This window comes from Lygodium microphyllum, chromosome 14, assembly GCF_053477565.2.
Source record: "Lygodium microphyllum isolate KBCC chromosome 14, Lygodium_microphyllum_v1.1.10, whole genome shotgun sequence".
Lineage (NCBI taxonomy): Eukaryota > Viridiplantae > Streptophyta > Polypodiopsida > Schizaeales > Lygodiaceae > Lygodium > Lygodium microphyllum.
The window spans coordinates 143,245,679-143,494,706 of record NC_141148.1 but is presented as its reverse complement, the minus strand read 5'-3'; the positions used below and the strand labels follow the sequence as shown (position 1 = coordinate 143,494,706).

At 43.3% G+C, this 249,028-nt stretch overlaps 1 protein-coding gene across 1 annotated transcript; it reads left to right on the top strand.

The window, feature by feature from the left end:
• The first annotated feature begins 6,530 nt into the window (after positions 1-6,530).
• Positions 6,531-219,267, top strand: LOC148026190 (alpha,alpha-trehalose-phosphate synthase [UDP-forming] 1-like). The gene is made up of 17 exons (XM_087693467.1): positions 6,531-7,650; positions 32,258-32,355; positions 52,277-52,665; positions 71,608-71,728; positions 96,197-96,298; positions 96,439-96,589; positions 137,184-137,272; positions 152,932-152,980; positions 184,110-184,210; positions 184,350-184,537; positions 189,669-189,786; positions 189,886-190,065; positions 191,560-191,682; positions 216,666-216,753; positions 216,845-216,975; positions 218,018-218,116; positions 218,452-219,267. The coding sequence occupies exons 1-17, from the start codon at positions 7,059-7,061 to the stop codon at positions 218,956-218,958; spliced, it is 3,126 nt and encodes a 1,041-aa protein (XP_087549593.1). The 5' UTR covers positions 6,531-7,058; the 3' UTR covers positions 218,959-219,267.
• Positions 219,268-249,028: the final 29,761 nt, after the last annotated feature.

The window sequence follows — 249,028 nt, the reverse complement described above, 5'->3', positions numbered from 1 at the left end:
ATGCTTTCACTTTTTTTCATTAGGAAGGGGTTGCTGATAACCCCTTTCCTAATGAAAACAAATATTGAAGCGAGTTGCATTATTTGTGAGTGAATGAGTGAGTGTGAGTGTGTATATGATGTGAAACCTTTCAAACCTTCTTACTCTTTACAATATTGATAACAATGTTTTGTCTTACTCAAAGGAGGAAAGAATGGAAAAGCATGAATCTGCAATGCTAAAGGACATGGAACTTACACATATAGGTAAATAACCATGACTCATGAATTTAATGTGTAGTAATATTCCAAAAAATGAATATATAGATAATAGCTAGATCTATTTGCAAAGGGCTATATTAGTATTCATGTGGAACCACACTTGCAGAATATTGTCTCTAAGAGTTTTGTGATGACAAAGATGGAGAGGCATACCATTCTCCGTGATCCGTTTGAAATAAGAAATGCTATACAAAGTGATTGGCCAAGTAAGGTGTCCTCCCGATTGGTGGAGGCATTAGAGTAGGTCAATGAGCATAATGATCAAGGTTGACAAAGAAACCATAAGCACTACATGTCATATGATATCATAATAGATGATGTAACTATGGACCAATGGATGTGAGATACAACAGGCGTCCCAATGAGAGGTTTGTATGACATCCATTGTTGTTAAACTAATGGATAGCTATTGTTTAGACTTTTAATAAATACCTTGGTACAAAAAACGTGTGATGCAGGTAGCATGCAATGTAGCAAGGCTTTTTTAAGTTCATTTTTGCAAACATACATGAAAGAAAGGGACACAATTAGATTGTAATGCAAGGTGTTTTACAATGGAGTTGGATTGATATTTGATGTTTACAATAAATATGTTAAATTGATTTTAGTGTAGCAATTCACTATCTTACAAATGTAATTCTGGATTTAGTGTACTTTTTTGTAGTAAGTTCATGCAATATAAAGTGAAATATACTAACCTATCAAAATATTTGCTTGTTGAAGGTTGAAGTGTTAAATAGTATAGTCCTAGAAGGAACAATAATACATGTAACGAGGCAATATGGAGTTACATTTTATAGAGATTGTGAAGCAATTCCAAGGGTTATTATAAACATATATATAACTTTAATCCATACATAGGCCTAATCAAATGAGGATGAGAGAGAGCAAGAGAAAAAGGGAGAGAAATGTGTATGTGTATGTACTTCGAAAGGTCTCTTTCACCTTGAAAATAGTGAAAAGACCACTCCCACTATCCAAGGCAAGAAACCATTGTATAAAAGCTTTATCCTAGAGACACTTTAGTGATACTACCTTGATCTTAATGGTTACTTTAATAGTGATGCATGGGACAATCATTGCGATTTGATATCAATGTTACAAGAGATCACTGTAGCTTTGCACAAAATTGATGAGAATTTATAGAACCACTAATTGCAAAAGAATAGAGTTGAGATAAGAGTGTATGAGAGACCAATTAGGTACAATTTTCTCCCCATGCATGGGTGAGTATTTTTTTTAATGCATGTATTTATTTGATTTTATTATCTTGGTGCTCAAAATACAAAAGACATCTCAAAATAGGCTTGTGTATTTCTCTTCCTTGCACGGTTCTTCTTTCGTGTGCATGTATCTATTTGATTCTATTATCTTGGTGCTCAATATACAAAAGACATCTCAAAATAGGCCCATACATTTCTCTTTGTCACCAATTCTTTTCCGATTCTTCTTAAAAATAAGAATCTAAACATATCAATCATAATCTATTCAAAATATACATTAATAAAATAATAATTTTAAGCTTTTTTAATTAGCCTTTGAATAATTACTAGTGCTTGTGCACATAATACTCGGACACCTAATAAATAAATGTCCCTTGTATACCCGAAGCACTCTTTGAAGCATAACATCTTCATTTAATAATCAACTGCACCAAGCAAAATCGCATTAGTCCTTGCCATTTAACTACCAAGCATGAGCAACTAGTGTCACACACAGGCTGACACGCAACAAGTTACAATCATGCAACAATTAAACAATGTTGAAAGTCCATAAAAATAAAATAAATTATCATCTTATTCTCTTGTAATTCTTCTTGTAACTTTAATAACATTTATCGAGGGCCTCTTCTTTTTCTTAGAAACTGAAGGCCTCCCCCCTCCCTCTCTCCCTCTCTCTCTCTCTCTCTCTCTCCCCAAAACAACCTTACTTCATTACTGAGCCTTCTCCCCCTCTCTCTATTTATAATGTAAGAAGAAAAATTTTGGAGAGAGAGAGAGAGAGAGAGAGAGAGAGAGAGAGAGAGAGAGAGAGAGAGAGAGAGAGAGACACACACACACACACACACACACACACACACACACACACACACACACACACACACACACACACACACACACACACACACACACACACACACACACACACACACAGGCATGCAGGGAGGGAAACAGAAAGAGGGAAGGAGAGGGATAGAGAGAGAGCGAGAGAGTGAGAAAGAGGAAAAAAGAGAGAAAAAAATAAAGAGAGAAGAAAAGGCTAAAAAATGAAAGAGAGAGAGAGAGAGAGAGAGAGAGAGAGACATTGTACAAAGGAGAAGAGAGAATAGAAAAAATTGGAGAGAGGAAGACTACCACACAACAACTTTGATATCCCCACAGAGTTTCTTTGTGGCAATTTCCTGCATGATAGCATAAAGTGGCCCAGCATTTTGTGTGTGTGAAGCGTGCAAGGAACACTTGTTAAGTGTTATGTTGCCAACAAAGGTTTCGTGTTATTGTTGCACACTTTTCATGCATTTTGTCTACTTTTTTCTCTTTTGTTAGTGTGTGCAATTGTAACGACGATGCACAATTGTTACCCAATTCCCTTTGGCACATGAAATATTTAAATTGCTCATAGGGAGTCGTGCCTAAGCTAGGCCATTGTGGAATTGCTCATGTGAGTGCTACTTATTTCGCTCATAGGGAGTAGTGCCCAAGCTAGGCCATTATGGAATTGCTCATATGAGCATTAGAGTTCTACTTCCTCACCTTTCTACCTATCAATCCTTCAGTGTTGTCTATAAGTAATCAAAATCAAACATAAAACTGGAGAAGTGTTGTCTATAAGTAATCAAAATCAAACATAAAGCTTGAGATGGATAACTTGCTAGAACGTTTACTTTAGGACTACGCTTCAAAGGCCAATCACTAAAAGGGTAAGCATTTTGAACAATGAGTCCCATTCATGACATTATGAAGGAATTTGCAGTCACTTAATTTTGATGCTCTTTTAAAGTTTGAACTTTTGCATGAAATCAATTGACTGAATCTATATTGTTATTGTAAAGAGGAGACCTGTTGTTACTTCTAAGTAGGCAAGGTGCACCTTTTCCCTTGCCATATATAACCTTTGAGGTTGGTGGTCACATTAGTAAGAATTGGAAGAAAATTGGTTGAACTTCATTGGCAAACAATTTACTTTGCAAAAGACATGCATTTTTCAATAGCAACAAGTTAACTTACAAAAGTCATAAGGGTTGGAGTTGGAGGAAAGCAATATTTCTTTTGGGTGGTTTTATATTGTGTAGATGCCCAACTCCTACCTAGAGTGTGGGCATGCAAATTTTGAAACTAAGCACAAACATGGACACAATGTATTTACACACCGAAAGCACACACATTGTAAAAAGTGGAAATTAATAAAGATCTAAGTTCATCCGAGTTTTTGATTGGCTGCACATGCAAAAAGTGCACCCTTGTCCATCACTCTCCAAAGGGGATAGGGGAGACACCTTGTTCAAAAGTGGGCAAGAAATTTACCTAATTTAGTAGGTCTACACCAAGTCATGTCCTTTCTAGTGTATAAAGGAGGTGGATGCCTAATCCCTAAATAAACACTTTGATTGGTTAACAACTTGCCAAGTGGATGTTTATCACTTGGTGTGGAACCATGTTTAGAGAGAGAAAGGGAGATCATCAATTTCACTCAACCCACATCTTTTAATTTGAAGTCTTAGTTCTCCTCTAAGAATAACTTGCTTAATGGAGTGAAAACTTTAAATTGTATTCAATAGCCAAAATCGGCAACCATTGGCAATAATGATTTGAGTAGAATCCTGTCGATGTTGAAACACTGACCAAAATGGAGGTTAATAGGGATGTAGTGCACCTAAGTAGCGCAGTTGTTTTTGATACAAAATGTTGCGGGTTCAAAACTTGCCATCCCTATTCTTTGTGTATTTACGACCGATCGCCAACACAATCATAAATGGGACAACTCAAATATAAAACAACTCAATAAAATAAGTGATTTAGTAATGTGACTACTCACAACTTCCAAGAGCATATTGTAACCGTCATCATTACATTTATAATAGCATTTCGATTAAGTGTAGTTGGTGTGTGCACTTTTTACAACTTTAATGATATTTTGCACAATTAATTTAGCTTTTTGTTGCATGCAAATAATGACATGTTCCCTTATAAAATTTGAATCGAGAACGACAACAACGTTTTCCAAGGTTGCACAAATTTTAAAAGTCCATTGATACCATATTCTTGTTCCATGAAATAATGTCAAGTTCCATTGTAAATTTGGAAATTAGGATGACAATTTGCCACTTTTGAAAACATTTAATATGGTGCAAGTATGGAAAGTATCGTCAATTTTTATTTTGGTGGATCCTTGGAATAAAATGCTTCATGTGATTATATTTTAGTTAAAAAGTTCCAAAGTGGCTCTTTGTCCATAAGTGCTAGGATCTCAAAAGTAGTAAAGTTAACTAAAAGAAAAAAGTGTACATTTAGCATGCAACAAATCATATTATGAGAAGGATTAGTCTTTCTTCGCATTTCAAACGCATGATTAGCATAGTCTTCACTACCATGTTTTGTTCTACCATTGTTCGTAAGTACATCATAGTGTGCATGTACCAATCTTGTAGACAGGTTGTAGGAGCGTTCTTGTGAACATGCTTGCAACCCACATAGCACGAAGTATGCTTAAGAGCATCAACATCACTAATATATGACTGGATATGGGTAAGCCAAGGCACACTTTTTTTGACTAGCGGACACGATTTCAATAACAACCTCACAAAATCCTTGGGTCAATGAGGCAACACACATATAATGAGAATGAGTTCGTCCATAAGTCCATTTGTCTTGCTAAAGATGTGGCATAGTCTCTGGTTGATCCTTCCATGAAAATAGCTAAGTGTTTGAGCCATTGCTAGCCATTGCCAATACCTTATCCATGAATAGCCAAGGATTGGATGGGCCCCTTGCACACACAAGTGCATCAATGCTTGTTTTTGACATGCCTTGAAGTCTAAAAATCTAACAGCTTTGTTGATTTTTGGTCAAATAGTCGAGGGGTTATCACATTTCTTGGAAATATTTTGAGTAGAAAAAGGTAAAAAACTTGCATGGCACAATTAAAAAAGTGGTCATGGTATGGGGCTCTTAATGATGTAAGCATCCATATCCATTTGAAGATCTTTATAGTCTTTGCAGAGGAAGCATTTCACATGCAAAAATGCCAAAAAAATGCGTGACTCTCATCAAAATATCAAGCCTGATTGACTAATAAGAACTTGGAGTTTCGACTAATGTAAGCATCCCATACATCCATTAAGAGAGCTTTGTGGTGGTAAAGTTTTTGGAAGTATTGGACATGCAAAAGGGTTAAAAAGCAAACATGCATGACGGTAGTCAAAGATTAGGTGTGCGTGCGAGACTCAGGTGATGCAAGCATCCACATCCAATAGGGAGATCTTTGTGATGGGGGACCGGGGTGCTGAGGTGGTCTATCAATGGGGGGAGTTGATATTCCCTCCTCATAAAAGCAAAGCACATACTCCACTTGGATGGGGAATATATCTTGGGAGAGGCCAGGGGGGAGGTAAAAGGTGGTGATGGTGTTTTGTTGTTGGTGTGGTGGGTTGCTTTTGCTAATTCCCTTTGGGAGTTGGGGGGAGAGCACTAGAAAGAAAGGCAATCCTTAAAAATTCTTTGAAGCTCTTTTGGGCATTAAACAAAGAAATAAGTAAAAATTCTCTAAAGTTCTTTTCGGCATTAAAAAAAGAAATAGGAAAGGTGATTCTTAAAAATGGTTTAAGGTTTTTTTAGCTATTATTAATATACATATATAAATTCCACATTCAAGAAAAAGGCAATTCTTAGGATGGAGAAAGAAAGGCATTTCTTAGAAATGATTTAAAGTTTTTAATAATCAATAACTTAATATTAATACGAGTATCTACTTTCGCATTAAAAAAAGTGAAAGGCAATTCTTAGAAATCGTTTAAAGTTTTTAATTGATATAAATATATAATTTCGCATTCAAGAAAAAGGCAATGGAGAAAGAAAGGCATTACTTAGAAATGATTTAAAGTTTTTAATAATTATAGCTTAATATTTATATATACGTAGCTACTTTTAAAAAAAGTGAAAGGCAATTCCTAGAAATTGTTTAAATTTTTTTTCGCATTAGAAACCTTCTTTTTCTCTAAATTCGTTGGTGAAGGTGATGCGTTCTTTTGCACCACGTACACCACCCTCCGTGCTTGTGTGTGTGCGCGCGCGTGTTTGCGATACTCCGTTCGCCATGGCCAGAACATAAAAGGAAAAGAGAGAGAGAGGACAAAGACAGACAGACAGAGAGGGAGAGAGAGAGAACAAAAAACCTCCCCATCTACCCCCTCACGCCCTCCTTGCGCTTCCCCTCCCCTTTTCGTCCTCTTCACAAAGTGTCCACAAGTGCCTTGCCACCTCCATTCTTTTGCCGTAGCTGCTCAGGATTTGCCTTTGCTCCCGATCGTCACCGCCGCCCCGCCGCCTCAGGAGAATGTTCCTCCTCCGACAGTGGCGGACCGCTCCCGCATCGCCTTTGAACCGCTTCAGTCATAGTTGATTCCAAGAGAATTTGCAGTTGATTAAGAGAAGAATTTTGAGGCTTGCCTTGGTCAAATTTTAGGTATCCTCGCCTTCTCAATCATAGCTATTGCAGCTGCCAGCATTCTAGCCTTCTGAAGTTTGGCCAGAGAGCTTCCCCTCGCCGGGCATTCCACCCAGGAGACGCGCAAAAGAGCGTATGCCTTATTCTCTGTCATTCAGAGGTCAAGAGCACACCAGTAGCAGCTCAAGTGGCAGCAGTCAAAGCGATAATAGGGCATGCACAGAAGAAGAGCCATCTCCCAATGCACCTCAACGCAGGTTTTCATTGTCTACTCCAGGAGAGCTGGGGAGTCTTCCCACACGGTTCACCCGCACTGCATCCCTTTCAGATGAAGAAATCATCTCCGATCATTTTGTGTCCTCTAACCACAGCAGGGCTCCCAAGGTCGCCTCCACCCGGGTAGAGAGGCTTCTCCAACAAAGACAGCTCAATAGGTCACGCAGTTTGTTGCAGCAGGACAGGGAGGCTGACTCTTGGACAGACGCATTTAGCAAAGCCAATGGTGAGCGAAGAGATGGCTGGCTTGGCAGAGATATTTTGATCACGGATAATGATGGACACACCAGCACACTAGTATCTGAAGGATTGGATGATGCCAGACACTTCAATGAGAGAAGCAGGCAACGCTTGCTGGTTGTTGCTAATCGGTTGCCTGTCTCAGCAACTAGGAAAGGGGATACATGGCAACTTGAAGTCAGCGCTGGTGGCTTAGTTAGTGCTTTGCTTGGTGAGGAATACTGTCTACTTTGACGATGCTTTAGATCACTGGGTACAACTAAACTGTTTGCTAAAGCTACGTGCTTGAATTGTGGAATCAATGCTGGGCATGGCTACTTGCATTGAGCTAATTTGGCTGCCGCTTTCATTTTGGCTGTAGTGCAACTCTGTATCAACAATGGCAACGAAGTTACATCATGTGAGGATTTGTTGCTAATCATTTGAAAATTAGCATGCCACTTTTGTGCAGGGTGCTTTCCTTTGGTTAGCAGAGCATTTGACAAATGATGAGCACTTCATGATGAGGGCTTCTAAAGGGTATTCTGGTCCTCTAGGCTCTGACCCTGCCAGGCATTTCCTAGCATCAGGATTTTGTCTGATTAGCTTAATAATCGTTCCAAGCTTTTCCCCCATGACTCGGCACTGGAAGTTCTATGAAATGAGCTTTCTAGTGTCAGAAGTTCAGACTGAACAATGATCACTTTTGTAGTTGCAGAGCATGGTGTATGGATGATTGATTATGAATATAAAGGTTTTCTCTGACTCCCATGATTCCTTGGTAAAGGAGAGACCTTTTACTTGTTTCTGATTCTTTCGAGCTGAACTGATGCCCTTCATTTGGCACCCAATAGATGAGCTTTGTTAACTTGCAAGATATTCTTATAGCAATAGATGGCAACAGATTGCTAGTTCACTGTGTCAAATTAGATTCTCCTAGTGTATGCAAACACCTAATATCTGCTATAAATCAATAGAAGCAACTGCCAACCAGCTCAATGAAGCGTGCTGCTGAAAACAGTTACACCAGCAGTTGGCATGAACTACAGCTCCAATTTGCAGATGAAGAGCACAGGTGATAATAAAATCTAGAATATTTTACCTGCTCCAAATGACCAGCAGCAACCCTAATTTTGGGCCTTGACTTGGAGTGTTCGGGTACCAAATTGGGTCTTCTTCAATTTCATGCAAGTCACTCTTGCTGTAGGTGACCAATTTGTCACAAACTTGCTGGGAATTTTCAATGTAACCGCAAAAACCCTTCATGCATGGCTGATATTCACCCTCACACATGTTTGCTGAGTTTTAGACCAAAATCAGCAAATCAATGCTGAGAATGCTCAAATTCAGAAAGAAGAGAGAGAAATCTCTGATTTTCAGCCCCTAAATCACCCTTTAAACAGCATGTCTTCTAGTTTTTAGAGTTTTGTTGGTCTGAAACACTAATATCTGCACTGACAACTGTCAAATGGCTTAGTTCAGCTTTTGCCTGCCCAGAGTATCCCTAAAGGCAATCGCCTATTGCCAAGTGTGAAGATATGCTAGGTGGTTTGCACTAAGAAAACACAGAATGTATGAACATGATTAAAACACAATAGCTTAGACAATCACATAAAACGCAAAAGCACAAACACAAATAGAGAAGAAAGAGAACTTTGAAGTGAGCGAATCAATGCTGTAAATGATAGAACGAGTGTACAAGATGCTCAAAGGCAGAGCAATGGATGTAATTGGAGTGTGATGCCCATTGGAGATGGATCCCAAGGTCTCTAACCACCAGTTGGAGTTGTAAGAGTTCTAAATGTGGACTGGTAGCAGGCTGGAAACCAAAACACAGCAGTTTGGAGGCTGAATTTGGCAAACGCAGCAGTGTAGCACCCAAAGGAGGCTGGAAATTGATCACTGAATTGTAGATAGCAGGGCGTCGGTTGGGAAGGGTAAGTCGTGCAGTGTCTCCGTGCATGTACTACCGAAAATGCTAGCTGGCTGATGCATACTATGATGTTGATCAATAGGGCGGCTGGTTGGAACAGCAAACACATCAACTCTGGGGCAGATTTTGCAGTCATCGGCAGCTGGATGTTGTTGCCAACACCAATGGATAGGCACCTAATGCTAGGGCTACAGTTGATGATGGCTAGATAGAAGATGGAGGCGGGCTACAGGTTGGAAACAGGGTGCCTACAGCAATAGAGAGTGTGTGGACTGATGTAACTTGCAAAGCAAGGATAGGCTAAATGGTGGGTAGCCTGCCTATTTATGGATCCAAAAAGATCCTCCCAAATCAAGGTTTTGCTTATGGGACATAAAAACTCTCACTCAACATTCCTTGTGGTATTTCGAGCTCTCCATTGATGGATGATTTGGAGGGTGGCTGGTTGGAATAACTAACGTAGCAACTTTGGGGCAGATTTTGCAGTCGCTAGTAGCTGGATATTATTGCCAACAGTAGTGGACAACGCTTGAGAAAGAGGGGCTGCAGTTGATGATGGTTGGACAGAAGACGGAGGCAAGTTACAAACTGGAAACAAGGTGCCAACAGCAGTATAGAGTGTGTGGACTGATGTAACTTGCAAAGTGAGGATAGGCTAAATGGTGGGTAGCTTGTCTATTTATAGATCCAAAAGGAATCTCCCAAATTAGGGTTTTGCTTATGGGACACAAAAACTCTCACTCAACATTCGTTGTGGTATTTTGAGCTCTTCGTTGATGGATGTGATCAGGGAGAGCCAATCGAGGTTTTGGCCTAGGCTCTAGACTAATGACTAGGTCCCAAAGGTTGTGCGATTCAAGCACTTGTTCCATAAAACTAGACTAAGTGGTGAAATTTGACCTGTTAAAATGAGTCGTATCTGTAAGGGCATTTTTGGCCGTAGCAACAAGAGTGGTAGTGCTAAATGAGGAATAGGGTGGGTAGGGTCGGAGAGTGGAGCACACTTGAGTGTTAATCTAAGAGTGTGTACCATGCATACAGGATGTATGCACAACGGATCCAAAAGTGGATATAGGCTAATTGGGCATGGGCATGGTAGTTGCATGTGGAGCCCAAGGAGGCGGGATGGAGACATTGTAGACAGAGGATGGAAATCCTTGCGTGGGAGTGATCCTTGAAGTGATTGATGGCGCACCATAGGTAGAAGATGGAAATCCTTGCGTTCGAGAGGCTGATGGATTGGGGGGTGTTGAGCTAAAACATACATTTCTTGTTGATTAGTCTCTTAAACAGTCCCAAAACACACTAAAAATGCTCTTTTAGAGTAAAACCCTAAAACGGAGAGCAGTTCGAGAGAGTTCAGTGGAAACCCTAAAACGGGGAGCGGTTCGAGAGAGTTTAGTGAAAACCCTAATTTTTGGGGCGCCCTTCCACATCTATAAATAGACAAGCTGCCCCCATTCAACGATCATCCTTATTTGCAGGTTACACCAGTCCATACACCCTCTGCTGCTGTTGGCGCCTAGTTTCCAGCCTATAGCCAGCCTCCATCTGCTGTCTAGCCATCATCGACTGTAGCCACATTATCTTCAGCCTGTCCATTGCTGTAGGCGATATCTCAGCTGCTGGCGACTGCTCCAAACTGTCCCAAGCTACTGTTCAGCCTGCTGTCCATCATCTCCAGGGTTAGCTAGCCTGCGTTTTCAGCATTGCAGGCCTTGACACTCTCAGACACTGTTTCAGCCTGCTGTTTACAGTAGACTGTGCACAAAAGTGACTACCAATACCATGCTAAAATGGAATAGAAGTGTTAGATATATCTACAGAAGTACGTTTGCTTTGAGAGCTTTCTTGATTTACATTTACGTATTGAAACTTGTCATGATCCGGATCTTGTATACCAAAAGGAAGAACAAAGGAGGGTTTTGATTTGAATGACTCGAAAGGATTACACGAATGTACCATTGGGCTTAGCTGTGATGATAAATATGGATTTCTAGTCATCATCAAATGCCATATGTTCTTGATTGAAGAGGTGGCTAGCCTCACCAACCAATTTGGATGTGGTAGAAGATGCTGCCTGATACTTTGCCTCAATCGAAGATAAGGCAACCATGGGTTGCTTCTTATTGCTCCAAGAAACAGCACCTGCACGTATTTCCAGCAGAAAGAGCCCCAGGCATCTCTGGTCTTTGAATTCCATCACCTTGGAGAGTGGTCCGAATCCTTCGCTGAATAGGCAGTGGAAGCGTCCCCGGATTTCGTAGTACACTGGGCATCTACAGATATAGTGTTCCTCTGTTTCTGGCTCGAGATGGCAGAGCTGATAGATTCGGTCTTCGGGGGAGAGAGAGAGAGAGAGAGAGAGAGAGAGAGAGAGAGAGAGAGAGAGAGAGAGAGAGAGAGAGAGAGAGAGAGAGAGAGAGAGAGAGAGAGAGAGAGAGAGAGAGAGAGAGAGAGAGAGAGAGAGAGAGAGAGAGAGAGAGAGAGAGAGGTCGGGGAGAGATGCGTCGCCTGTGCCCCGTCGCCATCGCCTGCAGCCCTGTCGCCTGTGCCCCGTCGTCGTCGTCTGCAGCCCGTCGCCGTCGCCTGCATCTGGAGGCCCGTTGGCTGCGTACCCCGCCTTGCCGTCGCCCGTCTGACCTGCGGGCTGTGCTCCTGGTCATCGCGCGTCTGCCCTGTGTGTCAGAGCTCCTACCGTCGCCGTCGGACCTGGGCCCTGTAGACTGTCGCTTGATCCCTGCTCCGCAGCGCTTCTGTTGCTGACTGTTCAGCCCTGCCGTCGCCTGCCAGCCCTCCTCCTCAGCGTTCTGGCCTTTGTCACTGCCCGTTGGCCCTGCGTTTCGCCCTCTTGAACCTGCTCCGTTAGGGTTGCGCCCTGACCCACGCGTTATCTACACTCCCTCAGGATAGGCCACGGCTGAGGCCGACAGGTCTGCGGGAATTGCTCAGAGAGAGAGAGCGAGAGAGAGAGAGAGTGAGAGAGCGCGAGCGAGAAGACAGCAGTATGGCTGGCCTGGATATGGATTTTCTCGACCGGACGGTGGCAGCCCTTGGCCCTGATTCCGATGCAGAGGAGCTGGAGGATATGGTGCCATGCACGGAGGAGCTGCCTCCGGGTTCTGAACTGCCGCCTGCCGGCAAACGCTCCAAGCATACTTCTGATGAGCCAATAGGTCCTCAGGAACGTTCCTATGCGCAAGTGGCCTCTGATCCTGTGGATTCGCAGGAAATTGACTGGGAGCATTTGCTGGACTTTGCCAATACTCTGCTTGGCGATTATGTCCAGCATAATAATGAATCTTTTTCTGATGCGGGAACGGATGATGTGCTGGAAGCCACGGTGGACCCCAAATCAGTCTTGCGATCCTTCTCGGTGTTTTATGACCGTGCAGTTATACTTTTCTTCACTGGCAGGATCCCGGTGCTTTCGCATATTCGCCAGTGGATGCACCATTTATTGCAAGGGGAGTGTGTTGAGGAGATCTTCCTTGGACCTCGCGGCTTTTATGAGGTGCTGTTGAAATCGGAAACGCATCGAGCTGAGCTCCTGTCCAAGTTGCCACTATTCTTTGATCGCCGCTTGGTCCATGTTGTACCATGGCGCCCCATGGGCGACTTCCAGCGTCTGCTTCAACGAGAATGCCCGGTGTGGGTGGAAGTGGAAAATTGTCCGACGGTCTATTGGCCCATGTTGAAGGATGCGATGGCGGTTGTGGGAACAGTGCTGGTTCCCCCAAGCCTCAGGGCGATGAACCGAAACCGTTTATGCATGTTATGGGACACAGCCAGGAAAAGGCCCGCGTGGCTTCGCCTCAATTGTTCAGGCATGTATCCTTTGCATTTTCGCTTGAAATGGGGCAACTTTGCGGGACACTGCTTTTCATGTGGTAAATTGGGGCATTTCATGGCCGAATGCCCTGAAAGGCAACCGTCTTCGGAGGATGCGCAGGTTGTACTGCCCAAAGATGACATGGTGCTTGATGCCTCGCCCCAGGAAGCCCTTCAGTTTCCTCATGTCATGGATAAAGGCAAACAACAGGTCTTGAGTTTGGATTCCCGTCGCATTGACTGGATTGAGGCACGTCCCAAAAAAGGTAAAAAGTTGGATGCAGGCCTGGCGGATCCTGGGCCTACTGCTTCCCAGGATTCCGTGCGCACGTATACGCGCAGGAAAGAAATGGTCACTCCACAGCAGGCTGCGCGTTCTACGGCCCCGTCTGCCCCCCGTAATCAGTCTCCAAGGAAAGTCTATACCGATGGCCCCAAAGGCCCACCTGCTAAGCTGGCGTTTGATACCAAAGGTAATGTGATTACACCCTGGGATCGGCGTTATCCCCGCCCCTCTCCCAAGGCAGTGGATTTCCCTTCTACCTCTAAAGCAGGTCGCCAGAATTCGTTTGCAGTATTGGCTGATTTTCTGGATGAGGGTGTCCTGGATGCTCTCGTGGAAAAGGTGAAATCGAGGCAACAGGCGCCTCGTTCTTGACTTCCTTTTTTGAAGATATGAAGATAGCCACGTGAAATGTGCGAGGCATTTGCTCTCGCCATAAGCAACATGCCATATGGACCGTCTTGCATGAGAACCAGTGGGATGTATTGTGTGCAGTTGAGCACAAAAGTCACGGTGAAGCAGGAAAAGTTGTGGATTGTCATGGATTCCGTCTGTTTTATGCAGGGACCCATGCTACGCAGTATTCGGGCGTGCTGATGATTGTCCATGAGAAATACCAGCCTGTCCTTGTTAAAAATGATGTGCAGGGCCGCTTTCTGGTAATCGAAGTCTTATTTGAAGGAGAGATTTTATGGTTGTTGGGCCTCTATGCTCCGAATGATCCCGCATCCCGACGGGATCTTTGGTCCACTTTGCAGGGCTCCTTGTCACTTGCCGAAGAGGGTTTTTGATGGGAGATTTCAATATGTGTGTTGACTCTTCTCAGTCCACTTCAGGGCATTTGGTAATGGATACGCCGGAAAGCCGGGTGTGGAATTCCTTTGCTTTGCACGTACTTAAGCAAGATCTTTGGTCGTGGCTTCACCCTTCTTTTTCAGGGTTTACTTTTCATTCCGCACAATATGCAACTACTTGGTCGCGGCTGGACAGAATGTATATCATGCAGGGGGATGATTTTCTTCCCGAGATGCTGGAAATGAAGGTCTTGCAGCAATATGCGTTGTCGGACCATTTCCCCCTCCAGCTTGAGATGCGGGCACAATCTATTGCACCTTTTATGCAGTTGCTGGATAGGCTCCCTTTACGTTTCAACTCCGCTTATTTGAAGCATTCAATTTTTCAGGGCTATATGCAGCAATTGATTGAGAGGTTCTTATTGGACTTCGCCTCGGAGGGCTTGCCTTCATTTGCACGGCTGCTCTCTAATGTGCAGCGGGTTGCTCGGCAGTATGGGATCCATCATGCCTCGCTTTGTCGCCGACGTCGACATGCAGCAGAGGACTTATTGGCTTTGGTCCGTTCCTTGCTCCTGGATTCCCCAGATGATGATTTTCTGCTATCACTGGAGAGGCGTTTGGCCCATCTTATTCAAGTGTTTCAGTTGAAATCTTATCAGCAGGCCAAGCTGCATAACTTGACTGACACATTGCAAGATAGTGCCTGCCAGTCTCATAAGTTCTTTCGCGCCTTGCATGCGTCTCCGGCTCGCGAAAATATGACCAGACTCCAGGATTCGGAAGGTCGCATGGTCACTGATCCGCAGACCATTGTCAATATGTGCAGAAATTATTTTATGGAACTTCTTGGTTCTTCTCCCTCGCCTTCTAGCCAGGTTACGCATGCCCGCTCGGTCTTCTATCATCTGGTCCGCCAGCAGGTTCCATTTGATATGCAAGCCACTTTGGAGGCGGATATTTGCGAGGAGGAGGTTATGGATGTTTTGTTGCACCTGCCTAAGGATAAAAGTCCTGGCTGGGATGGTCTCACTAATGGATTCTTTCAGAACTCGGCCACGCAGTTGGTGAAGCCATTGGTGGTCATGTTTTAGCAGGTTTGGGAAACAGGGGTCATGCCCTCCTCATGGAAAGAAGGCCTTATCAAACTGATTCCAAAGGTCCCCTCGCCGTCAAAGCTGCAACACTGGAGACCAATCTCTTTGATAGGCTCCATGTATAAAATCTACTCCAAAGTGTTGGCGAATCGGCTTCACAAGCACCTTCCAGCTATTGTGCATCCTCTCCAATATGGTTTCATTAAGGGCCGCAACATTCTACATAATATCTTAAATGTGCAAATGGCTATTGACTATGCGCGGCACTCCGGTCAGGAAGTGGTATTGATTCAATTGGACTTGGAAAAGGCGTTTGATTATGTGGACTGGTCTTTCCTTGCAGATCTCATGTCTGCTATGGGCTTTGGTACCCGGATGTCCCAATTGATCTACACCATTAGTGCTGCGGCTTCCTCCAGAGTTATGCTCAATGGTGGGGTTACAGAGCCATTTGTCCTTGCACGCTCAGTCAGACAGGGTTGTCCTTTGAGTCCTCTCTTCTTTGCCCTGGCGACTCACCCGGTCCTTTCAATGTTATCCTCCATGGCCGCTTCTGCTCAGCTGGCAGGGTTGTCTCTTCCTTTGGGCCAGCACTTCATTAGCCAATCTTTGGCTGATGACACCTTTATGATTTTGCAGGCGGACAGGGACAACGTTCGAAAGGCATTAGATGTTTGGACGCTCTTTGGTCAGGCCTCTGGGCTTCGCATCAATGCCTTGAAGTCAGCCATTCTCAGTTGCACGGAGCCTGATTTACAGTCATTAGGCTGGCAAGGCCAGGTGGTTTCCCGTGGCTCCATTGTCAGGCATCTTTGATACCCATTGGGGGTGGATGTACGGCCAAAGGACCTGCTGGAGTGGATTTCACAAAAACTGGCGGCGAAGTTTATGTATTGGAAGTCGCAAGCGTGGCCCTTCCATGTCCGCCTCAAAGTGGCTCAGTCAATTATGCTACCAATGCTAACGTATTTCCTGCCATTGTTGCCATGGACGCCTACTACTTTGAAGGCTCTCACTCATCCCATCCGTTTCATGCTATGGAAGAAGGATTCACTGCAGGCAGGCATTTCGTGGATTTCATGGTCACATACATGTACCCCTAAGCGCATGGGTGGTGGAGCTATTTTGGATGCAGAAACTCATATGCTAGCTCTCCGTTGGTCCCTTTTTCGTGCCATGTGTGTGGATCATCACCCGTGGACCATCATAGCCCATTATTTTCTTGAGGACAGCGGGCTCCGCCATGGTAACACATGGCTTCGGGCCTCCTGGTGGCATGTCCTTAATGCTGACTCTCGTTTTTCCAGTCCCTCTTCCTCTTTGTTACTGCACTTGGTCGGCTCTTGGAAAGTGGTGCTCCAAAAGGCCCGTTGGCACCCAGTAGGGAACCGCTTGCAGACTAACTCCTTTCAGCGGGAATTGCTGGCAGTATCGAGACTACTGTCATGGGAAGATAAACATCAGCTCAGACCGAGATTTAACCGCATGGCCCGTTTAGGTGTGACGTCGGTTGCGGATGCTACCCTTGCCACTAGCAATGTCCTCGTCTCGTTTCGGACTGCTAGGCGACTTTTCAAGATCCCGCGCGGATACCGTGATTTATGGGGAAAGCTTTCGTCGGAGCTTCAGGGTAGGCAATCCTTTCCTGCCTTGGCTGTGGATCGCCCTTGGCAGGACTGGGACCTTGCAGGCCGGTTGAGTCTGGAAAAGGCCTCTACTAATCAGGTGTATCATCTTCTCATTCAAGATCACCAATGGCTGGGTGAGAAAGCTAATACTGTTTGGGGACTGCGGAAATCGCTGTCATGGTGGCAGACAACGCTGATGGAGGGCTGGCTGAATAAGGCACCTTTCAAATGCAAGGTCTTTCTTTGGCGGGTAATGATTGGTGGTCTTCCTCTTGCCTCGGCCCTTGCCAAGCGTCGCATCTCGAATGGCAATTGTTTCTTCTGTACCACACCGGCGGAATCGGCCCGACATCGTTTTCTTTCTTGCTCGCTTGCCAAGAATATCTGGTCACTCTTGTCGCACATTTGGCGCGCTGTGGTGGGGTCCTCACTAACTCCTTTCGACTGGGTTTTTGTGCGCCCGAAGTATCCCACACCGCCACAGTTGCATATGAAGATCTTATTTCACTTTTTCAGACACTGGGGATGCTGGCACATTTGGACCACGCGCAATGCTTTTCTCTTTGATTCGGCCTCTAATGTACCGCGACATATTGCCAGGCTTAAAGGGCTCTTGCATTGGCAGCTAGAACTCATCCGACACTCCGACTTGCTCCCTCGGGAGGATTTGCATCCTTGGCATATGGCAATTGCCTCTGGGTCGTTGCCATGATTGGTGTAACCTTTTTAGTGCATTACTACGGGGATTTCCCACACGTTGGCCTAGGGTCCTCGTGTCTCTTGTAATCAGAAAGAGAGAGAGAAAGAGAGAGAGAACCTCTTCCCATGATGGCTTAGTGTCATCATGTATCTTGTAATCAAGTAATCTTGTATTTTTTTCGTAATTAATACAATTACCTTTTACGAAAAAGAGAGAGAGAGAGAGAGAGAGAGAGAGAGAGAGAGAGAGAGAGAGAGAGAGAGAGTTCAGTGAGGTAGTACTGGAATTCTGCGGGTACAGACAGACTGTGGCAGCAGGTCTGTCATTCTGAACGTGACTGCAGACTGAAGACACCTGTGACACAGGATGACAACAGACTATTGATCTGTACCTATTTGTAAATACGCACAGAGAGAGAGAGAGCGCCCTGCAAATAGCTTCAGATCTCTTGTTAAAGTGGTGATACAACATGGCTGGTCTGGACATGGCCTTTATTGACCAAACGGTAGCAGCCATTGGTCCGGATTCTGAAACAGAGGAACTAGAGGATATGGTTCCTTGCACAGAGGAGATGCCACCTGGTCCTGACTTCCAGCCTGTGGGCAAACGCACCAAGCATACTTCGGAAGATACAATGGATCATCAGGAACGTTCTTATGCTCAGGTTGCTTCTGATTCTGTGGATTCTCACGATGTTGACTGGGAGCATTTGTTGGAGTTTGCCAACACTCTGCTTGGTGATTATGTTCAACATAATCATGAAGCGTTTTCTGACTCTGAAACTGAAGATGTTCTGGAAGCCACTGTGGATCCTAAAAATGTTTTGCGCTCATTCTCAGTGTTTTATGAATGTGCTGTTATACTCTTCTTCACTGGTAGGATCCCAGTTCTTTCCTATATTTGCCAGTGGCTGCAAAGTCTACTACAATGGGAGTGCGTTGAAGAGATTTTTGTTGGGCCCTGAGGCTTTTATGAGGTGCTGTTGAAATCTGAGAAGCATCGTGCCGATCTGTTGACTAAACTGCCATTGTTCTTTGATTGCCGTTTGGTCCATGTTGTGCCATGGCGCCCAATGGCAGATTTTCGGTGCTTGCTTCAATGCGAATGCCCGGTGTGGGTTGAAGTGGAAAACTGTCCGGCTGTCTATTGGCCACTGTTAAAGGATGCCATGGCCGTTGTGGGCACTGTTTTGGTTCCCCTGAGCTTAAGGGCCATGAATCGTAACCGTTTGTGTATGTTATGGGACACTGCTCGGAAAAGGCCTGCTTGGTTACGTCTTAATTGCTTTGGCATGCATCCTTTGCATTGTCGTTTGAAATGGGGTAACTTTGTAGGGCATTGTTTTTCGTGTGGAAAATTGGGGCATTTTATGGCCGAATGTCCAGCGAAGCAACCGACTTCAGATGTTGAGCATGTTTTGCCTCCCATGGAAGATGTGGTGCTTGATGCTCCGTCGCAGGATGCGACCCAGCCACCTAAAGTTTTGGATAAAGGCAAACAACATGTTTCGGGCTTGGATTCCCGTGACAATGACTGGGTAGATGTACGTGCCAAAAAAGGTAAAAGGTTTGATGCTGGCATGGCGGATAATGTGCCTAATGCTTCACAAGATTCCTTGCGTACTTATATGCGCAGGAAAGACATGTTGTCTTCAGAGCACACTACTCATGCTATGGTTTCTTCTGCTCCTCGCAATCAGCCCACTAGGAAAGTATATACAGATGGTCCAAAGGGCCCACTTGCTAAGTTGGCTTTTGATGCTAGAGGTAAGGTGATTACCCCATGGGATCGTCGTTATCCCCCTTCCATCCCCAAGACAGTGGATACACCGTCGTTATCCCCCAAGACAGTGGATACACCGTCTACCTCTAAATCTGGCCGTCAGAACTCTTTTGCCGTGTTAGCTGATTTTTTGGATGAGGGAGTCCTTGACATTCTAGTAGAAAAGGTTAAATCGAGGCAAGCTTTGCCTCGTTCCTGATTTTCTTTTTTGAATACACATGAAGATAGCCATGTGGAATGTGCGAGGCATTTGTTTTCGCAATAAGCAACAGGCCATGTGGAGTTTATTGCATGAGAATCAGTGGGATGTCTTGTGTGCTGTTGAGCATAAGAGTCACGGTGAAGCAGGAAAAGTTGTGGATTGCCATGGGTTTCGCTTGTTTTATGCAGGGACACATGCCATGCATTATTCTGGTGTGCTTATGATTGTACATGAGAAATATCAGCCTGTTCTTATTAAAAATGATGTACATGGTCGTATTGTGGTGATTGAAGTTTTATTTGAAGGAGAGATCTTATGGTTACTTGGGCTCTATGCTCCAAATGACCTTTATTCCGCCAGGATCTTTGGAATACTTTGCAGACCTCCTTGTCACTTGGTAGACGGGGTTTTTTGATGGGGGATTTTAATATGTGTGTTGATCCTTCATAGTCCACATCAAAGCATTTGGTGATGGACGCTCCGGAAAGCCATGCGTGGAATGCGTTTGCTCTTGCCGTACTTGAGCAAGATCTTTGGTCATGGCTACACCCTTCTTCTACAGGGTTTACTTTTCATTCTGCGCAGTATACAACTACATGGTCGTGATTGGACCGCATGTACATCATGCAGGATGATGCTTTTCTTCCTGAGCTGCTGGAAATGAAAGTGTTGCAGCAATATGCCTTGTCGGACCATTTTCCTCTACAGCTTGAGATGCTTGTACAACCCATTGCATCTTTTAAGCAATTTCTGGATAGACTCCCTTTGCATTTCAACTCATCTTATTTGAAGCATTCAATCTTTCAGGGTTATATGCAGCAATTGATTGATAGATTTTTATTGGACTTCTCCTTTGAGGGCAATGCTTCTTTTGAACGATTGCTCTCTAATGTGCAGCGGGTTGTTCGGCAGTATGGGATCCATCATGCCTCTCTTTGTCGGCGGCGTCGACAAGCAGCGGAGAAATTACTGGCTTTGGTTCGTTCTCTACTGGTGGAGACTCCAGATGATGTATTTCTGCTGTCATTGGCTATGCGTTTGGCTGATCTTATTAAAGAGTTTCAGTTGAAATCTTATCAGCAGGCCAAATTGCAAAATTTGACTGAGAATTTGCAAGATAGTGCTTGTCAGACTCATAAGTTCTTTCGAGCTCTCCATGCATCTCTTGCTCGAGAGAATATGACTAGACTCCAGGATGCAGAAGGTCAAATGGTCATTGATCCTCAGACTATTGTGAATATGTGTAGGAATTATTTTCTAGACCTTCTTGGTTCTACTCCTTCGCCTTCTGACCAAATTACTCATGCCCGCTCAGTTTTCTATGATTTGGTCCGCAATCAGGTTCCAATTTCTTTGATGGGTTCTATGTTGAAACGTTGGCGACCAATTTCTTTGATGGGTTCTATGTATAAAATCTTTTCCAAAGTGATGGTGAATTGGCTCCATAAGCATCTTCTTGCCATTGTGCATCCTCTTCGATATGGTTTCATTAAGGGCCGAAACATTCTGCATAATGTCTTAAATGTGCAAATGGCTATTGACTGTGCAAGGCACTCTAATCAGGAGGTGGTATTGATTCAATTGGACTTCGAAAAGGCTTTTGATTATTTAGACTGGTCTTTCATTGCAGAACTTATGTCTACTATGGGCTTTGGTACTCGGATGTCTCGTTTGATCTACACCATTAGTGCTGCGGCTTCTTTGCGAGTTATGCTGAATGGTGGTGTTACCGAGCCATTTGTCCTTGCAGCTCTGTGAGACAGGGTTGCCCTTTGAGTCCTCTCTTTTTTGCCCTTGTGACTCATCTGGTTCTTTCGATGTTATCTCATATGGCAGCTTCTACTCAGTTGGCTAGATTCTCTCTTCCTTTTGGACAGCACTTCATTAGTCAATCCTTGGCTGATGACAGCTTTATGATTTTGTGTGCGGATAAGGATAATCTTTGCAAAGCATTAGATGTTTGGACTCTCTTTGGTCATGCTTCTGGTCTTCATATCAATGCTTTCAAATCAGCCATTCTCAGTTGCACGGAGTCAGATTTGCAGTCATTGGACTGGCAGGGAATGGTTGTTCCCCGTGGTTCCATTGTCAGGCATCTTGGGTACCCTTTGGGTATTGATGTTCGGCCAAAGCAACTGCTAGAGTGGATTTCACAGAAACTGGCAGCTAAGTTTCTGTATTGGAAGTCACAGGCTTGGCCCTTCCATGTTCGCCTCAAAGTGGCTCAGACAATTATGTTGCCAATGCTCACATATTTCTTGCCATTGCTCCCTTGGACTACTACTACATTGAATGCTCTTACTCAGTACATTCGTTTCATGTTATGGAAGGACTCCTTGCATGCAGGCATGCCTTTGGATTTCTTGGTCGCATGCATGTACCCCCAAACGCATGGGTGGTGGGGCTATTTTGGATGCCGAAACTCATATGCTGGCACTCCGTTGGTCTCTTTTTCGTGCCATGTGCTTGGATTATCACCCGTGGGTCTTTATAGCCCGTTATTTTCTTGAGGATCACGGGCTTGTGCATGGTAATACCCAAATTCAGAGCTCTTTGTGGCATGTTCTTAATGCAAACTCTTGGTTTTCTAGTCCTTCATCATCCCTGCTTGCTCATTTGGTATGTTCCTGGAAATTGGTTCTCCAGAAGGCTCAGTGGCATCGAGCGGAGGACCGCTTAGCTACTAACTCTTTTCAATTGGAATTGTTGGCAGCCTCGCGATTACTTTCTTGGGAAGGCAAACATGAGCTCAGACCAAAATTTAACTGCATGGCACGTTTGGGCTTGACTTGAGTTGCAAATGCCACCCTTGCTAGTCGCAATGTGTTGATATCGTTTCGTACAACCAGGAGGCTTTTCAGGATCCCTCGTGGATACTGTGATTTATGGGGATAGCTTTTGATGGTGCTCCAGAGTAGACAACCCTTTCCTGCCCTTGCTTCGGATCGTCCCTGGCAAGACTGGGACCTTGCAGGCCGGCTGAATTTGGAAAAGGCCTCAGCTAACCAGGTGTATCGTCTTCTGATTAAAGATCATCAAATTATGGTTACTAAAGCTAATACTGTATGGGGATAGCGTAAATCTCAGTCATGGTGGAAGGTAGCTGTGATGGAGGGCTGGTTGAACAAGACATCTTTCAAATGCAAGGTCTTTCTTTGGAGGGTGATGATTGGTGGTCTTCCTCTTGCTTCAGCCCTTTCCAAGCGTCGAATCTCCAACGGCAATTGTTTCTTTTGCACGACCAGTGTGGAATCGGCCCATCATTGATTTATTTCTTGCCCTCTCGCTAAGAAAATCTGGTCGCTCTTGTCAGCGGTTTGGCGAGTAGTGGTTGGTTTCTTGCTAAGCCCTTTTGATTGGGTTTTTGTGCGGCCCGAATACCCCACACCGGCACAGTCGCATATGAAGATCTTGTTTCACTTTCTTAGATACTGGGGCTGTTGGCACAATTGGACCATTTGGAATGCTTTTCTTTTTGATTCAACCTCTAATGTTCGGGGACATATTGCTAGGCTTAGAGGTCTCTTGCATTGGCAGATAGATCTCATTCGGCACTCTGACTTACTCCCTTGGGAGGACTTACTTCCCTGGCATATGGCAATTTCCTCTACGTCTTTGCCATGACTTTTGTAACTCTTTTGTCGTTTAGTACTTTATAAATATAACATCCATTACGGAAAAAAAAAGAGAGAGAGAGAGAGTAGAACAAGAAGATTTGCTGTAAGAAGTATACTGTATACAAAGGAATGCAGATCTGTACACAAGAGCAGTGTGTATGTCTGCGTATCTCCTTCTCGATGATGTCACCACACGCGCACACCTCGAGGACAGTAAGGCTTGATCACGATCTGATCTCCACGAACTACTGAGAGTGCTTGTCAATCTGTGAGTGTGTGCCAAAAGATTGGCTACATGTAGCCTAGAAAAGAACAATGTCCCGCGACAGGTCGGCTGCATTAAATGCAGCCGATTGCATAAAAAAATGCCAAAAACTGTCCGATTGCACAGTCCTCTGCCATGTGGCATTTGCGATAGGATCTCCCACCACACGTATGACTGCTGACCTAGCAGAAATGATGATGTGGCACCCTACTGCTGACGTGGCACTTAAATTGACCCTGAACTTCTTCGCACATTGCCTGAAAGAGGAAAATGCTCATGTCCAGGGGATGATCTCTAACAATAGAAAGCACTTTTCTCGAGCCACGCTCAAGAATTCGGAAAGAATCTATATCAAACTCAACCAACAGGCCAAGAGCACAAATCTTGTGCACAGAAAGCAAATGGTAAATCAAACTTGGCATATAAAGTACCTCAGAAGTATAAATACCACCTCGTCCATTTGGAATCAACTGCATATCACCCCTACCTTGTATGGAAATAGAAGAGCTATCTCCTATGACAATTTGCCCATGTGAAGGCTGCGAATGGGCAACACTTGCAGAAGAAAGGGTCATGCCTCGAGGGGCACCATTGTTAACAATCCATTCATGGGGGTGTGGGGCTGTCAACGAAGTATTAGAAGCCTTCGGGGTCGATGCCTAAACCACCTCCAAATGGAAGAAAGTAGGTGATGAGGGAGCGGCCATTGCTCTGGAATCCTTTGAAGCCTTCTCCTTCTTGGTGTCCTTCTTATCCTTTTCGGGGCAATCCTTCTTCCAATGACTTGTCTTGACACAGATGTCACAAGTAGATTCCTTCTCTTTGTCCTTCTTTGGATCGAAGAGCATAGGAACCAACTCCTCCCATGGAAGAGTTGATTCTTGCCCTGAAGCAATCTAGGCGGAGTAAAAAACACCAAACCTGGGCGGTAACTGTGAAAGAAGAGTTATCACCATGTCTTCGGATGTGATCACCTTCCTTGCATTTGAAGTTGCCATAGTTTGTTCACATGCTCATGCATAGAAGATGTCTTGTTAGGGTTCACGTCCTCATGTGCACCTCCAAAGACACCTGTTTTGTAATAGTCTTTTGGTTATACAATTGATTAAGCTCCAACCATCCAGCCATATGTCCCTAGCCACCATCGAGTGCTCAATATGGACAATCATGGCTATAGTACATGAAAAGAAGAGAAATGAGCAGATGTGAGCATTCAATTTGTCCCAATGTGCATGAGCCTTTGCCAAATCCGCACAATCATCTGCAGAAAGTTTGGACTCGTCTCTTGATGCAGGACGGTCAATGGCCTCCATAACAAGCTTTGCCAAATCATAGGACTCCAATATGGCAAGCATCATAGCATGCCAGACGCGGTAGTTCTTGCCATCAAGCTTCTAATTTGATGGAAGAGCCGGTTGGACGGACACCTTCCGATCCATAATCGCTTGACACTCCATGTCGGCCTTAGAAGACATCTTCACTTGCTATGCTTGCAAAAACACAAAAGCAACCTCCTTTGACTGTAGAATGCAGCCTGCTAAGGCTCTTTGCTACTCGTTCCATATTACCTTCACTCGCCAAAGGCGATGAAAAGGTAAAATCTGCAAGTGAAGACTCAAAACACAGCCTTTCTCCTTCTTGAATATCAAAAACAACAACTTTGCTCCTTTCTTGCACTTCCACTCTTGCCTCAGCCTTGTTCCAATGTGCAGCCCTCCTGCTCACCCTCCAATGTTGACAAGACAGCCTTGTGTTGCACTGAAAACTCCTCTTTAGGTTTTCCCACAATTAATCAATCTTTATGTTGCTCGGGTACCATGTTAGAGTGCAGCGGTGCGGAAGTGTATGACGGAGACTGAGAGATAGAGGGAACATGGAGACATTGTTGTCAGGTACAAAAGATATGATACGGTATGGTACGATAAAATATGGTACCCAATGATACCTTATGATTTTGCAAGGTACGGAACGATATTAGTACGAAAAAAAACATGATTAAAAAAGAGCCATAAATGATTAAATGTTAGAACATATATTTAAAGTGGAAATAGCCATTTCATTACAAAATAAGATGAATATATGAGGGTGACCGTCACGGTTGCATGCGCTGCGTAAAACATGCGATACAACTACAGTCTAGTACATACATGGTCCATGTATGATGGATCATAGTGGCATCATACATGTGGATACAAAAAAGAGAGAGAGCTATGAATCTATGATGAGGCATCACTAGTGACTATCATCATCATCAAAACCATCTCAATGCTCATTAAGAGAGTTTGAAGATGACTTCTCAGATGAGTCACTCTCATACTCATTCTCATTGATGAGATTACCATCATCATCAAATGATGGCTTCCTAGGTGCTGGTTGTGTAGGCAAGGGGGGGGGGGATGTCATCATGAGGCACGGGATGTGAGGTACTAGAGCCCTGCCTTACATATGTTTACAAGCCACTCGAACCACCCCTCCTTGATGTTGGAGGGCGCCGAATGACCATGCCCCTGCTACCACCTACTCGAACTCCTTGCCCACGAGCATGTTGACTGCGAGTGTCACAAGTATCCGTTGCTATAAGCTCTCTATAGAGCTTTGCAAAAATCATCTCCTTCTCCTTGTCCACCTCCTGATGTACACTCAGAAGAGTGTCGCCTGTCAACTTGAATGTATCAACATTCACCTACATAATGCACATAAGATTGTAAATGCTAAAGCCTAAAGTCTAAATTGTAAAGTATAAACTTCAAAGTTTAAAATAAATAAATAAAATTTATTATTAAGTGTTTAGATGCTTTGGACTGCCCATGCTCATCATAGCTCTCATCATGCGCAATGTGACAATAGACTAGTTGCTCTAACTGTCGTATGCTAAGGCAATTGCGAATCTTTGTGTGAATGAGAGAATAGGCACTCCAGTTTCTCTCACATGTACCCGAAGAGTAATCTTGGGCAAGGACCCTCATGGCTAAGGGCTAAAGAGTCTCTAATGTGTATCCAAATTTTTGCCACCAAAATAAAGGCTTCACAAGTGATTCTCTCCTCCTCAAGTGGAAGAAGCAAAAGCCACATGTCCTCTTTGATTCGCATAGCATCCTAGCTCCTTGACCACTGCATTGTGGTCATCCACAGGGACCACACGAATCAAATAAGTAAGCTGGTCTGAATGGAGCTCTCTATTATCCATGACCACTGGCGACTTGTAAGCCGGATGTCCCAATGCAACAAAACATGGATGGGCTTATGCATCCATGCCCATCTCTTTACTATCTCTAGAACATGTGCACGTTGTGTCTTTGTGACACCGTGCAAGCACGTGCCTCCATCAATGCTGCTCTAAAGAAGTGAATGAGAAGGCCCATGGTGGACCCCTTGCAATCAATTATATATAACACCCTATAAAAGGGAGTCACAACAATGACAACGTCATAGATATTTTGCTAAAACTGCTAATTAAAGCACAAGCGCTGCATGGCTTTGACCTCCTCTATCCCATGCTCATCCCACTCATTCCATAGAGTGGACACCACTGTCTGGCACAAGCGCACTCGAGGAACAACCACATGTAAGCAAACCGAGTCGAAGAAGACTTCTTCGACTCGAGTGTGCTATGCTTACAATACATTGCAAGCACCTTTACCTCTACTGTGAAGGAGGTGACAATTGATGTAGCTTTGCGGACCACCCTTTTCACCCACTTGAGCTTCCCAATGTCCTCCATGAGCAAGTCCAAACAATGACTTGCACATGGAGTCCACACAATTGTGGGAAACTCGGCCTCAAGCAAATGGCCTATGGGCTGACAATTTGATGCATTGTCGGTAATAACTTGCACCACATTTGAGGGGCCTATCTACAACCACAAATTACAAGTAAGAATACTTGGAGGTTAGAGAGAGAGCGAAGAAAGAAAGAAAGAAAGTTATATTAACGTCTATGAAAGGCCAAGTTGGCCTATGAGACCAAAACTTTACATACAAGATGTTTGGGAAACTTTCGAGGTCCCAGTAAAGCTACCATCTAATGCTATGATAAACTAATTGAGTAGGTACAGAATGGTATATAGGCTAGGTACAATTCATATGTGTTCCAAGTATGGTGTGGAACTGCTCATGGAGCTTGGTCATCCTATAATGTCTCGCATAGGTCTATCTAACATCGAGAGGTTGAATTGGCGGGGTAGGGCACTCCGATGGCGGCGTAGTATCCCTTGTATTCTCGACATGTGCCTCCTGTGGGGGCGGGGGCCGGTTGGGTGTGGGCGTCAAGCTTTGCTTCTTGCTGTGGCTATGGCTAGGGTGGTTCCCCGCGGTTGGGAGGTCAATGGGGTTGGTGGGGGACTCTCACACACACACAGAGAGAGAGAGAGAGAGAGAGAGAGAGAGAGAGGGAGAGGGGGGGGGGGCTTTCAAGTTTCAACTTTCAAGATTCAAGAATGAAGATGGGGATTGGGGGGAAAGAGAGAATTGAGATAGATATTTGGGAGTATAGGGAGATAGATAGTTATGCATTAATTATAATGAAAAAAAGTAAAATAAATTTAAAAGGCAATGTAATGATAGCTTGCTGAATGTGGCGGAAGATGAATATGCCTGTTGAACTCCTCCCCCTCTTACCGGTATCTATGGCTCGCAAAAAGTAAGTGGCGAGTGGATGTGAGACGGGTATGCTGATGGTGTCCCGTTTCTTATGATAATTCCATCCATTGGTGAGAATGGAGCAGTTATATTTTATCTATATGGCCCGAATAGGATCAAAGGCTCTATCAATTCTCTCCTCTTCATTAATCTTTTTCGTCCTCATGTCGTTGTATGTGACACCGGTCCATCTTTCACATGGATTCACATTGGCAATGACTTTTACCATCTTCTTCCATTGCTCTTGCTTCATATGGACCCACATTGGCAATGGCTTTTACCATCTTCTTCCATTGCTCTTGCTTTAGGACATTGAATGCAAGATTATACTCAATCACCGTACGTGCAATTTCAATGTTTGCAAGTCGTTGCCTTTCCGTTGCCTTTCTCTAAGAAAGGCAACCGATCCATGCACATGACTGTGAGCTTGAGAGAGAGAGAGAGAGAGGATTGTCTCTTCGGTGCTGCATGAGCCTCTACTCTTTGTCTTTTGCCAGAGCTTGATGCGGATGTGGAGCCTCTACCACTAATGGTAGAGGCATCTCCCACATCGGTTGAAGATATGCCAACATTTGATGCTTTCTCATTAGTAGGCATAGGAGTTCGTGTCGATACACCACTTCCTCCTCTTCTTGTGGATCCCTCTCTCATCTTGACGAGAATCTCATCTGTGATGTTTTGAGGGATTTTCTTGCATGGAGCAACTTGCCCCCCGTCTTGGAAAGATATTGGAGATGCCAGGTTGCGAACTTGAATTGATTTGTGATTCGTGAAGCTCTAGCCTCTCTCTCTCTCCTCTTTCCCACACCCTATCAAGGCTCAAGACTCAAGCCTCTCCCATCCCCTCTATCTCACTCTCGGTCTTTCAACTTTAAAGTTTACCCCAACCCTCTCCCTCTCTTTCAAGTTTCAACTTTCAAGTTTCAAGAGTCAAGACTCAAGCATCGCACTCTCCCTCTCTCTCTCATTCTGCCCTGGGCCTCTCCATCCATCATCAGTACCATGACTCGTGAGAAGCACGAGGCCTTCAATTTGCATACAATCCATGTGGAGAGAGAGACAAAGAAGTCCAACTCCCACCATTGGACGTGCAAGTATTGCAGGAATGGCAAATGGTTGCTGAATTGGTGTGGAAGCATGGAGGAGAGGAGCACCTTTTGTAGATGAGAGAAGGGTCAAAAGTCAAAGAGGGGTCAAGAGTCAAACATGGCTGCTAGCCCAGATGGAATCCAAGGGGGCTTGGGGAAGGAGTGCATAGCTGGGAAAGGGGGTGGGCTGAGGTATCCAAGGCTTTCTACCCCTCCAAAAGTGCCATGCAGGAGACATGCGCATGCAGAATGTGGGGAGACGTGATAGATGTGGTTGCAAAACAACCTCAATTTTTTCATATGGTACCATACAAATATCTGTATGGGATGATTAGTACTGTACGGCGCATGAGTGCAACCATGCATGGAGAGAAGAGAGAGAGAGAAAGAGAGAAGAACGCAAATCTGCAATATGAAGAATGCTGAATAAGGAATACAGGTATGTACATGGGTGCAGTTTGTATGTCTGCGTATCTCCATGATGATGTCACCTTGTTGTACACCTCAAAGTTTGCAGCAGTCAGCACGATCTTTGCCCGAATCGAGCCTGTAATCTAGGATTAGAAGTGTCTGAATTTGTGGGGGCTGGCTAGAGTATATAGCCCATAAAAAAATAATAAATCTGCACAGGTCGGTATTCGATTGTACAGGAAAACTGTCCAACTACACAATGCCACGTGTCATCCTGTCTGACTGCGGATGTGGCAGTCTGCTTGACTGCTGATGTGGCATCCTGCCCGGTTGCCTGTCACACGTGTGAAATTGTCCAAGGGTACATGGCTGCTAGCTGGATGGAATCCGAGGGGGGGTTGGGGAGTAGTGTACAGTTGGAAAATGGGGTGGGCTGAGGTATCCAAGGCTTCCTACCCCTCCAAAATTGCCACGTAGGAGACATGCACAGGTGGAACGCAGGGAGACGTGATAGACGTGGTTCCAAACAAGGCCAATTTTTTCGTATGGTATTGTATGAATATCTGCACGGTACGATCAATACTGTACGATGTACGAGTGCAACTGTGCACGGAGAGAAGAGAGAGAGAGAAAGAGAGAAGAACACAGATCTGCAATATGAAGAATGCTGAATAAGGAATACAGATATGTACATGGGTGCAGTTCATATGTTTGCACATCTACACGATGATGTCACCTTGCTGTACACCTCGAAGTCTGCAGCACTCAGCACGATCTTTGCCCGAATCGAGCCTATAATCTGGGATCAGGAGTGTTTGAAGGTGTGGGGGCTGGCTAGAATATATCGCCCATAAAAAAAGAATAAATCTGCACAGTTCAGCAGCCAATTCTGCAAGAAAACTGTCCAACTACACAGTTGCCACGTGTCATCCTGTTTGACTGCTGATGTGGCATTCTGCTTGACTGTTGACGTGGCTTCTTGTCCGATTGCTCGTCACACGTGTGAAATTGTCCAAGGGTACATGACTGCTACCTAGATGGAATCTGAGGGGGGCTAGGGGAGGAGTGCATAGCTGGAAAAGGGGGTGGGCTGAGGTATCCAAGGCTTCCTACCCCTCCAAAAGTGCCACGCAGGAGACATGCGCAGGCGGAATGCAGGGAGACGTGTTAGATATGGTGGCCAAACAAGGCCAATTTTTTTTGTATGGTACCGTACGAATATCCGTACGGTACGATCAGTACTGTATGACATATGAGTGCAACTGTGCATGAAGAGGAGAGAGAGAGAGAGAGAGAGAGAGAGAGAGAGAGAGAGAAAACGCAGATCTGCAATATGAAGAATGCTGAATAAGGAATACAGATATGTACATGGGTGCAGTTTGTATGTCTGCGTACCTCCACAATGATGTCACCTTGCTGTACACCTCGAAGCCTGCAGCAGTCAGCACGATCTTTGCCTGAATCCAGCCTGTAATTTGGGATTAGAAGTGTCTGAATGTGTGGGGGACTGGCTAGAATATTTAGCCCATAAAAAAAGAATAAATCTGCACAGGCCGGCTGCATTAAATGCAGCTGATTGTGCAGGAAAACTATCCAACTACAGTTGCCACATGTCATCCTGTCTGACTGCTGATGTGGCATTCTGCCTGACTGCTGATGTGGCATCCTGTCTGATTGTGATTGCCTGTCACACGTGTGAAATTGTCCTGTGTTGCCACATGGCACTCCGACAATAAATGCGATGATTGTACAGGCTGTACAAACTGCAGTACACAAACTCTGACAAACTGCTCATTAGTAACTCTTACCAGTTAAGTTTCAATAATGGTAGAGTCGGCTTCTATCGCTGCTCCCATGTCACACAGGACTACTATTAATCATAATATTTTTCATGATGTTAGTCGAAGCATATATTTGCTTCTGTCTGATGTTATTACTATACTATTTTTTATTGCACCTAATGTGAGGATCTCATTGAGACAACTAAGACTTTTCATTGAGCCACATTGTACCATGGTTCCTGTTGAGCCACACCTATTCCTGCTCTTGCTAAGCTACTTGAAATAAAGATGCATCTTATGAGCCACAATCATTGCTACTTTTGCTGAGCTACTTGCACATACAAAGTCTTCTATGATGCTATGGAGTTACTACCTGCTGATGAAAGGAGAATTTTCTACTGGCCGAATGATGAGGATGCTCTTTCTTCCACTCTTTAAGACACTCCTTTCTACACAGTCTACTGCTTTTACATTGCTGCTTCCGAGTTTCTACAGGGTCTAGGCCCTCTTCTAAAGTAGGAGCAGTGGTATTTTTCTCCTCTGAAATTGTGCATTAGTAGAAACTCATGTTTAATTTGTTTTTGGAGATCTTCTATTTCTTGCTCATCTGAACTAGCAAAATTGCCGGTTAGATAGAAAGATCTGTGTAACAATATGTGGTAGTCTACACAAAAATAGTCAAGTCTTCTATCCATTTTTGTGTGGCTTTGAAGGCTCTGGTGTACAATGTCAGAATTTGTGGCAAGAGTATTTTCGGGAGGGACAAGTGAACAGATGTTTTACTCTGCAGGAGTGAGGCAATTTGAGACGAGGTGGATTGGATGGGCAGGTGTAAATGTAACAGATGAAGCTGGTCAAGTTGGTCTCACCAAGGCATTGGAAGAACAGGTCTAGTATCATTCTGTGTTAGATTGTACTAATATAAAGCATGCCTGTTTTTCCATCATGTGGTTGTATCTGTTTTAACCATTGAATGTTGCCAATTTGGTAACTCCTCTGATGGTTGCAATCCTTTTGCCAAATTCATTCTCCCTCAGTGACATCCACAAACTATGCATATGTTCACTGTATTGACTGATAATCAAGCTTCAAGTTCGTTTCATACTGTGCAATAAAGAAGCTTTTCATCTATCAATTGTGCCTGGCACCTGCATAACTTTGCAATGTATCACAATAATTGGGATTATGTACCACCTTCTATGCTGCACCAACAAACATACGTACTTTGAAATTCACACATACCAGTAGCCACATCATCACATTCTTGAAACTGGTAACAAACTTGATCTTGTTGTTTCTGATACATGATTCTGGATTGCTGACAAATGTAGTTGCTGTAATTACAGGCATTGCTTCTACTTCATTTGTTTTCCAACCTTAGACACCTATGGCAACTATCTCAAAAGTGGTATATACCTGATACATAATTCAACAACCTCAGTGGTGTGTGAACTTGAAACGATCGAATCATTCACGTACAAGATAACAAAGCAATGCAAAATGATTTCTTGAATATAAATAGAGATTTTGCACACAATTGCCATTACAGATCCATCAGTGTGACAAGAATAATGAGTCAATGTGATGATACCATGTGTGGGGGGACACTTGCTCTCCCAACGTGCAGACAGTTTGTCTTGCTGCCTAAGGTCACCAACACCATCTGCAATATTGCATTTTGCTGCTTGTTCTTCTCCTCTCAGGTGGTGACACACTTGTGCTATTGTTGATGGGCCACCCCACTTACCAGCTTTCTTCTCCAGCAGTTGGCTTTAATCCAGCACTCTCTATGTTTACTGTTTGGAGGGTTGTACCTGCTGTCATATCTGCGTTTTCTCTCTATATTGGCTGCTCAGCAGTCATCCTGACAGTAGCTGCCATTCGGAGAGATTACTGTCAGAGTGCAGTGAATGCGGAAGCATATGACGGGACTGAAAGAAAGATATGAACACAGATAGAAGAGAGAGAGAGAGAAATGAAATGAAATGATATAATGACTATGAGACCATAAGTTACCATCATCTGTATGATGGTGCAATTACCTGAAAAGATCAGCTAATTAAATGTAATAGATAGTACAAGAAGACTAAGGGCTATAAGTAAGAAGAGAGAACTCTAGCTGAAAAATAAAGAGCTCTAGCTGATATGATCTCATGAGGATGTAGAGGGTTGACTTTAGCCAGGCAATAATCTCTTGTATCTACTTATGGAATTGCGCCGATGTCTATGTCGGGGTCTAGGATGTATAGATCGGCTAAGTTGGATGACTTGATCAATCAATACCCCTCGTGTATGCATGGATGACTGAAGTTGTGGCCGTGTTGAAACCTCCTGGGACTGGTCCTGTATTTGCTTATGGAATTGCGCTGATGCCTATGTCGGGGTCTAGGATGTCTAGATCGGTCAAGTTGGATGACTTGATCAATCAATACCCCTCGTGTATGTATGGATGACTGAAGCTGTGGCTATGTTGAAACCTCTTGGCTCTCTCTCGCGAAGAAATCTATAAGCTGCCTTTGAGTGGGGCCTTGATGTCTTGGAGCTGTTGTACTCGTGAGGAGCGAGTCCCGAAGCTATGTTTAGGAGAAAAAGACCAAGGCACCACTAGTTGGTGAAATCCATGACTCTAGATAGTGGTTCAAACCTATCTTTGAAGAGACAAGGGAAGTGGCCTTGGATCTCAAGTATGCTGGGCATTGGCAAATATAGTGCTCCTTTGACTATGTCTCCAATGGAGATATCTGGCATATGTGCTATTCTGGTGGTATGATCTATATCTGCGAGTCTCATCTCTAACTGGTTTGAAGACTATGCATATGACCAATAGCACATCTAATCTCGTAGGGATTATAAGAAAAAGCCAGGTACCTCTTTTTCTAACATTCCTTGTTTTCAGTCTACTTCACAAAATCAAAAATGAATTTGGTGTTCCTTTTTCTTCATTGCATGGTGCATCATCATCTTCACATTTTCATTTCTAATCATTAAATGATAAAAATGAACGAAATGCATTTACACCTCACACACCACATTTTCAAAACCTGTAGTGACCGGGAGGCACGAAGATCAAGACAGTTAGTGTTCGTTAGCAGCAGCGAGACAAAGAGTGAGAGAGAGCAGAGTAGAGAGTGTGCACAATTTGTGGGTACAATGACGAGTGTATCGCTTTAGGTTTTTTAGATAGATATATATATGAAAGTACAAGTGCTAAGGGTGTGTTCACACCTGAGTACATTAAAAGGCACGAGGGCCTTTATTCCCAACAACCTCCCACCTAAAAAGCAATGTGCCTTAGGAGGAGAAAAGAATTAGCTAAGTCTAGGTATGCACAAAGCTAAAATACATATATCTATCCAACTCCCATCGTTTGTCGCCAATGAGCAAACCGCTTTGTTGGAAGACCCTTCGTGATCATTTGTATGCACTTTGACAAGCTCAATGCTCTTGCTGTCAAGTACATCTCTAATAAAGTGGTACTTCACCTATATGTGCTTCGTCTTTGCATGAAAGATGGGATTCCATGCTAGTATGATAGCACTCTGACTATCACAATGGAGAACAGGTAGCTTTGTAATGCCAAGCTCTCCCACCAGACGTAAAAGCCATAAAGCCTCCTTGAATGCCTCAGTGGCAGCCACATACTCTGCCTCTGTAGTAGACAATGCAACACACTTTTGTAGCCTGGAGATCCAAGAGACTGCTCCTCCTGTGAAGGTAAACACATACCCAGAAGTGGACTTTCTGCAATCTGCATGACAGCATAGTCTGCATCCATAAAGCCACCGAAAGATGCCTTTTGCTTTCCAAAGTAGATACACAAATCCTTTGTGCCTTTGAGGTATCTCATAATATCTTTCACTACTTCCCAAAGCTTTTTACCAGGGTTTGCTATGTATTTGCTAACCACTCCAATTGCAAAGGCAATGTTAGGACGTGTAGCAACCATAGCATACATCAAACTGCCAACAGAAGCATATGGTATCTTGGCCATTTCAGCCTTCTCATCATCAGATGTAGGGCTGTCCTCTACACTCAGTTTCACATATGGAGGCAATGGAACCCCAATTGTTTTCCTCCCCTCCATATTGAAACACTGCAAAACCTTGGAGATATACTCCTGTTGAGATAGATAGAGTAATCCTTTTGACCTATCTCTGAGTATTCGCATGCCAAGAATGTGATTTGCATCACCAAGATCCTCCATGTCAAAGCTGCCATGAAGACTTTGCTTCAGTGAGTCCAAGGCATGAGTATCCCTGCCAGCAATCAACATGTCATCAACATACAAAAACAAGATAATCAGGCTGCTATCTGCTGCCTTCTTAGTGTACAAGCAGTGATCCACTTGACTTCTATGAAAACCTTGAGATTGCATAAATGTATCAAACTTATGATACCATTCTCTTGGTGCTTGTTTTAGCCCATACAAACTCTTTTTGAGTTTACATACCATCTTCTCTTTCCCTTCTTCCACAAACCCTTCAGGCTGTTGCATATATGTCTTCATGCAGATCACCATGTAAGAATGGAGTCTTTACATCCATTTGTATGAGCTTCATATCTTCAGCTACAACCAAGCCCAAAATGGTTCTCAATGTAGCCATCTTGACTATAGGAGAGAAGATCTCATCGAAGTCAACTCCATGTTGTTCTCGCTTGTACCCCTTTGCAACCAATCTTGCTTTGTACTTTGGCAAGGAATCAGAAGTGACCTTCATCTTGTAAACCCATTTACATGGAAGGGTTTTTGGCCCTTTAGGAAACAACACCAAGTCCCAAGTGCCATTTTTCTCAAGAGATTCCATCTCTGACAACATGGCTTTATATCATTTCTTGCTGTCTTGTCAGTCCATTGCTTCCTTGAAGCAAGATGGTTCACCATAGTCTGTCAACATGACATAATCAGCCACATTGTTTGCACCAGGAACAAATCTATCAGGTTGTCTAGTAGCCCTAGACGATCTCCTAACCCAATGATCATTGTTTGCTGGCTGTTCATGCAAATTTCCATTTTCAGTTTGTTGTCCTGGCATTTCAGCTTGCAAATCAGCATTAACAGCTTGTTGTCCTGGCTGTTCTTGCACATCTAGTGGCTCATCATTATGGGCAATAGCTGGCTGATCATTTCCAGCATTATTTTCTGCATTTGCAGGTTCATTTATAGTAGGTATTTGCTGTTGTACAGTGGGCACATTTTGCTGTCCAAAAGGTATTTCTTCTTGGAATACAACCCCACGGACCTCCTCAGCCTTCTCTTTCCGGAGGATAACATCATTGTTGCGTAGTACTACTTTCCTTTTCTTGGGATCCCATAATCTATATCCCATTTCACCCTCATCACCATATTCTAGGAAAATGCATTTACAAGACTTTGGCTCAAGTTTGCTAAGTTTTTCTTTACTAATGTGCACAAATGCTTCGCAACCAAACACCTTCAAGTGTGCATACGAAGGTGGCTTGCCCAACCATGTTTCTTGGGGAACTCCCCCTCCCAAAGACCTGTTTGGTGACCGATTAATCAAGTGTATGGTTGTCATAACAGCCTTTGCCCAAAAACCATGGGGTAATGCAGCATGAGACAGCATTGTACGCACCTTATTCTGTATGGTCCGATCTATACGCTCTGCAACTCCATTTTGGGGTGGATTATGAGGCAGTGAGCTCCCTCTTTATCCTTTTGCTGTTACAGAATGCTTGAAAGGCCTTTGACACATATTCCCCACCATTGTTAGAGCGAAGACACTTAAGTGTCTTATCAGTCTGATTCTTAACCAATGCCAAGAATTTTTTGAACTTGTCAACCACTTCATGCTTGCTACGAATAGGGTAAAGCCATACCTTCCGTGTAGCATCATCGACAAGGTGACAAAGTATTTCTTTTCGCCTAAAGATAACCCTGGCATTTGACATACATTGGAATGTACTAACTCTAGAGGAGAAGATTTCAGCGAAAGAGACTTTTTATGAGACGTCTGTGCATGTTTACCATAAACACAATGATCACAATGCTCAAAATTAGCATAACGAAGACAAGGCAAGTAACCCAAATGAGAAAGCACTTTTATTCCAGTTTGACTTATGTGTCCCAACCGACCATGCCACAAAGAAACACTTGGCTGCTCGGTCATGGCAACAACATGATCACTCACACTAGATACATGGAGAGGATACAAGGTATCACTTTTACAACCTCTAGCAATCACTCTAGATCCCTTATAAATCTTCAATTTTCCATCACCAAAGGTGGTATGAAATCCATCATAATCTAGCTGCTCTGTGCTAATCAAGTCTTCTTGAGCTGAGGCACATGCCATACATGCTGAAGTGTGAAGACAGGAACCATGCTGAAACTGCAATTGTACACTACGAATACCTGCAATGTCACATGCATAGTTGTCCCCAAGATGGACAACACCATGTCGACCCCCTGTATAGTCAGAGAACCACTCACAATGAGGGGTGACATGAAAGAAAGCACCTGAATCTACAATCCAAGTATGCATGTCATCATTTGTATCTACAAGTAAAGCATGTGTACTAAAGTGTGAAGAGATAAAGAGTACGTCATTTCCACTGTCACTGTCATGAGTGACTACATTCACTTCAATTTTGACACTACTCTTCTTAGGCTGACTCTCTTTCTTCTCTTCCTTGCTATCATTTGTCTTCTTGCCCTTTCCTTTCTGTTTCTTCCATTTTTAGCAGTCATGTTTAAAGTGACCCCTCTTGCCACAATGATGGCATTCAATATCTTTGCCACGTGATTTACTGCGTCCCTTGCTATCAGATTTGACTTTCCGCTGTGATCTGCCCCTAGTATGCAAAGCACTGGAAGACTTACTGGATGCATTGTTATGTCGATTCATTTCTTCCATGAGTAGAGCACTCTGTACATCAGCATACAAAAGGATCGCATTAGAATTTCTCATAGTAGTGCTGAATGTATCTCAACTCTTTGGCAGAGTGCACAACAATAGCTTTAAATTCTTCATCAATCAAGAACTTCAAGGCAACCAGCTGGTTGAAAATGGAGTTAAACTCAGTCAACTGAGTAGACATTGCTATATCCTCTTTCATACGCAAATCCATAAGCTTTTTCAGCCAATACACTTTGCTTGCGGTACTCTTTTGTGCATACAGTTCTTCCAGTCGAGTCCAAATAGCATAGACAGAATCCAAAACCTTCAATGTTAAACAACAAGGCTTTAGAAATCGATAGCTCGATGGTTGAGCGTGCAAGCTCATTTAACTCATCCCAGTCTTCATGTTCCATATCTGCGGGCTTTGCCCCTTTGGTCTTAATTGGCTTTGCCTGCTTCTTCTGCAACAGGATAATGTAGCACTGTTTTTGCCAGACTGCAAAGTTAAGTGCTCCTTCAAACTTCTTAATGTGCATGAGATTACTGCTGTTACTGCTGCCAGCCATGATTTTCAGCCCAAATGTGACAAAAAATTCAGCAAATGCAGGCCCAAACTGTCACACAAGTGACCAAGGTACAAACAAGTACCAACCAGCAATAATAGACCACGTAAAAGCAGAAGTTTCAGATCTGCAGATAAATTTTCAGAAGCACTAAACCTTGTGCTGCAGCACTCCACAATTGATTACAATTGTTTTAAGGGTAAATACATCACATTGCATGAGAAGTCCCAAATTTTAGCTGCAATTTCTGTTGTACATGCACCCACGGGCACAAAATTTGACACACATGGTGAAAAGCCCCAAAATTTTGTGTTGAAATCATCAATTATACATTTGCACTGTCTTTGACATGCATAGAAAAGACCAATTTTGCCAAAATAGAGCAATTTCAGCAAAACCTTGAAATTTTTCCAAGTGCTAGATGTCCAAATTGCATGGAAGTAAACCCGCATGTACATAAAATGACCAAATGGCGCATAAATTTTTCCCAAACAGCAAAAGCCCCAAATTGCACGGGGTCCAATGTGCATCAATGTCGAGAAACCATGAGACCATGAGAGATACCAATCTTTTCTATGAAAGTTTTGCAATATCTAACGAGGCACGACTCTACACACAGTGTGTCTACAAAAGTGCTAGTCTCAAAGCAACCATATGCAAATCAACATCCAATAAAAGGATGAAGCGGATAGGTTGAACCAATCCCAAAAGAGACTTCTTAGTCCAAGGAAGTAAGGAGAGAAAAAGCGAGACTGTTGGGAATAAAGGGCCATCGTGCCTTTTACATGTACACGGGTGTGAACACACCCTTAGCACATTTGTACTTTTATACATACATACATACATACATGTATGTATGTATGTAAAAACCTAAAGAGGTACACTCGTCATTGTACCCACAAGTCGTGCTCACTCTCCTCTCTACTCTGCACTCTCTCTCTTTGTTTCTTTGCTATGAGAAAGCATTGCATGTCTCGATCCTCGTGCGCCATAGGGCACAACAAACTGGTATCAAAGCGCAAGTGTTGAATGCTCCAGCAATCTTGCAGGAGTTAGACGGCAAAGTTGGAGATGCAGGTTGGGTTGCAGAGTTGGAGTTGCAGGTTGGGCTACAGGCATCAGAAGGTTGGACAAGCAGATAGTTGGCGAGTTGAACTGCAGGCGAGGACCAGGCCCACAAGACACGCAACCAAGTTGCAGGCGTGCGCGACAGGACTAACATAGGCATGTAGTCACGACAGACTGTTGGACAACTGTTCTGACGGTGGGACCAGCGTGTGGCGACTGCACGGCTACCAACGGGGGGATGACGGACGAGACAAGAGCCACGCGACGGGCTGGAGACGCCAGCACGACCCGGGCCGGCGGGTCAATGCACCCTCTCCCCGTCACATTTTTTTAAAATTCGAGTTTTTTTAAAAATCTCTTTTATCCCCTTTTCCCTCTGGCAAGGCTTCACGAGAGGAAGCACAGAGTGCAGATTTGTGCAATCTTGGCCCGGAAATTTGGGGCTTTTCCCGGATTTGGGGATTGCGATGCAAAGCAAGACCATTTGTCTTCCTAGTAAGTAGGTGAATTCACTGCAAGGAGAAGTGCTAGCTACCTCCAGGTTGTTGTATTGGCTTGATAAAGACTTGTAGTGAGATAAGTTTAATCGGATGGCTCATTTGGGATTGCAGACAATCCATGATGGTGTCATTCCTGGACAGCCCTGCCTTTATTCTTTCCGGGACATTCATAGCACTTTTGCCTGACTTGTGGCTATCGTGACAATTGGTTGTCCTTACAGGACAAGCTTCTCAGGTTCTCTCCTTTGCTTGCTTTACAACCATCATCTCCTTGGCGAGATTGGATGTTTGTGCTTCTTGATGATTTTGAGAAAAGGTCAGCTAATCATATCTATCATCAGATGGTTGAGGCCAAGAGATGGCTCACTGGAAAGGCTAATAAGAGATGGGTCACTGGAAAGGCTAATAAATTATGGCATATTCGGGACAGCAAAAAGAAGTTGCAGGACACATTCCTCCAAATTTGGAAGTCTAAGGTTCCTTATCAGGGTAAAGTGTTCATGTGGAGGTTGCTTATTGGGGGTCTTCCAACTGGGGATGTGTTGCATGCTTGCAAGATCTCCCATGGTCATTGTGTATTTTGCACTGCATGTGATGAGACATTGCTTAATCTCTTTGTCTCTTGCCTTGTTGCTCAACAGATTTGGAGTTTTGTTTCTGGTGGCATTCGGCGTACTCGGAATGCCTTTCTTTTTGATTTTGCCTCGGGCATCCATGGTCATGTGGCATGTGTTCGCGGTTTAGTGTTGTGGCAAATCTCCTCTATGGTTTTAGCTGATCTGGTTCTTCTTAACATTGTTGCTCCTTGGCTAGATATTGTTCGCTCCACTCTAGCTGTCATTTCTATGTGATATTTGTGTGTTAGGGTCTTGGTAGCCTTTCGCCTTGATTTGTGTCTGTTCTGTTTTTCTTAGCTGACTTGATGGGCTGATGTAAATATTGCTACTTAATTCAATTATCTTCACGGAGCGCTGAAGACTGCAGAAAATGAATGCTGAAAAATGAAGAATTATATGTACAAAGGTTGTGAGAGTATGATGAACTAGAGCTCTCTCAATCTACACACAAAGTTTGAATGACTGTGATCATTGGGCAGGCTGAATGAATAGCCTGAGAAAAATAATAAAATGATGCGAGGTTGGCCAGCTGCAAATTGGCTTACTGTTCATCAACAAACTGGTTTACTGCACGAAATAAACAATAAAATAATCTGCAGGCTGTGAAAATGCTGCCCAGCCATGCAATAACCTTCGTGACCTGCCTGATCTGTGCAGCCCGCTGGCCCTGTTCGAAACTGTCCAAAACATGTTGCCAACTGTTTGTGATCTGCTCTTGTACTGCATGAATCTTCCCTAAATTGCCTTGTCCTGATTGTGCCCCTCTTGGAGATGACCAAATCTCTAATACTCCCTCTCAAATCCTAGACGTGGCATAAGGCTTAGGGATCTAGATGCCGATGAAGAATGGCTTGAGGAAGAGCCTTAGTAAACAAGTCTGCCAAGTTATCCTCTATGACCTGTCTAACAATACTCCTTCGTTCGAGCATGGACTACAAGATTCTGTGCCAAAGCTAAGCAACTCTAATTGTGGCATAGAAGTGTAGTAGGACCTTCATGCAAGTGGCCAATCTGTTCTAACCACCTTTGAAGCCACACAGTCTCACATGTGGTAGAAGACACCGCTTGGTACTCAACCTCTGTAGAAGTTAGGGCAATTGTGGGCTACTTCTTGCTACCCCAAGAGACAGTATCTGTATCGAAAATGAAGCAAAAACATGTCCTTGACCTCTTGTGGTCAACATCTCCAGCCTAGTTTGAAGCGGTCTAGCCTTGAAGGACGAAGGTTGTATCTCTTGCACCTATTGGATAGAAAAGGCTAGATTAGGGATCCCCCTCAGAAACCACAATGTTGAGAATGCAGCTTGCCAATGAACCAGCCTGGGACCAGAATGCAGCCTGCCAATGAGCTAGCTTGGGGTCACTCTCATGAACCATGCAAGCAAACCAATGGGAAAGCACAAATCAATCTGAGTATTTAAGAGCTAGATCAAAGACCGAATCAACTACTTGTAAGGGGTAGCATTTGTCACTGGTGAATATATGTGGGCTGTAGTCGTCCAGTTTCGATCCAGGGAGTAGAGATAGACCGACACCCCTCTACCCAAAGGTGAACAAAAGCTCTTGTACATACTGGTGTTGAGAGAGAAAAATCCCGCTCTAAATTTGTCATATCTCATGACTTGAAAAGAAACAGAGAAATCCCATGTCCGTTGTCTCAAACTTCTCATGGAGTGCATCCTCTGTCTACTTGATCATTTGGGCATGGTCACTTGTCAGAATAAGATCGTCCACATATAACATGAACAAAACATGCCCTCTAGCTAAAGTGTGGATGTATAGATTGGGATTAGCAGTGGATCTCTAATACCCTTACTGTCTTGGAGGAGCGAGTCTGTCTTCTTGTTCCAAGCATGTGGAGCCGGTTTGAGGCAGTATAGAGCCTTTCTCAACTTGTAAACTTTGCCATGTGAGAGAGAGAAGCAAGAGGTTGCTCTACATAGATCTCCTCCTTCAAATCACGATTTGAGAAGGTAGGCTTAACATCAAGTTGATAGACCCTCCTATGACTGGCAAAAGCCCTAATGGTGGCCTACCAAGCGGTGGGGAAAAAGGTATCATGGAAATCCATTTTTGGCTGCTGTGTGAACCCTTTGGTAACCGGCCGTGTCTTATATTTGTTTAGAGTGCCATCATTGTGGTATTTGGTCTTGAAGACCCATTTGACTCCAATAACCTTCTTGTGAACGGGCCTTTGCACAGGACCCCAAGTGCCATTCCGCTCAATGGCCTCCAACCCCTGCTTCATAGCCTTTTGCCAATGTGTGGACTTTAAAACCTCCTTAACCAAAGTGGGCTCCCTATCTTGTATGGCATCACTCATTAAACAATAATCGATACAAATAAATTCGGTGGAATGTGTTAGGTTATTCCGAGATTGTTGTGGGCCATCCTGTGGCTGTCACTCTTGAGGAACTCCCTGAATCCCTGCAGCATAGTGTCTCACATGCCCATTGAGAAGGAGGTTGGTACTCCCCTTGGTCCTTTGCTTGTGCTAAAGGCTCTCCATCCACTGATGTTGACTCTGAAGATGAATTCGGTAGTGAAGTGATCTCATCTGTTGACAGTGGAACCTGAAGATATAGAAGTTGCACAGGTAGTGCCTCAAGGCTGGAGTGCCCCATTGTCAGTTGGATATCCAAGAACATGATGCCATGCAATCCCCTTTGCAGTTGGAAACTCCACGAACCACACATGTCGACTTGTGTAGGCATCTTGTGAAACAAGGTCATAAAGCTTGTATCCTTGTGAGACTGAGAGCCATATCCCACGAACACCTGTCTCTTTGAAGTTTGCTCAAACTTATCTCTTTGTTTCTTTGGAATGTGAACATAAACATCATGCCCGCACACCGTGAAGTAAGACACATTTGGTTTAGACGAAAATAAGCTGCAAGAGGTGTCATACTAATCACAGCCCTCCTCATTGGTCCACATAAGTCTGTCGAAACAAGCTTCAAGGGCTCCTTTGCCCTCTATGAAGCCTTGCTGGGAATCACATCTCTTTGCTGTTTGCCTCAAATCCAAGACAGGATGGACGGCTCACCCCAGCATTTGGAAATGCATGAACAAATTGACCACGAGCCGCCTTTGGAAGATAGTCGTAGTTGAGGTGGCCAAACCGAGCATGCCATAGCTCGATTTGTGTTTGAGAAGAAAGAAGAAGAGAAGCAAAGGTTGAAGAAGTCCGCAACTTGTAGACTCCATTTTCCTCATGTCCTGTGGAAAGAACTTGTCAAGATTTATCAAAAACTTGGAAGGAGTCCTTATCCAACTTGACAGTGAGACCAAATGCACAAATCTTGCTCATTGAAAGTAGATGATAGCCCAAGACCACCGGCACATAAATAACCTCCGATGTGTGGGCATCACCATATCCATTTGGAATCAGCTACATATCACCCTTGCCATTGGTAGGAACTGACAAACTATCTCCAATCAGAATTCGCCCATGCAAAGGTTGCATATGGATGATGCCATAAAGGGAAGAAGCTGTGTAGCTCAAGGATAGAGTGAAAGAAACTTGGAAAATGTGCATTTATTAGGTTGAAATACAACCTTCAATTAATGTGAAAGTCTTGCCAAGTAAGTTGTGGATTTAATGTCCAAAGAGATACAACAAGACTTATGTAATTTAAGCAGTCCCTTTAGGATTTAATGTATTAGCAAGAAGCAACTTGGGGATCAAACCAACATTTGGAGATTTTTCAGCCTTAAGGGCTCATTTGGAAGGATAGACTTGCTATTATTCTACTTTGTCTTCTCTCTCCTTTTAGGTCTTGCAACTTGGCTGCAATAGAAATTTCGAGTTTTAGCCACGGAGAATGTGTTCACAATATGTATGGATGGGAGGCAATATTCTCCTCGAATCATGGTGAAATGTATTCAACTTGCACACAAGACATGGCATAAGGTATATTCACTAACATAAAGGGGCTAAACATTAGACTCACTTCCTAGCCATAGAGCCAACTAGGCTCATGCCCAAGCTTCGGAGTTAATACCACTTTGGGTCACGATCATGTTTCAAGGACTAGTGTCGTGTACCAGTAGTCCACACCATTCTAGAGTATGGAGAAGTAAGTGTATGGGCCAAGAGTCTAAGAGTGGCGATCACACAATGATCTACACAATAGGGCTTTGAGTCCTATAAATAGGACTTGGCTGCTCTACCCCTAAAGTGTCCTTAGTGTGTTCACACAAAGTCACTTCATGACCACTATGACCAATGCTACTAAGGTCCATCTGGATATCCAAGGATGTAACACTTCCCCCTTATTAATGATTGCTGTCCTCAGCAGTATCCTCAAGAACAAAGTGGAAAAAACAACTCTTCAATGAACGTACTGACTCCCATTAGCCTTTGCGTTTGGGCGGTTCTTCTAGTTGACCAAATACTGAGGATAAATGGTCTGAAGGGATTGTTTAGTCTGATGGTAAAGAACCAATTTGGGTCCAATTGGAACATATCGAATAGTGTCTTTTGAGCTACATGTGGAACACATGGTGAACTTAGATCTTTGGAGGTAAATTAAGCTCGTAGGATATGTTACTTATCTTCTTAATAATTTGGCAAAGGCCACAATATCTTGAAGATTACTTATAGCACTTTCTTGTCGTTATTGAATTGGAGTCCTTTGTGACTTTAAGGTAAACACACATACCCTCTTGGAGCTCTCAAGGAATACAATGTTGATTAGCATGCAAGCTCGCATGATCTTGGACCAATTGGATGCTTTTCCTTGCAATTTTCAACATCTCCTATATATTGTGTAAAAAGTCAACCATGGATTGCATTTTCACCCCCTTGAGCTCGATGGCAATTGGTGGTTTTGTCTCATAACTGTACATAAGCATAAATGGGCTATGCCGAGTAGCCAAATGCTTAGTACCATTGTAAGCAAACTCAATCTGATGGAGATAATGCTCCCAATTAGATTGCCTACAGGAGATATATGCACGCAACATATCCTCTTGGTTTGTCCATTGTTCTCAGGATGCTTTGAGGATGACATGGCCAATCAAGTTGCCAATTTTTAGAAAACCATTTGCTAGAAATAGGATCCCAATCATTGACTATTTCATCGGGCAAACCATAAAGTCTATCAAGCTGTCAATAAAGAGATTAGCAAACTTGTGGCTTTTGATGGTTGTCTTTGTGGAAATGAATCTAGTTATCTTCATTAATCTGTCAAACATGATCTCGATTGCACCATGACTTGATTTGTATGGGTAATCTTACTAGAAAAACCCATAGAGATGCTACTTCATTTCTTATTGGGAATTTCTAAAGGATGTATTTGATATCATTTTGGCTTATTTATGTTGCTAAGCTTTATTAAGTTGACACTACAGGCACTCATGACTGTATGACTCAACTAGTCTTTATGTGTGGCTAATAAAAGTAGCTAGCCACCAAGGCCAAAGTTCGGTGTATGGCAATATCTCATGTGCTTAGCATGTCACGAGACTCATACAATTTTTTTTTGCGGATGTCCTCATTATCGGGCACACATACTTTGCCTTGCTTAAATAGTAATCCGTTATGATGGGAATACCTTTCCACCATTTTTCTTTTAGTAGTCAGCTTTAGAGTGTTCATATTGCCAAAGCTTCTTGGGCTACTAGGTCTATCTTTGACTAATTGCTAGATCCTACCAAAGCGAGGATTGTTTTGGCAATGCTCTTTGAGAGAGAGAAAGAAATTAGTCAATATTTTGAAGAAGGATAAGACATTAACTTTGGGGATTCGACTAAGAGTATTGGTAACCATATTAGTTGCACCCTTTTGGTAATGGATTTCAAAGTTAAAATCGTGCATAAGCTCCGCCCATCTCACCTTATGGCCATGGAAACGGGCTGATTGTAGAGGCACTTCAATAAATAGTGGTTAGTCCAAATAATGTATTGGGCACTATACAAATAATGACACCAAACTCTAAGCACATGGATGACAGGTAATAATTCCTTCTCTTGAGTGGTGTAATGCATTGGGGCATCCATGAGCTTACGACTTTCAAATACAACGGGTTGGCCATCTTGATAAAGGACAACACTTATAAAATAATCACTCGCATCCATATGAGACCCAAACAAGTCTCATTTGGATCAATAATTTGCAGCATTGGTGCAATAGTAACCAGTTGTTTCAATATTTGAAAATATTGATTGAGCTCATTGGGCCAAACAATTGGTAGACTAACGTGCTTTTTCTTGCTTCGGATACCTTTAAGCAAATGTGTTAAGGGTTTACCAATGTGAGCTTAGTTCTTAATAAATTTTATAAAGGAGCTAGTAAAAGTCGATAAAGATTTTACTTGTCTTATGATCCTCGGAATAAGCCAATCTAGTACTACTCAAACCTTTTCGGGGTCAATACAGATGCCATCAATTGAGATGATATGTTCAAGATATATAATCTCTGTGCGGAAAAACCCACACTTGGATAGTTATGTAAACAATTGCTGTCGTCTTAAGAGATGTAAGACAATGCACAAATGGCTTGTATACTCTTCTAGTGACTTACTATAAATAAGTATGTCATCGAGGAAGACGACTTATATTTTTGAGATATAGATGAAATAAATCATTCATCATCTACAGGAAAGCTTTAGAGCACTAGTTGATTCAAAATATAGGATAAAAAATTGATAGTGTCCGTGCCACATTTGAAACACCGTTTTTAGGATATCTTTTGAAGCTATTTGTATTTGATGGTATGGACGTAAGATAGATCTTGGTAAAATAGCATGCACTATAGAGTCGATGTATAAGATCATTTATCCAAGGTACGAACATTTGTTATTGACCATCACCTTATTGAGACCCTTAATCGTGCCACCCTTCTCTTGGTAAGAAGGATCGATGTGGCCTATGGAGACTTATGGTTCACTAAAGCCCTTAGGTAGATAATTGTGAAGTTGCCTAGCTATCTCATCCTCCTCTCTTAGGCTAAATTGATATTGATGCGGTTGTTGAGAGATGGGATGGATGTGAGGCAATGCTTCAATCCTATAATCTAATTTACTGCGAGACGGCGGATGTCCGTCAAGTAGTTCGAACGGAAAGATATTAGGCTATTCATGTAGAATGGGATCCATATATTCACTCATGTTTGAATTAATATCATCATTATTATTAAAAGAAGAAAAATTACATTGCACCACAGACGACAGAACCTTTTCAATAGAACAATCATAAGTAACAACATTTGGAGGAGGAAAACCTCTACTATATTGCAAAGCTGATATCATATGTACATTACATTTAGTGATCTTGGGGTATCAACAACCCTTGATGATATAAAAGAGACCATCAAACTCAAAAGAAAGTACATGAGTTCTTTAATTAATGTAGAAAAAGAAAAATCTATGATAAAATCATGGCATGATAATGATAACATCAATATGGTCAAAACTCATCAATTAGAAGTCCAGGGACTCATGGTACTGTTGTGTTGAAAGATTCAATTTTGGCACATCTGATTCCAATGATCCACAGTCAGGTCCTCCAAATCACGGATAAGATATTCTCGATCAATGGAAACCATGTGAAGCCAAAGCCTTTGCATCAATGGAAAAGAAAGAAAACTTTGAGTAGAAACATTGTCAAACAAAACTGTAATTGTTTGGCCATTGATATTTAAAAGGTCATTTAGGCCAAACATTGTTTTATTTATGGAACAACCATTAGGGCCACTTGCATTAACAAAGCAATCCTCTACTAAAAATTTAGAAGAACTACTTGGAGCTTCTACAATATTTACCAAAGCCTTTGAAGTGAATTTCACCTTCTTGTTCTGTGGACACTTTGTCTCTCCAAGAAAGTGCCCCTTTTGATGAGAATCTTTTGAGCAATCCTCATTGCGAGTCGCTTTGCGCTTACTACTCTTCTTCTTGTGTGACTCTGAAGGCAATTGATGAGTTGTTGCTAGGATAGAGGTTTTCTTCAGCTTGAAGGTAGAGGTAGCTCGATGGGATCCTCTTGTTGCCCCTACTTGCACCCAAAGTATGGTCAAAGTTTTTGGCATACCTATAGACGTTTTTTAGTAAATGCAAGGGGTTTAGGAGCACCTCGTTTTGGGAGTTCAACAGCAACTTGAGAAGATAGTGCATATAGAGTAATGCGTGTGGATCCTCCAAGGCCTTTGTTTTGTGGAGGTCTTTAAAATCTACAAATATATACCCAGGGTCTTTTTCCCCATGTCAAGCCCAAATAACTTGCGAAAATTTTCAATCCGATCATCAGTCACAAATTGTTTCCAAAAAATGGATTGAAAATCTACCCATGTCTCGTGACTTGGGGCCCCATCCACCAAGCATGTGCTTTCCTCTAGGACACAATATATATTTGTTTGATACATTGAGTATCCTTGAATTGATATATTTCAAAATAAGCTCTCCACACGGTTATTAGGTATGATATGGTATGGTATGATAAGATATGATACTCAATGGTACCTTAAGATTTTATAGGGTATAGTGCGATATTAGTACCAAAAAAAAAAAAAAACTTGAATTTTTTATATCCTACAAATGATAGAACACATGTTTAAAGTCAAAATAGCAAGCTAAAAAATACTTAACTAAAAGAAAAATTTAGATTAAAAAGTTTTATCTAACTTAAAGAGAGAGAGAGAGAGAACCTAGGCCCTATAGATGAGAGAGAGAGAGGGGGGAGAGGAGAGAAATTTAATCAAAAAGGGGAGGGGGAAAAGAAAAGGCGAGATTATAAGTGAGAGAGAGGGGAGGGGCTTTTAATTAAAAAAGGGAGGGGAAGAGAAAATGAGAGATTACACATGAGAAAGAGGGGAGGGGAGGGTTTTTTATTGAAAAAGGGAGGTTTAGAAAAGGGGGTCGGTTCAGAAAGCCCTCTAGAGGTTCGAGGCTTTCCGAATCTACAACGAAAATAGTATAGTAGTAAGATGGACATAATTAGAGATAGAACAAAGGGATTGCTCTATCGGCCTCAAAAATTTGTGTCAACAAAGTATTGTAGCATTTCAATATGGAGGGGAGAAAGATAATTAGTGCTCCATTGCCTTCATGTGTGAAACTTAGTTCAAATGATTGTCCCAATCTCGATGAAAAGAGGACTTAAATGGCCAAGGTTCCATATTTATCATGTGCAAGCAGTTTCATGTATGGTATGATTGCCGCTCGCTTGGACATTACTGTTGTAGTTGGAGTGGTAAGCATGCACATGTTAAATCCTAGCAAGAAGCAATGGGAAGCAATGAAAGGCAACTTGAGGTACTTGAATAGTATATGAAAATTACAAAATAAGATGAATACATGAGATTACAAACCAAAATTGGCATATGCTAGGCCTTGGGAATTGCATGTGCAACATTTGGTACTATATACAACAACATACATGGATAGATCATAAGTAGGAGTGGATACAATGATACATAAAAGAGAGAGGCCTAGAGTGAGGCATCACTCTCATCATCATCACCATCATTATCATCATCAGGACCATTTGAGTGCTCATTAAGAGAGTTTGAAGATGTGTCTTCAAAATTGGATGGTGAGATAGTCTCATAATCATTCTCACAGATGAGGTTACCATCATCATCAGATGATGGCTCCGTGGGCAATGGCTGTGTGTAGGCAAGGAAGGGATGTCATCATGAGGTACTGGATGAGAGCTACTAGAGCTCCACCTCACATATGTGTGCAAACCACTCGAACCACCCCTTGTCAATGTTAGAGAGCACCGAATGGCGATGGTCCTCCCGCTACCTACTCGAACTACTCACCTATGAGCACACTAACTACGAGTGTCATGAGTGTTAGTTGCCATGAGCTCTCTATAGAGCTCCCCAAAGATCAACTCCTCATCAACCTCTTGATGCACACTCGCAAGAGTGTTGCCTGTCAACTTGAAGGTATCATACACTTACACAATGCACATAAAAATTGTAAATACTAAATTGTGAAGTATAAAGTTGAAAGCAGCAAGATTAAAGTTGACTTATCATTTTAAATTTATGAATCATGATTTATGGTCAAGTGATAAGCTATATCCACTAACATAAAGGGGCTCACCTCCTAGCCACAGAAGCAAACGGACTCACCCCTAAGCTTGGGAGCTAGTAGCACTTTGTGCCATGACCACATCCTAAGGAGTGGTTTCCCATACCACTAGTCCACACCATCCCAATGTATGAATGTGTTGGCCTACGAGCCAAGAGTCCAAGAGTGGTGATCACACAACGATTTGCACAGTAGGGCCTTGAGACCTATAAATAGGACTTGGCTGCCTCAACCCAGAAGTGACCTTAGTGCGTTTGCACAAAGTCACTTCATGACCACTGTGGCCGATGTTACTATTGCCCAACTAGATATCCAAGGATGTAACACATGGGTCCATGTACAATGATTGTGAGGCTTTAAAATCAATTGATAATTTTGCATATGGGTGGTTGTAGTATGGGACTTCAGTGTAGTAAAGATAAACCCATGTGATGGTGGCCCTGATTCTTGTTTAATGATGTGGGTGTGGGTAAAGTCCAAGGGGGTTGAATGTCTTGGGCTTGACATAACTTAGCACCTTCGTCCAAGAACAGGCTTTGTATGGGTTTTCAACATTAGTGTGTGATTGGGTTGTTTAGCCATTGGAGCTTTGGTCTGAGAGAAATTGATGAGATCTCCTTGTTCTCTCTCTTGAAGCACAATTGGTCTAGTCACGAGTAGAAGCTGTGTATGTCTACATAGCTCGATGAGGAAGAGCCCTTGGTGGTCTATGGAGAGTGGTCCAAAGAAAGTTGAAAATGAGTTAATGTTCTTTAATCATCAGCCAGCAGTATTCAAGGCACAATGCTTGGAAACTTGTAGCTTTTGGCTTTCCCACACTCCACTTATGGCCCTTGAGATTTCCATAGACCCTTAGTTACACTTTCTTGCTTTCTTCTATCACATCTCATAATGACTTGCATTAATAGATCTGGAAATACGGCACTTTTAAGGTGCTTGTTTTATGGTGCTGGATGGGTGTTAAAAACACATTTCTTTATCCAACATTAAATTTTAGGTTTTTTAACACCCTTCTTGGTTTGTCTCTGGATGAGTCCATCTGATTTTTCTTTTTCTTCTGACATTCAATATCATCAGTCACATGCTCTTCAACAACATGATTCTGTCTTTGTAATGCAAATACTCTTGTGTAATTCCTGCAAATGTTGTTGGTGGTCAACAGCGGTGCGTCCCCGTGTTCCTTGATGAGGAGACCGTGCATCAGTATTACAATGGGTATTGCAACAATGTTCTCTGGCCCCTTTTTCATTACCTTGGGTTGCCGCAAGAAGACAGGCTATCTGCCACACGCAGTGTAGAAGATCAATTTGAGGCTTATAAGCGGGCCAATAGCAAGTTTGCAGATGTTGTGCACAGTATTTATAAGGATGGTGATGTTATTTGGTGCCACGACTACCATCTGATGTTTCTTCCAAAATGCCTGAAAGAACGTGACAATAATATGAAAGTAGGGTGGTTTCTTCATACACCATTTCCATCTTCAGAAATATATCGGACTTTGCCATCACGTTCGGAGCTTCTTAAAGCTGTGCTTTCAGCTGATCTGATAGGGTAAAATGTTGACTTCTTGTAGTTTTGTTTGGAAGATTGTATGGATTTCATTATTGATGGTCAAAGCAGTCGATGACAATGTCAAAATTGCCTTCTGTGTAGTGGAATTGTTTACCTTTTCTAGTCATTTTAGTATTCAACAGAGCACCATGATCACCTTAAAACAAGCAGAAGCTTCTATGTTTGGAAAAGAGCCTGTATTGAGACATTTATTGCAATGTAGTGCATATGGTTATGAGATGGACTCACGTACTCTATCAGTGTTTTAGATAGTTCAAAATCTTTAATTTGTTTGGGATGCATTGTTTTCTTTCGATGCTGCTGTATTCAATACTTGTGCATATTTATTTGCCATCAGCTTGTTAGATTGTTCAATCAGGAGATCACAATGAGGTTGTTTGTACTGATGATGATTCTACTAGATTGCATGCTATAAGATTCAACTAGATTACTGTAGACATCACTCATCATTGTCATCAACACAACTGTATTTTCGAATTCTGCAATAAACCTTGTCTACACAAAGCATCTTGCTTGTCTTTTAAGTTAGGATGGACATGCCTAGGCTCAACTTGGAGCAAACTTCATTGTCTATATTCAGCCTTCCTAGTTGTCTTTGTTGTTGGCAGCTGTTTGGTCATGGCATGTGTTTAGGCTCCCAGCTACTACTCTGTGGAGCCAGCCCACTATTTATGAGATATTAGGCATCATGTGCCAATCTGTTTGCAAGAACATGTACAGGAATCTATCAAACAATCTATGGAGATGATTACATGAGGAGGCTGTACAATTGACTAGTCCCATTGGCAAGCGGATAGGCTATAGTATGTGGCAAAGTGCAGGTGTTTCCCAAGAATGAACCTGAAACTCACTTTCTATTTACATTAGCAAAGAGAGTGGGTTTTTTGAAGAGACATCTCTCAAATCTGTGTCAGTCCAGTTCCCTCCAAGGTTTACTTCCCGAGTCGGAGTTGGGGTTGCTTGTGTGCAAGTTGATGGTTTGCAGTCTTACTCTCTGCTGATAAATTCCCTCATGGCAAAGGATCCCAAGGCAAAATACAAAGTAGAAAGCAGTCCTGTAAGGGACTTCCATACCCAAAATAATACAAGGGAAGTCTATTACAAGGCCTGAATGAATAATGAATTGGGAGGTCTATAGTGCAAGACTGTATGGGGCTAACAATGGAACAAAGTGTAAGACTCCCTGCATCTCTCCTCCTCCTCATAGTGACTGAACTGCCCCCTCTATCCTCTCCCATCTACTGTGAGGAGTGTGGACAATCTCTGTCCAAGTCCTGGAGTAAGTCTCTGGGCTAGATATGTCCAATATATCAATGATATGGCTGCCTCTGGTGATACATATGCATTAAGTAATAATGCTAGCTGGAGTAGGGGTTCCAGCTACTGCTTTGGTGCTATATCAATATCTATGTAACAATGAAGGTACCTCAGTGAAGTATCAGGAGGAACCCAAGTAAAATGCTCATATAGCCTCTAATCTTGTTGCTGAGTGCCATGAACCCAAAATCCATAGATTTGTGCCAATTCATAACAGCCTCTAAGGTCCTACAAAAAATCTCCATCACAGCTATGATAGCTATGAAGTTCGCATTCCCACCCAAGTAAACAGCTAGATCCCAAGTCTTATTGGCCTCTAATGCAGCCATCTTCTCATCCATTGCTGCATCCCAATGAGTATGACCAATAGCATCCTCAAAACAAGTGGGCTCAACATCCTCAACTAGTTTCACTATATAAGCATAATGGTGAGCTGCATAACCTTCAAAACCAAATCTTTTAACAGGGTATCTGACCCTGCTAGATCTGCGTACCACCGGATCACTCAATGGATCTTTGCATTGACGCGTGCTCTCTGCACTGGATTCCTGGAAGGTAAGATATTGTCCAGAATGCTATGCTCCAGAACAAAATGTGTCTGGGTAGGGTGAATGAGGACTTGTAAGAAGAGATAGACTGAGACTGATCGCTTTATCTAGGATCTTATATGCAGTCCAAGCAAAGTGATTGGTCTCCACTAAATATTATCCAGTCTATATTTGTTGCCCTTTAGAAAGAGATGAATCAATCTTTCAGACTTCTCAAGCATACTTCCTGAGGCCACAATATCCTGAAATGCTGCAAGGAGTCCTATGTTGATCAAGTCCCAGTAGCTCAAGAAGAAGGGCCTGTCTAATCCATCCTCCCCTATACAACATTTCCCTCAAGGAAGGCTTGTAGAGCCTCTGTGAGCTCCTCCTCTAGAAAAATGGCCATCAAATGGCCACTATATGCTTTGCGACTACTTGTCTGGTACTCGTCAGCAGGGCAGCCATTTTCTCTCTGACATGGCAGCAGCAGGTGCTCGTCAGCCTTTTGCCCCGCCCGCCCCACCCTGCCCTGCCCTGCCCCGACTTCTGCCCACTGCACAGCCCCCAGAATAATGCAGGGCCATCTGGGCGCTTGAAAACATGTATACCCAAACCTGTCCGAGCACACCCTGCCCGACCATGGCATTCTGGTGACTGCCCTTAAACAGGCAGAAACCGAATCTCAAGGATACAATGGGTTCCCCCAAGAAAAGCCGCGTATCCCCAACATCCAGCAGCCACACGAGGGGAGAACAGCGAGAAATACTTGATTATTTGGGGGCAGCATCAACAAGGTGACCGATTGTCACATGAAGAAAGGCCTAGAGGCGCTCCAAGATGTGCAAAATGCAGGATCAGGATATGGGAAATATTAAAGAGATGATGGCATCAATGTGTGACGAAGCCATGCAGCAAATCAGGGAGGAGATGGCTAAGAAGGTGCAAGAATGGAAGAACGAAATATACAATGAGATTACAGCGCATTTCACCCCTTGGAAGGCATATATTGAAGCCTCTCTCCAAGAGAGAAATATGGTGATTGAAGAACTCCGGCATGAGATCACAGAATATTGGAACCAGCTTGGCCTCTCTAAGGAGGAGGAAGGGGAAATCATTGAAACAATGCCCAACAATGGGCAAATTGAAATAGCTGAGCTGAAGACACACATGATGAAGGAGATTAATACATGGATGACCATAGTAAAACACGCATAAGCGGAAGTGGCTGAAAACTCCAAATGGACAGAAATGGCAAAGAAGATTCCAACAAAGAAGGAAGAGCTCATGAATGCAGCACTTGAAGAGGAGAAGAGAAGGAGAATTAGACCCTTGCACATCCGGGTGGTTGGGTGGAAAGAAAGGGAGACAGCCCTCTAGAAGATGCCAAGAGCATATGCAGAAAAATGGGAGTAGAGGACCCCTCCATTGTGGAAAATGCATGGCACATAGGGAAGGATCTAGAAAAGGGCTGGCCCCTTATCATCAAATTTTCTGATTTGGGGCCACAATGAACCTTCCTCTCCAAAAGGAAGGCTCTCAAAGGAGAAAAAGTATACCTTGAGGGTGACCTCACATCCGCCCAAGTAGCCCACCTCAGGGAGTGCATGCCATAGATTATGGAGATCTACAAAGTGGGCAACTGGGCAGTATACAGAGATGGGTGCATCACTATCATAGATAGGCATCAATGACAGGGGGTAGCCTATGAGAGACACTTGAAGTTCATAGTGTGGAACTGTAATGGAGCCATGAGGATGGATAGAGGGCTATTCTAGGAGACCTTCATTATGGACAGGGACATTATCCCATATACAGAGACATATTAGAGTCTGGGCATGTACTTGCCAGAGGTGAGAGGCTATAGATGGGAGACAACAGGCCACCCTAGAGCCCGATTACAAGGGGGGACTAGAGGGTCTAGAGAAGTAGCTGTGCTATATAGGGAGAAGCTACATCATATGGTATAGGTCATGTGGAGGGATGAGGAGGCTCGCTTCATGTGAATTCGGATACATATAGATCACCCCCGTGATATATACGTGATAGTGTGCTCCTTTGCTCCGACAAATTCTCCATATGCATTGTAGGGGGGAGAGTCACCATATCTACCATTATTCACTATTCTAGTATTGGAGATGTCCTGTTGGCTGGGGACTTCATAGCACAGAGATAGGTTACCTTCTTAGAGAGCGAGGAGGACATGTATAGAGAGAGAGTACCAGAGGAGATTGGGCTCAGTTGGACATCACACGACATAGTGGAGTGCACAGACTATGGTAACCACCTCCTGGCCTTGGGAGGTGCACATGGATCAGCCATCCTTAACAACTTGGATAGATGGCCTGGATTGGACGCTCTCACATGCTTTCCACATAAGCATGCATACAGATGTACAGGAGGAGCCCCCTTTGGAGGATTTATTATAGAGACGAGGAGTGAGTACGGTGGACTATCTTCTAGGGCCCTTATTCCTCATCTAGACATGATGTGATCCCTCTAGGCTCTACCTACAAGTTTAGGAGGGGCTACTAGTTGTAGGTTATAGTCATGGTGTTTTATGTTTAAGAGAGCTTCATGTTTGTAAACCTTAACCCTAAGGAGCCTAGGCGGTGTGGGTGGGGTCATTGAGCGTTGCACATGGTGGATAATGTGTGTGACATTAGAGGGATACAATGGTTTCAAAGAAAACTTTGAATTTGCAAGTCTATGACACTTTTAATGTGCTTGAGGACTTGTTCTTGATGTGGGTGTCTAGATTTGTGTGCACTTTTATAGTGGGGATTCATGGTCTCGAGCTTTGGACTTTAGGGCTGCAAGGAGACCTTAGCTACCGAGATACATACCACCAAACCCATAGTATGTGTAGATTTCTCATATCTAGAGCCTAGGCATGACAAGGCGGAGTAGATATGAATGCCCCATAGAAACATGAAACGGGGAAAGTAAACAGGGAGGGGGACGCCAAACTTAGGGAACGGGCATGTGGGAACAGGAACGACATTAAAACATTAAAATTAATTAAAAAATAATATTTCATTCATAATTCATGTGGAGTACTAAAGCCAAGGTATATAATCCACAATGACAAACTAATATTTCAATCAATTCATGTGGTGCTGTGGGCAGAGCCAAGACAGGCACGTGAGTGAGAGACTGGTAGCAGGCTACAGGCAACGGTGGTGGGAGACAGGTGGTGACTTGGCAGACAGTAAATTGGGGCAGTCAGTTGGTCACTTTGCAGGTAAGTTCTGTGCCACATGGCGTTTCCTGTCACATTCCTGACAGGGCTGCTGCGTTCCCTGTCAGGAACGTGACATGGAACATTCCAACTCAGCAAGGATGCGATTTAGAATGGATTTTGGTCCAAAACTGCATTTCGGCATCCTGGGGGGACTGTCTTGACCACTCCTTGTCACTATGGAATTCCCTCCTTGCCTCCTATGATATATTACATTTGTTGTATCCACGTATTGCTAGATCATCACTCACCATGAGCTTCCTAGATTGTGCCTTGGTTTTGTCCAATAGCCTCAGTTGCCCATGACATGACCCATCCACCATTCTCCTCTTTTATCTTGCTTTAATGGCAAGATCATCACCCAGAAACCTCAGGATGCTACCACCCACAAGTGCATGTATGGAAAGAGGCTAGAAGTATTCCACATTAAGGAATAGCCTTAAAAAATTGAAAGACAACTATACAAAAAAAATCATTAAAGTAGTTGGAGAATATTGTAAAATCTGGGATCAAGACATCAGTAACATGAAGTCAAGATTGCTTTGTTATGAGACAATGCACCAAATGAAGTTAGAAATGCACACATGGATGCAAGCGTGGATAGGGGTATGACGAGATGCGGGGTGCATTTCACCTCTTGAAAGGTGGACATTGATGCTGCCAACAAAACAACTTGACCTCGTCGAGAATGAGGAAGGGGAGATTTGTGTCAAGCCATTCATGTGGATTGATGATTGGACCAAGAGACCATACCCAAGAAAGAAAAATTAATGAGTTGAGAATAGACATCAAGAAAGAATTCAGCACATAAGAAACAATATCAAGGATTGAACAATTGAAGAAGGCTCCACCAAATAAAAATAAATTGGTAAACTTTGGACTATAAGAAGGTAAAAGAAGGAAAGTAGAGCTTTGCATGTGCGTGTGGTGGGATAGAAAGAGGAGGGAGATCCAATGGAAGGTGCAACAATAATTTACAAGAAGGATACATGCTTCATGGGCACATGGAGGGGTGGCAAACATACTTCAATGTAGTGGACACTCGTTCTCAAATTTGAAGATTTGTAGAACATGAAAGCTTCCATTGCCAAGAGGGGAGACCCTCAGAGGGAGAAAAGATCTATCCAAAGGATGACCTTGCAATAGCCCAAGTAGCATATCAGGAAGAATGTATGCCTTGGATTCTCCAGGCTAGGAAGGACAGTATGTGGGTAGCCTATAGAGATGTTTAAATTGTTATCATAGAAAGGTGCGCCAATGATAGCAACATGGCTGATAAAGATAGCAGCATGGAATACAATGGAGTAGTATGGGCAGATGTAGGGTCCTTTGAGGAGACATTCCAGGTTAGGTACATTTTGCTTTATAAAGAGACACACAGGTTCATAGGTAGGAGATCACTAGAACTGCCATACAAGGGGATTTAGAGGAGTTGCCATACTCTATAGAGAGGAGCTAGAGCATGTAGTTCAGGTGGTTAGACGAGAGGGGCATACTTTATATTCATATTGGTCTCAAAAGGGAGATGAGGGGCATCTATTTGACACATGTTACTTCACATGAACCACGTCATGACTCATATGTATGATGTGACACCATATGCATGTCTTTATGTGAATATTATGGGGGTCTCTAGCCTTGGTTCTTGATGGAACGAAGTAAGAAGCTGAGGGTGGTGGAAATCACTCAGCCTGAAAGTAGGTGGAGGAAACCTCCATAGCTTGTTGCAGTTGTCTCTAGGAGGGCTTGCCACCTTGTAAGGTCTTAGAGCCTCCTTTTTCTCACAAGGGCTTAGTGTGCATCGTATATGTCTTATTGCCTTGAGGACAGAAATTTGATAGTTGATGTAGAACGATCTTTTGCACCCAGAATGACTATGTGGCACAAGAAGTTTTCAGTAGTAGATGCATATATTGCTGTACTATGCTGTAGGAAACAAAAGGTGTATGACAAACAATCTTCGATGGAGTGACCCTTTTGCCTTGTTAAGTGCACCCAGTGGTTCATGCTTCTGCCTTTGGAGAATCCATGATGCCAATTTGTGAAATTTGTGATGGGAGGGTGGAAGGGTGAGGAAGAACTTGGAATCTGAGAATGTTGCTGCTTTTGCAACCTTTAGCCTTCTTCATGAAGGATGAGGATCTTTAGCTTTTGGAGCACCTCTCGTTTGACGTCATGTGTGACAGTTGCTACAAGCTAAGCTATTGCTCAAAGAGATAAAAAACAGAAGCTCAACCTTGGGAAAGATATTTGAATGAAAGGTTGCTGTAAGCTTCAGCACATGGCCAAGATTTCCCCCCTTAAGGACTTGGACCGAAGAGAGTTGTTATAAGCTTGACACATGGCCAATCTATGCATCAAAGAGATGTCAAAAGGAGAGGAGATATGAGCTTGAAGGAGGGGGTGCTGACTGTGGTTGAGCAGCATAGGTTGTAGTTGGTGCTAGTCTCAGTGGCAAGCATGAATGAGGGGATATTGAATCAATCTTTTGGAAGTGGGGAAGAAAGTATGCATTAGGAGGTTGAATTGTTGATGCCGATCAAGGCTTGAACATGACTGCATAGTATTGGCTGATTAGACAGCAGCACTTGTGGAATGTAATCCCCAAAAACTGTAGATGATAAAGATGATGATTTTTATCTCTTTGAATAGTGGCTGCTACCATGACAACTGGTCCTAGTTGTCCACATCCGATGGACGGATTGACTCGTCCAATCCATCCTGTCCAGTACGACACGTTCAATGGCATCCGATGGAAATTGTCTTGACTGTTTTAAAGTGCCTATTTGTGACTATTTGGGGTAAGTTGTAGGTGTTGCTTAGGCTTCCTCTCCCACAACCCACATGTACATATTTGATGATGAGTTCAAGGCTACTTTCTTGCTATGCACTTTGCTTGAAAGTTGGGATACTTTCAAGGTAGCTTTGAGTAACTCGAATGCTCAGTTGTTATATTCTGATGCGGAGAGTTTTTTTATTGATGGAAGAACTCAACAGGTAAAATAAATCAGCAAACAATTCTTCTAATGCATTGCACACTAGAGGCAGATTTTAGCAAAAGGGTAGTTCTGAAAATAGAGCACACAGCAAGTCTCGTGGCAAAAATGTGGAGTGCCATCATTGTGGCAAAAAAGAGCACTACAAACGGGACTGTTTTCAATTGAAGAAAGAGAAAGGCAAAATCAAAAACATTGAAGACAAGGCTGAGAAAAAGGACAGCTTAGCTTGCAAAGAAGAGCAGTGTGAAAATAGAAGAGGTCAATGTAGTCACTCATGAGAATGACAACGACAGTGATGTACTTTTTGCTTCTTCTTTGAGTGCACATGCATTGATTTCATATTCTGAGGATGACATGCACACTTGGATACTTGATTTAGATGCGTCCTTTCATGTCACACCACATCATGAGTGGTTTTCTAACTGCAATGGTTGTGCACGTGGTGTTGTCTACTCAGGGAATAACCATGCATGTAAAATTGCAAGCATTGGCAGTGTGAAACTAGAATTTCAGTATGGCTTCGTGTTTGTTTTGCATAATGTGAGACATGTACCTCAGCTCAAGAAGAGCTTGATAAGCACAGGGCAGGTTGATGATGAAGGCTATCATACCACCTTTGGGGATAGCAAATGGAAAATTTGTAAGGACTCTCGCATTGTTGCCAAGGGCTCCAAAAGTGATACTTTGTATCCTTTGCATATATCTAGTGTGTGTGACCATGTAGTCGCCATAATCGAGCAGCCAAGTCTTTCTTTGTGGCATAGTTGGTTAGGACACATGAGTCAAACTGGAATCAAAGTGCTTTCTTGCTTGGGTTGATCATTGTATTTATGGTAAACATGCTCAAACGTCACATACGAAATTTGTGTGTGTAAAGTCTTCACCCTTAGAGTTGGTACATTCATATGTATGTCAAATGCCAGGGTTATCTCTAGGGGAAAAGAAGTATTTCATTGTCTTTGTTGATGATGCCACACGCAAAGTATGGGTTTATTCAATCCGTTGCAAAGACGAGGCCTTGGATAAATTTAAAAAATGCCTGGCACTTGTTGAAAATCAGACCAGCAAGACATTAAAGTGTCTTCGCTCTAACAATGGTGGGGAATGTGTGTCCAAACCCTTTCACAACTTTTGTGACAACAAAGGCATTAAAAGGAAACTCACCGCTTCTCATAATCTACCCCAAAATGGTATTGCAGAGCGTATGAAGAGGACCATTCAAGACAAGGTCCGTACAATGTTGTCATATGCTACTTTACCTCATGGATTTTGGGCAGAGTCTGTTATGATAGTCATACACTTGATTAATCGATCACCAAACATGTCTTTTTGGGGGGGTGTGTGGGAGTCCCTCAAGAAGCGTGGTCGGGCAAGCCACCTTTGTGTGCTCACTTAAGAGTATTTAGCTACGAGGCTTTTGTGCACATTCGCAAGGAAGAATGCAACAAACTTGAGTCAAAGTCCTGTTATGTATTTTCCTAGGATATGGTAATGAAGGTGAGATGGGGTATCGATTATGGGATCCCGAGAAAAGAAAAGTAATACGTTGCAATGATGTTATCTTCCGGGAAGATTGCATGCACAAATAACTTGAAAAGACAGAGGAGGGCAGAAGGGTTGTATTCCGGGAGGATGTATGCATAGGATAGCAAAGAATGCCTGTTAGACAGCAGCAAATACTTGCTGTAAATGTTCCTGGAAATGCAAGGAATAATGCTGAAAATGATCAGTAGGATCTTGCCCATAATGTACCACAAATTTACTGAGAATAGATGCCTTTGGAACAACCGAGACCAATTGTACAGCATGCTGATCCTGAAGAATAGCAAGCTGTTAATGCAGATTTGCAAGCTGAACAGCCAACAAATCTTGACCATTGGGTTCATAGGTTGACCAGAGTGCAAAGACAACCAAATAGGTTCGTTCTTGGTGTTAACTATGTGGCTAATTATGTCATGTTGGTAGATTGTGGTGAGCTGTCATGCTTCTAGGAAGCAATGGATAGAAAAGACAGTAAGAAATGACATAAGGCAATGCTGTCAGAGATGGAATCTCTCATGAAAAATGGCACTTGGGATTTGTTGCATTTGCCTAAAGGGAAAAAAGTGCTACCATGCAAATGGGTTTACAAAATGAAAGGCACTTCTAGTTATGTCAAAGTACAAGGCACACTTGATTGCTAAAGGGTACAAGCATGAATGTGGAATTGATTTTGATGAAATCTTTTCTTCTGTAGTCAAAATGACTACTTTGTGAACCATCTTGGGCTTGGTTGTATCAAAAGATGTGGAGCTCATACAGATGGATGTAAAAACCACTTTCTTACATGGTGATCTGTATGAGGAGATCTATATGCAATAGCTTGATTTGCAAAGGGAAAAGAGCACATGGTATGTAAACTCAATAAGAGTTTGTATGGGTTGAAGCAGGCACCATGAGAATGGTATCATAAATTTGATACATTGTCACAACTCTATAGAAAGAGAATTTGTATCATTTTTCATTAATTTGTCTATATAATGATTTATTAAATTTATTTTCTTTGCACTAATTAGATATAAAGAAAAGTGCATTGGAGCTGGCCACTGATGAGTGGTCACAGGTTATGGTGGACCCACGCGGTGGGTTAGAGAAAAGATAGTTCACACTTCCACCTATATGGCCCGATTGGGCGCCTGTGACCAGAACTCACGCATATCAGGGTTAGACTCGCACACAGAAAGGATTGATGCCTTGAAGTGTGGGCTAGATCCACCAGAACAGACAGTTACAATCAACAAGATGGCATGATCATGAAATGCTTGTATAATGTGCATGTGTGGGCTGAAAGCTTGAAATGCACATTTCTTTGCATAGGAAAGTCACATGAAGATTCGTATACCATTTTTGCAATGTACACGGAAAAAGCTTTCATATGACACCCATATTGGGGGTCCCTAAATTTTAGGAGATCCCTAAATTTAGGAGGTCCCTAAATTTTAGGAGCCTCGAATTAGCCTAAAAATGCTAGTCCTAAAAAATAGGGATGTCATTCTAAAAATAGTAAGTTCTGTACTCTGACTGTGCTTACTAAATTTGGTTGTTTCTATTCTTGACAGTATTCAACCCAAAAAGGAAGGCCATAGAGAAGAGACAAGTGTCAAGATACTTGTCACACAAGTTTCCAAGTGTCCCACCACTTATCACATCTCATGACATGTGGCTGGACACTTGTCTTGTGCTACTCCACTTTCCCCTTTTGTACTAGCTCTTCCCTCTCCTATAAATAAGAGCTCGTTTTTCCTCATTCAGCATCATTTTTCTTTGCTATAAACTTATGTACAGCACCCACAGATAGCCAGAAACTGGCCCCATCCATCCCCATCATCATCCCCCACTTCTCCATTATCAAATTCCTCCATATTGCCTCTTCTATCACTGCTGTTTTACAGGATAGCAAGCCTGTAAATTCATTACAGCACCTCCTTTTCAAGCTCTTTCTTCCATTTTAGCAATAAGAAGCAAGCCCTATCCATGTACTACTGTTCAAGGATGGAGAAGGCTGATTTCTCCTTTTTCTTCTCTCATACTGTAAAGAAATCAGTTCTTATCATTGCATAATAGATAATGCATGTGTGTTTGTACATCTTTGCATGATCTTGTGAGAGTGAGAATTACTTCTTCTCACTCTTAGGTTGATTGTAACTGAGCTCTTCCCTAAGGGACTTGGGTTGAGCAGAAATACATTCCTTCGGGGGGGGGGGGGATTGCCCATCTTCAACCCTCAATCTTGTCTCCATTACTTTTACATTTTCATGGCTGTAATTTTGTGAGTAATTTTCATTTTCAGCTTTAAGTGTTCATTCTCTTTTATATTAAATCTCGAAAACAAGCGAATATCATAATTGTTAAGCATACTACGTTGTTCGGGGCGTTTACATACATTTATGCAATCTCTGGGATTTCATCGCTCTCAAGTTGACCATTGCTTATACACCAAGAAGGCAACAGATGGCAGCCTTATTCTCTTGGTTTTATGTGTGGATGACATGTTGATTGCAAGTAGGGATGTTCATGCCTTGGACTCCTTGAAGCATAGTTTACACAATGGCTTTGATACGAAGAATCTGGGTGAGACCAATCATATTCTTGGCATGCGTATATTCAGAGACAGATCGAAGGGTCTTCTTTATCTGTCACAACAGGAGTATGTCACTAAGGTTTTGCAGTGTTTCAATATGGAGGGGGAGAAAGCCATTGGTGTACCATTGCCTCCATATGTGAACTTAGTGTAGATGACAACCCTACATCTGACGATGGAAAGACTGAAATGGCGAATCTACCTTATGCTTCAGCTGTTGGTAGCTTGATGTATGCTTTGGTTGCTACACATCTTGACATTGCATTTGCGGTGGGAGTGGTTAGTAGATACATGGCATATCCTGGCAAAAAACATTGGGAAGTAGTGAAGGGTATCATGAGATACCTTAAGGGCACAAAGGATTTGTGTATTTGCTTTGGTAAGCAGAAGTCATTTGTTGTTGGCTTTACGGATGCAGACTATGCTGGTCATCTTGACTGCAAGAAGTCTACTTCAGGATATGTGTTCACGTTCACAGGTGGAGCAGTCTCTTGGATATCCAGGCTGCAAAAGTGTGTTGCATTGTCTACTACAGAGACAGAGCATGTGGCCGCCACTGAGGCATGCAAAGAAGTTTTATGGCTTTGACATTTGGCAAGAGAGCTTGGTATTACAGAGATTCCTATCCTCCTTTGTGACAGCCAAAGTGCTATAATGCTAGCACGGAATCTTGTCTTTTACGCAAAAACAAAGCATATACAAGTGAAATATCATTTTATCAGAGATGTACTTGACAACAAGAGCATTGAGCTTGAGCTTGTGAAGGTACATACAGATGATAATCCTGCAGACCTTCTCACGAAGGGTCTTCTAGCAGAGTGGTTTGCTCATTGTTGCCAGATGATGGAGGTTGGATAGTATATATGTATTTCAGCTTTGTACATACACAGACTTAGTTGATTCTTTTCTCTATCTTCAGGCATGTTGCCTTTAGGTGGGAGGTTGTTGAGAATAAAGGCTCATCGTGCCTTTGTTGGTGTTCGGGTGTGAATGCACCCTTACACTCTTGTACTTAGATATTATCTAAACCTAAAGTGGTACATCCGTTATTTTTGTATCAAATACTGATTGTGTCATGCACTCACTCTTCTTTTTGCACTCAGTTTGTATTGTACTCTGTCGTGATCCTAGCAAGTGCTTACACAGATGACTATTCGGATGTGTCTACATGGTTTGGATATTGACTGTCTTCCACCTATTGACTATGGCCTTGATTGCCCTAAACTTTCTCTTAGCTGACTAGAGCTGAATCATGTGATCAAAGCCGATATCTTGAGAATTGAGAGATCAAGGATGTGGACCCACCCACCGCTCCCTCTAGGATCAAGGATGAAGTTCTACATGAGTCACTTCTTGTCTCTTTGTGATGATGGTTTTACTATTCGGCTAGCATACATGGACACCTATCTCTTCCACAACATACGGGCTGCTATCAAACAGATTTTTGAACCATGCACACTATGGACACTGACACTAATGACTAATATGGCATTGACTCTCTAGATTAATAAGAAAGCTCAATGACGATGTACTCTAGAGTTTTTCACATTGTGTCTGTGTAGCCATACGACAACACGACCCCTACCTCCAATCGTGCCCTCACTGCCTCCCTCTTGTTGGCAGAAACATCGTAGAGAGTCTATAGTCTCCTCCTTGAGTCTCCGTTAATCATCTACGTCTAGCCACTCAGGCTTTGAGTTGCCACTCTTGAGTGCCTTGTATGCATCCAATCGTCTATGTGACATGTATGCATGCATATACTTCATCATCCACCCAGTGGAAAACCTCTCTACTGCGGTAGGTACCGAAAACTCAATATGCAAATGTACAATATACTATGACATACGAGGACGGTACAATTGCCTCTTTTGTGATGGTTTTGGAGCTCTTTGTCATGTCACTGAGTACGAGGACCAGAGATGCCTAGGTCTTTTGCTCTTGGAGCTACAGAGGTGCCACACATAGCACTGCTACAAGACAAGAGGCTAGCTCACCCAAAGGGACCCACATAGAGGGCAACAATAGACTTTTTCCATAGACCCGACCCTATTGACACTAGTAATACCAGGACACCTGATAAGAATACTCCCAGATTACTCATTCTTCTCCCAATTCGGAGTGCTGTTTGTTGCCTGTAAACTGCGATCGTCCGTCGTGTGATTTCGCCCATCCTTCATTTTGCATAAAATCCCCCAAAAATGGCTGAAAGCCCCTATGTGACCGAAAGCTTGGTGAAATGCAGGACAAACAGGCACCCTAAATCCCCGTATCAAGCAGAAAAGAAAACTACCTAGTAGCCTAGCAAAGACAAAGCCATCCCGCTAGACACCTTACATTCCACGCCGTGGAGTCACATTGGATAGAGCCATTTCAATTCCTCGCGCACGACGGCCCCGTCTACTATGACCATGTCTAAGGAAGCTGCACCATAGTGGGATTAGAGCCATTATCATGAGACACAAAAGACTAAACACTAGGCATATCAGTGGAGCAGCTAGGGACCGCATCTATCAGATTTCGTTTTCCTTTTTTTTAAATTTTCTTTTCTACCGATGGGACAACACTAGACAGAGTTCAACCCCTGGCATAGTCCCATCATATAGTTATTATCAGCATTGTTTCATAGGCCACTTAGTTGTTTTAATGTTATCTTTACCTTACTTATGAGATGACATTAGACATGGATATACTCTGGATTTGCCGCATAGGCCACATTGGCCTTATGTAGACGTTAATATATCTTTCTTTCTTTCTTTCTTTCTTTCTTCTTCTCTCTCTCATTGGTTCGATTGACACCCCCGCCACAGGGGACCACCCTAGACATAGCCATAGAGGTGTGCAGAGCCCGTCGCCCATACTCAGTTGGTGCATGCCCTCGCAGGAGGCATCATGTGCAGATACAGGGGATACTACACCACCAATGGGGGACCCTACCTTGTGGCTTTAGCCTCTATATATTAGATAGATCCATGAGAGACATCCTGGGACGAGTGCCTCTTGAGCAATTCCACGTTGTATCTAGCTTAGACATCATTTTGTACTCATCAGCTATTTATTGTTCCATGTTTCTTTTTTCCCCATTTAGTCAATCATAACATTAGAGGGCAACTTTCTTGGGACTTGGGAATTTCCTAGACTTCTCAAATGTAACATTTTGGTCTCATAGACCAATTTGGCCTTTTGTAGATGTTAATGTAACTTTCTTCTTCTTCCTCTCTCTCTCTTCCCCCCTTTTGGCAAACTAGTCTCTCCCTCTCTTTCCCTCTCTAATTTCAAATTGAAATCTCAAGCTCAACTTTCAAGCTCTCTATTCTCAAACTCTCTCCTCAAGTGCTCTACTCCCACTCCTTCAAGCTCTCCTTCGCCCCATCTTTGCCCAACCTCCAATCTCAAGCTCTCCATTCTCTCTATTCTCAAGCTCCTAATATGTATGCTCTTGGTATAAAGTCTCTAAATGTTTGAAGTGCATTATTTTAAGTCCCAACATTAAGTATATGCATTAAAATTATATATACAAATTTTTTTCCTCAAGACGTAGCATTGGATGTAGGTCCAAGATATATTAGTATTATTAGTATTGTACTAGTATTGGACGGTACTAATTGGACATAGCATTGGATGTAGGTCCAAGATTTAATAGTCCTATTAGTACTGTACTAGTATTGGACGGTACTAATCGGACACCATCGGATGTGACAACCCTGCAACTGCTGGACAGCCAATTTGGAGGAGTAAATGCAAAGTGTGCTGAAGAAATCTACCTATAAAGTGGCTGCAATCAGGCAACTGCTGGGTAGCCCTTTGGAGAGGAAAACACAGAAGCAGTAAGTATACACCTTTGAACTGTAAATGTGAGGTTGGTGACTGGGTGGATAGCCAAGGTGATATGGGGGATGCTGGGCAGCCAGTACAACAGCTGAATGTAGGACTGGAACAGATCTCAGACAACTGTGTGTGAATGGTGATGGTGCCAGCATCTGCATGCCCTCTTGCTCAGCAAAAAACATCAGTTCTGATGGTGGGATGGGTTGCAATCTGCATGGATGGTTGCCCACCAGCAAATGCAATGATTGGTGCAGTGAGGAATCATGTGGACAGCAGGGCGACCTTTTGGAGATCCAACGTGGTAGTGGCAGCAGAAGAGTTGAGGGTGCCAGCTGGTTGGGGATGAGAGAGATTGATTTGAATGAAGACAAATGAATTGGAGGGCTGTAGAATGCCCACAACATGCCATATTTATAGGGGATTTTGAAACGTTTGTCCTACCATGTGAAACAAGTGCCTAAATACAAGTAAAGCCTTTTTGAGGTGGTTAATGGAGACCAACATTATGAATTAATGCAAAGCAATTACACGTTTATCTAATAACTTTAATTGTTCTTATGCATAGGGAGTTCATAGTGAGCGCATGAATCTCATGAGGATCTCGAAACAACTTGCATAGAGGATGGGGAGCATATTTTGGAACTAGTCTCTAGGTAGTGCACACATCTTGGCTATTTATAACAGCCTCTTATATTCGCACCAATATGGCCTCTGCACATGCTATCCATTTGGAAATGATGCTAAGATGCTCTATTACTTGATGGGTATCCTCTCTTAGGCTATTTCTTGTAGCTTGGTACTCAATTTTTTTGTAAGCAAACACGATTTGAGGTATTCAAGAAAGGAGCTAGCAAGCTTGTGGCTTTTGAGGATTGTCATAATCAGAATGAAATAAGCCATCTTATTAATTAATCTACAATGGCCTAAATGGCATCATGATCTCAATTTGCTGGTGGTAATTCAGCCATAAAATCATGGATTACAAAGATTTTAACAGCCCTTCTTGTTCTAGCCATTTAGCTTTATGAAGTTGCGTGCATAAGTCTCTGTGAATGTGTTTACATGTGGTCAATAAAATTACTGGATGATCAAGGGCAAAGTCTAGTGTATTCCCGAGTGTGCATTCTATTACTTGGACTTAATCGCTTGCAGATATCATCATCAAGGCACATATTGCCTTGATTGAACAGTATATCACATATGATGGAAGGCTATGCCACTATCTTCCTCACCGTGGTCAGCTTTGTGTCATTTGAACTGTTTTACCTTTGTGGGTTACAATTTCCTCTTGGAGTAGCTCCCAAATTGTGCCAAAATGAGGATTTGATTGACAGAGCATGATTTCCATTACTGAGAGAGCATGGACCTTAGCTATTTGATTAAGAGCATCAGCCTTATTGATATGCAATAGGGCAACCATTTTGATTCTTGATATAAGGTGACACCTAGCATAATCAGTAACATTAACACCAACTGTGTGAAGCGCAAATATGATATTTCTTAAGGGCTGAAAAGCAATTGAATTTAAATATAAGTACATAGGCAATAAGTTTTCAACAGAGACTCTTGCAAAATTGAAGATTGGTGGTTGTAGAGTAGGCCATTCAAGCGCCAATGTCACCTTTGCAAGCTCCATGCTTATGCCATTAATAGAGATAATAATAGGTACATCTTGGTTATGCAAAAAACTCACATTATATTCCCTTGTTCTACTATATTCCAGCTCTTTAGTGGCATGGCTTATTCTGTTTGGATGGTGGATAGATGGCTGCTACCTCTAGCTTTGACTCCTAGGTTCGTTGACTTGGATGTCAATTCCTTGTCGATGTGTTTTGTCATGGAGGTTCTCGTGGCAGAAAGGGATGCCTACATCTTGTACTATATGTCTAGACATGTCTGGCTCCTGGATAGTTTGGTGCTATAGCAAGTGGTGGACGTCCTGATCTCCTCTTTGTTGACTTTGCAATCAATCTCAATCTTCTTCAGAGGTTATTGGATGTGATGATGTCTTTCCCCCTGGATATGTGGTGAGATGCCACCAGATTGGAGGATTATACTTATTTTTTTAGATGGTATGAGGTTTGTAATTTGTGGAGAAAGCGGGGATATGATGATAACTATAGGCTGTACAGCAGCCTCATGATCCTCCCTTTTGGATTTATTGCACTATTTTGCGTAACTGAATGTGTAAGAGCTCGTTTTCCAGTAGGAAGACTAGGATTCTAGGACACTTAAATGTTGCATGATGTGGTGTGTAGTGACCTGAATACCAGTTCTCAAGGTGCAGTTGACAACTTGTGTTTACTGATCACTGGCTCCTCCATTTGCATGCATCAAAGGCTGCTTCATTCTGAAAGTGGCATTTCATGGATGGGTTTGTTTAGCTTCCCATCTGAACCAACTTGCGTGAATGGTAGGTGTGACTCTATGGGTAATGCAATTGAGGAGGCAGTGCTTTATTGCACATGACTAAGCAGTTGCGAAAGTGTTGTAATTGGAAAGCTAGAATGTGTGATTTGCATTTATTTTCACATGCAGAATCCCTAGCATTGAGGTACTCTCCTTGTGAATCAAAGTTAATTAAAAAGGCAACAGTTTAACCCAAAAATGAGTGTGGTGCTTGTAGAATGCCTGCCTCTAGACCCAGTGGTATGGTTGTTTGTCATATGGGAGGCTTTTTCACTGTTTTCCTTCACATGATGATACTGCAAAACTACTCACACTGCTGGCTTGTCCCATCAGAAATGTATAGTAACAGACCTATATTAAACAATATTTTGTCTTTTGGTAATGAGTTTCTGATGTGCTGTCTTTTGTTGAGAACAAGCAATGTTTAAACTTTTCCTCTTTAATGTGTGCCTGCTGAAATTGTTCATCGGTGGGAGGATGCAGATTCCACACTTATGATTATGCCAGACACTTTGTGAGCGCCTGCACCCGTATTCTTGGCCTGGAGGGCACACCTTCAGGAGTCGAGGATCATCCTTTAGGAAAACTCACCCGAGTGGCAGCGGTATAGCACTTGTACCTGGCAGTATTTCTGGACTGATTTTGTGCTTCAGGTGGCAAAGAAAGGTTCTATATGATGGTTTTCTGGCTGAAATCTCATTTGGAAACTCAATTCACTTTTCATGCATTTTTCAGACAGTTCTGTGAGGTACTTTGGGTCAGCATTTCTACATGGAATATTATGCTGTTGACATGAACTGATGAAGCTATATTTTTCTATAAAAAATTGTGGAAGGAAGAAAAGTTTTTCATTTTGGAGAAAAGATAAGACAAAAGCTATTGCACAATAACTGTAATGGTGATCGCAGTGATGACTGTGTGACCTACCTGGAGCTTCACTCTGTACAGGTTGGAGAGCTGACATGTATCCAATCCAGTGAGAAATGTGCATGAAGAAGCACAAAGACAGTCAATCATTCAGGACTTGATACATGTTTTTTAACAACACCACAACATAGTGTGTTAATCCATTCATCAGTCTCTCCTCTTTGGTCATTTACTACTTGCAGGGTTGTCCATGTCTGATTGATGGGACAACTCATCTGATCTGTTTTGGTCTGTCCAACTCGTTGTATCCCATATTTGAGGCGTCCTTGTTCGACCATTGAGCAGGTCAAAAGTGACCATTAACGAGTTAAATGTGATTGACCTTTTTACTGTCTTGCGCCAGCCTCTTACATGCCTATCCAAGTGTCTCTCACAATACATCTATCTTCTCTATCACAATTACTGTTGAGAGGATATTAGACATGCATGTACTCTGGATTGTCTCATAGGCCACATTGGCCTTATGTAGACATTAATATATCTTTCTTTTTTCCTTTCTCTCTCTCTCTCTCTCTCACACACACACACATACACACAAGTTCACAATATACTTCTCCCTCTACACACGCGCACGCGCACACACACACACACACACACACACACACACTCTCTCTCTCTCTCTCTCTCTCTCTCTCTCTCTCTCTCTCAATACATCTATCTTCTCTATCACAATTACTGTTGAGAGGATATTAGACATGCATTACTCTGGATTGTCTCATAGGCCACATTGGCCTTATGTAGACATTAATATATCTTTCTTTTTTCCTTTCTCTCTCTCTCTCTCTCACACACACACACACATACACACGTGTTCACAATATACTTCTCCCTCTACACACACGCACACACACACACGCACGCACACACACAATATGGGACCTGCCCCGGCACCGGTACCCCAGACTCGCCTTGAAGTCATCCAAACAGCTAGCAACACAAGGGGACACTGAGTGCTGGTATGCCCGACCTGGCTACGGCTCCATGGCCTGCACATGGACCACCTCCCCCCACTACAATACAGCCTAGACTGCCCACACCTGGAGCTCAGCCGAGAGGAGGTAAATCGCATCACCAGAATGGATATCATCCAGACAGACACCGCCGGGACATGGGTGACCCCCACATCGGAACTAGGAACCAAGAAGGCTTTCTACCGAGAACACTTCCCGCATATCTCCCCGGACGGCTTCATCACCCGCCCAAGCTACATGGACACACACTTGTCTCACGGGGTCAGAAGTGCCATCGGACAGATCCGCACGTCCTCACACCAACTACGGGTCGAAACGGGCAGATACGGGGCCAACCCCCTCCCCCTAGAAGACCGAATCTGTCAGCTCTGCCATCTCGAGCCAGAGACAGAAGAACACTATATCTGTAGATGCCCAGTGTACTACGAAATCCGGGGACGCTTCCACTGCCTATTCAGCGAAGGATTCGGACCACTCTCCAAGGTGATGGAATTCAAAGACCAGAGATGCCTGGGGCTCTTTCTACTGGAAATACGACGCCACAGAGACCACCTCCTACGAACCACGGAGCAAAGACAAGGAGCCACCAACCAACGCACACTCAACGACTTCTACCAAATACCAGGTACCCCCCCCACCACCGAGGCCCCACCAGCCCAACCGGCCTCCCGGCCCCCGGGGACCACCTTAGAAATAGCCACAGCGAGAGGTAAAGCCCGGCGACCACGCCCTGCCGGCCCCCATCCCTGCAGAAGACACTGGTCGAAGATACAAGGGATACTACGCCGCCATCGGAGGGCCCTGCCCCGCCGCTTTAGCCTCTCCATGCTAGACCGACCCATGCGGGACATCTTAGGATGAACACCCCAAGAGCAGTTCCACACCGCACTGGGAGTACGTCTAGATTGTATCTAGTCCAGATATCATTTTGTACCTACTCAATTTAGTTCAACATAGCATAAATGTTAGCTTCACTGGGACTTTTGAAATCTCCCAGACATTTGTATGCAACATTTTGGTCTCATAGGCCAACTTGGCCTGTTGTAGACGTTAATATAACTTTCTTTCTTTCTTTCTTTCTTTCTCTCTCCCTTGGTAGTGAAGTGGTCCAAGGGCACTAGAAAGGCAAGTCAGGAGGTGATAGCTCTTGATTGTGATGCCTCGGACGTGGAGAAAAGCTCCTCTCCATCAGTCTGTCTCCGCATGCATGATGGCCTAGTCTATCCGATTAAGGAGGAGCCATTTGAGTCGTGTTCCAACACTGAATAAGATTCAAGCTATTCTTGCCCAAGCAACGAGTGGCCTGTCTGGTCCTCTCTCCTTCCTCAAAGAATGACACTGATAAGCGGAAGTAGAGATTGTATGGACACACTGTTGAGTGCTACCACTTTTTCACGTTTTCAGAGTGGCCCATGGGATGCTGTCGTATCATGCGAGGGGTGATACGGAGTCACGTACAATGACATGCATAGGAAGAAGCTCGATGGGGGAGAGAGAGAGAGAATTGATAAATCCCTTGAGCTTGTGTGTGCTGGTTGTTGGGTGCTCCATTTTGTCTCGTGGATGGAGCGACCACAAAAAAAGAGGGAGTATCAGCGGACAGCAGTGTGAGGGAAAGGAGAATCATTAGCTCCTTCATTTATCACCACATGAAGAATGCCAAACAGACCCTTGGGACAGTGGGACAACATCTAGTGACCTTTGTGTCACAAATTTGTGTGACGTCACTTTGACGTCTCTCACAATGTGATGGATTGGGATGGGAAAAATGATGGCATTACTTGTGACAATAGGCCTAGGATGTACAAGATGGGAGGGGATTCAACATGAATTTTCTGCTTCGCTGTTGTGTCCTTTTTATGCTCAGCCTCCTTTTTGGGGCTCATGCCTGCTCATTGTGATGCCCTACATTTTGGTGCTCCAGCCTGTAGCTCATTATCATCTTCAACTTGTCTGAGTAATCACCTCTCATTCGCTATTGCTTGCTTCCTTTTTCCCTCTATTCATGTGCAACCATGAAGCTACAATCCCTCCTCTCTCACACAGTGGCCAAGCTGCCTGCTGTGACTTTGCTGTTAATTGTTTAGCTTGCCCTTGGGCTATACTTTGTACTATGTTATTAGTATCATGTATATGTTTGTGTCAAGTGACACCTTCGTCATTTGGGATCTTGGCATTCAATGTAGTAGTTGAATGCATCATTGTCTGTTATTGTGATACTTTGACGACGAACATTCTGAATTTCAAGGTTTAAGGTTAAAAACTTGTGATTGTGGAAGTATATTATGTGGTTTTTATGCCTTGATGGCTCCCTGTTCCATGTGCCTTACTTTTGGTTGTCCCCATGAAGTCCCCATCCCTATCACTATTGCATCCCCCATCACTTGTGACTGTCTCTCTCCAAAAACTAGATAAGAGCGTGAGGATTTGCTGAACTCCATTGTGAACCAAGGATCATGTCCATTGATTTGGAAAATGAATTGTTCCAAGGTTGCTTGCTCTTCTTTAAGAACATCCTTACATCTCTTTCTCATTTTCTCTAATGGGTCTACAATATTAACGGTTTCACCTACCAATCAATGATCCGCAAGAGATAGAGGCGAGTTAAGGGAAATTGTGATCTCTCTCTTATGACTTTGACCAATTTGAATGTCAATGGCAAATAATTATGTAAGCTCATCGTTGACTAGCTACTAACAAAATAAGACTAGAAGTTGGTAGGATGTCCAAATTTTCAATTGCATGTATATATGGCTCTTCACTCGAATACAAATTCCTACTTGAACTTCTATATTGTGTGTTGCTAGAGGCTAGTAAGTCAAGCTTTATCTTGACAATAACTTTCAACGATAACGAGTGTTTTGGTCCTCTCCACTAATGTAGGTCTTGTCTCATGAGGATTTGACCTTGTCAAAACAACTATCTTTCAGCCTTGGTCCAAGCAGTGACTTTCATACATAGACTATGGGAACTCCCCCAAGATAGATACCCACGGCTAGCCCTGGCCTCTTCTAGACAACTAGCAGCAGATGGTGACAGACATTGTTGGTATGCTCAGCTGAGTACATGGATGAGTCAACATGGGTTGCAGATTGACAGACTACCCCCCTTTAACTATAGCTTGGATTGCCCTACACTTGACCTAAGCCGATCAGAGCTAAACCATGTGATCAGAGCTAAACCATGTGATCAGAGCAGACATACTGAAGTTAGATACGGAGAAGACCTGGATCCGCTGACCCCCCTCCCCCCATGGCATGAGGATGACACACTACCAGACCCACTTCCTTCAGGTATTTGAGGATGGTTTCATCACCCGACCCAATTACATGGACACACAGCTGCCTCATGGACTACGCATAGTTATTGGTTAGATCCGCACCTCATCCCACCACCTGAGGATTGAGATAGGTAGATGGGAGGGTATACAGACAAAGGAACGCATATGCCCACTATGCGATAGAGAGCCAGAGACAGAGGAACACTACATCTGCCGATGCACTATATATTATGATATACGAGGTAGATACCACTGTCTCTTTCGAGAGGGTTTTGGACCCCTGAGACGGATCATGTAGTTTGAGGATCAGAGATGCTTGGGATTCTTCCTCTTGGAGCTCCAGAGGCGCAAAGCAACAATTCTACGAAGTAGGAGGCCCCCACAGCTCGGCTCACATAGACAGAGAGCAGTCACTGACTTTTTCACTGATACACGACAGAGTATGGCAGATACCACTACTACTGCCACACAGCCTACAGGAGTACATCATCATTGGACCTCATCTTCTGTAGGTGTCTCCCCTTTGGATAGAGCAGTGGCACTTAGCCGGTCTAGGCGCCCATGTCCACCTGGACGAAGGCCTAGACATCCACACCACAGACAAATTAAAGCCATCATTGAGCGCCACAGGAGACAGATGCCGAGACGCCTCAGCGATGCAAAGATACACCTCCTTAGAGGACAAACATCTCATTGATGGAGAGTTTTCCTTTTTCTACTTTCACTTTTAGATCATTGACATGTTTCCCTTTTATAGGGCACTATTTCATTTTTTTCAGTCTTATAGGCATGTTTTTCATCTTTTCTCGTTCCAGATGAGAAACACACCATCATTGTATGTATTGCTTTGGTCTCATAGGCCACATTGGCCTTTTAGAGACGTTAATATACCCCCCCCCCCCCCCCCCCCCCCCCCCCCCCCCCCCCCCACGCGCGGAGCCGCTGTAGCATGCATTAAAACCACAAACACATGATGTAATTTGGAGGTTGCACAAGAGGCACACACTACCTAGCCTAATTTATTTTATCCTATGGTTTGTACTCATCGATAAAGGGAGAGTCACCCTACACTCACCTTACACTGTGTGAATGCACTTTAGCCACCAAACCTCATCTCTTTATGAAACCTTAATCCATCTTGTTGTATGCCTATAAAAGGGCACCCATCTTTCATCAATAAAGAGGTCATTTGCATTGTACTTTTATTCTGTCATTGTACTGTATTCTTTTCTTCTCATACTTTTATCTAATATAACCCCCCCCCCCCCCCAAAAAAAAAAAAAAAAAAGAAGAAATGCCATGGGACAGGATCTTTACCAACTACGCATACAACATAGGGATCTCACATCAACAGTCTCTCCCTACGAGGGTCCTACTACACAGAGATCATTTTTTGAGAACTATAGCAGATAGCTTCATTGTGAGATCTAGGTATTTGGATGTATACATGCCACATGAGATGCGGTTTACCATTGACATTCTCTGGGTAGAGCGGATTTGAGACTGTGTTGGGTGGAGATAGAGAGCGAGCACTATATGTGCAGATGTAGAGGCTACAATATGGTTTCTGGTAAATACCCCACTCTTTTCATGGATGACTTTTCTATCAGACCTGTCATGGAGTCACTAGATCAGTGTTGATTAGGCCAATTCTTGATTGAGATCTAGAGACTCCACATGTCACTATTATAGGATGGCACTTGTGGACATATAAAACGTGGAACACCATGAAACCAGCCTTCCTCTTTGGATAGGGTGGTAAAACTTGATCAAGCGCTTAATTACAACAAGTAATAAATGAGCATAAACTGGAATGTACAATTTACCTTAATGATCTTGGACATTGGACACCTCGTTGGATCCAAAACTGGTGTTCCTTTCGTTATTTCCTTAACTTTGATTGCTAATGGAATGAGTACAAGCTGAGATTTCACAATCTTCTTTGTTGTTCGGAAAGCTCCTTGCTATAATAAGAATCATCAAGCAATTCGGGCCATTTGCCCCTTGACTTTTCACCAAGGACTTGCACAATTGGAACCACAAATTGGCCAAATGCCACCCCAATTTACAATGAATGGGTTGGCATTTGAATTCCTTGACAGTTACACAAATTTCAGGTGCTGAATTCAGTGTACGATGCATTTGCCTATTGGCATGGGTCGCAAGGTAGCTGTCAAACCCTAATTTCCATAGAAATTTAGGGTTTACAGCAGAAATCCACTTGCGGTCCACCAAATATGGTTGACATTTGCTCCGAATGGCTAAGAAATGCTGAGATATTTTGAGAAATTACTGGAGAAGGTGAGAGAAAGCCAAGATGAGAGAAAAATCTGATTTCCTTTACGAGAAAACCCTAAAATCTGCGTGTTGCCTGCTCCAGCGTACATGTAATGCAGTCACCTACTATCAGCACCTCCGAAATGCTGTCACGTGATCAACAATGCCATTGTCCAGCCCTTGGAAGGTGTCTCCTTGCTGTCCCCTGCCTGCTTAGGCCCCTAGATGGCTATCTTGTGCAACAAATTGCTGTTCTCTGATTAGAAAATGAACCTCCAGCTCCCTTTCTCTCTCTTCCAAGCTATAAACTAACTGAATGGCTGAGACCTAGCCCCCAAAAGCGTTTTCTCAATTTGCATGGGTAGTTTTGCCAAGTGGCAACCTTCCAAATCCATTTTCAATGTTATCGAGCCATTTAATTAGTTTTCAGAATTAAACAATTGTAAAATTAATTTGAGTCCTTTTGACCTTGCCCATAATTAAATTGCCCATCCATAATCAAATTGGCTAGGCCATTTGCAACTTGAAGTGGTGCCTAACCTTTGTTGACGCTTAGATTGACATTAATTAACTAATGCTAGTAAGTAGTGTCACCACTTACACTTATTGGCCAAATAATTGCCGTAGGGTTAAAACTGCTACCAATTGATCCCCAAAGCCTAGCTAGTATAACTTATCACAACTGTTGCCTTGGACACCCACTGCATCCTTGGGGTCCTCGGCTTGTTACCATGAAATTTTACATCCTTGTGTGGCAGACCTTCTTTTGATAGACCTCCCCCTTGAAATCCGTGCAATTGTGCTTGATTGCAGTGCATTGTGCCAAAAGAAAAGCATACTGCTCTGGAATTTCCATAAGGCATCAAAGTCACAACATTGGACACTGCTGTCAGACCATGCTCTATGTCCCAAATCTTGTTGATAATTTCCAGCCAGCATAAACATGATACAAATTTGAAATATAGTCCAAAATTGTTGCTAGAAATCCATTGGATGCATCCATAACTCACGTTTCTCAACTAATCAATCGTGCTCGATTGCACTGCATTGTGCCAAAAGAAAAGCATACTGCATTGGAATTTCCATAAGGCATTAGAATCACAACATTGGACACTGTTATCAGACCATGCTATATGCCCCAAATCTTGCTGACAATTTCCAGCCAGCATAAACATGATACAAATCTAAAATATAGTCTAGAACTGTTGCTAGAAACCCATTGGATGCATCCATAACTCATGTTTCTCAACTATTGTGACTTGAGAACCATAGAAAAGCATCAATTCAGCATAAATCATAATGGCATTTACTAACATGTTGTTGTCCATGAAACCAGCCTTCCTCTTTGGATAGGATGGTAAAACCTGATCAAGCACCTAATTACAACAATTAATAACTGAGCATGTGAAATGCATAATTTACCTTAATAATCTTGGACATTGGACACTATTGGTCCCAAAATTGGTGCCCCTTTTGGTATTTCCTTAACTTTGATTGCCAATGGAATGAGTACAAGCTGAGATTCCACATTCTCCTTTGCTGTTGCAAAAGCTTCTTTCCGTAATAACAATCAACAAGCAATTTGGGCCATTTTCCCCTTGACTTTTCACCTAGGACTTGCACAATTGGAATCACAAACTAGCCAAATGTTGCCCCAATTTACAATGTATAGGCTAGCATCCAAATTCCCTGACAATTATTCAAATTTTAGGTATTTAATTCAGTATATGATGCCTTCTCATTGGGTTGATCACTAACAACATCAGGCAGCAATCCCACTAATATTTTGGGCTTCTTTCTTTTAGGATTCCCTTGATTATCTGGTTTTCCAGCTTGCTGCCTATTGGGACAGTCCCTTGCAATGTGGCCCTCTTTTTCACAAATAAATCATTTATTTGCAGCCATCAATTCCCTACGTTGCACCAATGTTTTCTAGCCGTTTCTTTGCTGTTTTGGCCTCTTTGCAGGCTAATTTTCAGATTTATCCCTTTTCTCACCCTTACACAACTTTTTATTCAGCTTCTACCCACTCTTTAGGAAGCTCGAATCCTTCCCATGCAACAAAGTATTTGTTGTAGCAGCAGTCTCTATGAGTTAGGACATGCTAGACACGGTGGATTTAATGCAAAAATCCCTAATTCCTTTGGGTAGCCCACAAACATATTTTTTCACTTGCTCATGACGGGGCAATAAGAATTAATAGGTAGCAATGCATCCCAAAACTACTAATTATATTTCTTCAAATTCTTACATTTCTTAGCATCCACCTTATTCCAAGCAATCATGATGTCCACCTCAAAGGTAATTGTTAACCAATTCGATGCAAACATTTGCTTGAATTATACCCACGTTGATGGTGCTCTACCTTGCATTAGAAGAGTGGACCATGATTGCCATGCATTCCCCATAAAAAAAAGTGGCCGCCTTTTGAATCTTTGAGGACTTGGTGAAGTTTCCCCTTGAATAGGCTGCATTAAACGGCTGAATGAAAGTCAAAGCTTTCAGTCTATCTTGTGCACCATTGAAAGACTCAAACTTCACTACTTTTTCACCCTCATCATAGTCTTTTGTTGCCCCTTTGGGTGGTCAAGTTGTCATACACTGGGTGCTGCAAAAAGGATGCATTTGCTGAATTTACATCAAAACCAACACCAAATGGAGCATTTGCATGACAAACACTCATTCCTTCAGTCCCATAAGCATTTGGGGATGTAGATACATTAACAAACATGCTACTTTGTGCTACTATGTATCAAGCCAATGTTGCTATACATAGGGCTTTGCATAGTTCCAGCCATACCCGAATACTTTGGGCCTTGCACACACACCATGTATTGCCTATTGCATACCATAGGGATTTCTGCCATGCATTCCTATATGTGGTCCCTGTCCAATCATAGTATGAAAAATTGTGCTACCACTAAAGTATCCTGGCTGCGACATCGTAGCATGCATGCACGGCTGTCCTAAGTCCATTGGATTGGCACTTCCATAATGGCCTTGCATTTGTATTCCTTGCCTCGTAGATATCAACCGTTTTGCTTCATTAGCATGTTCGGGAGCTTCAAGTGAAGGCTTTGGCTTTACCTTTGGTGCACCTTGGTGTCCTGAAGATGTAGAGGATGACATCTTTTTCTTGTCTTTGCCATCCTTCTTTGGAGTATTCAAAAATTGGCTAACCTGAGGATCCTTTGCCAATTCAATAAAGAGATTTGTTGCTGTCCTCATTTGATTCTTGAATTGGACATCAAGTTTCTCTTCACTTTGCCGGCCATCAACCTCATTATGCATTAACAACAACATTTTCAGCTTGATGTCCATGGTCTGAGCCTTGTCCAAGATTAGGCATTACATTTCTTTCTTTCCCATGTGAGTGTACATACTAAGAGGCATCATCATTGCTTGATTGTATCTCACTGTATGAAGACATATTGCTATAATTTCTCAGTTGAGAGCAAAAATCAGCACTGGCAGAAAGCTTTGGCTTGCAATCAGGTGCCTTGGGTCCACCAAATCAAGAGATTGAGTAGTACCCTGGCAATGGAATTATGAAACCAGCCTTCGCCTTTCGATAGGGTGGTAAAACTTGATCAAGCACTTAATTACAACAATTAATAACTAAGCAAAAACTGAAATGCACAATTTACCTTAATAATCTTGGACAGTGGATACCCTGTTGGCGCCAAAACTAGTGCCCCTTTCGGTATTTCCTTAACTTTGATTGCTAATGGAATGAGTACAACTGAGATTCCACAATCTTCTCTATTGTTCCAAAAGCCCCTTGTTGTAATAACAATCAGCAAGCAATTCGGGCCATTTGCCCCTTCACTTTTCATCGAGGACTTGCACAATTGGAACCACGAACTGGCGAAATGCTGCCCCAATTTACAGAATGAGTTGGCATTTGAATTCCTTGACAATGATAAAAATTTCAGGTGCTGAATCCAGTGTAGGATGCCCTCTTAGTGGGCTGATCAGCAACCCTATTTCACATGTTTTGGGCTTCTTTTCCTAAGGATCTCCTTGATTTTTTGGTTTTCCTACTTGCTACCTATTGGGACAGTCCCTTGCAATGCGACCCTCTTGTTCACAAATAAATAATTTATTTCTAAGTAGCTATCAAACCCTAATTTATGCAGAATTTTAGGGTTTATAGTAGAAATCCTTTTGCTTTCACCAAATATGGCCGAAATTTGCTCCAAACGGCTAAGAAATACTAAGATCTTATGAGAAATTAGCGGAGAAGGTGAGAGAAAGCCAAGATGAGAGAGAAATCTGAATTTCTTTGCGAGAAAACCCTAAAATCTGCTTGCTGCCTGCTCCAACCTGCATTTAATGCAGTCACCTACTGCCATGCAGCTCTAAAATGCTGTCACCTGGTCATCAATGCTGTTGCCACCATTTGGAAGGTGTCCCCTTGCTGACATGTGCCTATTGAGGCCCCTAGAGGGCTGTCTTCTACATCAAATTGCTGTTCTCTAATCCAAAAATGACTAGTAGCTCCCTCTCTCTCTCTCTCTCAAGTTGTAGACTAATTGGATAGCTGAGCCCAAGCCCCCAAAAACGTTTTCTCAGTTTACATGGGCATGTTTGCCAAGTGGCAACCTCCTGAACCCATTTTTCAACATTATCTAGCCATTGAATTAATTTTAAGAATTAAATAATCATAAAAATTAATTTTAGAATTTCTAACCTTGCCGAAAATTAAATGTGCCTATCCATAATTAAGTTGGCTAGGCCATTTGCAACTTGTTGTGGTCCCCAACCTCTATTGACCCTGAGACTAGCATTTATTAATTAATTAATGCTAGTCCCTAGTGTTATCGTTGACACTTATTGGCCAAATAATTGTCCTAGGTTAAAATTGACACCAACGGACCCCCAAAGCCCGAGTGGCATAACTTATCATAACTTTTGCCTTTGATAGCCACTGCATCCTCGGGGTTCTTGGCCTGTTACCATGATATAACTACCATGTGCATCACATGTGTTGAAGAACCTTGCACATTTGATTAATAACTTAATCAAATGTTATCGGCAAGATTAAAGTATCTTAAAAATTCATGTCCCTGTGACACACGATGTCTTCTTAAATATCCCAAATACTACTCTGTAGAATACATCTCATACATCTATGGTGGTTCTCTACAGACTAGTTTAGATACATTGGACTTGAGTAGATCGTTGGAGGAATGCACAAGGAAATTAGCAGAGACCATACATGGATCAACCATGTATGCATTCCTACATGCCTTGCCTTGATGGACACCCACACGCTCTACTACTCCCCAAAATAGTTGGTATGATGATGAGTGTAGAGTTGTTTGAGCTTGCTTATGGAGAGAAGTAGAGCTAGCTACTCGGATGTATCATCAAGCAAGGACGTTCGTCACATGCCTTGTGCAGAAGAAGAAATGAGACTACTTAGCGAAAGCAGAAGCAGAGATATATTAGCTATTTTTTGAGACGAGATAGCAATAGTGCATGGAAAATGTTTCATGAAAGATAGTGCCCCATATAGATTACATCACTAGATGCTTGGCTTGACAATGGGAGTAAGTTTTATGTCTTGCTAGGAGAGCCTCGAATGCAGCCTCCACAGGCCTATAGGCCAACACAATGGTCTTTCTTCACCTGGAAAATGGTTAGGGATACAATTTATAGATTACAAAATGGTAGGGTACTGGATTTGTATGGGCTAGTGGCAGAACTTTTCTCACATGCTTGCGAGACACTAGCACCTAAACTAGCATATATGTCCAATAGAGCAGTATGTGAAGGCTTTCCTATGAGTTGGTCAAATAATACTATAATTCTAGTATTTAAAAGTGGTGATCAGAGTAGCATATGTGTCTAATAGAGAGCAGTATGTGGAGGCTTTCCTATGAGCTGGTCAAACAATACTATAATTCTAGTCTTTAAGAGTGGCGATCCTCTGATCCCTAGCAAGTGTAAGACTGTCACGATTAACCAAACTTTGGGCCAAGATGAATGGATCTATACTGGAGCATGAACTTAGTGAGTGGGCTGAGGTGCAAGGAAAGAGAGTACAAGGATAGTCAGGTTTCAGATGCGGATATACCACTCTGGACCATATCTTCACACTCAGAGCCATTATTTAGAAGGGTCGAGCTTGAGACAAGAAGATCTATTGCTGCTTTATAGACTTCCGCAAAGCTTTTGATATAGTGTCTCGTACACGTATCGTGTAGAGATTGCGGGATATTGGAGTACTAGAGGGTATACGATGGGGTATCTATGCATTATATGAGACAATGATGGGTCATGTATGGGCACTTGAGGGCTATCAAAGAGGGTTAACAATACCATAGGAGTGAAACAAGGATGCTCGCTTTCACCCACATTGTTTGGTTTTTACGTAGATGAAGTGTCTGATTACATCGACCGAGGAGGAGGAGATAGAGCCAGCCTAGCAGGGGTGCTAATATCGATATTATTGTATGTAGATGGTATTGTTCTCACTTCAGATTTATGAGAGGGACTATAGTGCCATCTAGATGCTTTTCACATCTTTTGTAGAGACAGAGACCTCACTGTGAACTTGGGGAAGACCAAAATCATGGTCTTCAATACTTTAGCAGCATGGGTGAGTAGATCTATGTACCGGTTCACATTTTGGGGAAACATAGTGGAGCATATGAGGGAATATGTCTGTCTTGGAGTCACCTTCTTTTGCCCATGATTTTCATTGAGGGGGGGCATCAAAGGCACGTGTGGCACCAGGCTATGTAGCATTAGGGGCACTCGAGAGTCAATGTGCTCACATAAAATTTTAGGAGTCTCGGACCAAGCTATGGTTGTTTGATACCCTAGTTGCACCTACACTACTATATGGAGTAGAGATATGGGACTGCAGCTTGTACCATAGGCGTGTTAGCCCACTCACTAATCAGACTGGAGTAGAGAGATTATTATGATGGTTGGGATAGCATGGAAAGGCCATTGATCATGATGATAGCATGTATGATTAGGAGTAAGCCCTCCACCCCCATCCCATTGTCAGAGCAGAGCTAGGGGCAACACCTATAGTTACGGAGCACTCTTCAGGGCAGTGAGCTTTTGGCACATATTATGGGAGCTTCCACGTCATGGATACTCTAGATTGGCACAAAGTTCATCTAGACAAGTAGCAGCAGGAGACCAAAGGAATTGGTGGTTTTCACAGATAACTTTTTGGAGGAGCCTACATGTTTTGGATATTGACCGCCTTCTAGCTTATGAATACAACCTTGACTGCCCTACACCTTCTCTCAATCGACTAGAGCTGAATTAGGTGACCACCTTCTGAATACAACCTTGATTTTCCTACGCTTTTTCTCTGCTGACTAGAGCTGAATCAGGTGATCAGAGCTGATATCTTGAGGATTGAGAGAGCGAGGACATGGACCCATGCACCACCGCCCCTAGGATCGAGGATGTTTTACAAGAGTCACTTCTTGTGTCTCTTTGACGATGGTTTAACTATTTAGCCAACATACATGAGCACCCATCTCTCCCATAGCATACGGGCTGCTATTGGGTGGATTTGCACCTCCTCTCATAGGCTAGAGATGGAGACAAGAAGATGGACAGTTTTCCCAACAGAAGATAGGACTTGCGAACTTTGTGGCCGAGAGCCTGAGGCGAAGGAGCACTACATATGTAAACTATGATATACGAGGATGGTACCATTGCCCGTGATGGGTTTGGACCTCTTCGTCGCGTCATGGAGTACGAAGACTAGAGATGCCTGAGTCTTTTCCTCCTAGAGCTCTAGAGGTGTTGCACAGCACTAGTGCGAGGCAGGAGGCTAGCTCACCTAGTGGGATCCACACATAGAGCAATGACACTTTTCCACAATGCTGTCTTAGGCACATCTTTTAGTCTAATGTGTATTTGATGATACTCACTTTTCAAATCTAAACGGGTGAATATGGCTCCCCTCTGCAATCTATCTATAACATCATCGATCCGAGGAATCGGAAAGCGATTCTTTTTTGTGATCTTGTTCAGAGCACGATAATCAATACACATATTCCATCAACCATCCTTTTTCTGTACCAAAAATCATTGGAGAATAAAAAGGTGGGCTGAATCAGCCCTTTTTCTAATAGCTCATTCACTTGACTTATAATCTCCTCCTATTGGGCTGCAATGAATTTATAGGGTGGCTTATTATGTGGGCTACTTCTAGGGATAAGATCTATGCCATGATCTTCTGGCCTTTCAGGTGGTAGTTGCCTTGGAAGTGACCGAGAGAAGCAATCAACATATATTTTCAGAAATGACATGTGATCCTTCTTTAACTTAGATAGTGGCAGCTGTAGATACAACAAGGACAGGTTCACCTTTCAACTTTACATCAAGTGTGAGTGCCTTTTTCTTATGCTTAATAGTGATCTTTTTGGCATGAGAATCAATCACTGCATGCATATGGTGACACCATGGCATACCGAACAATACATCACAACCCTCAAGTGGAGCAATGAAGAACTCTTCGCTGTCCACATATCCCTATATATGCAACTGAAGCTTTCCAATGAGTGGTGTGACAGGCTTTGCATGGCCTTTATATGCCATTTTAACTTTCCCCATGGGTCCCATCTCATTCTCTCTGATACCTAGATGGGTTACCATGTCAACCGAGATGAAGTTCACTCGTGCACCATTGTCAAAGAAAATCAATCCCTAATTTTGCTTCATGCTCCACACAATTGAGTAGCATTATTATTGGGCTGATCATTAACAACATCCAACACCAATCCCATTGATGTTTTGGGCTTCTTCTCTTTAGAATCTCCTTGATTTTCGGATTTTCCAGCTTGCTGCTTACTAGGACAATCCCTTACAATGTGAGCCTCTTGTTGTAAATAAAACATTTATTTGCAGCCCTTTCTTTGTTGTTTTGGTCTCTTTACAAGCTGATTTTCAGATTAGCCTCTTTTCTCAGCCTTAAACAACTTTTTATTTGGCTTCTCCCTACTCTCTAGGAAGCCCGAATTCTTCCTACGCAACAAAGCATTGACTGTAGTAGCAGTCTACGAGTTGAGATATGCTAGACATGGTGGATTTAATGCAAAAATCCCTGATTCCTTTGGGCAACCCACAAATATATTTTTCCACTTGCTCATGAAAGGGTATGGGGCGATAGAAGTAATAGGCAACAATGCATCCCAAAACTTCTACTTGTCGACCAATTCGATGTAAACATTTGCTTAAATTGTACCCACATTGATGATGCTCTACCTTACATCAAAAGAGTGGACCACCATTGCAATGCATTCCCTTTCAGGAAAGTAGCTGCCTTTTGAATCTTTGAGGCCTCGATGAAGTTCCACCTTGAATTGACTGCATTAGATTGTTGAATGAAAGCCAAAGATTACAACCTATCTTGTGCACCATTGAAGGACCGAAACTTCACAGCTTTTCCATCCTCATCATAGTCTTTTGCTGCCCCTTTGGATATCAAGTTGTTATACACTCGTTGTTGCAAAAAGGATGCATTTGCTGAATTTACATCAAAGCCAACATCAATAAGAGCATTTCCATCACTAGCACTCATTCCTTGAGCCGCATAAGCATCCGAGGGTGCAAATGAATTACCAAACATGTTACTTTGTGCCCCAGGCATCAAGCCAATGCTGCCATACATAGATTTTTGCACATTTTCAGCCATACCCGAATACATTGGGGCTTGCACACCATGCTTTGGCCGCTGCATACCATAGGGATTTGTGTATACATTCTTGTATACATTCCCTGTCCAAACATAGCATGAAAAATTGTGCTTCCACCAAAGTATCCTGGTGGCTGCTCTATCATAGCATGCTTTCTCGACTGTCCAAAATCCATTGGATTGGCACTTCCATGATGGCGCCTTGCATTTGTATTCCTTGCCTTGTAGGTACCAGCTGTTTTGCTTCATTAGTATGTTTGGGAGCTTCAAATGAAAGCTTTGGCATTACCTTTGGTACACCTTGTTGTCCTGAAGGTTTAGAAGATGTCTTTTTCTTCTTGCCCTTGTTGTCCTTCTTTGGAGCATTCAAAAATTAGGTAAATTGAGGATCCTTTGCAATTCAGCAAAGAGATTTGTTGCTGTCCTCATCCGATTTTTGAACTCGTCATCAAATTCCTCTTCACTTTGCTACTCATCAGTCTCCTTATGCCCTGAAGGCCATACATCTCGCCCAGCAACAACATTTTCAGTTTGCTGTTCATGATCTGAGTCTTGTCCAAGATCAGACATTGCATTTCCTTCATTCCCATGCGAATGTTCATACTGAGAGGCATCAGCATTGCTTGATTGCATCTTACTGTATGAAGGCATAGTGCTGTAATTTCTCAATTGAGTGTAAAATTCAGCACTAGCATAAAGCTTTGGCTTGCAATCAGGTGCCTTGGTCCCACCAAATCAAGGGATTGAGTGGTGTCCTGGCAACGAAACCATGAAACCAGCTTTCCTTCTTGGAAAGGGCGGTCATTCTTGATTAAGCACTTAACTACAGCAATAAGCAAATGAATATAACTTGAAATGCACAAATTACCTTAATAATCTCGGACATTGGATACCCTATTGGCCCCAAAATGGGTGCCCCTTTCAATAGTTTTTTAAACTTGATTGCTAAAGGAATGAGTACAGGTCGAGATTCACAATCTCCTTTGTTATTCCGAAAGCCTTTTTGCTAAAGCAACAATCAGCAATGAATTTGAGCTAATTGCTCCTTGATTTTTCACCTAGGATTTGCACAAATGGAACCAGTAACTGGTCAAATGCTGCCCCAAATTACAATGAACGGGTTGGCATCTTAATTCCCCAACAATTACACAAATTTTAGGTGCAACAGTGCCTTCACCAATTGGCACGTGTTCAGAGGTGGCTGTCAAAACCTAATTTCTGCAGAAATTTTGGGTTCATAGTAGAGATCTCTCTGTTATCCACCAAATTTGGCTAAGACATGCTGAGATCTCTTGAGAATGGGTTTAGAAGGTGAAAGAAAGCCAAGATGAGAGAGAAATCTGATTTTCTTTATGAGAAAATCTGAAATTCTGCCTAGTGCTTGCTCCAACCTACATTTAATGCAATGACCTAGTGCCAGATATCTCCAAAATGCTGTTACTTGATCGGCAATGTTGTTGCTAGTCCCTAGAAGGTGATTTCTTGCTGTCCTCTGCTTGCTAAGGTTCCCAAATGGTTTTCTTCTACAACAAATTGTTGTTCGACATCTCCAAAATGCTGTCACTTGATCAATAATGCTGTTGGCAGCCCCTGGAAGGTGACTCCTTGCTGTCCTTTCCTTGCTAAGGCCTCTAGATGGTTGCCTTCTACAACAAATTGGTGTTCTTTGATAAGAAAATCGACCAGCTCACCTGGAGGGACACACAAAGAGCAGTGACAGACTTCTTCTACAGAGCCGACCCTACTAACACTACCAGCCTAGTAGAGACAGGGCCACCCCGCCAGACACCTTACAGGCCACAACGTGGAGCCACATTGGATAGAGCCATTTCCCTTTGTTGAACACGACGACCCCGTTTACCAGGACCATGTTCGAGGAGGCCACACCACGGTCGGATTAGAGCCATTATCACGAGACACCGAAGACCCACTACTAGGTATATCAGTGAAGCAGCTAGGGACCGTATCATAGCTGAGATCATGTGCAGATCTTGAGATTAGCTACAGCCCATAGTCTCCACCACACTTTTGTACATGGTTCTATCAGATCTGGTTCTCCTTTCCTTTCCTTTTCTTTTCTATCGATGAAACAACACTATACATTGTTCAACCCTAGTATAGTCCCATCGTATAGTTATTTTCAGTATTGTTTCATAGGCCACCCGCTTATTTGTAATGTTATCTTTACCTTACCCATGAGATGCCATTAGACATGGATATACTCCGGATTTTGTCTCATAGGCCACATTGGCCTTATGTAGACGTTAATATATATTTCTTTATTTCTTTCATTCTCTCCCCCCCCCCAACAAAAAAAAAAGCTGTAAAGTAAGTGAATGGCTGAGACCTAGTCTCCCAAAAACGTTTTCTCAGTTTGCATGGGCATTTTTGCCAAGTGGTAGCCTTCTAAACCCATTTTTCAACATTATCCAATCATTTAATGAATTTTCAAAATTAAATAATCTTGAAAATTAAATTTTGCCCTTCTGACCCTGCCCAAAGTAAAATGTGCCCATCCATAATAAAATTGGCTAGGCCATTTGCAACCTAGATTGGTCCCCAATGATTATTGACCCTTACATGAGCATTAATTAATTGCTTAATGCTAGTCCTTGGTGTCATGACCAACACGGGGCCAAATAATTGTCCCGTTAAAATTGACACCAACTGACCCCCAAAACCCGGCTAACATAACTTATTACAACTTTTTCCTTTGACACCTGGTGCATCCTTGGGGTCCTTGGCTTGTTACCATGAAATAACTGCCATGTGCATCATATGTGCTAAATAAGCTTACACATTTAATTAACAACTTAATCAAATGTTATCAGCAAAGTTAAAGCATCTCAAAATATCACGTCCTCTTGACAGAGACACTCTTCAGAGTAGTGATTTTTTGCACAAATTATGGAAACTCTCACACCACGGATAGTTGAGATTGAAACTTAAGTTGATCTAGAGAGCTAGCACGAGAGGTTGAGAAGGATTGTTGGTTTTTACAAATTCTATTTGGATGAGCCTATGTGATTTGGACGTTAACTATCTCCCATCGTTTGACTATAGTCTTGATTGCCCTACACTTTCTGTGAACTGATTACAGCCAACCAAGTGATCAAAGTTGATATCATGAGGATTGAGATGAGGACATGGATCCACCCACCACTCCCTCTAAGATCGAGGACGGAGTTCTACCGGTGTTACTTCTTGCACCTCTTTGATGATGGATTCGCTATTCGACCCATGGACACCCATCTCTCCTACGAAATGTGGATTGTTATCAGATATATTCACGCATCCTCTCATAGGCTACAGATAGAGACATGTGGATGGTGGAGGATAGGATTTGCGAGCTTTGTGATCGAGAACCTGAGATGGAGGAGCACTACATATGTAGATATACAGTGTACTATGACATATCGAGATGGTACCATTGTCTGTTTAGTGATGGCTTTGGACCTCTTGGTTGTGTTATAGAGTAGCAAGGGGAAAGATGCCTAAGTCTCTTCCTCGTCGAGCTCTAAAGGCACCACACAACATTATTGTGAGACAAGAGGCCAACTCACCCAGAGGGATCCACATAGATTCAGCATCGTTTCATAGGAGACTTATTTTATTGTTATCTTTACTTTACTGATGAGGTGACATTAGACGTGGAGATTTTCTTGATATTGTCTCATAGGCCACATTGACTAGCTAAAGACATGAGGCATCCATCAAGTACAACAATTTGAATGATAGAAAGTATTTCTAGTAAAGGAAATGATTACATGATTTGAAGAAAAACAACAGCAAGAATGTGTTGCGAAATAAATTCGAATAGGGGGCTTGGATGAGGGATGGGATAAGGTCAAGGTCCTGGAAAATGAAGAGATACAGAAAGACATTTTTGTTTTAAAACATAATATCATACAAAGATAGGTGTGTACTGCGTGGCCATCACCTTCATTGACATTGGATACCCATCAATCATGATCAAAGGAAAGCATTTGGTTTTATGACACACAGCAATGTGGGAAGAGATTGAGGCAATGAAAAAAAGTAGATCTCTGCAAGGAACTAAGATATGGATGGCAGACAAGTCTCAAAAATAGGAAATAAGAACTGGCTTAAGTACAGGAAGCCCAATAACAAGGGAAGTAGGCAGTCTACGGATGAGGTAAAGCCATAATTGCAGAGTTCTGGACACCTAAAGCAGAAAGTAAATGATCATCTGAGAATGTCTACATGGATCATGTAATTTGATGTATTGTACTACCCCTATCATGTGATGATACGATAATCTTGGAGTTTATTTTTTTAGTCTTTAGATTGATTATGCAGCTTGGCACCTGAAGTGGAATGTAAAAATAATGATTGATGTATCTAATCTTGTCCTTTAGGCCAGTTATGGCCTCCACAGGACATTAATATAACTTTCATTCATTCTTTCTTTCTTGGAAGGAAGAATTCCTCCTCACATGCTGAGTGTTGGTGACTATTGATGCTATCATCTAGGAATCTGTGGTGCAAACCCACCCACCCAGCGGCAATATATGCAATAATTGAAGAGTTGAATGCATGGAGGAGCAAGTAGAAAGCAATTGCATGATGATATATGTCAATTGCAGGTATTACAGGTGCATGTGCTAGATGTTGGAGAGCAGCTAGCTTATGCACACCTGCCTTGGGCTCATAGGGAACCACATGCATGGAGTTGGGGGCAGCTGTGTTGCTTTCTGGACAATAGTTCTTATGTCTTTGATCACTTTCCATGTTGTTGGAAGGCTTGTGTAGTATATTTGTTGGACAACTTATCCTCCATTCACAGTTGGGATTTGATGGCCCTTGGAGGGAAATTGACTGTTAGAAACGATGAGCATAAGTAGTCGATGTTAGTGGATGTCTTCTGAGGCTGCATCTGTAAAGGTTGTGTCTCTTTGGATGATATTGTTAAATACATTGTAATTGATGATAATGGCTGTGCCATCATGGAGTGATGACTAGACTCCCCTTGATCCATTTCTGAAAGAAAGCTACTGGCATCAAAATGTTTTGCGGGCTGGTGGGCCTATGGTGAGGGCCACCTCAGATTGTTTGGGAGTGCCGAACTTGAAGCTCCCCTTCTTAATGGGTTTCAGTCTTGTAGCCTTCACTGAGGTGCTTGTAAGAGCTGCATGGATGGTGTCCTTAGATGCATGAAAAGGGGTCAACTCCCGCCAATTGGGAGGCAAGAGATGATGCATGAAGGGTTGCCACTCTGTCCCTGATGAGCAGCTGCATGTTGGCAATGGGTCGGGTATGCTGGAAAGAATTGATTGAAGAAGTGGGGTAGGAATGGGGGCTGCACTGCAGTCCTGTGGATGTGGTGGAGGAGGGGCTGCTCCCTGGAATCATATTTGCTCCATTATTTTGCTCAGCTACTATCTGTTGGGCTGCACCGGTGACTAAATCCACACAACCATTAGCCTTTTGGAGTATAAATTCTCTCTGTTGAGATTTGGATGAGAGTCTCAGAAGTACAAGTGTGTGATTAGTCTATAACCTTATTTGATCTCTTTGTCAGATATACTAGACTGTTGGTCTTCTGCAGTTCACTCTTTTGAGTCCAGTTGAGAATGATATGGCTACTGATTGACAAGTCACTATCATTTCTTTTTGCCTGCCTTGAATAACTCTTTTCTGTGGGAGATGGGGAAAGACATAGGGAAGTTCGGTGACCATGAGGAGGAGATCTGCTTTGCTCACGACCACTTGGCACTTTCTTCCATTGTCAGTGCCATGTAGTCTGGCACTGTAGACCTCCCTACTAATAAAATTTATTCCGGCCATGTAATAGACTTGCTTCTGTTGCATATAGTTTCTGGTATGGAAGTCCCATACAGGGCTGCTTTGTACTTGTATTTTGCCTTCGGATACTTTGTCCTGAGGGAGCTAGTTAATCCAAAATTTTCTCCTCTGATAAAATATTGAATTTGAGAGTTCTCCTCTAGAATTCTTAAGCTCTTGGATAGCCCCAGATTCAACATAGGACTAGGGGTCCCATTCCTGGGACGGGGTACTAAAATAGGTAGATTTGTGAAATTTTCATGTTTTTTTAATAAGTAAACAGTTAACCACTACAGAAAATTACATTGAAAGGGTCACTTTAAAGACCATAATACACGGTCTAAGACATTGAATAGTGGACTATTGTGGGTCGACGGCTGATATAAAGAGGGTGTGTGCGAGTAGATCACAGCAAACACATTGTGTCCATTAACTGCAGAAAAATGTTGGGAAAAAATGGGTGAAGAGTAAAAATGCAGGTGCAGAAGATAGGGGTAAAACAATTGTTCTGAAGAAAGAGTCTAAACGTTAAGAACTTTTTCTTGGTTTACCCGTGCCTTGCCAGCCTGTTTCCTACAAGGGGAATGAGATAGGAATATCCCTAACAGGGAGCGCTTGTCAGAAACGGTAGCAGGAATGTTCCAGTCATTAGGGACGCATGGTGCTGTTTGTTGTAAAGTGGCTTTCCCCCATTCCTAGGCTCTTTCCTGCCTGTTTGATGTTGATATGGCCATAACCAAGAAAGTTGCCTACTACTAGACTCTTATGAGCAAAATAGTTGAAGACAGAGTGCAGTCTTCCTGGGCTTAAAGCTCTGGTCGAGTCTCCTTCTAACAACCCCATTTGAAAGGGTTGATAAATGCTGTGGGTATTGATGGTAAGTTGCTCCTGGGAATGTTGTGATCTTGCTCATTGGGATCCTCTTCCCCAATTTGGTTATTTACTGGAAGAAATAGATATGTAGAGCCCTGTCTTGAAGGGGTCTCTCCCAAATCCACTTACCTGGAAACAAATGAAGTCTCTACAAAGGTAGTCAACAAATTTCATAGACCTAGTCCATGCCCAATAGTGCATAGCTTTCTTCCCTGAGTATACAGTCCTTGTTCATGCACTCAAATGCATCATCCTGAAGTTCTCCAACAGAAGCTGTTCATGATGACAACCAAGAGAAGAGCCTTTGCAAGGGCTGCAGTCTTCTCCCAACAGCTGCCAAGTTGCTTGTGCGGGCATGAAGGTTTTCAGCCAACCTGTTCCTACTTATTTGGGCATTGCACACCTACTTAAATATCTTAGAGTGAATGAGCTGGTTAGGCGAGACTTAAAGTTTTCTGCCAAACTTTTTTATTTTGGGCCATATCAGGGCAGTGCACACGTATAACCATGTTATATGTGCACCTGCTTTTTCCATGTACAGGGGTTCTGCATCACATATATGTGTCACACTACTATGAATGCACTGGATGTATTGATCCAGACCTTGCGTGGACATAATTGTGTGTCTCAATGTTTTCCTAGTTGATATATTTAACAGCAGTCTTGACAATTGAGCTATATGAGGATCACATGGGAGGCAAGAGTCACAAGGATCTTCCATACTTGGGCCACTTTTTGTATACTTCTTGCGATGAAGGTGACCATGCACACAAGAAGATGATGGTATTAATACGAGAGTCATTGGCTTGGAAAGCTTAGGTTAACTGCATGGCTATGTAACACTGCCGGAAACAGAGATTGCAAACCAAAATAGTACATTTCACTTCGTAGTGCATCAGAGGAACAATCTGAAGAGGAGCAGAGGAAGAGGCCCAAATACTGTGGTGAGCTTTGTTTTTTGTTGCCTTTTTTTGAGTTCCAGACGGCTTTACTGACGAGTAGGTCCACTGGGGCATCACAGTTTGTACTGTCTCCACTGGGGCATCACAGTTTGTACTGTCTAATTTGTATGCAGTCAGGTAGTTGTTTGATGTTTACATTTCACTGAGGAGATATGTATGAATAGCTCTATGATGCATATGAGATACTCTGGTTGCTATAATTTGTTGTTTGAATATTTTTGCCTTTATGAGAAACTCCGCTAGATACTTAGAAAACTAAAACTGAGCTTACATGCTACACCTTTGCCTATCTATTACACAGTTTCCCATTGGTATCGATCCTGAAAGGTTTATTAAAGCTCTTGAAACACCAGAGGTGAAGGTCTACATTCAGGAGTTACAAGACAAATTTGCTGGGCGCAAGGTATTTGTAGTATGATTTAGCTGGAGTAATTACTCTCTAGGAGTTTTCTGATGTGAGCATAAATCTTTGTCCAGATTTGTCCAACTTATCAGCTGTGTCATCTAAATCAAGATTTATTTTTACAAGTGTGTTGCTTGCAGGTCATGCTTGGTGTTGACAGGCTGGATATGATCAAAGGTATTCCTCAAAAGCTTCTTGCTTTTGAAAAGTTCCTTGATGAAAATGCTGAATGGAGAGACAAAGTGCAGCTAGTGCAAATAGCAGTACCCACAAGAACGGATGTTCATGATTGTAAGATATTTATCCTGATGAAATTTATCATACTTGTACCTGATAATGCCATTCATGAATGCAAACCAGTGTGCAAAGATAGCTTTTGTGTTCTTATCCTTGATTTGTTTATTCTTATCTGTAATACGATTATCTGGAAGCCATGGGTGATAGATCTGAAATGTCATCACTGTAATTGAATCACTTCAAGGTTTGCTTGCAATTCCTAGAACTTCTTCTAGCTTCCACTTGAGTATCCTTCATGAAGGAATCAGTAAGAAGGGCTGAAGATCGCTCTATACGATGGACATGCTGCATGGGGACATCTTCACAATCAAAAGGTATTTGCCTTATATTGCTGGCAGAGCATGATGCAACTTTTGGGAATCTCCCTTGTATAGTATATCTTAATCTGGAGAGACAGCTTTTGGATTGTGACTGCAAATAGAAGTGAAAGTCGAGATCATGGCTTAGAAATCAATGGCAAACTCAATTGACATGGATAGACTCGCCTGTGAATTGAATGTACTGCACAGCTGCAATATTGGGAAGGCCCCAGAACTCCACTTTTTGGCCGTTTCAACATTTCCATTTCTTTTTCTTTTCCCAATTTTGTCTTTCTCGTCTCTCTAGTCATTGGAAACTCCTGGAAATTCCAAAATTTTGCCATTTCCCTTTCCGTCCCTGTTCCCATTTCTGTTTCTGTTTCACTTTTGTTGCTGTATTCCCATAACAATGCTGCACAGACACTTGAAACACATTCCTAATCATACAGGAACAGCTGCTGCCATGTTGCCTCTGATCTACTTGATTAGGCATGCAGCTCTTATAGCGACATGATTGTGCAGGACACTTGTTTTGCTTTATTGTTCTGAGAGGCCTTAGAGGCAATTTCCACCCTGAATTTCAGAGCTTTTGGTAGTTGACCTGGTGGAATTTGTTAATGTGGGACACCACATAGGCACCAACATTGCCCTAAAGACTTATGTAGATCTGAAAGGGTAAATCTAGGCTTGATTATGATCTATTGTATGAAGAAGTCTACTACTGAATACTCAGCACAAAAGGGCAACACTACTATGAACTATATTGACCTACAGATACAAATTATTATATGTCTTGTTTGGATGGGTTGTATGGACTTTTTTGAAGCATATATGTATGTATGCTATCTTGAAGACCTATAATGCACAGATTTGAGGAGTTTTTATGGGCTGAATAAGCTCCTAAAGAGGGTATTTTAAATGCATATGGGTTGTTCTTTAACAAGACTCTTCAAAGGTTATTTCTTAATGAATAAAAGCCTTGTTTGCATTCTGATCAAGAAAACTGGTTAGAACTAGGTGCCCTTAGCACATTACCTTTTCTAGGGTTCATGGGCTCCTGCGCCCTCATTTGTGGGCATTCTCTTTATTGTTTATTTGGTTATTGGCCAAGCTTCTTTATGGTAGGAAAATTCCCTTATTTCTGTCCATAACAGGAGGGAATGTGGCTACAATCATTGATTCATGTATTCACAGATTCTTGGTGTGGAGAGAGGGAGCTTGTGGGGTGTGTGTGGTGCTCTTGATTATCATAGTGGTTTCCTATTCCTGGTTACATCTTGTGCATTCTCTCTTGCATTGATCTTGTCTCTTTCTTTATTCCACTGCTTGTTTTGCTCTTCTAACATGGTATCACATGTTTAGGTTTGTGGAAGGAGAGATGCACGATAGTGGGGTCAATGTATGTATGTGTACGTGTGTGTGCGCGCGTGTGTGTAGCTTGGGCTCATTGATTGTTGTTTGCTGGTGACAGTGGCAATGTCTGCATTTTGACTGTAGTAGTCAACCTGCGTGTCTACTATTGCCGTCTTGATCATCCCTGTGTTGGCCAGTCAGTGCTGCTGCCATCTTGTCTCTCTTGCCCTGATTGCACTTTCCTACATATAAGCTGATCTGTTGACCCTAGACGTGGTGCAGTGGCTCATTGACGACTGGCTGACAATGGGTTGACCGTCAAGCACCTGTGCACTTGGCTTATGCATGTGGTGTGTGATTGACGTGTGTGTTTCAAGGGGACTTGTGGGCTGCTTGTCGAGGTGCTGAATGTCTAATGGCCATGCTGACTTGCTGCGCTTTGATTTATTGCCAAATTGTGCTGGCAGTGATGAGACCTGTTCGTTGGCCAGGCTATGCTGGACGATGACTTGTCAAGTTGCTCTCATGATCCACACAGATGACCTGATGTTGATTTACATTTCCAATGCACCTACTCATTGTGTTTTGGATGCTGTGGGCTCCTTTGACATTTACATTATTTACTCAGGGATATGGAATCCTTTGCCTTTCACTTAGTGGCTGTTCATGTGCATTCTTTAACAATTGCTCTGCGTGTTTGTTCCTTGTGACTTGCTTCTTTTTTTAGGCTAATCACACTCCCTTTGCTACTCTCTCGCAATCAAGGTAATGTGCAACCAATTTCCATCTTCATTTCCCTTCATTATGATTGTACAAGTACCCTTGTGATCAAGAGATTCATTGTTCTAACATATTTCATGGAGCTTTGGTTGAGCACTATGGTGCTCACCTTTTCTTTTCAAACAGGGTGTTAGATTGCTAGCCTTTGGAAAGTCTTTGCTTCCATCAAGATGTGGTGGAGTAGCAATCATGCATGTAAAGGTGAAAAGTAGGAATGGCGTGATATAGTGTCACATTTGAAGAGGAAGATAGGGAAGACATATTGCTGCTCCCTGTGGTTGATATCATGCTTGTGCTTGGTGGTGCATGGGATTGTGTGCTGCAAGTCACATAATCTTGGTTTACTTGGGGCCTACCGATGGCTTTGTATGAACGGTTCTTTTTGGCTTTGGTGATGCTACACACCCTCACATGCTTCTAGTTAGATGCTCTTTCGTTCTTGGCAGTTTGCATGTCTCATTGTATTCACATGCTTTGGTGATCCAAACCTCGGATTGGTATGTTTAGAGCCAAGTTCTTTATGGGACCTGTGACGTGATAGGTTCATGTGGTCTTGCATGAGGGGACCCAAAGGCATGCATATGCTCTAGTGGAGGAATCTTGGTGTCACGAAAAGCTCTTCATGGAGCTAGTGTGGTGATAGGAAGTGCAAGGTGGCTAGCTTGACTACTTTGCTTTTATAGAGGGATTATGGTGTTTGGACTACTTTTGCAAGTTGTTGGAGTATCCATGGTGCATCCTCAATGTTCCTGTTCTTTGCTTGTTCACCTATGCTTTGAGAGAGGGTATTAAAAGTGGCCATATCACAAGTTCTTAGGCTCCCATGGCCTTATTTTTGGGGGACCTCTTTATTGTTTATTTGGTTACTGTCCAACCTATCTTATGGTAGGAAAAATCCCTTATTTTTCTCTATAAAAGGAGAGAGTGTGGCCACAATCATTGACTCATGTACTCACAGATTCTTGGTGTGGAGAGAGGCGCTTGTGGAGTGTGTGATCTGGTGCTCAACCATTGTACTCTTGATTATCATAATCGATTCTTGTTCCTATTTACATTGTGTGCATTGTCTCTTTAATTGATCATGTCTCTTTCTTTATTCCATTGCTTGCTTTGCTCTTCTCACAAATCTCCAACTTCTTTCTTCTCTTTTTTTTCATCGCCTGGAAGGGACTTGTGTCCGGGCAGCATTTCTCTGCGTCAGCAAGTGTCTGGGACACATTTCAGACACAGATTTTGTGAAAATTTGGGTCAAAATTTTGGGGCTTTTGTTGTCAGCTCAGAGATTGGAAAATGTGCACGAGTGAGTTTAAAATAGACCGATTTTTGCATTTTGGGATAAGAAATTTTGGGGCTTTTGCATTTTTAGTGTTGCTAAGCCTTGTTTGCACCTTGGACAGTGTGTACTTCAGAAAATTTTTGACAGAGTGTGATTAAATTTGCTAATTACAGGAAAGTGCTTGCTGTAGTCTCTGGAAATTATGTGATTTCCAGGTTGGTCCAGCTTGAAATATCACTCTTTTGCTCCTTGATCAATGACATTTATCATGGCAAATCAAGGAGGCGATGTATTTACATGTGTGTCCAAGGCATAGTACGGGGGAGTTTCAGAAACGGGGGAAACAAAAACGTGAAAAATCAGAGTTTCAGAGTTTCGGCCAAATTTTGGAAACGGAGAAATGACGTTTCGGATTGTGCACTAAAATAAATATAGTATTATGTGGGTATATAAATATATCAATGCCTACAACAACATGTATCCAAATTTCATACAAAACTTTGAGTTTTCATGTCGTATGATTGAAATCATGATTCATTACACATGTCACGACTCATGAGTGAAAATTGAGGAGTCAAGACTCAATGGTTGAAACTTAAGACAGCTCAACACAATTAAGACTCAATTTCCAAAACTTAAGGCAACAAAATGAATTGTAATTTATGACTCATGAATCATCTAGACTGACATCAAGAACAATGGAACAAGAATTAAGATGCATAATAAGTGAAATCAAGATACAATGATACATGTAACTATGTGATGTGAATAATCTGTCAAAACTTCAAACTATGTTATGTCAGAGGTTTTGGAAATCAAGGTTTTGCAAGGCTATGTTCTCTCCGATCAATCCTGTTCATTGCTTTCGATCCTTTTTTAATAAGCTACCTTTGTGTTTCAACCACTCTTTCCTCTAGCATGAGATATATATTGGTTGTATGCAATCATTACTATATCAAATGTCATTGGATCTTCCATCTCAAGGGGTAACTTCTCTTGATCGGCTGATATGCAATGTGTAGAGGGTTGCTAGATACTATGGAATATATCATGCTACCCTTCGCAAGCAAAGATTGCAAGCTGCCGAGCGACTCCTAGCTTTGGCACACTCTGTTTTGTCCACTTGAGCAATTCCAAAGGTGAGATAGTTATACATCCTGAAGCAATTGTGTGAATGTGCAGGACGTATTTCATGGACTTGCTTTGGAATGCAATCCTTGGTTTGTCATCCAATCAGTGCGGCTCACTTATTGTTTTGTGACCTGGTTAAATCATGTCTCACCGGATATTGTTGATAGTTTGGAGATGGACATAACACAAGATGGGGTGATGGAAGTTCTATTGCATTTGCCTAAATACAAAAGCTCGAGGTGGGATGGTATCAGTAACAAGTTCTTTGAGAGCTACGCAACTCAATTGGTTGCACCTTAGACAGCCTTATGCTAGCATGTTTGGATGACCAAAAACATGCTGCACTCTTGGAAGGAGGGTCTCATTAAACTGATCTCCAAAGTGCAATCTCCCATATTCTTGAAGCATTGGCGACCAATTTCCTTAATGGGCCTTGTGTACAAGATTTTTACCAAAGTCTTGGCTAATAGATTGCATGAATACCTTCTGGACCTTATTCATGCTGTGCAGTATGGATTCATCAAAGGGAGGAATATTTTGCACATCTTGAATGTCCAAATGGGGATAGCATGGTGATGATTCAGTGGGACCTGTAAAAAGCATTTGACTCTTGGAATGGTCTTTCTTGGGTTAGCTTATGCAATGTATGGGATTTGGTCAGTGGGCTTATTAACACTGTTAGTCTAAATTTGTCTTCAAGAGTTGTGCTCAATGGAGGCATCACTGAACCCTTTTCCCTCCACCTATTAGCTAGGCAAGGTTGCCCATTGAGTCCTTCACTTTTTGCCTCGGCCACTCATCCCATTTTGACGATGTCTAGCGTGGCGGTTGATGCTAAGGTGGTTGTACTCTCTCTGTTCACAAGAGTAGTTGGTTGGCCAAGCGTTGGTGGATGACACCTTCACGTTTCTCAAGGTTGGTCTTGATAATATGCGAAGAGCGATGGTTATATAGGACTTATTTTCCCTTTCTCGGTTAATGCATCTAAATTGGCCCTTATAAATTGCATTGAGAGTGATCTTTAGGCCTTGGGATGGTAAGGGGAGGTTGTGCTTAAAGGCTCCGTTTTCAAGCACATGGGCTATCCTTTACGTGTGCAGGTTTCACCTAAAGTGCTAATGGATTGGATATCCTCGAGCATCATGGATAAGTTTGTGTTTTGGAAATCAAAAGCTTGGCCTTTTCATATAAGATTGAAAATAGCTTAGACAATCATGGTACCAATGGTTTCATATTACCTCCCCTTGCTCGCTTGGCCGAAGTCTAATTTATGGAAAATTAATCGACCCATCCGGTTCTTGCTTTGGAAAAAGGACTCTACACGGATGAGTGTATCCTTGATCTCTTGGCACCATGTTTGCACTCCTAAAAGAATGGGTGGTGGGGCTGTTTTGGATTTGGAGACACATATGATTGCTCTCTGTTGGCCATTGTTCTAGGTTTTGTGGGAGGGTATGCAGCCCTAGTCTTTGATTGCAAGGTTCTTCCCATAGTTGTCAGGTACAAAGGGTACGATACGGTACGGTATGATAAAGTACCGTACTAAATTGTACCTTATGATTTTATAAGGTACGGTATGATATTAGTATGAAAAAAAATTTAGATGATTTTTTAAATAACAAAAACCATAAATCATTAAATGATAGATCATAGAATACATGTTTAAAGTGGAAATAGCCATTTCATTACAGAATAAGATGAATTCATGAGGGTGACCATCGCGGTCGCATGGGCTGCGCAAAGCATGCGATACAACTACAGTCTAGTATATCTGATACAAAAAAAAGAGAGACCTATGAATCTATGATGAGGTATCACTATCATCATCATCATCATCATCATCATCATCAGAACCATCTGAGTGCTCATCAAGAGAGTTTGAAGATGAGTCCTCGGTATCCGATGATGAGACACACTCATACTCATCCTCATTGATGAGGTTACCATCATCATTAAATGATGGATCCCTAGGTGGCGACTGTGTAGGCAAGGGGGGGGATGTCATCATGAGGCACAGGATGTGAGCTACTAGAGCCCTGCCTTACATATGTTTGTAAGCCACTCGAACCACCCCTCCTCGATGATGGAGGGCGTTGAATGACCATGCCCTTGCTACCACCTACTCGAACTTCTTGCCCACGAGCACGCTGATTGCGAGTGCCACGAGTATCTATTGCTATAAGCTCTCTATAGAGCTCTGCAAAAATCATCTCTTTCTCGTCCACCTCCTTATGTATACTCAGAAGAGTGTTGCCCGTCAACTTGAATGTATCAACATTCACCTACACAATGTAGTGATGCACGTAAGATTGATCATTGTAAATGCTAAAGTCTAAATTGTAAAGTTTAAACTTCAAAGTTCAAAGTTTAAAACAAGAAATTTTAAATGCTATGGTTAAGTGTTTAAACTTTATCTGCTTCAGACTACCTATGCTCATGGTAGCCCTCATCATGCGTAAGTTAGTGCGGCAATAGACCAGTCACTCTAATTGTCGTGTGCTAAGCCGATTGCGAATTTTGTGTGAATGAGAGAATTTGTCTCACATGCACCCGAAGAGCAATCCAGGGCAAGGACCCTCATGGCTAAGGGCAGAAGGGTCTCCAATGCGTATCCAAAGTTTTGCCACTAAAATAAAGGCTTCACAAGTGACTCTCTCCTCCAACAAGTGGGAGAAGCAAAAGCCACATGCCTTTTTTGATCTGCATAGCATCCTAGTTCGTCCAGCACTGCATTGTGGTCAAGCAAGCTGATCCGTGACCGCCGGTAACTTGTAGGCCAGATGTACCAATGCGGCAAAACCATGGATGGGCTTTGCATCCACGCCCATCTCCTCTCTCCCATCTCTAAAAGATGTGCATGGTGAGTCTCTGTGATCACTGTACAAGCACATGTCTCCACCAATGCCACTCTAAAGAAGTGAACGAGAAGGCCCATGGTGGACCCCTCGCAATTACTTATACGTAACACCCTATAAAAGGGAGTCACGACAATGACAATGGCATGGACTTTTTGCCAAAATTGCTCATTAAGGCACAAGCGCTGCATGGCTTTGGCCTCTTTTGCCTCGTGCTTATCCCACCCATTCCATAGAGTGGACACCACTGTCTAGCGCAAGGCTGGACCACACCTCATAAAGGTGCTCCAGCAATAACCACATGTAAGCAAAGCGAGTTGAAGAAGGCTTCTTCAACTCAAGTGTGCTATGCTTACGATACATCGCAAGCACCTTTACCTTACCGTGAAGAATGTGACAATTGATATAGCTTTGTGGACCACCCTTTTTACCCCACTTGAGCTTCCCAATGTCCTCCATGAGCAAGTCCAAACAATGACTTGCACATGGAGTCCACACAATCATAGGGAACTCGGTAGCAAGCAAACGGCCCGTGCGCTGACAATTCGATGCATTGTCGGTAACAACTTGCACCACATTTGAGGGGCCCACCTACAACCACAGTTTACAAATTACAAGTAAGTATACTTATACTAACAATACTTGGAAGTTGAAGGTTAGAGAGAGAAAGAGTCTAGAGAGAGTTGAAACTTGAGCCTTTCAAGTTTCAACTTTCAAGATTCAAGAATGAAGAGAGATGGGGGTTGGGGGTGTTGCGGCCCGAGGGGAAAGAGAGAATCGAGATAGATCATAGATACTAGAGAGAAATTAATTATTAGAATAGGGAGATAGATAGTTATGCATAAAGTATGATATTATCATACTGAAAGAAAGTGAAACAAATTTAAAAGGCAAATTGCAATATTTATCTCAATGATAGCATGTCGAATGTGGCGGTAGATGAATTCGCCTCTCATTTTCCTCCCCCTCTTGCCGGTATCTAAGGCTCGCAAAAAGTAAGTGCCGAGTGGACATGAGACGAGTGTGTTGATGATGCTTCGTTTCTTACGATCACTTTATCCGTCGGTGAGAATGGAGCAACCATATTTTATCCATGCGGCCCAAATAGGATCAAGGGCTCTATCAATCCTCTCCTCTTCATCAATCTTTTTCGTCCTCATGTCATTGTATGTAACACCGGTCCATCCTTCACATGGACCCACATTGGCAATGGGTTTTACCATCTTCTTCCATTGCTCCAAAAGATCTATTAACATCTCTAGAAGGTCAGAATGGCCTATGAGACCATAACTAATACAAATGGTATCATCATCTCTCATGAGTGAGAGAGAGAGAGAGAGAGAGAGAGAGAGAGAGAGAGAGAGAGAGAGAGAGAGAGAGAGAGAGAGAGAGAGAGAGAGAGTTGTTGGATTGGATGTCATCCCGTATTCATGATCGGTTCATGTACTGGAAATATCAAGGCTGGCCTCTTCATGTGAGACTTAACGTTGCTCAATGCATCATGATCAGCATGATTTCGTTCTTGCCTTTGCTTCCTTGGACCAAGGAGTCTCTTCTAGAATTGGTTTAACCTATCTGTTTATGTTATGGAAAAATAAAGGGAATCGTTTGGGCTAGGTGTGGATTTCGTGGCACCATATTACTACTCTTAAAAGGATGGGGGGAGCTGCTTTGTTAGATTTTAACTTGCATATGGCAGCATTGAGGCTAGCTCTTTTGCACGCATTATGTATAGAGAGTCATCCCTGGTCAAATATTGCAAAATTTTTTATAGAAAAGACTGGAATCTCTCAGGGCGGCACGGTTATTCATGCTTCTTGGTGGCATGTGCTTATTTCCACAAGATCTGTAAAGGTCTCCTAATCTTTTCTCCTTTCTCATTTGATTGCATCTTGGCAGGCAATGTTACGTTTTGCAGTTTGGTGGCCCCCTGATTTCCGTAAGGAGGAGAACTCAATGCAAGGTGAAGTGCTAGCTACTTCCAGGTTGTTGGATTGGCTTGATAAAGATTTGCACAGAGATAAGTTTAATCGAATGGCTCATTTGGGGTTGCAAACAGTCCTTGATGGTGTCATTTGTGGACAGGCCCGTCTTTATTGTTTTCGGCGTATCCGTCAGCACTTCCGGGTACCGCGAGGCTATCACGACATTTTGTTGTCTATACATGACAGGCTTTTTAGGCTCTCTACTTCGCCAGCATTACAACCATTGTCTCCTTGGCATGATTGGAAGTATGTGATTCTCGATGATTTTGAGAAAAGGTCAGCTAACCAGATTTATCGTCAAATGGTGGAGGCCAAGAATTTGGTCATGGGAAAGGCTAATAAATTATGGCATATGCGGGATAGCAAAAAGAAGTCGCATGAAAGATCCATCCAGCTCTGGAAGTCTAAGGTTCTGTATCAGGGTAAAGTGTTCATGTGGAGGCTGCTTATTGGGGGTCTTCCAACTGGCGATGTGCTGTGCGCCCGCAAGATCTCTATTGGTCATTGTGTATTCTGCACTACATGTGATGAAATAGTGCTTCATCTCTTTGTCTCTTGCCCTGTTGCTAGACAAAATTGGAGTTTTGTTTCCCGTGTGTGGTCCTCAGAAAATCAGCACCGGATATCAGTTCGTTCGTGGATTATGGGAAAGATGACTTCTACGTCCTCTTTGCACTCAGATTATTCCTGTCTTTTCCATTTCCTTAGATGGACAGCCTTGTGGCATATTTGGCGTACTCGCAATGCCTTCATTTTTGATTCGCATACTTCGGAAGAGACAATGGATCATCAGGAACGTTCTTATGCTCAGGCTGCTTCTGATTCTGTGGATTCTCAAGATGTTGGCTGGGAGCATTTGTTAGAGTTTGCCAACACTCTGCTTGGCGATTATGTTCAACATAATCATGAAGCGTTTTCTGACTCTGGAACTGAAGATGTTCTGGAAGCCACTGTGGACCCGAAAAATGTCTTGCGCTCATTCTCAGTGTTTTATGAACGTGCTGTTATACTCTTCTTCACTGGTAGGATCCCATTGCTTTCCCATATTCTCCAATGGCTGCAAGGTCTACTACAAGGGGAGTGTGTTGAAGAGTTTTTTTTTCTTGGGCCCCGAGGCTTTTATGAGGTGCTGTTGAAATCTGAGAAGAATCGTGCTGATCTGCTGTCTAAACTGCCATTGTTCTTTGATCGCCGTTTGGTTCATGTTGTGCCATGGCGCCCAATGGCTGATTTTCAGGGCCTACTTCAACGTGAATGCCCGGTGTGGGTTGAAGTGGAAAACTGTTCGGCTGTCTATTGGCCACTGTTAAAGGATGCCATGGCGGTTGTGGGCATTGTTCTGGTCCCCCTGAGCCTAAGGGCCATGAATCGTAACCGTTTGTGTATGTTATGGGACACTGCTCAGAAAAGGCTTGCTTGGGGACGTCTCAATTGCTCTGGCATGCACTCATTGCACTTTCGTTTGAAATGGGGTGACTTTGCAGCGCATTGTTTCTCGTGTGGAAAATTGGGGCATTTTATGGCTGAATGCCCAGTAAAGCAACCGACTTTAGATGCAGAGCATGTTTTGCTGCCCATGGAAAATATGGTGCTTGATGCTCCGTCGCAGGATGCAACCCAGCCACCCAGAGTTTTGGATAAAGGTAAACAACATGTTTCGGGTTTGGATTCCCGTGGCAATGATTGGGTCGATGTATGTGCAAAAAAAAAAGAAAAGGTTTGATGCTGGCATGGCGGATACTGTGCCTAATGCTTCACAAGATTCCTTGCGTACTTATATGCGCAGGAAAGAAATGTTGTCTTCAGAGCACACTGCTCATGCTATGGTTTCTTCTGCTCCTCGGAATCAGCCTACTAGGAAAGTACATGCGGATGGTCGAAAGGGCCCACCTGCTAAGTTAGCTTTTGATGCTAGAGGTAATGTGATTACCCCATGGGATCGTCGTTATCCCCATTCCATCCCCAAGATAGTGGATATACCGTCTATCTCTAAATCTGGCCGTCAGAACTCTTTTGCCGTGTTAGCTGATTTTTTGGATGAGGGAGTCCTTGATATTCTAGCAGAAAAGGTTAAATTGAGGTAAGCTTTGCCTCGTTCGTGATTTTCTTTTTTGAATACACATGAAGATAGCCACATGGAATGTGCGAGGCATTTGTTCTCGCAATAAGCAACATGCCATGTGGACTGTATTGCATGAGAATCAGTGGGATGTCTTGTGTGCTGTTGAGCACAAGAGTCACGGTGAAGCAGGAAAAGTTGTGGATTGCCATGGGTTTCGCTTGTTTTATGGAGGGACACATGCCAGGCACTATTTTGATGTGCTTATGATTGTACATGAGAAATATCAGCCTGTTCTTATAAAAAATGATGTACATGGTCGTTTTGTGGTGATTGAAGTTTAATTTGAAGGAGAGATCTTATGGTTACTTGGCCTCTATGCTCCAAATGGCCCTTTATCCCGCCGGGATCTTTGGAATACTGTGTAGACCTCTTTGTCACTTGGCAGATGGGGTTTTTTGATGGGGGATTTTAATATGTGTGTTGCTTCTTCACAGTCCACATCAGAGCATTCGGTGATGGACGCTCCGGAAAGCCGTGTGTGGAATGCGTTTGCTCTTGCCGTACTTAAGCAAGATCTGTGGTCATGGCTACACCCTTCTTCTACGGGCTTTACTTTCCATTCTGCGCAGTGTACAACTACATGGTCGCGGTTGGAAATGAAAGTGCTGCAGCAATGTGCCTTGTCGGACCATTTTCCTCTACAGCTTGAGATGCTTGCACAACCCATTGCACCTTTTATGCAATTTCTGGATAGACTCCCTTTGCGTTTAATTTCGTCTTATTTGAAGCATTCAATCTTTCGGGGCTACATGCAGCAATTGATTGATAGATTTTTATTGGACTTCTCGTCTGAGGGCAATGCTTCTTTTGGAAGATTGCTCTCTAATGTGCAGCGGGTTGTTCGGCAGTATGGGATCCATCATGCCTCCCTTTGTCGGCGGCGTCGACAAGCAACGGAGGAATTATTGGCTTTGGTTCGCTCTCTTCTGGTGGAGACTCCAGATGATGTATTTCTGTTGCCATTGGCTATGCGTTTGGCTGATCTTATTAAAGAGTTTCAGTTGAAATTTTATCAGCAGGCCAAATTGCAAAATTTGACTAAGAATTTGCAAGACAATGCTTGTCAGACTCATAAGTTCTTTCGAGCTCTCCATGCATCTCCTGCTCGAGAGAATATGACTAGACTCTAGGATGCAGAAGGTCAAATGGTCATTAATCCTCAGACTTTTGTGAATATGTGTAGGAATTATTTTCTAGACCTTCTTGGTTCTACTCCTTCACCTTTGGACCAAATTACTGATGCCAGCTCAGTTTTCTATGATTTGGTCCGCAATCAGGTTCCACATGAGATGCAAACTACTTTGGAGATAGATTTTCGTGAGGCGGAGGTTATGGATGTTTTGTTACACTTGCCCAAGGATAAAAGTCCTGGTTGGGATGGTCTCACCAATGAATTCTTTGAGGGTTTGGGAAACGAGGTTTATACCTTCCTCATGGAAAGGACTTATCAAACTGCTTCCAAAAGTTCCGTCGCCATCTATGCTGAAACATTGGCGACCAATTTCTTTGATGGGTTCGATGTATAAAATCTTTTCCAAAGTGATGGCGAATCGGCAATGTGCAAATGGCTATTGACTATGCAAGGCACTCTAATCAGGAGGTGATATTGATTCAATTGGACTTGGAAAAGGCTTTTGATTATGGAAACTGGTCTTTCATTGTAGAACTTATGTCTACTATGGGCTTTGGTACTCGGATGTCTCGTTTGATCTACACCATTAGTGTTGAGGCTTCTTCGCGAGTTATGCTGAATGGTGGTGTTACCGAGCCATTCGTCCTTGCAGGCTCTGTGAGACAGGGTTGCCCTTTGAGTCCTCTGTTTTTTGCTCTTGCGACTCATCCGGTTCTTTCGATGTTATCTCATATGGCAGCTTCTACTCAGTTGGCGGGATTGTCTCTTCCTTTCGGACAGCACTTCATTAGTCAATCCTTGGCTGATGATAGCTTTATGATTTTGAGTGCGGACAAGGATAATCTTCACAAAGCATTGGATGTTTGGACTCTTTTTGGTCATGCTTCTGGCCTTTGTATCAATCCTTTGAAATCAGCCATTCTCAGTTGCACGGAGTGAGATTTACAGTCACTCGACTGGCAGGGAATGGTTGTTCCCCGTGGTTCCATTGTCAGGCACCTTGGGTACCTGTTGGGTGTTGATGTTCGGCCGAAGCAACTACTTCAGTGGATTTCACAGAAACTCACAGCTAAGTTTCTGTATTGGAAGTCGCAGGCTTGGCCCTTCCATGTTCGCCTCAAAGTGGCTCAGACAATTATGTTGCCAATGCTCACATATTTCTTGCCACTGCTTCCTTGGACTACTACTACATTGAATGCTTTGACTCAGTACATTCGTTTCATGTTATGGAAGAAGGACTCCTTGCATGCAGGCATTTCATGGATTTCTTGGTCGCATGCATGTATCCCCAAACGCATGGGTGGTGGGGCTATTTTGGAGGCCGAAACTCATATGCTTGCACTCCGTTGGTCTCTTTTTCGTGCCATGTGCTTGGATCATCACCGTGGGTCTTTATAGCTCGTTATTTTCTTGAGGATCACGGACTTGTGCATGGTAATACCTAAATTCGGAGCTCCTAGTGGCATGTTCTTAATGCAGATTCGCGGTTTTCTAGTCCTTCATCATCCCTGCTTGCTCATTTGGTATCTTCCTGGAAATTGGTTCTCCAGAAGGCTCAGTGGCATCCAGCGGAGAACCGCTCAGCTACTAACTCTTTCCAACTGGAATTGTTGGTAGCCTCGCGATTACTTTCTTGGGAAGGTAAACATGAGCTCAGATCAAAATTTAACCGCATGGCACGTTTGGGCTTGACTTCAGTTTGCAGATGCCACCCTTGCCAGCCGCAATGTGTTGATATCGTTTCGTACAGCCAGGAGGCTTTTCAGGATCCCTCGTGGATACCGTGATTTATGGGTTCAGTTTTTGATGGTGCTCCAAAGTGGACAACCCTTTCCTGCCCTTGCTTTGGATTGTCCTTGGCAGGACTGGGACCTTGCAGGCCGGCTGAATTTGGAAAAGGCCTCAGCTAACCAGGTGTATCATCTTCTGATTAAAGATCATCAATGGCTGCTTACTAAAGCTAATACTGTATGGGGTTTGCGTAAACCTCAGTCATTGTGGAAGGTAACTGTGATGTAGGGCTGGTTGAATAAGACACCTTTCAAATGCAAGGTCTTTCTTTGGAGGGTGATGATTGGTGGTCTTCCACTTGCTTCAGCCCTTTCCAAGCGTTGAATCTCCAACGACAATTGTTTCTTTTGCACCACCAAGGTGGAATCGGCCCGTCATCGATTTATTTCTTGCCCTCTTGCTAAGAAAATCAGGTCACTCTTGTCGGTAGTTTGGCGAGCAGTGGTTGGCTTCTCGTTAAGCCCTTTTGACTGGGTTTTTGCGCGGCCCAAGTACCCCACACCAGCTCAGTTGCATATGAGGATCTTGTTTCACTTTCTTAGATACTGGGGCTGTTGGCACAATTGGACCATTCGGAATGGTTTTCTTTTTGATTCAGCCTATAATGTTCAGGGACATATTGCTAGGCTTAAAGGCCTTTTGCATTGGCAGATAGATCTCATTCGGCACTCTGACTTACTCCCTCGGGAGGAATTACTTCTTTGGCATACGGCAATTTCTTCTGCGTCTTTGCCATGACTTTTTGTAACCCTTTTCTCATTTACTACTTTAGAGAGAGAGAGAGATTTTACACATGATGGCTTAGAGCCATCGTGTATCTTGTAATCATGTAAACTTGTACCTTTTTTTCGTAATTAATACAATTACCTTTTACGGAGAGAGAGAGAGAGAGAGAGAGAGAGAGAGAGAGAGAGAGAGAGAGATTCCATGTTGGTGCTATGACTTGGTGGGAGGACTATGCAGTAGACTCACCTGAGCTTCAGAACTTGGCTATCAGGATTCTTAGATAAGTTTGCTCATCATCAGCACTAGAGAGGCTTTGGAGCACCTTGAAAGAGAGAGAGAGAGAGAGAGAGAGAGAGAGAGAGAGAGAGAGAGAGAGAGTTGAGAGAGAGAGAGAGAGAGAGAGAGAGGCGGCTGGTCGGGCGAGCGATGAACGCGATGGAGATGCTGTCGCCTGCGCGTCTAGCCCTAACGCGGCCTGTCTGACTTTCGTGTTGCCTTCTTCCCTGTCGCGAGGAGCTCCGTTGACCCCCAGATTGCACAGGGACTGGTGACGCCCGCCAGCCATTCAGCAAGGGAACACATGGGCGACAGCCTGGCGCCCCCCACCTGAGCCGTTTCACGATTGCCTTGCCCTGGGTTCCGCGCTTTTTGAACGACCAGCAGGATACCGAGCCAGAGGCGCCACTCTTTCTTCAGACCGGCACGTTCGTCAGCAAACCACTGTCAGGAAAATCAGGGCAGACCCGTGCAGAACAGGGGAGCAGACACGAGCCACAGTGATGACTGCTCCTGCACAGTAGCTTTCAGACAGGGATTGGCATCTGCTAGGCTGCTGTGCACAGGCTGGAAAGAGAGAGACAGAGAGGGAGAGAGAGGGAGAGAGAGAGAGAGAGGCCTGTACCCCTGGGGGTCTGCGACCTGTGAGCCACCCCTTCGCTTTTCAGCTGCCTGCCGCCTGTTCCTGCAGCGATTGGCAGAGAGAGAGAGAGAGAGTTCTTGGCAGAGAGAGAGAGAGAGAGAGAGAGAGAGGGACAGGCAGATAGACATTTTACAAGGACAGATCTGTGCCGAGGAGGCAGCAGATTATTGAAGAGCAGAGACTGTAGACAGTGCATCCTGCTGCTGCAGTGAGGGAGCGAGCGAAAGAGAGAAGACAGCGGTATGGCTGGCCTGGATATGGATTTTCTCGACCGGACCGTGGCAGCCCTTGGCCCTGATTCCGATACCGAGGAGCTGGAGGATATGGTGCCATGCACGGAGGAGCCGCCTCCGGGTTCTGAACTGCCGCCGGCAGGCAAACGCTCTAAGCACACTTCAGACGAGCCAATGGGTCCTCAGGACCGTTCCTATGCGCAGGTTGCCTCCGAACCTGTGGATTCGCAGGAAATAGACTGGGAGCATTTGCTGGACTTTGCCAATACTCTGCTTGGCGATTATGTCCAGCATAATAATGAAACTTTCTCTGCTGCGGCTGCGGATGATGTGCTGGAAGCGACAGTGGACCCAAAATCAGTCTTGCGGTCCTTCTCGGTGTTCTATGACCGTGCAGTTATACTTTTTTTCACCGGCAGGATCCCAGTGCTCTCACATATTCGCCAGTGGATGCACCACTTATTGCAAGGGGAGTATGTTGAGGAGATCTTCCTTGGCCCTCGCGGCTTTTATGAGGTGCTGTTGAAATCCGAATCGCATCGAGCTGAGCTACTGTCCAAGTTGCCACTATTCTTTGACCGCCGCTTGGTCCATGTGGTACCATGGCGCCCTATGGCTGACTTCCAGCGTCTGCTTCAACGCGAATGCCCGGTGTGGGTGGAAGTGGAAAATTGTCCAGCGGTATATTGGCCATTGTTGAAAGATGCGATGGCGGTTGTGGGCACAGTGCTGGTTCCCCCCAGCCTCAGGGCTATGAACCGAAACCGTCTATGCATGCTATGGGATACGGCCAGGAAAAGGCCTGCGTGGCTTCGCCTCAATTGCGCTGGCATGCATCCTTTGCATTTTCGCCTGAAATGGGGCAATTTTGCCGGACACTGCTTTTCATGTGGTAAATTAGGGCATTTTGTAGCTGAATGCCCGGAACGGCAACTGTCTTCTGAGGAGACGCAGGTTGTGCAGCCCAAGGATGACATGGTGCTCGATGCCCAGACACAGGAGACCCTTCAGCCCCCTACTGTCATGGAAAAAGGTAAACAACAGGTCCGAGCTTTGGATTCTCCTAGCTCTGATTGGATTGAGGCACGACAAAAAAAAGGTAAAAAGTTGGACGCGGGCCTGGCAGATCCTGGGCCTCATGTTTCCCCGGATTCCGTGCGCACGTACACGCGCAGGAAAGACATGGTCACCCCACAGCAGGTTGTGCGTACCATGGCCCCGTCAGCCCCCCGCAATCTGTCTTCAAGGAAAGTCTATTCCGAAGGCCCCAAGGGCCCACCTGCTAAGCTGGCGTTTGATGCGAAAGGCAATGTGATTACTCCTTGGGATAGGCGTTATCCCCGCCCTGCTCCCAAGGTAGTGGATTTCCCTTCTACCTCTAAAGCAGGTCGCCCGAATTCATTTGCAGTATTGGCTGATTTTCTGGATGAGGGTGTCCTGGATGCCCTCGCGGAAAAGATGCAATCGAGGCAACAGGCGCCTCGTTCCTGACTTCCTTTGTTTGAAAATATATGAAGATTGCCACGTGGAACGTGCGAGGCATTTGCTCTCGCCATAAGCAGCATACCATGTGGTCTGTCTTGCATGAAAATCAGTGGGATGTATTATGTGCAGTGGAGCACAAAAGTCATGGTGAGGCAGGAAAGGTTGTGGATTGTCGTGGATTTCGTCTGTTTTATGCAGGGACACATGCTAAGCATTATTCGGGCGTGTTGATGATTGTTCATGAGAAATACCAGCCTGTTCTTGTTAAAAATGATGTGCACTGCCGCTTTCTGGTAATCGAAGTCCTATTTGAAGGTGAGATTTTATGGCTGCTGGGGCTTTATGCTCCCAATGATCCCACATCCCGACGGGATCTATGGTTGACTTTGCAGGGCTCCATGGCACTTGGCCGCAGAGGGTTTTTGATGGGAGATTTCAATATGTGTGTTGACTCTTCGCAGTCCACCTCAGGGCATTCGGTAATGGATACGCCAGAAAGCCGGGTGTGGAACTCCTTTGCTTTGCACATACTTAAGCAAGATCTTTGGTCGTGGCTTCACCCTTCTGTTTCAGGTTTTACTTTTCATTCTGCGCAATATGCAACCACTTGGTCGCGATTGGACAGAATGTATATCATGCAGGGGGATGATTTTCTTCCCGAGATGCTAGAGATGAAGGTCTTGCAGCAATATGCGTTGTCGGATCATTTTCCCCTCCAGCTTGAGATGCGCGCACAATCTGTTGCACCTTTTATGCAGTTCCTGGATAAGCTCCCTTTACGCTTCAACTCCTCTTATTTGAAGCATCCAATTTTTCAGGATTATATGCAGCAACTGATTGAGAGGTTCTTACTGGACTTCGCCTCTGAGGGCTTGGCTTCGTTTGCACGCCTGCTCTTTAATGTGCAGCGGGTTGCTCGGCAGTATGGGATTCACACTGCCTCTCTTTGTCGCCGCCGTCGACTTGCAGCAGAGGACTTATTGGCCTTGGTCCGCTCCTTGCTCCTGGATTCCCCAGATGATGATTTTCTGCTGTCACTGGAGCGGCGTTTGGCCCATCTTATTCAAGTCTTTAGCTTGAAATCTTATCAGCAGGCCAAGCTGCATAACTTGACTGACACATTGCAAGATAATGCCTGCCAGTCTCATAAGTTCTTTCGCGCCTTGCATGCTTCTCCGGCTCGCGAAAATATGACTCGACTTCAGGACTCGGAAGGTCGCATGGTCACTGATCCGCAGACCATTATCAATATGTGCAGAAATTATTTTATGGATCTTTTTGGTTCTTCATCCTTGCCGTCTAGCCAGGTTACGCATGCCCGCTCGGTCTTCTATCAGCTGGTCCACCAGCAGGTTCCGCTTGATATGCAAGCCTCTTTGGAGGCAGATATTTGCGAAGAGGAGGTTATGGATGTGTTGTTGCACCTGCCTAAGGATAAAAGTCCTGGTTGGGATGGTCTCACTAATGAATTTTTTGAGCACTCAGCCACGCAGTTGGTAAAGCCTTTGGTGGTCATGTTCCAGCAGGTTTGGGAAACAGGGGTCATGCCTTCTTCATGGAAAGAAGGCCTCATCAAACTGATCCCCAAGGTCCCTTCGCCGTCAAAGCTGCAACACTGGAGACCAATTTCGTTGATGGGCGTGATGTATAAAATCTTTTCCAAAGTGCTGGCAAATCGGCTTCACAAGCACCTTCCAGCTCTTGTGCACCCCCTCCAATATGGTTTCATTAAGGGACGCAACATTTTGCACAATATCTTGAATGTGCAAATGGCTATTGATTATGCGAGGCACTCCAATCAGCAAGTGGTCTTGATTCAACTGGACCTGGAAAAGGCGTTTGACTGTGTGGACTGGTCTTTCCTTGCAAAGCTTATGTCTGCTATGGGCTTTGGGATCCGCATGTCCCGATTGATCTACACCATTAGTACTGAGGCTTCTTCAAGAGTTATGCTTAATGGTGGGGTCACAGAGCCATTTCTCCTTGCACGCTCGCTCAGACAAGGCTGCCCTTTGAGTCCTCTCTTCTTTGCCTTGGCGACTCACCCGGTCCTTTCAATGTTATCCTCCATGGCGGCTTCTGCCCAGCTGGCAGGGTTATCTCTTCCTTTGGGGCAGCACTTCATTAGCCAATCCTTGGCTGATGACTCCTTTATGATTTTGCAGGCGGACAGGGATAACATTCGCAAGGCATTAGATGTTTGGACGCTCTTTGGTCAAGCTTCTGGTCTTCGCATCAATGCCTTCAAGTCAGCCATTCTCAGTTGCACGGAGCCTGATTTAGAGTCATTAGGCTGGCAGGGCCAGGTGGTTTCTCGTGGCGCGATTGTCAGGCATCTTGGATACCCATTGGGGGTGGATGTACGGCCACAGGCCCTGCTGGAGTGGATTTCACACAAACTGGCCGCCAAGTTTATGTATTGGAAGTCGCAAGCCTGGCCGTTCCATGTCCGCCTCAAAGTGGCTCAGACAATTATGCTACCAATGCTGACGTATTTCCTGCCATTACTGCCATGGACGCCCAGTACTTTGAAGGCTCTTACTCATCCCATTCGTTTCATGCTATGGAAGAAAGATTCACTGCAGGCAGGCATTTCCTGGATTTCATGGTCACATGCATGTACCCCTAAGCGCATGGGTGGTGGAGCTATTTTGGATGCAGAAACTCATATGCTGGCTCTTCGTTGGTCTCTGTTTCGTGCCATGTGTGTGGATCATCACCCGTGGACCATCATAGCCCGTTATTTTCTTGAGGACAGCGGCCTCCGCCAGGGTAACACACGGCTTCGAGCCTCATGGTGGCATGTCCTTAATGCTGACGCTCGTTTCTCCAGTCCCTCTTCCTCTTTGTTAGTGCATTTGGTCGGCTCTTGGAAAGTGGTGCTCCAAAAGGCCCGTTGGCATCCTGTAGGGGACCGCGTGCAGACAAATTCTTTTCAGCTGGAATTGTTGGCGGTATCCACATTACTTTCATGGGAAGATAAACATCAGCTCAGACCAAGATTTAACCGCATGGCCCGTTTGGGTGTGACTTCGATTGCGGATGCTACCCTTGCCACTCGCAATGTCCTTGCATCATTTCGGACTGCTAGGAGACTTTTCAGGATCCCGCGCGGATACCGTGATTTATGGGGGAAGCTTTCCTCGGAACTTCAGGGTAGGCAACCCTTTCCTGCCCTAGCTATGGATCGCCCTTGGCAGGACTGGGACCTTGCAGGCCGGTTGAGTCTCGAAAAGGCCTCTACTAATCAGGTGTATCATCTTCTCATTAAAGATCACCAATGGTTGGGCGTGAAAGTTAATGCTGTTTGGGGCCTGCGGAAATCACTGTCATGGTGGCAGGCAACGCTGATGGAGGGATGGCAGAACAAGACACCTTTCAAATGCAAGGTCTTTCTGTGGCGGGTAATGATTGGTGGTCTTCCTCTTGCTTCGGCCCTTTCCAAGCATCGAATCTCGAATGGCACTTGCTTCTTCTGCACCACTTCGGCGGAATCGGCCCGACATCGTTTTCTTTCTTGCCCGCTCGCCAAGAATATCTGGTCACTCTTGTCACGAATCTGGCACGCGGTGGTGGGGTCTTCACTAACTCCCTTCGATTGGGTTTTTGTGCGCCCGAAGTATCCCACACCACCACCGTTACATATGAAGATCTTATTCCATTTTTTCAGATACTGGGGATGCTGGCACATTTGGACCACCCGAAATTCTTTTCTCTTTGATTCGGCCTCTAATGTACCGCGACATATTGCAAGGCTTAAAGGGCTCTTGCATTGGCAGCTAGATCTCATCAGGCACTCTGACTTGCTCCCTCGGGAGGATTTGTATTCCTGGCATTTGGCAATTGCCTCTGGGTCCTTGCCATGATTGGTGTAACTTTTTAGTACCCTAGTCCGGGGATTTCCCACACGTTGGCCTATGGCCCTCGTGCCTCTTGTACTCGTGTAATCATGTAATGTTGTACTTTCTTCGTAATTAATACAATTACCTTTTATGAAAAAAAAGAGAGAGAGAGAGAGAGAGAGAGAGAGAGAGAGAGAGAGAGAGAGAGAGAGAGAGAGAGAGAGAGAGAGAGAGAGAGAGAGAGAGAGAGAGAGAGAGAGAGAGTCGCGATGCTGCCGTCGGTGCGTCCCGTCCTGTCGTCGCCTAGACCTGCGCGCCGCCTGAAGACCTGCCTGATGACTGCCGCCTGACGCCTGACTGCCTGCGCGACGACTGACCACTGCTTGCCTCGCGACGGCTTGACGACCTGCCCGCGCGCCTGAAGACCCACCTGCCGACGACACCCGCACTTCACAGGTCTGCATCGTCCCTGCCTCTTTTCCTGCCGTCGCATCCGTCCTCTGCCGTGGCCATCAGGTCCAAACCCGCTCGCCCTCTGCTGTGCGACTGTGGCCCACTGCAAGGAGTTCTGCTTGACGTCTCCCCTCGGACGTTGCACACTCACCTGGATCTGTGCCCTCAGCTGCTCGCCTGCCTTCACACGCCCTATTCGTCAGGGGTTCACCGGCGCGCGTCTGTCCTGTTCTGCACAGGTGCCCCGTTGCAGTCCTGTTGCTGCAGCCAGGTGGTTCCCTGATTGTGCCGGTCTGCGGGACTTGCGGAGCGAGCAAGAGAGAGAGACAGAGAGCGAGAGAGAGAGAGAGAGAGAGAGGAAGGGACAGGCAGATAGACATTTTACAAGGACAGATCTGTGCCGAGGAGGCAGCAGATTATTGAAGAGCAGAGACTGTAGACAGTGTATCCTGCTGCTGCAGTGAGGGAGCGAGCGAAAGAGAGAAGACAGCGGTATGGCTGGCCTGGATATGGATTTTCTCGACCGGACGGTGGCAGCCCTTGGCCTTGATTCCGATACCGAGGAGCCGGAGGATATGGTGCCATGCACGGAGGAGCCCTTCTTGGCGATTATGTCCAGCATAATAATGAAACTTTCTCTACTGCGGCTGCGGATGATGTGCTGGAAGCGACAGTGGACCCAAAATCAGTCTTGCGGTCCTTCTCGGTGTTCTATGACCGTGCAGTTATACTTTTTTTCACCGGCAGGATCCCAGTGCTCTCACATATTCGCCAGTGGATGCACCACTTATTGCAAGGGGAGTATGTTGAGGAGATCTTCCTTGGCCCTCGCGGCTTTTATGAGGTGCTGTTGAAATCCGAATCGCATCGAGCTGAGCTACTGTCCAAGTTGCCACTATTCTTTGACCGCCGCTTGGTCCATGTGGTACCATGGCGCCCTATGGCTGACTTCCAGCGTCTGCTTCAACGCGAATGCCCGGTGTGGGTGGAAGTGGAAAATTGTCCAGCGGTATATTGGCCATTGTTGAAAGACGCGATGGCGGTTGTGGGCACAGTGCTGGTTCCCCCTAGCCTCAGGGCTATGAACCGAAACCGTCTATGCATGTTATGGGATACGGCCAGGAAAAGGCCTGCGTGGCTTCGCCTCAATTGCGCTGGCATGCATCCTTTGCATTTTCGCCTGAAATGGGGCAATTTTGCCGGACACTGCTTTTCATGTGGTAAATTAGGGCATTTTGTAGCTGAATGCCCGGAACGGCAACTGTCTCCTGAGGAGGCGCAGGTTGTGCAGCCCAAGGATGACATGGTGCTCGATGCCCAGACACAGGAGACCCTTCAGCCCCCTACTGTCATGGAAAAAGGTAAACAACAGGTCCGAGCTTTGGATTCTCCTAGCTCTGATTGGATTGAGGCACGACAAAAAAAAGGTAAAAAGTTGGACGCAGGCCTGGCAGATCCTGGGCCTCATGTTTCCCCGGATTCCGTGCGCACGTACACGCGCAGGAAAGACATGGTCACCCCACAGCAGGTTGTGCGTACCATGGCCCCGTCAGCCCCCCGCAATCCGTCTTCAAGGAAAGTCTATTCCGAGGGCCCCAAGGGCCCACCTGCTAAGCTGGCATTTGATGCGAAAGGCAATGTGATTACTCCTTGGGATAGGCGTTATCCCCGCCCTGCTCCCAAGGTAGTGGATTTCCCTTCTACCTCTAAAGCAGGTCGCCCGAATTCATTTGCAGTATTGGCTGATTTTCTGGATGAGGGTGTCCTGGATGCCCTCGCGGAAAAGATGCAATCGAGGCAACAGGCGCCTCGTTCCTGACTTCCTTTGTTTGAAAATATATGAAGATTGCCACGTGGAACGTGCGAGGCATTTGCTCTCGCCATAAGCAGCATACCATGTGGTCTGTCTTGCATGAAAATCAGTGGGATGTATTATGTGCAGTGGAGCACAAAAGTCATGGTGAGGCAGGAAAGGTTGTGGATTGTCGTGGATTTCGTCTGTTTTATGCAGGGACACATGCTAAGCATTATTCGGGCGTGCTGATGATTGTTCATGAGAAATACCAGCCTGTTCTTGTTAAAAATGATGTGCACGGCCGCTTTCTGGTAATCGAAGTCCTATTTGAAGGTGAGATTTTATGGCTGCTGGGACTTTATGCTCCCAATGATCCCACATCCCGACGGGATCTATGGTTGACTTTGCAGGGCTCCATGGCACTTGGCCGCAGAGGGTTTTTGATGGGAGATTTCAATATGTGTGTTGACTCTTCGCAGTCCACCTCAGGGCATTCGGTAATGGATACGCCAGAAAGCCGGGTGTGGAACTCCTTTGCTTTGCACATACTTAAGCAAGATCTTTGGTCGTGGCTTCACCCTTCTGTTTCAGGTTTTACTTTTCATTCTGCGCAATATGCAACCACTTGGTCGCGATTGGACATAATGTATATCGTGCAGGGGGATGATTTTCTTCCCGAGATGCTGGAGATGAAGGTCTTGCAGCAATATGCGTTGTCGGATCATTTTCCCCTCCAGCTTGAGATGCGGGCACAATCTGTTGCACCTTTTATGCAGTTCCTGGATAAGCTCCCTTTACGCTTCAACTCCTCTTATTTGAAGCATCCAATTTTTCAGGATTATATGCAGCAACTGATTGAGAGGTTCTTATTGGACTTCGCCTCTAAGGGCTTGGCTTCGTTTGTACGCCTGCTCTCTAATGTGCAGCGGGTTGCTCGGCAGTATGGGATTCACACTGCCTCTCTTTGTTGCCGCCGTCGACTTGCAGCAGAGGACTTATTGGCCTTGGTCCGTTCCTTGCTCCTGGATTCCCCAGATGATGATTTTCTGCTGTCACTGGAGCGGCGTTTGGCCCATCTTATTCAAGTCTTTAGCTTGAAATCTTATCAGCAGGCCAAGCTGCATAACTTGACTGACACATTGCAAGATAATGCCTGCCAGTCTCATAAGTTCTTTCGCGCCTTGCATGCTTCTCCGGCTCGCGAAAATATGACTCGACTTCAGGACTCGGAAGGTCGCATGGTCACTGATCCGCAGACCATTATCAATATGTGCAGAAATTATTTTATGGATCTTTTTGGTTCTTCATCCTTGCCGTCTAGCCAGGTTACGCATGCCCGCTCGGTCTTCTATCAGCTGGTCCACCAGCAGGTTCCGCTTGATATGCAAGCCTCTTTGGAGGCGGATATTTGCGAAGAGGAGGTTATGGATGTGTTGTTGCACCTGTCTAAGGATAAAAGTCCTGGTTGGGATGGTCTCACTAATGAATTTTTTGAGCACTCAGCCACGCAGTTGGTAAAGCCTTTGGTGGTCATGTTCCAGCAGGTTTGGGAAACAGGGGTCATGCCTTCTTCATGGAAAGAAGGCCTCATCAAACTGATCCCCAAGGTCCCTTCGCCGTCAAAGCTGCACCACTGGAGACCAATTTCGTTGATGGGCGTGATGTATAAAATCTTTTCCAAAGTGCTGGCAAATCGGCTTCACAAGCACCTTCCAGCTCTTGTGCACCCCCTCCAATATGGTTTCATTAAGGGACGCAACATTTTGCACAATATCTTGAATGTGCAAATGGCTATTGATTATGCGAGGCACTCCAATCAGCAAGTGGTCTTGATTCAACTGGACCTGGAAAGGCGTTTGACTGTGTGGACTGGTCTTTCCTTGCAGAGCTTATGTCTGCTATGGGCTTTGGGATCCGCATGTCCCGATTGATCTACACCATTAGTACTGAGGCTTCTTCAAGAGTTATGCTTAATGGTGGGGTCACAGAGCCATTTCTCCTTGCACGCTCGCTCAGACAAGGCTGCCCTTTGAGTCCTCTCTTCTTTGCCTTGGCGACTCACCCGGTCCTTTCAATGTTATCCTCCATGGCGGCTTCTGCCCAGCTGGCAGGGTTATCTCTTCCTTTGGGGCAGCACTTCATTAGCCAATCCTTGGCTGATGACTCCTTTATGATTTTGCAGGCGGACAGGGATAACATTCGCAAGGCATTAGATGTTTGGACGCTCTTTGGTCAAGCTTCTGGTCTTCGCATCAATGCCTTCAAGTCAGCCATTCTCAGTTGCACGGAGCCTGATTTAGAGTCATTAGGCTGGCAGGGCCAGGTGGTTTCTCGTGGCGCGATTGTCAGGCATCTTGGATACCCATTGGGGGTGGATGTACGGCCAAAGGCCCTGCTGGAGTGGATTTCACACAAACTGGCCGTGAAGTTTATGTATTGGAAGTCGCAAGCCTGGCCGTTCCATGTCCGCCTCAAAGTGGCTCAGACAATTATGCTACCAATGCTCACGTATTTCCTGCCATTACTGCCATGGACGCCCAGTACTTTGAAGGCTCTTACTCATCCCATTCGTTTCATGCTATGGAAGAAAGATTCACTGCAGGCAGGCATTTCCTGGATTTCATGGTCACATGCATGTACCCCTAAGCGCATGGGTGGTGGAGCTATTTTGGATGCAGAAACTCATATGCTGGCTCTTCGTTGGTCTCTGTTTCGTGCCATGTGTGTGGATCATCACCCGTGGACCATCATAGCCCGTTATTTTCTTGAGGACAGCGGCCTCCGCCAGGGTAACACACGGCTTCGAGCCTCATGGTGGCATGTCCTTAATGCTGACGCTCGTTTCTCCAGTCCCTCTTCCTCTTTGTTAGTGCATTTGGTCGGCTCTTGGAAAGTGGTGCTCCAAAAGGCCCGTTGGCATCCTGTAGGGGACCGCGTGCAGACAAATTCTTTTCAGCTGGAATTGTTGGCGGTATCCACATTACTTTCATGGGAAGATAAACATCAGCTCAGACCAAGATTTAACCGCATGGCCCGTTTGGGTGTGACTTCGATTGCGGATGCTACCCTTGCCACTCGCAATGTCCTTGCATCATTTCGGACTGCTAGGAGACTTTTCAGGATCCCGCGCGGATACCGTGATTTATGGGGGAAGCTTTCCTCGGAACTTCAGGGTAGGCAACCCTTTCCTGCCCTGGCTATGGATCGCCCTTGGCAGGACTGGGACCTTGCAGGCCGGTTGAGTCTGGAAAAGGCCTCTACTAATCAGGTGTATCATCTTCTCATTAAAGATCACCAATGGTTGGGCGTGAAAGTTAATGCTGTTTGGGGCCTGCGGAAATCACTGTCTTGGTGGCAGGCAACGCTGATGGAGGGATGGCAGAACAAGACACCTTTCAAATGCAAGGTCTTTCTGTGGCGGGTAATGATTGGTGGTCTTCCTCTTGCCTCGGCCCTTTCTAAGCGTCGAATCTCGAATGGCACTTGCTTCTTCTGCACCACTTCGGCGGAATCGGCCCGACATCGTTTTCTTTCTTGCCCGCTCGCCAAGAATATCTGGTCACTCTTGTCACGAATCTGGCACGCGGTCGTGGGGTCTTCACTGACTCCCTTCGATTGGGTTTTTGTGCGCCCGAAGTATCCCACACCACCACCGTTACATATGAAGATCTTATTCCATTTTTTCAGATACTGGGGATGCTGGCACATTTGGACCACCCGAAATGCTTTTCTCTTTGATTCGGCTTCTAATGTACCGCGACATATTGCAAGGCTTAAAGGGCTCTTGCATTGGCAGCTAGATCTCATCAGGCACTCTGACTTGCTCCCTCGGGAGGATTTGTATTCCTGGCATTTGGCAATTGCCTCTGGGTCCTTGCCATGATTGGTGTAACTTTTTAGTACCCTAGTCCGGGGATTTCCCACACGTTGGCCTATGGCCCTCGTGCCTCTTGTACTCGTGTAATCATGTAATCTTGTACTTTCTTCGTAATTAATACAATTACCTTTTACGGAAAAAAAAAAAGAGAGAGGAGAGAGAGAGAGAGAGAGAGAGAGAGAGAGAGAGAGAGGAGCCACCGTCGGACGGAGCAGGCAGGACTCTTCGCGCGCTACTCGTAGGAGACTCCCGTCGCATTCCAGGTCGCAGCTCGCCTGTCCCGCCACGACGTTCAGGGACTGGACACGAGGCCCCTTCTCCCCGCCTGCTCTGAACGACAGAGACCCCTGCCGTCGCCCTGAACTGCTGATCTGCGTCAGCGCCGCTGCTGGTCGCTGGTGCTGCGCCAGCGAGCAGCGCCCCTCCAAGCTGCCCCTCCACGCCTGGCCTACGCCTGTCTCTCTGCCCCCTTCCACGCTGTCCCCGCGACGCCTGGTCTGTGCCTGACCCTTTCGCGCCTCGCCTGCCCTTTCAACGTTTGCCCGGTGCAGAGCCCTCTGTTTGTGGTCGGCTGCACTGCGCCAGCGTGGAAGCCTGTTGCAGCCGCGTTGAAGTCTCACTGTCCTGTTGCTGCAGCCGGGTGGTTCCCTGTTTTTGCAGGCCTGCGGGACTTGCATAGCGAGAGAAAGAGAGAAAGTAAGGGAACGAGTGAAAGCGAGAAGCCAGCAGTATGGCTGGCCTGGATATGGATTTTCTCGACCAGACGGTGGCAGCCCTTGGCCCTGATTCCGATGCAGAGGAGTCCGAGGACATGGTGCCATGCACGGAGGAGCCGCCTCCGGGTTCTGAACTGCCGCCTGCAGGCAAACGCTCCAAGCATACTTCAGACGAGCCAATGGGTCCTCAGGACCGTTCCTATGCGCAGGTTGCCTCTGAACCTCAAGATTCGCAGGAAATTGACTGGGAACATTTGCTGGAATTTGCCAATACTCTGCTTGGCGATTATGTCCAGCATGTCAGATGGGAGAGGATCGAGGTGCAGCTGAAGTGCAGTAGACAGTGTGAGAGTGAGAGACAGAGTTGAGCACGACACCCAATGCAATAGTACTGAATAGAGTGTCAGCTGAAAGTACAAATGATAACCCTTATACCTTAGGGTTATAAGGGGCTGTTCACACCCGAACACAGTAAGTGCCCGTAAGTGTGCACCACAAGCACATACAAAATAGTACACATAATCTGGGGGAAAAAACCTCTCCTACCGAGAGTAAAAAGTGCCCCAGTGTCCTAGTGATCACCCGCACACTCCCATATGAGCGTAGGCGTAAGTAAGGCGTGTGAGATACCCAACAAACCCCCCTGGAGTGAAGAGTGATCAAGTGTACAAGGATCATCCGCCACCAAAGGGCGTCAAATTCAAAGCATCGCGAAATGCTTCAAATTTGTCTCGTGGAAGAGCTTTGGTGAAGATGTCTGCCACATTGCTGGTGGTAGGACAGTAGACAAGGCTGATATCACCTGCATGTAGCCTCTCTCTGACAAAGTGGTAGTGAATCTCTATGTGTTTCGTGCGAGCATGAAACACAGGGTTCCGTGCCACTGCAATGGCACTCTGACTGTCAGTATATAAAGGAGTAGGCTCCGTAACAGATACATCCAAATCAGCAAGTAAGCGTCTAAGCCATACGCACTCAACTGCAGTAGTGAAGGCTGCCTTGTACTCAGCTTCACATGACGACGTGGCAACAGTGGATTGTTTCTTGCTAAGCCAAGAAATGCATGACGAGCCAAGAAAGAAACAATTGCCACTAGTGGAGTGACGAGTATCAAAATCACCAGCCCAATCAGAGTCACTGTAAGCATGTAACTGCAGTGGTCCCCCCTTGGCATAAAGCAATCCAAGAGCTCTAGTACCCTGCAAGTAACGAAACACACGCTTCACAGCTTGCCAATGCGACATACGAGGCTGATGCATGTACCTGCTCAAAACTGAAACGGCAAACTGTATGTCTAGCCGAGTGTGGCATAGATAGATGAGACATCCCACTGCTGGAGCATAAGTATGGATATCAAACAAATCACTGTCATCATGTAATGACAGTTTGAGCCCAGGTTCCATGGGTGTACAAACTGGCTTGCAATCCTGTAAGCCAAACTTCTCAAGAAGTTGCCCAATGTACCTTGACTGACATAATCCAATGCCTCTAGCATCATGTACAAACTGGATGCCCAAGTAATAGTGCAAAATACCCAAGTCAGACATGTCAAAAGTTTGCTGTAAATTATTTTTGAATGCTGAAATCTGATCAGCATGTGTTCCAGTGAGCAAAAGGTCATCTACATATAGACACAAAATCAGCATGGATCCCCCTTCTTTATGTACATAAAGGGTAGACTCAGATGGGCTGTTTACAAACCCCTGACTAAGCAAGAAAGCATCTATCTTTGCGTACCAAGCTCGTGGAGCTTGTTTCAAACCATATAGAGCTTTTTTCAGCTTGCATACTAAATTTTCTGAGCCTTCAACTGCAAAACCAATGGGTTGCTGTACATACACTTCTTCCTGAAGTTCCCCATGTAAGAATGCAGTCTTTATATCCAGCTGATGCACTTTCCAACCAAAATGTGCAGCCAAGGCAATCATAGACCGAATGGTCGTCATACGGGAGGTAGGAGCAAAGGTCTCCTCATAGTCAATGCCCTTTTTCTGTGCGTAGCCTTTAGCTACCAGCCGTGCCTTGTACTTATCTATGGATCCATCTGCATTCCTTTTCAATTTGTAGACCCATTTCGTACCAATGGCACGCTTGCCAACTGGCAAAGACACCAAATCCCAAGTATGATTCTTATGAATAGAATCCAATTCAGCTTGCATGGCTGCCATCCAATGCACACTATGTCGTGCATCCTCAAAACATTCAGGCTCCTCATTATCATGAGTACATGCTGCCATAACCAACTCCATGGAATGTGCTGAATCATGCAGTCGATTTTGCCTTCGAGTACGACCAGCCAAGGGTGTTTCCAAATGACTATCTCTCATAGTCTGCGTGTACCATCTAGGCACCTGTCTTGCTTCCTGACTGTGTACAAGTTCCTGCTGAATTTCAGTTTCAGCAATGTGCTGATTTACTGCATGTTCCATAGGAGCAGCTGGCTGAACATTAGGTTCATTTGCTGAAGTACCAGCTGAATCACCAAATGTGATGGGCAGCAGCCCTTCAAAGACATCACGGGCAGCCTGATATGTATCAAAACCAGCCAAGGATAATTCTGATTTTTCATCAAATACAACATCCCTGCTGACAAAAACCTTCTTGGTCACGGGATCATAGAGTCTGTAGCCTTTGCTTTCGCTGCTATATCCCATAAAGATGCATTTTACAGCCTTGTTGTCCAACTTCTTTCGAAGTACCTGTGGAATATGGGCATATGCAAGACACCCAAAAGTACGGAAGTGGCCAACAGAAGGTTTGCGGCTGTGCCAAGCCTCAAAAGGTGTGACGGTTTTCAAGGCCTTGGTAGGGCATCTGTTCAAAATGTGGCAAGCGCACATGACGGCTTCCATCCAAAAACTATGAGGCAAACTCTTTGCCTTCAGCATACATCTGGCCATCTCCATGAGTGACCGATTTTTCCTCTCTGCTACCCCATTCTGCTGTGGAGTATATGCAGTAGTGTACTGATGGATAATGCCCTTCTGCTGCAAATAAGAATTCAGCATAGAGGACATGTATTCCCCCCCTCGGTCCGAACGGAGAGTCTTAATCTTGCAACCAGACTGAGTTTCCACAAGTGCACTGAAAGCCAAAAATGCATCATACACTTCTGACTTCTTTTTTAAGCAGTAGACCCAGCACAAACGTGTAAAGTCATCAATAAATGTTACAAAATAGTAACAACCACCCAATGACTGTGTCTGCATGGGCCCACAAACATCCGAATGCACAAGCTGCAATCTGGCTGTTGCTCTAAAAGCAACATCACGGGGAAAAGAGAAACGATGCATTTTCCCCAAAATGCAACCCTCGCATAAATGCTCAGGAGGTCTCTCCAAGAGAGGTAATCCATCCAACATCTGAGTACGCTGTAATAGCATCAAGCTGCCATAGTTTACATGCCCCAAACGAGCATGCCATAACTCTGCCTCTAACATAGCAGGAGTAAGAGTGGATGTCAAATATGCAGACTGATCTACCAAAAGAGCATCCAACTCATATAACCCATGACACAGAGAACCTGTCAAGACCAATGTCATGTGTTCCTTGTCACGGACCATGCAACGGTCATCATCAAAGGTGACCTGCAAACCACAACGTGCCATAGAAGAAATGGAAAGCAGATTCTTCTTAATGCCAGGCACATACAAAGCATCCTGTAGGCGGAGAATAGAGCCATCAATGGCTGTAAGCTGAATCTCCCCAATACCACGAACAGGGTATGATGCATTATTAGCACACTGAACAGACTTCCCAACGGGAGGTGCACCAAGAGAAGCAAACAAATCTCTACGAGATGTGATATGCCGTGAAGCACCACTGTCAAAGAACCAAGTGTCAGCATCTTCTGTAGAGCTAAATGCTCTATCAGCCCAAGAGACATCATAACTGCAAGTGTAAAAACAATAGTCCCTGTCTGCAACAAAGGACGCGGACTCACTAGCAGTGGAAGGAGCTGCAGAAACAGACATCCCTGACTCCTTCTTCTTCTCTTTGGCGATGCGCTTCCTGCACTCAGTGATGTAGTGGCCAGGCTTCTTGCAGTAATGGCATTTTCCTTTCTTGGCTTGCGTGCCCCCCTGTTTCTGACTTGTCTGTGAAGTGTTACTATTACCAGAACTCTGCGAAGCATTTTTCCCTTGGCTGTTTTTACCCTTCTGCCTTGACATAAAAGCCTGCTCAGAGGCTATACCATCCACACCACTGTTCCGTCTAGTTTGTTCCTCCTCTAGAAGCAAACTGACAAGCTGAATGAAAGTGATGGGCTCTTTCGAAATCCTCATAGTGAGGTTCAAGGCAGTATGAAAAGCCAAGTAAGAGGGAGGCAGTGAATTCAATGTTGTAGAAATCAGCTGCGCATCTGAGTAGTACTCATCCACATTCATGAGTTGCTCCCGCAAGTCCTGAATTTTGTTGAGATGATCCTGCATAGAATCACCCTCATTCATCTTTAGAGTCTCTAGCTCTTTCTTCAAGAAAGAGATGCGAGTCTCATTCTTTCCTGCAAACATCTGCTCCAATATCAACCAAGCTTCTTGTGAAGAAGCTGCTGAACGAATATGAGGAATGATAGAACGCTGAACTGCCAATGCAATCAGCGACATAGCCTGTGCATCCCGTGTATCCCAAGTTTTCTGAGCTGCAGTTCTTGGGGGAAGTGGCTGAGCGGGGTGAGGTGGAGGGGGCTGAGGTTGCCCTCTTGCACGTCCTCCTGGAGGAGGAGTAGCGGGAGCCACAACTCCCGGTCGTGCTTCCTCTCCACTGACATAATCCCACAAATTTTTGGCCACTAATACATTCTTCATCATGAAAGACCAAAGGGAATAATTGTTCCCATCCAATCGGTCTTCCTTGGACACATAGGTGAATACATCTCCTCCCTGATTTGCCATTATTTCCCAAAAGGTAATAGAGCAATGTCAATGCAGTACGGGCTGGAAATCTGCAAATTTCCAGAAATTGCAGCAAACACAAGTCTGCAATTAATGTGCAAAGGATACTCTGTCAAAAAAAACTGTCACTGATGCACGCTTCCCAAGGTGCAATTAGTGCTCAGCAGCACTAAAACATCAAAAGCCCCAAAATTTTCTGCCCAAAATTTCTGTCACAAATGTCTGTTACAAAAGCCCCAAAATGTGCATTCAATGTGTCACAGACAGACACAGCACGTTTCCCAATGCTGAACCTGAACCTGTTGCACGAACTCCTGTGTAAAAGAAAAGTGCAGAATGTTACCTCTGCGTGTTGACGACGGGCACGATTCCCGAGGTAATGACTGCTGGGTACAGTCGGACTGACGCACAGGTACAGGCGTGCAGGTCCAGTGACACGCGCAGGCAGGACTGGGCGCGCGCTGGGCTGAGGAGGCGGCACCCAGGACTGGCTGGTGGAGACAGGTGGCGCGCTGGCAGCTGGAGCTGACGGCACAGGCTAGCTCAGCGCAGGGAGGCTGCGCAGGCAGACTGACAGGCGAAGGGGCACTCTGGGCAGACACAGGGCAGAGGACTCGCTGGGCAGGGGTGGCAGCACGCAGGTACAGGAGGCGCGCGCTGGGCAGAGGTGGCAGCACGCAGGTACAGGTGGCGCTCTGATTGTTGGAGCTGCACGCTGGGCAGAGGAGTCGTCTGGTGCTGCGCGCTGACGGACTGACAGGCGCAGGCAGGACTGGGCAGGAACAGGCGGCTGGGGCAGAATTGGCGGTGGCTGCAGACTGCAGACTGAAGACTGCTCTGAGCTGAGCTCTGATACCAAATGTCAGATGGGAGAGGATCGAGGTGCAGCTGAAGTGCAGTAGACAGTGTGAGAGTGAGAGACAGAGTTGAGCACGACACCCAATGCAATAGTACTGAATAGAGTGTCAGCTGAAAGTACAAATGATAACCCTTATACCTTAGGGTTATAAGGGGCTGTTCACACCCGAACACAGTAAGTGCCCGTAAGTGTGCACCACAAGCACATACAAAATAGTACACATAATCTGGGGGAAAAAACCTCTCCTACCGAGAGTAAAAAGTGCCCCAGTGTCCTAGTGATCACCCGCACACTCCCATATGAGCGTAGGCGTAAGTAAGGCGTGTGAGATACCCAACACAGCATAATAATGAAACTTTCTCTGCTGCGGCTGCGGATGATGTGCTGGACGCCACGGTGGACCCAAAATCAGTCTTGCGGTCCTTCTCGGTGTTTTATGACCGGGCAGTTATACTTTTTTTCACCGGCAGGATCCCAGTGCTCTCACATATTCGCCAGTGGATGCACCATTTATTGCAAGGGGAGTGTGTTGAGGAGATCTTCCTTGGACCTCGAGGTTTTTATGAGGTGCTGTTGAAATCGGAATCGCATCGAGCTGAGCTCCTGTCTAGATTGCCACTGTTCTTTGATCGCCGCCTGGTCCATGTGGTACCATGGCGCCCTATGGCTGACTTCCAGCGTCTGCTTCAACGAGAATGCCCGGTGTGGGTGGAAGTGGAAAATTGTCCAGCGGTATATTGGCCATTGTTGAAGGATGCGATGGCGGTTGTGGGCACAGTGCTGGTTCCCCCAAGCCTCAGGGCTATGAACCGAAACCGTTTATGCATGTTATGGGATACGGCCAGGAAAAGGCCTGCGTGGCTTCGCCTCAATTGTTCCGGCATGCATCCTTTGCATTTTCGCCTGAAATGGGGCAATTTTGCCGGCCACTGCTTTTCCTGTGGTAAATTAGGGCATTTTATGGCCGAATGCCCGGACCGGCAACCGTCCCCTGAGGCGCCGCAGGTGGTGCAGCCCAAGGATGACATGGTACTTGATGCCCCGATGCAGGCGACCCTTCAGCCACCAACTGCCATAGATAAAGGCCAACAACAGGTCCGGGGTTTGGATTCCCCTACCACTGACTGGATTGAGGCACGACAAAAAAAAGGTAAAAAGTTGGACGCAGGCCTGGCAGATCCTGGGCCTAATGCTTCCCCGGATTCTGTGCGCACGTACACGTGCAGGAAAGACTTGGTCACCTCGCAGCAGGCTGCGCGTACTATGGCCCCGTCTGCCCCCCGTTATCCGGCTTCAAGGAAAGTCTATTCAGAGGGCCCCAAAGGCCCACCTGCCAAGCTAGCGTTTGATGCAAAAGGTAATGTGATTACCCCTTGGGATAGGCGTTATCCCCGCCCTACTCCCAAGGCAGTGGATTTCCCTTCTACCTCTAAAGCAGGTCGCCCGAATTCGTTTGCAGTATTGGCCGATTTTCTGGATGAGGGTGTTCTGGATGCTCTCGCGGAAAAGGTGCAATCGAGGCAACAGGCGCCTCGTTCCTGACTTCCTTCTTTGAAAATATATGAAGATTGCCACGTGGAATGTGCGAGGCATTTGCTCTCGCCATAAGCAACATACCATGTGGTCTGTCTTGCATGAGAACCAGTGGGATGTGTTGTGTGCAGTGGAGCACAAAAGTCACGGTGAGGCAGGAAAAGTTGTAGATTGTCATGGATTCCGTCTGTTTTATGCAGGGACACATGCTAAGCACTATTCGGGCGTGCTGATGATTGTCCATGAGAAATACCAGCCTGTTCTTGTTAAAAATGATGTGCAGGGCCGCTTTCTGGTAATTGAAGTTTTATTTGAAGGGGAAATTTTATGGCTGTTGGGACTCTATGCTCCGAATGATTCCGCATCCCGACGGGATCTATGGTCGACTTTGCAGGGCTCCATGTCACTTGGCCGCAGGGGGTTTTTGATGGGAGATTTCAATATGTGTCTTGACCCTTCTCAGTCCACCTCAGGACATTCGGTAATGGATACGCCGGAAAGCCGGGTGTGGAACTCCTTTGCTTTGCACGTCCTTAAGCAAGATCTTTGGTCGTGGCTTCACCCTTCTGTTTCAGGTTTTACTTTTCATTCCGCACAATATGCAACCACTTGGTCGCGGTTGGACAGAATGTATATCATGCAGGGGGATGATTTTCTTCCCGAAATGCTGGAGATGAAGGTCTTGCAGCAATATGCGTTGTCGGATCATTTCCCCCTCCAGCTGGAGATGCGGGCACAATCTATTGCACCTTTTATGCAGTTGCTGGAAAAGCTCCCTTTACGCTTCAACTCCTCTTATTTAAAGCATCCAATTTTTCAGGGTTATATGCAGCAATTGATTGACAGGTTCTTATTGGACTTCGCCTCCGAGGGCTTGGCTTCGTATGCACGCCTGCTCTCTAATGTGCAGCGGGTGGCTCGGCAGTATGGGATTCATAATGCCTCTCTTTGTCGTCGCCGTCGACATGCAGCAGAGGACTTATTGGCCTTGGTCCGTTCCCTGCTCCTGGACTCCCCAGATGATGATTTTCTGCTATCACTGGAGCGGCGTTTGGCCCATCTTATTCAAGTATTTAGCTTGAAATCTTATCAGCAGGCCAAGCTGCATAACTTGACTGACACATTGCAAGATAGTGCCTGTCAGAGTCATAAGTTTTTTCGCGCCTTGCATGCTTCTCCGGCCCGCGAAAATATGACTCGACTCCAGGATTCGGAAGGTCGCATGGTCACTAATCCGCAGACCATCATCAATATGTGCAGAAATTATTTTATGGATCTTTTTGGTTCTTCTCCCTTGCCCTCTCGCCAGGTTACGCAAGCCCGCTCGGTCTTCTATCATCTGGTCCAGCAGCAGGTTCCATTTGATATGCAAGCCACTCTCGAGGCAGATATTTGCGAAGAGGAGGTTATGGATGTTTTGTTGCACCTGCCTAAGGATAAAAGTCCTGGTTGGGATGGTCTCACTAATGAATTTTTTGAGCACTCGGCCACGCAGTTGGTAAAGCCATTGGTGGTCATGTTTCAGCAGGTCTGGGAAACAGGGGTCATGCCTTCTGCATGGAAAGAAGGCCTTATCAAACTGATTCCCAAGGTGCCTTCGCCGTCAAAGCTGCAACACTGGAGACCGATTTCGTTGATGGGCACAATGTATAAAATCTTTTCCAAAGTGCTGGCAAATCGGCTTCATAAGCACCTTCCAGCTATTGTGCACCCTCTCCAATATGGTTTCATTAAAGGCCGCAACATTTTGCATAATATCTTAAATGTGCAAATGGCTATTGACTATGCGCGTCACTCAAATCAGCAAGTGGTCTTGATTCAATTGGACCTGGAAAAGGCGTTTGATTGTGTGGACTGGTCTTTCCTTGCGGATCTTATGTCTGCTATGGGCTTTGGTATCCGGATGTCCAGATTGATCTACACCATTAGTACTGAGGCTTCTTCAAGAGTTATGCTTAATGGTGGAGTTACAGAGCCATTTGTCCTTGCACGCTCGGTTCGACAAGGTTGCCCTTTGAGTCCTCTCTTCTTTGCCTTGGCGACTCATCCGATCCTTTCAATGTTATCCTCCATGGCGGCTTCTGCCCAGCTGGCAGGGTTATCTCTTCCTTTGGGGCAGCATTTCATTAGCCAATCGTTGGCTGATGACTCCTTTATGATTTTACAGGCGGACAGGGATAACATTCGCAAGGCATTAGAGGTTTGGACGCTCTTTGGTCAAGCCTCTGGTCTTCGCATCAATGCCTTTAAGTCAGCCATGCTCAGTTGCACGGAGCCTGATTTACAGTCATTAGGCTGGCAGGGTCAGGTGGTTTCCCGTGGCTCCATTGTCAGGCATCTTGGATACCCATTGGGGGTGGATGTGCGGCCAAAGGACCTGTTGCAGTGGATTTCACAAAAACTGGCTGCGAAATTTATGTATTGGAAATCGCAAGCCTGGCCCTTCCATGTCCGCCTCAACGTGGCTCAGACAATTATGCTACCAATGCTGACGTATTTCCTGCCATTACTGCCATGGACGCCCACTACTTTGAAGGCTCTCACTCATCCCATTCGTTTCATGCTATGGAAGAAGGATTCCCTGAAGGCAGGCATTTCCTGGATTTCGTGGTCACATGCATGTACCCCTAAGCGCTTGGGTGGTGGAGCTCTTTTGGATGCGGAAACTCATATGCTGGCTCTTCGTTGGTCTCTTTTTCGTGCCATGTGTGTGGATCACCACCCGTGGACCATCATAGCCCGTTATCTTCTTGAGGACAGCGGGCTCCGTCAGGGTAACACACGGCTTCGGGCCTCGTGGTGGCATGTCATTAATGCTGACTCTCGACTTTCCAGTCCCTCTTCCTCTTTGCTACTGCATTTGGTCGGCTCTTGGAAAGTGGTGCTCCAAAAGGCCCGCTGGCATCCGGTAGGGGACCGCTTGCAGGCTAATTCTTTTCAGATGGAATTGTTGGCAATATCCAGATTGCTTTCATGGGAAGATAAACAACAGCTCAGACCAAGATTTAACCGTATGGCCCGTTTGGGTGTGACTTCGATTGCGGATGCCACCCTTGCTACTCGCAATGTCCTAGCATTGTTTCGGACTGCTAGGAGACTTTTCCGGATCCCGCGCGGATACCGTGATTTATGGGGGAAGCTTTCGTCGGAACTTCAGGATAGGCAACCCTTTCCTGCCCTAGCTATGGATCGCCCTTGGCAGGACTGGGACCTTGCAGGCCGGTTGAGTCTGGAAAAGGCCGCCACTAATCAAGTGTATCATCTTCTCATTCAAGATCACCAATGGCTGGGTGTGAAAGCTAATACTGTTTGGGGCTTGTGGAAATCACTGTCCTGGTGGCAGGCAACGCTGATGGAGGGATGGCAGAATAAGACACCTTTCAAATGCAAGGTCTTTCTGTGGCGGGTACTGATTGGTGGCCTTCCTCTTGCCTCGGCCCTTTCCAAGCGTCGAATCTCCAACGGCAATTGTTTCTTCTGCACCACTATGCCGGAATCGGCCCGACATCGTTTTCTTTCTTGCCCGCTCGCCAAGAATATCTGGTCACTCTTGTCGCAAATCTGGCGCGCAGTGGTGGGGTCCTCACTGACTCCTTTCGATTGGGTTTTTGTGCGCCCAAAGTATCCCACACCGCCACCGTTACATATGAAGATCTTATTTCATTTTTTCAGATACTGGGGATGCTGGCACATTTGGACCACCCGAAATGCTTTTCTCTTTGATTCGGCCTCTAATGTACCGCGACATATTGCAAGGCTTAAAGGGCTCTTGCATTGGCAGCTAGATCTCATCAGGCACTCTGACTTGCTCCCTCGGGAGGATTTGCATTCCTGGCATTTGGCAATTGCCTCTGGGTCCTTGCCGTGATTGGTGTAACCTTTTTAGTATATTAGTCCGGGGATTTCCCACACGTTGGCCTAGGGCCCTCGTGTAATCATGTAATCATGTAATCTTGTACTTTTTTCGTAATTAATACAATTACCTTTTACGAAAAAGAGAGAGAGAGAGAGAGAGAGAGTTCAACCTAAATGTAAAAAGAAAGATGAACAACAAAAGTAATATGCGCGTTTACTAATGACGGAACTGTATTAGAGGTGATAAGTTTATATAGTGATTAAGGCTTACATACCTTGATCTATATAGGACTAAGGTTGAAGTTAACATTGTGATCATATGATTAATGTGGAGGTGGAGTGTGTTCATACACACTTCACATTGACACAATAAAGTGTGTTTACATGCACTAGCACTCAAGGAGAAGCCAAGGCATTTGAGGTTGGCATGATGGAGATTTAGGCCTCAAGAACATCAGCTGCTGAGACCAATCATTTATTGTTTGTATTGTCATTTTACAACTGGAATTTCGAACTCTTTAATGTGAATAAAAACCGAGAAACTTTGTTCAGCTAATATAAAAGATTCTCCCTTGTTTGAGAGTAATAAAATTATAACTTGTTTTGGCACCAAGATTATTACACAGGATCCAACATTCCCCCATTTTTCTGTTATGTTGTTTTGACATCATGTTAGATCAACGGCTTACAAGTCAAGTACATGAGATTGTTGGAAGAATTAATGGTCGTTTTGGGACCTTAACAACAGTTCCCATCCATCATCTTGTGAGTCTCTAAATGCCTTTGATCCACTGCTCTTTGCTTCAACATATTTTCTTGTGAGTGTTCAGTAGTGGTTTTCCAATTCAATTCTAGCTGTTAGACAATAATTCAGATGAGTAGCTGTTTTATGTATAAATGCCATATTTATGCAGAGCTTATTTTTGTTGGAGATAAAGCCTGAAGGAAGAACTTTTAGTCCATTAAGAAGAGTGCATTGGGATATACTGCTTGTCCTCCAATCTTGATGATCTTAAAGTGTAGTGACCACAGGCTTTACCTGTTGATATGTAGTCCTCTTCTTATGTCATTTCTGGTGTTCTGTCAACCTTCTCCACATTGAAGTAGTTTTAGTGCTATCTTAAAAATGATGGATGATGCCCCCGGATTAATCTCAATTTCTATGTATTGGCTTATTTGTAGTTAAGTGTTCGGACCTGCCAATCTTGTGTACCTGTATAATTCGCTGAACTGAAGTATAATGGTTGGAGAATCAAAGAGGTTAATTGGGAACCTCTATAGTTGGTACTGACGCAACTGGATGGATCCAGACGGAGCTAAATGGAGCATCATTGATTGGAGGTGGTGTTGAGGACAGCTGCAGATGATATGGCAATTTGACAGCTTTCCACTTTGCTTCGTCTGAGGAGCCTGTTGTACCAGCCAGCCAGATGAGCTAAGCACTGGCCCTATTTAAGGGGGTGCTTCTCTTGAGGACTAACTGGACATTCACGTGTTTCATCTATTTCCAAACCTCATCTCTGTGTACTCAGCCTGTCGACTACTGCCTTGTACTTGTTTCATTAGGCACATGGTTTCTAGGGCTACTCTCTCATTTTTTATGATTGTGCACTACTAATAATCATCGCTATGCATGTGAGTTTTCCTGCGATTGCAGGTTGAGCTGGAGCACTTTGATGATTAAATGGCTTATGAATGAGTTTCTTTATCCCATGTGTTCTGAGTAGTTGGTAATTCTTCTTCGGAAGAACGTCTCCACTCCAAGCACACTTGACTTTAATCTCAAGGCCCGTTGGACCTCCTAAAAGGGCTCCTCCTGGGAAACTCTACTTCAGCCCTCTCTAGTAGTTGCAAAGTGTGGGCAGACTCAAACGGTCTTAGAGTTGCAGCATTGTTGTGCTGTTCTCACTTCTCTTGGCTTGAGCTGTCTGAGAAGCTCTAGTTGGTTGCTGTTGCTGCCTCTCTTGGCCGTCAACATGTTTGGATAGGCTTCAGTGCCACAACTGTCCCAAAAATGCAGCTCCTTTTCATGGGGCAACTCTCTTTGGCTGATCAATCTTGAGAGCGTCTGTTTGGCTGCTTCGACTTCAAATGCAGTACCTCTTTGGATGGAGAATCTCTCTAGAGGATACGCATCATTGGCAGTTCTGGAGAGTCTCACCAGACGTAGCTATATGAGCTATATACCAGGCAATGGCTATTTGATACCATGGTCACTCCACTTCTGATGTACTCAGCAGCCATCTAGGCCCCCAGCCTAGCCATATCAGTCCACAGATAGAGAGGCCCCAGATTATGTCGCTGTCACGTATGACACACAGCAAACCCTCAGTGCCACATGAGATTTTTAGTGCAGAGTTTGCTGCACCACCCATGGAGGTAGAGTCTCTCTTTAGATCACTTTTATATATGGCCCATGAGGGGTGTAAGAGCTCACGGTACTTCCAAGTGTAGCAACTACTTGCCAAATATGATATCGACATGACGAGCCTCCCCCCTTCCAATACAAACTCGATTCATCTCTTGTCTAGGTGCCATGTACAGAGGGGAACATGATCATTAGGCATACAGGCTGGGTGGCATCCCCAACCCCTCTTCCCACGAAGATGCGGTACTATAGAGATCTTTTCACAAGCTTCACCAACGATGGTATCATCATCAGATCCAACCTTGTACATCGATTGTTACACATGAGTTTCATCACACTAGCTGAATATAGAGACACGGAGAGCCGCATGAGTCCCTAGGAAGGACAGGATATGCAGACAGTGCCATGAGGAGGTAGAGATGGAAGAGCATTTCTTATGCAAATGTAGTGCATATGCCCAGACATGAGAGATGTTACACATTGTTCAAAGGGCCAATAGATTGTACGGGTGATGATGATCACACTAGATGAAAGACATTTGGGCCTCTATGTACTAGAGATCCAGATAGTTAGAGCATCCCTACTAGTGATAGGTACAGGGGATAGAGTACGACAGAGAGCCATGACGGAGTTTTATGAGGGGGACAGCATTGGTTTGGGGACATACAATCATAGGGTCTATGAGACCGAGAGGGGTGTCCCTATAGAGGACACAGGAGATTAGATTGCATGACGACCCAACAACTTTAGCCAAAGGTATCCCTACTCACATCAAAGAGAGGTCACTCGGATTCGACAACAACATTAGATGTACTTGGCCCACCGCGCCGTGTGCTATCACATCTTACATCCTTCCATCCTCACTGAATGGAGTTAAATCTGCATGGCATTGCTGTACCTCACAAAAACTAGTCATGTGGATTTTAAAAACACATTTATCCATTCAAACACAATGCCTTTTGTAACTAGAAATATTCAAATTCTTTAGAATCTGTCAAAGTAGAAAATCCATTGAGGTAAAACTTTCTACTGATTGGACTTCTACTTGTGCAAAAGTATTAAATAGGACTTTTCACTTTTCACTCTCTTGATACTCTCACGGGGATGTGAAATTTTGAGATGGTTTAATCTTGTTAATAAGATTTGATTGAGTTACTACTCCTATGTGCAAGGTTATTTACCACATGTGATGTACATGGGAGTTATTTTGTGGTAATAGGCCAAGGACTCCAAGGATGCAACGGGTGTGAAAGGCAAAAGTTGTGACAAGTTATGCTAGTTGGGCTTTGGTGGTTAGTTGATGTTAGTTTTGACCCTAGGACAATTCTTTGGCCAATAAGCTTTGGTGGTAACACTAGGGACTAGCATTAACTAATAAATTAATTCCAGTCTTAGGATTAACAAAGGTTGGGGACCACTCGAGGTTGCAAATGGCCTAGCCAATTGAATTATGGATGGTCACATTTAATTTTGGGTAGGGTTAGAAGGGCTGAAATTAATTTTTAAAATTATTTAAATTTGAAAATTAATTAAAGACTGGATAATGCTGAAAATTGGTTTTAGAAGGTTGGTATTGGGCAAAAATACCCATGCAAACTAGGAAAACGTTTTTGGGGCTTGGTCTCAACCATTCAGATCAGTTTTCAACTAGAGGAGGAGAGAGAGAGAAGGCTGTTGGTCCATTTTCTTGAGCAGAAAACAACATATTACAGCATGTGGCAGCCGTTTGGAGCTATCAACAGGTAGGCTATGGGAGGAGAAGGCCCATCAAGGGCTATGACATCATTAGGTGGCTGGCGATAACATTCTGCTGCTCCTAGGTTGCAGGCATGAACTTTTCTTGCTAGTTGAAATATGCAGCAGGCAGATTGGAGGGTTTCTCCATGAGAAATGTTTGAATTTCTCTCTTTGGCATTCTCTCACCTCTTTCAATCAATTCTTAGAAGATCTTATCTTATCTCATCCATTTGGAGCAGATCTAGATTTGGTGGACAGCAAAGGGAATTCTGCTGTAAACCCTAAATTTCTCCAGAAATTAGGGTTTAGCAGTCACTTTAGGACCCGTGTGGACTTGGGGTAGCATGTGGCCAATTGGAGTCCAATAAGAGCAAGTCCTTGGTGAAATTCAAGGAGCAATTGGGCCATTTGGTATACTGATTGCATCTACAACTTATACCCAACTTATAACCAACCCATTAGCTAATAAAGTTCAAGAAATACCGAAAGGGGCACAGGTCTTGTTTCCAATAAGATGTATATTGTATAAGAATTATTTACGGATTTCTCTAATTGTAAGTGCTTGATCAAGAATTATCACCCTATTTGAGGAGGAAGGTTGGTTTCAAATACCATGGGGATATTCTCTTTTACATGGATGTCTCATAGATCGTATTGGTCTTTAGTAGACGTTAATATATCTTTCTTTTTAGCTGCTCCAAATTGGTTTGTCCAAATAATTATGAACTTGCCTACATATACTTGTGTGGAATGGGAGAAGAATACTGACGATTAAGATCAGAGCATAGCTAGAAACTACTCCTTAGTGGCATAGGTAGGTATCTGAGATCCATTTTTGTCAGACTTTTAGAGGATGTAGGAAGCTAGATTTCGACGTTGGAAGATTTTTCTTTTCCTATGGCTAGTGGCTTATAGGAGCAAAGTAGTTGGCCTAGGACTTAGATATGGTAGGATCCTAGTGGCATGTGAGATGTAATGAGGCAAAAGAGATAGAGAGGCATTGCTTGTGGGATTTCCCCCAAGCTCAGGAGATCTAGAGGAGAGCCATTTGGCTAGTCTTTTGTGGCATAACAAAGACTATGATTGTGACTTGGAGGGCCATAGATTGCATTGCAAATAGAGGCCCAACTTTTGTATATAAGGACTTTTAGGGGAGCTACTTCTTTTTCATTGTTGGTGAGCATCTAAGAAGGATCCCCATTCTAGGCTTCTCACAGACACAATGGACATAGGGGCATTGTCAAAGATGGGATTTAATCGCTAGTATTATCTCTTAGTACATCTGGAGTACACTATGTAGCTATGCTATAATTGTCTAGCTTATCTTCATGTATTATAGAGACTCTCGACATACTCTTTGAGGGAGATGGGAGAAGTTGTAGGGTGGTTCGAAGAGGATGATGAAGAGAGATGCCTTCTTGCGGACCTAGGATTCGGTCACCTCGTTTCACTAAGCCCCCTTATGGTCTAGCATTTTAAGCCACTACATTGGTTATTTACACAACCATTGTATCTACGATGTACTTAGCTACTCTTTATAGGGATCTTTATACTTCGTGTTGTAGTTGGATGGATTTTTCTCCAACGTATTTTCAGTAGAATATTTTGTCTTTTCTTAAGAAAGTATTGTAAGAAATTGCATTGAATAGAGGCCAAACAAATTGTCACCATTAACAAGCGACATTACTCACATAAGTCTTAGTCGCCTTAATTGTAAATCAGAGTCACATTAGTCATACTAGTTAGTCATCTATGTCACTATCATTATACTATTTATTAACAATGTAGTTCTCAATCACTTTTAATGTAAGTTAAGAGTGCCATTAGTCATGCAAGTTAGTAATTAACCTATTTTGCCATCATTACGTCATTGTGATAAATTGTTTAGCTCCTGTACATTTGAATTGAGCTTGATTTCTTGTAGCTTGTGAGACTTGAAACTCGTTAAAAAACTTTACTAGCTAGAGGCATTAGTTGATTGTATAAAGATGTTCATTAGTTTGTGCTATAAATTGATATCTTCACCCAAAAAAAAAAAAAAAAAAACAGGAAGAACTTTGTCATTCTCTGCATCATGTTGGCAATAGTAGTCAAGCATCACAATTTGACAACATTGCTTGGCATTGGTCCTCAAACTGTGACTGGATGCTTGAAACCACCTTGAGAAAACTTGAGGTGCAGTAGATAGACAAACCTTTGCACAAAATACAATTGATTAGAGGTAAAGTTTCGAGAAGGTATTTGGTGAAGTTCTAGAACTATTCACCAATGAATGCTAAATGGATGGAAGAGAGTTGACTTGGTAGATGACTCTCAATGGTTATAGCTTTATCTCGATCCTTTTCAGTTGGAGCCGACTTTAGATCGTGGGCCTAGTCAAATTAGACCAACAGGGGTCCAAAGTATTGCATGATGCTCAAGGGGAAGGTCGCACTTCCACTCCTCGAGTAGTGGACATGCTTAGTTTATAGTGAATCTCACATGTATTCAGTATGCATCCAACACATTACTAATGTTGGTAGTATGTCTACCATGGGATCACTATTCAGTGTACTAGTCACTACAGTTAGTATACATATGGAAATAGTTTTGTTGTGGCTTTGCGTTAGAGTATGATCATTAGAGGTGGGTTAACACTTGCTGATTTCTAATAGATGATCATTAGTTTTTCAATGGTATTCAGCTGGTTTTTATGGACATGAGTGTCTATGGATACCATTGATAGTTCAGCCATGGTTTATGCTCTACTATGGTTGTTTGGCCATAACATTTGTGACATGTTAGCAATGGATGCATCTCACGAGGTTTTGGTTGCAATTTTAGATTCTTTTGGTCTATTATATTTGGATCATGTTGAAAGGGAATTTTGAGTAAGTGTTTGGCAATAGCGTGGTTAAGCAATAATAGTCAATGTTGTTTTATTATGATGCCTCTTGGAAATTCCAGTGCAATGTACTTTGCTTTTGGTACATTATAGTGCAATCAAGGGCATTTGCAATGATTTCAAAGGGGAGGTTTGTCTCAGGAGGACGTGAATTTTTAATGCTTTTCTTAGCACTTGCTTTAGTTGTTAATCAAATGTGCAAAGGTGAGGTTCACATGTTGTGCAAGTCAGTTGAAAAGGCTGTTGGAGGTTGGTGGAACCTCATTTCATCATTTCGAGAGGTAAAGGGAGCAAGAGAGAGGCCAAGGTGCCATGTGTGCCTGTTTTGGAAGCTGTTCCAATTATTGGAGAATGCACAGGAGGCAGCCGACAGTTAATCAAGGACTCCTAGAGGCTGGTGACAGCAAGATTGATCATCTCAGAGGTTGGCAACTCCATTTTCTGCTCTAGTGTGGGTTCGCTCGTAGAAGTCTAGCAAGGAGAATGGCTAGGGGAACGTGAAGGGGAACACAAAGGGGACGTCAAGGTTGGCATGGTTGGGTTGTAAAGTCCCTTTGTCTTTGTGTAAATAGCCTTACGGGTGTGAACACACCCTTATTGTACCTTGTACCCTAACATATAAATACATTCTTTTATTCTTTGTGTACTATCACGAACTAGGACACCTATCTCTGCATTCACTCCCTCTAACTCTCAACTTTGCTCTTCATCTCACTCCTTGATCTTGCACTCCATTGTGCACTCTCCCCTTCAAACTGGTATCAGAGCTAGGTTAAAGCGCTCGTGCTTCCTAGGAGTGTTAGTTCATAGGCCTGATAGCAGTCTACAAACATTACTCAACATGCGAGGCAGACCAGGACAGAGTGCAATGGACGGAGTTGAGAAGCAAGGTGACGAGGCACAGGTCGCGTGCATTCGACCAACAGGACGCGTGCATTAGTTGCACTAGCGGGCGCCAATGAGCGTGCAATCAAACCAATGGGCTGACAGATGGGCGCAATTTGCATGACTGACGGGCTGTCAAACGAGCGCAACGCGCGTGACGGGCCGAAGGATAGGTGTGAGTCGGGATGTGACTGGCAGGTCAACGGACCTCGTCATGTCATTTTTTCTTAAGGTCACAAATTCGTTTTTCTTCAAAAAATTCTCCTTGATTTTCCCCTTGGCTTGATGGGGGTTCGTGCGCATAAGCATAGAGTTCAGATTTGTGCATATTTATGTCTAGAAATTTGGGGCTTTTCAGATTGAGTGCTGCTCATGCAAAATTGAGGCATCTGTGTCAAAAATTGCAGACATTGTGCGCGCTTGAATGGGGGATTTCGCCAAATTTATTGAATTTTACTCATTTGAGTGAAATTTCTCAACATTGGACCCATAAAATTTGGGGCTTTTGCTGTATTGGTGAAATTTTGTTTAGCTGAGCCAGATTGGCTGACGTTGGTGCACAATTGGACCCGAGAAATTTGGGGCTTTTGCAAAATTTTGTGAAATTTTGCTAATTTTGCCTGTTTCATGCTTTCAGGAACATGTATTAATGCAATCGAGGCAGATTGGTCAGTGAATTTTTGGGGGTTTTGCTGAAATCTGTGGATTTTGGCAAAGTTGATGCGTGAAATGCATTTTGGGAATATTGCTGAAGCAATCTTGTTGCCATAAGAAGAGTGGTTTGAGCATTTTTATCTCCCGCTTGTGCGTTTTTGGAGAAATTGCAGAGATTTCTTGGTGTTTTGTGTATCAGAAGTTGATACAGGCACATGTGTATGCAGTACACATGTTGGACCGTTCCCATTGAGTCCATGTATTGCTGTTTAGTCGATGTATTGCTGTTTATTCATGTTGCAGCAGTCTTAGTGATCATTTGCAGATTTGGGATTGTTGTAGATGTATTTTTTGGTGATATTGCTGAAGTGGGAGCTACCTTGCAATGATGTATGCATTTAATGTATGCTGAAATTGTAGTCATACTGCTGAAAGTCATTCGTTCTATTGCTATACATGTACTTGGGCTGAATCTTGCTATTATCTGCTGAAAAATTGGGCTGAAATCAGCTGAATACTCAGTTCAGTTTTTGCTGTCATAAATTGCAGCATTGAATTTCTGGTTTATTGCTGAAAAATGGCTGCCAATGCTTCGAGCGGCAGTGACACTAAATCCCTCTTTGAAATCAAGAGGTTTGATGGCATTGGCTTTGACTTGTGGAAGGATAGGATGCAAGGCATTTTGTTTCTGAAGGACTGTGAAGACGCTCTCTTAGAGACTAAGCCTGCAGCTATGACAGATGTGGATTGGGCTAGACTTACTAAAAAGGCCATTGCATAAATTAAGATGGCATTGTCTGATGATGTACTTACAAACATCAAGCGTCTTGATAGAGGTTATGCTATGACTATTACTCAAGTGAATTAGGTTCCAACATAGATTAGCTTGGACTCATAAACAAAATCTTGAGTAGAGAGAGACAAGATTAAAAGTACAAAGTACAATAGCATTTCATATTGAAATGATTGTCAAGTACATTCTTTTATAGTTGCAGCAATGATTTCTCTATTGAGAATCTTGTAATTTTTGCAACAACTCATCTCTATTTTTTGTTAGCAAGTGATTCTCCAATTTAAGAACATCCTTCTTTGCAATAAGATTAAATGTACAGCCCAAAATTCCATTATAACTATCACCAATAAACCGCATTAGTGAAGAGCTATCATAAAACCACGGAGGTTTCAGCCATCTTTGGATTACATTTTGTTGACTGATGAGGGTGAGCCTCCAACATTTAAAGAGGCATAGTCATGTGAAAACAGGAGAAAGTGGAAGCTTGCTATGCAGGAAGAGATGAAGTCTCTATATGCAAATAACACATGGGAGCTTGTACCTTTGCCCAAGGATAGGAAAGCTAATCTTAATAAATGGGTTTACAAAGTGAAATGTATTGATGGGAAGCCCAAGTACAAGGCACGGTTGGTTGCCAAGGGCTATACATAGAAGGAAGGCATAGACTTCCAGGAGGTCTTTTCACCAGTGGTGAAGATGACTACGCTCTGCGTTTTGTTTGCTCTCACTGCATCCTTGGATTTAGAGTTGGATCAAATGAATGTAAAGACTGCTTTTCTTCATGGTGACTTGGATGAAGAGATGTACATGAAGCAGCCTGAAGGATTTATTATTCCAGGAAAAGAGCATCTGGTTTGTAACCTAAAATGCAGCTTATATGGGCTGAAACAAGCCCCTAGACAATGGTACAAAAAATTTGATACCTTTATGCTCAACCATGGATTTAAATGCAGTCATGCAGATCACTGCTTATACACTAAAAAGGCTGATGATGGAAGCCTTATTGTGCTGGTTTTATATGTGGATGACATGAGGTAGTTAGATTTGCCACAAACCATGCTCAGTGGTTGATTCCTTCCTTTGATTCTACTGGTTATCTACAGACTATGGGACACTTCCTTGTGTCAGATTTATGGGTCCCAGAGAAGAGACCATACCTGTGACAACCAACAATCTAGATGACTCGGGTTCGATTTGGCGTCAAAGAAATGAGGAGTTTGAGAGGGCTCTTGGGAGAGAATGGCAAGATCTTAGGGGCAAGAAGTTCTTGGTTTGGGATGGAAACCATAGTCTAAAAACATTGTGGAGACACATCAAAGAAAGTAAGTAATCATTTATACTTTGTCCATTATACATGTAGGCATTGAATATATGTATCCTATTCTTATGTTATCTTTTTTTCAATTATAGAGTACTCCGATAATGCTCAATATTGCAGGACAGCATAAGAGTACTTTGAATGCTTTTAAAAGGTAGTTGAATTCAGCCTTCTCCATGAAAGATTTGGGGGCAGCTGAACACATTTTGGGCATGCGCATTAAAAGAGACAGAGGGCAACATTTATTGTTTCTCTCATAGGACAAGTACATCAACAAAGTACTTGACATGTTTAATATGGCTGATGCTAAGCCTCTTGATGTGCCTTTACTACCACATACAAAGCTTAGCAAAGCTGATTGCCCTAAGGATGATGCAGCTACTAGTGCCATGAAGGGTTTGAAAAATCAAAGCTCCAATTTCCAAGTCAATACTCTAAAGTTCTAAAAGGCTAGCCGCTAAGTGCTCTAATTCATGGAAGATGGCTCCACTATGCTTGAATGCTCATCTTGCTGAACAACATCCTCACCATCACCATCACCATCATCATCATCATCATCATTGTCATCTTTTTCCCAATGTATAAAAGAATCAGCCTTTGCAACTAATGTACGAGCTAGCAAGCGAAGATTGAAGCTCACATAAACTAGGTCATTCGTCTTCATTGTACCAAGACGATTTCTCTTCTTTGAGTGAATGTGATTGAATGAACTCCGTAGTTGCTCTAAATAAGAAGAGCTAATTGTTTGGCTAAGACTACGAATAGCCAAACTCTGCAACTCTGGAGCTTTTGCCCCGTAGTCCTCCCACCATAAAGTAGCCCCAATATTTGTCCTGTCCTCTAGTGGATCCTCTGTATCAAACATCCCTAATGTTTGCCGATACACAGAGAGCCGATTTTTAATTTTGCGTTGCATTTCACGGTTAGGATAAAGCCTTGCAAGCAATGTGTTCCAAGCCTTAACCACCTCAAGGTCTCTTTCTTGCATCTTTCCTAGAAACTCAGGATCAAGCACATATGTTGCAGCATGCATAGGAGAGTCATACTCATTTCATCTGCTGATACATAACTCCTTGATCTGCTCATACATGTCTGCATTTGGTTCCAAACTCTCCAACCTCTCAATCATGCGATCCATACCTTCATAGATCTTCCCAATGCATGGATCCATTAGATCTTCCCAATGCATGGATCCATGCCATCTGCAAGCCTCAACATGTGCATAATAGGATCAACCATTTGGTTGGTGCGATTCACTTCATCCCAAAAATCTCTATCAGAGACATATGCATTACATAACACAGCAGTAGCAGTGGTAACTCTAGTCCAATTTTTATACTCATCACTAGCAAATAGCTTCCTAATTGCACCTTGCAATAGTGCAATCGACCAACCATAAGAAAGTTATATGCAAATCGTGTATCTGAGTATTTGAGAAGTTCTTTGTCACTTCTTTTGCGAAACTCAGCATGCAAGCACTGATGATTACATATAAATGTGATAATCTTGTTGCCTTTCGCAACAAGAGATGCAATCCATGACAAGTCCCCAATATCCTTCAACAAGTTATTCAAGCAATGCGCCATGCATGGACTAAAGGTGATATGTGGATACATTGCCATTAAAATGTTTCCTGCTGCCCTGTTTGTAGGTTCACCATCTGCCACAAACTGCACTACATTTTCTGCCCCAACAGCCTGCATTGCCTTGCACCACTTGGATGCCAATACATCTGCACTCTTTCCAATCTTTGAAGCATCATGACTACCAATGAAGTATTCATCTCCATGAGAATATGCGACAACACCATGTATGGACCTATGGCGTGTGTCACTCCATCCATCTGCTATCAATGTCACTCCATTTCTTGCCCATTGATTGCGAATATTTGTTGTTGCAATCTCTATGGCTGCTTTCTCCTTTTGAAGCAATGTAGTCCTGATAGTTTCTGATGAAGGGGGCTTGTATGTGGGTCCATACTCTGCAATCTTTGTCACCATATTTAAAAAATAAGGTGACATGGCTGATTTGAATGCAATATGGTCATGGTAAAAAAAGCGTGCCATTGCTGCATCTGTTTTCTCTTTTTTCTTTGGTTTCCATGAAGTGTGCAATGAACTTTGTCTAACACCACGACCTGCTGCCACTGATGGCCCACGAGAAGGCTGCGTAGCCACTAATCCTGGTAGTCTTCTGCATGAAGTACCATGCCCTGCTGGCCTTGGAGTCCATGTTGTTGGATCCACAGCTATATTTGGCATCCTCCTGGCATGTGAATTCCCCATAGAAGTGGCTATGCGGTCAAGTAACTCCTGCCTTTTCTCAATTGATACATTAGTGCAAAAACGCACCTCTTTCCCCTCCTCATGTAGAAGATGGGCTCTCACTTTATCAGCCCCACTAGTGCGAGCATAAGTGCAAAGTTTGCATTTCCAAGGGCGAGCCCCTCCACCTCTCAATGGCACCCTTGCATCTACCTCATCCCACCATGACCAAGTAGTGCTTCGACTTCGTCCAGTTGTTGACGAAGTACCTGCCGAGGATGATGAAGATCCCATAGATGTCAATGCTGCCATCTATATAAAAGTGACAAATAATTAGTAAAGTTCAATGAAATTGTAGAAATTTGCACCAAAAGTTCAACATGCATGTGTTAAATGTTTGCTAAAAATGCCTGAAATTTGGTGTTACTTCAGCCTGCATTCCTTTTACTGAAAATGCCACAAATTTGGGGCATTCCAGCCTGCTTTCCCTTGCTGAAAATGCCCCAAAATTTGGCGTATTTTCAGTTCCCAAATTTGCGGCAATGACTGATTCAAAATGTCACAAATTTGGGGCATTCTAGCCTGCATTCCCTTGCTGAAAATGCCCCAAAATTTGGCGCATTTTCAGCTCCCAAATTTGGGGAAATGATTGATTCAAAATGCCCCAAATTTGGGGGCTCTTTTAGATCTTGGGATGATGGATCCCAATGCCCCAAATTTGGGGACATTGCAGCCAAATTTGGGCCCCAATCCTTGAGAAAGCCCCAAATTTTGGGGCAACTGCCGACAACTGATCCAAAATGCCCCAGATTTGGGGGAGATAATGGTCCTACTGAACAAAAATCAGTACTGAGTAGAGAAAGTTGAAACACTTTGGTTGGTGCTTGATTCGAGATTCCTCACCTGATCGCGGGTGGGAGTTGGGGGCCAGGCAAGAGGGAGAGATAAGCGGGAGCAAGCAATCGAGGCAGGCGGGAGAGGGGGGAGAGGCGGGGCAGGTAGGAGCAGCAGGCGGGACAGGCGGGGCAGGCGGGAGCTGGTGGGACAGGTGGGAGCTGGCACGACAAGCGGGAGCTGGTGGGATACGTAGGCGAGCTAGGCGGGATACACAGGCAAAGTAGACAAAGCAGGCGCGATAGGCGCAATAGGTGGGAGAGAAGAGGCGAAGTCGTCAGGCAGCAAATCGCCTAAATGGGCGCCAGCAACAAATGATTTTTTTAAAAATTAATTTCCATTGCTGGAACGGCCGTTCCAAACAGGGAACGGCCTTGGAATGGACAGGGAACGGCCCGGAACGGGACATGGAACGGGCTGGTACATTTCACCAGCGTTTCCTGGCCTCGGACCTCCCGGAACGCGTTAATCCGTTCCTATGCGCCAGAACGACCGTTCCCTGTTTCTATGATGCATAGCCATTGGCCAACCTGGGGTATCCTCTAACCAACTCGAGATCGAGACTAGGAGAGCAGCCTACCCACATCCTTGGAGTTGATCAGATATTAGATGATGCCAGGAGGAGGTAGAGAGCGAGGAGCACGACATCTACAAATGCAGAGCCTATAGCACAGTCCGAGCCAGATATCCACACTATTTGAAGGAGACACTTCTCTCAGACTAATTACTGAGTCCCCACACCAATGCCACTTGAGCCCGTTCCTACTTGACATTTAGAGGTTGGCACATCATTATTACAGGTTGGCACTACACAGAGAAGGGGGCATCGATGATGGCTTAGACTAATTATGGAGTCCTGACACTAGTGCCACTTGAGCCAGTTCTGCACATCATTATTGCAGGCTGGCACTACACAGAGAGGGGGGTGTCAATCATGGCTTCCGGATTTCTTCTAGACAATGACCACCCATACGACACCCACATAGAGAGGGGTGATAGTCCAGAGAGCTAAGGAGATCAAAGTAGCATGCCGCCCCCAAGAATACAGGGGTACCAGACATAGATACTACATTAGAGAGCAATGAGGGAGATTTTCCAATGACATGAGCAGCAGCTGATAGAGTGGAGGATCATTCAGCCACACAGCTAGACATGTACTATCTCATCCTCCCATTGTACCCCTATACAAGCACTATTTGGTCTTGTACTCTGCCTTGGCTTCTTTTACAGTACATCACTTTCAACACGTCACATTTTGATGTCTAGTGATGATCAACATTGCACATGATTTTGTCTCATAGGCCAATTTTGGCCTCAAAAGATGTTAATATATCTTTCTTTCTTAATCTCTCTCACACACACACACAACTTGTGCCACTTTCAGCTATCTTGATGATTCTTGATTCTTTCATCTAGTTTGAACTTAGATTATCATTTACTTTTGGTCTTATGTTCCATTTTGATGTAACCAATGTATCATCTATGGAGTATACTATCATGTTTTGCAAATCATACATGTTTCTTGTATAAATGAATAAATTTACACTTATATATATTATGTCCCCTCACGTTCCCATTGCCCCTAGGGTCCCGTTCTCATTCCCCCAAGACCTCTTGTTCCCATTTTTGTTCCCGTTCCCTTGCTACTATGATGCATAGTCATTCCATCAACCTTTCTCAGTCATTTACAACAAATCTCAGCCAGAGAAAAGGTGGACAGCAGAGCATTTGCTGCTGTAAACTCTAATTCACAGCAGAAATTAGGATTTACTGGCCACCTCGAGTCCCAAGTTAGAAATTGGAAGTCTCAGTAGGAATTGCCAAAGATTTCAAGAAGCCAACTATCCCAATTGGATTTGGGATTAGATTTGACCAGCCAAGGGTCAATTGAAGCCTAATCCTTGATTGAATCAAGGGGCAAATTTATAAGAAGGCTTGCGGCCGTTGCTGCTCCACTTCGTTGTGGTGTTTTGTATGTTGAGTTATTTTTTCTCTTAATCAAATTAACAACTGAAGCTAAAAAATAATGATATATATCCATGTCCTACTGGTAGTGCCTTGGATGCTACACAACTGCTGTGTTTCTTTTGGCACATCAGTACACATTCAGGTCCAAGTCAATCTCAAAATATGCTTCATCTCCATCCCTTTCAACACATCTGAGTTAAGGCATTGTTCTTGCCCACAATTAATTACTTCACAGATTGAGAAGCAGATTACTGTGGTGGGCTACATTCTGAAAATTCCTTTTGTTAGTTTGGTTTTCCTCCTTACTATATCAGTGCTAATGTTTTTGTCTAATTATATGCATTCTTGGTGGGAGTTAGTCAGCTAATCCACATATTTCTGTTTGCATTGTGGCAATCTTGTTTGCCTTGATTGCCAGATTATTGGCTGCTGTGTCCTAAATGGAGAGCTGAACTTGTAGTATTGTACTTGCTTGAATAGTGCTTGAACATTGAGGAACTTATTCAGAGTCTTTCTGATAATTCAATCTCATTGTTTTTCCTAGAATAGAAAAATGCATTGATGAGTATTTTGCTGCCAACACATATAAATAACCATCTGTACTGACATCAGATTGAGTTAAATCTCACACGTTTTTTTTGTGCTATTTGGAATTGCAGGATCGCTCTCTGGACTTTCATAGACTTTGTGCACTTTATGCCATAACAGGTAATCACATTTCTATCTGTGTTTTAACATAATGACATAAGAATTGCAAGAAGTCAACTCCTGCACTAAGCTTTGTCCTTTTATATGGGGATTTTATGGTCAAATCCTATAATGTTATGCAACATATGATTTAGCTTGTGTTTTGTTATGCCTTCTTTGTCTCTGAGAAGAAAGCTGTACATTAAAGTCTTCCTTAGCAAAAAAGGGAAGCACAAAAATACACAAGATACTCCAATCAAATATAACTCTAGCGAAAGTTGAAAGGGCAGTCCATATTGTGGGTAGAAGCACAAGTGCTCGGTGAATGACAGTACCAGTTCATGACTATTGAGAAATGTGGTGTCCTTGTGTACAATGTATGAGATTTGGGTGCTTGTATCCCATAATCAACAAATGCTTACATTGCCCTCTTTCAGACAGCAAGTGTTCAAAGAAAGTGTGGATTGGTTGTGGGAGGCTGACTGTTCAGACTCTGTCATGGTTTGGAGAGACATCTATAAGGGCATGGACCTGAAAGTTTTATAGCAAGCAATAGGATCATGCAGAAGAGGGATAGAGGCTAGTAGGCAAGAGATTGATGCAGCAATCCCCTAGTTCTGCCTGGCCCCCTCAGCAGAGAGCTAGTGCAGCCAGAGAGGTGGGCAGCACAGTTTACGTTAGTGGGTATTTCATTGTAGGTGGCAGGTAGAGTCTTCTTTTTTCCATTATAGTTAAGACACTTTCTTTTCTGAACTGGAGGGTGGCTGGGTAGCTCTACAGAGAGGACAACAAGGTTTAGACTTCTCGAATATCCCATGTAGGAATTCAAGCCATAAGCCTCCAGGGGAAGACATGGCAATTGGATCCACTCATAGCCTTGTCACACATCTAGGAGTGGCCTCTTTGGATGGCTCTAGCTTGTCTCCGCAGTCACTTTGAAGCCGCAAATTTTATTTGTTTACAGGACGGAGATTAGCAGACACTTGGTATTGCAGGAGGACATGGGCTAAGTCTCCTGAAGGCTGAAGTAGTAGACATTGGGTAGAGTATAGCATTACGGATGCTTTCCATTGGACCTTTTGGTGATGCCTCTGGCATTGTTGGTGGTCGAGGAGAGTTTCCTACTCCATTTTGGCTTTTTTTGCAGTAAGAAAGGTGGCTAATTTTCTATCTTCATTTGGCTTATAGCAGATGGGGGCCTTGCAGTCAGGGGTTGGTAGGCCTAGATGCAGTAGGACTAGCTCTATAAGCATTGCCCACAATAGCACTTGGAGACTCCAAAGCATCGCCTTTGGTCATACAAGGCAACACAATTGGTGTGGAGAGGAGTCTGCCAACTACTCTGTCAGGTTGTGCCTAGGTTGGGGTGCATTTCATAGGTAGCCTTCTATTGGCAGTTAATTAGCTAGGGCTGCTACTTATTATATGAGGCAAAGATGCATGATATGATCTTCATCATGGAGGCAGACTCTTGTGCTATGTTAGGGTCTAGAGGCCTTGCCCAGCCACTAGGTACTAGATCATACGGCATCACAATCAGAGGTTTGGAAGATCATTGGGAGCCTCACAAAGTGTCACACTGCCAGATGATTTTCAACAATGAGGGCCTCTATCTGTGCACTTATCCACTCACTCCGCGGCCTCTGGGATCAGCTACAGGGTGACTCTTGCCATTAACACGTGCTTTGGCAACAATTCATTCACACTTGGGGTGGCCATGGATGGTTTTTCACGTTGTAGGCGGGAGGTCTAAGGTGGCGCTACATTCCCCCTCCACAGCTTCTATCCTCCATCCCTACTAGACCGCTTTGAGAGGCCTGTATATAAGAGTGATTTCTTATCTATAAGCATCTGCAACTAGATTGGATATATGAAAAAAAACGATAAGAGAAGGTGCTCATACCTTTGATGCATAAACATGTAGATGTTCAATAGTCTAGCTTGGAAGTTTAACAAGCAATAGATTGCTGAATTTTCCTTGTTAGCTAGGGAGAAATGACCCCCTTTGTAAATCCCTCAAGGGATAACCTCCCCTGATTAGATGTCAATGATCTCCATGAATCCTTGAATGAAAGTAGAAAGACTAAGCTGATCTACTGAAAGAAGATTCAAGGCAACTTCAGGAACAGATTATACATTATCTTCTCATAGGTAGGATTAACATAATTGAATGAATGACAATGCTTGCATATTTAGCTAGTAGCACTGCTCTCCACCACCCAACCATGGACCATAATGCGAGATATTGATAGACTATCTCCATCGGTGGATAAGGATAATTTGACTTCATGTCAAGGTTAATGATGCCACAAAAAGTAATGCACGATATTGACAGACTATCTCCATAGGTGGATAATTGAAATAATCTAACCTTATGTCAAGAGTAGGATGCTACAATTGTGATTGCCACACTTTGGAACTATTCACGTTGGCCTTATTCCTTACTGCAACCAGAAGTAGCTGGACCTATAATGTACTTTGACAAGGTTTGTAAGCTGGTCAGTCAATCGGACATGGAAAGGAAAAGTAATGAGCTCCAAAGAGAGCTAAACATAGTATTGGACAAGTGCTCGGAGTAGCTAGATTCAAACCTCCTAAAGCAGAAATACTATGAGAGGCAATTCAATAGATGAAGTTGAATAGTAAACTTAAGACCTATGATCTTATGTGACACTTGTATGCTGATCATTTGGTTCACACCTTGTGTGTGTGGGGTTGCCTCTTTCTGAATTCGTGCTAAGTGTTTGATCTTGAATTTGTCCCCTTACATTGCCTTCTATAGTAGTGTTCAGTGTTGCTTCTCTTGTTATTTCTCTCATTGCTTTCTTTTTGCCTATATATGGCTCTTTCTCCCTCTATCTCTTGAGTACAATGGCAATAGAGTATCAGGTCTTTCATTCTAAATAATCAATACAATAGCATTCTCCTTTTAGTACAATGGCAATAGAGTATCAGGTCTTTCATCCTAAATAATCAATACAATAGGATTTCTATGAAGCTAGGTTTGTTTTTTATGCACTGCATGATGCCTTCATTGAGAGCAAGGATAATTTCATTTATCCTTGATCGACCTTTAATTATAAAATCAAATTGTCTACAATTGTCTCGGCTCTAAATAAATATTCAGAAAGAGCTATCATTAGCATAGATTCAGATGATTCCCTAGGTTCCATTGAGTTCTCTCTTCATGAGGCTACAGAGTTGCAGTGATGAAGCAGTACAGAGTATACGTCACATTGCCAAAGGGACAAGTGCATAGTACGACAATCAGACCCCTATTTTGAATGTTCACGAAAAATCAAAATGCATTTCAGGAAAGACCATTTTCTAAAATGGGAAAAAGCTTTTTTTTTTGAGGGGGAGATGGCTTGAGCTCTATCCACTTGTGTTTTGGTTTTTGGCTGACTACTAGCAATGTATTTAAGTGCCCAACTTTAGCCTTTATTACATCTGTTTGCATGCCTATTTTTCTTCAGTAAAGTCATCTATAGTGACAGAGTGGAATCAATCACACAACGATTTGCATAACTAAGAAGGTAATATTAACTCTCAACTCTTGCTAGCACATGTAGCCACTAAATAGTGACACAAAGGCTTGAAACTCTCAACTTTTCATAGTTCTTTTGATGTAAGGGATGGCACCAATTGCCGAGAGCCCTTTGAGTGTACCCTTCTTTGGGTATACAACTAGTTGGTGAGGAGAATGCAAGTGAGCAGGATCAGAGCGATGCTAGCAGCTGCTTAGCATTGGACTACCCACGGCATATCACAACCTTTTCTTGTAAACTTCTAGAGGAGATTTGTTGGGTTTAACTCATGCCTATGCTCACAGAGGACTGTCGGCACAAAAGAAGGGCATTGATTATGAGGAGACATTTGCTCCTACATCCCATATGACTACTATATAGTGTATGGTTGCTTTGGCTGCTTATTATGGTTGGATTGTGCACCAGCTTGATATTAAAAATGTATTTTTACATGGAGAACTTCAAGAAGAAGTGTATGTACAACAGCCCATTGGTTTTGTAGTTAAAGAATCTGAACACTTGGTATGCAAGCTGAAAAAGGCTTTGTATGGTTTGAGGCAAGCTCCACGAGCTTAATATGCAAAAATTGATGCCTTTTTACTCAGCCAAGTGTTCATTAACAGCCCATCAAAGTCTACTCTTTATGTATGCAAAGAGGGGGTATCCTTGTTGGTCATTTGTCTTTATGTAGATGATCTTCTGCTCACAAGGACACATGCTAATCAGATTTCAGCATTCAAGAAAAAATTGTAGCAAACTTTTGAAATGTCAAATATAGGGCCTTTGCATTAGTGTTTGGGCATTTAGCTTATCCATGATACTAGAGGCATTGCATTGTCTCAATCCAAATATATTGATAAACTCCTTGAGAGATTTGGCTTCTAGGATTGCAAGCCATTACACATGAATGGAGATTGGACTCAAGCTGTCATTGCATGATGAGAGTGATCTATTTGACATTCATACATATGCTCCAGTGGTTGGATGTCTCATTTATTTATCCAACACAAGGCCAAATATTTAGTTTGCAGTTTCAGCTTGGAGCATATTTATGCACAACCCACACGTCACATTGGCAAGCTGTGAAGCATGTTTTTCATTACTTGTAGGACATTAGGACTCTTGGATTGCTTTATGCCAAGGGGAGACCATTACAATTACATACTTACAATGATTCAGATTGGGCTGGTAATTTTGATTCATGTCACTCTACGAGTGGAAACTATTTCTTTCTTGGCTCGTCTTGCATCTTTTGGCTTAGCAACAAACAATCCACTCTTTGCCACATCGTCTTGTGAAGCTGAATACAAGGCAACTTTCACTAGCACTGTTAAATGTGTATGGCTAAGACGTTTGTTGGTTGATCTTGATGTATCTATCATTGAGCCTATGCCTTTGTTTATTGACAATCAAAGTGCCATTGCAGTGGCATAGAATCCAATGTTTCGTGTATGCACAAAACACATAGAGATCCACTATCACTTTGTCAGAGAGAGGCTATATATAGGAGATATCAGCCTTGTCTACTACACTACCACCAACGAAAACTCTTTGTCGCGACAAATTTGTAGCATTTCGTAATGCTTTAAATTTGATCTCCTTTGATGGATGATCCTTGTATGTTGATCACTTTTCACTGCAAGGGGGTTTGTTGGGTTTGACTCACGCCTACGCTCGTAGAGGAGTGTCGGTGATTCGCAATAGGACATTGGGACACTTTTTACAAGAGGTTTTACCCCCAGTTACATTATTTTCTATTTTACGTGTTTATGTTACACAATTCGGTTACTTACCGTGTTTTACACCTTTTGGGTCTGAACACACGTTAACAACCCTAAGTTCTAAGGATTGTACTTTGTACTTTCACTTACACACTTGGGAATCGCATCGTGTGTCGTGCTGTGTCTTCACTCTCACTCTCTCTACTATCCACTCACTCTCCAACAAAGAGCTGCCATTTCCGATCTCACAATATTGGAGAACAGCTTTGGGCAAGAAAGATTTCACTCTTTCTTTGGTTAGTAGCACGTAGAAATTCAGCAGTTGGTACACAGCTTGGCTGTGGTAGAGACTTTGTCCCTTGTGTTCGATTTGGGGAGCATGAGAAGACACTAAGATACTACATATGGGATTGCCCAAAGGCTTAGGGGGTTTGGAGAAGACCTTTTAGGATGGTATTTCATGGCACTATAGACTCTATGATTGCTATGTGGGGCACAATTGCTTGGGTCACAAAGAGAGGACTACCATGTCGATATGAGGATATACAAGGGTGTCACACCTATCTTGTTACGAGGCAGCTTCTGAGTTGGATTATCATGCAACATTTTTTACAAACGTTGTGGATTAAGAAGCATTGTTATGCATGGGAGCTCATAGCTAGCATTATTCCTTTGTACATATGTATAGCAAGATTTAGCAAGCTATTGATTTTTCAAACATATCTACTACAAAGACTCTCTTCAAGATTTGGGCAAAGATTGCGCATACTCTTTATGAGAGATGGGAGAGGATATATGGTGGTTCGAAAACTATGAGAAAGAGATGAGATGCTTTTATCAGGACATGGAATTGTGGCACCTTCCTTTTCCAGACTCACATGGTTTGGCATTATAGACCTATTGACTAGTTATTTGTTCAAGGTTTGTAATAGACTTCCTCTGGTTATATATTTTGCATTTTGCCTTAGTATTTTTTTTTCTAAGGAGTCTTAGTAATAATTTTTTTTGTTTTCTCTGATTTAAGAAAATCAATTGATGTTGAGAAAATCACCCCTTTCATATGATACACAATTTATCCATGTTCTTTCATTTCCATACATGATTATGAATCTTTAATTAGACATTGTTTTCTTGTTTAGGCGGATGTAGCAACGACTTCCCACTATGTTGGGATATCCTCTCTTCTAAGAGGTGATGCTCATGCCACAAGCCTTCCTTCAGTGGATGGGTGGTAATTCCCTGATTACAACTTGATTACAGCACTGAGCATTTATTCCAAAACTCAAAATACAAATTTACCTACTACTCTTAGGATAATGGACACCCAGTGGGCCCCACAATTGGTGCCCCTTTCGGTATTTCTTTAGCTTTATTGAAGTAGAAGTTGATTTACAATGAAATTCTCTTAATCCTTTTCGCAATCCAAAGTCCCCTTGCTATCCAGAGTGACCAGCAAGTCTTCAATCTGATTTGCTTCTCGATTCGATCAATCAATTGGCCTTCACCCACTTTCAGATGAGTGGAAACGTCCCAATATGATGGTTGGTTGGTTCTCCACCTGATTTCAGCCGAAAATTACCTTCATCCCTAAATAATACAGGTGTTGGAGTCTTATAATGATTGGCACAATTCCCAAGGAAGTTGCTGAACCCTAATTTCTATTGTAAATTAGTGTTTACAACCAAGAAAACTTTAATTCCTCAGCCTTCAAGGGTCCAAATGTTGCTGGTCACACATTGACTGTTGGAGTTCTCACATCTTGAGTCTCTCTCTCTTGCTCCATCCACCATAGCTCACACCTCTCTTGCTTCTGCTTGCTTGTTCTTCCACTTGGGCTTCTCCCTTCAACTGGTATCAAAGCCTTCTCCGTGAGCTCGAGCTCAATTCTGAATTGTTTCAACTCTCATTCAAGTTACCTACGGCAAGATTTCACCATTGGCAACCATAGCTCCACCTCTTGAGGTTCATATCGAGCTCTCACTGCTCTAGAACTTCTTAGGACCTATTGGGGCTATCTCAAGGCATTCTTGAGCCTACATTGAGCTTATTTCAAGGAGTATTCAGCTCAATATTCAGGGCTGGAATTACAAAAACGTTTTTTCAGCTATGGCCATTTTCAAGCACTTGTGCTTACTTAACACCTCCTTGACATTGGACAAAGGCTTTGGCATTGTTTACCACTCCTCTCGGCATTGATCATTAACATTGAGTATTGGTTTTGAGTCACTGGGCTTCAGCTATTAATTGTGCAAACAGGGCAACATGCTGTCATAAAACAAGGACAGCCATATCTTCATTGTTATGAGCTCGTATATGCTTCCCGGGATGTCCATATACCTATGTTTTGTTGCTGGATACTTGGGGGATCATATGTTAGTGGTTTGAGATGCTATTGGGTTGATTTGAGCAGTCTTTTAGCTCAGTTTTCTCATAGATATCATTGCTATCATAATAGGGCTGAATGCTATTTGTCTCGGAAATGTCATGCTCTTGGCTTATGTGATGCTCCTGCAATGTTCATTTGATGTTGGACACTTGGGGAACGTTTGTCAATGTATTGGAATGCTTTTGGACTGATTTGAGCCGCTCTGTTTTATTGTCATTTTTACTAGTGTAATAAACAGGGCTGAAGGCTATTTTATCAGTGAAAGCATATGCATATTTCTTGTTGATGCTTTCCGATACTTGGGATGATATATTGATATCTATGGTTGATGCCACATGCTTGGCCATGCTCCCGGAATGCTTTTGGACTTCGATTGAGCTCACTTTTGCTCAATCTTGACTACCATTTTACTACTGTACATACAGTGGACAGCAAGCTTTTAAACAAGGATTGTCTATGCCTAATGCTCTTTCATGCTATTCGGACATTCTATCAGATGTATTGGTGCATGACATTGAAGCTCTATGCTTTGTTATGCTATTGAATGCATTTGAGCTTTGATTTGAGCTTAGGACATTTGACATTGGTTGTCGGTTACTTCATTGGATGCTTCAGAGGTCTATGACCTTATGGGCTTGAAGCTTTTATTGGGTCTTATGCTACTGGCTATGTACCTGATATATGTTGGATGCTTGGATGCCACCCACATGAGGATTTGAGCTTTTTTTTTTTGGCAAGTAAAATGTGGCTAATTACATTACTCAAAAAGCTGATTACAACAGAGTGCTCATGCTCAATAGACTAGCTGGAGTTGAAGCAGAGTCACCAATACATCATGTATACAAGCCTCTCATGGCGGTCTAGGGGGGATGGGGGCAAGAAGCCATTGGGGGGGGGGGGGGTATATATCGCCAAATGGGGCTGCCTGCCTGTATCACAAAGAACAGACCTTGGCCCCCCCAGGTACGCATGAAGTGACCATGGAGCTCCTGACGAGCCCTGGACTCGCCTTGCACCTGATCCCATCGGCCGCGGAGGGAATGGATGATGGAGGTCCATAGCTCTGCTAAGGTTGCAAGTGCTGAAAGTCTCTCTCCGCCAAAAGCCACCTGGCAATGCGCCTTTCAAATATGCCATCCAGTAAGACTCCCTATGATCTCCCATATCTCCGAGCGGTCTGCTGTGAGCTCCAGTACCTGGCGGATGGGTAGAGCCTCCAGACCGACCACTGCGCATAACCCTGCCTGGATCATGAATATCGTGTCTTGCATCCCGGCCTCATACAAAAGGTGACGGCCCTGGCTGACTGCCTGCCAACAGAAAGCTCCCCATGAGATACACCCAAGGCTGGGCGCTATACGTCAAAGGATATGGCATGCTCCTCTCCACACGAGCTGCGCCTCCTCACAAGACCAAAGGCAGTGCATTGGGGTTTCCAGAGACTGCTGTGTGCAGCGCTTACAACCTCCCTCCTTCTGCATCTGGGCAAGCCAGCTTCCCACTCTGCCAAGCCTCCATGTGCCACCAGCCATAAAATTAGGACACCCTCCTCGGTCTCCAGCTATCCCATAGGCAGCGCCAGAAGGTCCATCGGAAGGGCTCGATGATGCTGTGCTCCGCCTAGTGCCTGTTGCGTGACGGCGCCCAGTCCATATCCTCCTGCATCAGTATATGTTTGCCAATCCTGGTAGTATACTCTAGGAACCTGGGTGGCTTTTTGGCGACCGCAGAGGCCGGCCATAGCCACTCTCCTGGATCCCACTCCAACTCATCAAGTGGTCTGCCCTCCCAGATCCAAAGGCGCCACTCCTTGAGCTCCTTCCAGAAAACATAGGGGTCCAGTCGCCAAGTCTTCCCTTGAAGACCCACCACTTGAATCCTCCTCCACGAAAGGGTGGCAATCCCCTCATCCTGATGCCCTCTGTCAAGGGCCAGACGTCCCGTCTCCTGAACGGCGAAGGTCCCCTGGGGGGCACCACCCACTCAGAGGGATACCTACTGGAGAGAACCTAGCTGCCCATACCTCCCCGGGCTCTTTCGGCTCTCGTATCGGGGGGGCAAGCCACTCCGGAGGTATTGCTGCGTCTATCTCTCTTCTCCTCAACTCCACTCCTCTCGTGCAACCTGATACTCGCTGCAGCACCTTCTCGTCCGCCATCCTGTACACCTTCCGCCATGTCCTAATGGAACGAGCCGGGCGGGCCTCCCACCCAGCCCACTGGATGTGGGGGCGCTCACCTATCTATGCCCCTTTCCTATCTTTGACCTGGAGGTTCCAAATCACCGGCTGACGGTCTATTTCTTCCTGGCAACCTGGGCTCCGAATGAAAGGTGATCTAGGGCTGACGTGAAGATCCATCGCAGGGACGGCCTCCACTCATCGCCAAGCCTCGGTTTACAATCCTGAAGGCCCTCTTGCAGAAAGACCTTCCAGGTCTGCCCGCCTGGTGTGAGACCGCGGACAACTAGCTTGCCCAAGAGGGCCATACTCTGATACTCTGGGTCTATGATCCCAAGCCCTCTCTCTGATTGATGTCGTATGATGGTCGCCCACGCCACCTTGGCCCCGGAGTCCCTGGAGCCATCAGACCCAGACCAAGGGAAATTCCGCACTAGGCGACGAAGCTGCCCTACGCACGATGAGAAGCACCAACACGAGGCGATGTACCAGGCCGTTGCTAGGAGGACCTGGTTAACCACCAGGGCTCGACTAGCTAGTGCGAGGCGAACCGTGCTCCAATAGGTCAGTTTCCTTCGAATAGAGTCAAGGACACGAAGAAACTGCCGGGCAGGAGTGATGTCGAGTACCACCTGGAACCCTAGGTATCGGACGGTCTGCCCTCTGCTCACCCATCTAAATCCCAAGTGGACGCCCCACTCCGTGCTGGAGTCCGGGTCTGTGAGGAAACCAACGGAGTTTCGCCAGTTGATTTTCGCTCCCGCTGCAATGCAGAACACATCAAGAGCCAGCCTCATTCTCTCCAGCATCACCTCATCGTCCTCTACGTAGAGGCCTGTGTCGTCTGCGTACTCTGAGTCTAACAACTCACTGTCCTCTCTCACTGGAAGTTGGAGGCCGCGTAATCTGCTCACACGTGACTTGAGGAAGTGAGACATTGCCTCTGCGAAGAGTAGGAAAAGGTATGGGGCCAGGGGACAGCCCTGTCGGACCAATCTCTCCAGCCGAAACTTCTCCCCTCGCCTTCCGCCTATAAGAACCCTACTGGTGGCTGATCTGTATAGGCTGGAGACCGCGCGAATCCAAGCATGGGGGAATCCCAACTTCACCATGGTGCCCTCTAGGAAATCCCAGTCCACCCTGTCATAAGCTTTCTCGAAATCCAAGAGTAATACTGCCAGTCTCTGCCCACTGCGTTGAGCCCACTCTGTCGCCTCAAAGAATGTAAATACATTGTCTAGGATGCTCCTATCCTGGACAAAGCCTGTTTGTGTGTCATGAATGATATCTGGAAGCACGGGGCGTAATCGCCTACCAATCATCTTTGCTAGTGCCTTATAGGCCACTGATAATAAGGTGATCGGTCTCCACTGGGAGAGCTCCAACTGGTCTCCCCCTTTGGGGAGAAGACTGATAAGGCCTGCCGAGAGACTCGGTGGCATCTGTCCTGAGGTGAAGATCTCCTGGAAAGCTCTCAGTAGGGGGTCCTTCACCACTTCCCAGTAGGTAGTGAAGAAAGCCTTAGAGAGGCCATCCTCCCCCGGGCATTTTTGCCCATCCTGTGTATGGAAAGCCTCCTCTAGTTCCTTCTCTGTGAAGGGGGCTAGGAGGGAGTGTCCTATCTCCTCTGTGACGAGGGACGGGGTGTGATCCCATACCTGCTGTCTGCATCTCTGTCCTCTAGCTGAAGCTGTCTCCTGCTGGAAGAGGTGCGTGTAATAGTCGGTGGCAATCTCCATCACCTCCTCAAGGCTAGAATGGGTCCTCCCATATTTATCCCTAAGGCTACATATCTGCTCTCCGGCGGTGCAGGGCTGGTGCACCTGGAAGAACTCCCTGCACATCGTGTCCCCCTTCCGCGCCCAAAAGGCTGCTGAAGTGCGGAAAGAGAACTTCGAGCGCCTGTCCTCTAGGCCATCAATGGCTACACGCGGGCACACCTCCTGTGCGTGGAGGGTGGGGTCCCCTGGTGCCTCCTGCAATAATCTTTGCGTGGCTGCAAGGTCCCGCCGGAGTGCTCTCTCCTTCTCCCAACACTGCTGCCTGGCCTGTACAGCTCCCTCTTGGCATATTCTGCTTGACTCAGCTAGGACCTCTGCAACCTCCTCTGTTATCTGGTCCCTCCTGTCCCACTCTCTGGTCCAAATCTGCTCTATCTGTCTCAACACCTCCCTCCTATAGATCGAGTCAGGGTTCCGACAGGATCGTGTATCTAGGGCGGATGCTAGGGGGTCAAGTGTCAGGAGAACCGGGCAGTGATCGGATAACATGGTGCCTACCAACTACTCAATCTGGCCTCTACGAGAGCCTCCCATTCTCCCACATAAAACCTCTCCAACCACTCCAGCAGGGCTTCACCTAGCCGCCTGTATCCCCAGGAGAAGTCCAGCGACCTGTCCCCAACCCTAGTAGTTTCTTCCTCTGCCCTGCTGGTCCTCCAAAGCCTCCAGGTTGTTAAAGTCTCCTCCAACAATCCAGGAGTCCACTTCTGGGAGTCCAGCTGCAATCTCCACCCAGAACTTGCTGCGTGCCCTAACCTCTGTAGGAGCATAGACATTGAGGACTCCAATACACGAGTTCCCAATATCCAGTCTAATCCATAGAACCCTTCCTGCCACTATCGTCCCGTGGTTTCGTACACAAGTGGTGAGACTCGGGCCAATAGAGGTGCATACGCCTCCACTCTTGCCGTGGGCACCTATGGTGTGCTCCCAGTAAGTATGCGAGCTGCCTGGAAGTAGCTTCCCAACCCGCTGAGCCTGGGCGAGGGTGAGCTTGTGCTCCTGCAGAAGCAAGATGTCGATCCGTCCGGCAAGGGCAGGGTGCAACTCCTGCCGAACAATCAACTTCCTAGAGCCAGGTGCCCTACTGTAGTGGAGACTGTTTACATTCCAAGATGCAAGATGTAAGCTCATGGGGAAACCTGTGACTGACTGAACAGGCATCTGTTCGGTGTGGATGTTGCAGATGAGGAGGAGAGACTCCGAGGCATGCAAGTGCGCTTTGCCGCCAGTCTGGATGGTGAACTCCAATCCCCCATGGTGGCCCAGTGGCAAAAAATACATTTCCCTAGAGGACCATAGGGGTGATAGATGCTCTAGGTGGTACTATCAATGCATCTATCAACCATGTTGAAAATCGCGACTTTGTACATTGGTAGAAGCAGGCCGCCTGTGCCGGGGGCCACTTGATCACGTCCCTTAGTGCTCTCCACTGTGGGGGGGCTCGAAAGATAATGCTCAAGTGCGGGACGTCGGCGCCAGCCCACCAGTTAATGTCCATCATGCAATCTGGCCACTGTTGTGCAAACAGTGCTAATCCTTCATCTCCCATCCACTGGGAGATGTGATCCGCCACCTAACTCTTCAACTCTTCAATCTGTGTAGTCGTCCACTCCTCTGAGTAAGATGATTGAAGAAAAAGGCATAGTTTGGTCCATCCGGTGGGGCTAGTAGGTGGACCTTGCCCCTCCTTGACTTACGAACCACGAAGATCCCCATCTCTAGAGGTAGTGGGAACTTTCTGCGCTCTGCAACTCGCAGGTAGGACCATGGGCCACTACGGAAGAACTCTTGTGGCAGCAGCTGTGCCTGTCTCGAGAAAGTGTAGCGGGTGGCAGGGACGGATGAGCTGGTGGCTGTGTGGGAGGGGGAAGACTGCTAGTGTGCAAAGGAGGTAGATGTGTGTGGCTCATCACCTCCTGTGGGAGGAGGGGGGGTGGGTCTAGGGGGGCTCACCTGACCTGGGTGCGGATCAGGGGGGGTGATGGGGGGGAAGAGGATCGAGATATGGTGGGATGGCTGGAGATGCATGGCAGATGTGGGGGGGGTGGGGGACTGTGGGCCAAGGTCAGTGGGGGGAGGGGAGGCATGGGATGTGGGGGAGGGAGAGGGAGGGGGGGGGGGGGTGAGGGGCCTGTGGGAACTCAGGCGAGGCAGTCTGTGGCGCATGTGGAGAATGTGGAGGGCTGCGGTCCTGTCGGGTGGGGCGGTGGAGTGCTCTGCCGAGAGGGGGCCGCACGCCCGCCAACCCCTGCTAACGAGGCTGGGTGTAAGGAGCTGGATGCACCCCCCCTTGCTGTCTCCCTCTCTATCGTCACTGGACCTGTGTGAAACCGCAGCCGCCTTGGCTCCGAAACACGTACAAACTGCTGCCCGATGCCCAAAGTCGTGGCAGCGCAGGCACTCCCTAGTTGCCCAGTCACAATGACCTGCTGCCTAAAGGAGTGCCCATCTGCCTCAATCTCTAGGAACTGTGGGATATTCTTGACCTCTTTCACTGCCACCCGTATCTTTGGAACTCCTACAGTTGTCACTGCATCCACGAAGGACGCGGGCAGGACAGTGCCGAAGAGCCGTCCAAAGTCTCCCACCAACTGGCGATACTCAATCGCCAGGCCGGGGAATAGAAGGGTGACTGGGTGCCGAAGAAACTTGTTGTGGAGTACAAACGCCTCCACAGTAAAGCCACTGTACCAAGGGACCATGTTTATGACCCTCTTCGTGGATGCATATGGTGAACTTGCGAGTAGCTCGCGAGCTGTGTCTGTCGAGCTGAGGCGGACCATGAAGATCCCTTGGCCCAATAGAACCGCCTCCATGATCTGCACTATGCTGATGCGCAGCGTGGAGTGCAGCCAGTCCCAAAGCTGGGCCCTGGCTGGGGAATGTCCTACTACCTGACCATAAATCGTTGTTCCCATTAGCTCCAGCTCTTTAGCTCGGACAGCTAAGAGCTGCTTCTCAGAGAGGACTACGCGCAAGGTGTTTGACTGGGGGGCATTCGCTGAGTGCGCCGGCGTCTGACCATAGGTTTCCCTGCTGTGCTACTGGATGGGGAGTTGCTGCAGGGGGAGGGAGCAATTGGAGGGGGAAGGGGGGGTTGTCGATTTGGAAGGGGGGATTTCTGTTTTCGATGGCGGTGGTGTGGTAGCCTGACAGTGGCTAGGCCTCCTGGCAAGACAGCACGCGGGGGGTTGGAGGGGAGGAAAAGATAGACCGGGCGGTGTGGGGCAGGTAGGGCCTGGGGGCGGGCGCAGGCGGCGCGTAGGGAGCCGGCGAAGGGCCTTGGCGAAGGCGAGAGGGATGGGCGCAAGTGATGACGAGGAGAGTGGTTCCTGTCGATGGCGAGAGAGGGAGTCGCTAGCGATGGCACGACGAACAGACGCACGACGAACAAACGGAGGGAGTCGCTAGCGAGGGAGGGAGTTGCACGACGAACAGACGGGGCAGGGCGGGGCGGGGCACGATGATCAGACGGGCGGGGGCACGACGATTAGACGGGTGGGGGCACAGCGACGTGATGGGCAGGAGAGCGCTCTTTTGCACTTTCTTAAAATCCTATTTATAAAAAATTATATAACTCACTTGGGGATTTGAGCTTTGTTTGCTTGTGTGGCATTTGACTTTTGTTCCGGTGGAAGCCGCTTACTTGACACTCAGATGTTACAGTGAGCTTTGGATTTTATTTACAGTTGAGCTTGAGCTACTTCAACTTCTACTCCTGTACTGCAAGTTGTTTTGTATCAGTGATGACTGCCCATCTTTGGCATTGATTTCTTACTGTTGCACCTCATTTTCAGCATGCTGTACTTGCAGAATGTTGTATTATTTATGAGAGCAGTCCCCTCCATTTGATGCGATTTTGGTTATAGTTTGTGGACAGCTCATTATTTGATTATTACTTCTTGTTTTCAGCTTGTTTTGGTAGTGGTTTTGGGGCTGTTTGCAGGTATTACAATAGCTTGACCATGTTTTGTTTATGGCTGGGGTCCCACATGTATCTCTTTGGCATCATCGCCTTACGCACATGTCACTAAAGGGAATGAAAATGCTTACTCGTTTGCAGTATCTTCCTCCCCTTTACTATAAGTGTTTTGAGTCATGTGATCATTGTTTGTATGGCAAGCAAACATGTAGTACGCATAAGAAGTTTAGCACTCTGCACATGGGTGAGCCTTTGGCTCTTGTTCATTCTGATGTTTGGACCTATGCCCTGTCAGTCGTTAGGAGCGGCGAAGTACTTTGTCACATTCATTGATGATTACTCACATATTCCATAAAACTGAAATCTGATGTTTTGGCTACCTTTCAACGTTGGCTTGCATTGGTTGAGAACCCGTCTAAGTATAGGCTGAAATGCCTATGGTTAGATAATGGGGGTGAGTATATGTCTAAAGCCTTTGAGCAGTTTTGCTGTGAGAGGGGTGCAAGCGTCAGTTGACCGCCTTGTACACCTCACCCCAGAATGGTATGGTTGAGCACATGAACATGACAATACAGGAAAGGGTCCGTAGTATGCTTAGCCAGGCAGGCTTACGACAACAATTTTGGACTGAGGCAGTGACTACTACCATACACTTGATCAATCAATCTCCTTGCAGTACTATTAACTTTCAGGTTGCAAAGGAGGTGTGGACTAGAAGACCTCCCTTTATGCTCATTTGCGTGTCTTTGGTTGTGAGGCTTTCTGCTATGTACCCAAGGACAAGCGCAAAAAGCTAGATTCTAAGTTCATGAAATGCATCTTTCTTGGTTATGGGGATGTAGGTGAGATGGGCTATCACCTATGGGATTCACAGGCTCGGAAAGTCATTCGCAGCCATGTTGTAGATTTCCATGAGGAAAAGATACATAAGCAGCCTCATCGGATAGTTGAGATACGTAGAATAATATTTCAGGAGAAGCCTCCTACTCCCATACAGCTAGCTAGACAGCCTGCAGTAGCAACTAATGCTCCAGTGGCCCATGACCATAATGTTAGACAAAATGTGCGGGCTTCTCAATCTGCCTTGAGATGCTCTACTAGACCCAAACATCCTCCTTAGTAGTTTGAGCCCTCCGTTGATCATGTGATGGTGACAAATGCAGGTGAGTCTCTCACTTATGATGAGGCCATGTGCCGTGGTGATAGTCACTTGGGAGAGGGCCATGCAGTCAGAATTTGACTGTTTACAAAAAAATCATACGTGGGAGTTGGTTCCTTTGTTTGGTGAAAAGTAGGCACTCCCATGCAAGTGGGTGTAGAAGTTGAAGAGCATCCCTAGGGGCCCCAAGCTTGACTATAAGGTCAGATATGTGTCTAAGGGTTTTAAACAGGAGCATGGTGTTGACTTGAAAGAAGTCTTTTCTCTTGTAGTCAAGATGCCTACCCTATGCATGGTATTAGCATTGGTTGCTCAGTTAGATCTGGACCCCTAGCCTCTCTTTATAAGATTTAACGAGTGGTAGCATTTCCAAATGAATTTCTAGCATTATCCACATTATTATGTTAATTTTCACTTTAAAATTACTCAAAATTAATATAATAATTAGTTTGGTGCCCAAAAAAATAGTTTGATTAGCTAGTAATAAATTATCTAGGCCACTTCATCTCCTGAGTGTCCTTGTGCCATTTTTGACCATCAAATCAGTGTTACACACCATTAAACATAACATCTCTAGTGTCACCAATTAATACTTATGGCCAAATAAATGGCTTAGGCTAATAACTGGCACAAGATACCCCCTAGCGCTCATTAATTTGCAGTAACCTCAGTTTCACCTCACAATGACAGCCCTCCCTTTTAAAATCCTTGCAATCGTCTCCGATTGTAGTGTCAAGTGCATCAAAACCAAACTATTGCAGTAAAATTTCCACAAGGCATCATAGTCCACACAACATTGCACACTGTTATTCAACCATTCTATATGCCCAATACATGCTGAAAATCACCAGCCAACATAACATAACATAAGACTCTCAAAGAATCTCGAAAACATTGCCACATTATCATGCAATGGATCCATTAATCATGAGCTTAATTAATTTGACAAAACTAAACCATAGTATAGCATTAACCATGACTGATACATCAATGGCATCATAACATATGCTATTGTCCATAAAATCAGTTGAATACCACTGAAATTTAAAGACCATACACTGAAAACCAGCATTGGATAATTAGCTCTTGATGATCATTAACTGATAAAAATGTAGAATTTAAATTTTGCAAATAATAAACCATACTATATGCATACCAAACATAGTGCCTAGGACATTGAATAGTGATCTCCTAGGATACATATTCCCATCATTCCGCATGGTATCAGAGCAGAGGTGCTCAGAGAGCTAAAGAACCACTTTGCCCATGAAGATGAAGAAAAGTTGCAAGATTGGCAACACTTTCAAATTCCAATTTATTTCTACTACATCATCAAGGGATACCATTCTCCCTCCCACCCTCCCTTTACAAGTTTGCCACACCGATGCTATGGCTTCTCCAAAGATGGAAAAATGGACCACCGGATGCTCCTACTACAGCAACAACAATCATTCCACTACATATTATCATCATCAACCTTTTCTCCCTATCCCACCAGAGTATACGTGTCTACCTAGCAGCACTCCTACCACCTCACCGTTCTGGGCGACAAAAATCCTTGGTTTATCCGATTTTTAAATGCTCGAAAGAAGGATAGTAAGGGAAAGAAAAAGTCATATTTCACACCTTCGAGACAACAAGGTGCACCGAAGATAATACCAAAGTCTTTACTTGAAGTAAACAATTGGTACCTATGGAGCAAGGAATGCAAATGCAAGGCCAACATGGAAGCGTCAATCCAATAGATTTTGGATAGTCGCGCATGTATGCAATGATGGGATAGCCAAGATACTTTGGTGATAGTATGATTTTTCATGCCATGGTTCGATAGGGACCACATATTGGAATGTATGGCATAAATCCCTATGGTATGCAACAATCAATGCATGGTCTACAACGCCCAATGTTTTCAGATATGGCTAAAAATGTGCATCACCCTTTGTATGGTAGTATTGGCTTGCTGCTTGCGGTAGAAAGTGACATGTTTGGTAATGCATATGCATCCTTGAATGCTTATGAGGCTCAAGGAATAAGTGCTAGTCATGCAAATGCTCCATTTGGTGTTGGTTTTAATGTAAATTCAGCAAATGTACCCTTTTTGCAATAGCCAGTGTATGACAACTTGACACCCAAAGGGGCAACAAAGGACTGTGATGAAGGTGGAAAAGCAATGAAGTTTGAGTCCTTCGGTGGTATGTAAGATAGGTTGAAAGCTTTGACTTACATTCAACAATTTAATGCAGCCTATTCAGGGGGCAACCACTTTCTTGAAGGGGAATGCATTGCAGTAGTGGTCCACTCTTTTGATGCAAGGTGGATCATCATCAACATGGGTACAATTTAAGCAAGTGTTTGCATCGAATTGGTTGATAAGTATCTTTGAGGTGAGATTATGACAACTTGAAATAAGCTGGATACTAAGGAATGGAAGAATTTGGAGCAATACGACAAGGAGTTTTGGGATGCATTGCTGCCCATCACTTCTTATCTCCTTGTACCCCTTCATGCGCAAGTGGAAGAATATACTTGTAGGCTACCTAAAGGAATTAGGAATTTTTGCATTAAATCCACTATCTCTAGCATCTTTTTGCTCATAGAGACTGCTACTACAACAGATACTGCGTTGCATGGAAAGGATTTGGGTTTCCTAGATAGTGGGGAGAAGCTAAATGAGAAGAATTTTAAGGCTAAGAAAAGGGTCAGATCTAAAAATCACCTTGAAAAGAGATCAAAACAGCAAAGAAAGGGCTTGAAAACATTGGCACAATGTAGAAAATTGGCTGTTAATAAGTGCTTTAGTTGTGAACATGAGGATCACATTGCAAGGGACTGTCCCAATAGCCAGCAAGCAAGAAAATGAGAAAATCAAGGAGATTCTAAGGAAAAGAAGCCCAAAACATCAATGGAATTGGTTCACAATGTTGTTAGAGATCAGCCCAATGATGATGCTACTGGGTTGTGCAGAGCATGGGGCAAAATTAGAAATCAGCATGCATTGATATTCTTTGATAATGGAGCACAAGCCAACTTCATCTCTGTAGACATGGCAACTCGTCCAAGCATGAGAGAGGATGAGATGGAATCCATGGGAGACGTTGAAATGGCATGTAAAGGCCATGCAAAGCTTATCACACCACTCATTGGAAAGCTTCGGTTACATATACAATGATATGTGAACAACAAAGAGTTTTTCAAATTTCATTGCTTCAGTTGAGGGTTGTGATGTGTTGCTTGGTATGCCATGGTGTCACTATTTGTACCCAGCAATTGATTCTTGTGCAAAAGAGATCACTGTTCAGCATAAGGAAATGGCACTTACACTTGATGTAAAGTTGAAAGGGAATTCTATCCCTATAATATCTACAACTGCTATTTCTAAAGGGAAATTCATCTTTTAGTGTACTTGGTTTTTACCAAGAATAAGAATAATAGTGAGAATGTTGGAAATATATCTAAGTTAGAGAAACATGGCATATCATTTTTGAAAATGTATGTCGATTGCTTCTCTTAGTCACTTCCAGGGCAACTACCACTTGAACGGCCCGAATATCGTGGCATAGATCTAATCCCTAGAAGTAGCCCACCTAATAAGCCACCCTATAGAGTTAGTGCAGCCCAACAAGAGGAGATTATGAGTCAAGTGAATAAATTGTAAGAAAAAGAGCTAATTTATCCCAGCTCATCTTCTTTTTGTTTTCTAGTGCTGCAAAAAAAAATATGGTTCATGGCGTATGTGAATTGGCTATTGTACTTTGAACAAAATCATGATAAACAATTGGTTTTCGATCCCTTGAATCGAGATGTTATGGATAGATTACAGGGGGCAGCCATATTCAGTCATACAAATTTGAAAAGTGGGTATCATCAAATACACATTAGATGGGAGGATGTGCTTAAGATAGCTTGCAAGACATTTGTTGGGTTGTATGAGTTTCTTGTTATGCCTTTTGGACTTTCAAATGTTCTTGCCACTTTCAATCGGATATGGATCACGTCTTCAGGCCACATCAAGGATTTGTGGCTACTTTCTTTGATGGTATGATTATCTATTCAAAGAATGAGGTAGAGCATAGAAAACACTTGGGCATTGTGTTCAATGAACTGTGTAAGCATTGGCTTGTTATCAATGACAAGGAAAGTGAATTCTTTTTGCATGAAATCCACTTTTTGGGACACATTGTATTGGTTGATGATATTCCTATGGACCTTGCAAAGGTTGAGGCAATACGTACATGGCCACCTTGAAGAAATGTACATGAGATTCATAGCTTCTTGGGTTTATGTTCTTAGTACATGAAGTATATATGCAGGTTTGTTGAAATAAGATGGACGAATTTTCTCCCTATGTTTCATTTTCAGATTGTACATATTGATGGCAAAAAGAATGTTGTGGCCGATGCATTGTTACATAAGCCACAAATTTCAGCCGTAAGCATGGTTTATTACACTGAGTTGGATGCCATGAAAGAGCAATACGCTGCTGATATAAACTTTACTAATGTTTATGATCAGTTTTGCAATAGCTAGAGGCATGAGCACTTTGTGCTTAGAGATGGATTTTTTATGATGCATAAATGACTGTGTATCACAAAGCAATTGAGGCTTAGAGTTATCACTAAAAGTCATGCTCCTTCATATACAGGACACAGAGGTATTGATGCCACAGTCAATGAAGTGGAGCATTTCTTTTATTGGCCAGCTTTGAGGTGTGATGTAGAGCGATTTGTCAATATATGCTTCGTATGTCAAAAGGTAAAGCATGATAGGCAAAAGATGCTAGGCTATTCTAGCTCTTGCCTATTGCAGATAAGCCTTGGCAGGGCATTGTAATGGATTCTATTTTTGAGCTTCCTAGGACACCTACAGGGAACGACATGCTAGAGTCAATCATCAGTGATCAAGACCATCCACAAACACATCGTCAGTCTGAGGAAGCAAATTCCATAATGTTGGATCTATTGAGGTGCTATATTTCAAACCACAAGGCACTATGGGAGCAGTATTTGCCATTGATTAAGTTTGCTTACAACAACACAGTGCATAGTTCCATTGGCAAAGCTCCATTTGAGGTAGTTGAGGGTAGCAAGAAAGTACCACCTATCTTACCTAAGGATAAGATCTTTGAGGCTGATCTTAGGTCGAAAACTTGGATGTAGCCTATGCGAAGATAAAGTATGCACTTCAAAGGTCACAAGAAATACAAAAAAAGGCAGTTAATCGCCACAGACATGCTTTGCAGTTTGCAAAGGGCAATTATGTATTGCTGCGTTTAGAAAAGGCAAGGCTAAAAAAGATAAAAGGAAGAGAGATTGTATCCGAAGTTGATTATGAAATACTATGGGGCCTTCCAAGTACTGGAAAATATTAATGATGTGGCATATCGGCTGAAATTACCTTCAAATTGGTGAATACACAATGCCTTCATGTCACTTTGTTGAGGCCTTTTCATGGTGATGTGTGTCGAAATTGTTGAGCTAAAACACGCTTTAGATCTGATTAGCATCTTTAAACAATCCAAAACACACTTAATTAATGAAAAACGCAAAAGTGGTGCGCAGTTCAAGAGAGTTTTAGTGGTCCCCTCAAAATCCAAATTTTTTGGGCCATCCTTCAATACCTATAAATAGATAGGCGGCCCATCATTCAGACTCATTTCTCTTGTGCAGATTTCAGCCATCAAACTTCATCCGCGTGGTGGTCTAGCCTTTGCAACCGCCACACCTTCCACAACTTCTCCAATGCATGGCATCTTCATCAATTGCTGCCACCCACTGTTTGGTGCCCCACACATGGTTGCGTTCAGCATCCCCATCATTGCCAATGCCTCTTGCTACTTGTGTTTGAAATCCATAGTCCCAGGCGTCAAGTGGCAGCCCTCCACTCCTCCAAGCCTTCTTCTCAAGCTTGCATTTGGCCCTCTCCTTTGCAAGTGACAGCTAGTTGTGGTCTTCCTTCTCCAATTAGCAGCTCTATTGCTGCATTTACACCTTTGTGCTGCCACCGTTTGCTCCAAGCATCATCTCTTCTATGGTCCTTGGTTTCTAACTCCCTAGTGATCAGCATGTGGTGTTTTTCTCGTCTTTTGCACTCCGACTGGTGGTCACAACACTTGGGATCTATCTCTTGTGGACGTCATTCTTTGGCACTCCATTGCTTTGCCCTTGGGCATCCTGTGCACTCTTATATTCATTTACAGCATTCATTCACTTCAGGGTTTCTTCTCTTAGTGTTTATCTCTATGTTTGAGTTTAGAGTTTAATATTTGCGTTTTGTGTTTAGGGTTTGAGTTTTGTTTGTTATTGTTTGAATCTTTGTGTTTCAATCTATTTCTTACATACTATGTTTTCTCAATGTAAAACCTAGCATATGTTCACATGGTATGAGAGTCGGTACTCTTCTAAAGAGTATCTTGCTGTGATTGTGGAGGCTTATGCAAGACACACACCGACTCAATTCTAACTCATAATGTCTTAGGCACCTTCTTCTAGGGATCCTATAACGATCTATCAGGCTTCTCCACCATTGGAGACCCTGAGAAGGCATTATGGTCTCGAGGAGGTACACACACCTTTACCTTTACCATCTTCTTCTTCACGTTTTGATCATCTTACAGATGAGGAGTTTGAGGAGTACTTACGTATCATGTACAATTCGGTTTACACTACAAGTGTCATGATGCCTCTGTAGTCCCACCGATTCGCAGTGTGGAAATCCACACAAGTAACATCGTCCACGGACATGCAGTACCACGTCATGTCTAGAACACACAACAGAAGCCAACTCGAAAGATATGGTAGGAAGACGCCATCACATCACAGCATGCACCCTTCGCCTCATGTCATGTCACAAGCCGTCACGCCTTGATATCCCTCCCATGCCACGGCTCGTTCACAGCACATGTAACGCCTTGGTCTAACTCGCACTTGGGTAACTTGGCGCTTGGAGTCGCTGGATCGCGCCACGGGCCCCTCCAATGAGTGCTACTACTTTGTCCGGACCGATTAGTGAGATTGGCCATCTCTCTGATCTTAGAGAGACCACACAACATTCAACGCATCTAGTGATCCATCTCCTTCATCTCACTCACAAGCCTTTATGTCAGGTTCGTATAACCTTTTTAAGTCTTATGAGGCAAAAACCTCTTTTGTTTCTCCTTTTGGTGTGCAAGATTGGATGGTTTTCAATATGTAATAGAGGAGGCTCTCGAAGCAGATACCCTTCATCAAGTATATATTTACCATCTGTTTCATTTGAGCAAGTAAGCCACACTTCTCAACTCGCTCCCATTCCACCACTATCTTCTCTACACTCTAATCTTCTCACATCTTCATTCCAAAATCTTGGATTACACTCTGCTTTCGCTCAAAGCACACTAGGAGTTGGATCTTTCATCATTGCTCCTAGCACTTTCTCTTTCTCCATCCAACAATCTACCTATATTCCATTCACTACACCTTACGGTGCATCATTAGGGGAAAGGCCACCCTTTAACTCTGTATCTTCCACATACCCCCACTATACCATATCCTTACACTCTTATGACGGCTATCATGGGCATTCCCCTTACTGGACACTCACAACCCCCCCACATGACATTTTAGACACAGGGATAGCCATCCTTTGCTTATGGATTGTCATCACACATCCCTTGGGTCACTCCTACGCAAGGATTTCCATTCTCTACTTCATATATCCCTATCCGACCACCCTGGGCTCCTCGTGCAATTACCATGCATGTACCAAATATGCCCATCCCCACATTTGCAACCACAATGCATAGTTCTCGTATACATGATGGGCACTCTAGGATTCCTTTCCTAGTATTCTCCACTACCGCACCCTATCCACCTTGGGCACATTTCACACCTCTATCTCCTAGCACTACCACTCCTGTTGCAACGGGCAAGAATTCCTTCATGGATAAGACTCATAGTGTTGGGAATAAAGGCCTTGTGCCTTCAAATGTACTTGGGTGTGAACACGCCCTTAGCACTTGCACTTACACATATATATCTATCTAAAAACCTAAAGGTACACAGTCGTCATTGTACCTACAAACGTGCTCATTCTCGACTCTGCTCAATCTCACTCTCTCTATCTCTCACTGCGCGTAACGAGTGTCTGTCTCGATCTCCGTGCCTAACCCGTCACTACAAACTGGTACCAGAGCTACGGTTAAGGCGTTTGCACACCAATTTCAGGATGCAGGTGTAGGACAAAAAACATCATATCTAAAGACAGACGATAGGTCGTGGATGCTGGAGACTAGGCGACAGACTAGAGACCAGGCGTCAGGGCAATTGACTGGGCAACGTCGAGGCAATAGCCGGTGCATGGCGGGTAGCAGCTGACGGGCGCACTGCACGGCGACCACACGACAGGACTGGAGTCGCGCTGCACGGCGGGACAGGTCCAGTGTGTGGCAGGACGGCGAATGGGGTCAACAGACCCCGTCGCATCTTTCACAAAAAAAAAAAAGAGAAAAAATCTTTTCTTCTAAATCTCCTTTGAGTATTCGCGCGCACAAGCATATTGTGCAAATCTGTGTAGGTTTAGGCCCAGAAATTTGGGGCTTTTCTAGATGGAGTGCTATCTTTGCAAAATTGAGCCATCTGCGTCAGAAATTGCAGACATTGGGCGCATTTGAATTGGGAATTTAGCCAAAATTATTGAATTTTTTCTCATCTGAGTGAAATTTCTCAACATTGGACCCATAAAATTTGGGGCTTTTCCCAGATTTGGGAAATTTGGTGCAGGACAAGCAAATTTGTCTCAGAAATTGCAAGAATTTGTGACATTTTGTCCCCAACATTTGGGGCTTTTCATGTATATGCACAAATTGGGCTGAAATTTACCCAATTTCTCGACATTGATGCACATTGGACACCGTGCAATTTGGGGCTTTTGCAGTTTGGGCAAAATCTGTGTAGCATTTGGTCATTTTATGTACATGCAGGTTGAATTCCACACAATTTGGACATTAACACTTGGTAAATTTTGGGGGTTTTGCTGAAATTGCTCTATTTTGGCAAAATTGGCCTGTCCTATGCATGACAGAGAAAATGCAGATGTGTGTTTGATGCTTTGAGTACAAAATTTTTGGGGCTTTTGGCCGTTCATGTCAAATTTCATGCCCATTGGTACATGTACAACAGAAATTGCAGCTAAAGTCTGGGATTTCTCATCTAATGTGATGCATATGCCCTTTGGAACAGCTGTAATCAGTTGTGGAATGTTGTAGCACATGGTTTGGTGCTTCTGAAAATTTAATTACAGATCTGAAATTTGTGCTTCTACGTGGTCATTTATTGCTGATTGGTACTTGTTTGTACCTTGGTCACTTGAGTGACACTTTTGGGCCTGCATTTGCTGTTTTTTGGTCACATTTGGGCTGAAAATCATGGCTGGCAGCAATGGCAGCAGTAATCTGATGCACATAAAGAAGCTTGAAGGCGCACATAACTTTGCAGTTTGGCAAAAGCAGTGCTACAATATCCTGTTGCAAAAGAAGCAGGCAAAGCCGATTAAAACCAAAGGGGCAAAGCCCGTGGACATGGAACAAGACGATTGGGATGAGTTAAATAAGCTTGCACCCTCAACCATAGAGCTATTGGTCTCTGATGCCTTGCTGTTCAACATTAAAGGTTTGGATTCTACATATTCTATATGGACTAGACTGGAAGAACTGTATGCACAAAAGAGTACTGCAAGCAAAGTGTATTGGGTGAAAAAGCTTATGGATTTGCCCTGATGTGCCATGCTGTCAATGATAGACAAAAATCTGCAGCCAAATACTTCAATGCTAAAGTATAGAGTAAATTACAGCACTCAACTAGTAAATTACAGCACTATACTACTGTACCACACCCCCCTCAAAATGTGTGCCCACAAAAGTACAAAATATAGCAACTTAATGCTGATTCTTACCAAATTTTACTGAAATTTTCCAAAATTCTTTGCCCAATCCGACTGTAGCAGCAATTAAATGCTGTTGTACTGCTTGTTGCTTGCCTTGGAGTACGTGTCAAGCAAAACCCCCAAATTTCTTTCTAAAATTCAAAGAAATTGAAGAAATTTGTACCTTACAGCTGGAATTTCTGCAGAAACGTTGCCTCGAGATGCGTGTCAGCAGTGAACAGCAGCTGAAATCTGCCTCTGATGCGTGCCGGATCAAAAAAACTGAATAGCCCCAATTTTTCTTGAGCCAATGTAGACGAAATTGCGCAATATCTATGAGTTTGGTAACAATTTGCGCAAAGGGCCTCCAATCGGGCAAAAGCCCCAAATTTTTTGTGGGAATGTCCAAGAAATTGAGAAATTTCTTTGAATTGGTTGTCAATTCGAACTCCGGGAGCAAAAATTAGCAAAAGCCGCCCCAAATTTTTTGGGTAGCACGACCCAAGATTCAAGAAGAGATGGCTGAAATAGACTAGAAATTCCAGAAATTTCGAGAAAACCCCAAATCTGAAAATAAGGGTTTCTACACTTTATATGGTTTGCAGAAATTGGCGGGCAAGACTAAGAAAATGGCGGGTAGAGCTGAGAAAATGGTGGGCAAAGCTGAAAACAGCAGCAGCTCTTCCAAAACAGCAGCTCCTCGGGCTACGTGCAGGGCTGCTTGTGGGGCTGCCCGTTGGACTGCGTGCAGGGCTGTGCGTCAGCTGAAAACAGCAGATCTGGAGAAGATGACTGAGCTGGACAGATCTGGAGCAAATGGACAGATTTGGAGCTGATGGTTGAACTGGACAGATCTGGAGTAAACAAGAGACGGCTTAGCTACAGCTCCTCCTCCACTTCAGCAGCACCTCACAGCAGCTGAAAACTCTTCCTCGAGCTGAGAACCAAGCTGGCAGCAATAGGACCTTGGGCAGGATGACACCAGCTGACGGTGGCTGAACGGAATCCGCCCGTACGAGCTGCTCTGATACCAAATGTTGGAAAATGGCAGCCAGCTATGGTGAGAGAGAGGAGGGACAATGACAGCAAGAGAGTGAGCTGAAGCAAAAAGAGAAGAGTGTACTTGCTAGAATGAAAGATAGAGTGAAAGTACAACTTATGTTTAGGTCAAGGGTTGACTCCTTCCACCAACTAACTAGAGTTAGGTTTATTTTACTCTAGAGCCTAGTGTCACTACTTTTAGTTTCTAAGACACTAGGTGTACACACCTTACATTGACACTTTAATAAGTGTCCACACCACACAAATTACATTGGGCGTTGCCCATAGAATCGGCAAATTCTAACAACACTCGGCCTTTTCCTTTTTAGACCTTTGCTAGATACTTATATACTCATTGCATTGCACTTCGCTTTGCTTTTCTTTATTTTCAATTTTCCTTTGTTTGGAGCATCTCACTACTTATCTCTGTACTTGCAGATTTTGATCTCTTTTGCAGGGTTTTGTATTTCAATGTAGGGCTAGCATGTAGGTTTGGACCAATCCTTCCTAAGCTAGAGACAATAGCTGTGCACCATTCCTTTCATGGTTCCATCTACTAGGACTTTTGCTCTCCTACTAGCATGGAGGCTTTCCCTTCCGTAGCGGATCATGCAGCATCTCTCTTGATGCTATCATGGCGGTGACTTTTATCCTTGCTCTTCCAATAGGGATGCTTCATCATCTTCTTCCATTTGGTTCTCGGCACCACATGGAAAGCGACATCATCAGGCTCCTCTTCCTTCTTCGGCATCGACATCCAAGTTGAGAGGGGATTCCTACCCTTCTTGGTATTCTACACGTTTCGGCACTTGTCCTTGACATTGGCCTCCCCCATCCCCCAACCCAATTGTACCTTTCTCTGTGCATTGCATGATTTCATCATCTTTGTCCTAGGGCGCTGGGGCAAGTGAATAATTTTTCCACAAGGGACATTGTCCAAGTGACACGTGCTGCATGAGTATTCTTCACCATGCAGCATACTATGCATCCCATTGTGGAGAGCACCAATGGACAGATCCTAAGCTAATTCCATCGACGGATTACGCCGCCATCCTTCTTCACATGGTATTGCATCACCTTACCTTGTCTTCAACATCCTTTAGTGGTTGGGTAAGCTTATACTGTTTTGTGATGTGCTGGATGTACCATCCCTACCAATTTCGGGCAAATGGCCTAGCAATTTTAATTATGGATAGGCACATTTAATTTCAGAAGTGTTGAAATTAATTTTTAAAAGTATTTAATTTTGAAAATTAATTTAATGGTTGGATAATGCTAAAAAAATGGGTTTAGAAGGTTGCCATTTGGCAAATATGCCCATGTAAACTGAGGAAACGTCTTTGGGGGACTTGCTCTCAACCGTTCAGTTTGTTTTCAGCCTAAAGAGTGGGTGAAGGTGCTGCCAGTCAGAAATCAGACTTCTTCTCAGCCGTTGGAGGCAGTAGATAGCAGCCAGGAGGTTAAGAACAGCAATTTTGGCATTTGGAGCTGTTGGCGACAGCATTTATTACAAGCGACAATAGATTGGAGTTCTCCAAGCAACAAGCAACATCATTAAATGCTAATCGGTGCAAGCTGCAAGCTAATTCTTGGGTTTTCTGGTGTGAAATTCTGAATTTTCTCTCTCTAGCATTCTCTTATCTATTCCAGCCCATTCTTAAGAGATCTCAACATTTCTCAACCTTTTGGAGCAAATCTTAGCTACATTTGGTGGATAGTAGAGGGATTTTTGCTGTAAATCCTAAATTTTTGCAAAAATTAGGTTTAAACAGCCACCTCAGGACCCATGCCAACAAGAGAAGGCATTGTACACTAAAATCAACACCTGCAATTTGTTGTATTGTGAGGGATTTCAAATGCCCAGCCATCCATTGTAAATTTGCGGCAACATTTGGCCAATAGGGGTCCAATTAGAGCAAGTTCTGGGTGAAAATCAAGGGGCAAATTGCCCAATTGTTTGTTGTGATCCATTGGCAATTGAAGTTAAACAAGGCTCCAGATTTAGGGCCAACAGGGTGTCCAATGTCCAAGATTATTAAGGTAAATTGTGCATTTCAATTTATGTTTATTTGTTGATTGCTGTAATTCAGTGTTTGATCAGGGAATTACCACCCTGTCCAAGAAGGAAGGCTAGTTTGAGGAACATGCAGAGTTGTCTCTGCCACCATTGATAGTGGTGGCACAACTATTGGTTGCATGTTTATGAGCAACATGCTTAGTGTCCCTAACAGCTCTCCCACTTTCTCTCTAGCTGTTGTTGCTGATATCTCTATTGCTCTCTTGTTGAGGTGTGTAGTCAGTGAACAACACTCCCAGGTGAGCAGACAGTACCTTCAAGCTTGTCATTACTAGAAGAACATGGAGATTCCATGAGAGTGAATGAAGATATAAGGGATTAGAGGAGATGCCTGGGATACTTGGTGGTCAAAATCAGCCAAATTAAACAAGATTTCAGCAATTCAATAGTTCATACACAAACGCATGCAAGAGTAGACAGACTGGAGCAGCAGTGAGGTGAATAGAGTGAAGAATCACAACCATTGCCAGATGAGACCCTCTCTAAAGCTGCAAACACAAAAACACAAGTGTAGGGTGAAGTTAGCAAAAAAAAGCCGGCTTTAGCAGCCACTAGATGCCATCCACAAATGTAAGAGGAAGTAGTCAGTACAGCAGGTGACATTAGAACTGGCCTTCACGACAGAACATCCTGCCCCCATTACCAACCAATATGAAAAAATGCAAGGTTTCACAGCTTCAGATGTAGGGAAATAGGTCATTCAGCACCCGAAGGAAGTTGCCCAACAGCAAAATAGGTCACCAGCTAGTTAGGAAAGCTAGTTAGGAAGGAGAAGGAAGCTGAAAAGCAGCCCAAGAGGCACCAGCAACAAAAAAAGCAAAGTTGCGGACCTGGAATAGTCAATGAAAACACAAAAAACCAGCAAACTAGCAACATCAGTCATTTGATACCATGTGAGAATGCAAAGATGATGACAAGTATGTAACAGAAAGCATGAACATTGAGAGAAAGATAGATAACATGACCGCCAGAATCTCAGAATGCTTGGGCAATATTATCCATAAGATGAACCATGATATGAACAGTGCAATACCAGCAGGGCACCTGCACAATGATGACCAGCAGCAGTGCCTCTAGTCTCCCTCTCTCCAAGGATGCAAGATGATGTTTGTTCAGAGAGAATATTCATGGGAGTGTTATTTGGTTTATTTCCTTGTATTAAATGCTTGCTCAGGGTAATCCCAGAAAGGCTACCTGTGGATAAAGTGGTGAGGAAGGACTGCATATGAGGAGGTGACATGTATAAACGGACACTTGCCAAATAAAGGAGCTCTCTCTCTTATGTTTTTCTCAAAATATGGACATTGGGTTTGATGCAATACTAAATGAACACAGAGTCAGACTTTTAATGTAAGATGATCCCAATATATTCCTTGTGTGGTGGCTACCAGCCTATTTTGTGGTTATTTTGACTATGTGGGTTATGAAGACATGTAATTCTATGTCTTACCTTGCAGATGTTGCCCTTGTGACATCCTTGCGAGACGGAATGAATCTTGTGAGTTATGAGTTTGTTGCTTGCCAAAACAAGAAGAAGGGTGTTCTCATACTAAGTGAGGTGAACATATTTACACTTCTCACTTTTATATTCTGGTTGTTATGTGAAACAAGCTGGATGCAATTTTTACTTTTTTGCATACATCTTTTTCTACAGTTATCTCAGAGTTCCTTACATTTTAACCACTGTACTTTAACAGCTTGCAGGGGCTGCTCAGTCGTTAGGTGCTGGTGCTATATTAGTCAATCCTTGGAATATAAGTGATGTTGCTGGAGCAATAAAATATGCTTTAGATATGTCAGAAGCTGATAGAGAAGAATGCCATTGTCACAACTTTGAGCATGTAACCACCCACACTGCCCAGGTTTGGGCTGATACATTCGTGAGGTAAAAAACCTGTGATTTTCTGTACAATTTTTTTCATGTCATGTTTTAGTTCAACTTTTGTAGCTGAATTTGCTAGGAAGCAACTTATTCGAAATCAGCTTGTACTTGTTGAGCAGGAAAAAGCATGACTAAATGTGTTTAATATGAAAATTTAGTTAGGTTTGGATGGCTGGGCAACTACTTATCAATGCATTGAAATACACCAGTCACGAGTAAATTTGACAGAAAAAGTGTTGTATGGCACGATAGTGAACAACTATTATTGTTGGACTGCTCCACTTCTAGGGCAGGTTGCCAAGCTACGGTCGAATGAATTGCACAGGATCACAAGGGCCACATTCCTTTGAGCCTCCAATTCCACTCTCAAGCTAACACAATGATTAGAAATTGAACTCAATAACTTCTACTTTGATGCAATAAGTAGTATGATCAACAATGACAACAATGATCAGTGCTTGAGCTTTCTCTCAATCAGTATTTATTTTTTTCCTTTTTCATGAAGAAGCTTAAATTAAATCAGAATATTTACATCAGGCCTTCTGGCCAGCCGAAGAAAATCACAGCAATGATAAGTGCAGTGAAAAGGCTACCAAAACACAGCAAACAAATATCTTTTTTCTTTTTTTTGGGGTGGGGGGGAGTAGAGCGAACAATTTGCAGCCATGGAGCAGCCGTGTCAGCGAGGACCAGGTCGGCCGAAACCATGGAAAAAATCTGCCATAAAAGTAATCCTTGAACATGGGCCATGTGACCATGAATACTAAGGCGGAAACAAAAATAGAGGTATTATGGGTGTGCCAAGTGTGCTAGAGAGCAATCCATCTTAGAAAATGGAAAAGGCAAGGATGATGTGGCTGCAAAGTGGTCAAAAGAAGGCACCTTGCCCATGAACCAAAAACAAATGGCCGTTCGCTGTTGTGTCACCAAGGTCCACACGTGGGAAATGAAGCTCAAAATCTATCTCGCAATTGGGCAGAAGATGAAAAGATCAATCAGGGTCTCATCATATGTAACTGTGGGGAAAAATGTGAAAATGACAATACTTTAAACTTAACCAACTCAATCAATTATCACCATGAAAATTAGAAGAGAGAGAGAGAAAGAGAGAGAGAGAGAGAGAGAGAGAGAGAGAGAGAGGAGTCGACACACGTTAAGAGGGAAACTGGTCCCCTCCCCCTTTACCGGAATTTACTAAAACAAAACCATAGGCACCAAGTGCCTGAACCATATACAAAAGGTTGATTTGCTACAATTCTAAAAATTAGGATTTTAAAACCCTAATTTCTACAAACTCCAAGCAGCAAGTTGATTCTCTTCTTTAGTGCTTAGATTAGATCAAGATAAATAGAAAGTGCTTCTTGGATGATAGATAGATAGGAGAGTACAAAGCATGCGGCTAAAATTTCAATATGAGAGCTTGTTTCAAATGAAAAAAGAGATCTCCAATACATTAGTGTGGAGCTTAGGTGTTCAAAAGTGGAAAGTAGAGGCTATAAATGACAAGTGTTTGTTGAAAATGACAAGTGTAGGGACACTTATCTCTTTAAAATGACACATATCCTCTTCTAGATATCACATGTCACTTTTTTAGAGAAAGAAACATCCAAATCTTCTACTCTAAAAATCTCTCAAATGGTTAAGGATTTAAGATAGTTGTTGAAGATAAAATTGTTCCTTGCGAAATTTTGGAGCCTTTGATACAAATAGAATTTCCATTTGATAAACTTCCAAAAATTGTAACCACCTAAATTTTAGGAGTCGCCAAATTTAGATTTTGAAGAGCTTCATTATATAGGTTCACCAGTTCATGGTTTGTTTCTTTGATCATAAGCATTTGGTTTCACTTTTTGAAACCACTCATTATATGGGTTTTTAGTCAATGTGACTATCTGAGTGTAAATGTCTTAGTCATTTAAGTTTTCTGGTCAATTTGACCGCCCAACCAAACTTTTTAATTCCTCTTGGGTACCTTATCAATGACCACCCAAGTATAATTATAGAGTGTGCTAGCCATTGGCTACCCTTAAATAGAAAGATGAACTTTTAATCATATTTTAAAACACTTAAATAATACAAATTGCCTTTCAAAGTACATGAGCATCAAATTAATTTGGAATCATTGAGCAAATATATCTTGATAACAATTGATATATAAAAGGTTTGTTACATCATATGTAGTGCAAAAAATACAATGGCCATGGGAAATCTTGCCAGCATGCGAAATATCCCTAGTGGGAAGACCCCGAATAAGCAACCTCCATGAAAACTTTTCCTTGATAAGGAATCTTGAGACTTCCATAGTTAAAGAAATTTGTCCGACCACTCTACTATCCCAAGCATGCCAAACTTTGTTGCCTTTCTCAAAGACCCATCTCTTATCCTCAACCATCTTATGGTAATTCTAATTAACCGACCTTTTTAGAAAATCGTCTGGTTTGTAAGCCCAATGTTTTGAAGGGAAAGAAGGCTGAAAATCACGCCATGGAGTATGTTGCTGACGACCAAATGTGGGTTTAGCCTCAAAGCACCCAGAAGTAGTAGTGAATGCAATAGAAAGAATAAAGATGGGGCTAATCATGAATGCTAGCATCACATACAATCTACAACCCCAATCTAGCCATTTGATTAAATTTATATCACTACAAGTCTTTGTCAGGCCAATCTAGCAGGTTGGATGTGGCCAAGACTCGTATAGTAGAGAGTCCTACCAAAAGCCAATTAATCGAGTAAGGAGAAAGAAGTGTGAAATTTTAAGAGGTAGCATTGAATTGAGAACGTGGCATCAAGAAGCCTGGATAACAATACGACCAAGGAAGATACCGTTCTCAATAAAAAAATTTGCAATATTAGTCCAAGGATGACTTTGCATACATTGAACCTGCAAAAGAGCCACTCTCAAAGTTGTCTTATGGAGATTGACATCCAACAAAGCAATCCCACCCAACCATTTTGGAGTAGTGACATGCTACCAAGTCATCCATACTTGACCTAGATGATTCCATTTCTTTTTCCACAACATAAAGTAGATAGGCTGTATCGATTTCAAAGAGACTTCTTGGTGCAAGTAAGAGCAAAAAATATGAGACCATACTAATCATGATGGATTATGTCACTTTCAACCGCATATGCCTTGAGATTTCCAATACATAAATATGTCATGAACTCCGAAAGACATCCAATCAAGCAAGGCCCGAGGAGCCATAGGAGAACCCAAGTATGAGGTAATTTCACTTTTAGAAACCACTCCCTTCTAGTCCAAAACTTGCAAATCTATCTCTGTACAAGAAATCAATGTAGATTTCTAAGCATTGATATGAAGCCCTAAAGATAAACCAAAAATATCCATTGCCCTCTTGGCATTAATGTAGTTAGTCTTAAGAAACATAAAGGAATTATCTACCAAAGATTGACCCAAAAGTTGAGCACCACTAGGAAGAGTTAAACCAATGATCTCTCTATCATCACCAACTTATCCAACAAAGAGAGCATTGGGTGAGTGACCAATGTGATTGATAAAATACTAAGAGGGAATCCTTGACAAAGAGAATAAGATAGACCCCCCTGCCCCCCCCTTCCCAAATTAACCACAATATATGTACCATCATCCTAGTTGATGGTATCAATAAGAAAAGTTGTGTGAGGATGAAAACCTATGGTAGACATTAGTTGCCATAGAAAAGACCAACAAACAGGATCAAATGCATTTTCAGTATCTAGTTGGATCATAATAACCTACTGGCCACCGGAGGCTTTGGCATTCAAAATATTATGCATGATGTTCCGTCTCTTAATGAAACCATACTAGATGACGCAAGCACATTGGACCCAGGGACGCCGCTACAAATGGGAGTTGATTGCCAGTATCATAACCTAGTATGTTTGGACTGTGAGATGCAGCCACACTATTGACCTTCTGGATGTATCCATAATGGAGACTTTATCAAGAATCTAGACAAAGATCATTCACACTCTTTGCGGGAGATGGGAAAGGATGCAAGGCAGCTCTGAGAGGATGAGGAAGAGAAGAGAGGCTTTTGGGAAAGTACACAATGTACAGAGATTGAAAACTTCTGGAGGAGATTGGAGAACAGTTTTAGACCAAGAAAGATTTCGCTCTTTCTTGGTTACTAGCATGCAAGAGTTTAGGAGTTGGTACGTGGCTTGGTTGTGGCAAAGATCCTGTCCCTTGCTGTAGATATGGGGAACATGAGGAGACTCGAGGCACTACATATGGAATTGCCCAAGGGCTCAAGAGATCTGGAGGAGAGCTCTTAGGATGGTGTTTCATGGCACTATAGACTCGATGATTGCTACATGGGGGACGGTTGCTTGGGTCATAACAAAAGCCCAGCTTTTGGATATGAGGATGTATTGTGGTGTGAGGCCTATCCTATTTTGGGCCAGCTTGTGAGCAGGATTTCATGCCAGATTTCTCACAGACAGAATTGCCATAGATGGGAGCTCATAGCTTGCATTATTGCTTGGTACATATGGACAGCTGGATGTAGCCAGGCTATTGATCTTGGGGTAGCTTGTGAGCAAGATTGTCATGCCAGATTTCTTAGACACTGGACCCAAGGGCATTGTCACAAATGTGAGGTCATAGGTAGCATCATTGCTTGGTACATGTGGACCGGTAGATGTACCCATGCTATAAAATTTTTGGACATATTTACTGCAGAGACTCTCTGTAGGTTTTAGACAGAGATTGTGCATACTCTCAGGTGGAGATGGAGGAGGATACAGGGCAATTCAGAGACTGAGGATGAGAGAGGCTTTTCTCAGGACATGGGAATCTGACACTTTCTTCCTGTTTCATATCCACATGGTTTGGCATTATAGACTTCATGAGTGATTATTCAGTCAAGCCTTGTAATAGATTTCCCCTTGTTACATATTTTTTATGTGGAAGTCCTTTACAGGGTTGCTTTGTACTTCATATTTTGCCTTTGGATATTTTGTACCAAGGGGTCTTATTGATAGAATTTTCCTCTTCTTTGAAAAAAATGAGCAAATTAATGTTTGAAAATGGTTGGAAATCACTTCAAGATTGGAGTCTTAACATTCAAGTAATGTAATATTGTTTATCAACTGTATTGCTTGTTATAAGTAATATCTGTTTGAGTTGCAGTGAGCTCAATGATACTATTGTAGAAGCAGAGTTGCGGATCATGCGTATTCCTCCTCATTTACCAGTTGATGAAGCTGTAGCAAAATACCATGGAGCCAAAAACAGGCTATTAATATTGGTACATGCATGGTCAGATTGACAAGTGTCTTTTTAAAAATAGTACACTTGATTGGTTTGTTAATCTTATAGTATTTCGTGTGTTAACCTTGAAATGTAGGGATTCAATGCAACCATGACTGCTCAAGTGGAAGGACCAGGTAGGAGAGGTCCTGATCAGATACGGGAAATGAAGCTACGATTGCATCCCCGTTTACCAGATGTGTTCTCTGTTCTTTGCAAGGATCCACATACAACAATTGTTATACTCAGTGGTAGTGAAAGAAATGTTCTTGATGAGGTGATCTGAAGGCCTTCATATTCACTTGATGTGTGTTAAGATTTTTCTTCATGGCCTTATTTTTCCCTCAATTCTGCATCTAGTTTGGTACTGGTATGTTACTGAATATGTGACTTCTACAACCTATAATTAAGAAACCAGAATCTTAAAATTAAATAACATATCAGAACATTCAATCATCTTTGTGATGTCTTTTATGGCCTTCCACCACACTCTAACAGTGAAGCCTCCACAATAAAGATATACTTTGCATGCAAATTATCATGCTCAGAGAAAAAGATGCCAAGCATTAAAAGCCTCCCTGCATTCTCGAGGGTATAGAAAGCAAACCTGTACATAAGTGGAAATAATGACCTGTTAAACTTTTTAAAGCTGCAAGATGCACAATGGTTGTTTGATGGAAAAGCTATACCTGCCTAACATCTCAGAACTTAAGTGGCATGCAGTTCAATAGCTGAGATGAAACATAAGGACTCTTTGTTGCAGTTCCTTTACCCCACAACACCCACCCACTCCGCACCCACCGTACACACACACACACACCACCACCACCAACACACGTCCCCCCCCCCCGCCTCCCCAAAAGAAAACCAAAACAAAAACCCAACACCCCCCACCCAAAAAAAAAAAAAGGAAAGGCCACCAGAAAGGAAAAACATAACACGAAATAAGGGGAGAGAATTTATTAGAGAACACCTCAGTGGCAAACTCCAGTAACGTATAAATACAACCTGAAAAGCCTTTGAGGAAACAAAATGAAAAGAGGGATAGACACGTACAAGGTTGTGAAAGAACCAATGTGGTGATCTCAAATGCGAAACCATAGAGGGAGTCCCAAGATGGAAGGTGTGTCCTAGAGGGTAAGGATGTGGTAAAGTGTGGGTATGTGGAAGGTACAGTGTTCAAGGGTGGCAACCCTCCTAACGATGCACCATGAGGTATAGTGAATGTGTGTGTATCACATGTGGCAAGAAGCCTCTTCCTTCCTCCTTGTACTGTAGTTACCATGAGAATGTGGATGATACAGGTAAACTCACTTAATAACCTTTCAGAAAGGAAATTCACTGCTGTTTGAGAAAAGCATCTCAAGTATCACACATGTAGGTAAGACCCTTACACTCTATGGTACGTAGTGATCAAAGTCTCAGTTATGAAATGAGCTGCAGGCATCTGATGTTTGATATCTTGCCTTTCTGAAGTTAAAAGTGGAAAGAAAAAGTATCTGCAATACCTTCCCTTGAATCTCTGAGGAAGAACATTGATAATCCATCCTCATCCTTATCACCCATGAGCAAGAAAGAGGGATGTGAACTCCTTGTAGTAATTTGGAATTGGTCTATGAACTATTTAAAAGACTTCTGATATCAACGGCTCCAAAGGACTCTCCTGTCTTAACAGTTTTGGAATAACTAACACATCAATCTCTGTAGTCAGTTTATATGTTTCTTGTCTGCCAGTTGTTGAATATTGTTTCTAAACTTGGATTTGAAGCAGGCATTTGGGAAATTTGATTTGTGGCTAGCAGCTGAGAATGGTATGTTCTTACGGCATACACGAGGAGAATGGAAGACCACTATGCCTGAGCATTTAAATATGGATTGGATGGAAAGTGTTCAGGTGCCTTTTATTGAAATAAGAAGTGCCTAGTTTTAATACTTTGGTTTTGTGTTGTAGTCTCGTATGTCCAATTCATCAGTTTTGTCATGTCTTATAGCCTTATAATTCAGTTCGTCCAACTGACTATACATAGAGTGACTCCTGCACAAACATCCAAAATACAGAGACAACGGCCCCAACACAAACATCCAAAATACTGGAGACAACAAACTGAGGAAACTAGCAAACTGCAGTTGCAGACTGGCTAGTACTAGATAGTGACCCTTCTATGGCTATTTCAAACCGATTGCTCTAAAAATACCAAAAGAACAACAACAAAAGCTGCAGGACCTTGAAGATCCTCGTATCCACATGCTAGGCATTTGTCTATGACCCAAGCTACAACCCCCCAAGTCGCATCCGTGGTCTTTGTTGTGTTGTGAAAGATCATCATGTGGACTCTCCTCCAAACCTCCTTAGCTCTAGGATAGTCTCATAAGCAGTGTCTCCATGTCTACTTTGGATCACCACATCTCACACATGCTATTGGCTACCTAGCATATCCAAGCCAAGTCCCAACTACTAAGCTTTTATGAGGTAATGGCCATAGGAAAAGCAATATCTTACTCGTCCTAAAGTTGTCATTTAGCCTCCTTCAAAAGTCCTATAAAAAATGATTTGAGATGCCCTGTCTATGCCAATGGGTGGAAGATGGCCTGCTTCATCCTTGGACATTTGGGTGGGCACTAGTAGCATTGGTCACAATGGTAATGAAGTGACCTAGAGTGAATACACTAAGGCCACTTTAGGGTTAGGGCAACAGAGTTCTATTCATAGGACTCAAGTCCCTATTGTGCACAACATTCTGTGATCACCACTCCTGGACTCTTGGCCCATAGGCCAACATGTCCATACACCGGGATGGTGTGCACTCGTGGTATGGAATTCCATCTCTTGGGATGTGGTTATGACCTAGAGACTAGAGTGTTGCTAGCTCCTAGGCTCAAGGGTGAGCCTGTTTGGCTCTATTGCTGAGAGGTGAGTCTTATATTCAATCCCTATACGTTCATGGATATAGCTTGTGGCTGCTAGCTTCCATGCTCCGGATGAACCTATTTGGCTCTATGGCCAGGAAGTGAGTCTAATAGCCATTCCCTATATGTCTGTGGATGTAGCTTGTATTGTGTCTCATATGCAAGTTGGATCCTAGGTGGATGTTTCATGGTGGCTAGTTATACTTTGATCTTCTACTCATTTGAATCCTCCTCCCTAGCCTAATAGTGTAGCCAAAGGATACATCACATGCCCTATCAGCAAGAAATGGGTCCCTCCACACTCACTCTTCTGGAATTTGTTGGGTTTGACTCACACCTACGCTCACAGAGGAGTGTCAATGATCTACGGTAGGACACTGGGGCACCTTGTACCCTCCTTATGAGACGTTTTTCCCCCCAGTTACATTATTTTCTATTTTGTGTGTTTATGCTACACAGTTCGGTCACTTACGGTGTTTTATACCTTTCATGTGTGAATGCACAGTATCAACCCTAAGGACTAAGGGTTGTACTTTGTACTTTCATTACACACTTGGAAATTGTATTAGGTGTCGTATTGTCTTCGCTCTCACTCTACTATCAACTGTGCACTCTTAGTTGAGAGCTTCCATCTTCATTCTCACATTTGGTATCAGAGGTGTGGGCTCACACAATCCATCCTAGCCTCTCGGAGATCTCACTCAGCTCGAGCTTCGGCTCTTCCTAGCCAATCAGCTCTCCACCGCTCGCAGCAGCACCAACTTCTACTGCAGCTCCCGCAATCTGCAGCTCCCCTGCCCTGGTCCAGTCCACTCCTGCCAGCCGCCACCAGCCATTGTTGCTCTTGCCACCAGTGCCAACTCTGTCCGCTAGTTATAGTGCTGCCCGCAGTGTCACTCACCAACAATGGCCAGCACTGCCAGTGCGTTGCTCAAAGGATCATCAACACCTCCCCCAGGAGGACATGGTCAAAGGCCCGCTCAAGCTCAACCACTTCCCCAAAGATTAGCAACACAAAAGGCTTGGGATACATGGGATGCGCAAGCATTGTCTCACTGATTGCATTGGCAGTTCAGCAGTCCATAATATCACATATAAGGTCCATTGCTTCTACACGAGAAGCGTGGCTCACACTTGAGCAAATGTTTGCTAGAAAAAATGAGACGAGCATCTCTTTCTTGATAAAGGAGCTTGAGAATGTGAAGATGAATGAAGGTGATGCCAAGGAGGATCATCTTAACAAAATTTAGGACTTGCATGAGCAGTTAATGAATGTAGATGAGTATCATTCTGATGCGCACAAATGATCTCTACTACTCTGAATTCCTTGCCATCCTCTTATAGCCTTAAATCTCACCATGAGAATTCCTCTACAACCACTTACCTTTCTTCAATTGATTAGTTTGCTCCTAGAAGAAGAGCAAATAAGAAAAACAGTGAGGTTGATGTTGTAGCCTCTAAACAAGCTTTTATGGCTAGACAGAAAGGCAAGGGTAGCCAATTTAGAAATGTTTCCTAGAGTTCTGAAAGCACAAGTACTTCACAGAGCAACAAGAAGCAGGGGGGCACACAAGTCGAAAAGGGCAAGTGTCATTATTATAAGAAGCTAGGTCACTACATTCACGGAATGTAAAAAGCACATTGCCAAGGAGGAGTCATGAATGTTTGTTTCTGATGCACCTTCTACTGCTACAAAGTCCGTATCTTTTGTTGTAGACTAAGACTATTGTTTTCACACTTGCAGTTATGATTCTTCTTGGGCTGATAGAGCATTTAGCTCTATTGAGGATGCTAGCACTTGGTTGTCAGTGGTACTTCTAAGCACATTACATCCCACAGGGATTTTTTTTCCTTTGTTATTGCAGCTTCTGTTGGCAAATCCATGCAATGTGCCAACAATGCATCTTACCCTGTTAGAGCTGTTGGGGAGATTGTCTTGAAAGCCATTTTGATAACTATGCTCTTCAGTTACAGGATACATTATATGTGCTAGGGATAAAGAAGAATTTTTTGTCCATTTCTTCTTTAGCAAAGTGTAGTACGCAGGTCACATTTGGATAATGACAAATGCATTGCCAAGGATAAAGAATTCTTGACTTTGGTTTTGACTGGTACATTATCTCATGGACTTTATGAGTTAGATGCTTATTCGATTAATCAGTCGGTCTCTTTAGCATCTACTTTTACTCCTACTATGTCACAGGTAAAGTTATGGCATGCTCGTATGGGGCATATCAACTATGGCAATTTGATGCTTATGCAGCGACTCAAATGCTAGATGGTTTACCTCTCTTGGAGAGACCTCTTCAGCATATTTGTGAGGGATGCATTTCGGGAAAATGCATCGATTCTCTTTTCCTGCTGATGTTGCTTTCAAAGGAACAGCCAAATTGTAGATTGTGCACTTGGATGTATGTGGATCTATGCAGATAAAGTCATTGGGTGAATGTTACTATTTCGTCACCTTCATTGATGACTTTACTCATTTTTATTAGGTCTACTCATTAGTGAAAAAGTCAAAGGGATATGATGCATTTTTGGCTTTTGTTGCACTTGTTGAAAATCAATCTGGCTGCAGGATTAAGACTCTCCATTCAGACAGAGGGAAGAAATACATGTCTTCCTTGCTGAATACTTTTTTGAAGCGGAAAGGCATTGCCCATCAGTATACTACTGCATATACTCCACAGTAGAATGGGATTGCAAAAAGGAAGAATTGGTCACTCATGGAGATGGCTAGATGTATGTTGAAAGCTAAGAATATGCCACATGGCTTTTGGATGAAAGCAGTTATGTGTGCTTGTCATGTTTTGAATTAAGTACCCTACCAAGGTAGTGAAACATGTCGCACCTTTGAGGCTTGGAACAGTCGGGCACCCTCAGTTGACCACTTTCGTACTTTTGGGTGTCTTGCGTATGCTCATATTTCCAAAGTACTAAGAAAGAAGTTGGACAACAAGGTTGTCAAATGCATTTTTGTAGGGTACAGCAATGAGAGCAAAGGATACAAACTATATGATTATGTTTTCATAAAAGTCTTTGTCAGTAAGGATGTAATTTTTTATGAAAAGCCAGAATTATCCCTTGCTGGTTTTGATACATATTGAAAGGTGAAAAGGATCGAAGCTTGCTTGGAAGTAAGCTATGGCAGAGAGCAAGAGTAAGAAAAGAGAGAGACACAAATGGGAACTCCAACAGTCACAATGTGTGACCGGGCCTTCTTTTATTCAAATTGTCACTAAAAGAATAACGAATAAAGTGACGGTGACAGGCGTCTGCCACCTGTAATGTGCAGTGGTGGGTACTGTCAGTGTAGTAATATACGGGCGGCTAGGCAGAGGCACCTTTACTCCCAACAACCTCCCACTTAAAGGTAAATCTGCCTTAGTGAGGAGTGAAAAGAAAAAGAAAAGATATTACAATGTACACATGTACAATAGGATGAGGAAAAACGGCATCTCATCCAATGCCCATCAATCTCCTGAGGAAGACAAAGCGCTCAGTTGTGAGGCTTTTCGTGAGCAGATCTGCAGGATTTTCGTCAGTGGAGATCTTGACAAGGTCAAGAGACTTGTCCTCCACGACCCCACGTATAAAGTGATACCTCACCTCAATGTGTTTCATCTTCGCGTGGAAAATCGAATTCTTGGCTAGCTAAATAGCACTCATAGAATTCGAATGCAGCGTAAGTATAGTATCAATCCCAAGGTCATGAACCAAACGGCCCAACCATATGGCCTCCTTGCAAGCCTTAGTGGCCGCAATATACTCGGCCTCAGTGGTAGAGAGAGCCGTACACTTCTGAACCCTGGACATCCAAGAAACAGCACCTCCAGCATAGGTAAAGACATAGCCGGAAGTGGACTTTCTACTATCTGCATATCCTGCATAATGGGAGTCTGTGTAGCCCACAACTTCTATATCCTGGCTGCCATAGCAAATACACATATTTGCTGTGCCCTTCAGGTATCTCATGATACCCTTTACGGCATCCCAATGCTTTTTGCCAGATGTAGCCATATAGCGTGCCACAATACCAACTACAAAGGAAATATCTGGACGAGTGGCTATCATGGCATACATCAAACTGCCCACGGCTGATGTATAAGGAATCTTGACCATCTCGGCCCTCTGCTTATCCGTCTGCAGACAATTGGCCTGTGAAACCTTTGCATAAAAAGGTAATGGACAGCCAATAGGCTTTACGTCCTGCATGTGAAAACACTCAAAGACTTTATGAATGTACTCCCTCTGTGAGAGGTAGAGTAGTTCTTGATGCCCGTGGCACTTAATGCGCATACCAAGAATGTGAAAGGCCTGTCCCAAATCCTTTATCTCAAAGCTCTTCTTCAGCTGAGAGTTAAGAGCATCAAGTTCATCATGAGCTTTCCCTACTATCAATATATCATCCACATAAAGTACCAAAATAAGCAATGAGCCATCACGGGCTTTCTTCGTGTAAAGACACGGATCCATAGCACTTCTACTATAGCCGTGTGACTGCATAAAGGCATCAAACTTATGATACCACTCCCTAGGTGCCTGCTTTAAGCCATAAAGACTTTTCTTCAACTTGCACATTAGGTGGTCCCTGCCAGGTTCTACAAAGCCCTTAGGCTGCTCCATGTATATCTCATCATGCAAATCCCCATACAAGAATGCAGTCTTGACATCCATCTGGTACAAGTCCAAGACAAGCTGCACGACTAAGGCCAAAACCAAGCGTAGGGTGGTTATCTTGACCACAGAAGAAAAGACTTCATCAAAGTCAACTCCATGCTCGTGTTTAAAACCCTTAGCGACAAGTCTTGCCTTATAAGCCGGCTTGGGTTTTCCAGGGGTACTTTTTATCTTGTACACCCAATTCCCATAGCAAAGCCTTCTTGCCCTGAGGCAGTGCAATCAAATCCCAAGTCATATTTTTGTGTAGAGAGTCTATCTCAGACTGCATAGCCTTCTTCCAAGAGTGACTGTCACCCCTGCGCATAGCCTCATCATAGGTGAGAGGCTCTCCTACATTTGTAACCAAGACATAATGCATCAAGGACTCAAATCTATCAGGTGGACGTCTATCTCTAGTAGACCATCTCATGGCAGGCTCTGCGGCCGGTCCAACACCCTGGCCATGTGTACCAACTGCTGCTGCAGGCTGTCCAACTAGCTGTACAAGAGCACGTGGCTCCTCCTGGAATATAACCCTGCGTATCTCTACCACCTTCTCAGGTTGCCTATGTATCTTATCTTCATGGAAGACTACATCATGGTTGCGGATGACTTTCGGCGCTTGTGAATCCCAGAGGTGGTAACCCATCTCACCTGTAACCCCATAGCCAAGGAAAATGCATTTGACACCCTTAGGATCCAACTTAGTACGCTTGTCTTTGGGCACATGGCAGAATGCCTCAGATCCAAAGACACGTAGATGCGCATAAGATGGAGCGCTTGTCTTTGGGCACATGGCAGAATGCCTTGTTGGGTATTTGACTCACGCCTCACTTACGCCTACGCTCATATGGGAGTGTCGGTGATCAGTAGGACACTGGGGCACTTTTTACTCTCGGTAGGAGAGGTTTTTTCCCCCAAACTTATAGTCTTATTGTCGTATGTGCTTATGTACTTATGTTACACACTTATGGGCACTTAGTGTGTGGCGGGTGTGAACACCCCCTACAACCCTAAGGTTTAAGGGTTGTACTTTGTACTTTCTAGTTACACTCTTTCAGACTATTGGATTGGGTGTCGTGCTTCACTCTGTCTCTCTCACTCTCACACTGTCTACTGTACTCTCAGCTGAATTTTGATCCTATCACCATCTTTACATTTGGTATCAGAGCAGTCTGCAGTCTGCAGACTGTAGCCTCCACTGTCTGCAGCTCACGCCAGTTCTGCCCCAGCCGACAGTTCAGCCCAGCGCGCAGCTCGTCTACCTACTCCTATTCGATAGCTCCAACATGTCTGCCACCAGGTCTGGGCGCCGCCTGTCTCCAACGCCGCCTGCTTGTGGCACGCCTGCCTCCAGCACGTCTGCCAGCTGCAGGCACAGTCGCCACTAGACCTGGGCGACGCCTCACAACTATTGCGCCGTCCTGTTCGTCGGCTCCAAACGCCCACCCGACTGCCCCGTCAGATTGCGACCTGTCGTTTGACCATCTGCCCAGTCCACGTCGGCCACACTACCCGCCCGACTGCTCCGTCTGCCAGCGACTAGACTATCGTCCGCCCTGACCACGTCACGTATTTTTATATCACTTTATTCCAGAATAAATTTCTGGCAGAGGAGGTTCATACGCTGCAGGCACCGCAAACAGGATACAAGTGAGGGCTAAATTTGATGCAAAATTCTGGGCACATTCATCATAAATTTTGGGGCTTTTATGTATTTTGAGGACAATTGCATATGAATTGCTATTACAGTCACAGAAAGACTGTTTTGAACAAATTTTTGGCAAAAATTTTGGGGATTTTGATATTACAGTGTTGCTGAGCACTGTTTGCACCTTGGGAAGCGTGCATTTAAAGACAGTTTTTGACAGAGTACGCCCTTGCACATTAATTGCAGAAGTGTGCTTGCTGCAATTTCTAGAAATTTGCAGATTTCCAGTCCTTACTGCTTTGACATTGCTCATTTGTCTTTGGAAATTTGTCATCATGGCAAATCAGGGAGGTGATATATTTACGTATGTATCCAAGGAAGACAGATTGGACGGAAACAATTACTCGCTATGGTCATTCATAATGAAGAATGTATTAGTGGCCAAGAATTTATGGGATTATGTCAGTGGAGAGGAAACTCGACCGAGAGTTGTAGCTCCCGTTACTCCTCCTCAAGGAGCACGTGGACAACGGGGACCTCAGCCCGCTCCACCTCAGCCACTTCCTCCAAGAACTGCAGCTCAAAAAGCTTGGGATACACGTGATGCACAGGCCTTGTCGCTGATTGCTTTGGCAGTTCAGCGGTCCATCATCCCTCACATTCGTTTAGCATCTTCTTCACGAGATGCATAGCTGACTTTGGAGCATATGTTTGCAAGAAAGAATGAGACTCGGATCTCTTTCTTGAAGAAAGAGTTAGAGACTTTAAAGATGAATGAGGGTGATTCTATGCAGGATCACTTGAATAAGATTCAAGACTTGAGAGAGCAGCTCATGAATGTAGATGAGTACTTTTCGGATGCACAGTTGATATCCACCACCTTGAATTCCTTATCTCCTTCATACTTGTCTTTTCATACTGCATTGAACCTCACCATGAGGATTGCCGAGCACCCACTCACTTTTATTCAGCTGGTTAGTTTGCTTCTAGAGGAGGAGCAAACAAGGAAAAATAGTGGTGTGGATACTATTGTCTCTGAGCAGTCTTTTGTGGCAAGACAGAAAGGCAAAAACAGCAAGGTGAAAAATGCTCCACAAAGTTCTGGCACTTCGGGCACATCGCAGAATCAGACACAAGGGGGGACGCAAGCTAAAAAAGGGAAATGTCATTATTGTAAGAAGCCAGGCCACTATATCACTGAGTGCAGGAAGCGCATTGCCAAAGAGAAGGAGGAGTCAGGAATGTCTGTTTCTACTACTCCTTCCACTGCTAGTGAGTCCGCGTTCTTTGTTGTGGACAGGGACTATTGTTTTTACACTTGCAGTTATGACATCTCTTAGGCCGATAGAGCACTTAGCTCTACAGAGGATGCCGACACTTGGTTCTTTGACAATGGTGCTTCTAGACATATTACATCTCGGAGAGATCTGTTTGCTTCAGTTAGTGCACCTCCTGTTGGGAAATCTGTACAGTGTGCCAATAATGCATCATACCCTGTTCGTGGTATTGGGGAGATTCAGCTCACAGCCATTGATGGCTCTATTCTCCGCCTGCAGGATGCTTTGTTTGTGCCTGGAATCAAGAAGAATTTGCTTTCTATTTCTTCTTTGGCACGTTGTGGTTTGCAGGTCACATTTGATGATGACCGTTGCATGGTTAGAGATAAAGAACGCATGACTTTGGTCTTGACAGGATCTTTGTGTCATGGTTTATATGAGCTGGATGATCTTTCAGTAGATCAGACGGCATATTTAACATCCACTCTTACTCCTGCTATGATACAGGCGGAGTTATGGCATGCTCGTTTGGGGCATGTAAACTTTGGCAACTTGATGCTTTTGCAGCGTACTCAGATGCTGGATGGCTTACCTCTCTTGGAGAGACCTCCTGAGCACTTATGCGAGGGATGCATTTTGGGGAAAATGCATCGTTTATCATTTCCCCGTGATGTTGCTTTCAGAGCAACAACCAGATTGCAATTGGTGCATTCAGATGTTTGTGGGCCTATGCAAACAATGTCATTGGGCGGTTGTTATTATTTTGTGACATTCATCGATGACTTTACACGTTTTTGTTGGGTCTACTCTTTGAAAAAGAAGTCAGAAGTGTATGATGCATTTTTGGCTTTCAGTGCACTTGTTGAAAATCAATCTGGATGCAAAATTAAGACTCTCCGTTCGGATCGAGGGGGGGAATACATGTCCTCTATGCTGAATTCTTTTTTGAAGCAGAAAGGCATAGTCCATCAGTACACTACTGCCTATACTCCACAGCAGAATGGGGTAGCAAAGAGGAAGAATCGGTCACTCATGGAGATGGCCAGATGTATGCTGAAGGCAAAGAGCTTGCCTCATAGTTTTTGGATGGAAGCAGTCATGTGTGCTTGCTATATTTTGAACAGATGCCCTACCAAAGCCTTGAAGACCATCACACCTTTTGAGGCTTGGAACAGCCGTAAACCTTCTGTTGGTCACTTTCGTACCTTTGGGTGTCTTGCCTATGCCCATATTCCACAGGTACTTAGAAAAAAGTTGGACAACAAGGCTGTTAAGTGCATTTTTATGGGATATAGCAATGAGAGCAAAGGCTACAGACTCTATGATCCCGTTACAAAGAAGGTTTTTGTCAGCAGGGATGTTGTTTTCTATGAAAAATCAGAATTATCCTTGGCTGGTTTGGACACGTATTAGGCTGCCCGTGATGTTTTTGAAGGGCTGCTGCCCATTACTTTTGGTGATTCAGCTGGAGCTTCAGAAAATGAACCTAATGTTCAGCCAGCTGCTCCTATGGAAAGTGCAGAAATTCAGCCATTGGCTGATCGGAATATTCAGCATAACGCTGAAACTGAAATTCAGCAAGAGCTTGCACACAGTCAGGAAGCTAGACAGTTACCTAGATGGTATTTACAGACTATGCAAGATAGTCCTTTGGATGCATCCATGGCTGGTCGTACTAGAAGGCAAACTCGTTTGCATGATTCAGCACATACCATGGAGTTTGTTATGGCAGCAAGTACTTTTGATAATGAAGAGCTTGAATGTTTTGAGGATGCACAACACAGTGTGCATTGGAAGGCAGCAATGCAAGCTGAATTAGATTCTATTACTAAGAATCAAACTTGGGATTTGGTGTCCTTGCCATTTGGGAAGAAAGCCATTGGAATGAAATGGGTCTACAAACTGAAAAGGAAAGCAGATGGATCCATTGATAAATACAAGGCACGGCTTGTAGCTAAAGGCTACGCACAGAAAAAGGGCATTGACTATGAGGAGACATTTGCTCCTACTTCCCGTATGACGACCATCAGGTCTATGATTGCTTTGGCTGCACATTATGGTTGGACAGTGCATCAGCTAGATATCAAGACTGCATTTTTACATGGGGAACTTTTGGAGGAAGTTTATGTACAGCAGCCCATTGGTTTTGCAGTTGAAGACTCAGAACATTTGGTATGCAAGCTCAAAAAGGCACTATATAGTTTGAAACAAGCTCCTAGAGCTTGGTATGCAAAAATAGATGCTTTCTTGCTTGGTCAGGGGTTTCTAAACAGCTCATCTGAGTCTACCCTTTATGTATGTAAAGAAGGGGGATCTATGCTGATTATATGTCTTTATGTTGATGACCTTTTGCTCACTGGAATACATGCTGATCAGATTTCAGCATTTAAACAAAATTTGCAGCAAACGTTTGACATGTCTGACTTGGGAGTTTTGCATTACTACTTGGGCATCCAGTTCATACATGATGCTCGAGGTATTGGGCTATCACAGTCAAGGTATATTGGGCAGCTTCTTGAGAAGTTTGGCTTACAGGATTGCAAGCCAGTTTGTACCCCCATGAAACCTGGACTGAAACTGTCATTACATGATGACAGTGATTTGTTTGATATACATACATATGCTCCTGCAGTTGGATGTCTTATCTACCTATGCAACACTAGGCCAAACATACAGTTTGCAGTTTCAGCTTTGAGCAGGTATATGCATCAGCCACGTATGTCACATTGGCAAGCTGTCAAGCGTGTTTTTCGTTACTTTGCAGGGTACTCGATCTCTTGGGTTGCTTTATGCCAAGGGGGGACCACTGCAGTTACATGCTTACAGTGATTCTGATTGGGCTGGTGATTATGATACACGTCACTCCACTAGTGGCAATTGTTTCTTTCTTGGCTCTTCTTGCATTTCTTGGCTTAGCAAGAAACAATCCACTGTTGCCACATCGTCATGTGAAGCTGAATACAAGGCAGCCTTCACTACCACAGTTGAATGCGTATGGCTTAGACGCTTGCTAGCTGATCTGGATGTATCTGTTACGGAGCCTACTCCTTTGTTCACTGACAGTCAAAGTGCCATTGCAGTGGCACGGAACCCAGTGTTTCATGCCCGCACGAAACACATTGAGATCCATTATCACTTTGTCAAAGAGAGGCTACATGCAGGTGATATCAGCCTTGTCTATTGTCCTACCACCAGTAATGTGGCAGACATCTTCACCAAAGCTCTTCCTCATGACAAATTTGAAGCATTTCGCAATGCTTTAAATTTGATATCCTTTGGTGGCGGATGATCCTTGTACTCTTGATCACTCTTCACTCCAGGGGGGTTTGTTGGGTATTTGACTCACGCCTCACTTACGCCTATGCTCATATGGGAGTGTCGGTGATCAGTAGGACACTGGGGCACGTTTTACTCTCGGTAGGAGAGGTTTTTTCCCCCAGACTTATAGTCTTATTGTCGTATGTGCTTATGTTACACACTTATGGGCACTTAGTGTGTGTCGGGTGTGAACACCCCCTACAACCCTAAGGTTTAAGGGTTGTACTTTGTACTTTCTAGTTACACTCTTTCAGACTATTGGATTGGGTGTCGTGCTTCACTCTGTCTCTCTCACTCTCACACTGTCTACTGTACTCTCAGCTACATTTCGATCCTATCACCATCTTTACATGCCTCACATCCAAAGACACGTAGATACACGTAAGATGGAGGTTTTCCAATCCATACCTCCTCTGCAACCTGGAAATCCAAACTACTAGAAGGTGATCTATTTATGACATGCACAGCTATACTGAATGCCTCAGCCCAAAAGCTCTGTGGTAAGTATACATGGCTAAGCATACTGCATATGTGCTCCTGGATGGTTCTATTCATCCGCTCAGCCAAACCATTCTGGGGTGGGGTATAGGGGGCGGTCAATTGAGGCTTAATACCCTTCTCGTCACATAGTTTCTCAAAAGCACGTGACATATTCTGGGGTGGGGTATAGGGGGCGGTCAATTGACGCTTAATACCCCTCTCGTCACATAGTTTCTCAAAAGCACGTGACATATTCTCCTCCATTGTCAGTTCTAAGGCATTTCAGTCTATGCCCAGTCAGGTTTTCAACAAATGCAAGCCATCTCTGAAATACAGTCAAGACATCAAACTTAAGCTTAATGGGATAAGCCCAGACTTTACGCGAAAAATCGTCAATGAATGTCACAAAATACTTTGCACCACCCATAGACTAACAGGGCATGGACCCATAGACATCCGAATGTACCAATGCCAAGGGCTCACTCATACATGTCCTACCAGACTTCTTATGTGTATTTCTAGTCTGTCTGCCATAAAAACAATGCTCACATGAATCAAAACATGCGTAGTCAAGGGGCGGTAAGTACTGCAAACCAAAAAGCATTTTCATTCCCTTTAAGGACATATGGCCCAAACGGGCATGCCAAAGAGATACATGTGGGATGGAATCCACTGACAAAACATGGTCAACAGAGGACCCATCAACTACAAGAGGATAGAGGCTGCCAGCTTTGGCACCTCTAGCAAGCACAAGTCTGCCACAGGTGATCTTCCAAGCAGAATCTCCAAATGAAACATGAAACCTAGCATCATCAAGTTGCCCCTGCAGACATAAGACTGCGTGTAAGCGCAGGTACATGATGTACATCCTGTAACAGAAAAGTACTGTTAGTAGAGAACTGCAGTCGTACATCCCCAATGCCAACAATAGCAAGTGACCTCTCATCACCCAAGCGAATTGAACCAGAGAGTGTGCGGTAGGAGTGGAACCGCTCACGGCTTAATGATGTTGAAGATAGCACTGTTAGTGGAAGAAGAACCCATAATGCAGTCCAAAACAGTTGCTTTGGCTACCCATTATGGTTGGATTGTGTACCAGCTTGATATTAAAACTGCATTTTACATGGGGAACTTCAAGAAGAAGTGTATGTACAGCAGCCCATTGGTTTTGCAGTTGAGGGATCCAAACACTTGGTATACAAGCTGAAAAAGGCTTTGTATGGTTTGAAGCAAGCTCCACGAGCTTGGTATGCAAAAATTGATGCCTTTTACTCAGCCAAGGGTTCATTAACAACCCATCAGAGTCTACTCTTTACATATGCAAAGAGGGGGAATCCTTGCTGGTCATTTGTCTTTATGTGGATGACCTTCTACTCACAAGGACACGTGCTGATCAGATTTCAGCATTTAAGAAAAATTTGCTACAAACTTTTGAAATGTTAGATTCGGGGCCTTTGCATTACTATTTGGGCATTCAATTTATCCATGATGCTAGAGGCATTGGATTATCACAATCTAGATATATTGGTAAACTCCTTGAGAGACTTGGTCTCTAAGATTGCAAGCCAATTAGCACACCGATGGAGACTAGACTCAAGCTACCTTTGCATGATGACAATGATCTGTCAGACATTCATACATATGCTCTAGCAGTTGGATGTGTTATTTATTTATGCAACACAAAGCCAAATATTTAGTTTGTAGTTTCAGGCTTGAAGAAATGCCTAAAGTTACTCTCATCCTCGTCAAAATAAATTGTTGTGTCATCAACAAACTCCACATCAAGAAGCTCCTCAAACTCAAGGATGAGTAACTTGATGCCTCTAATATCCATAGATCTATTTTTCAAATAGGAGCTCATGGCCTCTACTGGGAACAAGAAATGGACTACTAGACAACATTGTCTCATTAATCTCTGGATACTGAATCTCTCTCCTCTAGCACCACTAGTCATAACATGGCTATGTGCTAATGAATGAAGAGCTACTACTCTCTTGATCCATTGCTCTAAGAATCCCATTTTTATCATCGTACCCTCTAGAAACTCCCAATCTGCACAGTCATAAGCCTTCTTAAAGTCTAGAAGAAGCACAATAAGATCTCGATTTCTAGAACATGCAAAAGTCGTGGACTCCCAAAAGGTGAAGATGTTGATGATGCACTCTGACAAAACTTCTTTTTTTTTTGGTGATGCACTCTCGAACAAAACTTTTCTAGGTGGGTTGAATGTCTAGTATTTGTTGGGTTTCACTCACGCCTACGCTCACAGAGGAGTGTTGGCGATCAGTAGGACACTGGGGCACTTTTTATTATCGATACGAGAGGTTTTTTCCCCCAAACTTATTTTCTTCTTTCATATGTGCTTATGTTACATACTTACAGGCTACAACCCTAAGGTTTAAGGGTTGTACGTTGTACTTTCAGGTTACACTATTTCAGTCTATTGCATTGGGTGTCGTGCTCACTCCACATTGTTTACTGCACTCTCAATTGAGCTTCGATCCTCTCAACCTCTCACATTTGGTATCAGAGCTGAGTTCAGCTCTGCTCAGTCTCCAAGAGTTCCTGTTCAATCCAACTCTACCTCTAGTGAAAGATCGCAATTGCCATAAAGCGTACCTGTTTATGCGTGTGTACTCCCCGTGCTTCGTCCTGTTGAGACGGAGCCGGGTTTCCTTGCACTCTGCGTCGTACCAGCTATTCTGTGGGACATTCTTGTTCGGAGGGGTGGGGTGGGGAGAAGGGGATGTGTGGGGGAAGTATTCGGCAGCCGAGGTGTGTAGTGTGCCCGCCAACTGTGCTGTGACCTCCTCCAGGGGTGCATGGGGGTTCATTTCTTGCAGGCTCCAATAGAGATGGTCGGAGTATGCGCTCGCAGTTAGCCTAGTAAAGTGGTACCTGGGGAATCTTGGGGGGTTGCTTGCTAGGGGGGTTAGGTCATACCTGCAGGTTATATCAAATTGCAGGTATGCATGGTCGGCAGCCACTACGAGTGGGCGAGGTGATATTTTAAAGGACTGGACGTCGGGGATAAGTGATAGGGAGCCGAGGATATAGTCCACTATGCTTGCTCCCAGTTTCTGTGTGGGTGCTCCATGTGCCCCCCGTCCGATGCAATTGGCCACGTGCTTATGTGGGAAGCATGTGAGGGCATCCGACCCGGGCCATCTGTCGAGACCGTTGAGGATGGCCAGTCTGTGTGCCCCCCCAACGCCAGTAGGTGTTCGCCATATTCAGTGCATTCAGCTGTGTCTTGTGATGCCCGGTTGAGTCCTATCTCCTCCGGTGCAATCTCTTTGTACATGTGGTCTTCGCTCTCGAAGAAGGGGGTCTGCCTTTGTGCTGTGCATGCGTTGAAGTCTCCAGCCAACATGACATCCCCCAAGCTGGAGTAGTGCATGATATCTTCGTACAGTGGTAGGTATGGTGACTCACCCTTCTGTGGTGCGTATGGGGAGTGTGCTGGTGGGAAATAGCACACCGCCATGTATATGTCTTGGGGGCAATCTGTGTGTATCCGGATCCACATGAACCGGGCTTCCTCATCTTTCCGCATGACTTGCACCATGGGTTGTAGCTCCTCCCTGTACAACACAGCCACCCCTCCGGACCCTCGGGTCCCTCCTTTTGTTCGGGCTCTAGGGCGGCATGTCGTCTCCCATCTATATCCCCTCACTTCTGGTAAGTAGGTGCCTGGGCTTTGGTGGGTTTCTGTGTAGAGGACGATGTCCTTGCCGGTGAAGGTCTTCTGGAATAATCCTGCATCTGTTTTCATAGCTCCGTTGCAGTTCCACACTGCAAAACTCAGGTGGGTCTCATAGGCCGCGCCCCCGCCATTGGCGCTTATCTGTGATGATGACCCGACCATCTCTGTATACTGCCCATTTTCCCGCTTTGCGAGCCTCCAGGATCTGTGGCATGCATTCTTTACAGTGTGCCATCTATGCGGGTGTGAGATCATCCTCCAGGTAGACTTTTTCCCCTTTTAGAGCTGTCCTTTTAGAGAGGAAGGCTCGTCTGGATTCTAAGTTGGCAAATTTGAGGATAAGAGGCCTTCCCTTGGTGAGGTCTTTCCCTACACGCCATGAATTCTCTACTATTTGAGGGTCCTCTACTCCCAGCTTTTCACATATCTGTTGGGCATCTGCCAAGGGGCTATCCCCTTCCTTCCATCCGACCACCCGGATGTGGAGCGCTCTAAGCTTTCTCCTTTTCTCCTCCTCCAGTGCTGCATTCACAAACTCCTCCTTCTTTGTTGGTGACTTCTTGGCTCCTTTTGTTACTTGTGTCTTCAGCTCGTTGATCTCAGATTGCACCTTGGTGGGCATTGTTTCGGTGATTTCTCCTTCCTCCTTCTTGAGTAGGTCCAGCCGGTTTCTATATTCATCGAGCTCGTGGCGTGACGGTTCCCTCCAACGGATCGATGACGGGGCGAGACGGAGAGAGAGAGAGAGAGAGAAAGAAAGAAAGAAAGAAAGTTATATTAACGTCTTCTAATACCAAAACTAGCCTATGAGACAAACTGTGATACAACTGATGAGGTCCAGCTATCCAAAATAAAAGTGCTGAATGAAAAGCTAAAAACTGGAAACTGAAAATACGGTGCTGTGAGTGTGATAAGTGTCGTGTATGTGTATGTGCGTATGTAGCTCTGGTACTCCAGATAATGGCTACAAAAGGGGAACAAATGTCGGCTGTGATAGGGGAACAACTGTCGGCTGTGATAAAGTGGTGCGATGTGTATATGTAACAGATGCAGGGAGATATACTATCTTGGGATGTAGTAGCAGTCGTCGAAGTCGCTAATAGCAGGTGATCCCTCCTGGATGCAGGATGTGGTACATCGGCGGTGGAGAAAGAGCAAACTGGAGATCTGAGATCCAATGTGTCGAGTGTCGTCGGATCTCAGTCTGCTGTCGATGTAGATCAAGAATCCTCCGGATCTCTTGTCGGTGTGGCTGTGGGGTCCAAAACCCACGGATCCTCGTGCGGCGTCGGGTACGCTGGTCCTCAGCCTGCTGTAGTGTGAGCCCGGAGGTCTAGCTGGAGGCTGGTACAGTAGCTCTCACTCTGTCTGTCTGAAAGAACTGTGTAATAGTCGTCTGGGTGGGCCCCTCTCTGACTGGGACCGGCTGTGTGCTCTGCTCTCTGATGTGCCATGCCTCTCCCAAAAAACGGCCAAATGATCTCTGATCCATATCAGTCATACATCCCTGAAGTGAGCTGCTCAATGTGTATCTAGATCTCAACTCTGAGTATGCCGGGCATCTGAGAACAAAATGCTCCACTGGCTCTGCTACTCTCAATCATAAGCTGATGTGATGATACCCTGAGCTGTCCAATAAGAACTCTCAATCGATGTGGCATATAGATCTGCATATATCTCGGAATCTCTATGAATCCCTGCTCTGATATCCTCAAGAACTGTGTATAATAATGTGCCATCTTCGATGGCAGTGGTTGTGCAGGGCTGACCCATGTCCTCTGTATATAAATATGCCATATCTCCTGTCTGATGACTCTGTTCCTCTCAAAGAGAGAGAGGGTGTAAGTGGGAGCCTGAGTATCATATAGAAGAGGTGGGAGTCTATCAATGTCCAGCCCATGTCTGTCAAGCCAAGCTCTAGTCTGTGCATACCATGATGTGGTATCCCCCGCTCGAGCCATCTCCTGAGATGCCATATATGCTCTATATGCAATGCGATCTCTGTCCATATCCTGAAATCTGTGTAGGAAGCAGACTGTCTGAAATAATGCCTCGACTAGCATGGGCGGTGTGGCAAGCTCTGCTCGCACAATGTCATGTGGGACTGAGGCCTTGCTGCGAATCAATCTAGATATCATGATCACCTGAGGTCTCTCCATCAATGTCCATACATAATTGGCAAGGCCTGGCCCCCATATAGCTGCTCCATACATCAGTGCTGGAGTGACTAGAGTATCAAAGAGCCACCCCTTGGTGCGGGGCTCCTGGAAATGTGCCTGATGACACTGTCGCTCCATAAGAGCCAATGCTGAGTATCCTCTAGTGAGGCGGTCACGAGCTCCCTGTGTCATCGAGAAAGTCCCTGAAGCTGCTGTAAAGGTGACTCCCAAATATACATATGATCCAGTGACCTCAATACTCCCTCCTGCTGCCATGAAAATACTGTGTCTGCGTATCTGAGCTGATGTATGGAATATAAGAACCTTGGTTTTACCAAGGTTCACTGTCATGCCTCTCTGTATACAAAAATCATCCAATGCTAATAAATGCTGCTGTAATCCCTGAGCTGAGTCTGAGACCAACACAATGTCATCTGCATATAGTAAGATATGAACTGTGGCTCCACTGAGATCTATACCTCCACCGGCTCGCTGTTGAATAAACTCTGCTATCTCATCAATGTATAGCCCAAATAGAGTCGGTGAGAGTGGGCATCCTTGCTTCACACCAATGGTGCTCACAAGGGGATCTGATATACCTCCCGGACATCTGACTCTGCCAGTAATCCGCTTATATAGTGCATAAATACCCCACATCATGTCATCATCCACCCCTAGATCAAGTAGGCGTCTGAAAAGCCTCTCTCTCGGAACCGTGTCAAAGGCTTTGCGGAAATCCACAAAGCAACAGTACAATCTCTGTTTCTTCACTCGTGTCTGGTCGATCAGACAACGGAGAGTGAAGATGTGGTCTATGGTAGAAAATGCCCGTCTGAACCCTGCCTGTCCGGGTGTGCTCATGCACTCTCTCTCTGCCAGCGTGCTGAGCTCCTCCTCCATCACCGTGCCATAAAGTTTGGACAAAACTGGCCCAATCATGATGGTCCTATATGTGTTAGGATCCATAGGATCCCCTGACTTGTGGATAGGTACAATGGTGTGCTCTGTCCACGAGTCAGGGAACCCCTCAGACAATGCACGGTTGAAGAGGTGAGCAATGAGTGGAGCCAATGTGTCTCTGCCATATATAATATGCTCTGCCTGAAGATCAAACTGGTCTCGAGCGCGGCCATGCTGTAACCGTGAGATAGCATGTTTCACCATACTAGTGGTGAAAAAGGATGAAATACCTGGTCTCGGTGTACATGGTGTGGGTATCAGCATCTGTGCGGGTACATGATATAAACTCTGTGCATATCCATGCCATACTGCAGGGTCGTGTATCGGTGTGGGTGAGCGTGGTTCTCTGATCTGCCTCCATGCCTCTGCACAATCTCTGCTCATAAGAAGGTGGTATATATCCCAATATCTCTCCTCCTCCCATTCCCGCTTTTTACGGCGGGTCAAGCGGTGCATACGTCTCTGCGCCTGTCTGTGTGTGATCTCTCCTCTGGCCTCCAAATCGCGTAGCTGTCGACGTAGGTCTCTGCACTCATCATCATACCACCTGTTCTGTGGCATGGTACCGGTCCGAGGGGGGTGCGTGTATGTGTGATGTGGAAAACTGAGTGTAGCAGAATCATGCAGAATGCGTGTGATATCAGTGGTCAGTGTATCAAGGGGTGCGTATGGATCAAGTGACGTGATGTGCTCCTCCAGATGCTGTGAGTAAACATGTGACAGCTCATGAGTGAAGTGTATGGTAGTATGCATGTGGGGTATGATATCTGCAGGTCGTGATGGTAATGAGGTGAGGAGTGAGAAACTGAGAAAGGTGTGATCGGCACCGAGTGGAAGTCTCCCAAGGCCGAAGGACTCGATAGTATGCATCCCATCGATCGGCGATGACAGGGCGAGACGGAGAGACGAAGAGAGAGGATGGACGGGCGATGATGGGGCGAGACAGAGAGGCGAAGACGGGGCGAGACGGAGAGACGGAGAGAGAGGCAGAGACGGGGCGAGACGGAGAGAGAGAGAGAGAGAGAGAGAGAGAGAGAGCCTTCTGTGAAGAAGAAGAATAAGAAAAGGAGGTGGAAGACTGCAAAGGAGAAGAAGAATAAGATCATGAAGAAGTGCTTCTTCAAGCTTTTAGGTAATTCCTTTCCTCTCTTCTTTTTTCAAGCTTTGAGAATAAGAAAAAGAGGAAGACGACAACCATGAAGAAGACCAATAAGAAAAGGAGAAAGACCACGAAGAAGAAGAAGAATAAGATCACGAAGGAGTGCTTTTTCAAGCTTTGAGGCAATTCCTTTCCTCTCTTCTTTCTTTGTGTTTTTTAAAAATGCATTGTGCCTAAGATAGAGAAGAGATGGAGGTGGAGATATGGAGAGAGAAAGAGAAAGGGGAAAGGAAATGGAGATGGAGAGAGAAAGAGAATTATGAGTGTAAAAAAAGGAGAGGGAGAAGTAAATGATTTATTTTTTATTTCTTTATTTTGGCACCACCATCACCATCTCCTTTCCTGGCCTCAATGAGTACTCCACTCTATATCTTCCCCAAGATTGGCAGCCCCTTTGGCAATGTTATACAGGGAGAGTACTTTGTTGATGCAATCTTGGAGGGCATGTGGAGGGCTTGTGAAGAGCTCCTTCTCAGTAAAAGAAAATCCGAATGGCTACTCCACATACACTTCCTCCTTCAAATAACCATTTAGGAAGGCACTTTTGATATCCATATAATAGATCGGCCAACCATAGTGAGCGGCTAGCACAACCAACGAATAAAAGGATGTCAATTGCGTAGTAGGAGCAAAGGTCTCTTCATAGTCAATGCCTTGGTTCTATTAAAACCCTTGCACCTCAAGGTAAGCCTTGTACTTATCTAAGTCCCATCAGCTTTTAGCTTGTTTCTAAAGATCCACTTTGTCCCAATGACTTTCTCTTGACTCAGACAGTCTATAAAGGTCCAAGTCTTAGTTGGGTCAATACTCCATAGCTCATTCTCCATAGCCTCTCGTCGTTGGGGATGCTAAAGAGCCTCCTACTAACTATCCAGCTCACAATGTGCTATGTAATCAGTTGTAAACAGCAATGCAGATGAATCCTAAGGTGTAAGCCAAGTAAATCTTCAAGGGCTATCTAGAGTGGAATCCAATGGAAGAATCCCCAAATCCCATATGGTTTACTGGTACAAGCAAGGTAATAGGTCTTGTGGAGGGGCCTTGGGAGTTGAAGAATTTGCAAGAAGGTCAAGAGCAGCGAGTAGACCAGCTTTAACGGCACTATCTGCGATGGAATAATATGAGGAAATAGTGCAAAGTGTGGTGTAGAAGAGTGCATAATATCCCTCTCATCAAAAACTACCTCTCCTAATAATCACCTTGTTTATCGGAGGATCGAACAAATAATAGGCCTTCGCTTTACTACAAATAGCAAAGGCACTCATGGAGCTTTACTACAAATAGCAAAGAGCACGCCATGTTCATGATGGTCATGTTCCCATGCTCTATGACTCCATTTTGAGGGGGACGATTGGTAGAGGTAAGTTGATGAGAAATACCATGCTTCTGTAAAAACTCCAAAAACTTGTGGGAGTTAAACTTGCCAGCACTATCAGCCCTCATACATCCTACACAATGGGTTATGAACTAGCAGCACCCAAGAAAAAACATAGATAAATGTGTCAGACTTATGCTCGAGAAAGTACACCCACATGTATCTAGAATGATCATCCACTGTCAAAAAGAAATACAATGCATCATTCAAGGCAACAGTGGATATCGGTCCATAAAGATCTACATGAGTCAATCTAAGAGGTGCCTCAATTCTATATGTGGACTACTGAGGAAATGGGTTACAGTGTTATTCCCAAGTTGACAGGCTTTATAGATATCTCAAGATAGCTTTAAGCATAGAAGACCCTCGACGATTTGACAAGACAATAACTCGTAAAGAAGAGTCATATCCAAGATGTCCTAAGTGAAAATGCCAAAGACGCTCAATGTTTGTACGCTCTCGTGCAGTGGCTAGAACTTGGAAGTGTGGAACTTAGAGTCCTCATTTATCAGCTCAGAAAGAAACTAGGTCATATGTACAAGCCACAAGGCTGAGATTCACCATAAGCAATCACTAAATCATTCTGAGAGGCAAGGACCTCAATTTTGGTTGCTGTAAAGAAGACCGCTTGTCCCGATTGGCAAAGCTACTGAATGGATAACAAGTTCACCCAAGTTGGGGGACATAGTTATACATCATCCAACATAGCGCAAATTGGGCCCGATCAATGGCGAAATTGACGCAACCATGAGCTTGAATCTTGACCCGACATTAACTATCCCGACTACAAGGACTCGGGATATGAAAATGTACAAGACAAGGGTGATATGATGAGTAGCTTCACTATCCACAATCCAAGGAGTAGCTTAAGTACTCAATTGTGATGAGTAGGTTCCAATCACCTCATCGAGAGGTAAGTCGTAGATGTGAATGAGACTCATATCCTCAAATATCTTTAAGGAGACCATGTGGGCCTCTGCAAACTAATATGAAATGACCTCTCCTGTTGAGAATGATGGAGATTGTGATGTATGACTGGTGGCAATGTGGGTCTGGCCTCACCATTGTCCCTCTACTAAGGGTTGCCACCACCTTGCCTCCCATGCTAGGGGCTGCCCAACTGGGGGGTGGGGTTTTGAGTCTTGGATTTAGGTACTGTGCCTCTTGCCTTTGATTGATACTCATCATCAAAGTGGCCGGCCTTCTGATAATGTTGACAATACTTATTCTTTTTAGATATAGTCTGCTACCCAGGTTTAAGAGAAGACTAGGTGTTCCCTTGGGTCTCACTACCCTGGTTTTGATTTTGATTTAGCTTTTGATTTTGATTTGGGTATTGGTTTGTTTGCCCTTTCCTTGCTATCCCTTCTGAGAAGAAGCAACGAGAGCCCCTTTAAGGAGGTTGGCAACTATGATTAGTACTACCCTGGTTTTGATTTTGATTTAGCTTTTGATTTTGATTTGGGTATTGGTTTCTTTGCCCTTTCCTTGCTATCCCTTCTGAGAAGAAGCAACGAGAGCCCCTCTAAGGAGGTTGGCAACTATGAAACTAATCGAACAGCCGAGGGTAACGCAGTAGGTGACACTCATATTCGTAGAATGTGGGCTTTGTGTGTTGTAAGATCAATTGCTGCACAAAAGGAAGTATTTCCATGGCAGGTTGTTAAGGAACAATGGGGCTTGATCATCCAAGGACTCAGGAGCCCTCGTGGTAGAGAACTCTAGGAGAAGTCATCGATACTCAGCCAATTTGACTTTCAAGTCATCGTGGTTAGTGATTTTAAAGTTTTGAAGCTCATGGTCCAGATTTATGTGACGGGTCCTATCTTGAGCACCAAACGCAGCAATAGCACTTTGCACGGAAGCAGTAGCTCAAACGCAGCATGTAAGCTAGTCACCAGGCTGAAACGCAGCCTTTGGAAGTGTGGACAGCAGCCAGGAGGAGCAACTATGGGTATAGGCAGCATCGGAGGGCTGGAAACAGGGGCCGGATGGATGAAGACAATGTCGAGCAGCCTTGGCTGAGATGTCCTCCATGAGCAATGTGTGGGCAGCGAAGCTAGAGCGCCTAAAACCTTCAAAAACGAGATTGACAGAATGGAAGGGTAGGTCGTCCATTTATAGAAAGATTGAGGCCTCCCAAATTAGGGTTTACATGTGGGACATTGAACCTCGCTCAAACCGCTCCCAATTTAAAGGAATGGTTAAAGTAAGAATGTTGACAATCAACAGCATGCACAAATATCAAAAACGCAAATCCAAAATGTAGAGCATGGAAATGCGAGAAATAGTGATGAAGCAAACACAATACCTCAATCTAATCTCACGCAGATTAAGAATTGGGAGCTCGATGCTTTGATACCATGTTGGAAGTAGGGTGGAATTAAGAGAGGTTGAAAGAGAGATTGTGTGTTTTAAACATCACAAGATCATGCACTTGGTAACAAGACAACGTAAAGCACAAACAAGAGCAATGATGAGAAATGGAAAGCAACTCGATAATGATGAAAATCATAGAAGAGCTACCCCAAAGCAAGACACCAAGTAGAGTCACAACAAGCTAGAGTCAAGAGTGAAATACTAACCAAAGAATGAGTGAACAATGAATTCAGCACACAATGCGTGCACCATTGTGGGGTGCCAAATAGGGTTGCTTTTATATAGGCTACAAGTAAGGTGAGGCTCAAGAGGACTCCGAACTCCAGTGGATGAGACCATAAAGGATTCGTACAAGCACCTCATGAGAAAAACCCTAATGGCACTTCATAGAGTACCATACATATTTCTAACAATGCCTAGACTCCTAGACTCAAATGACGTTGCCATATTTTTGACTGGTCACTCAATCATCTTATTAAACCTACAATCAACGAAAAGTAGTCCTAGCCAAGATCAAAGTTAAATCATACAGGTAACTCATGAAGAGCACATTCTTTCTGCAAATCTCTCTTTTTGTTCTAGTGTGCTACTTTGACACTTCGTCTTATGGGCTTAATTCACCCAACACAAAGCAAGTCTTCAGGTTGCCAAGGGTTGCATATTCTGTTATGCGTTGACTTGCAAAACATAATTAAATTCTAGGCTTGAATTTTTCACTATGGATGTACCTAAATTGTTCTTGGTAGTTGTGCATGTAGTCATGCTTGATTATTGCACAAAAGTCATCACATTTGCACTCAACTACTTCAACATGTTGTCATTCATGGTTTACTATTGTCTCCAGCTCGTTTTTGACTATTTCCGTGAAAGAACGCCACGCTCATATGTTGAAGTTCGAGATACCTCTTTAGTTTGGAATTACAAATATGCAGGTGATTAAATTTTCAAATTTCCTTTTTATCTTTGGAAAATATCATTCTAATGATTGGTGTACCATGTCTCTAAGGGTTGTCTTTCTGTTAGATTTTGAGTTTGGTAAGGTTCAGGCCAGAGACATGCTGCAACATTTGTGGACTGGCCCTATCTCAAATGCTGCTGTAGATGTTGTTCAAGGTGGAAAATCTGTTGAGGTTCGTCCTGTTGGAGTTTCAAAGGTAGGTCACATTTGTAGCGCTTTCTTTTCACCGAACACCATATTTTAGTATTTTGATTTTATCAATACGTCTATCAGATTGATGCTCAAGATTTCATCACAATCTCCTCTATCAATATGTCTTACAAGTGGTGGAAAGTCCCCCCTTTTACCTTTTAAAGTGTCCTCTTTCTCTGTTTAATGATGACTAAATGCCTTTTCAAGGATTTGTTTGATTGGGATCATTGTGTCTCAGACTCAACATCCAAAGAACTACATCAAACTTACAAATACTAACAAAGAAACACCTTTGGAACACTTTGCCCTATAAAAGCGTTGGTGCCCTACTTTTTGTGAAAAGCAGTGCTGAACAGGCACAAATTTTCTTGGTTGGATAATGTTAAGTTGGGTAGGACTACTTGTCCAAGAAATTTGTTATAGCAAGCCAGCAAGTTGATGTGACATAAGAAGCTGAGCCTGTTTTCCATTTCCCCTTCCCTTTCTCTGGAGTTCGGCTGGATCTTGGTAGTGACACAGAAGTGCACAACTCCCAGCGCACAACTCCCTACAACAAGATTTATGTATCTGTTATGGTAGTACATGATAAAACAAACTGAATATCTTTACGGATATTTCTAACTAGAATAGAGTTTAAAAGGGTCTAATAAAAGATAGCTCTCTTATCACCTGTTGTGGCAGCATAGGGTAAAAACATTAGAATACATTTCCTAATGACTATAAGCCTGAATAGAGTTACTCTTGAAAAGGACCCAGAAAATGTATCTCGTGTCTGAAGCCAAATTAATTGATCAAGAACATGATAAACTTGAATGAACTTGAAAACCATGATTTAAATGTGATATAAATTAGGAGATGGTCTAGGTTAAGAAATTTGGAGAGTTTACAGTACTAAGTAATTGAACAGTTCAGCCTGTGGAAATGTAACACTCTCTCAAAAAGAGCTCAGGCCAGAACTGGAAGTTTATATTGTTTCTGGCACTTCTATTTAGTTGTATGAAGTGCCTATATCTTAGATTAATTTAAATCGTACCATTTTTATACAGGGTGCTGCAATCGACCGTATTTTGGGAGAGATTGTACACAGGAAGCGGATAACCATACCTATTGATTATGTTCTGTGCATAGGGCACTTCTTGAGCAAGGTATAGTCCTTGTTTGACATGGTTATAGTCTGCAAGTTTGTAGTGCATTTCTCTTGTATTAGAATCCTTATTTCTATCATTGTAGCCCTATGCATGCATGTATTATATTTCACTTCATTGTAGTCCCATGCGGGCTGTAGCCGTTGTATTAGACTACTTATTACTATATTGTAGCCCTATGCTATCGTGTATTTTTAGCTCAGGAGTTTGTCCTGAGGAGTTCAAATCTCTGACCTTTATTGAATAAGATCCTTTGTTTCAGTCTATCACTTGGCTTCTGAAGTCGATTCTCAGACTTTCAACCCTCATTTTCAAATCTCAATTTATACATGCAGGATGAAGACATTTACACATTTTTTGAACCAGATCTTCCTTTGGAAAGGGAGTATAACAGCAATGGAAAGCTGCATGATGGGAAGGCTTCAGCTGATCGGAGGCCAGGACCCAAGAATGGGGAAAAGGTGCCAGCCAAAGGCTCAAGTAAAGAAAAGTGTGGTACAAGCAAGGTCAGCACAGCCAATTCCAAGGCCAGTGGGAGTAGGTCAAAAAATGCTGCCACCGCGTCACCATCAGATAATGGGACTCATACTAAAAGTACTACTAGAGACAGAATGTACAAGGAAGAGCCTATGGATGATGACTTTGGAAGGCAGGAGGGCTCTTCTGTATTAGACCTAAAAGGGGAGAACTACTTCTCTTGTGCAGTAGCACGCAAACTATCAAATGCTCGATACTCACTTCCATCTTCTGAGGATGTTGTTTCCTTCCTGAAAGCTATTGCTGCAAGTTATGGTCCAGGATTATGCAAGGAGCGCCCACCATCAAAAAGAATGGGACATTAACACCATGGGCACATTTCCAGCTCCAAGAACAGCCTTAAAACAACTACAGAAGTAGTAGTTTCTTGGTCTCAAGCTTGTACAGAAGATGGAACTGCAATGAAGTCTGATGCATCAGCCATGTTTTGTTCTAGCATCCTTTTCAATTGTACAGGCATAAGACTCATTTGTAAGAATATCAATCTAATAAAACCAGATCCTGTTATGGATGCCTTTTATGGTGCCGTCAGCTTGTTTCTTCCTGGGAAACAAAATAATGCCCATATTGTTTTCACTTTTAGGGCATAAATCAGCTCTTTTCTAAGGACCACATGTGTATCAGAAAAGTTATGGAGTTTGGAAATTGCAGTGACTGTATAATTCTTACCATGAATACCCCAAAAACTGAATACATTTTCAAGGCGAATAACCAAGTACAAAGAAGCCTTGTAAGGGACTCCCATATCAAAAATTATATAACAAGGGGAAGTCTATTACAAAGCTCGAGTGAACAGCCAGTTGGGAGGTCTATAATGCCAAACCATGTGGGTTTGTAAGAGGACAAAGGCGTTAGAATCCCATGTCCTGAGAAACGCATCCCTCCTCTTCCTCATAGACTCCGAACTGCCTTGTCTGCTCGCCCATAAGAGCATGCACAAGTCTGTTTAAATCTTAGAGAGAGTCTTTGTAGTAGATATGTCCAAAAAATCAATAGCGTGGCTACATGTGGCTGTCCATATGTACCAAGCAATAATGCTAGCTATGAGCTTATGAGAAATTTGGCATGAAAGTCTTGCTCACAAGCTGCCCTGAGATGAGATAAGTCTAATACCCCTATACATCCTCATACCCATATGCTGGTACCCATGCAATTGTCCCCCATATAGCAATCATGGGATCTGTAGTGCCATGAAACACCATCCTAAGGGCTCTCCAAACCTCCCAAGCCCATGGGCAATCCAATATGCAATGCCTCCAAGTCTCCTTATGCTCCCCACATCTTACCCAAGGACTAGGGTCTCTACCATAGCCAAACCAACAACTAAACTCCTATGTGCTAGTAACCAAAGAGTGAAATTTTTCTTGGTCTAAAGTTGTCCTCCAATCTCCTCCAAAAGTCTATAATGAAAGGTTATGATATACCCTAGATAGTCCAATGCTCAACTGTAATTGGCACCACACTAATCCTCTTGATTTATGTTCTCCTCCCCAACCTAGTGATATAGCCAAAGAAGGGCACATCCTGAGGCGTCTCTACAAATGAATGTTTCCATGCTCACTCCCCAAGATCCCACTAAAGTCTCTATAGTGGCCTCCCCCTATATGCCCAATGTCTCCATCCATCTTCGATACAAGTCTGAGAGTTTGGATCTTAGTACCAATCCTATCACAATGAGCCAAACTCTAATCTTTGTTGAAAGCATCATGTGAACTCTAACTAATCAAGATCCTCTCGCCCAAGTCTGCCATCCATCTATATTGCAAAAGTAAACACACTCTACATTGGTAGCTACCAGTGCAAAAAGGATCTCTCCTCTGGTAAAGAGCCATATCGATGTTTGATCTATCATTGTATCATTCCTCTATTCAAAGGGTACCACCTCCTTGATGCTCTCCATTATGACTTTGGCCTCCATGATACCTCGAAGTCTTTGTCTCAGTATATGGACCAGCAACTCCAAAAAGGCAAACCACTCCCCCATTGTAGAAGCTACTTGTGCAAAGAACTTCCCTCAAGATAGGAGGGTCCTCTGTCTAATGGTGTGCCCTCTGTGTCTTGAGTAGTTGATCAAAAAGAAGTGTCTACCTCAACTTCCCTTTAACACTCATTGGGTTAATCTGATGAAGTCATATAGATATTGATCTTTATGCCCATATCATAGATGCAACAAGTCTAATCTCAAATTTTTTTCCAAGCCTTGTAGCTTGGATATGCTAAAATAGCTAGCGTGTGCTCGGTTGCCATGGTCCGTGAGCGGGAGCAATGGTCTCTAATCTCCATAATAGTAGCTTATTCCATGGCTCCTTGCACAGAAGAAGGCCCCTCACAGTGAAATAATTAATAGAGCATCCTTAAATGGGCTCACTCAAATCCAAAAGTTAGTCAAACTCATAGAAGTTATCCAATGCCACCTCTAAAATCCTCCCAAGGATGTAAAGATAATTAGATGAAGTGGGGGAAGTTGGCTTCACTTAGATATAAGAATCTTGAAATGCTTTAAGCAAAAAATCCAACTCCACAATTACAAAGAATGTTGTATTAAAGGCATCTAGATTTTCATGAAAAGTTGAAAGCAATATTGAGCACATAATTCTATCTGTTAGTTAGGATAATGGTTAGTGGAGGTGACAGTAGCACATAATTCTATCTTTTAGTTAGGAAAATGGTTAGTAGAGGGTGATAATAGTACATAATTCTATCCTTTAGTTAGGACAATCATTAATAGAGGGTGTGGTTGAGATAATGATTTTTTGCTTATCATTTAAATGCAATTATAAGCTTATGAAAGAGTTGATTGCATGTACTGCAAGTGACAGCATCATTGTCTGTCTTGTGGCATGTGGGAGCCTTTTCACTTATGTCGTTAATCGATCATCAGTTTTTCATATCAAGCCAGTCACAAAACATGGGACTATGCAAGCAAGCACTATTGCTATTATTGTTTGTTGGAATATCAAAGTGAGAGCAAGAGAAAGTGTGCACAAGAGGGGGAGAGAGCTCAAGTACAAGAAGAAGATCTTGCTTAATGAGTTGTTTACAAGTACAGCTGGTACACTCTCCTCTACATTGAGAGTGACCTCTAGGCTATTTAAATAGCCTCTGGATGGCTAGGGTTAGGATTTTCCCCTACCCTCCAGTTCCTTCACACCCTACTACCCTTATCCACCCTTGCATACATAGGGTTCACATGCCTATCTCTCAACACCCGCCAAAGTGGCATTGGACTGCAAGACATGTTAATGTCTCCCCTCTAACAAAAGAGTGCTTATAAGTAGAGGATTTATATATTTAGAAAAGTCAATTATCAAGTGATTTAGAAACAAAGTTAGCCTCCAATTCTTTTGGTACTTCAGAGATGGTAGGACATTTACTAGTAATATGCCATGTCTTTTTACATTTGTTGCACTTCATTTTGTCATGATATTTTTTTCAACAGTTGCTAGTAGGATGTCCCTTCTTATTGCAAAAGGAGCATTCAGTAGAGACAATATGAACCAAGAGTTGCTCATGGGTTGTTGTTGAAGTAGATCCTTGATTGGTGTTGCCTTATTTCTGATTTCTTTTCTCCTCATCTAAACAAGATTGGATAGTGCTTTCCAAGGTTGGATTTGGGATATTTGTAAGACTAGTTACAAGGGTTGGGAATACCTTCTTTACAGCTTTCAAGAGAATTGCAATGGCATCTTCATCATGAATTCGAACTTGAACTGAGGATAGATGTGCCATGAGTCCCTCCATGTGAGAAATGAACTTACCTAGGTCTTCTCCTTGCTTGTACTCTAGGCTTAAAAATTCGATCTCAAGGGAAATTTTAGAGTTCTTTCCGTTAGTCCCATAAACCTTTTCTAGCTCATCCCATTTCTCCTTGGCAGTGGAGAGTTAGTCAATGTGATAACTCAAGGATTCATCTAGATGAAGCACGATTATGGCGTGGGCGCTTTCATCATCTTCTACATCAAGTGGGCTTGATGGATCAATAACCTTGGTCCCTTTGATGAAGGGCCAATAGCTCCATTCCATCATTTTATACGTCACTGACACCTACCATGGATGAAAGCCTTTTTCATCAAACTTACGGATTTGAGGTCTAGCATCGACATAGGCTATGGCCATGATAGGAAGGTCTTACCAATTGCTTTAGGCAATGGTAGTGTCTAGTCCTTTACACAATGGCCAATAAGTGCGGAAGCAAAAGACATGATTAATACGTAGCAGGCTCAAATGTGATGTGTTACAAGATGAGATGAGGACGAGGACAATGGTCTATGTGTTTATAACCTACACATAGCCTCACTGTGATAGTTAAGCACTCAATACATATACTTAAAATAGAGATTGAGATTTAATGTTAAACATTTTCCACATACTGATTAGAAATAGGATCATGGCTATGAGATGTAGCATTAGTGCTTACAAGCACTCATCTCATAGTATATATTTACAAGTTGGCAGTTTTACAAGCTTAATTATGTTCACCAAGTATCTTTGAACCTGAGATGGAGCTTTCAGATTTGCAAGAGACTCCACATGACTTAAATCAGTTATTAGAATCACTATTAGTGTCAAACAGAGTAATTAATGTTGAAAGAAGAAAGCTTGAGGCTTTCTAGCTATGGCTGCTAGACAACCCACAATAATGTTTAGCTTTATGTGAGCAGCAGGGAAGGAATTATGTCATTTCCTTTTAGGGTAGGATAGCCCACTTGGGGGGCTAACAAAGCCCAATGGTGGCTCAAGGGATTGTGCCTTCTACTGCCAATGTTGCAGCACGAAAACTCACGCTATTTGAAAGTGCACCAAATCTGCATTTTCTACAATGATAGCCTAGCCTGCTACACCTCCAATGTTGAGGTTTTCATGTCAAGATGCTACGCCATGAGATAGGGAACAGATCTTTAAAAGAAATATTGAGCTAAAATGCTCTCTTTTGCTCTCCCCAAGTCCTCCAACAGAGTTGGGTATGGCAGACAACTATGGAGGTGGAGAGATTGTTTCCTTCTCTATTCCTTTAGCCTCTTGTGTCTTAGGTGACTGGGAGGTCTCGCTTGGTGCGTTTGATCTTAGGTGGTCAAGGCATTTTTGAGTTCCTATTAGAGCTTACCTATGACTCAAAGTTGTACTCACAATCCTCACTGGAAGAGGCTCTCTCCCCTGATGGTCATAGCTCTAAGGCTAACTCCACTCCAAATAATGATGTGGTGCCATGCGCACTGGACTAATCCTTCTTGCTCATAATCTACTACCTCTATGTGAGAAAATGACATGCTCATGTGTACTTAGTAGGTAATGGAGTTGAAGGGAGCTTGTTGGATCAGAGTTGGCTCTGATACCATGTTGGAATATCAAAGTGAGAGCAAGAGAAAGTGTGCACAAGAGGGAGAGAGAGCTTAAGAACAAGAAGATCTTACTTAATGAGTTATTTACAATTGGTACACTCGCCTCTACATTGAGAGTGACCTCTAGGATGTTTAAATAGCATGTGGATGACTAGTGTTAGGGGGGTTAGAATATCAAACTCCCGTTACTCTTCAGTCAATCTATCTTTATGTGTGTGACCGACATTAGCTAGGTACAGCTGTACACATGTGTGACATTCAATAAGTCATTGTAGTCAGTGACTTAACCACAGTTAGTCTTTGTTAGCCATGCCTATGTGTGTAAGTCTCTTTCAAATTATATGATGAAAGAATAACAGAAGAAGAACAACAATGAGCTGAGGCTCATCTTCCGCTCCACTCTGTCTCTCTTCCTCTCTTCCAACATGGTATCAGAGCTTGAACGCCTGAATCCTGAAGGCTTGGCAGTGGCCATTTGACATCAAGACATCAAATATGAAGAAAATGTCATCAAAGGAGATTGTGCCTGCAGCCTGTTTTTTTGCATAAGTTATATCTTGCTACAGAAATGGTTTTTGGAGAAACGGCTCATGATCTTGATCATTTCGACGTGGTCTACAACTTTGCAAAAGAAATTTTTTTCAAATTCCTCACAAATTTTGAGATATTCAGCACAGACCTGTGCAGACTGGCTATTTACTACAGTAAACAGCAGGTGATTCCAGGGCACTGGTGGCTTTCATCCTAACAATGTATATGCCCTTATTATCATGCATTTGAGTATGATATTGAAGTGTTAAATGCTCAGTTTTGGAGCTTATTTGCAGGCTGGAAACAGTGAACTGGTTGCTGTCCTAAATTTGGAAACAATATACCTACAGAGTTGAAGTATCTATGATGATTATTTGCTATTGACAAATACTTGGATCATACCACTTGAGTGGTAGATTCTTTCTGGGATATTGTGAGTGCTGAAAGTCCAAAGTTTGGACTGATTTTTTGTTGGTTATACCAGGGTATTGACTGGTTATTGTCTGCAAGAAGGATACCTATCATCTTCACTTCACATACATGCAATATATTCTGACCAGTTGGACATGTATCAACTCCTGTTGCATAGAGTGGCAACTGAATGTGATATTTTGGGGCTGTTTTGAGGTCTGAATACTCTTGTTTTAACAGAGAAAATACTGTTGGTTATAGTAGTGGGCTGGTTGTATTTGGTACTGCTACTTACATACAGTACAAACATTGATACTTGTATGGATATAGTTTGTTGTTGGGATGTTTTGCCACTACCATAGAATGTTTTGAACTAATTTAAGCTTGGTTTATGCTCATTTGAAATTCTCCAAAGGATGCATGGGACGTACTCATAAAGAATTATGGAAATGTGACACATGCAAGAAAGGTTTAGCTAAAGCAACAATTCAATAACATGTCTAGGAATGGCAGAAGCATTGAGACCTACACTACAGAGATCAAGAACATAGCGGATCAGCTTGCTACCATTGGATCTTTAGTGTCTGAGGATGATATGATTGCAGTGATATTGAATGGACTTGGCAAAGAGTATAAAGCATTTGATACGTCTATTTATGTGAGAGATGAATCCCCTGATTGGGATGAGTTGATTGCTTTGTTGCTGCATAAGGAAGTTAAGCTTGGGTTGAATACAAATTCTAGTACGTCTCAAAGCAGAGACATCATTCTTTACTCTAGCCAGCGTGGCAGAGGCGGCAGAGGCCGTGGCTCTTTTCGAGGTCGAGGAGACACTCGAAATGCTTATGGACAGCATCAGCAAAATGCCTTGCATGGTACAAATACACAGGGTCAACATGGATCTGGCAGCTTTAGAGGCAGGGGGAGATCACCCCATGGTAGAGATAGTGGATCCGGTTCATGGCAGTCAAATGATCAATCAAACAGAGATAAGAATTGTCATTACTGCAGCAGATATGGACACATTGCAAAGGATTGTTACAAGAAACAAGGACATATGAAGGCAAAGGGCAAACAGCATGGGCACTATGCATCTTTTAGTGGTGCTCATGATGAGCAAGTTGATAGATTGTTTGCCATGCAGCATGTATCTAAGAATGCATCTAGACAGAACAGAGATGAGAGATGATACATTGATTCAAGGGGCTTCAAATCATATGACACCACATGGAGAATGGTTTGATGAGATGGTTACAGATTCACATGGTTATATATGTACTAGGGATGACACCCAACATGACATTCAGCACACATGAATTGTTCCATTGTTGATCCCTGATGGCAAGAAAAAGAACCTGCATAATGTACTACATGTACCTACAATAACCAAGAATCTTTTGTCAGTTGGACAGATGGCAGAACAGAATCTGTAGGTGAGATTTAATAGAGATGGATGCTTTGTTGAAGAATATGGTAATGGCTGCAAATTGATTGCTAGAGGCCAAAGAGATGGCAGAATGTTTACTCTTGATGTGTCAATTCCAGAATTGAAAGCAGCCATGTTTGCACATGATAAGGGTGCTATACGGGATGTTGAGATATGGCATAAGCGGATTGGCCATGTGAATGTACAAAAGCTGGAATCTATGCAACAGAAGGAGATTGTGCTTTGACTGCCTAAGTTCAAGTATCATGACTTTAGACATATATGTGATGCATGTCAGTTTGAAAAGCAAGCACGGTTTCCATTTATGAGACATGTACGGAATAGCTCACGACCCTTGCATTTGGTACATTTAGATGTATGGGGTCCATCTCATAATTCTTTGTTTGGTGGTGCTTCTTACGATGTATCCTTCATTGATGATTTCAGCAAGTATACTTGGCTTTACATACTGAAACATAAGAATGATGTATTTGATGCATTCAAGGACTTCAAGAAGCATGCTGAAAATGAGTTGAGCTGTAAAATTTCATGTCTTAGATCAGATGGAGGAGGTCTAGAATATGTCTCTAATTACTTTGACAAGTATCTTGCTAAACATGGGATCAGAAGATAGTTAACTTGCAGCTATACACCGCATCAAAATGGTGTAGCAGAAAGGAAAAATAGGGTACTGATGGAATCGACAAGAGCTATGCTGAATGAGAAGAGTTTGCCAAATGGTTATTGGGCTAAAGCAGTAGTGACTGATGTCTATGTGATAAATAGAACTCCTACAACATGGATTCATGACTTAACTCCATATGAGAGGTTGTATGGTCATAAGTCTGACATTTCACACTTGAAGATATTTTGCAGCATTGCATATGTGCATGTTCATGATGAAAAGAGGAAGAAATTGGATCCTAAAGCTGTCAAGAGTGCGTTCCTTGGTTATGCACAAGACCGGAAAGCTTACAAGTGTTGTATACCATCTACACATGAGACATTGATTAGCAGAGATGTTGTTTTTTATGAGCTAGCATTGTGGTATGGTAATCCTATTGCAGTGGCTCTACTGATGGATCAGCCAGTACTAGTAATGCTGAAAATATACCTACAGTGAGTACATCTATGAGTAGTCCTATAGGTGATGGGTCACCTATAGTAAGTCATTGGTCAGGATGCTTACGGAGTCGTACTCCTACGTCCACTGACACGGATATGTCAATGAGGGGGAGATTGGATGAGGGAAAAGAAAAGATGCTTGAGGATGTGACATGTCCACTTACAATAGGTTATTAGTCATCTAATAGCGATAATTTGGATAGTGAGTTGGGCATTTCGTCTATTATGATGCCTGGAGCAAGGCAGAGTCGTTATGTACCACCTCATGAGAGGCAAGCTCAGAGTGAGCCATAGTTACGGAGATCTGAGAGAGTTAGAAAACCAGTTGACAGGTTTACATACACTGGTTATTCAACCCGCCATTATACATATATGGCTAGTGTGACAAGTTACAAAGAACCTACAAAGTTTGATAATGCAATTACATATGATAACTTGTGTGCTGCCATGGATGAGGAGTATGCAGCCAATCCATCATATTTCAGCCTATCCACAGGATACCTAGCTCTCGTAGACCTGCGCAAAGTAGGTTCACTCCCAGGTGCTCTCAAAACATCCTTGGTCTTCCTTACTCCAGGTGTAACAATAGAAAGAATGCCCAACTCATCATCAATGCTCTGTTCTGAGCCACTGGATTCACCATCCACATAAGAGTGACCTGCATTCACATCAAACATGGGCTGATCAACCTTCTCTTTTCCTTTTCGTGATACCTGTATACCACTATATGCATTGCTTTGAGAAGATTCTCATGATCTCAATCTGCCTATCCATGGCGAAGAATGTGAACCACTGCTAGAAGACGCTCCAGGTCCACTAATATTTTGTGACTGCTGCTGTGAATTTTGTGCAGCATTATCATTTTGTGCATCTACATCATCAATCACATTTACTGGTTTATACCAGCTACTCATCTCATCAAAAACAACATCTCTGCTCACTGTAAACTTACGAGTAGAAGGGTTATAGCATCTATACCCTTTTTGCTGCAGAGAGTAACCAATAAAGATGCACTTCTCAGCTTTTGGATCCAACTTGGATCTCAACTCATCTGGCACATGTACATAGGCAATGCGACCAAAAATTTTCAAATGAGAAATATCTGGTTTCCTACCAGTATACTTCTCCTCTGGAGTCATCCCATGTATTGCTGCAGTGGGAGTCCTGTTCATTATATAGACTGCTGTAGCAACTGCTTCAGCCCAGTAAAAATCTGGCAAGTCTTTTTCGTTGAGCATGGCACGAGATACCTCTCCAATATGCCTGTTTTTCCTTTCTGCAATTCCATTTTGTTGTGGGGTATGACTGCATGAATATTGTTGCTTTATGCCATGCTCCTGCAGGAACCTTGCAAACTCATTTGAGAGGTACTCTCCCCCTCCATCTGACCTTAGGCATTTTATTTGCAGGCCTGTTTCTTTTTCAACCATAGCTTTAAGAGTTTTGAAATGCCCAAAAACTTCACTTTTCTTTTTCATAAAATACACCCAAACTTTTCTGCTATAGTCATCAATAAAAGTGACAAAATAATGACAGCCTCCAAGAGATGCAGCTTTAGTAGTCCACACATCAGAGTGGATTAATTCCAATGGCTTCTCACTCTCTTGAACATGTCTAGGAAATGGTTTCTTTGCCTGTTTTCCAAATTGACAGGCTTCACATACCTTATGCATTTTTGCAACCTTGAATTTAGGCAATCCTGCCCTGCATTGATTTAAGTCGTTGTACATTAACATGACCAATGCGTTTATGCCAGATATCAATATCTGCAACTACACCGGTCCCATGTGCAAACATTGCTGCACTCAATTCAGGCATGTCTGCATCCAACGTAAACATTCTGCCCTTCTTCTTTCCTTTTGCTATCAAGCGACCTTTATTTTTCATATCCTCAACAAAGCATCCATGAGGATTAAATCTGACCTGCAAGCCCTGCTCAACCATTTGACCAACAGAAACCAGATTCTTGGTGATATTCGGGACATGAAATACATCGGACAGGTATTTCTTTTTCCCATCCTGCATAGACAAAGGAATTTTTCCAATCTGCACAATAGGATGTGCAGTATCATCACCAGTCTCCACAAATCCTGGTCTTTCCATTTTCCTTGCATCCTCCATCCATTCTGCATGACCTGTCATGTGGTTTGATGCACCTGAGTCAACATACCATACATCATTGCTTTCTTCTGCACTTGTCACAGAATTGTTCATGTGCTGCACCATAAACAAATGCTCATTTCTGTCATCACCCTGTCTACTAGAAGATACATAATTTCCTTGTTGCAGTTTTCCATTCATGATGTCATTCTGCTTTTTATAGCAGTCTTTAGCCATATGACCCATTTTACCACAGTAGTAGCATTCAACATTACTGTTTGCATTTTGGCCTCTTTGCCATCCACCACGACCTCTTTGGCTCCCCCTGCCTCTAGAGTTACCACGTCCTCCTCCATAGGACTGGTTTTCTTGAGTTTGCTGCATATTCTGATTTCTACCACGGCCTCCAAATCGGCCTCCTCTACCTCTGTCTCTACCTCTTCCAGCATTTGAGTAGAAGACAACTTCTTTTGAAGTTCCTCCTGAAAAAGATGCACCACCATTTCTCTGCTCCTCAGAAATTAGAAGAGCAATCAACTCCTCAAAATCAGGAAATCTTTCACGAACTGAAATGGATGTCCGAAACTGTGCATAATCCTTTCCTAAACCATTCAAGGTCACAGAAACTAAATCATCATCTTCCACTGGCGACCCAATGGAAGCAAGTGCATCTGCAATCTTCTTCACCTTCATGTGGTAGTCATTGATGCTCATATTTTCTCTTTGCACATTGTGCAACTCTTGCTTGAGCTGCATTTTCCTCCCTTGCGTATTTGTGCTATACATTCTTGACAGAGTATCCCATGCCTCCTTTGGCGTACTTGCATCCTGAATATGCACAATCATAGAGTCTGAAATGCTGATAGACAGCCAGTACATAACTTTCCTGGCTCTCTCATGCCATGCTTTAAATGCCTGCATTTGCTGTTGATTGGGAACATCAGGAAGAACTGGTTCTTCTTCATTTCCTGCAACAAATTCCCAATATCCTTTTCCCATAAGAAAATTCGTCATTCTAAACTTTCATGCTTGGAAGTTGTTCTTGTCAAGCTTTTCAGTGACAATCTGTGAAAGAGAATCAGACGCCATTACAGAACACTGCAAAAAATTCTGTCACTGCAAAGAACACAGCTTCAGCCTCACAAGGGCAAATCTGCAAAACTGATAAAAGTGGTATTTAACCACACAGTCACTTCCTAGTGACGATTTTGCATCAATATGCAACAGGGATGATTCTGTAACTCCCAATGTCTCTACACACAAGCATACGATGCAATTTCTACAGTAACTTTTCACCGACCTGTAGAACAGTGGTTGCACAGTATAAAACTGGGCCTTTTCCTGAGTGCGTGCAGAAAACTTCCGCCTCTAAAACAGGCCCCGAAATGGCCTCAAATCAAAAAAATAGGGTCGCCAAGGGCTAAAGCCCCCTCCCGCAGCATATACTGCCCTCTTGCTTCACCGCGAAGGGCGTCTCAACCTGAGACAATGCACTCTTGCAATTTTCGGCTGTGCTACCTGCAGAGATCTGCTCCCAAAACAGAAAATGAAAGCAACACTGCTCCTCTTACCAGAACACCGCGAGCTTGGCTTGTTTTCTTGAGCTCCTTACCACGAACAAGGCTCTGATACCATGTCAAGATTGTGGGAGAGAAGGAAGGAGTCTCACTTGTAGCTTTCTTGCTTGCACAATGGGGGAATACACACAGAGGTGGAGGCTGAAAACAGTTTTCCTCTTCTTAGTTGTGTAAGCCAAAAAGAACTCACATACAAAAAAATAGAAGAACCCTATATATGGGTCTCAAACCAAACTCAACTAACTAAGGTGGCATACTAACTAAGCCACAAACTAGGGTAGATAAGGATAGCTATCATGTAGCTATTATTCATGGGCGGTGTACCAACCGCATCTGCAACTGACAAGTCGGTGACATAAATACACAACGGTCACCCTGGCATATCACAAGTGGAGCTCGATATCTCAACATCAGTGACTTAACCACACTTAGTATTGGTTAGTCATACCTATGTATGTAAGTCTCTTTTAGTTTGTATGATGGAAGAATAATGGAAGAACAACAACAATGAGCTGAGGCTCATCTTCCACTCCACTCTCCCTCTCTTCCAACAAGGGTTTCCCCTTGCCCTCCAATTCATTCACACCCAACTACCCTTATCCACCCTTGCATACATAGGGTTCACATGCCTATCTCTCAACATTGTTGTCATTCACATTAGCCCACAAATCATGGGACCACATGCAAGAAACTATTGGCACTTGAAGATTTGGACTTGTAAATTTGAGAAACAACGACCAAATGCTATGTCTATCTAAACCTCCAAGCACTAGCTTTTGAAAAATTGAAGACAAAAATTGAAGACTTAGATATCTAATGCATAGGTGCATGGAAACTTGGAGAGTATGCAAAAATTAAGTGCACTAGTTCTTGTTTTGATCACACTGTAAGGTGAAGCCTCTTTGACTTTAAGCAACCATACCTTATGAAAGTGCCTCTTCAACAAATAGCCATGCTTTGATCAAGTCCTAGCCATCAAAACAATGATAACACGCCAACAGAAACCAAGAGGTACCACAATCACCCTAAACTTTGATATTGATGAGAAGTGCAAGGGTATACTTGGTGAAGCAAATGAGTTTCAAGCAGTATGAGGGGGAGGGTACAAGCTAGGATAGTTGTGAAGGAGAAGATGTGAAGAAGGAAGTTGCGAGGGGAAAATGAGAAAAGGGGGCTAACTTCCTAGTGGACTTCTTTGGGGAAATCTCACACATGGTCAGATGCAGCCCCATGTCTCGCCCAAGTTGTATTCATATATGTGTGGATGTATGTTTGGACTCATAACTTCAAAATGGTTAACAAAGAGTGGCAAGTTTATTCCCCTTTATTGGCAGTTCTAGATGCAACCAACTTACATGAAACAAGCCACTTCTATTAATGTGTTATTTTATGAATATTTTCTAATTATTTTTTCATTTTATATATTATTGTCCTCTCATACCGCAAGGATTACTTTATTTTATATATTATTTCCCTCTCATACCCTGGGTGCCACATTCTAAGTTTGAAAATGGTGGACACAATATACATCCAAAGTGATGCCTCTCTTCAAGTCTTGTCTATACATTTTGAGTCAAAGGAGTTAACAATCATGGAGTGGGAGCTTTAAGAATATTTTGAGCTTGATACCACTTTCTTATCGTTCCAATCCTATTGTGAAAGTGTGCCTAGATCCTCCAAGAAAACAGTGAATTTGGATTTCAATTAACCTCCACCCATGCAAAGGGACTGCATTGTCTCAACTCCTACTAACATCACATCAAGCATAGACTTGGATAGCATTTCAAAGGGGTTACCCTTAATAACAACTACTTCTACCTCTTGATTGTCATTTGTAGCATCTACTACACCATCCTTTATGGAGGTAAAGCATATTAATATCATCAATCTCCTCAAAAGGTTGCCTTTGAATGACTATCTACTTGTTGTAGTGATGAATGCCTCCACTATCATGTAGGTTGACAAATTGTATTCTCGATATGATAGAGACATTATCTTTGAGCAGCCCACATTCCTTGATGGCAAGCCAATGTCAAGAATGGAACAATATATGATGGTCATGTTTGGATGGAGTACAAAACTTGCATCAAAGATAGCTTTGAAGGTCTAGTCCAATGTAGCTCTTGTGGAGGACATTTGAGAGGTTTTAATTTGGAGTGCCCATATTATGGAGACACCAAGGAATACAATCAAACTCCATGAAAGGGGAAGCTAAGGCAAGTGCCCTCTATTGGCATTCTGAGGCAAGCTACTAGGACTTTGGTGTGTCATCATTATTCCACTAGCCCAGAGTGCTTGGTATAACAATCAAGATGTCTCTAATGGGGCCTATAGGAAGGACATATTGATGCAGATGCCCTGGTGAAGCAAAAGGCCATTCTAGATCTCAATCGAAGTGCAAAAAGGTGGAAAAAAGTGTTGCAATGTCATGGAAATGATTGAGAGTGATGTCAATTATGCTAGGATGAGCAAGGTGTTGAGAACATGTTAGATCAAGTCATTCCCCTTGTCTAATACGAAAGGTGATTGTTTTTTCATAGATATTGTCATTCATTATGAAATTGAATGATGTTCTAATGTTTTGTATTCTTTTAGGATTCAAAGTCCATGGATATTGGTGCGCAGATCGGACGCAGGTAGCTCACGTGGTGAATCCTCAAAGGTCCCCAAGAACAAAGTTCTCTACTTTTTAGCACAAAAATCAATGTAAAAGCAAGCACGACATGAGACAAGAGACAAATTGGGTTGAATCTCCCCCATGCCTTGTGTGAGCGCTTCACAAAGCATGTATTTAATATATATTTTCAATCTTTTTGCTCAAAAATAGCCCAATTACAAAAATATACAAGCTTTTAGCTTTTGAGTTTGCTTTCTACCAAAAATAGGAAAATAAAGCTAATGGACGGTGCCCAAAGAGTCTGGCACGCCCAATCTCAATGTCCAAATAAAAATAACATATCCAGGCGCATAAGCGCATACAAAATAATAATAAATAATCGATGTCTCTATAGACATAATCAAAATATAGGCGTGGCGCCTATCAAAATATAGTCCAAAGATCGAAAACCCGCTAGACTCCAATGCTTTCCTCCGCCACTGCTGCTATCTCTACACATCAACTGAAGCATTCACAATCGTTAGTAAAATAACACAATTAAACCGACAAAAGTGAATACCTAGCAGTCTTCAGCTACATAAATAAATCAACTGGTTAGAAATAAATCCTAACCTTAATTTATTACGAGTGCGCACTCTAAACTCATAAACGTTTATTAATTTAATATGCATTTTGCGGAATCACCCGCTATGGAATCACCCATGTACACACTAAATTAATGAAACGCCCGAAAAGGACAGGCGTCCCCATCAACTTCTCGCACAAAGAATCCTCTTTGCGTATGAGCCCCGGTCATCTAAGTTTACGGAATCCACCGTAAAACCTCACGGAATCCACCGTGGAATATGCCTCCTGGCATCATACCCCCGGGGTGGGATAGCAATTGACCTCAATTGCTATTAGCTCAATGTGGAGCTAACAGAGTGGGGAAAGCATTTAAGTCTCTAGCGTGCATCCATTGTGCTTCTTCTACAGGATGGTTCTTAAATTTCACTAGATATCTAGAATACCTTCGGCCAGTTCTAGTGGTCATGTAATCAGTGTCTATAATGGCTTCTGGTTCAAGTATTTCAGTCTCTTCTTCTAGTAAAGGTGGGTTTTCATAGACAGGGTGGATAGGTAATTGTCCTCTAAATGGTCTCAATAAACTAATATGAAATGTATTATGAATTTTCCAATGTGATGGCAGTTCTAACTTGAATGCATTGTCATTAATCTTATGAATGATTCTAAATGGTCCGTAGAATCTAGGGGCTAGTTTAACAATTGGATGTCTATCTACACTTTGCAGTCTACGCTTTTCTATTCTAAGCCAAACATAATCATCTACTTTGAAATTCATGGCTTGTCTTTTCTTGTTGGCTTGTTTGGTATATGATTGTTGGGCTTTAGCAATCATATCCTTTACCTCATCAAAAATAGTATTATGCATAACAGCAATATCATCGGCACTTTGGATTCTATTAGACAAAGATGCAACAGGTGTAGATAATCTATGTCCATAAATAACTTCAAAAGGTGCTTTCTTTGTAGATGTGTGCGGTGTATTATTGTAAGCAAACTGTAATAAATGCAAATGAGTATCCCATGTCTGAGGTTTAGAGATAGTGTATGCACGTAAAAGATCTAAAATAGTGCTATTTGTGGCTTCTGTTTGTCCATTTGTTTCTGGATGAAATGCAGATGAGAAATCAATCTTTGTGCCTAGATTTGCAAACAGTGTAATCCAGAAATTATTACAAAATCTAGAATCTCTATCTGAAATAATCACTTTCGGCAATCCATGGTTAGTAAAAATAGTTTTCAAAAATAACTGTGCTGCTTGTGATGCTGTTAAAGTTTTCTTACATGCAATGAAATATGCTTGCTTACTAAATCTATCTACAATTGTCCAAATCATGTCATGGTTAGATTTAGTATTTGGTAAGCCAGTAATGAAATCCATAGATATATGTTCCCAAGGTTTAGATGGAATAGATAAAGGCATTAATAACCCATACTATTTACCATGATGTCTTTTTATTCTTTGACAAATCAGACATTCAGAAACAAAATTAGACACATCTGCATCCATATGCGGCCAATAAAAATCTTCAGTTAACATGCGTAATGTAGAAATGATACCTCTATGACCTTGATATGGGGGACAATGAATTTCATTTAAAATAAAAGATCGGAATGGAATAGTAACACACAGTCTCTTTTCAAAGAACATGAATCCATCATTATATGATAATGAATCAACAGGAATGAAATTATTTTGAACTAATTTTTGCCAATCAGAATGAAAAGTAATATCCTGGTGATATGTATCTTTCATAGCAATCAAAGAATCAAAAGATATGATAGAAATGTTATGAATTGCAGGTCTTCTACTTAATGCATCGGCAACTACATTTTCTTTTCCAGGTTGGTATTGAATGATAGGATGGAAACTTTGAATGAATGAAGCCCATTTGATATGGCGGTCAGAAATTTGGGGTTGGCTAAGTAGATGTCTAATGCTTTGCTGGTCAGTCTTTATCATGAATTCTGAACCCATTAAATAATGCTTCCATTGTTTCAATGCTTGGACAACTGCTAAGAGTTCCTTGTCATAAGTGGAATATTTGAGCTCAGAGGGTTTCAGCTTAGAACTAGAATACGCTATTGGATGGTTGTCTTGCATTAGCACGGCTCCTATTCCTGATCCGCTAGCATCGGTCACAACTAGAAAGAATGGTCTGTTAAAGTCATGCAATTGTAGGACAGGGGCATTGGTCAATGCACGTTTAAGTAAATCAAAGGATTTCTGCTGGTTTTCAGTCCATTGATAAACAATGCCTTTCTTAAGAAGTTTGGTCAGTGGTAAAGCAAGTAATGAGAAATTACGTACAAACTTCCTATAGAAACTAGCAAGACCAAGGAATGAGCGTAATTCATGTACATTTTTAGGAATAGGCCAATGCAATATTGCGTCAATTTTCTTAGGATCAACTTTTATTCCTTCTTCTGATACAATATGACCTAGATATTCTATTTCTGTCTTAAAGAATTCACTCTTGTCAGGATTTGCAAACAATTGATTTTCTTTCAGTAATTGAAAAACTAATGATAAATGCTCATAATGCTCTTTTTCACTTTGACTGAATACTAAAATATCATCAAAGAAAACAATCACACAATATTGATATTTTAGAAAAATACGATTCATCATTCTACTGAAAGTAGCAGGTGCATTAGTTAATCCGAATGGCATAACTAAGAATTCATAATGGCCAAACTGTGTCCTGAATGCAGTTTTAAATATGTCGGATCTATCTAGCCTCACCTGATGATATCCAGATTTAAGGTCAATTTTACTAAATATAGAAGATCCTTGCAGTTTGTCCATAAGGTCATCAACTCTAGGTATAGGATACCTATTCTTTACAGTGATCTTGTTTAATGCTCGGTAGTCAATACACATCCGATAAGTATTATTCTTTTTCTTGACTAAGAGCACAGGTGCACCGAATGGGGAACTGCTAGGTCGAATTAAACCTCTATTTAGTAATTCTTCTACTTGAGTCTGGATTTCTTTTTGCTCTATTTGATTTTGCCTATATGGGGCTTTGCAAGGTGGTTGTGTGCCAGGTATTAGGTCAATCTTATGGTCTTCTGGACGTGATGGAGGTAAACCTGGTGGTAGGTCTTCTGCAAAACAGTCCTTAAAATATGCAAGAAATTCCTTATGCCTAGGGTGCATATGAGTTTCTTTTGCGTGTAATTCATTCACCCAAATGAGATATGATTTAGTATTCTTGCGCAGTGCACGTTTTGCTTGAGTATGCGAAAGCAGTGGAAACATATGAGATGCATGCATACCAAATAATGTAATAGATTTTCCTTGAAAATTAATATTCATTGTGTGCGTGGAATAATCTATATTGGGATTATGTTGGTGTCTCCATGGCATTCCTAGAATAATGTCGCTAGACTGTAATGGGACAACTAAGAAATTTCTTCTTTCAATATATGGACCAATTTGAATTTCTAAATTTTGAACTTCTTGTGTGCCATTGTACCTAGTGCCTAAAAATGCAGCTTTTATGCGATAGTGCGTAGGTACAGTATGCAATTTCAATTCCTTTACCAATTTTGCTGAAATAAAGTCATGAGTACTACCGTCATCATGCAATATAATTCTTTCTTTTCCATGCACCATACATTTCATAGTCAACAATGAATGTAAAGTAGGCATACCTGGTAAAGTGTCGGAAGTAGTAGTAGGATCATCTTCTTCTTCAGTGAAATCCGGCATATCCTCATGCTCGTCCTCGTCCATAGCCCCAAGGTAGTTGATATGTGCTGATGGCTTCTTTGAATGACAATTTGCTGCGAGATGGCCTGGCTGGTGACACTTGTAACATACGATAGGCTTGGCTTTGGTCACATTATTTGCAATGGCTGGGAGTCTGGGTATATTTGGATTTGCTTGTTGGATAGGCTTAGGATTTGGATTGACAGTGGATGGTAATGCGGGTGGTTTAGGCCAATTCTTGCGGAAAGATGGTGATGAAAAACGACCTGGATTAAACCTTCTGAAATTTGAATTGAATTGTTTAGATCCATAATTACCGTTTGCTTGGAATGGCTGTGGTCGTCGATCTCTTCCACGTAACTTATCTTCAGTGTCGTGAGCTAAGGAGATGGCATCTTCAAGGGTAGCAGGCTTGAACATATTCACCTCAGCGTAGTAATGTCCAAGAAGTCCAGACATATACTTCCGCTTATGTGTCGTCTCTGGTACGTCTTCAAGCATGCGTAGCTGTAAGAGTGCATTCCAAAAACGCTCTGTATACTGTGGAATAGGCTCACGATCGCGCTGTTGGAGTAAATCCCATTGCTTGATAGCCTTCTCATGAAATTGCGGTGGAAGGAAATTTTGCATGAACTTCTTCTTGAAATCTTCCCATGTAGCGGGACATTCTATGCTCTTGCGGACTACAGTCCACCAAAGTGATGCTCTATCTATCAGATGATTAGTAACACACTTGATTTTATCTTTCTCAGGATAAGTTTCCTCATGGAAATAGTCATCAAACTGGCTAATGAATGATAAAACAGTCTTTCCTTCTCTTATGCCATTGAAAGTACGAAACTTGAAACTTCGTTTACTTATCTTGGATTCCTTGCGAATGGTTTGTGCTTCAAGAGTGGCATCGATGGTACGGCGTATCAAATCTTCAGCTTGAGGTTCTTCTTTATCAGTGGACGCTCCTTGTAGCTTTGTCAATTGCGCTTGCAAGGCTTGCCTAGCTCTTCGCTCTTCGTCCAATTGCAGCATGATAAGATCCAGCTTTTGTTCCATGGTAGGCTCGGGTAGGTCGTCTTCAGCCATAGGATCATCCATGTGTGGGGAAGTCATCCTGTAAAACTCAACAAACCTTTCTCACTCAAAATCAGTTAGCGGGATGAGCGTAGCTCAAATTTGGGGTTACAAGGCTATGTATTTTTGGGTATTTTCTTCTTCAATTTTCAGAAATTGTGAAATATTTCTGTCTCTGTTTGCTGAAAGTACTTCAACGAACTTGCAGATAGGTAAAACAGCTTGCTGCGAACAACTTTCCAGTTCTGAGTTTTTGCAAACGAACAAGTCTTCTAGGAGTTTTAAGCAATAGTCAGTTCTGATTTAGTCTGACTTGCAGAGTTGCAGACTTAGCAGACTTGCAGGGTTGTTGACTTGTTGAACTTAGCCGACTTGCAGGACTTGATCAGAGTCGACTTACTGAACTTGTCTTCTGATGCGCAGGACCCGGAGTTTGGTGACTTCTCTGCCTTGTCTGACTTGAGAGTAGTTTAATGACTTAAGCTTAATAAATAAGCTTAAGCTAATAAGCTTAAGAGGATCAGCAGTAAGTCCGCCGTTTTTCAATCGTGGGGGGGGGGGGGGGGCCGTTTTTGATTCCGCCGAAAATTTCGGGGGTCCTCCTCTTGACGACGAGTTGAAGATTTGAAGCTAATCAAGCTTCTTAAGCTTAAAACTAAGCTTTTTGATGAAATAAATAAGAAATTTCTCACTGGTTGATCACGACTTGTTCATGGAGTTGAGGGAGTGGTCCTCCGCCGACAGAGAGTGGTCCTTCGCGATCTGAGAGTGGAAACAGGGGTTCTTGATCGCCAGAAGTCTGCCTGTATCGACGGTTCGCGACGAGATTGACTGTAGAGGCCGTTTGTTCCTGGAGCTCCGCCTTCGCCCGAGATTGGTAGCGATTGGAAGCCCTTGATCTCTGCTCCGCTCTGATACCACTGGTGCGCAGATCGGACGCAGGTAGCTCACGTGGTGAATCCTCAAAGGTCCCCAAGAACAAAGTTCTCTACTTTTTAGCACAAAAATCAATGTAAAAGCAAGCACGACATGAGACAAGAGACAAATTGGGTTGAATCTCCCCCATGCCTTGTGTGAGCGCTTCACAAAGCATGTATTTAATATATATTTTCAATCTTTTTGCTCAAAAATAGCCCAATTACAAAAATATACAAGCTTTTAGCTTTTGAGTTTGCTTTCTACCAAAAATAGGAAAATAAAGCTAATGGACGGTGCCCAAAGAGTCTGGCACGCCCAATCTCAATGTCCAAATAAAAATAACATATCCAGGCGCATAAGCGCATACAAAATAATAATAAATAATCGATGTCTCTATAGACATAATCAAAATATAGGCGTGGCGCCTATCAAAATATAGTCCAAAGATCGAAAACCCGCTAGACTCCAATGCTTTCCTCCGCCACTGCTGCTATCTCTACACATCAACTGAAGCATTCACAATCGTTAGTAAAATAACACAATTAAACCGACAAAAGTGAATACCTAGCAGTCTTCAGCTACATAAATAAATCAACTGGTTAGAAATAAATCCTAACCTTAATTTATTACGAGTGCGCACTCTAAACTCATAAACGTTTATTAATTTAATATGCATTTTGCGGAATCACCCGCTATGGAATCACCCATGTACACACTAAATTAATGAAACGCCCGAAAAGGACAGGCGTCCCCATCAACTTCTCGCACAAAGAATCCTCTTTGCGTATGAGCCCCGGTCATCTAAGTTTACGGAATCCACCGTAAAACCTCACGGAATCCACCGTGGAATATGCCTCCTGGCATCAGATATAACCAAGCAAAACACAAAACAATTAGCGTTACACCTTGAAGTATTGTTGGAGTTGAAGGATAGAACAAATAAGAATAACCCTTACTTTCATAGCATCTTGTTTTCAAATCAATTGGCCTATATAGAGGAGACACATGTTTTGGAAATGTCTACTATTGGACTTAGAAGGGGAGTGAGCTTGGTTAATCAAATGAGACCTAGAGACCCACTAGACCTCAAGAATCATGTGATGGGGGGACTTGCTTGAGCTACTATGGCGAACACACGCAATACACATAAGAGAAAGCTCACTCAAGAGCACAAGAAGAGATATGGAGGCCAAAACTTTTTCTTACTAGTTTTTCTTCTTTCTTTCTCACATTATACAATGTACACAATGTATACATAAGATATAGTGTATTAAGGAAAGTGGCCTACTAAGTCAAAGAGTGTATAATTGACTATCCTAATTGACCAATGCTATAACTATGCTAGTTGTAGGTAGGTGTAACAAACCAAATATAATCGATGATAAGTCAGTGGCCATGTAACAATCATACTGACCACCAACATGATAAGTGTAGAAGTGCGGACCCATCTAACCAAGCGGGCTATCATCAATGTCTATAGGTATTGAGCTTGCCATCTCAACACTCCCCTTCAAGCTCAACTACATCTCTACAACTCCAAGTAAGCTTCAAAATTTTCACACCCAATGCCTTTGTGAAAATGTCAACTATCTAATCCTATGTATTGACATTTACCAAGTCAATCTCTCCTGCAAGTACCTTCTCTCTCATAAAATGGTAATGCACCTCAATGTGTTTTGTGCTAGCATGGAACACTGGGTTCCTAGCTAATTGTGCATTGCTCATGTTGTCACAGTGAATGACAACTGGACCATCTCCCTACACAACTAACTCACCCAATAATTTTTACAACCATGCAACCTCACATGCTATCATAGTAGCATCTCTACACTCAACCTCTGTAATCGATAAAGCAACCGTTGGTTGCTTTTTGGTGCTCCAAAAGTAACTTTTGCACTACCAAGGAAAAACATGAATCTGCTAATAGATCTTCTACTAGACTTGGTACCATCCCAATCTACATCTATATACCCAAACACCTACACATCCTTACCTACCTCATAAAAATGGTCCATAATGCAAGGTGGACATCATACACCTCAATATGCATCTGACTACATCCAAATGAGGCTTCCTAGATACTTGCATAAATTGACTCACAAGTGCAACAGCATAGTGACCTTGTGATAGTCATATAAATTAAACACCCTACTATCTTCCTAAACATAGTAGGATATTCTATCTCATCCCCAACATCAACACTCAACTTTACATTTTGCTCCAATGGCACTAAAAGAGACTCGCAAGCCATCATACTATACTTGGATAATATATCTAAGCCATAGTGTCTTTGGGACAACCATATATCATCAGCACATCTAATTGCCTCAATGCCAAGGAAGTGCCTTAGCTACCCAAATCCTTCATCTCAAACTTTTACTTCAAAAGGCCCTTGACATTAGCAATCCCACTATCACTATCACTTGTAATAATCAAGTCATCTACATACTAAATCTACATCATCCTTCCTCATTTAAAGTGAGTGATTTGCATTTGAAACATAAAAGCAGTGTTAACAAGATACTCTCCAATCTTGTCAGACCATGCTCTAGGTGGTTCTTTCAGCCATAGAGTGTCTTCTTTAACCTACACACATATGTGGAATGCTCTAAATCCTCATAACCTACTAGAGGTTCCATATACACCTCTTATTACAAATCACCATGCAAGAAGGTATTTTTCACGTCCATTTGATGTAAACAACTTTCGGCCACTACCAAAGCAATCACATATCTGATAGTTGCCATCCTAGCAACTAAATTGGATGTCTCTTCATAATCTATGACATACATCTATGCATTGCCTTTTGCAATTAGCATGGCCTTATACCTACTAATATAACCATATGCATTATGTTCTGTAAGTGTGATGATGGATGAATGTATACCTTTGGAAAGTTTTCCAATCTTGAGAAGAGATGAATATAAGTTCAAAATAGCTCAAAGAAATGGAAGAAGTAGCTATTGAAGACTTGAAGTAAAGACTGAAGTGACAATGACAGTAGTGAGCTCTCAAGGGACACTGTAGTGACTCTGGTAACCTTTCATACTAGACATACATCTTGGGAGGGGTCTTGGTTTGGACCGATTGATGCTCCATCTATTCACATGCTTGGATAATGATTTGGCAGTAGTCTTACTAAATTTGCAACCATCATAGTGTTGAAAATGATATAGATTACAAAATTTGTGGGGGATAAATTGATAAAGGACAACTACAATGTATAGTCTTACCATATGGAGAATTTATTAATGGGAAGAGATCTTTGGGACCTTATTATAGGTGAAGATGCATGTCTAAAATTACTTGATGAACCCACTAAAGATCAAAAAAATATGTACAAGGATTGGAATAGAAAAAATAGAAAAGTCTTGCATTGGATATCCATATGTATATCAAAGACACTAACTATGGATATTAAAAAGGCAAATAGTTGCAAAGATGCTTGGAAAATCGTTGACAAAGATGTATGGCACATGCACAGAGGCCGGGAAAATATAGGTAAAGTGGAGGTTGCATTGTGCATGGTGAGAAAATAGAAGCATCAATGATTATGTGGCAAAATAGAACAAGTTACAAAATATCTTACTTCAATAACCCACTAATTGATTATGATGATTTGGTATCTATCACTCTAAATGGACTTCGACTAGCATACAAGTCTCTTGATATCTCATTTCTATGAGGGGAGGCTCTATGTCCAATTTGAAGAGTTGATTTATTTGCTTCTTTCGTTGAGTTGATTTATTTGCTTCTTTTGGAAGTGATTAAGTTGGGCCTCAATGCATCTAGCAATGGAAAGAATGCAAATCAAGATACTATCTTTTATCATCATTGAGGCTGTGGTAGCTCATCTAAAGCTAGATAATCATCTTATGGCCGTGAAGACACTTTTGCACGAGGCCGTAGTACTTTTGGACGTGGTGGCTTTGTGCCTAGAGGCAGGGGAGAGCCTACTCTATAGGCAAAGGATATTCTAGTCCATAGAGAGATGGTGCATGTCATTACTATGGGCAGTTTGGTCACTTTGAGAGAGAGTGCTTTCATAAGCAAAATGCTATGTTTAGAGGTTGAGGAAGGACCTAGTTTGGGCACTAATGCAGGTGGATATAGTGGTGATGGCTATGGTTCTAGTGGTGATTCATCACCTAGAGCATCTCTTCACCATGGAGCATATACTTGGCAGTATGACCTACCCTCCTAGAGAGAATGACCGGTTTCTAGATTCAAATGCTACAAACCATATGACTCACCATGCAAAATGGTTTGATAGAAAGTACCAAATTGACCTATTTTGGGCACTATGCAAGTGGATATAGTGGTGATGGCTATGGTTCTAGTGGTGGTTCATCACCTAGAGGTCATCTCTTCACCATGGAGCATGTACTTGGCAGTATGATGTATCCTCCTAGAGAGGATGACTGGTTTCTAGATTCAAATGCTACAAACCATGTGACTCACCATATGCAAAATGGTTTGATAGAAAGTAGCAAATGGAAACTAAAGAGTATATGGCTACAGGAGATGACACATTGCATAAGATAACTCATATTGGCAGTGTGCCTTTGGTGACTAGAGATAGAATTGAAAATAAGCTTGGGGATGTCTTATATGTGCCCACTACTACTAAATTTTTGCCTTCAATTGGTCAAATGGTTGATCAAGGATTGCAAGTGAGATTTAACAAGTATGGTTGTTTCATTGTGGAGTTCAGGAATGGAAGACATGGTAGATCTATTGCTCGTGGTCAAAAGAAAGGCATATTATTTGCTTGGATGTAGGAACTCCCATCATTCAAAGCTCTATGTATGTTGAGCTTAGCATGGACAAGATAAAGATGTAGAACTATGGCATAAAAGGATTGGGCATGTGAATTTGCAAAGACTTGAATAGATGCATTCTACGCATATGGTTCATGGACTTCCGCAGTTTGGATATGTAAATTACGATCATAAATGTGAGCCTTGTCAATTTGGCAAGCAATTTAGACTCTCATTTCCAAAGAGCAAGAGAGTGAGCAGTTATTCTTCGAAAATCATCCATTCTGATATTTGGAGCCCATGTCAGAATGTCTCTTTGAGTGGGAAATGCAGGTTCTATATCACTTTCATTGATGACTTCAGCATGATGACATGGGTGTATTTTTTGCGACACAAAAGTGAAGCATTTGAAAAGTTTTTAGAGTTTAAGGCTATAGCACTAAAAATCAATTTGGGGGCTACATGAAATGCTTGAGATCAAATAATGGTGGAGAATATATGTCAAATGAATTCTCTTACTATTTGAGAACCATGGGATCAAAAGACAGGTCACTTGCAAGAATGCACCACAGCAAAATAGTGTGCTAGAAAGGAAGAACAAGATTATTGTAGAAGTAGCAAGGGCAATGATGAATCAGATGCACATGCCCTTGACTTATTGGGTTGAGGCAGTACATACTGCAATCCATATCGTGAATAGGACACCTACAGCTTTGATGCATCATATGTCTCCATATGAGAAGATGTATGACAAGACATCTATAGTTGGATAACTTAGGGTGTTTGGTTGTGTATGTTATGTACATGTCCCTGATGGTTTGAGGAAGAAGATGGAACCAAAAGCTATTAAATGCATTTTCTTGGGTATGCACATAAAAAGAAGGGCTACAAATGTTATGATATTGTCACTAAAGAGGTTCACATAAGTAGGGATGTGAGATTCAGTTAGCATGAGTCTTGATATCGACTGAAAGCTACAGTTGACATGGATGTCTATGAAAGTAGTGATGATGATGGATATGTAAAAAAAATTATAGCAAATAATGGTCAAAGAAATCAGCATGTTGAGAATATATCTGGACATCAAGGTCATGAAGAAAGCAATGGCAGTTATAGTATAGGTTGAGGAGTGCACAAAAGAGAGCAGTGATTGCACAAGGGAAGAAGCCTATGGATGAAATTTTTAGGGATGAGTCTATGGATAGAGGATTTTAGCATACCACATATAAAAACTCCAAGGATAACGAGTGTAGGAAAGTATGGTCCACATCACATGTAAGAATGGTTGAGACACCATCTCTGCACCACAATTGAGAAGATCAGATAGAGTGAGATATTTAGTTGATAGATTGACATATAATGGCTTCATAAAGATGCATTATGCATACATGGTATCATATGTTCATCATGTTGAGCCCACTTTCTTTGAAAAGATAGTTGAAAATAAAGATAAGAAAAATGCTATGGATGAAGAGATGGATGCATTGACAAAGAACAAGACATGGAATCTAATTGAGTTACATGTGGCAAGAAGGCAATTTGTTTCAAGTGGGTATATAAAGTCAAGTGCAAATCTAATGGTTCATTGGAGAAATACAAGGTAAGGTTAGTTTCAAAAGGTTATGCTCAAATGTATGGCTTGGATTATGAAGAGACATTCAGTCTAGTGGCTATGGATGAAGAGATGGATGCACTAACAAAGAACAAGACATGGGATCTAATTGAGTTACATGTGGTTTCAAGTGGGTATATAAAGTCAAGTGCAAATCTAATGGTTCATTGGAGAAATACAAGGCAAGGTTAGTTTCAAAAGTTTATTCTCAAATGTAAGGCTTGGATTATGAAGAGAGATTCAGTCCCGTGGCTAAGATGACTATAGTGAGATAGTTCATTGCATTAGCTTCTATCTATGGCTGGAAATTATACTAAATGGACATGAAGAATGCTTTCTTGAATGGTGCATTGAAGAAAGAGGTATGTATGAATCAATCAGAAGGGTTTGTTCACCATAAATATCCTCATTATGTGTGCAAATTAAAGAAGACATTGCATGGATTGAAGCAAGCACCAAGAGCTTGGTGTGAGAGAATCGGTAAGTTCTTATGTAGCATGAGATTGTTTGGTTATACATATGCAGACTGGGCTAGATGTATCATGGATAGGAGATCCACTAGCGGCTATGCATTCTAATTTGGTTCGGCCATTGTAAATTGGAGGAGCAAGAAGCAACCTACAATTGCATTATCTAGCATAGGAGTAAAGTATAGAGATATTGCATTGGCAGAATGTGAGCAAACATGGATGAGACTGTTATTATGTAATATGGGGATAGAGATAGATGGTGATCATTTATTGTGATAAAATTAGTAGTATTACATTGGCAAAGAATCCAATCTACCATGCAAGGATGAAGTATATCGAAGTGCACTACCACTTCATCATAGAGAAGGTTATGAATGGAAAGATAGACTTGGTACATATCAAAACTAACAACCAAGTTGCTAATATATTTGCCAAAGCATTAGTTAAGAATAAGTTTGAATATTTTAAGAGTGTACTAGGGGTATTATATTTGCAAGCTCATTCTGAGCTTGAGAGGAAGTATTGAGAAGTAAAGCATAGGATAAGTCATATCCTATATATGCATAAATAAAGTAGAGATTGTGTGTGAAGAGTCCTTTTAAAAAGGTCAAATGGTATATATCACTTATTTATGTGGTATATCAATGGAGAATGAAGGAAGAAGAAGAATGAAGATTAAAAACAAGAAACTCTCTTGAGCTTCTATATCTCTCGCCATTGCTCCTTCCATTGCACATCCTTTTCTACTCTTTTCAAGTGTGATACATCAAGTTTCTTGCCTGTCAAACATTCTTTAGGAGTCATACCATGAATTGCAACTGTAGAAAACCTATTCATAACATAAATAGTAGTATAAATAATCTCAAATCAAATATGCCTGGGTATATTATTTTCAACCATCGATGCCCATGTAACTTTTAGAATATGTTTGTTTTTCCTTTCTACAACCCCATTTTGTTATGGGGTATACTTGTATGGAAACTGTTACTTTATCCCATGAGACCTCAAAAAATCATTGAACTCATTAGAGAGGTACTCTCCCCTTCCATTTGACCTCAGCACTTAAAATATATCCAAAGTTTCCTAGAGCAATCATCAATAAATGATATACATTCTAGGTAGGCCCCCAAGCATATTTATGCACAATATCAAGTATATTCTTAATTACATATCTGTCATGCAAAAATGGTTGCCTTGTCTGCTTGCTAAACTAACATGTTGTCACGTAAATTGGATGCAAGACTTGGGCATAGCGAATCAAAGAAGCCTTCTCTTACTCTCTTTCTTATGAAAATTGAAAACACAACTTATAAAACTCAAAATAGACAAAAAGAAGAATAAAGTAAATTTGAGCGACACACTATTGGGTGCAATTTTCCCCTGTACATGGAGTGGGCATCTCCTCCATGCCGTATTTATAATATTAAGGTGAATCTTGCTTTGCATGTAGACCCTTTACAATCACTCTTTTCGCAAAAGAGTTTGAGTTAACTGAATCAATGGTTACAATTAGTTGCACAACCCACAACTATTGAGAACTATAAAATATTTGTAATATATATCCCAAAGTCTCAAATATCAATAAATATTTACAAAGAGGATATATACATGCCTTAGAATAAACGATGGTGTGTCTTATTTAAATAATTTAATGAAGAAGTATTTGGAGTAAATTGCACTTGCCATGAATATCCAATTCATCTTGCTCTACATGTCAGTTGTCAAAAATTCAAAAATTCATGTTTAAAAAATGATTAATTGGATAAACGCAGCTAGCCATAATAAATCAATTAATCATTGGAATTCCATAAAAGAATGAATTCACGAAGACATTAACACTTGAGATATGAATATTGTGGCATCACCCATATACGGCTTCACTCGCATTCACACATGCAAGTCTCACATGCCCGAAAAGGATAGTCGTCCCTATCGACCTTCTGCCCAAGATTCGCTCTTAGGAATGTACCATGCATTGACAGAAAATCATCTAAGTCACTCATTCTGTCAATGTGCACACAAGGGAGAACCATTGAAGGCACTCATCCCCTTGTGCAGGTGCAATCCGATAACATAACCCCGAGTTGGGATAGCAAGTGTCCTCAATTACTATCGGCAGGATATGGAGTCAACAAATGT

What these genes read in the sequence shown, in the direction of transcription:
- LOC148026190 (XM_087693467.1), top strand. Translation starts at nt 7,059, where the DNA reads ATGCCTTATTCTCTGTCATTCAGAGGTCAAGAGCACACCAGTAGCAGC. An exon ending in ACAAATTTGCTGGGCGCAAG is followed by an intron (nt 96,299 to 96,438) that starts GTATTTGTAGTA and finishes TGTTGCTTGCAG; the next exon opens with GTCATGCTTGGTGTTGACAG. An exon ending in CAGTTCCCATCCATCATCTT is followed by an intron (nt 137,273 to 152,931) that starts GTGAGTCTCTAA and finishes TTGGAATTGCAG; the next exon opens with GATCGCTCTCTGGACTTTCA.